General features: G+C 43.2%; 2 protein-coding genes across 39 annotated transcripts; both read left to right on the top strand.

The window, feature by feature from the left end:
• The first annotated feature begins 473 nt into the window (after positions 1-473).
• On the top strand, positions 474-157,108 carry CAMK2G (calcium/calmodulin dependent protein kinase II gamma). 36 transcript variants are annotated; one of them, XM_033148543.1, is made up of 24 exons: positions 474-611; positions 2,519-2,613; positions 64,961-65,020; positions 84,161-84,215; positions 85,254-85,319; positions 88,193-88,265; positions 99,261-99,363; positions 100,304-100,387; positions 101,876-101,970; positions 102,503-102,625; positions 102,852-102,935; positions 103,343-103,385; positions 117,245-117,307; positions 125,040-125,080; positions 133,362-133,394; positions 137,768-137,836; positions 139,098-139,142; positions 140,919-140,967; positions 143,579-143,692; positions 145,799-145,930; positions 149,858-149,933; positions 151,556-151,650; positions 152,944-153,192; positions 154,539-157,108. In XM_033148543.1, the coding sequence occupies exons 1-23, from the start codon at positions 547-549 to the stop codon at positions 153,177-153,179; spliced, it is 1,899 nt and encodes a 632-aa protein (XP_033004434.1). In that variant the 5' UTR covers positions 474-546; the 3' UTR covers positions 153,180-153,192; positions 154,539-157,108. The 36 variants fall into 36 exon arrangements, with proteins under 36 accessions (XP_033004434.1, XP_033004435.1, XP_033004442.1 ...); XM_033148544.1 differs by having other exon boundaries at positions 154,542-157,108; XM_033148551.1 differs by lacking the exon at positions 145,799-145,930.
• Positions 157,109-186,602: 29,494 nt separating this feature from the next.
• Positions 186,603-262,510, top strand: NDST2 (N-deacetylase and N-sulfotransferase 2). Of its 3 annotated transcripts, XR_004426584.1 has the most exons (16): positions 186,603-186,688; positions 211,696-211,887; positions 238,088-239,498; positions 247,712-247,799; positions 248,369-248,523; positions 248,866-249,051; positions 249,971-250,099; positions 254,815-254,997; positions 255,540-255,636; positions 256,673-256,796; positions 257,519-257,693; positions 257,852-258,022; positions 258,951-259,060; positions 260,801-260,903; positions 261,002-261,277; positions 262,304-262,510. XR_004426584.1 is itself a non-coding variant. In XM_033148582.1 (15 exons), exons 3-15 carry the CDS (start codon positions 238,506-238,508, stop codon positions 261,125-261,127), a joined length of 2,640 nt encoding a protein of 879 aa, XP_033004473.1. In that variant the 5' UTR covers positions 186,603-186,688; positions 211,696-211,887; positions 238,088-238,505; the 3' UTR covers positions 261,128-262,510. The 3 variants fall into 3 exon arrangements, 2 of the variants coding, with proteins under 2 accessions (XP_033004473.1, XP_033004474.1); XM_033148582.1 differs by having other exon boundaries at positions 261,002-262,510; XM_033148583.1 differs by lacking the exon at positions 186,603-186,688 and adding an exon at positions 192,886-193,147 and having other exon boundaries at positions 261,002-262,510.
• The last annotated feature ends 1,774 nt before the right edge of the window (positions 262,511-264,284 follow it).

Raw genomic sequence — 264,284 nt, forward strand, 5'->3', positions numbered from 1 at the left:
CCGCCGCCGCCGCCGCCTCACGCAAGCGCAGCCCACGACCAGCTCCTCCCTTGCTGGCGAGTCTGCCCGCGCTCCCTCCGGCCACACCTCTGGGGAGGGAGGGAGGGCTGGCTGGTAGGCGGAGGCAAGGAAGGAGGGCGACGAGACGAGAGAAGGCGGCGGCAGCGGCGGCGGCGGCGTCGGCGTCTCCTCCTCGGCTCCCTCCCAGGGAAGAAGATCTCGCGGTGCTGGGCGCGCTCAGCCTCCGACGCCGCCTCCTCGTCTTTCTGCGGGGAGCGGTGACTGTGCGCAGTGAAGCGGGCGGGAGCGCACAGCTGGGCGGAGAGGCACGCCGGCACCAGCTCCGCGAGGAGGAGGAGGACGAGGAGGTGGAGACGGAGGCCGAAGTAGTGAGAGCAAGGGAGTAAGAGAGGAGCAGCAACTCCTGCAGGAGACGACCGTCCCAGCCCGCGCAGCCCTCGGAGCCTCGCCCAGTCCGATGTCCCTGCGGCGGCAGCGCTGAGCGAGCCTGCCCGCCGAGCCTGCAAAGCCTAACGCAGCGCGAACATGGCCTCCCCGGCAACGTGCACCCGCTTTACCGATGAATACCAGCTGTACGAGGAGCTCGGCAAGTACGCAGCCCAGGCGTTCCTCGCTGGTGTCTTCTTCCTCCTCCTCCCTCCTCGCTTTGGCGCAGCTCCTGGCAGCCGGGCTGTTATTGCGGCCGGGCGCTGCTCCGCCTTCCCCCTTGGATCCCCTCTCGCCCCTTCTCCGGCGAGCCTGGATCCCGATCCTGGGTTCCCCCCCACCTTGGGGGGGCTCCTCTTTCCTTTCCCTCCCCTCCCTTCTGGTGCTACTAACTGTAGTTTCTACTCAGGAAGTCTTTCTAGCAAACTCTCTTTTCTCTGCTCGGAGCCTCTCTCTCCCTCCCTCCTTCCTCTCCGATGCGGACTTTCCCTTACCTGGTTATTGGAACGGAGCCTTATAGCCCGTGCCCATCCGCGCACATGTAGGCCGTCGTGTTGCGGCTCCGTTAAACGGGAGCAGAGGCGCTTGGTCTCCGGGCTTTGCAAAAGCGAGCCCGGGAGGAAATGTGCTCCGCTGTGTTATGCCAAGGCAGTTGGAGGAAGTAGCTCGAGGGAGGGAATGAAGCCGGGGCAAGCAGTCCAGAGGGTCTGCTTCCCCCCCACTATGATGGGGGGCACGCTCCGGGGCTATTTCTGCCCCGAGAAATATGGGATTCCACCCACTGCTGAGCTGGATACTGCTGCTTTAACCCTGGGACTGCTTTTCCGTCTGAATGCCAACCCTCCCTGCTGTTGCTGCAGCCTGCAACTTCCAAGATTCTTCCTCCCCCCCTCTCATTTCTGCACTACAACAAGGGGCATTGCTGCATTTCTCATGCATCAAGGGAGGTTCCCTGTGCCCCCCCCCCCAATACTCCACCACTGATCTTAAACAGACACAGTTTTTGTCGTCCCCCCCCCCCCCAGTATTCTGCAGGAGATTTGCCCAATATTCTGGTTGGGATGAATACAGTGTGTGTGCGGTTGGGGGTAGATGCACCCCAGGTACTGCTGCATTTGAGTCCTCCTCCTTTCTTGCACCAGTCCCTGAGTGCTGCTGTCTCTTTTCTCTCTCCCCCCCCCCCCACCTCTTTTGAACCACTTCTCATCTTCCTTACCGGCCTTTGCTTCTTTCTGACTTGCATACAGAAATGGATGTGGGTGAGGATGGGTAGAAAAGAAATGTATCTCCTGCCCAGACCAGGCCATTTCTGTTGGTCTTTGTTTCCATGACTGTTTGTGCTTGTCTGCTGTTCTGGCTGGTTGCTCGTTTCAGGGTGCAGGCAGGCTGCCTTCTGCACCTGAGGAACATTCCCCCCCCCCTTTGAAAAGGCTCTGGTGTATTCTCCCCCCCCCAATATCTTTTGTCCTGCGCTTACTCTGTCCTCTGTTACCATTCATGGAGGCTGTTTTCCAGACTCTGTTGCCACATCTCCCTGCTTTTCTGGAAATTGGCATCTTTTCGTTACCAGCGCATCTACTCACCCTTTCCTCTCTCTCTCTCTCTTTTTGCCACAAACACCTTGCTGAACTTGCGTTGATAAATATGTATTAATTAGAGTTACGCTACAGAAGACTTGGTAATGCAAACACTAGCAAAGTCCTTCCTCTTGTCTGCATATCAAAATATCATTTTTATTTAGATTTTACGTCTAGGATACAGGCATGTGTCTAGGTGATGTAATGAGCTCATGCAAAAGAACTTCATAATCAAAGCTCTACTCTTTGTGGGAACCAAATCTTCTTGTAGCCACCCTAGTCATCCTTTCATGCAACTCTACCTCTTCGCTTGGAATTCTTGGAAGTGCTGTGTTTTCAGTTCTTTTAAAATACTTGTAGCAACTCAGTATGGACTTTGGCTAAATACTTTGATGTAGATAATGAGGTTTTGGTTTGCCTTCAGTTTATAATTCTTGATTTGGACTTCATGTTTAAACCAGTTTCACAGGTTCAGCCTTTCTTTTTTGTTCCAGGGGAGCTTTTTCAGTGGTCCGGAGATGTGTGAAAAAAACATCATCCCAGGAGTACGCTGCGAAGATAATCAATACCAAGAAGCTGTCGGCCAGAGGTGAGTGCATGAACACTGTTTTTGATCAAGTTGTCCTGCAGCTCCGTGACATGGAATGGATCATTAAAACTTTTCATTTGCATCATGTAAAAAGCGCCAGCTTCGGGCCCTTCTTTGTGTCATTGTTTAAATTTAGTTTTGTGTGTGTGGGTTTTCAAATTCAATAGCAGATTACATCGGTCCCATTTTTTTCTGGAATTAGGTCTCTTACTAGGGATTGACACCTATAGCATTGCACTAGTACTGCACCAATATTGCATTGAACATAAGAAGAACCTGTTGGATCAGGCCACTGACCAACCTGTTATTGCGATGGCTATCCCTCTTCCAGCGGTTTCCGGCAGCTGGTGTTCAGAAGCATATTTCCTCTTAGGGTGGATGTAGGGATGTCTGGGATAGTAGTCACTGAAAACCTTATCTCCCATGAATTTGTCTAATCTTCTTTTAAAGCCATCCAAGTTGGTGGGACATGAATTCCATTGTTTAACTACGCGAAGAAGTGTTTTATTTTGTCTGCCCCGAGTCTTCTCTTAACATTCAACTTAATTGGATGCCCTTTATTTCTAGTGTTACGAGAAGGGCATAAAAGCTTTCCTCTGCCCTCTTTGCTCCATGCCCCATGCACAATAGTTTAGGCACTTCTATCGTGTCCCCTCTTCTCAAAGATAAAAAAATCCCGAACGTCGTGAGCTTTCCTCATTTGGGTTGCCGATTTCTGATCCCTTTCCTGCTCTCTGATATCCTTTCTGTGAAGAGGCAACCAGATCTGTGCACCACATTCCTGGTGCAGTTCTTTCCTGATCATCCCTAGCATGGAATTTTGTCTTTTTCACGCCTGCCAAACATACTGGTTCGACATTCATTGAGCTCTTCCACAGTGACCCCCAAGTTCTCATTCCCGGTCAGTCACTGCTAGTTCGGACCCCATGAATGTTATATGTGTATAAGATAATACTTTTTGCCCTGATGTGCATCTCTTTGCACTTGTTTGCATTGAACTGCATTTGCCACTTCCCGTTCCCTCAGTTTGGAGATATTCTTTTGGAGCTCCTTGTAATCCCTTTTTGTTTTAACCACCCTGAACAATTTAGTATCACTGGCAAACCTGGCTGCTCCACTGCTCATCCTTAGTTTTAGATATACGTACGAACGAATTGAAAAACACGGGACCTAATACTGATCCTTGGGGGGATTCCACTTTCTACATCCCTCAATTGGGAGAACTATTCATTTATTCCTGCTTCCTGCTGCTTAACCTGTTCTTGATCCTGTCAACTGGATTGCCTCTGTATGCTTGTTGGCATTCTCAAATATATCTTAATACAGGCTTCCTCAACCTCTGCCCTCCAGATGTTTTTGGCCTACAACTCCCACGATCCCTAGCTAGCAGGACCCAGTGGTCAGGGATGATGGGAATTGTAGTCTCAAAACATCTGGAGGGCCGAGGTTGAAGAAGCCTGCGTTAATAGGTTAGTGAAACGGAACTTACCCGTGTGAAAGCCATACCTGTTAAAGAGTTAGTGCTGTTTTTGTGGTTATTCTGCAATACATAGGAATAGAGAAATTTGTCTTGCAGATAATTGCCACTGAACAAAGAGGGACTTACTTCTGAGTAGGTATGTATAGGTTGGGTTGAAAGTATTTATGGAGTTGGCACATACGATTCAAAATGTGCTCTCAAGAACCACACCTAGGCATGGTAGCATGAAGTAAAACACACAGGCATTTTACAAACAAACAGACAAACAAACAAACAAACAAATAATTGAAGCAGTCCTCAATGTTGGCAGCAAAGAGAGAGGCTCCTATGAATTGATCTAGCTTCATACATAGCCTTTTGTGGAATATTAATTTTATAAGAGTACTAATCTTAATGCCATTGAGAGTGATGAGCTTTTTGTTTCCCCCGGATCTAATGGATATAATTCAACATTGTGGTGCATCTTTTTTTTAAAAAAAATAATATATATGCATGGAGGCTTATTTCTATGTCAAGAAGTCTGTATCACGTTGTGCACGAAGGGCTCAACAAGTCACCGTGAAGCATGCATATTATATCTTCCAAATGATTTTTTTTAAAAAAACAACTTGTATCTAGCCATAACAGCAAAGGACTTGCACTAAAACATTCCAATAAATCTCTCTGGGAAATATAACAGGTGAAATAGATTTTGTATTATGCCTTCATAAATGGTATTATTATTATTATTATTATTATTATTATTATTATTATTATTATTGCATTTCTGTACCACCCTTCATTTGAGGATCACACAAAAATATATAACATAAGAAAAAACAAAACAGTTACCCCCCCTCCCATTTAAAAGGCCATCGAAAGTTTAATTAGAGGCCTGGGAGAAGAGAAAAGTTTTTGCCTTGCACCTAAATGTTCTGTAACATTTGACCATCGATCCAGGAACATCTGCCCATTCCTTATAGGGTAGACACATTGGTGCAACCATATCAATCAGATGCTAGAAATTTTGATAGAAAACAGCAGCCTTCTTCCACTGTCATTTATGCCAAACTCTTATTTGTATTGCCTAGTAATCAGCTATGTGTAGCAAGCATGTTTTCAGTCAGAGTACATATTACCAGCCTTGATCAGAGTTAATTTCAAGAGATGAGAACATTCTGCATGAGAAACAGATGCACACTTCAGGTTTTAATGTAACTAAAGATGTGCAGCGGCCTTCATCTTCCGCAGAAGGCTTTGCCTTTTGCAAAACGTACCGTTTCTATTCTATTCTTTTTGCAGTTGCCCCACAAGTGTTCTGCAACTGCACTGCTTCCATTTAGGCATTTGGATTTTCTCCAGGTTTTTAAGCAGCTCCAGCAGTTATAGCCTTGGCCCCTTTTGCAGTGGAAGTTGCCTGACTTGAGCACTGGTCTTAAGAACTGGCTTAATGGCTCGAAGCCAGGAAGCCCCCATTTCAGCTCTTACCAGGACCGTGAACTTAGTGGCCTTAGGCTAACTGCTCTTCTCCCTGCTTCAAGTCTCGCATCAGCAACATGGGGATAATAAAGCTGTACTTAACAAGGTTTCTGTAAGAATTGCTCCCAGATCGCATGCGAAGCCCTGTGAATACTCAATAAAAGTGCTATTATAAATGCTAAGTTGTTATTACTGAAATGAATTCGTGCAGGTGGTAGAAGAAGATGGGGGACTTGGACCAGAATTCTAGATCTGGTGCTCTGTGGCAGAGGAACCACTGTGGGCTGAATTTGATGCAAATGCTCTGTCTCGGTCTCCTATTGCAAAACGGGAATATTGTTGAACGTCTCCCACTGGTACTCTGAAATGCCTATGAAATGATGATTTACAGGGCAAGCCTAACCATATCTACTCAGAAGTAAGTACTACTGAATTCAGTGGGGCTTACCTCCCAGGTAAGCAGGGTTAGGATTGCAGCCTTAGTGTATCGGTGTGCAACTGGATAGTAGTGCTGCGTTGCAATCCCTTTCCTGCTTTCTCCAGCGTAACTTGCTCACAGAGATATTTGTAAAAGTGTGAAAGGGAATAGCTCGGGATGTGCCAAATAATGGTGGAAAGAGCAAGTAATTATCATTAATATTTTGGTATTTTAAGTGTAGCTTTGGGTGACTGAATCTAAACCAGGGGTGACTAGCCCTTTTTGGTCTGAGGGCCACATTCAACCTTGGCCAGCTCTCTGGGGCCGCATGGCCCCCCCCCCCCGTAAACTAGCTAAGTAAAGGGCTCATTGCCACCTTTCCACTAATCAGCTGATCCATTTGATGGTGGTGATTTACATCTCCATCTGGGTGCTGGTATAGTGTTGTTCCTATTTTAACCTCCCTCCTCCTCCTCCTCCTCCTTTGGTGCTGTTGTCACCAAAATCACTATGGTCTTGTTAGGGTGGGGGATAGAGAAGAAAATTGCTTGAGGGGGTGGGGACTGGCTCAGCTAAATGAACTGGGGTGGGGTGGGGTGGGTGTCAGCCACCCTTGTTCAGAAAAGGATGGTGTCTTGGCCATATTGCAGCAATGCAGAGCAAGGGTATAAGGGAGATAACCTGAAGGGTATCGCAGTCTAAAATTAAATGGGAGTCTTCATGGACACCAGTGTCAACATTACAAAGGGAAATTGGTAGAACCCATGTATAGCCTTGGGAACAGTGAAGAATAAGGATCCCTTTAATTTATTAAATAATTCAGTCTGAGCAAAGGGAAAACTGGAAACCAGTAGAGCTATAAATAAGGAAAAAGAGTGTGGATGTTTGGAGAAGATCCTTTCCATATTGGGTCGCCTTCTCTCGCGTAGGCTTTGTGGTGGAGTTGAAGAGAGGTGCTGTGTCATGGAGGTGAGGGATTTTAGTAACTTGGCGTATGTGTTTTTTACAGATCTCAGTAAGCGTTTTGTTTATATGTTATGAGGTGTGCAAAGCTGCTTTCTGCCAAAGTAAGCAGCTTCAACAGACAACTGGTTTTTTTTTTAATAAAGACGAATTCAATAAAACAGACGATACAGCACAAAACAATACATATTGTAACAAAGCAGTCCCAAAGCAGCTAAAACAATCCAGCCATGCCTGAGAAAATAAAATAGTTTTAAAGCCACCTACCTGTATTATATGAAGCAGGTGCCAGGCAAATATCGTTTCACGCAGTCTTAAAAAACATTGGCAGTACATATAGGTTCTCCACAGACAGGTTTGTGAGGCTGATGGGAGAGCTTTCCTTTCTTCTTCCCTTATGTATAAAAAGGAGGGAGACCAGGTTTCATCAAAGGTATTTTCCTTTATAACTCCCATTAGCAGTTCTTCTAAGCCCAGTTAGACGTTCTGAACTAGCTGTGTCCCAAATATTATCGAACCACATCTCAGACCATTGTAAAGGGGAGAGGGGAATAAAGATGTGACAGACATTTAAAAATGAAAATAAGAATATATTCTCCCAAGCAACTCCTGAACATTTAATGTGTTGTTATTTAACTGTTGCGCATACAATAGGACATTGTATGGGTAAAATTACAGATTGCCTATGGCAGCAAGAAGCACGGGCCTAACCTGGCTGCTGTGCCCCTGAATGGAGGAGGGATAGATAGAAAATCGGTGGACGGTGGCAGTGCAGTCCTTGCTGAAAAATATTATTCCAGCTTTTCTCGCCCCCTTCTCCCCAAATAGGCGGCATGTTCGATTTAGCATCATGTATAAGAAGCTTGCCGTGCGACTGTTCCGTGTGAATCTCTGATTGCAAAGTAAACCTCAGGAAGGTTGCCTGGGTCTACCCTGGGTGAATATGCAAGTTGGGATAGGAGCGTAAAAACTGGGGCGATTCGGGGAAAGTAAATATCTGTCACTCGGTTGCCATGGCATCCGAAACCATCAGATAATGTGCTCGCCTAAGATTTTAAGCACCCAGACAGCTGTTGGGTTGCAGCAAACTGCGGCCCGTCGGCGTTTGCCAACTACATAGAGGGCAAACTAATGAGCTTGAAATCGGTGGAAGCAACCAGGGCAGGATAGCTTTGAGGGACAGCATCAATGTCATAGGAAAATTCCGTGTGATGGTGACTGTGAGTTAATTAAACTGAACGTTTATGAGAATAGCTGCATGGGGCATGGGGGTTTGTGGGTGCCACGTTTGGAACGGAAGGGAATAAAACAGGAGAAGTATAAGGCCGGCAGAGGAGTGAGGTAGAGGGGTGGGGGGAAGCTCCTTGAATCTGTGTCTAAGGAACCTGTGCTGGAAACGAATGGAATCTGGCAGAGTATGTAGGATCAGATATAGCTCTCGGTGACCTAAGAGGTGTTCAGTTTCTGTGGTGCTTCAGGGCAGGCATGTGAATCAAGGCGGTGACTAAATATTAGGCTTGGAAGGTATTGGAGCAAAAGTGACACCAGATAATGCGGTCAAATTGTATACTGGCAGCGAAGGAGGCCCCAATTCACTGTCCCTATGAATTGGAATGGCTTCTAAGTAGCTTTCTAAGAAAACTACAGAAGCACAGGGCTCCGTCTCTAGGTCATGAATTTACTTTGATGGCTGCTGCTTCCTTAAATAACTACCGTTTCCCATTGCTGTAGCTTGCTGCATCATAATCTAGCTCTGTATTATTATTACTAGTTTTATGGTGCACACCTATGGATTTTCTTGTGAAGCTACACAAAACCAGTTTAGAATGGATCAGCTTATAATACAGCAAATGTTTGAGCGAAGATTCTCAGGGACACTCAAAAATTATTATTATTATTATTATTATTATTATTATTATTATTTGTACCCCACCCATCTGGCTAGGTCCCCCAAGCCTCTCTGGGCGGCTTCCAACAAATATTAAAATACATTAAAATGTCACAGATTAAAAACCTCCCTAAACAGAGCTGCCTTCAGGTATTTTCTGAATGTCAAGTACGGTAGTTGCTTATCTCTTTGACCTCTGATGGGAGGGCGTTCCACAGGACAGGTGCCACTACCGAGAAGGCCCTCTGCCTGGTTCCCTGTAGGTTTGCTTCTCGCAGTGAGGGAACCGCCAGAAGGCCCTCGGCGCTGGATCTCAGTGTCCGGGCTGAACGATGGGGGTGGAGATGCTCATTCAGGTATACAGGACCGAGGCCGTTTAGGGCATTAAAAGGTCAGCACCAACACTTTGAATTGTGCTCGGAAACGTACTGGGAGCCAATGTGGATCTCTCAGGAGATGATAGCTTGCTTCACTTGCTTCAGCTGTTGCAATCTTTACTTTGTTCCAAGTTCTGACTGACTAGAAGTTAGAGAAGGCATGGCTGAAGACCTGTCAGCCAGTGACTTGATAAAGAGATGGGGAGGTTGGCGGAGGTGGGGATCTCCCTGGTTGCTGGGCTGGATCCTGCTCTCTGCTTGACTCGTGCTTGCAGCCTGGCTTCTCCTACCTTACATATGTCTACCCGCTATAGTTAGTGCTCAGCTAGGACCAGGGAGAATCAGGGTCAGATCTGTACTCGACCATGAAGCTCATCCGGTGACCCTGGGGCCAGTCGCTCTCTCTCAACCGAACCTACCTCTCAGGGTTGTTGTGGAGATAAGACACAGGGTACAGCGGGAGAATTATGCACATAGCTGTCAGCCACTTGGGGGAAAGGCAGGATATGAATGTAGTAGTAAAGAAACATATAATTAATAACATACATAGCAGCACAGCACCTCACGCTGCCAAAACTTAAAAAGAGTACCTCCTTCCAAGATTTGAACCATCAGTGACCTTGGCACAAGACCTATTGCTTGTTTACACTGCGGCAGAGAAGGGCAATCATCTAAAGATCAGCAGCATCTAAAGCAGCCTTCTCCAAGCTGGCGCCCTGCAGGTGATGTTGGAGTAGAATTCCTGTCATCTTTGACCATTGGCTGTGCTGATGGGAATTGCAGCCCAAGATGCTTGGACCAGGTTTTGGAGGGAAGGCTGGTGTTAAAGTGTATGCTCGCTATTGACACTTTTTTGGTTCATGATGCTGCCCTGGTGATGTGGGTGGGAGAAGCACATCGTAACTCTCTTAGAAATTCCTTCATATACCAGCGGAAGCAAGATGTAACTGAGTGGAATTGAAGATGCCCATATTTATCAGCATTTTTTTTTTGCCAAGTAGGCCTGCTGCTCGGATAAAGGGGAATGACCCCAACTCAAGTCTTTACTGGCATCTTCACTCTAAAATGAAGCTGTCCCCCGTCCCACCGCTACTGACTTTCAGTGTAAAGCATATAGGACCTTTACCACTAATATCTATGCCTCTCTTTCCCCACAAGAGAATTGTGGTCAGTCGTGGCTTTCAGTTTTTGCCCGAAGTTCTAATTGTGTGTGACTTTAGGCTCTTATTTTACTTACCGTACACACATACACACACACACACACACACAGAGAGAGAGAGAGAGAGAGAGAGAGAGAGAGAGAGAGTCTCTGTGGTTGGTAGTTGTTTTGATTGGTAGTTTCTAGATTTTGGCCTGGACATGGTGCCTCTCTGTTTGAACTCAGCTCAGTTGCTCCATCCCTGGTGAGCCTTGGCGAGTGTCATTTTGGAACTTACTTGTGGGGGCAGAGGGGAAGGTTGCAAGTTTTTGTTGCCGGGAATCAGCCTTTCTCAACGTGGGGTCTCCAGATGTTGTTGGACTACAACTCACATCATCCCTAGCTAGCAGGACCAGTGGACGGGGATGATGGGGGTTGTAGTCCCAGCACCATCTGGGGACCCAAAGTTGAGGAAGGCTGCTCTAAATGGTTTTCTCTCTTGGTTCTTTTATCTGCTGCCAGGGGCGGTGGCAAGGCAAACAGTGGTGGAGGGGCTGCCAGCCTGGGTGTGTAACTGCTGTGCTTTAGACCATTAGTGCTTAAGGTTGGCATACAGACTGTCATGGAATCATATGAACCCAAGAAGAATCTGCTGGATCAGGCCAATTGCCCATCTAGTCCAGCGTCCTGTTCTCACAGTGGCTGAGCAGCTGCTCATGGGAAGCCAGCAAGCAGGATTCAAGCAAAAGAACACTCACCCCTCCTTTGGTTTCCAGCAGCTGGAATCCTGTGTCTAAGCCTTGTCTGCCCTTTTCATCTTTTAAGGAAGGTATGGAGAACCTGTTGCCTTCCACATGTTGTCGGGCTAAAATTCCCAGTCGGCATGGCCACTGGTCAGGGATTATGATAGTCTGGCAACACCTAAAGGGCCAAGAATTCCCCATCCCTGCTTCATGGGTTGCCAGACTTGCTTCTAGGCCAGTCGAAAGAACACTGGTCGTTTTGCCACATGAGCAGCAGTCGCTGCTTGTCCAGGGCACGATTACAAGGCAGCATTATTACTCTGTGGTGGCTTCATGTTGCCTTTTCACATTTTATTTTATTTATTTATCAAATTTGTGTACCGTTTTTCATCCACAGATCTCAGGGTGGGATACAAAATAAAAATACAATATAAAAACACAAAATACATGATAAAAACAAGAAAAACAGAAACAAACCAATATCCCCCCCAAAATACCACACATTTAAAAGGGCTATAAGATTGATCATCCAAAGGTCTGGTTGTATGTGTGCTTGTATGTGGAATCCACTGCTCTTTGTAAGGTGTGAACATATCTTGCATTTTGTTAGCCGCCAATAAATGTCTGAATGTAAAAGGGAGTACATCGTGTGACAGAATCTCAGGAATATTGGGTAGAGGAAATCGCATCCATCTTGGGCAGTCAATAGATGACTTCTTATTTAATGAGCTTTTATTAATATGCACGTTAACTGTTGTGCTAAATATCAGAAGTCATTGTGCGGCAGTAATTTGCCCCTCTTTTTGTAGCACTTTCACCCAAGCCCTCACAGCAAATATAGTACTGATGTCTAGTCTGTTCAAACTTGTTCTCTTGACGGAATAATAAAGCAAATATTGAACTCGGTAGGAAGGAATATTCGACTATCCAGATTCTGCTGTTAAGCAACTAGAAAATGTTTACATGGAACAAACTTTTGGCCAGCCACCTAATTTCAAAGTAGTGGGGGAAAGGGGTGCCCTAATCCTCCACCTGGAGAATATCTGAGCCCAGGGATGCTGAAAAAGCTCATTTATGAAGTAGTTTTATACAGGTTTGTATGCAAGGGATAAAGACCCGCTTTGCAGAATATTTGTCACTTAGCTAGTCCTGAGACTTCCTTAGTAAAATTGAAAGTTGGTCTTGGGAACATCTGCAAATCAACACGACTACATCTTGAGTTAAGGAAGTATAAATGAAAGTCCATGACCTACACTGAAATTGTGGGGAAGCTGCTTGCTGAATTGCACACAATTTCTTTTTGAAGGTGGCTGTCAATTTTTGGCAAACGCCTGGGACCATAGAGCTGGCTGTCGCATGGTGGTGAAGGGCGTGAATTGACAGACCTCCCCTGTTGTTGCTTGAGGCTCAGGTGGCATCAGTGGCGCAGAATGCCTTACATCAGATTCAGCTGGTGACCTTGCAGCACCCATATCTGGTAACCACTAGGTTAGATTATACATGGGGCTGCCTCTGAAGACTGTTCAGAAACATCATCTGGTTCAGAATTCAGCAGCCAGGTTGCTCACCAGGGCAAGACAGTCTGGGCATATTAACACCAATCTTCAATATCCAGCCAATCTCCTGCAGCATCAGTCCCCATTGTCTGCAAAATGGAAGTGATGATAATGGTCTGCCTTGTAGGAGAGTGTTGAGGGTCTATGAGAACATGTGAAAGTGGGCTGAGGTGGGGTGTGTGTGGAGCAGGTCTTAGCTTATCACCTGTAGCCAAAAGGGTCCCCAGGCAGCTGGACTGGGACAGACCTCCATTCAAGTGAGCCGCAAGCAACCAGATCAGTGCTTGGCCAGAGACATCAGTGGTCTGAACCAGTTCAAGGAAGCTTTATTTGCTTGTAGTCCAGAAAAGTGCTCTCTAAATCAGAGTGTAGAGCACCCCGATATATTGTACCTTTTTGGCTTTTCTTGAAATGCCTCAGACCTTATTACCCATATATATTTTTTATTTTATTTTTTTAAAGCGTATGGTAACTTTTGGGGAGGGAGATTATCCATTGCTAATTTTTTCCCATTGGGAAATGGTTCCATTACATTTTTAAAAAATTGCATTGTTTCATAACACTAATTAATAATATAACAAACACATACAACACCAGTTTATTTTAGGCTTTTTTTGAAGTTGTGATTAGCTGTTGACATGGCTTGTAAGGAATTAAAGTGAAATCTGGGCTGTGTATTGGGAAGTGGGCGGGTGGCGGAATCAGTTTGCGATCTCTTCAGGGATGGCACACTGTTCTTCCTTGTCGAGAATTCTGTTGCAGGGCTGGAGTGAAGTCAGCTTGTTCCCCTCCCCCTCTCTCAGTGCGCGCACAACTGAATTGAATGCAGGCAACAGTGTGCTGCACTGCAGGTTAGTTAGGCAGGTCTGTCATGGGAAAAGAAAATCCACAACACAAGTTTGCAAAAGCCTGAAACACAGTTTCTAGTATTGGTGTCCAGAGTGCAAGAATACAAGCTGGTCTGCGTATAGGGAAGCCGGGTGGGAAGAATGCTCTTTGCCGAGAACATACCAAACCTGTCCACCAATTTACACACTTGTGCCTTAGATGCAGTCTTAATTCTCCAAGATGAAGCGCAATATTGGCTTGTTTGTCAGAGCTGCCTTGCAGCCAGTGTGGTTTGCATTGCCCCCCTGCTGCTCAGCCTCCTCCTAGCTTGTGAAGCACGCGTAAAAGCTGCCACAACATTGGCAGTTGAGTGGATATTTCCTTGGGCTCAGCCTGTGTGTTTCAAGAGGACGAAAGCAGAAACCGGCCACAATAGCGTTTTCTCGACTTGTGTGTGTCTTGGGTCTTGTTGGCTTAATGTCAGCTAGGGCAGGAATGGATACAGGTCAATAAGCAGTGATCGTGCTGTTGGTCAGTCTTTTTCTCTTTAATGGGTTGGGTACACTGTGTCGCCGTGATGCTGGAAGTCTTGTGCTTTGTGTTTTGTTGCACACACTTCCCGGCTCCAGGGATAGATGTATTGGGAGGGGGGGGGGAGAGAGTAGTAATAAGCTGATGTCATAAACTGCAGCCTTCCCCTTGTGCCAGCTGCCTTTTGCCTCGACTCTCTCCCTCGCCTTTCTGGGATTGCCTGCTTATAACGCAACGTTGCAATATGATGCACACTGTAGTGATAGAATCTTTATTTATTGTTGGAACAAATTGACTTAGAAGGGATCACTGGAATAGAAGAGCTTACGTGACGGAGCTCCCGACCTTGCCAAAAGCTCGGGAACATATTTAACGGAAATGCTATCTCTGTGGTGCTGGGAATGACTTTTGCAGAGAACCCAGGGGTCTGGGCAAGGGAGCTGCCGTGCTGTGGTCTCTCTCAGCAAGGAACTGGTGCTCTCCCTCTGTATAGTGAAGTGTGTGGGCAGGATCAGCCTGGCTTACACGTTGCCTCTCGGTTTACGCTGTATATTTTATAAACGTGCTACAGCAGGCAGGATTTCAGTCTGCTGTTTGTCTGTCCTGTTTGCGATCGTGTCGAGTCTAGGATTACCTGCTCCAGAAGTGGGGGGCTGAAGGTTGGGGACTAGTATCCCTTGCACCAGATTTTCTGAATTTTTGACACAATTCAGCCTAGTAAGGCTGATGGAGGGCAAATAATTCTTATTGCAAACCTTTTCCTCCTGGTTAGATTAGGTTTGAACAGGTGCCCTCCTGTTCATTCTGGAACTAATCCAGAATAAACAGATCACTCGGGATCTGGGTAAAAAGCCCCGGTTTGAGGCAGTGGCATTCTACCCATGCAATGCATCCAAGAAGGGTAGCAACCCCCAACCCCCAACCCCCCCCCCACATGAGCTCATAATTTGCTAGACTTGTGCTTTGTTTGCATAGATATGTTTGTTGTTATGGTCTTTATTGATGGTGCTTATTGTAATTGGTTTTTTTGTATTTCTCTAGTGCAGGCTTCCTCAACCTCGGCCCTACAGATGTTGGTGGCCTACAACTCCCATGATCCCAAGCTAGCAGGACCAGTGGTCAGGGGTGATGGGAATTGTGGTCTCAAAACATCTGGAGGGCCGAAGTTGAGGAAGCCTGCTCCAGTGTTTCTGCATTGCTTTGAGTCATATTTATGAGTAAAGTAACAGGACTTGGTGCAGGGATAGGAAACAGTCCAGACGTTGTTGACCAGTGGCCAGGGATGATTATAGTTGTAGTGCCACAATATCTGGAAGGTACCCTCAGGTACTCCATCCTTTCCGTTCTGACCAGTAGTGATGATGCTTCAGTTCCGAGGGATAGAGATCTTCAATAGGCCCAGCTCTATATTTCTGAACAAGACCCAAACTGCCAGCAGTTTGGGGTCGGATCTGGGTTACTCCCGAAATTTGGGGTAAAAATGAGTAAGTCTTGGTTTGTTGGAGTTTGTCTTCGAAGAGCTTCGAAAATGAAACCGAAGACAATGCTATTCAACTCCTAAGTTGGTATTATCTAACCAGGTTCCATTTGAGAGGGCTGGCGATTACCGGTACTGAGGCCCACAGTCACAAAACGTTAGTGGATGGAGGTGGAGTTTGGCACAAATAGCTAGCAATTATATAATTTTCTGCTGTCTAATCCCTCTTTGGGGCCCCCTCATCTTGGCCAGAGCTTACTGGTGAAGAGGCATTAAAAGGAGGCTTCGTCTCCTTCTTGCTCTTTTTTACATTGACTTCCTCCCCCTGTAGCGTTTTCCCCTTCATGCCACCCTTTTCTGTTCCAAACTTTACCAGTTTATCTAAAATGATAACTTTTTTTTTGTTCCTCTTTTCCATTTCCTTCAGTTTCCCCTCCGGCCCTTTCAGAGAGAGAAGAGGCTTCCTGTCTTGACAGGAGACTGTGCAGGAAGGAGGAGGAGAGATAGAGAGAAATTGGGGTTGCAGGGTGTGCAACCACTGCCTGGGCCCTTCTCAGTTTCCTCGCCCTCAGCCGTCCCCACACTTTCTCTTTCTTCCCTCACACTCAAAGGGACCCCTCTGCCTCTCTGCTTAGCATCCATTTCCTCCCCTACTTAGGGTGCTACTGCCTCACTCTGCGCTCTAACCAGCTCCCACGTGTAGCTATGGATTGTGCATGTGGCGAGCTGGGAAGTTGTTGGTGTTGACCCAACCAAAAGGCTATGACAGGGCAGGGGGGAAGTGAGGGAATGCTTTGCTGAGACCCACCGGTGGTCCACAGTTTCAGAAGCACTGTGCTGCCTCATAACTTATTGCGAGTAGGGCCTGCTCAAGCCTCATGCTTTTTGGCCGGTGATTGTGCAGGCACTCTCTTAGAACTGAAGAAAAGCCACTGCCTAGTAAACATTGTGGGCGCTTTAAGTAAAGTCAGGCTTGTCGCTTTACCCTCCCACCCATCTTGGTAAGTCAATTATAACTGTCCACATGGACTTGGACGGTAGTGTTACTGAATGATGTCGTTAAGCAATGTAACTCGGCAGCATTCCAGGGAGAGGAGATGGTTGTAAGAGGAAGTAGATGTTTGAATCTATATAGTTGTGTTGGTGGCCCGAGTCTTGTACAATTCAACTTTAATGGAAACACATAGAGGAAGGCAGACAAGGAATATGCAAGGCAGACAAGGGGTGTGCACAAATAGGTTTATGGTCTTGAAGAATTAAGTATTTTATTAGTAGGGCGATTTTCCCCCCCCCCCCTGTGAACAGAGATGCAATAAAAAGAGCTATTATGTACTGTACATTGATTATGCAGAGAGTTGCTGCTTGATTGACATCATAACTTTGCTCTATGCAGCTCATGCAAGTAATGGGTATGCCCTTGTTGGGCTTTTCTTGCTTATGGAAAGAAGGTGCCTTTTCCTGAGAAGGATGGGGAACCACCAGTCCAAGATGCCTTTGTTGGAGTGATTAATATGCACACCTTTAAATTATTATTATTATTATTAATATTATTATTATTTATTTTGTTCTCTTAATGAGATAATGTTCACTCTGAAAAGTTTCATCTCTGAAAAGCAGTATGAGTTGACTGTAAAAGATAACATTGCTAAGTAGCTGGGACCTTTTCTGCCTTTATTGCCTCTATCTGTGCAGCTTGCCCATAGCTTTCAGTAGAGGTCCCACACATCTTGGTTGATTATGGCCACTAGCTGCTGTTGCTGTGACTATCTACGCTTCCCACTCCTTGGGGAAGAGTCTTCTTTCTGGCTCTCTGCTGATGTTCTGAAATGGTCAGGTATCCCCAGAGCATGACACAAGATTGGGCATGTTCTGCTGCCTTCTGTCAAGCTCAGGAGAAGAACGGTGGTTTCTCATGTTCTCCAGTGTCTCCAGGGAAGAGCCATCTGCCATGGAGAGTTAACATCTGTCATATATGTCAAGACTGTGGAGTCTTCGGTATCTAATATGTCAAAATGATATTATTGCTGGTCCACCCTCTGCAGCAGAGACACCTTCTTGGGCAACTCCAGATGTTGGCTCATTATATCCTGTAGTTAGGAGATAGAATTTTTTTCCCCATTGACTTTTTTCTTCAGGTTGTTAGCCTCTGGAAAAGGCAGCTCCTGAGCCAATTGTGGTATGCAGGTTCACTCTGAAGCTGTTTCACCAATCATGTCAGTTTACTTTGGAGTTTTCATGTCTTGCAGCAGGAACTGCTTGGTACCTATTGATTTACAGCTTACCTTTCTTTGTATAATGTTGAAACTGGTGACATTGGGCACAAATTTAAAAAATGCCTGTAAATTACCATTTTGGGTTAGTGTGAATGCACAGTGAATAACTATTACTTACATATTACCACATTTGTCCTTGGTATAAACTGTGCAGAAGGACCAGACATTTGGGGGACGACGACAGGGAGTGGGACTTAGAGAAGTACTGTATAAAATTTTGCATAGAGTTTAGACGTACTAGTAAGTACACATATATGTTATACCTGTACACACATGTGTGAGGATTTGCAGATGCACACACACATACAAATCTTTTCATAAATTTGTTACATGCTCCCTACTTCTGAGTAACAAGGTATTTCAGGGAAATGACACAAGATCTTGTTTTCTTTCTGGTGAGAGAGGACTGGGGCGCATGTCTTTGTCATATATGTTCCATTTACAAATACATAAGCAGAGACAAACAGTCACCCCTACAGTAGGCAACATTTAAGACAACCATGCATTGCATCTCCAGAGATGCTGGACCCCAAACTGTTTCAGCACCTTGAAGCATTATCTTCCTTCCCATGTTGGAATTTAAAACTGCAAATAGGCCTCCATACATTTTCTTTGCCCCTCCTGCTACATAAAGGTGTTGTCTTCCTAATGTGGAGAACAGAGAGATTCTGCAGATATTAACATTTGTTGTTGTTTTATTCCTGGTATAACCATTGAAGGCATATAATTTCTGACATTATATATGAGAATGAGATATTTCCAGCAACGGCCTGTGGGTGTTCTGGGGGTGTTCACAAGCAGAAGGCTCTTCCCAGTATCTGCCATTCTTTGCCCCCTCCTCCACCCATGTCTATGAGATGTGACAGGTGACTACAGAGGAAAGGGTCTACTTGGTGGTGGCTCCCCATGTGTTGAAAGCTTGCTTGTCTTTTTGTCACTTTAGTTCCAGGCACAGAAACCTTATATTTAATTAAGTGTTCATTTTTAAATGCTGCTGACTTCTTTTTATTCTGCCTTCCTATATTGAGGAGTGCTTAAAGTTTTGGGTTTAATTTGTTTTATTGTAATTTTAACTTCCTGTAGTCCGCCCTGGGAAACCTATTGAAGGGCTAGTTATAAATCAAATGAATAAAAAATATATTCATGATGACTCCATTTAGTGCATCTGATCATAAGAGCATTAGCTCCTGATCTTCCATTGCATCTTTTATGAAGCTACATGTCTAACCTTTTTGTTGTTGTTGAGTGGGTCTTTGGCAGGGCAGAGGGAGATTGGGATTGTGAAAAATGTTCTGCCTTGGATGTATTTAATCTCCAGCATTGCTTAACTGGTTGCTGCTAGAGGAGGCTTATCCCTCTGATGCATAAATGACATTCCTGAAGTGATTTTCTTCTTCCACCAAATGGCATGTCATTATCACACAAGTTCTTGAGGAAGTGATGCGCTGGGCTTTTTCAGCTCAGAACCCACCCTTGGTAATCCCACCCGCTCAAAGATATATTTTTTTATTCCCTCTCAATAATATGATTGAAATGCTGCCTGCATTGAATATTTCATTCGTTGGAGGGACCACTGCAAAAGGTTCTTGCCTGAAAGAAAGACAGAAAATAACTGAATGAACTTTGACTCATTCTACATGTTCAGCCTATCTGATTTAGTCACCAGTGCTTTGTGCAAGGATTCCCAGTTCCTCTGAGCCACTTAAAAGGGAAGGCTCTGGTGAATGTCCAGTGCTTCATATATTGTGCTGCCCTGGTTCCCTAGGATCTCCTAAGGTTCTTGCATGCAGTCATTTTGTGCTGTGACTCCAGGCTTAGCTATTAAGTCAATAAAGCCCCTCTTTTTCTGACTGCTCCCAGATTTGTATGGCTCGCCAACCAAAGATGTAAAACCATTGGTTTTGTTCATTTTGATGCAGGGGACCACTGTTCCAAACAGTCTTTCCCCATTTCAGCTTGGAACTAGAGCTGCAGATGTAGCTAAATGGGAGGCTTCCAATTAGTTTCTGGGCCCAATTCAGAGTGCTGGTGCTGACCTGTAAAGCCTTACACAGCTCACGACTTCAATACCTTAAGGACCGCCTCTCCTCAAACGAACCAACCCAGACCCTGCATTTGTTATGCGAGGCTCTTCTCAATGTCCTCCCTCTCCAAGTGGTTTGGAGGATGGCAACACGAGAACGGGGCCCTTTCTGTGTTGGCTCCCTGTCTGTGGAATGCATCCCCCAGAGAGGCTTGTCTGGCGCCATCATTACATGTCTTTAGGCACCAGGCGAAAACATTCCTCTTTACCAGGTCTTCAGCCATTAAATAATCTCTAGCTTGTTAAATTTGTGGGGCTGGGGACACAGTTATTATGATTATTTTGTTATGCATTGTTTTATGTTTTATTATTGAAGTGTATAAATTATGTTCTTAATGTACACACCATTGGGATCTTTGGATAATGAGAGATGTATAAATTGAACAAAAACAGACAGACAGACAGACAGATAGATACTGGGCAAGAACCTGGTGGTAGAGAAAACCAGGGAGAAACCAGGGTGAAATGTAAGCTTTTGTGGAAAGTGATGGCTGCTATCCGTATCCGTCCCATTGTACGAAAATATTTGTATGGCCCTCTTTTTGAGGAGTGACTGAACAGATCTATTCTAACACATCTTTTCCAGAAAGTTAACTGAGGGGTTTGTATTGTCATTGAGTTCAACATGTTGTTCCTTTATTCTGTGGGTTGGATCTAGACTGAAACTCGTTGACCTTCATTCCCATTGAAGTTGAAGGGACAAGTTAGTCATACTTTAGTTCCTGTGGAACTAAGTTCAGCTAACCTTGGCCACCAAGCAAGGGATATGAAAGGTAAGTGTCAAAACTACTTGACCTCAGATTCAGGGGAAACACCTCCCCTATTCCACATTCTTTTTACAGAGGCTTCACTTTTCTCCAACCATCTCAATAAATGGTTGAAGAAGATCTAACTGAAATTTTAGGCTCAGTAGTAGGCAAGCACCTCTGTCCGACAACAAAGAAATCCCCACCAGCTTTTACATCCTACTTTTTAATTAACTTTTGTTTTTTGAGACGTTGAGGATGCTATTCTTGGGCTGTGACTGATTCTGTACCTAATACCAGATCACTTGTAAAAGTTCAGAAATCGAACATCCTTGGCTATAGTTTAAAAGTTGTGTTTGTTCCCCTGTGGGACGGGAAGTTAGGTAAGAACCTGTAGTTCTGTTAATCTATCCTTAGATCTCTCTAGAAGAGTGATGATACTGGGTTTGGATTTGGAGTGCATATGATGGGTGCCAGAATTGGTGTGTGTGTTTGTGTGTGTGTAAATTAGCTAACCCGGTGTTCAAAATTAGCCAGGTGCCAGGCACATTTTGCACCTGACTTGTCGGCCACTTGTGGCCAAGTGAATGCCTGGGCACCAGGATGTGTTGGGCTGGATGTAAGGTAGATTTTATTCTTTTAACGTTTCCTTCCCTCCCCCGTGTATTCAGGTTTGTAGTCTATTTTTCGTAGTCCTTCTGTTTTTAATACTCCTTTTATTCCACATGGGCTTGCAGTTGGCAGGTGAGACAGCATCTGAGGGATTTCCTTTTCTGTGTTGCAGTTTGCGGCATGGATATATAGATGACGTGTGTTCAACCTTCTGGCTCCTTGCCTGGGACTTGATGCTGTGCATCTGATCTGATGAGTGAAGCGTGACCTGAGGGAGAACTGTCAGTCATGTGTTCACTGGGAAAGAACACATGGAGAAGAGCAGTGGGCATCTCTTAAACCCTCCCTGCAGTCTTAGTGTCCGGTGATTGCTGGATATGTTTTAGTGTTTCTGCTTCAGTGCAGCTGTGCTCTGCTATGATATTGTGAAGTTATGTCAAAAAGTAATATCATTTCATGGGTAATAGAAGTAGCATTTCCTCTGGCCCTGTGGAGGTTAGGGAATTGCAACCTTGCTGTCCTGTTAGAACACACAGAGTTTAGCCAAAAGGGTTGTTCCTTCAGGCTAGAGCTAATTGCTAATGTACTCTGGAAGGTTTTTCCTGCCCTGGAGCTCCCAGGGAGTCTGTGTGCAGTTTGGGGATATGAACTTTTGGGCAGTTAAAGGGCTGTACTAGCTCTTAATTGCTGACCTTTAGCAGCCCTTTGTTTTTCCTGATGAGGATGTATGCTGTGAACTATGGGTCATGCATTCGTTAGGGTCAGCCAAACTGGAACGATAAGTCGTCACCTTCCATTCAACTATTCATTAAGAGTTGGCAATATATTGATGTGAGTACAAGGGTATAGGGAAAGATGACAGCATTTGGTTAGCTTTTCTCTATATAAGCATCACAGTTGACAGTCCACTTCAGAACAAATCAGGAACTTTCCTTTGAAGTTTGGTCACCTGGTGTCATTGGCTATGGAAGCTCAGAATTTGGCCCACTGGCCAGATCGTGTTTTCCACCCGTGACCAAGACCTTCTGCCCCTTGAGCTGTAGTAGAAACTGCCAACATAGTACTACCTAAAACTACTTAGGGCTGTAGTCGGGAAGATTCCCGAGGATCAGATAGACAGGCCAGGAAAATTGCATTTGCCCCCCAGAGCTGAAGTTCCTCACCTTGCCTTTATGAAGACCCACCAAAATTCAGCCTTTGGTTGGGGACATACCAGCATATTCACAGTTCCCGATTGCATTTTCTGATTTATCTTATGCTCTCACAAGGCATTATTTAAACAATCAAAGTGACAGGTAGCTCCCTAGCAACAGGAAATTCTCCCCACTTCTCTAAGGAACCGTTGCTTTCAGTTGTGGTGATGTGATAATTTGTGCGCTCACTACAAAGATTAATATAAAAACCTAAACCAATTCAGCCTAATTGGCTATCTTCAGTAGCAATACATTTAAAACAGCCAGATTTGGATAGGTTATATCAAGTCAGTAGAAAAATAAAATTATTAATGCTAAGCTGTGGCTTGTTTAATAAACCATGAGTTAAACTATGGTGTGCTGCATGCATAGTCAAATAAACCATGGCCTTTTCTTTCATGGTTTGATATGTTTTCCATCGGCTATTAACTTGTACCTTTGTAGCTTAGTGAGTATCTGGGGTGGCCAAATAAACCATGGTTAAGGAACCACGATGTGGGGTTTGCATATAATGGCAAGCCATAGTTAAAACAACCATAAGCTAACAGCAAACCATGGTTTCAAATGTTGCTTTGTTGGCATTGTAGTTAAGCTGCAAAACCAGTGGTTTAATAAAACCTGGCTTAGCAGCATTTGCGATCGAAGCCATTGATTCAGCTAACTTCTCTAGGTACTTGGGCACAACAGTAGCAATATATCAATTACTTCAACCCATATGTGTGGCTTTTCTCAGGTCATTAGCCCTTTCCGTCTTTCCCTTAAACGTGCTAAAAGCTTCTGAACAGTTACATTTTTATGCACCTCTAGAGGCTTCCATCCATTCTTGGTTTGTGTAAAGCTGTGAAAGGAAGTTTTCTGAAATAACCATATTATTTCAGGGTGGGGCAGTCTTAATTTTTTTAATGCCCCTCTTCTTGCCTATCAGGGAAGGGTCTTCATGCAAGAAAATTACACCCGGGGTTTGGGGGGGGGAGGAGGGAATCACCTGCTTCTCCTAGACCAGCCTTGCCTATAGGATTAGGCATATTCTGTTTCCAAAGTTTTCTTTCTGAACTTTTCTTCTCTATCCTCTCTCCTTCTTCCCCTCCCCATTTTAGGGAGGGTTTTAGGTTGTGAAATTCAAAGATACATTGGGGGTGGGGGTGGGGGGCATGAAGACAGATTTCCCCCAAAGATTTCTAGCTGAACCAAAGGAAATAAAGCATCCATCCAGTGACCAGTGATAAAATCCCATATAATTGTACATTCTTAATTTATAAATTATAGCTGCCATAATTGGACATTGTAGTTAATAAACTTAATACATTAAAAAACCAGTAGCAAGCAAAGAACTGTGAGAATACTACAGTTACTCATTCCATTTCCTATTTTAACCAAACTCCATATATAGATGCCAAAATAATTCTCTTACACAACTGGCTGCTCATCTGTCCATTATTCATATAGTCCATTTCAGTGCACCTAAACCTAAAATCTTTCTCTATATGAATTTTAAATCCACAGAAATGTTTCCCAGTAGGTATATTCCTTGCTGTAGTCGAATTCCTGTGTTCCAAAATCTGTGTTTCAAATTACATGGGATGACAGTTTGACCCAGACCACATGGGCATGTTATCACATAAATCGCCATTGTAGTGCCGTGGTTAATGAACCCTTTAATACTGTATCCTGTTCTTTAGCATTCTATATTTGTTTTGGGATGTGTCTGTTCACAGTCATTGTGCTCTTTTGAGGCATTGTTTGAAAGTCAGACTCGGAGATGGCAAGAGAGCTCTGTTGATTTTTGGAAGGCGTTCTGCGTGATATGACAAATGGGTGCACTGTCTGCTCGTGGTGGTTTGGATGAGATCAGGATTACTATGCTTATTTCGGGGGGGGGGAGCTGCCTGCTTGCTTTGCTGTAGCACAGTGCCCTGCTGACTGGCTTAACAGTGTGTTTGGCCACTTTAAGAGGGTTCATCTGCAATGCAGCTGTTAGCTGGGAAGTTCTGTAAACCAAGAAGGAACAAGCGAGCCCTGCGTTTGCCTGCAGTCGTGGTGAACGCCTTATTACAGCACACACAGAGAGGGAGAGGGAGACTGGCACACGAGAAGTTTTCCATAGGTCGGGGAGCATTAGCCAGAGCCCCCCTACTTGTGCATAAGCTGCACTGGCTGAGCAGACTGAAAGGTATTTGGGCCATAGTTGTGGAACTGGAAAATCCTGTTGCGCTCAGAGTTTCTCTCTTAATAATCTGGTATCTTGCTTTTTAGCTGATACGTCAGGATTTCTGTGGGGCCCATATTTCTTGGAAACTGACTACATATCCGATCGACCACATCAGCAATTCAAGCAGCAACTGGAGAGTTCCTTTCACTCTTCTCCTCTCCTCCCCCCCAAGCCCCCCCCCCCCAGTTGACAATAGAACTTTGAGAGCTCTGAAGCTTTAGGCAAATAGGAACATACAGCAGAGTATGTCTAATTGCCAAGAGTGTTGTGGGGCCTTGGAAATGCTGTATGTTCCCATTTGTACATGGCGGTTGCATTCGCCACTTGGCCCCAGTGATGTGGAGAATGCCAAGGGGTGATTGCACATATCAGCTATAACTGTAGCTTGGGGGTGGGGGAGAGGAGGAAACATGAGAGAGTTGCACTTCCTGTTTTTTCCTGCAGCTGGTTCAGTGTTCAAAGAGGAACTTGTGCTTGGAAGATGTTGGAAGTTAAGTGAAGAGTTGATTTTTGAGGGTTATTGTAGGTGTAAGGTAGCAGGAAGTGCAGCTCTTCCAAGCTTCCATCTTCCTCTTGCAGCCAGGTAATATCCAAAGCTGATCAGAGAAGTGGTGGTTAAAGTCACTTAGATTAGCACCCACCCCAACGTTTAATGCATCTGTGGAGATAAAATGGAAATGGGGAAGCAGTGCTGAGTCGGTGTCTAGCATTGCTAATGGACTGGATGAGAGTGAACAAACAGAAGCTTCATCCAGGCAAGACAGAGATGATTCTTGTCAGTAGGAAGACTGATCAATGAATAGGGGATCTGTCTTGCTTTGGGATGGGTGGTTTTCCCCATGAAAACTCAGGCTTAGTCTTGGATTCAGCCCTCAACCCAGATGCCCAGGTTTTGACAGGAGCTTTTGCACAGCTAAGGCCCAATGCACCAAATCCTGGGCACACTTCAAAGTCCTGTTCATGACTGTAGCTCTATTCCCCCATATGAACTTACCTGGATTTTAAGATCTTCTTCCATCTGTGGAACTCCTTTTCAAGGGAGGCCCATCATTCCCCTTCTCTGATGAACTTTTATGGGCAGGCAAACATGTTTTCAGACAGGCCTTTGGCCTTGTGAGCTGACATGTTATAGTTAATCAACTGAGAGTTGGTTTTATTGATGTGTTTTTTACCTGCCTTCTTTCTGTATATTTTATTGTAACCTGGCTGGGGCACCATTCAGTGGAAAGGTGGGGCATAAATGTTACCAATAATACCAGTCTAAATTTCTTGAACAAATCTAAACACAGTGCTGTATTCTTGGTTTTGTGTGCTCTCTTAAGTGCAGAAATTTGGGGTCTTCTTGGTACTGCCTTGCAGTGGAACGTTCAGCATCATGGCCCCTCCATATGTGTTTTGGTTACATTAATGATCTTGTTAGGGAAGCTTTGGTGGGATTCCCACTGCCATGCTCTGGCAATACAGAATTACGCGTAAACTCGTCTGGGCTGTATATAAGCCACATGCCCCATTCTCTCTCCCTCCCCCCCCTTTGCCGTAAGAGGCTATTTTTAGGATCTGCTTCCTGGGATATGCTGTTCACAGCCGGCTATCTTGATGAAAATGTCACCGAGGCATAGGAAAGGGCTCCTAAACCTTTTGCTAGTAGCTTTTCCTTCCAAAATATATGTGTGCACAATGGCAGTACTGGAGAGAGTTAATGTGATGCCAGCAGTTGGAAGTTGTAACCCAAAATGGCTAAGATCCTTTGCATGCAACTAGAGATATGAAATTGGGTACAAACATTACCAAGGAACACGGATTACTAGGAAAATTGAACATGAGGCTTACTTTGTTCTGTGCTGCACAGGACAAGTTAACATTATTCTGTAGTTTGCTCTACATCATATGTGTGCATGAGTGTGCTTTGTTGGTGAAATAAGCAGTGCAACTTTTCTGCTAAAAGTTGCCACCCACTTGGTTGCTATTTGCCCCCCGAAGCTCCCATTTGCAGTAAACAGTGCAAAAAGCAGCCAGAAGGGAGTCCTTTTCAGCAGAAAACCTGCATGGGCCCCCGATCCCAATTGGGAAGATATTCTGGATCAAGGTCCCACAAAATGCTTTTTCACCAAATAAAAGCAGCCACTTTAAGCACACTGGTTTCAGTGTGTGACTAATGGCATGTGTAGTTTGGCCCTTAAGTGCATGGATAGGAGGTCTGTTGCACCTTCACACACTTGAATTGGCATACTGGGATAAATGTATAGATGCTTCCCTCCCTTCTATATTTACTGCTGTGCATACATGTGCTTGTGTGCAACCCCTTACCCATCCCTTAAGTCTATATTACACCTTTCCTTCCACATCATTCAATCAAATTCTAAACTACCTATCGGCCAGTCTTCTGGGCTGCTTGCAAAAAATGTAGCTTAGACATGAAGTCATGTGAATGATGGAAATGCATTGCCTACTCTCACCTACCTCGCAACTTTCTTTGCGGAATTGTTAGTGACTTCTCTGAAGCTAATGGCAGTGAGCTTCATAGATGAGCAAAGATACCTGCTTCAAGCCTACCACCTTTTCCAGTACACTACAGTGGCTTTGGCTGTCATCTGGTACCCCCCTATTCACTTACAAGCCAAAAGGGAGAGGGGGAAGAGATTACCTTTATTCTGAATGTTTTCCACTAATAATCCAGAGATCTGAAAAAGAAACTTATGCCTTTGATACGCTTTCGGCAGTGTTCAAGGTTGTGTGTGGGGGGGGCAATTTTTAGCTTGCTTTCTCTCATTCAGAAAGGAAACTCATGGGCTGCAGGACAAGTATTCAGAGAGAAGACCAGTGCTGACCAAAGCAAGTCTTGTTCCTTTGCCTGCATGAAAATCCCACCTACATGACTTTTCCTTGTTTCCAAGCATGTAACATAACAGGTTCATTGAAACCTTCAAAGCTCAGAATCAACTCTGTTCTGTGGGTAGAGCTCACATTTTGTGCCTTGTGGAGAACTGAAGTCCTCTGTGTGCTCGCTCCTTTCCTCAGCAGGCTTTGTAATGTTATGTATCACTTTTCTCCAAGCCTGTGGAAGTGACTTCGCATTCAAAGCACCTTTTAGGCACTTTTGTTGTTGTTTGATTTTATTTTTAAGGTGTAAGTAAGAGTGGTCTTTTGTATTGTTTCCAATCTTGCAACCACTCATTTTAATGAGGATAAGGTCTTTTCCAAGAAAAAACCTCCCACCCTAAAGCTGTGTTTAAAATGATTGCGGTGCTTGATAATATTCAGAGGGAACATTGGCTGGCTGAGATAAAGCCTTGCCATCTTTAGATAATCTATAAGTCAGATATTTGGGAGTTATAGTTAGAAACACCTGGATAAATATGAAGATGTGACATAAATTGCTTAACAGCTCAGACCCAAATAGGCAAGTAAAAACTCTCATTTAGTAAAAACTCTCATTTAGGCTATTACAGTACATGCTGTGTTGTGCTGTCCATGAAAATGGTTCAGAAGTTGTAGCTGGCACAAGATGCCGAAGCCCGGAGTCCTCCTGGGTCTGACGTCTAGGGACCATATAAGACCCATCCGTAGAAATTTAATTGGCTGCCAATTAACTAAGGTGCCCAGTTCAAGCTTGTGGTCTTTCTGCACAAAGCTCTAAATGTCTTGGGACCTAGCATCTGAGAGACAGCCTCTGTCCGTATTCACCCTGCCATGGCTTAAGATCTATTGGGAAGGCCTGGCTGGTAATCTAGCTTTAAGGAAAGTTCCTGCCAGAAGGCTGTCTCAGCTATAGGACCTGGGTTGTAAAACACACTCGTCCTGGCGGTTTGTGCCCGGATCATAGAAAACAGACAAAGGTTATGTTTTACTATATTATTCTTAAATTATTTTTTCCTTACTGACTGTTTTATTTATGTACTGTTGTCATTCATGCTGGGCTCCCAGGGCAAAGGGCAATTTGCAGGTTTAAAAAAGCATAAGTGAAACGAGATGGTTGGACAGTGTTCTCGAAGCTACCAACATGAGTCTGACCAAACTGCGGGAGGCAGTGGAAGACGGGAGTGCCTGGCATGCTCTGGTCCATGGGGTCATGAAGAGTCGGACACGACTAAACAACTAAACAACAACAACAAAGTAAAACAGCCCAGACTCCTGGCTTCCCAAGTCTGACATCTATATTTAAAGACTCTTCCAGGGGCTCTTCGACTTTCCCCTTTTGCTCTCTGCTCACAGCTTCTTGTACCTGTCAACTTTCCCTTTTTTCGCATTGGGAAACGGCGCTGGAATAAGGGAATTTCCTGCAAAAAAAGGAAAAGTTGACAGCTATGCCTTTCAGTGCAGATTCATTACTTCTAAATTGCAGTATTTCAAGGATAATTTTCCTGGGAATTTGCTCTGTATTTACAGCAGAGTCCACTTAATTTGAAACTACCCAAAGCTGCTCGGGGAACTCTGCCTTAAGGAAGATGGCACGTTTTGTTTAATTACAACAATCCCCCAAAGATTTCCCTCCCAGGCTTGCAGTTGTCTTGATTATTCTCTGGCAGACTTATGTCTGTCTCCTCTGAAGGATGGAAGTGGAAAACCTGTACGCTCTGCTGCGGGTGTATGTGTGTGCAAGTTACATCTACCAGTGATGGTGTTTTATTTTTAGAACCTAAGAAGCTGTTGGGGCACATGTCATGCCAACAAAACTTTCTCCCTCCTACAAGAGCCGAACCTAAGCTTCCAATATGTCTTTAATACTCCAGCACAATCCTTCTGCATCCTTTTGGCCAGGACTTTGTTGTACATCTGATACTGGGGATTGTCTCCTTTCTTTGGCCTTTTGATGCAATACACTACAGCCAAGAAGAGTGCAGTGCTTTGCAGAGAGATGATCTCCTCATTGAGCCTCTGGGTGCACTTGAGTAGCTTCTCTTGACTGCATCCTCAACTATGTTTCTGTAGAATTGTTTAGAGAAGGGATAGCCATCCAGCAGCCAGCAGGCCACATCCAACCCACAACTCCATTTCTTGTCCCTTAGTAGCATTACCAAATTTTAACCAAACTAATAAAAAGTTTGTTCCCAGATCTACATGCGAGGGAGGATGCCACAAGTCTCCATGTATAACTTCATGTGAATGATGTATTGCGATTACACACATTCTGGAAAGGCAACAGCTCCCACTGCCAATCTGCCCCTTGAAGGAGACCTTACACGATAGACATTTGTTCATCAGCCCCTACAGTTGATGACCTCTTGTGGTCGAACTGCACATGCTCAGAATCTGTAGGGGTGCATGTCTGGAACTGTGGGTTAAGCAGCTGTCTGTAAGAGAAACGTAGCCTCCTTATTCCACACCTTGAAACATGTACACACACACACAGACACACAAAATCCCCCACCCCTCTTCCAGTCCCAGAAACACTCACTTTGACCGCCTACAATTTCTAACTTTAATTCAGGCATCTAATCTTCTTACGCGGTTATGGTAATTAATGCGAACGTTTCTCTGCTAAACAGATTCTTGAAACACCCGTTCAACTCTTGTGACCAGTAGATTTGCACTGCAGAATTAGTCGGCCAAAATAAAGTAAGAGGGATTCTATGGCTTCCTGCCTTTCATTGATGACTGTTCAAAATTATGTTTTATAAATTGTGGCTTTGCCGAGCAGAGAAACTGTGTGTGATTTCTTTCATTCTAGAAATCTGGTTGTCATCAGCTCTGCGGAGCATTCATGGGAGAGATGCTACTTGCAGCATACAGAGCCTTGTATGGAAATCTGAGCCTTCAATCATGTAAGAGTTCATGTGGGGTGGAGCCCAGTGGCCAAAGAATTTCCATTGGTTGGAAATCAAAGGATGGTTCACTAGTGGTTCCAATAATGGATGAACTTCACCACTCCTGTTTGTGGAAGTCACATCCTATTTATTTTATTGTCCTTATTGTTCTTCCACATTATATGATGATTCATCCTTCTTGCTCAGCCCAGGCCTAAAGAGACAACCAAACATTCCTATTTCTCATTCCCCTCTTCTGTTGATGATATATGGTATATTTGTATTTATTTATTGCATGATAGGGACGCAGGTGGCGCTGTGGTCTAAACCACTGAGCCTCTTGGGCTTGCCGATCATAAGGTTGGTGGTTCAAATCCCTACGATGGGATTAGCTCCTGTTGCTCGGTCCCAGGTCCTGCCAACCTAGCAGTTTGAAAGCACGCCAAAAAAGCGCAAGTAGATAAATAGGTACCGCTCTGGTGGGAAGGTAAACGGAGTTTCCGTGTGTTGCTCTTGTTCGGCAGAAGCTGCTTAGTCATGCTGGCCACATGACCCGGAAGCTGTCTGTGGACAAATGCCCGCTCCCTCGGCCAGTAAAGCAAGATGAGCGCCGCAACCCCAGAGTCGTCTGCGACTGGACTTAACTGTCAGGGGTCCTTTACCTTTATTGCATGATAAGTAAATAATAATTTTAAAAAAAACCACTTGTGCCCCAAACAGTAAACTGAAAACTTATATGGCCTCCTTCAGCAGGAATTGGAAACAGAGCACTCCCAGCAATTACTTTGGACTCTTAACTAAGTACTCATGCCTCTATTTGATAAAGGTGCACCATGTAGCTTATGCACCGCCTTTTGGCACGTTCTTTTGGAGTTCCACTTTCAGAGAAGGATGTATCAAGTCTGGGTTCAATAAACTGGATGCCAGCTAGTAACATGGGTTGGTGTGCACACAGGAATGTACAGTTTAATGTGTTTTTTAAAGGAGGTAAGAACAGACAGAGTCCCAAATAGTGAAGGAGGTGAACTTTGCCAAGGCCATGGGATTGCATGGGTGGGTGGGGTATACAAGAATACTTTTCTGCATCAATCTAAGCTACAAATTGAGGAAGGACTTGGAAATTTCCATAAGCATTTTCTTCCAGTGTGAGGGGAAAATGGTGTAGCTTTCATTTCAGCTCAGTGGATCCAGATTTGGTACCAGAAGAAGAGAGGGGAATCGTAGTACTGGTACATCCCAGGAGATGTTTGATAAGGGAGCACAATTGAAATTGCACACATTTTTGGCCTGAAGACTGTTGGGGCTATTTGTTACAAGTGTGAAGATACTTCCAAATTGGATTAGTGGCGTTGGGTGTACAGCATATGCTGTTGCTCTCTTCATCCCCATGTAGTGAGAAGATCCAGGACCAACACTGCTTTATTTAGTTTCACTTTGGAAATAAAGACACTGGGAGACTTGCAGCAACTTTGTAATATTTGCTTTAGTTACAAATATACAGAGCATAAGCAGAGATAAAAGGATCTCCTGAAAGGCAACAGTGATGCTACCAGGGATCATATTTCGAGACACACTCAAGGTCCCTTCAGCCAACTTGCAGTGTCTCTCTCTCTCTTTGAACTGGTTTTCATGTTAATGAAAAAGTCCTCTTCTCATGAATGCTACATCTTCTTATTCCCTTCATGATCTGTAGTAATAGTTTGCTGTCTAAGATACAGAATTGCAAATGGGAGGTATGAGAGAGACCTACAACACCAGGATGCACGAGCATAGAGTTAATCTTAATGCTAAACCATGCCTTTCACCTACACCTTGAGTTTTAGGAAGGTATAGATCAGACACACAGATATTACAACCATTGGAAAACCATCTCCTAATGGTTGGGTGTCGTCCCTTTGAAGAGGCATTGGCCCAAGGAGTTTGGAGCAGTCTGACTAACAAGAAATGGTTAGCTAGCTGTCAGGGTAGGGGAAAAGAGGCTGTATGCAGAGACCCTGGATCCAGCAAGTGTTAGCATTTAAGTAAGGCTAGCTTCCTGTTGAAGCGATAGCCTGGGTAATGGGCCATTAAGGGAACAAAGGAAGTGGATCTGTGTGAGACCCTACCACTGCAATTGGCTGGTAGTTAGGAAAAGAAAAAAGTGAGAGTTGAGAGTTTGTAATTATGTGACCTAGAGGTAAAGCAGCAAGTGGGAGAGAGAGAGTCAGAGCAATGTTTGATTTCTGTTTGAATCCAAGGCAGCGGCTATGGGCGTTGATGCTGTGAGCCCCTCCATTGCAGGCCCAGGTTGTGTATATGTGTTAAGAAACCATATATCATAAAGACGCCACATTCTCCACTGTGCCTCAATTCCAAAAGGAAACACAAACCCTGGGTAAGGGCCTGGAGTCCCTTGACTCTTGTATGGCTCAAAGATTGGGGTGGCGTGCAGTGTTATTTAAATTGTAGATCTTGAAATAACAGGAGTAGGCTCTTACCCAGGAGTCTACAAATTCATGCTTATCATGTCCCATTCTCAGTGTCATGAGCTATTGTATCTGACACTGTGCTGAATTACATTGGCAAAAACCTCCTGAAGTGTAATAAAAAGTTGGGGATGAACCTTCATCTCTCTCTCCCCAGCTCCAAGCTGATTAGAAGGTTGAATGATTGCACATGCCACACTGAGGTCTGGACAGCGACCCAGAAATTCTGACCAACCTTGGTAGCCAACCCAAACTTTTAATCTTTCAGGACCCTGCCCCCTCTTCCTCAAGGGGTGGGTCATGCTCCTGATAACTGCGCTTTGCCTCAAAAATCCTATGTATGCTCCAGGACAATCACTTTCTCCCCCCTTGCCGGTTTCAGGCTTGGAGGAAATGGTTCCTGCAGTTGTTACTGCTCAAGTTCCACACTGCAGTTCCCTTGAGTTTGGAGCTGGGCAGAACTACATTGCTGCAGTTGTGTAAATCAGAACCCCCCTCCCCCAACTCCCTCTGTCAGTGGATGAAGGAGGCCTTGTTACGTTTGCCAGAGGGGAAGTAAACTTCACCGTGGTAAGCAGACTTTTGAACTCCCAGGGTAATATCCAACACTAGCTCAGTGTTTTTCAACCACTGTTCCGTGGCACACTAGTGTGCCGCGAGATGTTGCCTGGTGTGCCGTGGGAAAATTACCAGTACTTTATATATAGTCAATATAGGCACAGAGTTAAATTTTTTAACATTTTCTAATGGTGGTGTGCCTCGTGATTTTTTTCATGAAACAAGTGTGCCTTTGCCCAAAAAAGGTTGAAAAACACTGCACTAGCTGATCTATATCAGCTAGTGCAAGAACTTACAGGTGCACAAAGGAACTTTCCTTCCTTCTCCTCTCCCTTGGTGCATATCCCATGTTCCCTAAATCAGTTTTGGGTTCACCCCAACTTTCTGGGGTGGGGGAGGAGGAGGGGGCAGAAGTTCCTTTGTGCAAGCGGAAATCCTTGTGCTTGCAGATCTGTTTGGTTGAGTACTGGATTTCACCATATTGGTGACTTCTCTTGTATGAAAGGATAACAATTTTAACTCGTTATCTGATTTCCTCCAGTTGACTCTTTCTTAATAGAGATTTTGACATAGCCCCAGAGACTCAATACCATGTAGTGGTAGGCTGTACCTTATAGTTTTAAGCTGCATGATAAACTGGAGTGCAGATGCTCCCTCCCTTAATTGATAACTGGAATTCAGAGAATGAGCTTCATGTGTTGTTCAGAGGTGCAGAGAAAACCTTAAAGCTTTTTCGGGGTCAGGCCTCCTGGCAGGTCTTTGGAAGGTTCAGAGCTGAGTACCATCTTCTACGTCAGGTGAAAGTTAAGGTTCTGAGCAGCAGAGGGGACAGAAACTGGCAAGTAGCTATGGCCAGGCAGTTTTCAGATTCTTTAAGGTGGCAGTTTAGGGGAAGAGAGATCATGCAAGAGGCGGGGGGAAGGGTCTGTCCCAGGGGTCCCCAAACTAAGGCCCAGGGGCCGGATGTGGCCCAATCGCCTTCTCAATCTGGCCTGCGGGCGGTCTGGGAATCAGCGTGTTTTTACATGAGTAGAATGTGTCCTTTTATTTAAAATGCATCTCTGGGTTATTTGTGGGGCATAGGAATTCGTTCATATATTTTTTTCAAAATATAGTGCGGCCCCCCACAAGGTCTGAGCAACAGTGGACTGGCCCCCTGCTGAAAAAGCTTGCTGACCCCTGGTCTATCTGGTTACTTGGAGCAACAGGTTGCTCAGATTGACAAAGCAAGCCTGACGTGAGTGGTATGAACAAACCAGCCATGGCCCCTCTTGCTGTTTGCTCGGATCACTTGCTTTGACTGGGCTGATGCGCAGCAGTACCCTTGTTGCAGTATCTGCATGATGCTGCAGTGCAGCAAAGATTGGGCCAATAACTTCCTTTGCCTGAGAGCTGCCTCAATGGTGCAGAGGGTAAGCCGCCTCCTGCCAGAGTCCCCAGACAAATTACAGAAACTGTGTTGTAGGCCCCTCAACATGTAGACCAAATGAGCCGATGTTTGTTTTGAATTGTTGACTTTTCCCCAAAGCAAGAAAAACAGTGTTTGCCAGTGCTCCAAATCTAGTGGTGTTTAGGTACCAACATACCCGTATTCTGTTGAACTGTATTATTAATTCGTTTGGATTCATGCTCCTAAATATTTAACTTCTGTCCATGGCCAACTTTTAGCAGGTGATGATTTGTAAAGCAGGATGTGAGATGAGTTCCTAACACCAAGCTTTTCAGACCTTTCCCACTTAATAGTTGAAAATCCAAATTTTGTGGGGAGCTGTAGAGAATTTGAGCAAGGGTTAGAAGAGGGAGAATTTGAGCAAGTTAGTAACCCCCCATCGACATAGAGCAGCAGCAGCAGCAGCAACACAAAATTGGAGTCTCTTATTTTAACCCCTCACATCTTCATAGCCTCTAATTGCACATGCTGTGAGCTCTAGCGCAAGATCAAAGAATAGAAAAGAGGTAGCCCCAGTGCTTAATTGTATGCAGTGAAAATGATTTGGATAATCCATTTATAACCACTCTAGATAATGGAACACTGTAGTAGAGTCCGTTTAATGAACTGTTCAGGCAGACATGGCACTCAGAAAAGAGAACTTGTCAAAATGCTTTCTTAGCATCAAATGTCAGGGATGCTGAAGCTGGCCTATAAGTCATACCGTCAAAAGGACCATAGACTGGATTGAGAATGATGGATATGTCACCAACAATACTGATTGAAGGGAAGGTGCCTAGGTTCTAAGGCCTCCTTGAATGGTGTTTTAGGTATGGGCACCTAGTGAAAAAATGAAGCCCTTTATACCATTCTTGCTCTGAACCACCAGAGCTTGACTTTTCCATTTTTTAGGCCCTTTAATTTTGATTTTAAAAAGAAAAGAAAAAGAAACCCTGCTGCTGCAGGAATGGCCGGAGAATGCCCACCCATGACTTGCTAAACCAGGAAGAGAAATCTTTTGAAGAAACTTACCTTGCCTTTCTGAGAATTTTGCCTTTGCAGAATTAATTGATTTTGAATGCATGGTTTGAGTGTGGCTTTTTTTTTCAGCCAGCAATAGTTTTAAAGTTAGTGCTGTGCCGAACCTGCAGCAAGCAGTTCCATAAAATTCTTCATTTCTGTGACAGCTGGTAGTTTTTTCTGCCTCTTTTTTAAAGAAAGCGGTGACATTTTGGGATTCACTAATCTTTAAATCATTAATATTATGAGGGATGTGGGTGTTCTTGTTTTTAACTTAAAAATAAATTAGCAACCCCTCTTTGGTGCTTTTCAGGTCCCACCCCCACCCCCCACCCCCCACCCCCCCAGCTAGCAGACCTCCTGAAATGCACATGGAAGGATGTTCCATCAGGGCTCCCAGGAGATATGCTGGCTTTTGTCTTCTGGGTTTCTGGGGGTTTTCCTGTTGTTATTCTGTCTCTCACAGCTACAACAAACCTGCCATTAAAATTATGGACTGGTCATTTCTTCGTCAGAGGGCAAACAGGCAAATTTAGCAGGGGATCAAATACTTTTCTCCCTCACTGTACCTCTCCCCCTGCAAATGATAGGAAAAAGTCCCGAGTGAAATTATTGGACCCGCCCTAGTTTAAACTAGCCACAGTTCAGCCTGACTCTGATGAAAAATTGCAGTTAGCTAATACAGGGAAGCAAATACTTTCCCTTCCACCATGTCTACGTCTGAGGAGAGAGGAAGGATAGCACAGGAGCTCAGAGCACGAACTGCACCATTCGTTTAGTGCCACATACACCCGGATAACACCATTACTGACCCCAACAACGTCAAACGTACCATCTCAGGACTATTTAATTGCTCATCTTCTAACATTGTGTATGCCATCAAATGCCAACAGTGCCCTTCAGCTCTCCATATTGGACAAACAGGCCAAACCCTACGCCAAAGGATAAATGGACATAAATCTGACCTCAGGAATCGCAAGACAGAGAAACCAGTAGGAGAACACTTCAGTCTCCCAGGACATTCTATACAAGATCTCAAAGTAGCTGTCTTACTACAAAGGAATTTCAAAAATAGACTGGACAGAGAAGTTGCTGAATTGCAACTAATTACCAAACTTAAAACCATGGAGAGACCTGGTCTGAATAGAGACATTGGATTCTTACCTCATTATACCTGACAAAGCTATCTTTAGCCATCTCACCCCTTGCCTTTTCCTGTAAGACCAATTGCAGTCGTTAACAGTCGTCAACAGGTTTTCCACACCTATCAGCCAATCACCCTACTGAGTAATATCCCTCCCCACTCCCTCACTTTATATAAGGGTCTGGTGACTTCTGCTTCAGTGTATCTGAAGAAGTGTGCATGCACACGAAAGCTCATACCAAGAACAAACTTAGTTGGTCTCTAAGGTGCTTACTGGAAGGATTTTTTTAAATTTTTTATTTTGTTTTATCTAAAGAAGGCGATAGTCGTAGCTTTCAGCACGCTTCCCCTTCCATGGCAACGGGGGGGGGGGGAATAATTTGGAGTAAAACAGCGCAAAGCTGAGTTGGTAGAAATAAATCTGCCTTCACCATCGTCTCTGACGTTGAAACTTGCTGTGATTGGCTCTTTGCAGCCTGACAGGGTAGTAGTGCAGAGTCACAGTTCTTGATACGTGTGAAGTTATGGAGCCCTTTGTGAGGGAAAACTTTTTTTAAAAAGCTTCTACTGTTCGTGACTAGGGACCCAGGTGCCGCTGTGGGTTAAACCACAGAGTCTAGGGCTAGCTGATCAGAAGGTCGGCGGTTTGAATCCCTGCCACGGGGTGAGCTCCCGTTGCTCGGTCCCAGCTCCTGCCCACCTAGCAGTTCGAAAGCACGTCAAAGTGCAAGTAGATAAATAGGGACCGCTCCAGCAGGAAGGTAAACGGTGTTTCCGTGTGCTGCTCTGGTTCACCAGAAGCGGCTTTGTCATGCTGGCCACATGAGCCGGAAGCTGTCTGGGGACAAACGCCGGCTCCCTCGGCCTATAGAGCGAGATGAGCGCCGCAACCCCAGAGTCGGACACGACTGGACCTGATGGTCAGGGGTCCCTTTACCTTTTTACTGTTCGTGAAATTTCATTGCAGGTGTGTGGGTGGGTGGGAAATGCAGAGAGGCCGTCGTCAGCACTAGCATTTGTAGTTGGTGTTAGCACAGTATGAAATTTTAGGCTTGCATGGATGCGGTGGCCTTTTGTGTGGACGTTGCGTATGTGGGAGGGTCCTTTCGAGAAGGAACTGTTCAGTGGCAGTAACTATGTGGTCTGGGTGCTGCTCTAAGAAGAACCGGGACCCCATGGTTGTAATTAAAATACCTTAGGGAAGTTGTTTTCGGTTTTCGGTGTGTATTTAGATTTCAGGTTAAGTTTTCATTTTGAAAGCATTTAGGGTTAGAATTAAGTTTGCATGATAGTTTTTTTCTTTTATGTTGAAACTGCCAAAGATGATTTACAAATGAAATTCAGATAGGGGGGGGACTGAGGGAAGTCAACCCAAGATGTTAAGAAAAAGTTATGATTGGATAAGAAAAATTTGTGTTGTGTATGTTGTTTGTTTCTCCATAAAATGAATAAAAAGATTTATAAAAGAAGAAGAAGAAGAACCGGGACCCCTTTTGTGTGCTTGCCTGTTAAATGCCAGAGCTGGGTAATAATAGCACATACAATGCATGGTGATCCCATTTGTTGAGCCTCTCGTGCTTATTTGATTAAGGATATTGATTCCAGAAGATTCTATGCCCGCGCCGAGGCTTCGCAACCTCCAGCAGTTTCTGCCTACAATTTCATGGTTGGATTGATCTGTGAGATAGGAACAGTACTGCCCTTTGAGACAAGAAAGGATTTTTTGAGCCTAGGGCTGGTCACAGTCCATTCTGAGAACCCAAATTCAAGTGGCATTTTTGTAGCCTTATATATACATGTGTGTGTATGTGTGTGTCTATACTGGCTTAACTTGAAAATCTCATTGGCATCCCTCCCTCCCTCTCTGTTTTTCTTTGCTTGCAAGATGCAGTATGGTGGCCAGACTGACATCACGGCAAAGGCTAGAGATATAATGGATAGACGGCCAATACAATTTTCTGCAAGAAGGTCTTGATTGTAAACTTGTTAACCCTGTGGAATCTTAACTTGATGCTCCATATGGGGGGGGGGGAGAACACTCATTTTCATTGCATTTTAGAGCCCCTCACGTACACCATTTTACCCTTACAATAACCACATAGAATAGGTACAGTATTCAGTCACCCCCACATTGCAGGTGTTGTTGGCCTGAGGCTGAGAGTGCTTATTTAGGGAGGTCATGGCAGAGGTGAGATTTTAAGCTACCGGTACTTTTGTAGCGCAGGCTACTTGCAATGCCACCGCGTTACCTGCCACGGCCACTACCTTTAATTATCCTTTGCATCCCGGTCATCATCTGTTTGATTTACTTCCATCTGGATATCGCTACAGGGCTTTATATACAAAAACGGCTAGGCACAGGAACAGTTTCTTCCCTTGCACCATTAAATTCTTAAATTCATAGTTATGTAGTGGAAGGGGAGGCCAGTTATGGGTGGGGTTCCTTTGCTGTGTTATTGTATTGTGGGTGGAATAGTGTTGTATAAGGTACGTTTATATTGCAATGTAGCTGAAGCAAAATTCCAAGTATGTTGGTACTTGGCCAGTAAAATTATTCCTATTCCTATTCTATTATTAACATTTTGAATAGAGAACTTGCCACCACTAAATGGTGAAAGTAGTTGGCAGGACCACCTGTCATCTTTATAATGGTGGTGGGGAGCTAATTGCTTGTAGCTTCCTTGGGAGAAATAACAATCTGGCATACCTTGGGGCATATTCAGGCTCCCCACCCCTGCCATGAAGTCTCAAGGTCACGGGGAGCTTAGTTAGCTGCAAAGGGAAAGTGTTTTTTGGTTTCCTTCGCTTTGACTCTTAAGGTAAACCAAAAATGGTAGCAACCAATTGCAGATACAGTCATACCTCGTGTTATGTACGCTGCAGGACGCGTACGTTCTGGATACACACCGCGGTGACCTGGAAATAACGGAACGGGCTACTTCTGGGTTTGCCGCATCGCGCATGCGCAGAAGTGCCGAATCGCGTCGCGCACATGCACAGACACGGCACTTCATGATACGGACGTCGCAGGTTATGAACAGAGCTCCAGAATGGATTCCGTTCGTAACCAGAGGTACCACTGTATAGTCGTACTTGTCTGCGAAGTCATTGCTTGCACAAAGGCCACAAAGGCCATGAAGCAATTATGCAACGACTTCCCTTAATTTTCTATTTTCCGAAAGATTCTCTGTGCTTGTTTCTGGCCCTTATCTGTGGAACTACCCAATGAACGATTTTTAGCTTTGTAGCATATAGCCTTCGGAGCAAGCCACTTGTTCTATATCAGTGTTTTCCAAACTTGGGCCTCCAGCTGTTTTTGGACTACAACTCCCATCATCCCAAGCTACCAGGACCAGTGGTCAGGGATGATGGGAGCTGTAGTCCAAAAACAGCTGGAGGCCCGAGTTTGGGAAACTCTGCTCTATATGTTGGTAGTATGTGGGCTTCTGGCATATTCAGTTGAGGAGTCTTGAGGAACACAAAGGAGATCTTTTCACAGAAGAGCTGCTGTTAGGTAGAACTTCATTCAAAGCGGTTCTTTTTCCAAGGCTGTTGATCTCTTTACTGATAACGTGCAAGTTCTTTATTTACATTGGCACTGATAGCGTCAGTGTACAGTTCATAAATTTGGGAGTTATTGGAAGGAAGCAGTATGGTACTTGGAAGTGTGTCCAAGCGGATAAGGGCAATATTTATTATTATTATTTATTTTATACTTTCCTTTCCTCCGTAGAGCTCGGGTGGCTCTGTTACAACTAAATGAGAACATGATTGAAGGCTGTTTGGGAAGGAGTGGAAAGGTAGCCATGCAAAGCACATAACAGCTGTCCCCCGAGCTGCATAATCTTAACTGGATTCCATACTAGATCGCAGATTCTTTTGTATAGCCCCATATGGAGGACTGCCAGAGATGAACACCCTGGCTCATATCATAACTTTTTCTCTGTTCTTTGGCACCCAGGTTTCTCCTCCTGTTTATTCTGTAGAAGTGGATGTTTGGTGCCTTGATAGTTGAAACCATAAACTTGTATCTTCCCCTGCTGCCTGCCGAGAATGCTTGTCTGCTTGTTTTAATCACTTGATTGTGTTACTCAAAAAGCTTCCATATGTATTAGTCATGCAGCCAAGTGAAGAATCACTTTTAATAATCTGATTCACCCACTTGCCTGGGGACTCAGTCCATCCCTTGTAGGGAGATTAGGCTCAAAGATGATGGTCTCTTGAATCCCAGAGAGGATGGTCCGGTCAATCCCCAGAAAAGTACACAATGAATTCCTTTAAGATCCTGCTCATCCCACTTAAATAAGCAAATAATGAACATGTATGTGTGTATATTGTCTGCATGCCAGATGGCTCTGTTTACATTTTACTTGACTACTTGCTCATAGAGAAGTACACCGTGCCAAAAGAAAAGCAGGTTTTTCTCCACTTCCAATGAACCTGTTTAAAACTACTTCAGTTTGAAACTGTTTTACTGTTTGCTGCATGGGTTTTTAGGCAGTGTTATCCTTTTTTATTATCTGTTCTAATGCTTTTGTGTTTTAGCTCATTTTATTCCTTCTTGTAAGCCCGCTTGAGAACTCTTTTAGAGCAGCCTATAACTGCTGTTATAGGGGGGCACAGAGAGAGCCAAGCTGCAAACTGCCTGTTTTGGCTATAGCCCTCCATTGAATTTTCTCCCCACCCCATGCTTTTGGGACCTAAGGAGGTGGGCTGTTGGTTTTTGGGGTTGTGCTGAGCTTTAGCTTGCGCTTCCTCTTGCTCCAAACTTGGTGGTGCCAGGGGGAGAGCAGGACCTTTGTGGGTTTGGGCAGCACCTCTACCACCCAAAGAAGTCCTAACCTTTCTCTTTGAAAGACAGAGGGGGAAGGCTGGGTTTCTGTTTGTGGGTTGGGCATTAAGAGAACCTGCACAGACAGCCAGATTCAACAGCTTTAGGCAGGGATCTTCCTGGAGCTGGGTTGTGCCTAGGAACCTTCTGAATTTCACTGCAGCTGAAGTGGGTGTCTCTGTACCTCCCCAACCTCAAGCAGGGTTGGGGACATTTGCCTAGGAGTGTGACATTCTTCCTGTATTGGGAAGTTTTTAAATGTTTGTTGTTTTATTATGTTTTTAAATGTGTTGGAAGCCACCCAGAGTGGTTCGGGCAACCCATCTAGATGGCTGAGGTCCTCTTCTTCTTCTTCTTCTTCTTCTTCTTCTTCTTCTTCTTCTTCTTCTTCTTCTTCTTTCCAAGCAGGAGAATAGAGGATGGAGTTGCTGGTGCAGCCCTCACCAGAGGGCTTAAGATCATTCACTACTGAGGATGGGGACATTAGTAGAATTAAGGAAGGCTGTGTATGTGAACCATATCAAAATAGCTATGCCTGCATGTACTCTGCACTTGTCTTAAAAAAAAAAAAAGACCTCCGTGCGCTAGGGAAAGGTGACATACTGCCACCTGTGGAGATTATACAGATTAAGCAAGTTTTCCTAAATTGCTGTGTCAGCTAGTCTCAGGGAGGGGCACTGAATATCACACACACACACACACACACACACACACACACTGCTGCCCTTTGCCTGGAACTGACCACTGGAAATCCTGTTCAGTTAAATTTTGTGCCCAGTACCAGTTTGTACACTTGTGCAATGCCACCTGGAAACTACATGTTCTGGGAATAGTAGCTCATTTAAAAAAAAAATATAGTAGTACGGTATATCCTCTTAAGTGTTTCACCCGTGAGATCCCGGGATTTGATTTCGGAGAATGCCTCTGTTCTGTACTCTCCAAGAACCCTATACAGCTTTTATGTACCCTGTGAGCTTCTTTCCAGTATAAAGGTAGTAGCAGAAAGGGGCAGAGGCTAGATTCCCCCCTTCCCCACAGCACAGAAGCAAGTGTGTGAAGCGGCTCTATTTTGATTTTTCTTCCTGCCTTAGGGAGATGTTCCCTGTGTGCCTCGCAGCATTAGCCTCTGGCAGGGAATAGGTTTGTGTTTGATCCCTGATAGTGTCGCCACCCACACGGTGAGTCACTGGTAATGCCTTAGCTCTTATTTTTAGTCCTGTTGCTGCCATCCGTCTGTAACCATTAGCCAGTAAGAGACGTAAGCATTGCGATAAACATGTTAATCTCTCTCTGCCTCCCCCCCCTCCCCAGTTACTTTATCTCCAGATGCAGTGTTCTCTGGGCTCTAATCACTGGCCTGGGCATCACAGCACACAGTAATTCAGGGCATTCACAGCAAAGGTGCTGGAGCTCCTCCGAGTCCAATAGTGACATTAATAAAGGGAGAGTGATTTTTCACAGTTAGGCGTAAAGCATTTTCAGACTAGCTTCCACCAAAATAGTACTTGCTGCTTGGAACCTTGCTGGTTATTTGATAAGTTGCCCATGGAATCCCACAATTCTTGTCTGGTTTTCTAATATAGATGATTTCCACAAATTTTCATTTAGGCTCTGATATTGGTGGTTTCCCTAAATTGCTGGTTTTGTCCTTACACCAGGGGTCAGCAAACTTTTTCAGCAGGGGGGCCGGTCCACTGTCCCTCAGACCTTGCGGGGGGGCCGGACTATATTTTGAAGGGGAAAAAAATGAATGGATTCCTACGCCCCACAAATAACCCAGAGATGCATTTTAAATAAAAGCATACATTCTACTCATGTAAAAACATGCTGACTGTCTGCGGGCCGGATTGAGAAGGCAATTGGGCCTCATCTGGCCCCCGGGCCTTGGTTTGCCTGCCCATGCCTTATACTATTACATTTTTTAAAAGTGGGTTTTTTTACCATTTGACAGTAGATGATGGGAAAGATGGAATGTCTATAGAGTTCTGCATTACTACCAATTATTTAGTTTCTATTATTGATAAATTCAGTCATGTACACACTCATGCATGTGTAGATTACTGTAGGTAACAGATGGGGTAAGTTAATATATATATATATATATATATATATATATATATATATATATATATACACACACACACACACACACACACACACACACACCCTTATTCTTTTTGTCATACTGAAAGTGGGGGCATAGTGTGAGAGAGAAATTGAGAGATTGTGTCACTTCATCATACCACCTAAAAGTTCACAACTTAAAAAAGGCAAACAACCTGTGCATGACAGGGTTGGGGTTAAGGACCGAGTTTGCTACCAACACAATCCAGGTTTTTATCCAAGCTAGGGCTGTGTTTCTTGTATTTAATTTAAGGGTAAAGTAGGCATGGAAAACCTCCATTGTGCTTTACCAGATAACATTTGCACTGCTTTTATGTATGCTTGTTTATTAAATGCCACAGAGCAGGTCGGGAGAAATGGAGAACAGCAACAAGGGAAACTCCAGATGCTATAGGCTGCATGGTTTGTAAAAATGCAAGTTTATGAATGGTGGCAGCTCCAACCTGAACTGCTAGTGTGGAAGAAACCCTGGATGTGGCCGCCACATCTAAAAGAGCAGAAAAGGAGACAAAACCACCACATGTGGCCAACATGTCTGCTCCCATCAAGACGCCATCAAAGGTGTGGGGGCAAAGTCGCCTACACTGCCATGCTCATGCACAGAGGGAAGCTCTTTGTACCTCTCCAGAATGGCATCCAGTGAAATGTGGGCATGTTTAAGCAGGTGCAAACAGGAACTGAGCAGGAAGAGCAAACAGTATTTTATGCAGTGGGTTTTTGAGGGGGTATTCACTGGTGCTATTCATGTGCTGGTGGGTACACTGACACCTGTGGGTGTCAGTTTGGCAGCCGCTGTTGAATGTGGTACCTTCTGTACCCATAGCATATACTCCACAAATGATCTATTGCCTTTTCCAAGAATCCACCAGCTCCAGAATGTGGCAGGTAAAATATCTCTGGGAAAAGTTCAGAGTGGCCTTTCCTTACTACTGAATAGTCTTATGTCCCCCTACACACAAAGTTTAGGAGCAAATTACTTCTGAGCACATCCTTGGGCAGAGTTAAGGGACTGGGCACTGTATGGCAGAGCTTTATGGTGATATGATGTCCCCCGAGAAGAGTGCAATTGTTTACAGTGACTTCAGACTATTTCCTGGTTCTTGAGAAGTATGTCTCCTTCTCTCCCCCCCCCCATTTTATTTGTTTATTCTTCTTTTTTTAAAAAAAAATTGCTAAAGATTTTCTTGATTTACAAAGGTAGTGCAATGTCTCTCTCGTATTTTTCCGTATAACATTTTTACAAATCAGTTTTTGTTGTTGAGACATTAGGAAGAAAGGGGGGAGAGAGGTGGGTGGGATGGGATAGGTGGGGTGGGGTGACGGTGTTTCTATTTTACTTAATATGAGTAGGGTTTGGTGTCAGCGTTGTTTGTGTAGGTTCTCTGTTGTTTATTCTTCTTTGATGGTGAGCTTGATCTCTGTTGACTGTTTCAGCAGCCTGATTCCATTCTTGTTGCTTTTAGGAGATCTTTTTCAGTACAGCTAACTTGGTTGGTCCTAGAGGCCAGCCATCAACCAACAAAGGACATTTAGCTAAAATTGAAATATGAATGGAAGAGGGAAGGGTAATCATGTTAAATGATCATGGGTGTGCACTGTGGCTCAAAAGTATTTTTGTAGGGGAGTTCAGTGGGTTTTAACGCTACATGACCCCAGGGTGTTGGCTCTTCAGAATTGTTTGGCCATATTCGGCTTTGGAGCTAGGCAGTGGGTAATTAAAAGTCTTCACACACTTAAGTTTACCTCCTGCCAATTAACATTCTTTCCCAGCATCCTGCCTCATGCTCCCCTTGCTTCCTGCTTCATTGTGGCCTTTCTTGCTTTCACTGACAAGCTTCTGCTTCAAACTTTCTGTGCAACACAAAGCCACTATTGGCTTTGAAAAGATCTGTAGGGTGTGTGTTGGTAAATCTTCCTTAGTTATTGCAAGAACAGAAAGGGTAAATCCTCAATTGCCCTTCAACCTCATTCTTCATTATTCTCTGATGTTTCCCTGCGACTGGGCGGCCACTCTGAAGACTTGAGGCTTTTCAAGGGCATAATTGTAGAGCAGTTTTTCCTAACGTTTCAGATGTTTTAATAAATTGGACCCAATTCCTTGTCTAGCCTTATTTTCATTTCAATAAATCATCATCATCATCATCATCATCAGGGCATTTTCTTTTTTCTTTTTGCCAGAGCTCACTGGAGCTCCAACACTTCTCAGGTGTGTGCCATTCCTAGAGAGAAGTTCATGGTGAGATATGGCACCTCTTTTTCTAGAAAAACAGCTATTGTTGTTGTTGTTATAAAAAATTGTATGCTACCCTATATCCATAGATCTCGGGGTGGTTCACAACATTAAGAATTGCAATATAAATAACAAAAAATTGCATAATAAAAACAGAAGCAAAGACAACCCAATAAGCACTGCTTCCACAGCACAATTTTGAAGGGCATTAGATGTCAAATCAGCCAAAAAGCCTGGTTAATTATAAGTAGTGTTACCATTTTTTCAGTAAGTACATTTGTCATCTGAAGGATAGCAGCAAGCTTACTCATTAACATAACATGGCAAGACTTCCTACACCGTTCTTTTACAGATGGTTTAATGTTGTTCTTCCAATTCTTGGCTATAATTATTTTGGCAGCTATTAACCAAAACAAATTCAGTCTCTCTCTCTCTCTGTTGCATACTTATCACCATTTAGGAGGACATGTGGTACAAACAGAACTCTGTCTTTGTTTTGTCTTTACCACCTCTTTTTATAACCCCATATCTCCAACCACAAACATTTTTTATTTTTATTTTTTTTAAACTGGGTTTTCAGTGCCTTATATATCCATCCACAAGTGGTACTGTTTGCATATTTTTATTTTAAGTGTTACAGGCATATAATATCACTAGGGAGCATCTTATCCAAATCTTCTTTATTTGTAACATTTAAGGAAGTTGTTAGACTTGTTTTTACAAATACCGTGTTCCTGTATTAAAATACTAGTTTGCAGATTCTGTTTCCTTCTGTATTTAACACTTCAATGTAATTTTTTTCCAATGAGATGTATGTAGCTTCTTAAAACCCAGTTAAAAACATACAGTACAGATTTGCATGTATCTTTTTTTTGCCACCAGGTATATTTGTGGGTACTCGAAAACAAAAGATTGTTTGCTTCTGTTCCTCACCTTGTTACATGTTTGCAAACACCCCCCCCCCCCGCCTACAGTCTTGTTGATTTAGTTGCTTACATTTTTTGGCTACAAAATAATCTATCTGATAATTCACTGACAAAGTCAGTGCCGATTCCTTTTGATAGTTGTCCCATAGGTTTATAATAATCATCTTTTTTATTATTGTTTGTGAATTCATGGTTTGATCTCTTTCTAACATGACCTGAGCTTTTAAATGCAGGGATATCTTGCTGTTTTGTAACCCAACGAAAACACAGTCTCTGTTTCCCAACTATGACACATTGCAGTTAGGATTTTCAGGGTGATAATGTTTTGTAATATTTTGCATTGCCAAATCGTCTTCTAAAACCTTCTGCTGCGTAGCACTCGTTTTTAGCTGTGAAGGCTTATTTTTCCCCTAAATGAAACGACTGATTAGAGACTGAATTAGTTTTAACTTCTGCCGTGGCATTCTTATTACCATAGTTGGAAAAAAAAAGTATAGACATTTTGGCAGTACATTCATTTTTTGCACCACTGTAGCCTTTTCCCCATCCATTATATTTTTAGCTTCTTCAACTGTGCATTTAAATCACATCTTACCAGTGTTTCTATATCGCCTTTAAGAAGATTATCCTTACATACTGCAAACTATCCAGTTTTCCTCACCTTCTGCATAGCACTATTATTCCATCCTTTTTGCTGCAATCCTGTGCATGAAAGTCACACTGAAAACACTGGGAGTTGCTTAGGAGGCATCTTTGGAAAAAGAGGGTTAGGCCCTATGCAAACTCTGCTCCAACTGAAGAAGCCGCAGGAGACAAAAAACAGCCCGAAGAGCTGTATTTCACAGATTCAGCACCTAGACCACCTAAGGATGCCATTTCAAGCCCTGTCTAGATCCTATACCTGTATTCTCCCCCATTACCGCTTCCCCGCAGCATCAAGCATAAAGGGGTCAGTGGACCCAATGCGAAGCTCAGTCACAGAAGGTGTACCTGTTAGCTGCCAGAGTGTTCTATTGTCAGGGGTCTAACATGGGAGAAAATCCAGCTGCAAGAAATTACCCAAGTGAGGACCAGATAGAGGTGGTGGAGCTTGGAATAACTATACGTCTCTCAGTCTCTTCTGGACCTTTTCTGGGTGAACAGCTCCCTAGCTCTCTCATTCCTGCTCTGGAACTCCTGGTTAAGCCCCAGATCTTCCTAGCTCAGCTCCTTCTTGAGTTCTGACTTCAGCCTACCTACCCGGTGCTAGTCGGCGCCATTAGGGTTGAAGCCTTATCTGTATGCATTCATAACCAAAGCCTAAGCTGTTGACTTTAGACCCAGGTGTATTTCCAAATGCAATGACCTCATGGTCCACTTTTTGTCCTTGAAACTATGTCGTCTTAATCTACGTCCAGTGTTCGAAACTCCCCTTGTTCTAGCCGTGAGCAGTTTGAGCTCTGGGCGCAGTAGTACGCCTAAGATTTCAGATTGAAACTGCAGAGTGGAAGGAAAGGAGGACCCTTTTCTGCCTCCCCACTTCTAGCTACTCTCTGAAGACTGGAGAAGAGACCCTCTTAAAGATATTAGGGGGGTGGGCAGGGGAAGGACTAGACCTTGTGAAAAATGAATATAATAGTTTAGCTACAGTACATTCATTTTCAGGCTTGTATTCTTGTGATAAAAATGCACGCCTAGACATTCCGTTGTTGCACCCATAGCCAAGGTTTAAGGTGCCATTTAGCTCCTAGCTTTCATATCTCAGTTTCTAACACTGTCTATGTCACCCACACAGAGCACTAATTTCATAGTTGAGAGCACTTGCATATGGAAATGGAGAAGGTGATCGTGAATGTAGAATCATATGAAATCTTCTTCTTAAAAAATGGATTTCCTTGACATTTGTTTTCCCTGCAAATGATGATAATTGTTGGGTTGAAGAGAGCGAAATCATTAGGATGCTGCCACCGCCAAGTGTAAATTCCTGTGGGCATTACAACTTCCCACATGGACTTGGTGCACAGTTGCAAACTGTGAATGCATAATAGAATGACATATACACAGGGTCTTACTTTGGAGGCATTCGTTTGTGTGTGTCTAGATTGTCAATGAATTTTCACATGTTATGTCGGTCATGTCATATTGGTCACAGGCCATTTGGTAGAAAACTCTCTCTTCCAACGCAGTTCCAAATAAACATTACCATGAATTTGACACTTGCCCAAGAAACCTTCGCTGTATAGCCTACACACACACACACTGCTGCAGATGCATACTTTTTAAGACAATATAATTGCCTGTGTTACAGATGAATTCTTGAGGTTGCAAAACTGTTGTATTGGTCACATCTTTTAAAACAAAATTTAAAAAAAACCCATTTAATCTACCTGTGGCACGCTTCTTGATTATTTCTGTAGGGAAGATCTATCCAGTTAACACACAAATAGTTTAATGTTCATTGGAGGTCAACTAATCTTAACACCCAGTGCGTTATGTAAAGTTTAGTTCTGAAGGGTGAAATTGCTTTCTGGTTCTGTAGATAATTATCATGTTTTTACTGCTGCTGCTGTAGTATGGAGGTCTGAAACTGAATAATTTGTTTTATGTGCATTATTTTACTAAGCTTGTACCATGCCCTGGGATCAATTTTTTATGAAGGGTGGGCTCAAAATACTTTCAAATAAACAAATACCACTGTCTTTGCCTGGGTGGGTACAGTTGCAGAGCACACATTCTCTCTCACACACAGCCATATTACAGTTGGGTGGAGGACCTGACCTGACCTGTGAGATTGCTCTCACTATAATCTCTGCTGTGCTGTTCTTGCTGCATATTGCAGAATCGGGCAGAATGCAACTGAAGCAAATCTCCCTTTGGTATGTGTGTCCCTAGGTGGGGCCCATTTTTGCCTCTGTTCCTTGCAGCAGCAACAGAAATGCTACTAGTGTGTTAATGAGGAGCAGGGTGCTTTGGTTTCTCAGGGGGAGCCGACAAGAGTTGCAGACTCCCAAGAGGTTGGTAGCAAGTGGATTGTAGGCTAAGAAGTTCAAGAGAGCAGGTCATAATCCATTTTGAGTCTGCTGGATCACTCCTCAACACAGTGAGGCGTGGAAAGCAGTTGTTGTTGGGCAAGTTTAAGAGCCCTCTTGCTCTGTAGGTGCGATTGTTTCCTCTCCCTCCTGTCTCTTTTTTCCTCTCCCACCTACCCCTGCATTTTCTGAATTGCTTCAGAAAGGTGCTGCATCTCTATTTCTGAAGAGCCCTAAATCCCATCCATCCTTCAAATGAATGTGTAATTGCACTGCCTTTTATTAAGGGCAGAGTAAAATGGTTTCTTTCTTTGAAAGCATGTGGAGGAAACTTGAATTTGAGTTTCTTTCTTTGAAAGCATGTGGAGGAAACTTGAATTTGAGCTGTGGGTTAGTCAGGTGGGGAAGAGAGATGCCTGCAAGCAGCTACTCTCACCTGGTCACCTGCATCAAATGCGAGAATCGGCTCTGAGCAGGGAAACTGTAGTACAAATGGAAGTACTAATAAAGTCGCTGCCCTAATAGGGATTATTTTCTTTATGGGCCAAAATAGTTAGCTTTTAATTTTCGCGTGACCAATAATGCCAACTTTAGTCATAAAGCAGCAGGATTCTAAAGCTCAGGAAGAGGATTTCATGCTTTCCCTCTTATTGCAAAATGAAGCTGCCCAATTTGGCTTATGTTGACTTTTGTTTTTCAAACCTAGCACAACTCCTAAAATTATTCTCTACCTTTGTTGTTGTTACACACACACACACACACACACACACACACACACACTTCTCTTATTCTTTTTCTACCTACCAAGACATTTGTATGTTTTGCCTAAAGATGGAGACAAACCAGGATAACAGCTGGGTTATATATTAAGTATGGAGAACGAGCCATTGTTATGCTCCTTCTTCCCAGCACCCATAGGTGCGAACTCAAACCTGTGCAGCACTTAGCAGAGTCCCTCATTTGAACATTTGCTCTGTCCCATCCCTTCCCATTCCATCCTAAAGCCCGTGATCAGTGGCAGACACTACGACTTCACCATCAGCCAACCTTTTCTCTCTCCCATCACCCTCTTTACCATCTATCCCGGTGAGGAGTTCTGGAGAACGTGAAGAAACTCCCCACACCATTTTGTGACATTTATTTGGTTGGCCTAATAAATATATTGGCCTAATATGGACGTGCAAGAGTTGTTTACTTTTGTCTCTCAGGCTGCAAATGGTTGGTGGCAGACGGGCTAGGAGAAATATTTTTCCCGCTTTTTTCTGTGGGTGAGGCCTGGCAAATCCTGTTTGCCTCATCATTTTCCCCAGTGGTTATCCCGCACATAATCTGTTTATGTGGAAATGTGCGGGCCTAGAAATGAGCAGACTTTGAGAATCATCAGAGAAGGTAGAATTATTCACTGTAGCCAGAACTAGAGAGAAACTGCATGTAGGAATATTTACCTTTGCTTTTTTCCCCTCTTCCAAAAGAGGATTGGAGAAATTCTTGGAGGGTAAGGCTTTCAGTGACCACTAGTCATGATGCATTTTGCTTTGTATGTGAAAAGTCCCAGGTCCAAACCCTGGCATTTCCAGGTAGGGCAGGGAAAGATTCAGGGTTTGCCTGAAACCTTGGAGAGCCACTGCCAGTCTGTGCAGACAGTATTGAGCTAGATGGACCAATGGGTCCCAAGTTTCTTAAGTCCCTACAAGTTTCCGTACTTGCTTCTTCAAAGGCTGCAGCACAGGGTGGGAAGTCTTGAGCAGAGAAAAATGGGAGGAATATATATAGTCTCTTCGTGTAAAGTGTGTGTGTGTGTGTGTCAGTCCATGGGTGCTGCCAGTACCTCCTGTGGTGTCTGCAAAAGGTCTCAGTAATTGTCCCCTCAAAAATACAAAACAGATTAAAATTACCTCAACTTCCTAAGCATCTGGGTAGCCTTGTCTAAACAAAGGTGTTTTTAGCGTTTTTCGTGTTGGTGCTGACCTTTAAAGCGCTAAACGGCCTCGGCCCAGTATACCTGAAGGAGCGTCCCCACCCCTATTGTTCAGCCCGGACACTGAGGCCCAGCTCCGAGGGCCTTCTGGTGGTTCCCTCATTGCGAGAAGTGAGGTTACAGGGAACCAGGCAGAGGGCCTTCTCGGTAATGGTGACCGCCCTGTGGAACGTGCTTCCATAAGATGTCAAGGAAATAAATAACTATCTGACTTTTAGAAGACATCAGAAGGCAGCCCTGTTTAGGGAAGTTTTTAATGTTTGATATTTTGTCATGTTTTTGGTATTCTGTTGGGAGCCGCCCAGAGCGGCTGGGGAGGCCTGGCCAGATGGGCGGGGTATAAGTAATAAAATTTTATTTTTATTATAGCAGGTGCTGAAAAGAGTACAGTGAAGGCTCCTGCTTGATATCAATAGGCAGGGAGTGCTGCCACACTAAACAACCCGAGTTCTTAGAAATGCAACATGTTCTCATGTTGCTCCTGAGGAGCAATGAAATAGTATTGATTGGTGGCCTTCGTTTTAATTAAATGGATTATAGATTTCTCAGACAAAATGCTTTCCAAAATGGTGTACCAAATGTCTGATGCAAAGAGCTACTTATAATCTGAAGGCTAGTGTAGGTATCCTTTGAGCTGGTGGACTGGAGGCTGGGTTTATATAATAGGGTAAACTAAAATCTGTCATGGGTGGTTTAGCAGAGATTCCTGCATTGCTATGATTCTAAATCGTTATGTCGCCCCTTAGTGGTCAAGAAAGGCGTGTCGCTATGTAACTGAGAGCTCCTGTAGGGTTCATTTGTTCAAATTGCTTCTAAAAAGTTCAGATTTGGACAGGAGCTAGACAAGACGTTTATGTGAAGATAAAGAAGCGTGATAACATTGGATGTGGTTTGGGAACAGACCCAAAGCCGGAACTTGCAAGCAGCTCCTCATGTTGCAATTTTAAAAGCTTTCGTGCGTGTCCTCAAGTCGCACCCTCCCCTGAAATTATGTACAGATGTAATGTGAGAACACCAGTGCACAAATTATCTGAAAAGATAAGATCCACGAACAGAGTTGTTTTCAGACTCTCCCTATTCACGAGTCTTCTCTTTGAGCTTGTTTGTACATGTTGTTCCTCCATCAGCCTGCTTTTCTTTGCCGCAAATGTGACTTGCGTGTGTTTGAAATGTAAGACGAGCCCTCATGTGTAGTGACAGAAGTGTGGCCATGAAACTGGAGTGCCGGCCAGTGTGATCTATAAAAGTGGTCCAAGAGAAAAATGTACTCAGTTCAAAGGCAGCGACTCCTAGGTAGGAGCTTATTGGACGGCAGCCTTAGCAAAGAGAGTCTTGCAACAGTGATAAACATTTGCAGTCTTTGCTATTGTAGGTGCAAAGATGGAAATATTAATTATTATTTACAATGGAAGAATGGTTGTTAAAATTAATGGACCTAGCTGAGATGGCAAAATTGACATGGTTTAATCAGAGAAAGGTCATTGTTAACATTTGCTAAAGATTGGAAACCTCTCATTGACTTTTGCGTGAAAAAGAAAATGAAACAATGATATATGGATTTGGGGATTGAAGATAATGTTGGTTTATAAAAGGTGGTTTTGTTGGGTGTTATATTGGGGTGGATGAAGTTTCCATATAGTGGACAGATGAAAAAATGGAAGTTGTTTAATTTCAGTATTTTATTTTTTCTATTCTCTTAAGTTATGTTCTATGTCTCTCTTATCGTTTTCTCTCTCCCCTCCTTTCCTTTCCTTTTCTCTGTGCTTTTATTTTATTTAATGATGGGTTAAAAAAAAGATATTTGGTATTCAGTTTTGTATCTCTCTTTATAAACACTAAGAAAATATACCAAAAAATGAATTTTAAAAACCATTTGCAGTCTTTGCATATTACTTGTGTAGGCATAGGAGAGCCTAGGTCTAGTGTCTCCTTTCAGAGAATACCTGGCCGGTGTTGCTTAACTCCTGATGCACCTATAAGGAGGAGTGCCGTGGGGTTTTCTCCTCCCCCTTCCGCAGACAAACAAACTAATACAAATCTGCCTTTAGCAACAGATGTGTAATCACTAAGATCTGGTGACGTGTGCTCCGTGTTCCCGAGGCAGATGCGGCAGAGAAGTTTTAAGCAGAGATTAAACTGCATTGCGATTGGAGGAGCCAAGTCATCTGACAGGAATGTATTGCATTTCAGCCCCCTGCTGCCGAGCTAGCATGTTTTTTTGGCTGCCATCTGGCACTTCCGTCCTTTTCTCAGTGGCAGCGAAGGGGCAGCAGGTTCTAGGATTCTGTGATCGGCTACTAGGCTCTTAATTGCTTTGGGATATGGCAGGGTAGCATTTAAGCGAAAAGGACACTTCCCAAACCGTTATGCGATTTACATCAACGCAGAGGTCCACAAATTTTGGCTGGGCTTGGTAGCCTGGTAGTGTTTATATCAGTTGGTGCAGCTTGGTGTCTGTTTCACAGAAGCAAGTGCAATCTCTTTTGTACCTGTGGCTGGATAGTAGGGATGAGAGAGGTTGTCTGGCTCATTCCTGCAGCTTGTGTCCCTGTAATAAGATTCTTTTCCGACCAGCTTTCTGTTAATGTGCTTGACATTTTTATATGTCTCCTCCAGCTTATATATCACCTTGCAATATTTTATATGAAAGTGCACCTGATAAATATTTAAATAAAAATAAATACACTGCAGATCTATCAATATTTCCTCTATGTGGATTTGACTTTCTTTAAGCTTCACATCACACCACAGTGGGATTTTTATGAGGTTCACACAATTGTTCCTGTGTGAGTGCAGAGTTGGGCTTTGCAGGCTCCCCCCCCCCACTTAGAAGATATGTTTGTACTTAATGGGCGGCATCCAAGTTACTTGCTCTGTCAGCACACAAGGTCTCCCCTCCCTATGCCCAGCCCAACCCACATCTACTCCAAAGGGTTGGGGGAAACCCACAGAACAGATTTAGGGGGTAGAAGGAGAAGAGGGGAGAAAGTTCTGTTGTGGAAGCAGAAATCCTTGCACAGATTGAACAAGTTGGCTGGATAATGCCCAGTACCTTCACATAATCGCAGCCGGTCCTCCTTTTGTGATACAGTACTGGTTTGGTTCTGTTCATTTTGCATGCAGGCCTTGCCCACTGCCTGCCCCAATTTCTCTCTTCCACCAAACATTTCCTTGTGTACAGCTGTCCCACAGTCATCTCTTTGCATCGTATAAGAGTACGGAAGTTGCTTTGATTTGGTAATAAGGCTTTTGCCCATAGCTGTCAACTTTTCCCTTTTCTTGCGAGGAATCCTATTTGGAATAAGGGAATTTCCCTTTAAAAAGTTGACAGCTATGCTTCTGCCACTTCCTCCTGTACAGAAAGGTACACCAAGCACTTACAGGTACTTACAAATCCTGGGGCCACAGTATGCCTTTTAAAAATACTCATTATCCTAGGTGTCTTGAAGCTGCAGCTGGAGTGTTAACTTAATTGCATATAGTGCTGAAGTGCAAACTCTACTCTTAGAAGAGTTGTTTCTATCGCTGTTCAGTAACAGATCAGTAGCCTGAAGTTAATGCAGCCCTACAAATAAGTTTGCAAAAGGCAACGAGCTCATGGGATGGGTCATCAACTGTCCATTCCCATATTAGTTGTTTGTGGCATGTCAACTGCTTGAAAATGAAAACGACAAAAACCACCACAAGCCAAACACCAGACTTCGCACCTGCATATCTGGAAGCAATTCTGACTTCCTACCATAAGCAATCTATCAAGGAACCATTTATGTGCTTGGGCTAGTTAGTGCCTTGGGTATTATTGATATCCATATGGCTTCCTTAACTTATGAACATGCACTTAACTATCTGAGTAAACTCCAAGAGAAGCAACGACATGAGAAACAGGTAAAGGTAAAAAGATAAAGTACCCGTGGACATTTAAGTCCAGTCAAATTTGACTATGGGATGCGGCGCTCATCTCCACTTTCATGCCGAGGGAGCAGGCATTTGTCCGCAGACAATTTTCCAGGTCATATGGCCAGCATGACTAAACCTCTTCTGGCACAACAGGACACCGTGATAAAAGCCAGAGCACACAGAAATGCTATTTACCTTCCTGTCGCAGTGGTACCTATTTACTTGCGCTGGTATGCTGGAGCTGGGACAAAGCAACAGGAGCTCACCCCATCACACAGATTCGAACTGCCGACCTTACGGTCGATGAGCCCAAGAGGCTTGGTGCCTTAGACCACAGCATCACCCGTGTCCCATTATCAGAACACCATCCTTTTAAAGAATTTTCTAGTTCTCAGAAATAAGTCCCACTGAGTTCCTCTTAGGACATTGTATATAGGATTGCAGCCTTAGCGTGTCACAGGTTGTTCCTAAGGTCAAAGGGCTGTTAGCATGGTCAAGTCTGGGAGCTAATGGATGTTGGTGTCCACACTGGGAAAAGCAAATGCTGCAACGATATGGATGAGACCTGGATGTACATTCTTCAGTTTTTCGCCACGAGAAGACTGATAACTTTGTGTGAATATTGCTTAGGACTGAATATGCATGTTAGCAGCAGGAGTTCCGTTCTACAACTGGGAGATCCATTGCTATATATCTTTAAATGGTCTCCTTTTCTATCTTGGTCCTTTCCACTCTTGTTTTCATCCTTCTGAAAGACAGACTTCTGAGGTCTTAGGAAGCAAACTTTTCTCGGCGCCTGCCATCCGTGGCTTGGGTGAAACAAAGAATTTGCTGTGGGCTGACGGCTAATGCGCCTCCTGCTGCTGACTCACTCTTTGTTGTGGAGGGCATTGTGTGGGCCTTGGGCTGGCTGGGAGAGGAGCAGCTAGCACGCCACAGGCCAGAATAGTTGGTTCACAACTCCCTTGTTGAGTGGCAGCAGTGCTAATCTAGGCCAGCAAAGGGATTCAGGGGCTGAGTGACTCATCATAGGAACTTGCGTCTTTTGCTGTTGCAGCAAAGAGTGGCCTGCTTTATTTGGTTGCTGCTGGCAGTTGTTAGCTGCAAGGGACTCCTGAACCAAAGGGGAGCTCTTTTTAGTACTTCCGCTTGGTCGCAAAGATAATGCCATCTTCATTCCATTCCTTTATCACTGGCAAGGCAAGCCAACTGTGGAAATAGGACGACTTGAGGTCACCCCATGTTCCATAAGTGGAGGTGGCTTCTTCCATTCCTGGAATGGGTCGCAGGCGATGCACTTAAAATTCAGGCTGCTGTTAGCAACGGCATCAAAAAATGGTCGCATCCAGTGAACTTTGGAGTTGGTGGGGCATGGGCTGAACATAGCTGAAGTTGTTTTGTACTGTTAAGCCACTGGTTATGACCAGCGGTGACTCTCCAAAGTTGTTGGCCACAACTCCCTTTGCCAGCTATGCTATTTGGAGAGCCTACCAGGATGTAGGAATGTAGGAATGGTTTTGCTTGGGGCCTTGTGTGTGCAGAAGGGATGCCCTCTGGTCTGAACATAGCTGCTAGATTACTCATGTGCATTACTCATGTGTAGGGCAATCATGTATCAGAGCAGAAACTGTGTCCCTCCCTCCCTCCCCCGATGTCATACTTCCCTAACCCTCTGACCCCCACAAGTGAAGATGTCCACAAAGAGACACCTGTTTATGTGCAGCTGCTTGTACATATGGGTTTTCATGCAGGTGCCAGAGGCAGGGTTAGCCCCAGGTATGTGGACGTGAGTAATGCATGAATAGGACTACTGTAACTTTGCATTTTCCTCAGTACCCTGAGTCTCTGTATGACCCAAAAGACAGAGTGGAACTAAGAGGGCCTCAAGCTCAGCGCAGTGCGTGTGCAGCCTGGTGAGAGAATGTGCAGCCCCCAGCATGTTTGAGGAAGAAAGCAAAGGCTGTGATATAAAAGCCGGGAAATGCAAATATATAAGCAACACCCAGGCAGAAATAAGGTATCATCTACCCAAAGCTAAACTGCAAACCAAGAGATGCAAACCAAGCACCACCTCTGGTGTACGTACAGCTAAGGGCTCCTGAAGTTCTAAAGGTTCAAGTTGTTTGCCTCTGAGAAAGCCAAATGTGGGCTAAGCATTTTGTAATAATCAGGCTATGGAAGGCCTGCGCTGAAATAATTATTATACTTGATTCTTAAGCAGAAGTGAGATTTACCTTCTGATTGTGTATGCATTTTGTAGTTAGTACCTCAGAGCTACGTGAAAACGGAATGTTTCAAGATACAGTCATACCTCGGGTTACGGCCGCTTCAGGTTGCGCGATTTCGGGTTGCGCACCGCGCCAAACCCGGAAGTAACGGAACGGGTTGCTTCTGGGTTTTGGCGCTTGTGCACTTTGTGCATGCGCAGAAGCAGTGGATTGCATTGCACGCGTGCGCAGACGCAGTGGCATGGGTTGCAAACGCGCCTCCCACATGGATCGCGTTCGCAACCCGAGCGTCCACTGTATAGGTTTGCCCTTTATCTCAGCTTTTTTTCTTCTGAGTAACAGTTGGGAATAATGGGGCCTGCTTCCCCACCTTGCTTGGAATCTTCTGAAATGTGAAACGAGCATCTCCCCCATTAGTCCTTCTGTGGCTTTCCTCCTGATAATTCCCCTTTGGCTGTACGTGGCTGTTTCCTGGGCCCAATGTGTTTGTTTATTTCTTACACTGCTGCTGGCCTTAAAGGTGAGGTCCTTTAAAATGTTCTCATCTCCATGATTTGTGTGTAGAGTCCAACAATAACTATTAGATGATTAGGTAGGTGTTTGGAGAAGGGAGGCAGGATGGGATCCAGTGCAGCCTCTTTAAAGTTTTCTCTGCTCTGCCTATATTCTGCCTTGAGAATAATTTGACTAGAAATAAAGCTGCTCAAGCAGTAATGAAAACCCTCATTTGCCATCACTCTGAGGAGATCCATTGGGACATTTATGAATGAACTTCTGGCTGGGTGGGGAGGGCAAGGCACTCTGTATGAATGCATGCAAGGTCCTTTGTTGTGTGGTGTGTCATGGCAGGAAGGTCATGGTAGTGCACATGACCAAAAATCTCTTCCCCTCTCAAGTCATTTGAGCTTGGCCTCATTTTGTGCGAGATAGATCACTTTTTATTGTGACTTTCTATTTTTAACTCGGTTCACCCTTAGGGAAGTGGGAGGTGGCCAAGATGGATGGTTTTTACTTGTCCTTTTTCTCCAGCCATACTTGTGTTCTTCTCCTCTCCTCCACATGACAGCTGATTAGGCACACTGACCTTTTTCATCACATCTCTTTATTTGTGTTACATAAATGTTCCTACTTGACAGCTCTGAGGTCATCCGGGGTTTGCAGATGGCCACTGATTTTGTATGTCTGTCTGAAAATATTCTGCCCCAGGCTTCCTCCCACCCCATTAAAAGAAAAAGCTCTCCAAGGAACTCTAGTATGCTTTTTGCAGCTGGAATGAGGACTTCAGAATTGGCATTTGGTGCTGCTGTAAACCACCTTCACCAAAACTTTCACAAATCTATATTGCTATTCGAAATACATAATTAAATAGACAGTTAATTTAGTGTCCAAATCCTTATTTTATATGAAGCTTTGTATTACTACAGGTCATAGCATAAAGCCTGAATGATGAATGTGTTTAGAGTTATGAGAATGAGCCCCTGTGAGACTTCGGCTTGGCTGCTCCCTCTTCCCTTTCTTCTCTAAGGAGGAGATTGGATGCTTTTATCTCCTTTTAATTTAAACATAGTTTAGCATGTTATCTGAACTTTAAACTGTTGTTAGTATGAATAGTTGGAAAAAGCCACCTTCATAATTTATGACTTGAAGTTGGCATGTTTCTATTAACCATAGTTAAGATTAACTATAGTTTATTTTATTTATTGTTTACTCGCAGAAAGTGCCCGGTATGGCCTGGTAATTTTAAGAAACCAGAAAATATCGAGGTTTTTTAATAGATTGTGTAAGTTGTGAGTTTTAGGGCTGTGCGCAAACACCCACACACCAACCCAGCACTCTGCCCTGACCCAGGAAACACCTGGCCTGGCCCCAAATCAATGTGTGTGTGTGTGTGTGTGTGTGTGTGTGTGGAGAACTAATGTTTAATTAGGTTTAATTTGGTCTTGCCATCTTGATTCCACAAAGTCCTCATCCTCCACCTTGGGAACCCTCAAGCTGAGTTTGGAGATGATATCTTGAGAGGTGGTCAAACATATCGAGAACACGTGGACAAGCAGACAAACCACTTTTCAAAGTATGGTTCACAACTAAAATATAAAGAGGAATTCAAAGTTGCGTGAATGCTCTGTTAGCACAAGAGTTTAATGCATTAAACCTGTGTTGTCATAGGAGTATGTCTGTTGTGAGAATTCAGACCTGGGCGGTCGCATGCCTTATTTCTGACAAGAAACAAGGTGTGCTCACTTCCATCCTGCTCAAACCTCTCTACATCTGCCCTGCCCCACTCCCAAGGGCTGAAAAAGCTTACCAAAGGAGGCAGCAGGTGTTACCCAGCCCCAGTGAGGCGTGTGTTTCTGCCTTATATTCTAGGACTTGTAGTTCTGGTCCCTGGTAAAAAGTTCTGGGCCTTTGATGGAGGAAGCAAAGATATTGACGCACACTGATTTTATATATATATATTTGGAATACCTGAAAGACCATGGCCATTTTGAGGCTGTGGTTGTCTCTATCGCTAGGTTGCTGATGCCATCACCATAGTTTACTACAAGTAGGCTATTATCGACAGACTTTGGAGATATTGTCCCAGGAATAAATCCATAGGTCCCAGGAATAAATCCATATTGGTTGATCGCTTTAATGAAAATAAAAGTTTGCAGGTGACAGCATGGGCATGAACTCCTCAGTCCATTGCAGGAGCTGGGATGGAACTCATGGCCCTCCCAATATTCCTTTTGTGGGCAATTACTTAAAATTTGAAATGCGTTATCTCAAAAGCTGATATGGAAGGGGGCAGCCCAGTGGATTGTTCCGAGTTTGGTTTCAAAGTCTATAACTGCAGGCATTCTGGTGGTCACATGACCTTTTGGAATAAGCATTTGGATTGATGATCTGTCTGCATTCCAAGTGAGTCAGTGATGGGGATCCCGAAACCATTTTTTCTTTTTGCGCCTGACCTTTTACAGTGCTTGGTGGCTGATGCCATGGAGTTCCAGGAGGAGTCCCACACAACCGGAGCGAGCTTGAATTCTTCGCTTTGTGCTTGTCCGCCTGTTTTGTTGCCCTGGAGACAGAACAGCGTGGAATTCTTTCCCCCTGACCAGAAATAGTTTTCCTGTACCTTGTGACTGGAGTGCTTTCCTTCTTGGTTTGCAGCCAGCTGTGTGTATATGTGTGGGCATGCATTTAGATGAGGTAGGTTTCAGGGAGCATAGAGGTCATGGCTCCTTGTTGTAAGCTGTGCATGTGGGTATCGCTATATTCTACCCTACATCTCTTGCCTCCTGTGTCTCAAGAGGGTGTAAGGTTCCCTGCAGCAATTGCTCTTGATTTACATCGCCTGTGGCATTTCACTGGTTATGTCATGTCTGCTGAGGCTGTGAGCTGGTCAGCTGTCCATCTTGGCTGGCTAGCTGAGCAGCACGTGGTAAATCTCCATCCTTCTCCTGATCAGCTGTTTGCTTCCCTGCATTGTTGCCCTAAGAAACAGGTTCACTGCAAACATAACTCGCTCATTAGGCCAACACGATCGCCATCAGCTTATCGGAAATTAGGTTTCCAGCAGTGGACATCATCTGCAGATTTTTGGGTGGGGACAACAGGCGCAACTCTGCTCTAGTGAGTCAACCCTTTAGTGTGTGCTGTATTTTCTAGACTTCTCATTTCATGTGGCTGGCATGTGTTGGCTACAGTAAGTTTTTAGTCCCCTTACTGTCCAGCTCTCCTTTGGCCCAATGTTTTTTATCCAAGAAACTTTCCCTTTTATGGCTTTTAAAAAGATAGCTGGGTGTACTAATCAAGTAGGAAATAATAATGCAGAGGACAAATTTATATGCAGGTACATGTTTCACAAAGGTTTATAAATTGGAACTCTTCATTTCTGTAGTTGTGCAATGTGGTATGTAACTCTGTCTAATCTTGTTGGTCTCTTGAAAAGCATATTTCTAGCCTTTATAGTTTGTGTGATTAATGACAAATAGAATAGGCAATTAAATTATTATTTTTTGGTAGGTTGTGGGACTCTTGTGGCCTGTTGTTGGCGCCTGGTCACTTCTCAGTCCCTAATCCATATATATCTGCAGTCACATACTGAAACCTTCTGCCCTTCCTGTGAGCCCATCTCCTGCTGTATGAGCAGTTTGCTGGCCAAAATCCAAAGCCAACTCTCTTTCCATAGAAGCAGGTTTGCATTTGTTTGTGCATGCAGACAGAAAAGGGGGAGCAACTTCCAACCCCCAAGAGCAGGTTGAAGATGCAGGCCATGCACAATGAATTAGGAGGCTGAGATGAGCACACCAGATTTCGGGTGTGGGGAGTGGTATTAATATTTTTTGAACATTCACACAGGCTACTAACTGCCTTCAGAAAACTAACCCATGAAGAGGGGGAAGCATCCTAGCAGGGTCTTCTCACCAAAGACCTACTTTTGATGGCTTTGTCTTTACATACTGATGGTGGTGTTCAAAAGCATGCCCCCCCTCCTATTTGTTGTGGAAGCATCCAGAATTCTACCACTTTATTCTGTGTGACACATAGATCAGCTCTGCATCCAAGTCTGCAGTCACAGCTACATAATGTGCAGAAAGGCTCTTACACCATATAAAAGATTAATCAGTATTTTTCTTCCACTGTGTTGGAGTGGCAAAGAACTGCATTGCTTTGCTGTGCAGCTGCTGTTCTCAAACTTGGTGATCATTGCACTAGATCTTTTGAGGTTCTGCTTGCAAAGTTTGCAGCATCTTTTGGGTGCAAGGGAGGAGATCTCTGGTACAGAACTTCTGCTCCGTGTTTCTGAAACGCTGCATTTTGATGCAGCTCAAGCACTTTCCCTTCCTCGCCCCGGGATGCTTGCTGTGATCCTTGGGACTAATTCTTAGTTTGAGGGAGACGTATCACTATAGGAAGAGTTGCGAGGTGATGAGACTTTGTGCTGCAGTGGTAATACTGAAATATTTTGCTTCTGAACAGTTTTTGAAGGTGCATGAGACCTCCCTGTCTTGTGTGAAATGGAAGGCCTTCCAAAAATCAATTTGGCAGTAGATTTTCTCTTACCCATAACAGCAGCTCTTTCCTGGGGCTGGAGTTCCTCTTGAAACCCCTCTGCAACCCAACTTGTTGATCATGAGCCGCTGACTTTGATCTCTCTGAGCTGGGAGAGAACAGCAGGCTCAATATTGGTGCAATAAATGTGTGTGCATGCTGAGGTTGGAGGCAGTTTCCCTCCTTTACACAAGCAAACAAATCCTGGCATTAACTCTCTACCATCGGCAAGGGGTGAAGCTGTGTGGCCCAAAGTCAGCACCAGCATTGCTTTTTTAAAAAAACGCCAGTCTTCCTCGTTGACTTTCAAGCCCTGTTTTCACCTTGCTTGATGATCTTCTCCTTTTTGCTGCTGTTAGAGAAGGGACGTGATCACTGAGTTGACAAATCACTTCTCTGTCTGATCCTTGGTGACTAGAAAGGGCCCTCTGGCATCTTCTCCCTCCCTAACCTCCCCCTCCCCCTACACACATCATGTCTGATTTTTCAGGGTTATGGAGAAGCTGCTGCCTCAATGCTTTTCCTTTCTAGTCCAGATGACAACCCTGTTGGAACTGACGTTGCTTTTCTGTTGCGATGAATGTCCTCCTTAGGATATAAAGATAACTGGCAGCACCTCTGTGTCCCCACCTCCAAGCCATTCCACATTACGATTGTGGGTTTAGATTGTGTCCAACCTAACCTTCTGTGTATCTGTCCTAGAAACAGGTTAAGGGTGAATTCTTTGGCTTTCGATACAAGACTCGTTAATCCTACTCTCTTCTGTAAACCATTTCCCAATATGTTTTATTCTTAGTCTTAGTCTTACTCTTTAAATTTGTATACCGCCCTTCATCTGTAGATCTCAAGGCCGTTCACAACAAAATAAATAAATTACAATATTAAAAACACAGAATACAAAAGAAAAAGAAAAAGAAAGCAATAATTTCCCCTGATATCAAGTTCAGTTCGTGTTTTGCACCAAGGAAACTTAGTTCTACACCCAAATTATACAAATCAACAAAAAGCAGGGCTGCCCCACACATGAGACCAGGTGAGGTGATTGCCTCAGGCTGCAGGATCCCCAGGGGAAGCAGATCCCAATATTGGTCTCCCCCCCCCCACCTTGTTCCTGAAGTCAGTCTTCACTCATCCCTTCTTCCCTGGTGGGAGGAGGGCCTGCCATTTTAGGGTTTGCCTCAGGTGCCAAAATGTCTTGGACTGGCCTTGACAAAATGTTCATTCAACTGCTTATTCTGAACCCTGAATAATTGGAATTTTAAAGAAAAATGGTGATATAAGAGGGAGAGAGAGAGAGAGAATTAAAGGTGCACACATTTATTGAGGCAATGCACATTTCCTTCAGAGGAGTATCTTGATGTGATTATTAATAGAGGAGTTTAGCAGAATATACCTAAACACACATTTAAGTATATATGCCTTAGAAAAAAATACTCAGGTCTTGCATATAACTACTGAAAGTCTCAACACAATGAAAGAACGGGCCATCTAAAGCAATTCCTTTCACATAGAAAAGTAGCATGTCATTTGCATGTCAACGCTATCTCTGCTGCCTTCAATATAAATATTGTCAGAGTTGCTTGCCATCCTGGAGGAAGGCATGTTCTGGGAGAGAGAAGGCTGCTCTCAGACATCCGCCACATTCCGTTTGCTGCTGGTCTGTTGGTGTGTCTGTCTGGCTTTTTGTTTAGATCAGAGCGAGGGCCCTGGAGCAGAAGTTGCCAACTAACTCTTTATTTTATTTTCTCCTACTCTTAGATCACCAGAAACTGGAACGTGAGGCTCGAATCTGCCGATTATTAAAACACCCAAATATCGGTAAGTAGCATGGGAGAAAGGTTTTCAAATTCTTCAGCTCAGCAAGGACAGGAAGCTTGTTGGAATTTTCTCTCCTGCAAATGTCCCCGCCATTTTGTGAGGGCCAGAGTCATGTGGGTAGAGAGTGATAATTTGTGCTGGAGAAACATTTTGGGTAGCCTACCTCAGGGTGAGGGGCAATTACCTCTGTCCTCCACTTCAAAAGACATTTCCTTAGAGAAAGTGCATTTCACCACTATTGGCCCATCTCATGATCTGTCTCCTCAATTCCTCCACACCCAAGCAGAAGAGAGCGGTTGCCATTACAGAGTGGTTGCACTCCCTTTGGCTTGTCCCTGACTGCTTTCTTGGTTAGCTCTGCTCTAGGGCATATTCAATGAAGGGATCCATTACATGGATGAGAACTGCTTGCTGGAACAGACCAAAGCGCAGATAGTCAGAAGCAGCAAAGCATGAAGGTCACATACTTCCTCTTCCCTCCCCAGTAGGTGATATTCAAAGGTATACTGCCCCTGAAATATGGAGGTTCCATTTAGCTGTATGACTGACCACTGTTTATAGGGCCCCTGTCCTTGTGCATGCATGTGCGCTATTTCTGAAATGAAAAGTGTTTTCCTAGAAGGGGGTCTCCGAACTTCATCCTAGCAAACGGAAACTTAGAAAGGTGTTGGGCATCCCTGCTGAAGCCTAGCAAGCCCAAGGCTTCTGCTCTTTGGAAATGGCATTCCAGTGCCCTGCACAGCTCCTTACCCGTTTCCATGAGGACTTAGGAAGAGCCTGCTGGATCTAGTTAGAGTCCTGCCTGGGCCAGCATCCTGTTCTTACAGGGGCTGAACAGACACCTGCTTTGGGAAACCAGCAAGCAGGGGCCAAGTGCAACAGCACCTCTCCCATCTTGTGGTTTCTAGCAACTGGAATCCAGAAGCATATTGCCTGCAACAGTGGAGGTAGAACATAGGAGGTAGAACATCAGGTCTAGTAGCCTTCTCCTCCATGGATTTCTCTTAATTGCCTTTTAAAGCCACCCAAGTTAATGGCCACCATTGCCTCTTGTGAGAGTGAGTTCCACAGTTTGTGTGAAGACGTACTTCCTTTCTTCTGCCCCAGATCTTCCAGCAGTCAGCTGCCCTGAGCTGTAGTATTGTGAGAGAGGAAGGAAAACTTCTATCCCTCCACTTTCTCCATGCCATGCATAATCACTTGCCTTTTCTCCAAACAAAAAAGTCCTAAAGAGTGAAGCTTTTCCTTCCCCATTGATCATTTTGGTTGCCCATTTCTGAACCTTTTTCAACTATACAGTGTCCTTGTTGAGATGAGGTGGCCAGAACAGCACACTGTATTCCCAAAGTGTGATCACACCATACATTCATATAACGACATCATGATATTGGCAGTCCTATTTTCAATTCCTTTCCTATTTATCCCTAGCATGGAATTGCACTTTTTCACAGCTGCCACACACAACTTGACGTTCTGGCTCTGCTTCAGCAAGGCTTGTTCTTCTGTATGCTTGGCTATTTTATCTATTACTTCTTTTCATCTGTATACCTGGAACTTATGTTCAAGCTTAACTGGCCTGCAAGTTCCAGTATCCCCACTGGATCCCTTTAAAAAAAAAATCAGTGTGATCATCAACCATTTTCCTGTCCCCTTATATGGAGGCTGATCATCTGAACAAGTCATTTATTTTTGTTAGATCAGCAGTTTCACCTTTGAGTCCTTCAAGAACTCTTAGGTGTATGCCATCCAGACCTGATGATTTGCCAGTTTCTATTTTGTCAAGAAGGCTTGGGACAGTGGTTTCCAATTTTTTTTTTTTGCGCCATAGGCCACTTGAAAATTGCTGAGGATCTTAGAGGACCACTTAATGATTTTCCCACTACCCCATCCACCCGTTGTCGTGTGCTGTACTAGATGCTGTACGAGTCTTAATTGTAATTTTATTGATCCTGTTGTTTATTGCGTCTTGTACCTTATTGTATTCCATGGAATTTAAATTGAAATACTACAAAATGCAACATAATAAATAAAAGAAGCAGTAAAAGTGCAGCTAAAATCAATATGAATATTTAGTGTGATGGATGTGATGTCTCCCATTTTCAGCCACAAATCCACAGACACTGGTTGGGCCACCTGAATGAATATGGCAGACTGCCGTCGGAGAGCCCCTGGCCTAGAATTTAACCCCACCGCAATTTTGCCTCCGTTCCTAAGACTCCCTGTAAAAAAGTTAGTTCAGGCACAAGGATCTGACATGGTTCCTTTTTCTGGTCATGGCGTTTCCATCTCTTAATTCCCCTCTCTCAGCTAACTCCCCCTTTTTAAAAACAACAAACTAATTCTTGAACTTCGAAGCAGGGAACTTGCATATATTTCTGGCTTGCATATATTTCTGGCTCCAGGAAAATAATTTCTTCTTCTCCCAGACATTTGATTGATTTTCCCACACAGCTTTGTCGGGCATCTTTTAATTAATTAATTTGATGGTGGCCATGCTGACGAATGTGGGTTTTTTATTGTTCTATGAAGTTGTGTGTGATCATGTTCGGTGCTTTGCTGCTTGTGTTTTTAATCTCATATGTCACCCCCCCCCAGCCCACCTGCCCTCCTATTTATATTTGTATCTTTACTTTTGCTTTGAGACTCTTTTGTATGACATGATGAGCAAATAAGTAGATAATTATCAAAGGCCGAAAAGGGCTATGCTGTCATATGCTTGGGAGACCTTTCTGTCACCCTGCTTTGGAAGTTCATAGCTGCTTGCTCCTTAGGTTACAACCCAAAGATCTAGTTTGATTTCTCACTAACATGTGGTGAGGACTTTGCACTAGTGATGGTGCAGACTTCTCCTGCAAATCTCATCCTGCCTTCCACCTACTGGCTTATCAGTCTTCCTGCTCTGGTGGTGCAGATATGAGATTGAGACAGAGGAAGGTACCTCTCTCCTGGCTCCCTTCTCTGGTGCCTCTCATGTAGCCATGGTTGTGAGTCACTAGCCAGGAATATTGAGGGAAACTACATTTCCCAGGGCTGCTAGTAAGCGCCAGCAGCACTGGGGAAACTGCATTTCCCAGTAACCCTAGTTGGAAGCTGTAGAGATCTTCAATAGGGCTGGGGAGACCGATTTTTGAGAAGTGTCTGGAAACCTCTGCTGGCCCAGAAGAGCTGTCTGGATCCAGTTGTTTTCACCATGCAACTTCCTTGTTCCAAGAACTATACCAGCTCCAATTCAGACTGGCCATTGACTCTTGAAAGACTTCTTCCATATGAACCCTGCTCCCTCGTTAAGAATTTCTGGAGAGGCTCTCATTTGTGTCCCACCTGAGTTCCATTTAATGATTGGGACATGAGAAAGAGTCTTATTTATGGCTGCACCGAAGTTGTGGAACCCCCTTGCCTCCCCCCCCCAAAAAAAGGCGTTCCACCACAGTGCAAAAATACATTTTCTTCCCTGTCAAGCATTAGTTCTGGCAGCCTAAGCTTTCTGTCTTTGGCATTTTAATCTAAATCTGTTTTATCTGCTCCCGCCCCCCTTTAGTTTGGTTATTGTGTGTGTTTTGCTTTTTTTGTACGTTCCTAAGGCATTTTCCAAAATGTAAAGGCAGGTAGTAGTTTCATTAAAATAAAATGGGGAAAAGCAGACGAGTAAGTGGACAGTTGTAGAAGAAAATGTCAGACAATGAAAGAATTAAGCATAGCCCTGCAGATATAACAAACACAATCTCCTCACCTCACTCAATGCTTTGCATGCCATGGGGTTGGGAATCCTGCGTTTGCCGCCAAATAGGCAGTTTACAAACCTACTCCCCAACAAAGGTTATGTACTGTGAAAGAACCACATCAGCGAGCCATTCCCTATGTACACATCCATTGCTGCACAGTCCAAACTGTTAAAAAGGGGACTTGTCACCTAACATACTCTGCCTCCACTGAACTCTTGGGATTCACCCCACATCCAATCCTTGGCTCCTCTCCCTGAGCATTCATTTGAAGGCTTGCATTCAGAAGATCCAGAAGTCTCAGATGCAGAGCTCTTAAGCTGCCAGATCCCTTGGCCCCTTTGACCATTAGCTTCTGTAAATGGGGAGAGCTGATTGTCTTTTTATTTCTACTCTGCAAGTTCCTTTGTCTGTTGCTGGAGAGCTCCACTCACTCTGGGCCTGTGTTTCCATGGTTATCATCCTGTGAGCAGGTTTATTTCCTGTCACCCCAAGGAACAGGAGCAGGATAATTGTTCGCTTGGAGGGTTCGCTGAAGGGCTGCAACAAGTGGTGGGATCGTGGGAACAAACTTCAACTTGAACTGGGAAAAAAGAGAGGGAAAAATAAAAGTTCGGTTTTGGGGACAAAACCACGTTATTTACTGAATCTGCCAAACAACAGTAGGATTGTTGCTTGTTCCACAGCTTTGTGGAAAGCTGCCCATCATGTCAGCGCGCTCTCTCTCTCTCTCTCTCTCTCTCTCTCTAAGCAAGGGAAAAGAAAGCCCCGATTTGGATTTCCTCTGTTGCTTTGGAAAGCTAAGTTGGCAGGATTATATTTCTGAAGATCACTTTGAGTCACACCCAACCTCGTTTATGTCTGGAATAAAGTGTTGCTAGAAAAAGAGGGCTACCACTAGAAGCAGCTGCCTCATTTCCCCCTCTGAAATACCAAATGCAATTTACCTGAAGGCCTGGCATTTTTACGCCAGTGCCATGCCTGCTTGCCAACAGTAGCCAGTGATGTGGAGCCAGAGGGAGAGGAACACACTACACTGCATGAATTGTATGCTAGGTCTTTCAGAGGGGATGAGGGAACGCTGCATGGGGCTGCAGTCATGCCAGCCAAGTTTACAAATGGAAGAGGACATCTGAATTGGTTTCTGTCTAGATTTGCGCTCTCCCCCCCTCTGTCTTCCTGCCCCAACTGCAGGATTGTAATGTGTGGGGCATGCTGATTTTGAGCGATGGCCCTGTTCTATTTGTAATTTAACAACAACAACAACATTTGTACCCTGCCCATCTGACTGGGTTTCCTGAGCCACTCTGGACAGCTTCCGACATATATAAAAACATAATAGAGCATTACACATTAAAAAGCTTTTCTATACAGGGCTGCCTTCAGATGTCTTCTAAAGGTTATATAGTTACACATCTGATGGGAAGGCGTTCCACAGGGTTCCACTGTCAAGCATTGCCACCGTTATGTTAATTCCTTAATGCCGTAGGCGAGCTAACCTTGAGCTGATGCTTTATCTCTTCCTGGGAAAATGTAAATTTGTTTTATTAAGCTAGCTGTGATATTTAATGCTTGCCTAGGAAGAACTTAGTGCAGGCAACAGGTTCCAGGTATGATGCCTTGGGAAACCAAATGAGAAACTTAAGTAGACTGAAGCTTAGCATAATTGAACGATGTTAACTAGGAAGCTGTGACTCTGTTATTGGGCAGAGTCTGCCTCTTCAACCTCCTTGTGTGCTCTTGAATGGGGCATCAGTCCAGTGTGTGACAGAAGTGGTTCAGAATTTTAGATTTACTGAGCATATTCGCACAGAGCGTCTTACAACCTTCCAATAATAATAATAATAATAATAATAATAATAATAATAATAATAATTTGAGTGCTTCAATTTCTGCATATACCCTCAGGTTCTATGTAACGGGTGTTCATGAAGGTTACGTATAGTGAATAGCACTGGAACTGCAGGGAGAGGTGGCAGCAAATAAATGTTTCAATCAGTTGCATGCATGCTTTTTAACCAGCGATGACTGAAGCTGCACTCATATACCCATGTACCTGGGAGCAATACCCCATTGAACATGTATAGATTGTGCTGTGAATTTACATACTGTGAAACATCTAAGATGATTTCTGAAGATTTGGAAAGAAAGAAGACAATTTCTCTGGAGTGTGAAATAGCTTGATGAATCAATTCAGTTGAAAAGCAGAATACACATAAATTAAATAATCAGCATGGTATTGGATGAAATATTAGCACTAGTACAAGGATTAGCGTTGGTGCAGTTGAATGTTCTTCCCTTTCCCCCCATGCTCCATGCTAACCCCAAATCTAATCTGGCGCAGAGTGAGAGCATTCAGTTGTGCAAGGAAAAATCATTGTGCTGACCGAGTATTTTCCTTAGTACAATTTCTATTGTACTGGCCAAGCTACCAATTTCCTTAATTTATCTGAGTCTAGAAACGTGATATATTGCTCAGCTGGTTGCTGTTGCTGTTGCAGGGTAAAAGTTGGGCCCCTTTCACTTTGGATCCTAGTGCACAGAGTACTTTGCAGAATGGCTAATCTGGCTTTGCACCATAAACGTTGAACCGTAAAGTGGTGAGATGTTGAAAATACAAGAACAACATCTAAGGATTCAACACATTTTTTGTTCTGGGGACTCATTTGCCAAAATACCCTTGGGGTATTACAGTTTCTCCTTTCCCCATTTTTTCTTCGCATCACAGATTTAATACTTATATTCCAATTGGAACAACTCCTGTGGTCAGGAGTCCTTAAATTGTGGTTGACTTGGCAGTTTCCTACCACAAAAAGTGATTGTTAGGCCCCGTGCCCACAACTGCCTTGTCCCTTACCTCGTGTTGCACCTTTAGAACTGTGAGGTCACAGTCCCCTTCTCTCCTCCCCACCTGCAAAATTAAAGCTTGCGAGGGGTGGGCATGCAATTGCTGCAATGAAGGCCCCCCACCCCACTCCCAGCATGAGAAAAGCCGTAAGATTTATGCTTGCCATGTTATGTTTTTGAGGTACTTGGAGTCTCTCAGAAGTACAGTGTGATTGTGGGGGGTGATTGCCCAGGATTCCAGGTCACTCATCCAGCACCCAGACTTGCCATTAGACTAAGGTTACCAGATGTCCCCGTTTGATGGGGACAGTCCCTGGATTTACAAATGAATCCCCTGACAAAATCCATCTACAGTATTTAGTAGGAAGTTGAAAAGTGTCCCCGGATTCATTGAAAAATATCTGGTAACCTTACATTAGACCCTCTTGGACTGGAAAGATGATAAAATTCCAGTTCCAATTAACCCTTGCTTGAGCAACAAAGCTCTTCCTGTGCCCTGGTGCATTCTGTATCTTTTGGCTGTCTTTGGTCCTGACTTTCAGCTTGCCATTTGCTTCTGTTTCCTGGTTTTCTCCTTCAAGCCTGGTTTTCTTTTTAGTTCTGAATGTTGGCTTCTTCAACCCACAGCTACTGGTTCCTGGCTTAATAGAGACTGCTGCTTAGAGCCCAGCCCTGAGTCACAAATAAACCAGTTCGCACCAGCTCCCCCTTTTAACCTACAGGAAGACATAAATAGCCCATGTATATATACAGTAGTTATGAATATACAGTCATACCTCTGGATATGAATGCTGCATGTTCACCTTTGTATATATCAGTGAAGTAATTTCTGAACTGTTCATGCAAATTAAAACACTGCAAAACAGAAAAAAACAACCCACTCAGATGAAGGGTTGACTGCACCAATAGATCGATCTTTTCTGATGAGTTCAGCTAAGAGAGCTGCAAATGTACACTCTTCTCATTCCAATTAGCAGGCTGCAAATAATACCTAGCTTTAGGGCAGGGATGGAGAACTTGTAGCTCTCCAGATTTTGCCAGACTATAGCTTTCATTGACCCAGTCTATTGGACAGGCCGCAAGACCCTCTTCCCCACTTTAGGGTATAATAATTATATTGGTGGTGGAGTTAAAAGTCCACATCCAGTATTCTTTAGAAACAGTGATGATGATGCAACAACCAGCAGATGCTAGGAGCGACTTGCTGGAGATTGGCAAGTGATCAACCAGTGGACCATAATCTACCCATCTCTGTGGAAGGATCAAGAAGGGCAGCTCAAAAGCTGAGTGCATTGTTTGCAAATAAGTCTGGGGGGATAAATTCATCGTTATGTGGATAACTTCACTAAAGTATGATTTGCAACCAGTTCATTCTTGCATTCCTCATGAGCACTCTCTTGCTGGCCACCATCCAAATGGAGATTATTTTTACTACATTCTGTTTCGTGGGTTTGAGAAGAGGGGAGAGACTGTCTTCCCTTAACCCTTTAATGTTTTTTTTATTTTAACATTGGGTGCCTCCTGACCCTGTGTAATTAATCTTGTAATATCGAGATGACAGCGCATATAAATAAGTACATGGTTTTTGTGTGTGTTCAGTTCTCCAAATGACATGAGTAATATCCAGACAGTGGTGGTGGGAATAATCTCTGGACATTTGGAAGAGGCCCAAATGTCCCTTGACTACCCTTTTCGAAATGTCTTGTCACAATGGCAGGTTAAAATAATTAACTTTGCCAGCTATGAGGTTGCCCTTCTTAATTGTGGATCCGGGAAGTAGTGTGTACACAGCACAACATGTTGGAAGCATTCTTTTATTTCTGGATTAGAAAGCAGGGCTAGAAAGGGAATCTCTGTGCTACTTCCTCACCAACCCCTATCCAAATGTGAGCTGGAGCCAGAGGGAGAAGACTTCTCTAGAAGCCCAGAGTCCCTGATGGCTTGGCCATGTCATGCTGGGCCCTTCAAGATTGTCTCTGGTCAGGAGAGCTTCCTGCCAGTGAGGACTCCTGCAGGACTCTCCTTCCTTGGAGGCTTTAAAGCGGAGGTTGGATGGCCATCCATCATGGATGCTTCAGTTGAGATTACTGCATTGCAGAGGGTTGAACTAGATGACCCTCAGGGTCCCTTCTAACACTACAATTCTATAATTCCATGTTTTCCCCCCTTCCTTCAAGTAGCTCAGAGTTCCCTCCTCACAATTTTTGTAATCGCACCAAGAATCTTGTGAGAAAAATGCTCAGAGTTGGTAACTGGTGCAAAGTGAGCTCCACCTTGGTCAAAATCCAATCCTCTGCCTACCAGCATTCATTGGCACTGAGGGTAAAGTGGAACCTGGAATCAGAAAGCAGCAATAACCCAAACTCATAACATGCAATTTTAGAGACCAGTGCTTCTGTAGGTAGGGGGAGTGATTCATAGGCACGAATCCATTTTCCAACCTTGAGAGTTTGCATGGAGCCTCTTCCTTGAGTTTAGAGTGTCCAAACCGCATTTAAGATGGATTCAGAAGCAGAGAACTTTTGAGAACAGCTTGGAAAACTCTGGCTCTTGACATCCTTCAGTTTCGTGCCCCCAGTTTCTCCCTTAGCAAAGCAACATCAATGGACTTTTGCATGCCAGTATGCTAAGCCAGCGTTTGTGCCCCATGCTTTCTGCATGGGGTGACTCCATTTTTCCCGTGTGAACCTGGAGTCATGAGGGAAGGGCACAGGACCTGCTATTGAGTCCCTTTTGATAGGAGACACAGTTTGCTGTTTTCCCAGCTCCTGCTTTGAATAGTTGTGCCTTGGAATGATCTCACAGCTGCTGAAGAGAAGGCTGGGTTGTCATGGTTCCAGGAGTTGTTTGTAGGGTAAAATAGTAATCTTCATTCCCTCCCCTACTTGGTATCAAACCTCCCCCTCTGCAAAAACACTTCCCAGTCAACACATTGCGCTGGGGGATGTGGTGGAGATATCAGAACAAGTTGCTTGAGGAAGTTTTGAATTCTCCTTTCTTGGAAGTTTTAGGAGGGTGGCCAATGGAGCATAGTAAATAGAATTCTGCTTGTTGGGGTAGGAGATTTGGCATGGTGAGATTGGAGGTGCATTGGAACTCTAATTTGCGGGGGTCTTAATAAGTTTTGTTGCCTAAAAATTAAAGAGTCCGGGTTTTTTCCTGCTTTTTAGCTCAACTTCTTAACTGGTGGTGGACAGGAGCAGCTTTTGGGTGGCACAGATGATACCACCCTCTCTCTTTCATATTGAAATTAGGTTTCTTTCAAGTACTTTCTTGGATCTGCATATCCTTATTTTTCCTCCTTATCTCCTTCCCCACTTATCTTTGTATTCTTAGTATGGGAATTATCTGTCTTCTGATTGAGCCTTTGGGCTCCTGTGTAATTTCTTATCTTGGTCTTTGCCAGAAGTTATGTCTCAACTGCTCAGCATCTCTGGGTTGCTATTGCTTCTCTTCATGCCTTCCAAATTTTATGGGACTGCTGAACTTACTGCCAATCTTGCAGCCAGCAAACAAGGTTTCCTTAAAACCACAGGAGAAGGCAATGCAGACTTTCAACATCTATCTTTTTTTGGCTGGGCATTCCCAGGAAAAAGAGACTGTCAGAAAGGCTAAAGAAACGTAAGCTTGAAACACTAGCTGCGGCCTCCATCACTCATTTGGCCATTTCAGTAGAGATGTGGAAACCATTCGTTTCCACAGTATTTATTTCTTCTACACATTTGGGGCACTTACCAACAAAACCTGAGAGGCACCTATGCTAGCCTGCTTTATAGAATAAATTGGTAAAAAGCCCCATCGCATCTTAAAAGACTAACAATCTCCTAACAATACTATTTTAGGACAGACATGTGTCCTATTTTATGGTAGAGAGAATGTGCTTCTTTGTAAGATGCTGGCTGCCATCTACAGTTTTTGTAAGTACGGTGGTACCTTGGTTTAAGAACAGCTTAGTTTATGAACAACTTGGATTAAGAACGCTGCAAACCTGGAAGTAAGTGTTTTGGGTTGTGAACTTTGCCTTGGAATAAGAACATGTTTCGCTTCCTGTTGAGTGTGTTCCATTTGTAAATTGAGTCCCCCGCTGCTATGAGAAAGTACGCCTTCTGAAACGGATTAAGTTCATAAAGCAAGGTACCACTGTACAGTAGAACCTCGGTTTTTGAACGTAATCCGTTCCGGAAGACCGTTTGACTTCCGAAACATTTGAAATCCGAGGATCTAAGGGGTGTTAGCAAAGTCTATGGTGAAAATTGAGAAACGTCCCTCAGAAGCCTTTCAACTTCCAGAAGCATTCACTTCTGGGTTTTCAGCATTCGGCTTCCAAGACGTTCAAAAACCGAGGTTCCACTGTACAGTGGTACCTCGGGTTACAAACACTTCAGGTTACAGACCCCGCTAACCCAGAAGTAGTACCTCAGGTTAAGAACTTTACCTCAGGATGAGAACAGAAATCGCACGGCAGCAGCGGAAGGCCCCATTAGCTAAAGTGGTACCTCAGGTTAAGAACGGTTTCAGGTTAAGAACGGACCTCTGGAACGAATTAAGTTTGTAACCAGAGGTACCACTGTATCTCCCCCCCCCCCCCAAAGAAAGTTTTAGATCTGCCTCGTTTAATTCAGGGCATATTTTGAATTTATCAAAATGCTTTAAGTCAGTTAGTTGATTAAACACTGGTGCCATAACTTTAATGATATCTTACTGATGCTCCTTGGGCTAAAGCTACCCAAACAGACAACAAATGGAAGGAAAGGTTTGGCATCTCTTAACTTTCGAATCTCCTGGAATCATGTTTGCGTCTGCTAAAGTTGCTGCATTATAAATTGAATTATTTTCCCCTGTATTTTTCCACGGATGATTTCTTAGGTGATAATTTCGTTAATTATGTCTGCAGGAAGCTGTTTCCCAAACGGTTCCAATGTCTTTCAGTGAACCTCCTACAAGGTCCACCCTGCTTTCGAAAGGGTAGCATTCTATTCTAGCTGGCCAAAAGTAATTTTGGTGCTAGAGGTGAAAAATGCACCTCCTCCCCTTTCCTTTACAATTCTCCAGAATGTTACCCCTACATGCTTTTGTTCTTGTTTTTATTATTAATCAGATTTATAACCCGCCCTTCAGCCCACGGGTTCTCGGGGTGGTAAGCAACAGTTCATTAAAATATGACACATCAATACAATATTAAAGTATTAAAACTAACAATATTATATAACAGAAATCCAACAGCAGAAACATGTCACATAAACCAGCATCTCCAGAGGCCTGAAAAAAAAAGAGATTTGTCTTGATGTCTAAAGACAGCAGAGGGAATGCTGAGACATAACTCCAGGGGAAGGTAATTCCAGATCTAGAGTGCCACAACAGAGGAGGCCCTTCTCTGCACTGTTACATTGCAAACCACAACTTCTCCTGGAAGTGCGAGCAGGACCTTCCTGCAGATCTTAAGCCACAGGCTGGTAGGGACTGGGAGAGGCAGTCCTTCAAATAACTGGGCCTCAAGCCATGTTGGTTTGATTTGGGCTGGCTAGCAAAAATAAGCAGGATTGGCTGGGAACTGACCCCTTACACCAACAGCAGTGATTCTGACTTGACTCCCCCTTTGCCACCCTCAGTGGTGTCCCAAATTCTCCGACCATTTCCCCCCCTTTTAGTAGAGGGCTCTTCAGTTGTGTCTTGGTTGTTTCTGCTGCCAGTGGTTGCTTTTGCAAAGGATCTCTAATGTGCAAGGATCTGCTGAAAAACAGGATGAGTTTCTTCAGTTTGGGAAGGCAGGCAATGCATCTTTTTTTGGCATGGAAGACAGGAAGTTCTTAACTCCTGGTGTGGCTCGGTTGGTTGGGGTGTGTGTTGGGTCGGGGAAAGAGGGTTAATCCCAAGGAACTAGTGAATAATTGCCGCGGTGTCCTGTTAGCTAACCATCCTTATGTCACCCGTTACCACTCCAGCGAAGCCCGTCATTAGCTGTTGGAGCAGATGATTTACAAAGGATTATTTGCATTACACATGCTAATGCTTTTTAATAGCAAACTTTTAATTAAAAGGAAAGTCTTTCTGGAAGCTGCCTTAGCAGCTGCAGCAAAACTCTGCCCGTTTTAATATAATTAGGGAGAAGCTGGGGGTGGGAAGCTGAGCTGCCCTTGACAGCCAAAGCTGAACGGTGAACTCCTACTGGGAACCTGTATCTTGGTGTGTGGGGAGTCTTGCTGGCAATGGGTGTTGTTGATGTGGCGGGGCTGTTCACAGCCTCTTCCATGCTCGTTTCTGGCTGTGTTGGGATAATGAGCAGTTGGGGAAAATGGCGAGTGGGTGGCGGCCATCTGTGTCAATGTGTGTATCAGTTGCATTGCTGGTGATGATAGCACTCACTTTGCCGTCTGTCAGCCTATGTGTATTCTATATTTGTAGTTTCAGCACATTCTTAATGCTGAGTGTAGTATTTTGAGGTGGGGACGGTGGCAGTGGATTGGCGGGCGGGGTGGGTGGGTGGAGGTAGGCTGGTGTAAATTCATTCTGGTTGTTCTTCTTATCCCATCTCCACTCAGTTTGCTGCGGTAGTTCAGTAGGGCAGCTGCCTCCCCACCCCCCATAGCTAATGCATGGGGGCAGCAAGAGAGCCATTACCGATATGGAGAGATGCAGATTCTGCCTAATGGCTGCCTGGCATGTGCCCAGGGATGAGGTTAGTGCTGACTCTGAGTACCTGGCGTTTATACAGAGTGTCTTGTTGCAATAGGATCCCCAGAGCAATTTGGAGACTACACGACATGGGGAAAGAAAGAAAGAATGAAAGAAAGAAAGAAAGAGTGCTGGAGTTACTGGGCAAGAAATTGAGATCCCCATTTCAATGCTGCCTTGTCCATTTGCATCAGCATTTGTTTCACCTAAGCAGCCTAAATGTCGCAGAGAGATTCCTACAGTATTGAAATCTGCCTATTTCTTCTTCTTCCTCTCTCTCTCTCTCTCACACACACACACAAACACACACAGAGAGAGGGGGGGGAGTCTTTGTGAACCTCAAGGTTTTGGTGTGCGAGGGTGGAAGAGAGCACTGGTTCTGATTGAAAATGAGGAGGCGATGGCGGGTGGCAAAGTTTTTGTGGTGGTTTGTGTGGTATTGTTGTGTGTGGTGTTTTTTTTTAAAGAAAAAAGATGAAAGGAGGCCAGCAGGCTTAATACGAATTGGAGGATAACCGATGCATTAGGCATGGATTTATTTTACTAATTATTCATTAGTACCGTCGGCATTTTCTGCTTACAAATAACCCAAAACAACATACTGCAGTTAAAATAAAATATGATAACAACGGATTAATAAACTGTACAGGTTGTGAAGAAGGATGTCTGTCTGTCTGCCAAGCCATTTAATTGGTTGACCCTGAGTATTAGGACTGTGACAGGGGAGCAAAATCATTATCTCTCCGCGCAGTAATTTTGTCTGCTGCTGCCATCCTTACCACCACCACCAACCCGCCGCACCCCAAATTGCCTCTCTGAATCTAGTACACCTAAAATACTTCAATACTTCTATCTTATTTTTGCTTGCTCTTTTCTATACCTTTTCCAGATCTCTATCCTATCTGAGATGTGAGCAAACAGAACTGTTCACAGTATTCCAAATCTAGCTGCTCCATAGATTATATAAAGGCATTGTGATATTGGCAGTTTTATTTTCAGATCCTAGCTTGGAATTTGCTTGTTTCAAAGCTGCTGGCTTTTATCAGTGCTATTTTTTTAAAAAAAATATTTTAAAGAAAAAAAGGTGGCAGAACTCACAATGAACACCTCCTTTGTTGTCTTATAATAGCAATGATGCCCACCTGAGAGGTGCCGGAACTGAGTTCTGGAGAGTACCAGTTGAAAAAATATATCCCTGGTTTTCATTGAGCTATCCACCAGAACCCAAGTATCTTCTTCCTCGATAGGCGTAGCCAGTTCAGATCTCCAGTGTATACATGAATGTACATCACTTTACACCCATTCACGCTGAATTTATTTTTTGCCATGCTGTTGCCCATTCACTCACTTTTCGAGCTGTGCTTTTGAAGCTCTTCTCAGTGGCCTTGTTTGCATTAAATTTAGCTAAATTGTTGGGGAAACTAGTGGGTGCATGAGCTGCACACTTCTGCAAGCAGCTGAGCAGTCCCTGCTTTTTTCTCTTCCTTTCTTAGAGCAAAGAACAAACCATGGAGCAGCTATCTTAGTGTCATATGTGAGCCAATACTCATGGTTTGTTTCTCTCCAAACAAACCGTGAACAGGGACCCAAGTTTTTGTCCATGCTTTTCTTTACAAACCAACCATCCAACCATGCATGCTTGTTTGCATGTAACGCTAAGACGGCCGCTCCATAGTTTTCCTATTGTAGGAAAGAAGGAGCAAAGTGAGGACTGCTTGGACTGAACAGCTAGCTGATTTCCTTAACTGTGGTTTATAACCAGGCTTACATATGAACACTGTAAATGGAGTTGGAATACAGTTTTATTTTGCAAGGAAGCCCTGGTTGTAAAAAGTTTTTTTAAATGTCCTTATTGTTAACGTGGTAATTGTTAATTGGGGAAACAAGTTTCTCTTGTGATTGTCCGCCTTCCATAAGTGGTAATTCAATGGGAAGTTGATGGAGCTTCCTATCTGAACAGAAAAAGAGTTTGGATTTGATATCCCCCTTTATTACTACCCTAAGGAGTCTCAAAGCGGCTAACAATCTCCTTTCCCTTCTTCTCCCACAACAAACACTCTGTGTGTGAGTGAGGCTGAGAGACTTCAGAGAAGTGTGACTAGCCCAAGGTCACCCAGAAGCTACGTGTAGAGGAGTGGGGAAGCGAACCCAGTTCACCAGATTACGAGTCCACTGTTCTTAACCACTACACCACACAGGAGGGACGGGCAGTTCTTTCACTGAGAATCTCAGTGGCGAAGTTTGAAAATATAAGGTACCAGAATCAAGGAGGCCCATGGGAAGACACAGAACACGACGTTTCCATCTGTAAACGATGAAAGGAAAATGCGACCAATCACTTTTATGACAGAGAGTATTGCAAAAGAAGGGAGGCTTAACAGTCAACTATGGCAGGATGTAGCCTGTTGATTAAATAACAATGAGCTGACTAATTACTTCCAGGTAAATGTCCATTAGCAACAGAACCTCCTGGTACTGGTCTAATCCCTTGGGTTTTTATCTAACATTGTCTTTCTGAAGAGAGAGGATACAGGGCAGGTGTGCCTACCGTAAAACACACAGAGAGGAGCAGCAGCAATGCAACCTGAGGAAAGTCCAAAGCACAGAAATCCACTTAGGATAATGCTGCGTTCCGTGAAGTATGCCAAGAAGGAATAGCGGTAAATACCGTGTTTCTCCTAAAATAAGACACCGTCTTATATTTTTTTTCGCTCAACAAAACACAGTATGGCTTATTTTCAGGGGATGTCTTATTTTAACCGTGTCGCATCGGTACGCTGCATAGCCACGCCTCTCCAGGCTGTTTTAATGGGAGGTACCACGTCACTATGGCTTATTTTCGGGGTATGGCTTATTTTTTGGGGAACGGCTTATATTTCGCAAATGCATAGAAATCCTGCTATGGCTTATTTTATGGCTATGTCTTATTTTAGGAGAAACAGGGTAGTCCTTTAGACAGCGGTGTCCAGAAGAACTTCACATACGTTCTCAGCCAACCTTGTGACAGCTCTGCAAGGTCGGTTATAGTGGTCTTACCACACAGCCAGAAGGCTGAGATCCTGGTTTGCCTGCTTTAAGGGCAAGCAGTGAATGCCTAGATGGGATGGGATTTGAACCAGGACTTCTTGTATCATAACGTTCACTGCCATTTCACTGTGGTACGTGCTTTTAAAGAAACGGAATTGGAAAGGAGGACATCGTCACTTTTCTTTTTCCAGAGCCTTTTGGAGGGCATTCCTTTACCTTGGGAATAGCACCTCTCCTTGGCTAATGCTGGACTCAGTAGGGTGTGGCTACAGCTCCATAAGTGCATAGCCAAATTGGTTGTTACATTTGTTCTGTTTTCCCTTTCTGTCTTCTTTCCTTCTGTCTTTTGTTCCTCCAAGCCTCTCCCCCAAACCCTCTGGTTCCACTTCGTTCTTTTCCTGTTTCTTCTTTATCCCTACAATTATTTTGGGCTTGCACCCCACCTCCTTTGTTCCCAGAACGGAAGGAGGAGGGCAAAGCCCTCGGTCTCCATGGAAAGGGTTGGGCAACAGCAGCATTGTCCCCATGGCTCTGCCTCCTCACAAGTAGGTGCAGGAGTGCTCAGGTGGGTCTGCATTGCCTGTGTCGCCTCTCCTTGCACAGCTAGCAGCAGGGGAAACTCCTGGCACTTCCAAGGACTATGACTTCATTGGCATGTCTGATGATATGGCACCTGTTTCCCCTTAGCTCCACCTCCTCCAGGGTAAGCTGAGCATAGCATGACCTCTACTATGGACAGCCACAGGAACTCCTCACCATCCCAAGGGTCACAGACTGAGGAACACTGCCTTGTTGGAAGATGGTGATTCAGGGCAAGGAAGGCCAGAATCATGCCTCCAAGTATGGTTTTGGTGCCAAATTCCTGGGGGGACAACACAGAAAATGCTGCCCTGGGCAGCTCCTTGGGCCATACCTACTAAACCTGACATTGTACCCTTTGCTTCAGAGACTTGCACAGACTCCATGGCACCTGTGACCAGGTCTTTGGCACCCAATGCCACCTTTTCAATAGTCTGCTGCACAGGAGGCAAAGTCTCTTGCAGCTTGTCAAGACGCTGGCAGACATAGGTGTTTGCTGAAGCGATAATCTGCGGTTCAAGCCTATTCAGGGGAGGCTGTGCCCCACTTGCTGGTGAGGGGGCAAGCTTTTTTACTCCCAACTTCTGCAATACCACAGACTGCTTAGGTAGCCGAATGAGACCCCTTTGTAGTGTTATGAGTAGCAGAAATGATCTTGTAGGTTATGCTGAATTCAGCTTTCTCCCCTTCTCCCATTGCAGATTTCCCCGGGGAAGAGGGATTAACAAAATTCTTACAGTGGGTTAAGGGGCTGGTGTCAAGAGAGGTCCAATGGTCTATTCCACCTGAGTCTGCTAGCCTCTCCTACTGCAGTGCCCACTTCCAGGGCAATAAACACAAAAAGGAGGAAGCACAAATCCAGAGGTGGGTCTGCCCATAAAGGGGGACCAAGCCAGCAAACTGTTAGGAGCGGCTCCTCTTCTTCTTCATCATCCTCTGCTGTCTGTACAGAGAACATTTCCCTTTTCATCTACACACACACACACACAGAGAGAGAGAGAGAGAGAGAGAGGGGGGGGGGAGATGTTTTGTTCCATCCTTCCCTTTTCCATTTCTTCCTTCCTTTCCTCTTTGGTTTGCTACATCCAATCAATACTGGGACTGTTCCAGTTCGAGAAGAGCTGGAGCTCAATAGGCAATTAAGTGAAAGGAGTGCAATTTCACAGAGAGAAGATGCTGCTTTTGTTTTCAATTAAGTTGCTCTTCCGCTGTACATTGTCCAGATGACCTACTTGTTGAATATTCCATTCTAGCGGTGACCACAAAGCCACCATTCTGCTCTTTACTCCATGCCTCTCTACTGTGCTCCTTTGCATGCCACTCACCCGCTGCTCCACCTTAGGTTCTCTGCCCCATCTTAACCTTTTGACTTGCAAGTGCCCTTGTTTCACATTGCCTTGGGCTGTCAAAAACTGGTGACTCCTTGAATGCCCAATGAAACTCTTTCCTTCTGCCTCAGCAGTTTACAGCAGCAGCAGACATGCTAATCCTTGCCCTGACTTTTCCATTTCAGGTTTTCTTTTCTTCCTCCTCCTGTACTTGCAGAATTGCTGCTGGCTGCTGGCTGCGGGTGTCTCCTCTCGATCTGTGCTGTGGCACTAGTTCGCTTTGCATCTGTGCCCATGTTCATGTTCACCTTGACATTATGTCTTGTGTGTGGCCTTTGGGGAATCTGACATATGGATCCCCCCCTCTGTGGAATGCTGCTTCCTCGTAGTGTCACTGCAGCAAGGCCTGCTTGGCAGGTTTGGACTAGAGCTCCATTAATGATGATTTTACCACAGCATGGTTTCCTTGATCTAAATGGCCTGTGGAAGCTGCTAATTTTGCATGGGGCAAAACATACAAGTCTCATATCAGCTTTGCAGCATGGCAGTTTAAATTGGGGAAACCCCCTTCCCCCCCCCCACTGGCAAAGCCCTGATTGGATCAGGCTTCTAAAAAAGAGGAGAGAGAGAGAGAGAGCCTCAGTTTCCCATTTGCAAAACGGAGATGAAGCTTGCCTTTCTTACTGCGTTGTCTTACAGAATACTCAGGGCACATGTGCACTTCTGAATACTCTAAAGCACTATACACATACAGTATAAATGTTTGTTGGTACTCGCTCATTAGTGAATAACAACTCACTACAGCAACACCAAATGGGAATGTAAATATATCCACAAACAAATCCACAACCCAGTTGTGCGGTTTTGTGAAAGGAACACTGTTTGGTCCAGGTCAATACACTTTGCCTCACTTCCTCTGTTCCTCAGTTTCCTGCTGAGTTTGTTCTCTCTCTTTTTGTTGTTTGCAGTGCGGCTCCATGAGAGCATTTCGGAAGAAGGCTTCCACTACCTCGTCTTTGATCTGTAAGTGCTTTCTGTTTAACTTTGATCCATCATCACTGACAAAAATGTGTGGGCTGTAGAAGGAGTTTCTAAATAAAATACATCTTCAGGTGTTCTATTTTCTCCTCCCTTTCTGTTCCTCCAGACATTGCTACAGCAGTTGACAGATTCAAGGGTGTGTGGGGTTGTTGTTTTTAAAACCCAAATGATGTATGAATTTTGCACACAATAGTACACTGTGTATTTTACTAGAACCTGCGCAGACACCCCAAGTTCCACTACCATGTCAGTAGACCTTCCACCCTATACTGGCAATGATATGTCCTTTTGGACCTTAAAGTTTCCCAATCATAAAAGCAAAAATAATCAGAGCAATAGGCTCTTGCCAACTGCAGGGATATCACATTTGTCTCTGCAGTTGATGAAATAAACCTGACCCAGTACTTCCTTGTACTTGGAACCATTTTTTTGGTCAGGAGTTAATAAGTCTAAAACAGGGTTTCCCAAACTTGGGTCTCCAGCTGTTTTTGGACTACAGTTCCCATGGCCACTGGTCCTGCTAGCTAGGGATGATGGGAGTTGTAGTCATAAAAAACAGTTGGTGACCCAAGTTTGGGGGACTGTGGTCTAAAAACACAAGCAAGGATTGCTTGTGGGTGTGCTGAAGAAGTTTATTCAATCCACTATTTGGGGATAGGCTTATCTGAGTTGGTGAAGTACGTTTGCAATTCCAATATGATGTTGGACATTCAGCAAAGCAATGTTTTAGGTGGCTTTCCAGACCTGGACAATGTTTTCAATCTTTTCATCTTGCGTACAACCAGAAGGCATAATAGGCACTTTAAATCAAGCTAAAATAATAGCTTGGCTTTAATCTGTGCATATGCCCACCAAGCAGCAAGTTTTTATAGTTTCTGGATTGCTGTGAATTGTTCTGATGAGTATTTAAGAAAGTCTGGTGGAGGAATCCCATCTGCTTTGAGCAGGAAGTGTGAATTCTAACAGCCTCCAAATGAAAAGTGGGTACTTGTATCCTCATGAATTTATATCTCTTCCTAGGGTCACTGGTGGAGAGCTTTTTGAAGACATTGTTGCTAGGGAATACTACAGCGAAGCGGATGCCAGGTAAGAAGAGCTTGTCACCCTGTATGCCCCCTGATTTGGGTTGGGCAAACCGAATTCTCCCAGCACTGTTTGTGGAGTCTGTACTGTGTACAGTGCAAAGTTTTCTCCCATTCCACACCCTGTTAGTCCTATATTCTGTTTGGCACCTGTTCCCCTGTGAGTGGGAAAACACATGGATGTATTTAATGTTTGGACTTCCAACTACTGTCTCATAAAAAAAGGTAAAGGACCCCTGGACGGTTAAGTCCAGCCAAAGGCAACAATGGGGTGTGGTGCTCTTCTCGCTTCAGGCCAGCGTTTGTCCGCAGACAGCTTTCCGGGTCATGCAGCCAGCATGATTAAACCGCTTCTGGCGTACGAAACACTGTGACGAGTGCCAGAGCGCATGGAAACATCCTGCCGCAGGGGTACCTTTTATCTACTTGCACTGGTATGCTTTCAAACTGCTAGGCTGACAGAAGCTGGGACAGATCAACGGGAGCTCACCCCGTCACACGGATTCGAACCACCGACCTACCGATTGGCAAGCTCAAGAGGCTCAGTGGTTTAGACCACAGCACCCCCCGCTCCCTTAAACCATAAACCTATGCTGTAGCATTTTAGGAGGGTGGGGTAGTTCTGTAATAGCTGTTGCATTTCTTTTCCTGTGCCTACAGTTAGGCACAACTTTGGCAGGGTTTTCATTTGCCTGCATAAAGCCAATCTGAAAGCAGCCTACAATGCACCTAAATAGCAAGAACGTGCTTAGCCTTGCAGTTCAGCTTATCTTTGCATTTCCACATCACCTGGGCCCAGGGGTTTACCAACACCTACGGTTAGGAAGTGTATTTGGAAAGCTTCGCCAGGCTGCTGAAGCCTTCCTAAATCTCAGTTGAAAGAAATCAGAAGGCCATCTGCCTGACTCTGCGTCGCAAGGCAGGATAGTCTACTGCTCCTCCCCCCAGCAGAACAGTCTGTGCAGTCATGATCATAATAGGCTGCAACTGCAAGAGATGCATACCAGTGCCAGCAGAGCAATTAGCTCCACATTACCTGGTCCTCTTCAACTTTGATCAAGTAAGCAAGTCGAACCACATGCAGTGGAGATGTCAGGAAACTGGTGCTCTCATTGCAATAATAAAAAGCAGTTTCTAGTCTTTATGGTGATAGGGAAGGCTGTGGATACATTCAGCTAGATGTGTGCAAGTGAGAGGAGATTTGGGTGCATCTTTGTTGTATGGAAGCCTCTAATGGTTGAAGGAAGCTGGCAGCAAAGTCCTTCTCCTCCTCCTCCTCCTCCAATAAATGCAATCTATCCCAACCTCAAATGTTGCCTTAATAGCAATTCATGGGAAATACTGTTATTAACGCCACACTTGCCACCCCCACTTGCTTTTTTGACTGCGGAAGGAGAACAGTGCCACTTAAGCAAGGCTTTGGGGTGTGGGTGTGTGTCTCGCCCGTGTAAATGTCTCTGGGTGGTCATATTCCCAGCTTATCTCCTGCTGCCCTGGATTCCCCCTCCAGCTTGAAGAGGTCTAGCGCTTCCTTGCTTAAGTTGTTGCTAGCTTGTCCCCTTGCTGCTTCGAGCTGCATTCCAAAGCCGGCTGGAAGAGAGCTAGCAAGTGAGAGCGGAGTTTGTGCCAATCTGACCTTCCCAGAGACTCATTGCGCTTTTGCCATTTTTGGCCAGAAAGTCTCTTGCTGTGAATTTGGCTCTGTCCTAGTTATACAGTCACAGGGCCTGCCAGAGTGGTTTACGTTGCAAGCCCCTTTTACTGGGTGGGGGAAGCAGTGCCTCACACAGCCTTGTTCTTTCCTAGAGCAAGCCTGTGTCCTCAACACTTAAAGCAGATTCTGAAAGCACACACACTTTCCCCCTCTCCTCTCTCTCCCCCCCCTTCCGCCCCAGGCACTGCTGTTGCTACCTTTTCAAAGGGATTTGCACCAAGATGGGTCTGACTCCTGCAATGTGAAATTGCCAAGGGGTGGTTTGAAACCTGTAACTTCCTAGGAACAGATTCCTATGGTGTGGTGCAGGAGCTGTTAAAATACACAAGTCGCTTTACATACCAGCTGCTGTGTCTGCTTCCTTCCAAGCGCTTGGAAACCTCTATCTGGTTGAGCATTCCCAGAAATCTGTGTGTGTTGCCTCATGCGCAGGCAATGTGGGTGTAGTGTTGTCCTGACATGATAGGTGTAAATGACATGTTGCTCCTCTCTCTGCAAAAAGAGGGAGAAACAAGAGGCAGCAGATTTTCATTGAGCTTGCAGGAAGCTTGAAGAGGGAAACAAGGGAACTGAAAATGCACGCTGAGTGGGTTCTGTACTTAAAAAGGTGTCCAACTCCTCCCTGCAGACACACACCATCTTTGTAATGCGGTTGCATTTATCGCTACTAAAACCTTTCCACGCTGGCGGGATCCCAGCCTTGAGACTGATGGAGGAGGCTGCTGATTGATTAAAGCCTCCAGGAGCCCTGCCAAATGTAGGCGAGTGCAGTTTGTAAGCTGGCCCAGGGCTTGCCACTCATATTTTGTGGTCTGCGTGGTGTTCTCTTTTGGGTACCTGTGGACAATTCAGGGACCGGCCGAAGCTTTGTGGGGCTTCCAAGCATTCCACACTGCAGCAAGTTGAAATGCAAGGCACTGCGATCTACACCACCTTCACAGTAGAGCACAGACAGGTAACAGTTACGGCATAGGATTGCACCAGAACTGCCCTGTATTTACTAGTTACTGCATTATTTATGTATTACTGCTCACTGGTTCCACTGCCTTTGGTCATAGTTATAGGTGATGATATAATCTTGACGCTTCTGCCTTGGGAGCCTTGACGTTGTCAATAAATAAATACATCAATGAATAACACTCTCACTTTTTTTTTTTCTGCAGCCACTGCATTCACCAGATTTTGGAGAGTGTCAATCATATCCATCAGCATGATATTGTACACAGGGACTTGAAGGTAATCCTTTCTTTTGGTGAAAATGCAGAGTTGCTTTGAAGCTGTCGTTGGTAGGAATGGAAATGGGATTGAGATAACATGAATTACAGTTTACTTTTGGGGCTACTCAATCACCTACTCATATCGTTGCTCCTGTAACACCCAGTGCTCTACCTAATTCTGTATTTTATAGAATCTCAGAATATTCAGAACAGGTACACTGCATAATATGGAGGTACGCTGCATGAGGTACCCTGAAGATGCTCTTAGTTATATGACTGTTCTTTAACCCACTGCTAAAGTTGATTCTTTAGTTCTACACCAACCCTGTAAAAAAGGCCACAGACGTTATTAGCCTACCAAAAAATTAAATTACTAGCCTGCCTGGGGGGCTGGCAGAGGAGGGATGGAGAGTGAGCCAGCTCACTCAAAATAAATTCTATGTACTCACCTGCACGTAATTCCTTGTCACCTATGGCAGTCACATTATTGCTTAAATCCAAGGCTGCTCTAAGTCTACATTTTGAACCTACTCATGATGGTGCATATCCACATTATTATATGTTTTAGCAAGTTCATCTTCTCATATTTCTAAAAGTACTGTATGAGCACATGAATGGCACCGAGTTCATGTCCACCCATTTAGCTTGCAGGTCATTTTCCAGCCTGTGTATTATTACAAAATGAAGATGGTTGTTCTACTCCTGAGTGGTTGAGGCTGTTTCAGTGGCAGATTACTTTATCCCTTGCCATTTCCATTGCACTGACCTGTTGTAGGTGAGCCTGTTTATGTGTGCCCTGTTCGGTTTAACCTGCAGCCTCTTTTGCTGAGATGCAATACGAGCAAGAGAACATTATCCCAAGTGCCAAACTTGTGACTTACACAAATAAGCCAAGCCGCTTTAGAGAGTGCAGTTACCTGCTGCACAGGTGACTTGTGCCATCATTTCCCCCACTTCCCTGGTGGAAACGTGCTTGTGCTAGCTTGCCCACTTTACTGCAAGGGAATCTGTACTGGTTACCCTATCGCAGTGTTTCCCAATCTTGGGTCTCCAGCTGTCTTTGGACTACAACTCGCATCATCCCCAGCTAGCAGGACCAGTGGTCAGGGATTATGGGAATTGTAGTCCAAAAATGGCTGGAGACCCAAGGTTGGGAAACTCTGCTCTATTGGATGTGCAGAGGGAAAAGGTAGTCTAGATCACCCCAAGAGCTCTTCCTTGCAGCAGCTGAAGCTGTTGTTAACCTTCAGCTAGACAGAAAGGATTAATCTGCCACGGTCAAAGAGTTTTCACCCAGGCAACCATTGCGTCTTGATAAATGGGGCAGTGAGGCATATAGACAACCCAATCTTCTGGAGAACCTGTAAAAGCTGTGGCCAGATTGGGATTTAGGTTTGCTGCTTCCCGGTGGTCGATAGGCAACATTGCAAGCTTGTAAAAAATAAAGAATTCAAGCAGGAAGCTGCCATCTTCGCCCCTCTGCGCCCCTTCCTTCTTTGGTTTTTTAAAAATTTGCCTCGCAGAAAGCATTCGCTTTCTCCTAAAACTCTTTGTGTTCTCCTTTCAGGCTGGTTCCCCCCCCCCTTATTTCTTCTCCCTCTTATTGAATTTCTCTCTGTGTTTAGCCCAGGGTTCCTCAAACTTTTTCATCCCTTTCCTAGTCCACTGTCCCTCAGACCTTGTTGGGGGGGCCAGATTATATTTTTTGGGGGGGAGAAAATGAACGAGGGACGATGAGCGGCACGCGAAGGGGCTCCAGAGAGGGGCTGGCACCAACAAAGCCCAGCCCCCTTCCTCCTCTAGGCAGGGCAGGGAGAAGCCAGGAGGAGGGAGGGAGGAGGCGCTGCCGCTGCTCCCGTGTGAGAGAGAGGGAGAGGGAAAGATCGTGTGCGCTGGCGATCCATGCGGCAATTCCCGGACCACCCACGGGCCAGATTTAGAAGGCAATTGGGCCTTAGTTTGCCAACCCATGGTTTAGCTTCATGGTTAGCTCCTCTCCTCAGCACTCCTTTCCCGGCTCTCATGTTTTTGTGCTCATTTTTTGAAGCTTGTTCTGTAGTTGGTTTCCTCATCTGCAACCTCTTTAGACTCTGTATTGTCCTCTGCTTTGCTGACTTTAGTCACAGTAGCCCCTGGATTCCAACCCCACCCCACTGTCTAGTCTTTTGCTCATTGAAGCTAAGGCTTTTCAAACTGCTAGTCATTAGCTCTCAGTGGGGAGGGGTTAGCCTGTTTTCCACTTTCGTTTGCTAATGATCAGCTAAGGATCTGCTATCGCTCCTGGCTTCTTTGCCTGCATTTAAATGGAAAGGCATAGAAGAAGTCCACACTCTCCTTCCAGGAGCGAATTGCAGCAGCAAAATTACAGCCCCGTAAAGGCAATAGACATTTTTTACAGCTAGTTCTGCTTCTACTCAAGTTTTGGCTCCAGCCCCCCCCCCCCCCCCCCGCAACCTGCCACTTTCAGCTCTAATGATATCTAATGATACCTGTCCTACCAAGGATGCAGTGGACCATACTTCTTCACTCACTTGTTTTCAATCCCTTTCCTAGCATGAAATTCGCCTTTTCCACAGCTGCCACACATGTCGTAAATGCCTTCATTGTCCCGTCCGCAACTGAGCCAATCATAGAACTGTAGAGTTGGAAGGGACCCCAAGGGTCCTCTAGTCCATTCTCTTGCAATGCAGGAATCTCAACTAGAGCATCTATTACAGAGGGCCATCCAGCCTTTGCTTAAAAACCTCCAAGGAAGGGGAGTCCACCACTTTCTGAGGGAGCCTGCAAGATCTCTTTCCTGTTCAGTCTCACCTCCCTCAGCTCAGTCCCCATCAATATATTTGTGAGGCTTTGATTTTTTTGCCTTAGTTTGCCATCATTTTATACTAGTGTACATTGACTCGCATTTGCCCTTTTGCTGCTCATTCACTCCGTTTGGAGATACCCTTATGGAGCTTTTCACAATTTCGCTTTTATTTTTACCAACCTGAATAGTTTGGGGTCATCAGCAAGCCTGGCCACTTCACTGCTAACCCACAAGACTCGGTCATTTATGGGCAAGTGGAAAAAATACAAGTTGAAATACATAACTTTGAGGGACCCCACATCTTAACATCTAAGCACTGAGAGAACGGTCCCATTTATTCCTGCTCTCTGTTTTACATGGCAACTAATGAGTGGTGCGTGTGTTTGTCGGGCTCTCTGTTCACATAGGGTGACAGCCTGGACCAGCAAACCTGACTGGCATCCCCTATGAACAGTAAGCATGTCCTTAACCATGCCCCCCAAAGCTCTGCTGTGTTTCGGAGTTCCACAGCAGGCGATCAAAGGTTTGTTGACAGAGAAATCAATGTGGACAAGGTTCCCTGCAGGTGAGAAAACTGCTGGCTTGCCAGACTGTGACCCAATGAAAGTTGCCAAAATAGGTTCCTCAGCAGCTATTTTATAAAACAACTGGACTTTTAATTTATTGTCTGCAGTATGTGTTCATTGGCATCATCCATAGCTTACACACTCACTTAGCAGAGAAGTTTTGTGCTAGCATGAAGCTTTAAGATACTGGAGCCTTCAGGTTGCAACTGTGAGCCAGAAAATATTTTGAAGTCTATTGCAAAACCAGAAAAAAGAAAATTAGTTCCCATCATGAGAAAATGGCTCTGACCCCTTTTCTCTGAAAAGACCTATAGTCAGTGCAGGGGCCTGCCTCATCAAAGTATCTCTTTGTGCCACTGCCTTTGGCCATGAAGAGTTCAGGGCAATGTCTGGAAAGTTCTTTGAAGCGGTAAAAAGATTTCTCCTTTTGCCTCTGACATTTGTATGCTCCTCCAGCAAGGCTGTCCTTTGTGTGAGAGAGTGTTAACTTCCCGCCTGCCTTTTTTGTGAACTTTTGCTAGAAAACTGACCACAGGAGATCTGAGTTTGTTCAAGACAGCGGTGATCTTTGATCTTCCTAATCAGTATCTGTTAGGTGAGGAAAATGTTTGAGCAAACGGGAAAAAAATAAGGAAACTTCCAGCTGGGAGCTTAAGGAAAAGGCAACTAAACAACGCAGATATAAGTTACTTTGCCGGGAATCAAAAGAGGAAAACAGGTGTAGCATTATCAATGTGGGGAATTGCAAGAGCGCATTAAAATGTGTACAATTCATGGATTTGCATCAAGGAACTACATTCTATTCTTAAATCTGACACTTGCTTAAATACTAATATGAATATCTGAAGAGGTGTGCGTGCACACGAAAGCTCATACCAAGAACAAACTTAGTTGAGAAGATAGGGGTTGTGTATTTTTATTTTTAAGATGTTAAAAAAATATGATATAGAAATTGCCAAAGTTGATATACAATGAAAATCAGAAAGGAGGGGCTTTGGGGAAGTCCACCTAAGATGAATATGAAAATAAGGATTAGATAATGTATAATTATATGTTTTGTTGAGTTTTTGTTTTTGTCAGATGTTGTTTTGTATTGTTTGTATTTTATTTTATTTTTCTTTGTTTGAAAATCTTAATAAATTGTTATTAAAAAAAAAGAAAAAACTTAGTTGGTCTCTAAGGTGCTACTGGAAGGCATTTTTTTATTTTTTTAATATTTAAGTGTTAAGTATAGTAAATACAAATACATACTATTGCTACATCTACCTTGCTTAAATATAAGACCAAACTAAATGTGACGGAGTTGCCATGTTCTTGATATGATGTCTGCATTGACTGTGTATGTATAATGGGGCTGGGTGGGGGGCGTGCACACGCGATGTTTAATTTTCACGTGAATTTCATGCCCCCTTCTCAAGCCCCAAATTATGCAGGTTAAGAGAGTGGAATCCTCTCCCCAGCCTTACCTCCTCGCCACTTGTCACCTGAGCTCTTTTCTCCAGCTGAACTCTGATACCAGAAGTGAGTTGGGCTGTGAGAAGAGTGCCTGCGGCGATGGAGCAAAGGGTGGTAAAGTGGAGACACTACTCTGCATGCTAAGTTTATATGCCCTGATATGTACTTTTTCATCGGTGAAGAATGTAAGCACCCCTGCTTTTTGGTTTTGGAATTCGGCTGAATGTGGAGCCGTTCGAGTCTGCCATAAGGCCATCCTGCCCAAGGTGTTAATCTGTCTCTTGTGTAGAAATGCTTGTTCCATGCTTAAGATTGCCACTGCGCATGGATTCACAGTCAGTCACTCACATGGAAATTAGATGCTAATTAGGAACCGCCCAGAACTTGCCCGTATTGGCTCCCCTGCCCCATGAAAGTTTGGAGGGAGATAAGTGCCCCGTCAAGTAGCGTCCTATCACCGAAGCACCTTTCAAATTGATGTTTACTCCCGGAAAGCCATTTGCATGAGTCATGTGGTAAACCACTCATGCAGTGTTATAAAACTACTGCAAGAAATGCTTTAGGGAGTAGTTTATTGTAGCATAATGTTTTAAGTGCATGCAAAGTAGGGGCACATCCTGCATTAGCCAATGGTGCAAATGGATTCAAATGGAAGTGGACATCACGTTGAGATGCTTCCCCCCCCTCACCTTTAACAAGACCCCACAAGTTTTAATATTGCTGCTCTCATAGAAAATTAAAATCTCTGAACAGTGAATATCTTGTGCCAGGATTCCTCCTCCTCCTCCTCCTCCTCCTCCTCCTCCTCCTCCTCTTCTGCCAGTGTTTCAACTCTTACTTACATGAAAGCCAAGAGCTACAATGAGTATTTTGTACATGTGGCTAGATTAGCAAAATACAATGTATAGCGTTTTCTGCTGTCATTGTGGGAATGGGGAGAGACTGGGAGCTCAGACCCAAACCTAGGAACAAACTACTTTGATTGGGCATAATACCATCACACTTTGTCTCCAGAGAGTAAAACTTTTCTCTTCGGGGTTAGAATGGTATCAGTGTTGGTATCTAGAAACTAGGTAATTCATTGTGGTTGTTGAGCTGTGCGTTGACGTATTTGTCTCTGCTTACAGTCCAATCAGTGTGTTGAACTCCCTTCCAAACCATCCCAAATCTGTGCTTACCGATTATGCAGACTTCTTATGGCAAAACTGGACAGCAATATTTTTGGCCGTGACCAGTTTCTGGAGGGAATGTATGTGCAAGTGATGGGCAAGCAAGGCAGAGGAATATGACCATAAGCCATGAGAAACCTAGATATTGACAAAGGGGCACGTAGGCTTTGACTGTACATATTAGACCCAGGACACACTTTTAATCCAAGCATGCATTTGGGGGACCCATTTCTTAATCTTTTGCTATATATTTGGATGGTGGCAGTGCTCCTGTTGACCCACCTTGGATCAGGCCACAACCCACTAGTAGATCCCGACCCACCAGTTGAAGACCAGTGCATTAGAGGGTTTTGCGGATAACTTGGCCTAATTTCAAATATATTCTCTCAACCATGAGAGAGAGAACATTTAAGAAATACAAATTGGCAGAAATCTAAATTCAGCTCTTATATTGGATGTACATTAAAATTAGACCAATAGTACACAGGCCTTTGCAGAAATTATCTGTTAGGGATGGAAATAATTACCTTAGCCACAAGTCCAGGGAAACTAGCTGAACACATGGTCTGTCACCTATCTTTTACCCAGTTCACCCAGTTCTGCTTTAATCTAGCTTTTGTCTTCCATAGGTGATGGTTTAGATGTTTTTAAAAAAGATATCCAAATGCAATTACATACTACATTTAAGGAAATCCAGATAGCAAATAAGGGTCTTGAGTAATTCCTATGGATAATCTTGTTTCAGTTGCCCTGTTCAGGCATTGTGACAGATGTCAGCACCAGCAGAGAGAGTGGGGTTGGGGGGCGGGTTGCACACCACTTCCAAATGCTCCACCCCTGCCCCTCCAACATTTCGTGGGGAGGTATGAAGGGTATTTGGGGAACCCTGTGTTATTAGGGTTCTTGAGCACGGTGAGTCTTCTAAGCAAGTTTAACCAATTTTGGGGAAGCTTCTTCATGCATTCCATTGAATGTGCTTGGAAGACCCCTTCGGACCTTCCTGCTCAATACACAGAAAGACAGGGCGTTTGGGGTGGTGCGTGTGGTTCCATGACTGATTCCTGTAAAGGCATTAATCCGGAAAAGAACAAGTGCATAAATCATGACAGTTACATGCAATGAAATCTGGGTGTGACAACTTCCAATCAAAAAGAGAACTTCAAAGGGTGCCAAAGAATATTGTTCTGTTTGTAGACACCCACCCACACCCATTGCAACATGCTTATAGCATGGTTGAGAAATCTCTGGGACTCCGAATATTATTGAACTACACTTCCCATCATCCTTGACCATCTGCTGTGCTGTCTGGGGCTGATGGGAGTTGGAGTCAAACAGCATTTCCCTGTTCCTGGCTTAAGAGTACAGCATAGTTTTTATCAGATGGTTTGTTTGCTTGCTTGCTTGCTTCCTTGTTTCATTTGTTTTTAGGATATTACACCACCTATTCAACTGTAGAAATCCTGCATGGCAATTTACACAGCAAAAATCTTAACTCTGTGTTGCTGTCTTCAGCCACCATCAGCGGGGGGTTGGGGGGAGCCCCAATGGCATCTGGCTTCTCCCAGGCAGAGATTAGACAGACATGGTCTGTAGGACAACAGACAGCTGCAAAACAAGCAAGTTGTTTGGATAAAAGCCAAGCTGAACTATTTTTTAACGGGTGCAGGCTCTGAACTCATGAGGTTGAAGTGATGCTTCTGAACATGCTGCCCAAGTATTTCTTTTTTGCAGGAATCATGGGGCTTGTAGTATTCTCTGTCTAGAAAAACAAGGGTAGGGGATGACATTGTTTCTGGTTCAGGAAGGCCTGTCCAGTGAGCCCTTTTCACTGCTTGCCATTTTCTCCTCATTCACATAGATTTTCTTTATGAGGAGGAGGCTTGCAGGGGGCCATGAAAATTACCTTGGCCTTTTTTGAGTATTCAACAGGAATGCTTGCCAAAAAAACAGGTGAGCTTTGATGCTAGCTGGGGGTCATGCACCACTAATATTGGCAATAAGGTGATTAAACTGGAGCTGGTTATCAGACTGGGCTCCAACCAAAGAGCTACTAGAAATAAATGTATAACACCTGGACACAGAAGTTACTACACAATTGCTTATGAATGTCCAGTCTTCCCTAGGAATTGAATTACTGGTAAACTATTTCATTGTTCCATTATGTGACACATGTTTGTTCTGAGCCTTTCTGGTTCATTTTTAATTTTAAAAGAGGTGCATTCCCTATTCATATGTTAAGGTAGCAAGGCCAACGTTCCCACCATGAATGCTGAAGCTCTCACAACCAGCCAGGAATCATAATCCAGATGCAGAACAGAGTTGTGATATGCACCAGTGGAATGGCATGTCTTCAGCCTTGGCAACAGTTTAATGCACACACACACACACACACACACACACACACAGTGTGTGTGTGTGTGTGTGTGTGTGTGTGTGTGTGTGTGTGTGTAGAGAGAGAGAGAGAGAGAGAGCCAGCTGTGTGATGTGCCAGGGAAGAGAGTGGGAAGTAGACAAGTTTATGGGAAAATGGTGGTGGTCAACTCATTGCCTTTAGCTCATCTTGCATTACCTCCCTAAGTCTGATTATTATGCACCCACGTCATTCAAAGCAAGAATATTGTGCACTGCCTATCTGTAGTATCCTATCTAATGTACTGCATAGCAGTGGTTGAATTTTCTAGTTGTTGTTACTGCTGGTGTAAGGGCTTTCCAGTGTTGATGGAGCCATTGATATTAAGCGCTTGTGGAGGACTGTGTCTCTTGTTTCACACACACACACCCACACACACCCACACACACACCCTTGCAGCAGCCCCATGATGTCTAACCAGAAGCAGGAAAAGCAGGATTGTGAGAATTAATGCATTAATCAGAATCTAGAGGCAGGGCATTTCTTTGGCTGGACTGCCTCTCCCTGCAGGTGGAGATGGGATGTTTGGATGCTCCCATATGGAGGAATGCCTCCCTGTTTTTAGAAATCCTGTATGTTGGGAACACAAAATGATTCAGCTTGGACCTTCTGTGTTCAAAGACCCAACAGCTTATTTCATGTTCATATGCTAGTCCGAAGTGGTTGTAGATCGGGAACGTGGTTAACGATCTCTGCGGGCTGAGAAAGTGAAGAGTAACTCTACTTAACATTTGGGAATATGTTATAGTTAAATAAAAGTCTAGCAGGAATTTAAATATACACATCCGATGGGAAGTGTAGGGGGTGGGGAAGAAAAAAGAATGCTAAATTATTTTAGGTATTGAAATGGAATTAGGAAATGTTTGTAACATTGAGCAGCAAGTAAGGAAGGGAAGAGAAACATCAAGTTAGCAGGATGGTAAGTCAACTTTTCATTTTGTAGTAATTTGATGTTAATTTGTTAAAACTTTAGAAAAGCAATAAAAAATAATTTGCAAAAAAAGGAAAGAAAAAGGAACATGGTTACCACCTGATTCAGATTAGAGCAGAAAGTAGCCCTGAAACCAGTAAGTACTGGACTTCAGCTCAGACTTAAATGTGTGCCTTCAAGAATACCTTTTCTAGACACTTGTTCCTAATGCATTTCTCAAAGTGGATTATGGGTGCGAGCTTTCCAACACTTAAATCCTTCCCACCACATTGGGTTCCTCGGGTATGTTTGACCTACTCCCGCCATGGAGCACAACAGAATTGATCCCTGAACATCCACCTGGCCTATATTCTGGGCACCCTGTCAGTTCTAAATCCTCCCCGAACAAAAGCTTCAGTTGCCACGAATATCTAGAGGCCATGGAAAATAAACATTCTGTCTGTGTGCTCAGTGCTTGCCCCCAAATAAGGATCCTGTTTCCTAACACCACGGGGCACACTAATCAACCAAAAAAAGAAAAAAGGAGGGTTACATTGGGTGTGGTTTTTAATTACAGTACTTGGACCATCTGCCCTGTTTTTAAGTTGAATTTCATAGTCTGCTTAGTTAAGAGTTCGCATGTTAAGATAGAAGATCCCCTGTCTCTCCAGAAGTGGAATGATGCCAGCCCCAGGCGATCCTTATTCCAGTCTGTTTCTGAGCCCCTTGCTTCTGCCTTCTCTGATTATCTGCGTTGGAGTTGTTTTAGTTTTGTCTGCCAAGAGGGAGAAAAGGGGACACAGTCTCATGCCCTGAGCAAGGAGGGAAGGATATAGTGGCTATTCTCCTCAGCCTCATGGCAACAGAGGCCTTGTAGTAATAAATCCTTGCAGATGAAAATTTCCAACACAGCTCACATTGAATCAGCCACCCCCATCTGGATCTCTCCATTCAGCAGTCCTTAGCCGGGTGCTCTGCGTTCCGTGATGGACTTTACAACCGAGCAGAGAATACAAAGAGAACCGTTCTGTGATAGAAGAGTTTCTGTCCCTTAAAACTGCCCAGCATCGTCTTGAAAGAGCTGAACGGGCTTCCCCATGGCAGAGACTGGGCTTGCCCAGCTTCCTGCCCACCCACCCTCATGATTCACAAAAGCGGGGTAAATTACGCAAATGCGTGTTAATTTGCATAACTTGGACTTTCTGCTCTTTTTTGGTGCATAACTTCAAATCCCTTGCTCTATGCAAATAAATCACTGTGTACATGGTCCTGCATATTATTCCCATACAATTGGGAGTTGTATCACTGCAGTTTGCTGTGTCTACCACATCATTATGTCTCCACATAGATGTTATCTCAAGCAGAAGTGAAGGAAGTGGGCCGTCAGTGCCACCTACTGTCAATATATTGAATAACTTGTCTTGGATTGCGAGGGTTGCCAAGGAGAATTCTACATAAATTAACTGCATAATCTTCCGGGGGGGGGGGCACACAGTTTCCTTTGCAAAATGCCACCAATTGGAGCTTGTCATAGGTGCAAGTTTGAAGGAGGCTTTTTAAAGACAACTCTTCCGCTGGAGAGGACATTTGGAGGTGTGAACTTTCAACATACAGACCAAGCGTTTGCAGAGAGAATATATTTATTTGAGGTTTTCCTTCTCTTCTTGTTTTCTCTCCTCACCTTCCTCACCACTTCAGCCTGAGAACTTGCTACTTGCAAGTAAGTGCAAGGGTGCAGCTGTCAAGCTGGCTGACTTCGGACTTGCGATTGAAGTCCAGGGGGAGCAACAGGCATGGTTTGGTAAGTGTTTCTCCAAACAGGAAGGAGCGTAAGGAAGATGGTCCAAGGGGTTGTGCTCTGATTGAAGGGAATATCGATGATGGTATTCACTGTGCCAATGGAAATCAGTGATGCAATCTGTCTAGGCTGTGCATCAAAATCCCCCCCCCCCCGAGAGATATCTTATCTTCTGGGTGTTTTGCAAACTTCCATGTGCATACAGCTCACAGCTGCAGTGAACAGCTAGTAGCTAGAAATGCACTAAATGTCCTCCTGTCCAAACTGGAGCTCAAATGATGCTCTCCCGTCCTGCTAGAACCAATGTTCTAAAAAGTGACGCCTTTCTGCGCCACTTAGACACCATTTTCTGACTTCATCTGTCAGCCCCTCATGCTCTTCACCTCCTCCTCCCTCACCCATGAAGCCCAGTAACCCCAAAATAACAACAACATGAAGATACCTCACTGCTCACTTCTACTGGTGGTGATTAATTTTGAGTGGCAGCTGCACTACTCTAATAAATCCCATTGCTATCCTATTCACTCTTTTTTGGAGCATCTCTCCCCCTCCACAAGTATGGGACCCCAGCTTCAAACCGAAAACTGGCGCCTAAAACATTTCCAGGTGCCTTATTTGCTTCCCTCCCTTCTTAGTACCTTAGTGGCATTTTCTGTTCCAAATGCGACTCATCCAAATGGATGAGTCTGGCATTTTTGTTTGGGTTTGTTGAACATACAGTAATAATATGATATGGCTCAAGGTTTCCTGGTCTAGGAGCTGATAGGATGTCGTGTCATTTGCTTTGTTATTGATAGCCTAGCGCCCCTTACACTTTCTCTGCTTTGCCTGAATGTCCTAGTTTTTATACACAAACACACACAGGCAGAGCAGCCGCTTTGTGTGAGAATGGCAACGTTAATTTGAAGCTGCTGAGTCTGTTCCGCATCTTGTGTTTCGACAGGGTTTGCTGGTACTCCAGGCTACCTTTCCCCCGAGGTCTTAAGGAAAGATCCTTATGGAAAACCCGTGGATATATGGGCATGTGGTAAGGCTACCTGTCAGGGTGTCAAAGAGTTGCCAGGGCTTTCTCTGTATCGCGAGCCCCCGCCCCAACTGCTTAGCAATTCATCTTCCTCCAGTAAGGAAGGCAGTGATCCCTCTAGTGGGGAGGGAGAGACGGGACCGGGAAGTAGGAGTCAGGGCTCTGACAAGGAAGAAGAGCCCTCGCACCAAGCAGAGGCTGGAGAAGAGACACCTCTTCCGTCTCCCCACTTGCGCAGGGGGGGAGGACGCAGAGGGGGTAGGCGGGGGTTCCGCATCCTGCGGCTTTTATGCTGGGCAAAGAACCGGAAGGGGTCATTCCCGGACTCTGCTGAAGGATGAGCTAGACGTACTTTTGTGGCAGCACTGTACATATCTGCACAATAAAGAAACCTAGTTTTAGAAACCTCGGCGTCAGGCTGGTTACTCATGAGCAATCTCTGAAAACCCTTACACTACCTAACATTCATATTGTTTGGGAGTGAGGGGTATGCACGCTTAAAATCTGACCTCTTTTTAAGATGAGTTTTACGTTAGAGGGTCTCCACCATATCTCGCAGCGAATTCTGCAAGTTCATTTTGCAATAATGCAGAAAGGAAGGGAAGATAGTTATTTTAAAAATAAAGCTAGGGTGGAATTCACCTAACGAGTCCCGTCAGCAGGAGCCCTGTGCAAGGACTTGATTGATTGATTGTCTTTCTATGTATCTTTTCATTCAAAGGAATCCCAAAGCAGCTTACAAACAATGAATAGAACTAACATCATAGAGCATAATATGACTTCACAAATACAGCATGAATCATATAAAATAATTAACAAATCATCAGTAAAACAATTGCTATCTGTAAAATAACTATAAAAATAAGCTAAGCATTACAATTACATCAAAAGTCGTATTATATGATAAACAAATCGGTACGACATTTATAATCTATAAAACAATATCAACAACAAAATAGCGACTAAAAAAATAAATAAAGCTCAGAACTGTTAAGTTTATACACGCATTCTCCATGCCCCCATGTCTTTTCACTCTATTCAGTTCATTAAAATACACTTTCCACTTGTGCAGTGGGGCTCTCCCCTAAACATGCCCCCCAACAATTCACTAGTGAAGTGAGTCTGGTTATGAGAACACAGGAAGTTAACATCAAGCACTGCCTTACAATGGACTGTACATAGAGAAAACTATCACACAAGGGCTTTTCCAGCACTTGGGGCTTGCAGTTTAGTAACCACCGGGACGTATTATGACTGACGAAGCCAGAAGTACTCTCTGATGACCCGTGCATTAGTTTTAAAATTGAGCTCTTGGTGTTCCAAATGAATTACAGCACCTAGGGCGGTGGCATGGCCATGGCAGAAAGTCCCTCCACAGCAGATGGGCTTGAAAGTGTCTAGACTCGTATGCCAAGACTGCATTGTGAGAATGGGCTGCAGGCCTAATTGGAGCAAGCCAATGTAATTGCAATATCTTTTCTTCTCCCCCAGGTGTCATTCTGTACATATTGCTAGTGGGGTACCCCCCATTTTGGGATGAAGATCAGCACAAACTGTATCAGCAGATCAAGGCAGGAGCCTACGATGTAAGAGAATTGTTTTCTATACAGTTAATTCCAATCAGTTGGCTGAAATAAGCCAGTATAGATACACTGTGGGGCTTCACAACTCCGCCCTGCCCTAAACCAATGCTACTGCCTCACTCGCCTTCCTGCCTGTCCATTCGTCATGCTGCAGCCGGTGTGGCTGCCCAGCTGCAGCGCGACGACATTTTACATTTTTATGCATGCAGGAAGATGTGTGAAGTTCAAGCACCAATGTAAGGTACAAATGATTATAACAGCGCGTAAAAAGAAAACGACACCTTCGGGGTTCTGCAGTCCACTTGCGGCCATCCCTAAAGCTGCATCATGCCACGCCTGTGTGTGTGTGTGTGTCCGCATTCAGTTCCCCCCAAAATGCAAATCTCTGAATGCCTTCATATTCGTAAACATGCCAAAGATGCTGGCTGAAAGGGTGGAATGTGGCAATGGGTTCAGTGTGGAGCACGGGCAGGAGAAGCCACCTCAGCACAGCAACGGCCAAAAGGCATTTCCCTGTCTCCTCTCTCGCTTCTAGTTTCCGTCTCCAGAATGGGACACTGTGACTCCGGAAGCGAAGAACTTAATCAACCAGATGCTGACAATAAACCCAGCAAAACGTATCACAGCTGACCAGGCTCTTAAGCACCCATGGGTCTGCGTAAGTATCTCCCTTCCCTGGCACTGTTCTTGTTGGAAGGGTAATTTCAGTCATCCCACCCCCACCCCCACCCCCGCACATTTACAGTAGTGTTAAGAGCACTGCTCTTGACAGCACCATTCAGTGCTGAGACCGACAAAAAAAGGGGGGGGGTAATTTTTTCAGATATTTTCTTTGCTTTCCTATCAGAGATACACCTAACAGTGTTCTTTGCTTCCCTCCCCAGCAACGATCAACTGTGGCCTCCATGATGCACAGACAGGAGACTGTGGAATGTTTGAGAAAGTTCAATGCCAGAAGAAAACTGAAGGTGGGTTGAAGGCACAGTCTTTATGATCTCACGGTTTGAGATTATGGTAGGTGGTGTTGCATATTTGGGGTGCATATTTGCTACTGACACAAACATTGGGGGTTCATGCTGTACTCCAGGGCTTCTGATGGCACGGCCTTTCCACGCAAGTCTTAACTTGTGACATTTGGGGTGAGATCAAGGTTTTGCATTGTGTACTGGACACATTCCCTCTTGCAAAAAAAAAAGTTGAAGCGAAATAGTTTCAGTCAAGGAAGCTCGTTGTGTATTGTTAGGCTGGCCTGCCTTACATCTGGCTAACATTTACTGTTTACAGGCTACAGTAAGCACGCATGTCTGCTAACATGGTGTAGAATATCTCTCAGGAGCCTGGTATCGAATGCAAATCGTTTTTTCTCTCTTTTTAGGGTGCAATCCTCACAACAATGCTGGTTTCTCGGAATTTTTCAGGTAAGTATTCCCCTCCCTCTCCTTTTTCTGTTCCTCCTTCCTCATCCTTTTTTTTTTAAAAAAATATAGGCCTTAATGCATGTGTTAAACAAATGCTGAAGAGTGAATGCCGCAGATTTGTTAAAGAAGGGTCCATTTTCGTGATTTTCTGTAGTCATTATACATATGACTCAAGGTTAGGAAGGTGCAGTCATTCTACTTGAGAGTTGGTTCGTTCACCTGAAGACCCTTTATTACACTCGACTTTTGAGGTGGATTACTCCACATCCTTCAGTTTCCCATTAGGAACTCAGTTCTTCAGAGTTTGCGGTGGCAGGCTTATTTCTTTCAGCTCAGAAGTGGGAGCTTAATTCCGTCCGAGAACAAGATGCATTACTGGAAGAAATGGAGTGTTTGGTCCCTCAAATCCCATTGCAGAGAGTCGTTTTCTTCTGATGTGTTTTGAAACAGGTTTTTAGTTCACAGCCAGAAACTGGGCTTACTCTGTATTAAAATAACAGTGTCCTAAGTGTTGCAGTGGGGAGACAATCTTCATGCTGGCCCTGCCTAGAAAGCAAGGTAAAAGTTGTGAAAGTTCGGTAGCTCCCACCCTCCTTGATATCCCAGTAACCTTGACAATGCCTGTAGCCAAGAGCTGGTGCTATCCCAGATATGATAATAGCCTTCTGCAACTTCAGAAAATGGGAATTTACATAAAGGGGGGTTTCCCTTTAAAAAACAACAACAGTTGGATTTGCTTTTTTATAATCACCAAGTTCGTTTCTACCCAGATAGCGCCTTTCTCATGTGAGTAGTCTCTGCATGTGCCTGGGAGTGTGTGTGTGTAGGGGGGTGTCCTTGGGCCATGATATGTCACTTTGTGATTCCTTCCCTCTTCCTGTGCCTTTCTCTTATCCAAGAAATGTAGCTCATTTAGGTGGGGGGGGGGGGGAACGGAATCATTACCTTTTTTCCCTCCTAAAACGTTTCCCTGACTGTTAACTTCTATTATTTATATATATTGTTGGGAGGTGAGTCTGCTAATAAAGCAAGGAATGCCTTCCTTTTGTGCTGCTGCTCCTCACTTTTATGCGATTTATTTCAGGAAACAATCTTGTCCCTATGGGGGATTTCTATATGCTTGCCGGGGGTTGGTTTAGGCAGGCGTGGTTGGGAAGATAGGATAGTGAATCCTAGCCTTTTCTCTCTCTTTTTAAAAAGAGACTTTTGCTTTCCTTCGGAATTGCAGGTGGCAACCATTTCGTACGGGGGTTCTGTTCCCGGCCCCTGTGTGCACCAGCAGAGCACACATAACTGTCCCCTGCCCTGTTACATCTTGCCCCCTTTACACCCCAGTTCTGCCCTCTTCTGGGTATCCAAAAGGACCCATGCATTGGCAACCACACGCCAATTGGACGTGCCTAAAATAGTCACTGCCTGTACTATTTTTGAGGGTGCCTACGTGCTTTTTTAAAAGTAACTATACAACCTTTAGAAGACATCTGAAGGCAGCCCTATACAGTCATACCTTGGGTTATGGCTGCTTCAGGCTGCGTAATTTCGGGTTGCGCATCGTGCCGAACCCGGAAGTACCGGAATGGGTTACTTCCGGGTTTCGGCGCAGAAGCGCCAAATCGCAACCCACGCGTGCACAGGCGCAGCGCTGCAGGTTGCGAACACTGCGGGGTGCGAACGTGCCTCCCGCACGGATCACGTTTGCAACCCAAGCGTCCACTGTATAGGGAAGTTTTTAATGTTTTATCATGTTTTTGTATATGCTGGGAGCTGCCCAGAGTGGCTGGGGCAACCCAGTCAGATGGGGTGGGGTGCAATTTTTTTTGGGGGGGGATTATTATTATTTCATGTGTACCATTTGGCGACATCGTGCCTTTAGAATACAGAAGCTACAACTGAGTCAGTTGTTGTGGCTTTAATCTTTAGTGTTGCTTGTAATTGAAAAATACCTAATGTTAATAGTTAGCTTCACAGAGCTAATTTCCAAAAAAATATTTATAGAAAGAGAGAGAAGTCACAAACTTCCTGCCCCAAAACTTCTCACTTTGTTTAGGGGTGTTTTTTTGGTGCAGAGATATTTGTGGGAACAAGATCTTCTTAGCTGTGGCAAGAAAAACAGGGTTACCACCTGCTTTTAAATCTTAAAACTCATCATGGGGAACCTTTAATGCTGTAAACTGCCCTGAGATCGGCGGTATGAAGGGCAGTATACAAATTTAACAAATAATAATAATAATAATAATAATAATAATAATAATAATAATAATAAAATAAGAGTGATAATAATTTCCAGCCTGAGGGCTTTATTCCTGGTGAGCAGCGTGCCAGTGTTGGGTAGGGGCCAGAGGCAAAAGTAGGTGGGTTAAGAAGAAGAAGAAGAAGAAGAAGAAGAAGAAATAATAAATAAATAAATAAATAAATAATTTTTTTGTTTATACCCCGCCCTTCCTGGTTTAAAAACCAGGCTCAGGGTGGCTAACAGCAGATATAAAACATTGATTAAAATGCGACTTAAAAACAGCATAAAACAGCATAGAATACAACATAAAATACAGCATCGATATCAATAAAATTCTAAAATTCAGGGGGCATTTTTGGAAAAAGAAGAAAACAAACCTGGGTGAAGCAAGGGAGGTAAATCCAGCCATGCAACCCTTATATGCACATCTCTTTTTTTCCCTTTTTTAAAATATTTATTTATTTATTATTGTGATACATTATACAATTCCATTTACAACCCTATATGCACATCTCTTCAGCCTCCATCTGGGCAAGCAAGAGGCATTATCGCAGTTCAGTGAGGCATTCTAGCCATTCGAAAGCACTTCAGGGTATAGGATGAGGGCTGTGCCCTGGGGAGAGGCAGTATGGCTTGAGGAGAAGTCCCGAGGCTCCATATTTGTCTCCTGGGCCTGAGGTTCCCCAACCCTGCTGTAGAGCTCTGTATGTAGAAGGCAACACCTGAACTGGGAAATATTGCTGCTTTGAGTTCCTATGAAAGGGGAATGTCTAAAAAGCCGTGTGTATGTGTGTGTGTCAAAGCTGCTGGTTTAAGTGATTAAACATCAGAACGATTCAGTTTGGGGCAGGGACAGATGAAGCTGCCCAAGTACTTACTCGGTTAATATGTTCATGATCTTACATCTGTTTTCAGGGAGAATAGGGAGAGGGTTTCAGGTCTAAATTCTTGCCTCCACAGAAGAAAACACATGAACCAAGGGGTGCTTCAGGTATTTGAATGTGGTGTCTCCCTGCTAACTCCAGGTGGAATATTGTCTTCACCAATTGGAATTTTGTCTAGTATGACCCAAGCTGTCTGCATTTGAGGGCTGAGTTTACATTGCTAGGGATACACATTTTAAAGTGCATTATCTGGTGATTGCAATCTTCAAATTATTATGAGCATAGAATGGTAATTGTAAGATTCACTGTTTGTGTTGATTGAATGTCCAAGAGCCAGTCCTATAACAAGAGGCAGCTAAATATACTCAAGCCCCATTAAACCCAGTGGGGCTTGGATCTTCTGAATACAAACCCACCAAGATGGGGGCTGTGTCACTTACATAAAGGTAAAGGGACCCCTGACCATTAGGTCCAGTCGTGTCCGGCTCTGGGGTTGCGGTGCTCATCTCGCGTTACTGGCCGAGGGAGCCGGCGTACAGCTTCCGGGTCATGTGGCCAGCATGACATTGCCGCTTCTGGTGAACCAGAACCAGAGCAGAGCACAGAAACGCCATTTACCTTCCCGCTGGAGCGGTACCCATTTATCTACTTGCACTTTGATATGCTTTCAAACTGCTAGGAGCTGGGACCGAGCAACGGGAGCTCACCCCGTCGCGGGGATTTGAACCACCGACCTTCTGATCAGCAAGCCCTAGGCTCTGTGGTTGGTTAGCGCCACCCACGTCACTTACATAGAGACGCGGGGATTTGAACCGCCGACCTTCTGATCAGCAAGCCCTGGGCTCTGTGATTTAACCCACAGCGCCACCCGCGTCACTTACATAGAGTGTTGCTACTCTAGGTATGGTTGAAGTGCATGTACAACATTTCATTCTGTTCTGGTTGTTTCAATGGGTCTCAATTATATCTGTTTGGGGATTGTACACATTTTCCCCCTGTTATGCTTTATGCATGAAACATGAGTGGGAAGAACCTTCTCAGCCCGGGGAGACCAAGGGAAAAACCGTGCCAAAACAAGTTACTGATCCATCTTTCCATTTGTATATAGAACATTTGGCACAGGGTGTTTCAAAATACCTATTTTCCAACATGGAATCTTTAACATTTCTGTTTTTCCCCAAGGCAGGGCCAGAGGACCTTGTGGGAGGGGATATGACAACTTCTCCCTTTCAGTCTTGATCCAGTTCAGAGCCCCCTACAGCTGCTTCACAAGAGAAATTTTTGAGACAGGAGATCCTTCTTCCAACTGCCTTAATTTTCTTTCTTGGGAAGAAGGCGCATAGCTCCATCTAGCGTCTGTATAGAAAAAGGCTCTGCAAATTAATATTCTTTGACCAGTAAGTTCTTATCTCAGGCAACTGACTACTACCTTATTAGGGAAGTAACAAACTGCTGTTGTTAAAGGGACTAGAGGGAATGTTTTTGCTTTAATGTTTTTCTTTTCTTAATGTTTTTCTCGATATATTTTAAGTTCTGTGTCCACATGGGTCAGTGGATTCCTTTGAAGCCCTGGCCTGACACTAATGAATGATCACACAACTGTGCATTGTTTCAAGGGAAACCCAGAACTTTTTGTGCTCCCTTCTTTGACCTTTTACTCATTCATGGTCACTCTCTTGATGAACCAGCAACCGAGCCTTACTCAGTTAATTGCCATGATTCTTTAATTTTATCTCTGCCATGCTGAAAAAGCTGCCTGCCAGAAAGGTTAACATAAATTCCTGGAATGTAAAAGGTCTGGGACACCCAACAGAAATGAATGGGTGCACACACAAAAAAGCTTAGATGAAAACTGGTTTATTAACTAGCAGATGGTGCAGCCCATAATCTTCCAGCATTAAATGAGTGACTGAGCAAGTTCTGGAATCTGCCTGGAAATGGCAAATCTGACTGAACAGATCTGGGAGATCATTAACAACATATAGAATCATTTGAGAGTTCGTCGTTGCCCTTTATTGACCATAGGAAAACAAGATATAACTTGGATATCAACCACACCAAACTTAGTAATTTTAGACAATTTAAATTGCGGTAGACCTTCAATGCATGCCACTAAGATTGGCATGCTTCAGTGCCATAGGATCTTCTGTAGGGTGAAGTGCAGTGCTACAAGTAGAATTTCCCCAGGTGGTCTGTAGGGTCTAAGTGACCCTACAGATCTTACAGGGGGAGGTGGTCTTTCAGGGATTATAAGGATAAGGAATAATTTTATTATGCAATGGGGTGAGCTCCCATGGCTCTGTCCCAACTTCTGCCAACCTGGCAGTTCGAAAGCACACCAGTGCAAGTAGATAAATAGGTACCGCTGCAGCGAGAAGGTAAACGGCATTTCCATGTGCTCTGCCACTTGTCACAGTCCTCCGTGCACCAGAAGCGGTTTAGTCTTGCTGGCCACATGACCCGGAAAGCTGTCTGCGGACAAACACCGGCTCCCTTGCCCTGAAAGAGAGATGGAGCCGCAACCCCATAGTCGCCTTTGACTGGACTTAACCGTCCAGGGGCCCTTTACCTTATCATCATTATCAGCGCTTTTTTCTGGGGGGGACGCATACCCCTAAACATTTGTGAATCTAAGTTTGGCCTCATTGAGTAGGAAAATGAGAGTAGCCCTAAACATTTTTTAATCATCATCAGTAACAACATGAAAGATAAGGTAGTCCCCAGTTGTTCAGGGATTTGTATGTTAACAACAAGACCTCCACTCAACCTGGCCACAGCATTCTGCCTCAAGGGAGGCTCCATGTAGGTCATATTACAGTACAATGCAATCCAGCCAGATAGGTGGGGTAGTAGTAGTAGTAACAACAACAACAACAACAACAACAACAACAACAACAACAACAACAACAACAGTGTTGTTGTTGTAGGTGGTGTACCAGCTTAACTTCACCAAACTTAAGCTTAACTTCACCAAACCTCTGACCATGACAACAGGGTTAATTCACACACACTCAAAAAATTCAGACTACTCTCACACACCCTGAGGTTAATGCTAAATCATGGGTATGCCCTGCCCTATGACATTTTGGAACAGATGCATGGTTGCCATGCAGCCCATGATGACCCATGCCAGCCAAGGGAGTCAAGGGAATAAAATGATGGCTACCTTTTGAAGCAACCACAATCTCCCCAAATGCTCGAGAATGGTGCTTCATCTAGGGCAGCCTTTCTCAACCTTGGGTCCCCAGATGTTTTTGGCCTACAACTCCCATCATCCCTAGGTAGCAGGACCAGTGGTCAGGGATGATGGGAGTTGTAGGCCAAAAACATCTGGGGACCCAAGGTTGAGAAAGGCTGATCTAGGGCATTGTTGGGAGAGGGGATGGTGAACATCCCCAAGAGCTTTGGGGTTGCAAAACAAAGGATGCTGCTGCTCGCCACCCATTTGGTAAGCCTCCCAACTTACTGACTCCCCTCAGCTGCAGACCCCTTTCTACCCCTCTGTATTTCAAGCTGGAAGTGCGAAAACCTCTCATTCTGGCTTGATCTTGCAACAGTGCTGGTGCTGTAGCTCAAAGGATTGCTATTTGTCATGTTGTAGTCTTGCCTTAAGAGTCTTCATTATTGGGTTAGCATGGCAACAGAGTTTAAATTGGTATTTCCAGCAGCAAATGTGTTGAGGGTGTTTGTTTTTTGGTGTGCTCTGTCTAGTTGGAAGAACCTGCTAGACACCAAAGCAAGAGGATTAGAAGGGCAGCTTTAATTGCAAAGCTGGATATCCTGCAAAGCTTAATTGAATCATTGACCTTCACACAAAGGGAATTGGTTATTTCTAAGTAGGACCTGTAGCAAAATCTGCAGTGTCTGGCCATCTTTTTAACAGGAGACTCCTCTGGTTTACTGTGTGGGTTGGTCAGGCAGGTTGTCCTACTTTTCCACTAGTTGCTGAACTATAGATGGCCGAATCAGTCCATTTCCTGTCCAAGTCAGTTCTGCAGTTCCGCACTTCATACGTGGAAGTTTGGCTGACAAGAGACAAAGTCTTTGCAGTTTTGAAGATAAGATAGAGAGAAACTAGAGGCAAAAAGATGGCATATTCCTACACAGATACTTGAAATATATCAAAAAATATCCATTCATGCCCCCAACAGCTCATCCTTTTGGGCCTTTTTATGCTGCTTTGTGGTAGGATAGGATAGGATAGGATAATCTTTATTGTCATTGTCCAATGCAGAACAACGAAATTGCACATCTACATCAAACTTGCAACAACCATCAACCTGCTATCCCCACCCATCCCACCTCTGCATAATAACCCCGCCCCCAAAACTCTGATACCTCCCCCAATTTAGCCCTAAAACTCTTGATACCCCATATCTGAGTACAGATCCTCCCTCACAGACTGCCTTTTGTTGCATTCAGAACAGAAATCGCTCTTGGGTAGAAGCTATTTCTCAGGCGGCTGGTCCTGGTCTTTATCTTTAGGGTGGATGGTAGTAGTGGATCCTATTTTTGTTTGTTTGTTTGTTTGTTTCTGTCTGTAACAAAAGCCCAGTGTGTAGAAATATCAAACAATGCAGCAGGCTGGACTATTATTGTTTATTTGATTTATATACTGCCCTTTATCCAAAGATCCCAGGGCAGTGTACAACATTGAGAACATAATTTAGGGAGCATAATAAAAAATAATACAGAGCATAATAATACATAGCATAGTAAAAAAAAAGTAGCATAATAACACAATAACTTTTCTTTCTGGTGTCCTTTATTTTTCTGTTTCATTTTGCTTGCTGGAAGTGTTGGGGGGACATTCCAAATTGTGGGGTGGGGAGCCTCAGGCTAAGGGGCTAAATGTGGCCCTCCAGTGCTATCTATCTGGCCTTCAAGACTCTCGCCAGGCCGCACCCATCAGTGACCCTGCTCTACACCCTTCTAGAGCGCTTCAGCCTAACTGGAACGCATCCTTTAAGCTCTGATAATGCCTCTTGCCTGCCTGGATGGATGGATGATGGAGAAAGGGTACATGAGCTTGTGTAGCAACCAGCTACCAGTTAAATTTTTGTATTCGTTGTGCCACCCTCTTTTGCCTCTTGCCCCACCTATGGCTGGCATGTGACCCTCCATCCTAAATTGTACTCAGGACCTGATGTGGGGTGCAAGTGCTTGTTGAGGTGGTTCAGAACACGTGACCATGGTTTGCTGTCAAATTCAACATACGTGCAAATGGATGGAATGAGAGGAGTGTGTGTAGAGACCTGACTTTCATATGGAATGCAGCCCACTGTACAAGGGTAAAAGCTTCCTCCATTGCTCCTCCCACTTTTGCCTCTGTCCCTGCCTGCCACTGGCATGTGGACCCCCAGAAAATGTGGGAGCACAGCCCTTGTTCAGAAAGCTACAGTCTGAAATGGCACAGTTCCGCTGTAGTGTCGGGACTGTACCACTTAGTTTCCACTTCATTCTGCGCTATCCCTCTCCGTGTATATATAGATCAGCACTTAAGTTTTTGCAGAACAGAGACACTGCTGACATTGGGACACCACAGGGCTCTCTTGACCCCCTCCAGCACACGAATACGGAAGGGGCTTGCTTTTAGAATTCAGCTTCTGATTACTGCTTTGATTTGGCTTGGACCCATATATGTGGATTTAATCAGTCTGGCCAAACTGAGATACTAAGGAGGAGCTATTTTAACCACCACACCAAAGGATAAATCTACAGGTTAACTGCTATTTGTTTTTTCTTGCCTGTCTCCAGTTGCTATCTCTTGGGTCTCTTGGATTTTGAAATGACAACTGTTTTTGTCCTGACAAATCCTTGTTTCTGTGACTTCATCCATACAAGCTGAAGAAGCGATCAAGCATAGCATTCTCCCCCCACCCCCATGCTGACTCTAGAGCTTTCTGCTTTTTCATTAAGTGCTCATATACTCTGGTTATTGGATATCCTAAGCGTGTCTGATATTTCTCAGCGAAAACTGGAGTTTCTACATGCATGTATTTGAAAGTAATCAAATAGAATTTGCAGGAGCTTCTCTATCTATGTTTCATTTAGTGCCAGGGCTGTGCATAAGCCATTTTGCTGTTGGAGAGCAGAAAATTTATTTCATTTCCATTTATTGCAATTGTTTATTTTATTACAATTCATTGCAATTGTTTACCATTTACAGTATTGCAATTCGGGATAGAATTCATTTCAAGAAATAATAAAATATAACACTGTGTCAGAATCCTTCCCATAGGGCAACTGGTGGTAGACAACCTGAAATGTGGTACAGTTCAACTGGTGCAGACTCTGTTGTATTAGTTGCCTGCCCCCCCCCCTTCTGAAATTATCCTCACAGGGCATTTGGTGGTCAACTGTCTTGTTTTGAGTAGGGTGGGATGGGGTCTTCACCTGGAGCTAGCTTTGAGGTGTTGGTCTTTGCCCCCATCTCAGTTGGTAGAGCATGAGACTCCTCATCTTAGGTCGATGGGTTCAAGCGCCACGTTGGGCAAAAGATTCCTGCATTGCTGAAGGTTGGACTGGATGACCCTCATGGTCCCTTCCAACTCTACAATTCTATGATTCATTGATCTCTTTCTGTTCTGCAAGCCACAGTGGTTGTACAGTACGACTTCCTAAGAATTAAAATACTTTCCCTGTTTTGTCTTTTAAAAAGCAAGTTTCCACCCCTGAATTTAGTTACGTCCGGAGAAAACACAGCATTGATGACTCTTCTTTAGAAGTAGCCTTTGTGGTTTCAAAGATATTTATGGTCCTTGAACTAGTATTGAAAAGCTTTCCCCGACCTGGTACCCTCCAGATGTTTTGGACTTGGGCTGTGGTGGGAGTTGTAGCCTATAAAACATCTGGCTCGCACCAGACTGGCAAAGGATTAGTACCAACAGCTCAGAGGCCAGCACGGTGAGAGGGAGGTGATAACCATCTTTAGATCCTTCATAAAAGTTTAGTACCATAATACAGCTGTTGACCATGGGTACCAGTATTGCATCCAAGTACTACCCCTTCATCACATTGTTTTTACCTTTCATTATATGTGCAGGGTGAGGTATGCTACGTATGCAAGATGCACAACAGACCATACCTGAAATTGTTTTCTAGAGGCACAGTTGTGAAGTGTGGATGTGACAAATACATTTGCAGATGTACGTGTCATACAAATATATTTAATGGAGGCAAGGCTGACCGAGACTCCCCGCTGAGCATAGTTTCTGGCACCACACCTCGGTTCAAATTACTTTGGTGCTGGATGTTCATTAGTGATAATGCAGAGGAGAGAGAAAAAGTTTCCCAAAACCTTGCTTCACTTTTATGATATTTAATGTCACTCAAGTGGACCGTAGAATCATAGAGTTGGAAGAGACCACAAGGGCCATCCAGTCCAACCCCCTGCCAAGCAGGAAACACCATCAAAGCATTCCTGACAGATGGCTGTTAAAGACCACCAAAGAAGGAGACTCCACCACACTCCTTGGCAGCAAATTCCTAATCATCATCTTCTCCCTGGTACACCAACCCCAGCTCCAATCAATCAATCAATTAATATCTAGTCCCCCTCCAGAGCAGATTATGGGTGTGTTCCAGGGTGGAGGGGAAGGGCAAGTCACATTGCACAAGGGAAAGTCTTATTTGCTTGTGAGTGGACACAGTTGGATGCCACCCATGTTTGTGTGTGTGTGTGTGTGTGTGCGCGCACACACACGCACCCACTCAACAAGTTGTTAATAATAATAATAATAATAATAATAATAATAATAATAATAATAACAACAACAACAACAATAATAATATTTACACCCTGCCCATCTGGTTACAGCAGAAGCTTACAGCAGACATGGCCAAACTTGGCCCTCCAGATGTTTTTGGACTACAACTCCCATCATCCCTGGCTAACAGGACCAGTGGTCAGGGATGATGGGAATTGTAGTCCCAAAACATCTGGAGGGCCAAGTTTGGCCATGCCTGACTTACAGCATATCTAAAAACATCAAGTGTTAAAAACATCCCTAAATAGTACTACTACTACTAATAATAATAATAATAATAAATTAAGTGTGAAACCTCCCCCCCCCACCCGTTTGCCCCAATCCCTCTTTTGTATTTCAAACCATGTATTTCGGTACTAAACTGTTTGCCACCTATTCACCAGTACTTCTCCCTATGATCTGAAGCTTTAGCGCTTTTACAGAGCGGAGAATGAAAGAGATCCTAGCCAGCCTGGACATTGCAACAGTGTCACCTCATCATGCAGCCAATGGAATATGGTGGTTATGTGGCAGCCAAATCAGAATGAAGGCGCTGCTTCTTGCCCTCACTTGATTAAATAGGCTCAAGGGTCATCTCAGTCACACCTAAAGACTGGCTCAAGATTCAGATGGCCACCTGTCATGGATGCTTTAGCTGGGATTCCTGCATTGCAGGGGGTTCGACTAGATGGGGCTTGGGGTCCCTTCCAACTCTATGATTCTGTGATTTTTTGGTGCTCCAGTCTTTGAGTAATTAATCTGCAAATGTGAACCACCCGTGAGACTGGACCTATTACACTGAATTTGTGTGTGTGAGAGAGAGAGAGGGGGGGGAGGGAGGGAGGGAGAGTGCGCACTCGAATAAATACAGATAGAGGTATATAAAATGTTGGGCAAGATGGTGACTAACTCATTAGTCTTCTGAATATGCAAGGCAGGAGGATTAGATTTGGGAAGATGACTAGTCTTAATTTACTGACCCTGCTATCCTTTCTCTATATATCTCTTCCTTTTGCAGACTGGCATAGAGTAGCTGAGATCTTGAGAAGTGAGGAGCAGGTTCCTCATTTCAAATCTCACTTCAGCCCCAAACTCACTAGATGGCCTCAGGCATGATTCAATCCTTTGCACTCAAGGAGCTAATACTTCCTGATTTTACATGGCTTTTGTAAGGATCACTGAGATAACACCTGTGAAGTGCCTTGAATACTTGAAACGCATTGTATTAATGCTGTAGTCTTCTTCACAGCGGGTTCCCCAAGAGCTTATCTACTTAGTTTTCACTTTGAGGAAGAATGAGGTCTGGTCTTTCCTGTAACTTAACAGAGAAGCTCTGAGTTGGCAAGTCCAGACTGCCGGGGGTTGCCTGCATCACTTAGAACAGAGCTTTCCAAACTGTGTGTCGTGACACATTAGTGTGTCGGCTGCAGTGTGTAGGTGTGTTACGCAAATGCACCCCACACTCTTCCCGGGGCTGGAAAGGGGTTTGCTAGTAAAAATTACTCCGTCGCGAAACGTGTCTAAGAAGTGTGTCACCAACATGAAAAGTTTGGAAGGCTCTGACTTAGAAAATGGTGCTGCTACCTCCTCCTCCCCCCCCCACATGTTTTACTGTCCTGTCTTGCTTTTAGGTGGACATTTGCCCTTCCCGCAGAGCCACCAAGACACCCAAATACTCCGTTGGTCTCTTTTCTTAGCGGTGGCGTAGAATTGCATACTTTCTTCTTCCGTTTTGTTTGACATCATCCGGGTGGTTTAACCACATCTTAACTTTGTTTGGATTGACCATTTTATTAGGAAGGTGGTTTTAATACTGCATGCTATGACTTGCCATGGCTGCACAGATGTATATGGGCTCACAGCCGCTTGGCTCTTCCATCATCCTTTTTGCTCCCGCTGAGCTAAGCTAAGGTTTGGCTTAATCTGTCATCCAAACCCAGGCTCGTGGTTAAGCTGTCTCCTCGCTAACCACAAACTGTAGCCAAGAACAGAACTTGGCTGCAGCTCGTGGTTAGTGAAAAGAGAGCTTAACCACAAGCCCGGTTTCGGACAACGCACAAAGCAAAACCTTGGCTTAACTCGACACAGTGGAGCGGTAAAAAGGACTGAGGAGGCTGCAAAGTGTGCAGCTCTCGTAAGTCAGAATTTGCCTTACTGTTTTGTGTGAACCAGGCCGATGAGAAAACTCAGTAAATGCGTATCAGAACTCTTGGAAGAGAAGTATCCAGATCATCCCAGTTTGGAAGGGGATGCTTAAGAACCTTGAGTGCTGATGAGACAAACTACCCTCTTTCCACTCTGGAGAGCTGTGAGAAATGCTACTCTGTAAAATGTTCCTAATAAACTACAGTTCACATAATATCTGTACTTCCCATAAAAAGGATGTTGATTTCCCTATTACTGAACTGAATTTTTTTTTTTTTTTTTTTTTTTTTACTGAACACATGTTTGGCACACAGTGGCTGAAGATGCTATGGTGTCTATGAACCCAGACGTACCAATTGAGTGTGTGGTGTGTGTATGTGTGTGTGTGTGTTTAATTCTCTCACAATTTGGTCTTTCATAGTACAAGATGTTTCAATGGCATTTGGATTCAAGTCTTTAGCACCCTCCGACTCCTCCCCCCCTCCCCCGAAACCTTTATTACTGCCTTCTTGATGATAATGTCCCTCTTCTTTGACTTTGTCGTCCCAGAACTCTGTATCTGAGAGCCTGCTTTTTTAAACACTGTTTACAGCTAAGTCCTGCCGTTTTCTGAACGCCGTTCCTGACGTCCAACCCTCTGTGCTGGATTCTGTAGTTCTATCTTAATGTTTTAAGGGGAATCAATTACCTTTTTTTTACCCCCTGTAATAGTGTGTTTCCCTTCTTCGATCCTTTCTTTCTTCCTACTTTTCCTTTCAAAACTAATTTACTTGCACCTTGCTCTCTCGTTGCTGTTGGGCCTTTTTGCTTCATTATGGCTCCTCCCACTGAATGATTGTGTCCAATCAGTTGGCAGGCAGAGCTCCGCCCCTGCTTCGGCCGCCATGAGTGCTGCCGGCCTGGCTGAGCAAGGTATGTGGCATGAGTCGTATATCCTGAGTGCCTGAACCTAGAGTTACCTATCCGCCTACCCTCCACCAACTCCACAACCAGTTAAAACCAGCATGCACCAGTGTTTGTGAACCCAGTGAGAAGCCATCCATGCTTGCTGGCTGAGAAATGGGCATGTACTAAGGTATCCATCTAACCAAGAACCATAACCACATGGATTTTAAGTCTACTAACAAAGTATGCATGTTGGGTTCTTAACCCAGTCCTGCAATGAATCAGCACATGAGATTTGGAGGCAGGGATTGGTCTGATGTGGGGTTGCCAGTGCCTGCTGTTTGAAGGGGATTTCAGAAGGTGAGTGTATCTTAGAGTGAGGGGGACCAAACATACCAGCAAACTGGCTTGGCAAGGGTCGGGGTGCTGTTGTATAATGAAGCTTGTTCCTAGCGAAGTGGCCTGTCACGTTACAGGAAGAGGAGATACAGGGTTGTCTTGCAATTCATCCACACGATTGGGTATCAAGCAATAGCTTTCAGCAGCTTAGAAAAGTTACATTCTGTAGTTCAAAAACTGTGGTTCCGAACCATCTGTTTGGAGCACCTGTGGGTTTGAATACAAAGGGGGATGCGAATAGGACAAGAAAAGGGCCTCTTACAGTGGAGGAGATCATCAACAACATGGATGTTGAAACTAAAGGGGAACTCCCTACATCTCCAGGACTAATGCCATCTGAGGTTTGTGCCCTCTTCCACCAGAATCCCCAACAGCAGAGCAGTGTGCAGACACAAGTCTTCAGCTAGCTAAGAATTAATGTTCAGCCAAACTTGAGCCCCAAACCCATTACACTGACAGTGCCTTGGGCTCAGAATGAATGAATCTGCTGAGCTGAAGCCAAGCCTACACATAAACAGGGGCTGAAGTGGACCTAAGGACTTTCAGGCTGAAGTACCAGACTCCCCGGGCTCCCTTTCCCTGCTAGGCTCCATGGAGCCCTCAAAATGCCTGAGACCACATCCCCTGAGCTTCTTGTGACATAGCAATAGTCTTTCAGAGGCCTCATGCCTGTGAGCTGAGGAATTTGCAGGGTGGGGGACGGAAGGAAGGAAGGGGGGGAGTCATCCTCACTGTGCCCTACTCCCCCACAAGTTTCTCACAGACCCCCATTTGTTCTACTTAATCTGCATGCTTGTTTCTGGGTGCACTATGCGTGTGGTGTTTCATGCAATATATATATAAATACAAATCACATTGCAGAATTTAGACTTCTTGCGATCCAGTGTTCCTGCCACAGAGTTCGGTGGGTGAGGAGTAGCGTTGTGATTTTTGTGAATGATTGGTGATAAGTACTTCAAGAAAGCAACCAGGTCTTTTATCTAGCAAAAGCCAACTACCCACCTAGTTTTTAGAGGAGGAAAGGGGGAAAGCCCTGTTTTTTTGAGGATCAGCTCAAAGTGGTGCAGCTTTTTTTACAAAGGGAAAAGCCCTGTTTTTTTGAGGATCAGCTGAAAGTGGTGCAGCTTTTTTTGCAAAGGGAAAAGCCCTGCTTTTTTGAGGATCAGCTGAAAATGGTGCAGCTTCTTTTTCAAAGAGGAAAAGCCCCGTTTTTATGGGGTTCAACTCAGTTCTGCAGCTTCTAGTCCTACAGCCATTTCTACAGTATCCAGACAGATAATCTAATCAGCCAGTCACATGTCACTGGGGAAACAAACAGCCTCCCTCTGTATTCAACAATGGAGGCCTGGGCAAGGGGGCGGGGCTGGAAAGGGAGCCTTATCTCTCTCCCGATCACTTGCTGAACAGCTGTTCAGCGGCTTCCTTTCAACATCCCCTTCTCTCTTTGTAAAAAAAAAGAGAGCATGATCTGCTTTTGGCCCCTAGGCAATTCGGCTCCAGAGACCATGCATTCGCTCCATAAGATGCACAGACATTTCCTCTTACTTTTTAGGAGGAAAAAATGCGTCTTAGGGAGCGAAAAATACGGTACCCAATTTCACTGTATGTTTTAGTCAATGTGCTTTAGGTGGGATGATGCTTAAGATCCAGTAGTGTGCAGGCAAGGAAATGAGAGGAAGTGGGGGGCAGCCTCTGGTGCCCCATAAAAGGGGCCTTCCCCCTACTTTGCTGTGACACTGGCAAAGTTTATTTCTCCTGCCTCTTTGTTGGCACTCAGGCTTGCAGACTAACTGATAATTTCCCATGAATTAAACAAGAGGAAAAGGCAGAGGAATTCATCAGTCCCTCCAGGACTGCTTGGAAAATGTTTTGTCATTATATCCCAAGTTATTTCTGCAACCATGAAGGCTACCCGTTTTTTCTTTCTGCCCATTAGTTTAAAACCAGGATGATCAGCCCACCAGATAATATATACGTTGTCCTTTGGGGAAGGGAAACTGTTCCCAAAATTGATACCAGCAGAGAACTTCAGGCATCATTAAAGATACTATTAATTTAAAAAAAATGAAACCCGTATCAGACTCTCTTAGATGAGACAGATTTAGGGACCATAAAGATTAGAAATTTGGGGCTCTTGCTTTCATTGTGGCTATAGAATTTTTCACATACATGCTCTCGTGACGTCAAGTTTAACACAGTCTGCAAACTCTGGGTCACTCAACCCTGTGCTAAAATTGTGAGTAAGCATTTTAATATTTATTTATTTTTAACGTTAAAATAGTTTCTCAAAGCAGAACCTGACCTAATGTCACATGGGGAAGGGTTGAGAAGGGGTCAAGAATGGATGGCAATGTGTCCCATGTCTGGGAATCTGCAGAGCATGGATGCAAAAACATTTCTTTACCTGAAAGGGACCTCCCAGGCAGTTTTCCTGGGGTCGTCCCTACTGTCGTCTTGTGCTGAGTTGTGTATTGTGCCCTGTGCTTCCCCCCCCCTTTCTCTCTTTTGAGTCATCTTAAACCATGTCTTGTGCCTGTGTGTGGTGCTTCATCAGTGGGAATCCTACCTGCGTTTCCAGTGTGTCGGCTGACACCTGCAGGCCACAGCTCTGAGCAAACATGCATCTTTGTCTTGTCTGGTCTGCTTGGGATGTCTGCTCTTGTCACCGTGTTGTAAATTAATTTATAAAAGTCTTCCCCAACCATCTTCTATTGCATGAGCTGCTTTAAATGAGTGGCAAAATTTTTCTCTTCCTTCAGTGCTGGGCCAGTAACTGGAATTTTTTTTTCCTGGGGCTGTGTGGGTGAAGCATGTGAACTGTGGAACATTCATTAGGGTCAGGATGTGAGCAGATTTCCACAGCTGTGTTCAAGCTAGCATTTCTAGGCTTCCTGGCTGTCCTTTGCATCTCTTCGCAGTGCACAGCAGTTGCATAGAAAGTTTATTCACACTGCTTCTCCTACCCAGCTATTTTTTTAGCCCCACTATAAACGCAGACTACTTATTTCCATAAAGCACACGTTAAGAGTTTCGGGGTGAGTGGGGAATTAATTAAACGCATTTTGCAGCCCGTTCACAATCTGTGATGGTCTATGACATTTGCTGCTCTTCCTATCTCTCTCCCCCCCCCCTTCTCCAAGCACTTGTGGGTATAGGGTTTTTTTTTAGGCATTGAGGAATTTGTGATACCTATCAGAGGCGTAGGAAGGTCAGGTGGTACCAGGTGCGGAAAATTTATTGTCACCCCCCTCCCATTGATTCCCAGCCCCCTGCAAAAATGGTTTTACGCTATTTCATATTTTCTTACAAAGGAATAATAACAAGTAATAATTTTTTTAAAAAAACCTTTTATTTATATCCTGCCCTCCTCGGCTGAAGTCGGGCTCAGGGTGGCTAACATCAGATACCTAACATTGGTATAATACCAGACAATAATTAAATTACCTCCTAAAAACATCTCAGAATCAGATTAAAGTCTAATTAGATGGCTTTCCACAGGGTTAGGGTTGGAAACAGTAAGTGCTCCACTGAACTGAAATTTCAGCCTTCACGACATAGGAAAACAGCCAAGTAAACAGCTATTTTGGTGGAGGAGGGTCAAGATATTAACCAATATGCATGAAATTTCATATATAGCTATATAACCCCTAGTATAGTAAGTTAAGACCTTTGGAGCAGGCATTTTAAAAAAAAGTTTTTTATGAACCGCCCTAGTAGGACAGTAATTGTTCCTTGATAATTTGTCACCCCCTCCATTATGGAACATGGGGCGGTTTGCCCCCTATGCCCCCTTGCTACGCCCCTGATACCTATCACCTTGAGGTAGCTCCAAGTGCTCTAGAACCATGCAAATACTCCCCTGCTTTCTGTGCGGTGGTGGGGCATAATTTCTGACAGGGCCAAAAGGAAGCTGCGAGACAGGTAAGGAAGTGCCCTTTCTTGGTTGTGATTTCCATTGTTAAAAGCGGGCCACATGTTAGGGTTACACAGAACAAAGCCATAAGGTCTGTGTAACTACGCAGCTTGCTTGCTCTTGCACTATTATTATTTCTTAAACCTTTGTCCTGCATTTCCCCCAGGGATGGAAGCAAATTCCAATAAGAAGCATTGCGTTTTCCTGTTACCTCTCCCTTGGTTTCCACCCCCTCCTCCATATTGTCTTCTGTTCCAGACAAAACTAGAACTCACACACCAGAATTTTGTGGCCTAACTCTATGTATGTCCACTTTGGGTGTGCCATGTGGTGTATAGTATTTCTTTTTGCTTTTAACTCTCCTCTTGTTGAGACCTGTTTCGTATGTTCTGCTGGTGGCGTGATAGAACCTGAAACCCACTTCTGCATAACAAAGGCACCACGCTGTTTGTTGTTGCAAAGCCAGTGTAAGCAACACATCCCGTGGACAGAACAGCTTGTGTGAAAAGTGCTCACGTCAAAGTGGTTTTCCATGGCAGCTATGCTATCCATATTGCAAACGACACAGGCTGTAGTTGAGTAACCACCACCCCACCTCTTTAGCCTTGAAGACTACTCAAAGAGGAATTTTCTCTTGTGTTTGTCTCTGTATTCAGTACAACTGACCACATAAGGTACTGCCTTTCCCCCCAATATGTTAACTTCACAGGTGGGGAGGGATCAACACAAAATTTCTGACTCTTTCAGAAATGTGCTTGAGTACGTTGTCATCCAGCATGCAGTAGCGTTGTTGTGCGCTGCAGTTATGAACTGTAAAAAATTAATTCCAAGCATGAAGCATCAGTTTCATAGAGTGGAGTGTCAGGACTAATTACACAAGGGTAAAAAAAATTGATTTCAGTCTGTGCAGTAGGACTCATTGGATTCATGCAGATGATGTCTCCTTCATGCTGCCTCTGCTGTTAACTAAGACAGTTAACAGAGTTCCCTCTGTTCATTTGTAGCCCTGAATTTCCCATGAAATGTAGAAAAGTTCTCGGAGAAACTTGAGATAGTATGCCTTTTGGGCAAGTGAAACTTCCAGTGCAGTTTATGAGGGTGGTGGTAGCTGGGTCTTTTATTTATTTTTATTTTTTACTTTGTCCTTGTGTATAGAAAGTTAGAAGTTTTTTGTTTCATTTTTGTTTTTACATATTTTTTACTCATATAAATAGGGAAGCAAAAACACCTCCTTTTTTGTTCATTTGTTTTCAAGGTGGGCACGAAGTTTCAGAGGAATTTCAACTTCCATACAAACCTGCCCATATTCAGGATAATCTGGGATTCAGGGTTTAAATTCCAAAATCAGCGAGCAGGAAATCTTAACCCTGCTGATGCATTGGTCAGATTCCCTTAGCCTAATATGTGGGTTGCATAATATTTCTGTTCAAGTCTTGGGTTTAAAACCTCCTTAGGCACACAATAACTGTGTTGAGTGCAGTTCTAGGCCAAATTACCATGAGTTACATTCATTTTATGCAAAACATGGGCGTTAGAGAGTGCAATGAGTTCCTCTGACGTAAACCCTGCCGCCGCCACTACCTCGGTGGCCTCTGCAAAGTCTATTTTGTACCTGTTTACAGCCCCAATATGTGCTACCTTACCATTACATTATCCCAACCAGTCGCATAATGAACACAACCATGTCCCAGTGCTGTATAACAAATCAGATTTGGCTATGTGATGACATCACTGGGGATGAATTCCTCCCATAGCCCTTTCTAAAGGGAAGGGGGAGAAGAGGGAACACACTGCTAAGGCAACCCAGATTATATTTCCCTAATTTGCTGTACTAGAATCCTAGATTTGGGCGAGACCTCAAAGGCAACCCAATCCATTCTGCTGCTGATGAAGGAATTTTCTGCTGCAGCACCCCTGATAGGTGACCATCTAGCTTCTATATAAAAATAGTTTTACAAGGAGGGACAAGGAAATGTTCATGAAACCCACCCCATTTTTAGCTCAATTCTTTTTGAAATGTGTAGGAGATCCTGTATGCCAGAGAACCCAGAACTTTGCTCTCTTGGGATGTTAAAGCAGAAACTTAACTATGCTTTCACGGTGACCGCAAGGGCTAGTATTTTCACATTTTTAGGAATAAAGTGAATGTTCTCTGCCTGCCATTCTCTGCATTGTAGGGCCTTGATCCGTGCTGCGGTCCCAGCCACAGAAGTTTCACATCATGCTTTCGCCTTGACCCTAATCTTGTACCTTCATGTGGATGTGACCTAAGCAGTTTTTAAGAGGCATTAGCATTAATTTGCAACTCATTTGTCCTACTGTGTCCCTAGAACCCTTCACCAACTGCAGTGTACAGTTTGTGGGGCAGTGCCTTTACACCAATAGGCACCTGTTGAGTGAATTTGTTGGCCACAAAGTTCCAAGCAAATGCTGCTTTGCTGTTGTAAATGGATATGCTGAGTTGTTGTCCTTGGGCATGTATAGGTGGTCTCATGTGTGCATTGGGGGTTGCCCTGTATCCCTCTGCTACACATGCATCCGCAGTACATGTATACTTGTGTGTGATGTGTTTGTGTGTCTGCAAGCTAGTTGTTCATTCAGACAAAGGTGACATGGTCTTGCCTTTCTGAAGGCAAAACAGGTAGCCTGAATCTTGCTCTCATAGTCTTCTCCTTGCGTTCTCCCACTTGGCAGCTGCCAGTGGTGCCTTGCTTCTGTTCCCCATTCCCCACCCCGGACGGTGAGCAATCTTTTCCTGGTTCTTATTCCACGTGGATTCTCGCTGGTAGATTGGTTTGGTCAAAGCACTTGGAATTCCCAGGCGTTGACCACGCCCATCAACTACTACTTTTTAATAGGTAGTATCTATGCATGAGCCACTTCACAGGCAAAATTTCCTGCATGGAAATCATACGTGTATTTTGCCATGTGTACATGCAGCAGGAACTTGCAGCTGGTCGAGACAACTTTTGAATTCATTGCACACAACAAAACTACATGTGAGATTCGCACTTTTAAATTTTTTTTAAAAAAGTGCTGATGACTTCCGCGAAGAAAGTTTGCCTTGTGTGAAAGAAGCCTTAACAACTGTATTCAAGGGGTAATGTTCAGCGTTTGGAATTTAAGAGATCCCCCCTTTTTTCTTTTATTGTCACTGTTAACTTTGAATATTGAAGGGATAGCGCAAGCAATGAAAGTAAAAGATTTGAAACCAAACTCTCAAGGCCTGTTTTACTAAGCAGTGTCTTTGGTGTGAATACTAGGCAGGTTGCATAATTTGTTGTTTTGAACAAGTGGGAGCCTGAGATGGATATGGCTTGGCCTTTATAGCCACCCTAATTAGCAAGGGGAACTTTCTGCTAACACTCCCGTAAGACTGAGTTGAAGGGCAAGGGAACAGGCGTTCACAAAATGAAGCTTACTTGTGTCTCTTATTTCTCTCTGCAGCTGCCAAAAGCTTACTGAACAAGAAGTCTGATGGAGTAAAGGTAGGTTTTGGATTTTAGCCCACCCTCTTCCTTTCCAGTCTGTTTGACTAGAATTGCTGTCCTTTACCAGAGGCCCACAATCATTCCTGCACCAGAAAACAACTGTGCTCCTCCTCCTATGGCTGTCTTCACCACTCTCCCACCTCATTTCTGCTGTTTACTGTGCCATTGATCTTTCTTCCTCTCCTAAGCCAGGGTTGTGTAAAAGATAGACTGGGATCTAGTGGCAGATCCCTGGGTGATTTTGCAGTAGTTTCTGGCAAGGGTTTCTGACTCCCGACTGTTTAAATATAGCAACACAAAATGAGTTGCCACCCAAAATAGGGCACTGAGAAGAAACAAGCTAAATAGGGGTTATGTGTGAAAGTACTGTAACAGGTTATTTCCTGCATGCACACTTCTTCAGATACCTGTTAATGAAAATAAATTCCTAGGCTCAGAACATGCTCAGAGGCACCCTTGTTCTTTAATTCTACCGGCTATGTTTTTCACTTTGGTTGGTGGATCTTTAGGTTCCAGTATAATAATAATAATAATAGGCAAGTCTGAAGTCTGCCCAGCCCTGCTTTACAACTTCTGGAATTGATGTATGAGTGTGTTTATGTTTAAATATATAAATTAAAGTGGTATGGAAGATTTCATATGCTATGAATTCACCGTGTCTCATTGTGGAGCTTGAAAAGAAGATGATGATGGTGATGTTGACATATTGGAGAATAAGAATCCATAAAATGAGATTGGTAAAGCGTTAAGACCCAGTACGTAATTCAGTTTCCATAGTTGATCAGGATTTTGTTGAGAATGCGTATACATTTTATTTATTAATTACTTTTATTAAAAAAATATTTATAAGCCACCAATTCATAAGGAAAATGTCAAAGTGGTTTGCAACAACAGTACATAAAACCATATTTATTCGCAACAACAGTACATAAAACCATATTTATTTGCCTGCATAAGCCTAATGGGATAGGAAAGTTTTCAGCAGGTGCTTCAAAGTTGAAGCAGGAGAAGCCTGCTGAACTAGCAGAGTATTCCACAGGACAGGGCTGACTCTAAAGGCTGGGTTCCTTGTTGTCAAATAAAGCTTGCCGACTCAGAGAACAACCAGCAACATCGCTGGCAGATGATCCTAGTGATCAAGCTGGAATGTAAGGGGTCAGGCAGTCGTTGAGATACCCAGGACCTAATCTGCTCAGGGCTTCATAAATTAATACAAGATTTCATATTTTTCTCTACAACAAAGGACGAGAAGAATTCCTCCTGCATGTTTAGGCTTCTCTTACTTTCGAAGCAGCTGTTAGATTTTCTGACCCTTGCACTAATAAGATCAGTGGTCAGCACAAAAGAGGAGCCAACCAAATATAGAAATTAGCTTTACAGAAACGTCTTCCTTTTGGGGGCGTAGGGAAGGGAAGTTCCATTTTCTTTGGGGATAGATGTCTCCCATTGCCTATGAAATTGCCTGAACCTCTGACCCCAAAGCTCCTTGCATGTGTGTGAAGAAGTCCGCCCTAACTGTACATGTTTTTCACATGTTTCCCAATTTTGCCTCTACCCTGCTACCACTAAATAGGCAGTGTTTTCTTCATTTCATCTCCACAGCTCATATGTAAGATACAGGAGCATTGCTCCTGTTCCATACAAAGTGAAATACATCACCCTAAAATGATACCCCTGTGATGTTCTAATGAATTCTTGACTATTGATTATTCTCTCCATTTGCTTTTCCTGTGAGTATTTGTGTTGGCTGCAAGGAATTGTGGTTGTGCTTATCTCACAACAAGTGCAGCAAATGAACTGCTTTCATTGGGATAATTAGTTTTTCTGTGGAATTGACCGTTCTGAATGCTGTTTCCAAATTAATTTCAGCGTTCTTTTCCTATAATCTCTGCTGGTAGTTTTACCTCCTGCTGGGGAAAGAGGCAGGGAGATAGAATAGGATAAAGCTCCATAGTAATGAGGAGATAATTTAATGGTGTGTAATGTACTGTTCTAGGGAGGAAACTAGATGTTCACGGGTATGATTTCTCTTAGAATTCCATTAATTTTCCTTTGTCTGTGGATTTCTTTGTTGTTCAGCTAGGACTCTGGGTGATGTGCTATCAATCTGGGCATAGGAGCTGTCCAAAATAACATATCGCTTAGAAGCTACTGCCATATCTTGGAAACCCAGGAACTGAACACAACAGATAACATACTAACAGGGTCTGTTCCACGTGTTGCTAATCCTGTTCTTGTGAATAAGTTCACCCCGTTAACTTATTTATCCTGGCTTGTTGCAACACTTCATCTGAACTAGAGACAGGTGTGTGTGCTTTTGGCAAATTCTTTTTAGCTCCTGTAGAAATGTACTCTTTATCCTGTATAGTTGCAGAGAAAGCAAAGTAGCTAGTTTTACTCACAATCAATTATTTCTGCTTTCTTCCATAAGTCTATACTGGGCAACTTAAAAAGTAACTTACCATGGAAGCCAACACTTGTTGAGCAAGGGATGAGAAAACCTGCCTCGGATGCACTGGAGTTAACAGCCTAGAAATTCGAGTTTTAAAATGTAATATTGGAAAAGGATGTTTGAGCTGGTGTTGCACAGGAGCTAAGAGACTGGGTTATGAATCAATATGATATCAATCTTAATTGATGCATCTACTACGAACGCATCACATGACTTGAGTCAAGCTACTTTCAACTTCAGGATAATGCCAATTTACTCAACATGCTTGTTGTAAGGATTGTAACGAGAATTTGTACGAAGCACTCTGAACATCTGAAAGCAACATGTAAAACTATTATTGCGCATTTATAAATATTGTGCAATATATAGAAATGTGTTATTGTTGCTTTTAATAATAATAAAAGAAGGGGAAAACATTTAATTCGCCCTATTTGAGGATAAAGGGAAAAAGCGGTGGTTTTCTCTCAAGTGCGGATAGGACACACTGGCAGATGGGGTGGCTTCTCCTCCAGGCAGCAGACAGGGTCGAAATTAATGACATCATCCAAAAGGAGGGGGCTCCTGCTTGCCCAGACCAGCCTTGCCTCAGGGACAGAAGTCAAGGTGTGGAGGGCTCGCATTTGTCTGTTCAGGTGTGTGTGTACCTGAACCATCCCACAGAAGGCACAGAGGAAGAATTTTGTTGCTTATATTCCTTCACTTTGCGGTGGAATGTGGGCAGTCTGCCTCACCCTTAGTTGGTTTGGAGTCGTGCACCCAAGCGAGAGACTGGTTGACTCTTTGGGTATTACCTCTGTTCTGTATTGTGGTGTTTTTCTTTAAACTGTTATGGTTGGCAGCCTTCTCAGATATATATATATATATATAGCTGGTTACGTTTCTTGAAATTGTGTTCTGCATGGAGGGGTCTTCTTCTGGCACTGCTCTAGCATGGTTGAGGCAAGCAGGAGCCATCCCATTTGTCAGACTAACCTACTTCCACTAGGAAGAATTAGAATTTACAGGTAAGTGACAAAAACCCACTTTTTCATTTATATGAAAGCCAGTTTAGGGTAAATAATCCCTTGACTATAAGAGCAATTCAGCCAATGAGACGTGATTCCTAGGGATGTTTAGGAATCTGCTTCCTCAACGGAACATGATATTCTGTGCTGTCTAAGTAAAGGTAGTTCAGTCATGGCGGTGTTTTATTTCATTTGTATCCCATCCTCTCTGTAAGCTGGGCAATGTGTAGTGTTTTATTCTTGAAACTAGCCCATGAAGTAGGTTCAGTTGAGAGGTGGTAACTGGGCCTAAAGGGAGCTCTGTGCATGACTCGGAAAATGAAGCCAGGGTTCCCCTACCATCCTGTCCACTGTGTCATCCCTGAACTGCTGAAACTCGAGTCCTGTGGTCAGTTCTGGACATCCAGAAGGATGTAAATAAGCTGAAAAGGAATCGGAGAAGGGTGAACAAATCAGTTGAGGAGATGCTTAGTAAGAACATTATTGGGGGTTTTATGTTTTACAAGACTACAGAAGATAAAATGAGTAGTGCTCTTAAATCTCTGCATCAAGGGAGGAGATTAGCTTAAATGTTAGGGAGAAAGCAGCTCTGCAATGACTTTCTGAGGCCTTTTCAGATAAAAGCTAAGGCTAAGGGGATCATTTTGATATGGGAGATCTGTGTTGAGTCAGGGGATTAAATCAGGTAACGCTTGGGTCTAGAACCCCTATATTTGTTAAGGAGAAACAGATGAGGTACATTCCCCCCCCCCGAAATCATTGTAGTCTACCATTGTAGTCTGTCAGTGTCTTCAAAGTTACAAAGAGAGCAAATGCAGGATGTTTAAACAGCGAAGCTGTAATAAATAAAGAATAATAATATACTAAAAATGTGTATAATAATTGTTGTGATGGAGCAGGATTCTGATAAACCTTCCAATTTGCTGACGGAATGGAGCTGTCAGAATGTTTGCACACAAGCTTCTCTGAGGGAAGGGGAGATTGTCTGTCTATGATTAAACCTCACAAAGACCCAAGTGCCAGAAGGAAGTCTGTGTGGCAAGCTGAGGCCAGGAGGAGGTCCCAGGAAATAGGGAAGCTAAGAGACAGGGAACCCAACAAGTTTACTGAAGTAAGTGTGCACTGAACTGACAAAGAGGAACCTGCAGGTGGATCAGAAGTCAGAAAATGGGTGGAGGAGAAGGATATGAGGCAATGTCAACTCCTGACTTGAACTAGCTAGGCAGTTCCCAAAACCCACACTCAGAATCTCTTAAACTGTCATTATTAAGTGTAAAGCATCTAGAGTGTTTTGTGGCACTGTGCAGAGATGGAAAAGCAAAACAAAACTCTGACTACAGACTTGAATCCAATAGACTTCATACAAAAGGGAAAAGTCGTACAAAAGGAAAAAGTGACGGGGTGGGAAAAAGAAAATGATAAAATTCCGACACTGATTTTTCACAAAGTTGCATAAATAGTTCATGACCGGGTGGAGTGGCCTCTGAGAAAGACTTTTCTGTGGGATGAGGAATGAAGTGCCGTTGGTCCCTGCCAATCCACTGGATAGGGTTCTGCTGTCTCCCCTTCCTTCTCCCCTTGTTCTGTGATTATTTGTACTAGTGTAATGGGTCTGTCACACTGAAGCTATTTGCTCTGCTTTTCCTTAACTGCCCGTGATAAGGCATGCTTGAGAAGACCCACTATGGCATGCCTTGAGAAACTCCGCTTTAAAATGGCTCGAAGTTTTGAACTCTTGCATGGCTTTGTATTCTACCTTGACAATACACTTGCAGTTCTGAGAAGAATTCTCATGTCACAAAGATGTTCTCAATGTCCTCGGATAGGGTTGGGCAATACCTGGTTTTCAACATTGCAATATATCACCAGCTAAAATCGCGATATACTGATATATCATGTCGGAAATAAGGAGCTATGTAGAGGCAGTGGCTGGCTTCACGGTTTTTCTCGCATTGTGATTTTTGCACAACACACACACACCATACACAAACGCACAAACACATGAACTGGGCAAGATATCGGTACATCGTCCAAATCCATTTTGAAGTTCACATTGTGGTAACGATTTCATACTATTCAGCATGGCAATATATCGCAAATCACGATGTGTGTGTGTGTGTGCTATGTAAAAAATTGCGATGTGGGAAAAACCATGAAGCCGGTCATTGCTTGCCTCGTGATTCCTTCTGCCCCTGTTGCTCTGTACTATAAAATAACAATTGTAACAATATGTTAAAGGTAAGTAAAAATGTATCAGTTTTAGACCCCTAAGTAGCAGCAGTTTTCAGGACATTACTCCATTCACCTCTACATAATTACATCCTTGTTTCAGATATCATGATATAATCGGTATATCACAATGTTTAGCCGGTGATATATTGCAATGTTGAAAGCCAGACGTCGCTCAGCCTTAACACAAATCATGATTCACAATACATTGCCAGGTCAAAAATTATGAAACCGATTATCATGATATGGAATGCAAAACTGGTTTTGGATAATATATCAATATATCGCCCAGCCCTATCCTTAGGTACAAGCTGTTTTAAGAACAAGACTTCAATGCAGCCAACTTATGGCCCCATTCAGCTTTGGTGCCATCCAAACAATTAGTTTTGACAAACCTAGACATCAGAGACATCACCTTGCCGACAAAGGTCTGTATGGTTAAAGCTATGGTTTTCCCAGTAGTAATGTATGGAAGTGAGAGCTGGACCATGAAGAAGGCTGATTGCCGAATAATTGATGCTTTTGAATTATGGTGCTGGAGGAGACTCTTGAGAGTGCCATGGACTGCAAAAAGATCAAACATATCCACCCTTAAAGAAATCAGCCCTGAGTGCTCACTGGAAGGGCAGATCCTGAAGTTGAGGCTCCAATACTTTGGCCACCTCATGAGAAGAGAAAAGACCCTGATGTTGGGAAAGAGTGAGGGCACAAGGAGAAGGGGACAACAGAGGATGAGATGGTTGGACAGTGTTCTCGAAGCGACTGGCATGAGTTTGGCCAAACTGCGGGAGGCAGTGGAGGATAGGGGTGCCTGGCGTGCTCTGGTCCATGGGGTCACGAAGAGTCGGACACGACTGAACGACTGAACAACAACAACAACAAACAATTAATTAATGCTTTGTTCAACAGAAGTCCACTTTTCCCATGCTTATGTAGCAAATAGGTTACTGTAAGGCAAAACCACAACAAAAAATGATAAAATCCACCGCAAAAAAACCAGACTAAGCCCCGTTGGAAATCAATGGGACTTCTGAATAGACATGCGTAGGATTGTGTGTGTAAACCTTTTAGTAGCAGCAGCAGTCACCAGGCAGTATCCCCACACACCACAATCCTGCTTTCTGAAATGTGTGTGTGATTGCGTGAACACAATTAATACGATGTGCAATTCAGTGGGCATTGTGTGGATTTCTCTGCAGAGTCACAATACATATCTACATGCCCCCAGAAGGTTGTATAACAGGCAGCTGGGAAAGGGAATTATCTCAGTTTCTTTATTGGTCCGGAGGAAGGGAGCAGGGGGTGAGAGTAGGATTTCTAAAGAAGACTGTGACTGGTGCCACATGTGGGTAACAGTTGTTGCCAGAAAGGAAAGAGGAAACACAATCTGGGTGGATCGCTTAAGCAATAAGCATGGTGCAATGCTAATCATGCTTCTTTCCGGCAATCTCTGACTTTCCTCATCTTCTTCTCTTGCCCATCAATCATTGCAGGCTGGTACTTAATCTTACTCTCCTGCCAACGTACCTGGGAAGTGCCTTGCACATTCTCAGCCATGCTTGTTTTGTGCTTCATTATTTTTTCTCAAATTGTTTCAGAAAATGCCACATTTCTCTCTTGTTGGGGCAGGCAAAAAAGGGGCTCATAAACTCTCTGGTCCCACTCGATGAAACCTAGCTGTTTCCATTCACACAGACAATTGCTGAGCATGCCAAAGTGCCTTTTTCTCTGTGCTCCTGTTGGAGCACACACATGACATCTTCTTGTCTGATCCATCGTGCATCTGTGCGGAAGTGTCTCTGATCTAGTTTCTTCTTTTCTGTGCAAGTTCCCAGGGCTGTGCTCTGTGAGAGAGTGACATGTGCCTTGATTCTGATGACAAGAATCAAAAGGGTAGGGTGTTGTTACGTACTCAGTCAGTCTCTTTGGCTCATCCTGAAAACTATTGCTATGGGCAGGGTGCTGAAATGCTCCTTTCTCTGGAAGATCACAAGCATGCTTTCTAGGTCTGTGGGTGCATTTGTGCATACCTTGGAATTGCAGCTGTAACTGTCATTGTAAGCCACCTTCTCAGTACAGGCGAATTAAACAGTCTTTATTTGTGTTAGGAAATATATGCTTGCCACCTGACCAGATGAGGGCAGTTTTGAACAGAAAGACCAAGGCTAAGGGGTTGAAACAGCAGTGCCCAGTGCCCATTGTTACCATATTGAATAGGCAGTTCAGAAGTGTGATTTCTTTGGATGGAAACTGTGTGTGGTTTACGGGAAAACTTTCCTCATCCTTTGCTAGAGTGGGAATATTTTGAGAAGAACATATCGCCGGTTTCCGTTTCTCCCATGTCACATTGGCTGCATTTTTCTTGTTTTTTTCCTTGTTTTTTTACCCTCTTGCTGAGTTTGGAATGCCGTGTCGCCAGGTTTATGATCTCTGCCTTCCATGTGCCCAAATGTTTGTGCCTTCTTGATCCTTTCTTGGAGGAGCATGATTGGCAGCAGGGTTTGTGCTGACACACAAGTGCCAACATTTTCTCTGCTTCTCTTCTCATCTCTTTCTTTCCTTCTTTTTTTCCTCCTCTCAATGGTGTGTCCAGAAAAGGAAGTCAAGCTCCAGCGTGCATTTGATGGTGAGCACCTCCCATAAAACTGCCTGTGACCCTGTGCAATCACCATTCTCATGCCATGCACGTCCAGCTTGTGCTCATCACCCTCTTCACATAGCATGTCTGGGCAAGGGGTGGGGTGGTGCTGGGGCCGGTGGGAAGGGGAGACATCTCGCACTTCGAAAGGTCCATGTTCTCACGGAAATGATCATGCTGTAGACGAGGCCCTTGGTAAGGGTTTGACTTGGTTCCGAAAGTTGGGCACCTTAAATTCAGCTTTTGGTATTGAGTGAACTGATAAACAGTCTCCCAAGCTGGATCAGCTGTCCGCATAGCCTTACCCTGGCCAAGAAGAGCATGGTCTCTGCCCTCTTGTCCGGGCATGGAACTTTGGGTATTTCATTGCAGAAGTGCTGAAATGGACACAGGAGCCGGCATTGCACTGCGCTAGCGCTACCTTCCTTGGTGGTGAGCAGCCCTGCAGTGCAGAACAAACGGCCTTTTCCTCCTGTCCTGGGTGAAAAGTTTGGCCGCAGCACCATGGTGTGGCTCACATCCGTCATTAACTTCCTGTTCCCTCCCAGAATTCTGTGCCTAAGACCCTCTTCCGTTACACAGTTGTTTTCCCGTCTTCTCCCTTCCACTTCAGTGCTCCTCCCGCACCAAAAAAATCCAGAAGTATATGGTTGGCATTAATGCCAAAATGAGTTGGCATTAATCACATATCTGACAACTGTTCCCATTCATTTCCCCCTTCATAATGAATGTGTATTTCCCCCCAGGATGTGTTGGATATATAATGCAACCAAATGTCAAAAGAAGTAAGTCTCATGCTATGTCGCTCGTCGTATGAAGCTCTCGCTTCCTTCAGGCAAAATTCTGATGACACCAGCATCCCTCTCCTAGCTTTCCTTAGGGATTGCTTTGGGCATCCTTTGGGAAGGGTAGTGGCTGAGCCAAAGCTTTAGACTTCCTTCATGGGGGGGGGGATGACTTCCTGCACTCTCAACAGCTCAATCTACAGACAAGAAACAGAGTCTAGGTAAAGCTCCTGCAATGCTCACCTCCTCAGGTTTTAATTTTAGGGTTCCCCCACCGCCCCCCCATCAGAGTCTCCTCTTTCTCACCCTCCTGCAAATGAAAGTCAGCTTAGGGGGGGGGGTTTAAGTACTGCTACTACACTTCCAGCCAAGATTTTGCCTTCAGGACCAAAGCAGCGTATCACTCAGAGCAACATATAACACAGAGCAAGAGCAACCATGAGGCAGATAGAGGGCAGTGTTATAGTCTGTCGCATTGCAGTACCTGCTTGGTTGGGGTGCATTTCTTCATTATAAAACAGGGCTGGATTTTCCAGCTTGAGAGCTGTATTCCTTTTCAGGTGGAACCAGAAGCAATAAATAGTGGAAGCAACAGATGGGTGTCTTACCTTTTTGTGTAGTAGGCTGTGTTCCAGTCAGTCATACAGATGTCAAAGGCTTCTGAACCCGCACAATAAACACATCCCTCCACACAGAGGGCAGTGGATGAGGGGTTTGTCCTGGGGAGAGTCCAGAGAAGCCTGGTGGATTGCATTCACTGCCTCACAAGACCCTAGGTTCTCCACCCCTGTTTTGAAGTATTAAGAATAATCTTCAATAGGAGCAGAGTGGGTTCCCCCCTCTAATGAATAGATGTATTTATTTACTTTAAAAATCTTCATTTGGGATCTACCCTGTGTTAAATACCAGAATTGTTAAAGAAAAGTGAGTGAGAGAGATGCTTGCAGCATAGCGAGGATTAAAATCAGCTTCTGGTGGCCTTGCAAATAACAGGATCCTAAGTATGAGAATCAAGTCTTCATTCACAAAGACTTTGTTTTTATGAAAAATAATGAGGCAGCAAGAACATTTGCTACTGGTTTTATTTGTAGCCGTTATACCTGCTGTGATGTGCACAATATCCCATGTAGTGGAAGGTACAGAAACACACGTGTTACTGTCTGTTTTTTACTTCCATCTTGAAGGGATGTGAAACGTCAGGCCTAGCTGGTGCAAATGAATGTATGTTGAAACCCAGTTTTACACTTGCTTTGTCTTTCTATTTTTATCATGGGTTATGGGGAAGAAATTGAGAACTGGATTAAGCAAAGCAGAACTGTTTCCCCGTGTAGGGTTGTAGCCACAAGGGGATCTTGGACAGAGATACCACCTCCCCTGCCAACTTGGAGGCATCTCTTGACCTCCCTTGGGAGGGGTTCATAGATCCCATGGACCTTTTAGAACTTGAAAACCTCTAGCCCACGTAGCATAGTGAACAGTTTTGATACGTGGGTTAAGGAAGTCTGTTGGTGAGTGTGTCCTGAGCATAATTCTAACAGAGCAGAATTCTGGAAAGCACAGCTTCAAAGGCTTGCATGTCGGTTCTGCTTACACATGCTACAGAGTGGGCATGGTTAAAGTCAGGACATGCTTAGGGTTGGTTGCAATGCCCCTCTATGAAGCTGAGATTTGTGTGGGGTCATTTACAGGGTTTGCGTTCAGCTTGTACTTGTTGCATGTGGTCAACTCATTACTCGCACTTGGCAGTGTTAGAGCCACATTCCCATGATGCAGTGCCACACTGGTGCAGTGTGAGAATGTGTGTGTGTGAGAGGGGATCAAAGAACTGTGTTGGCAGGGCTAATTAATTGGAAAGGTCTTTTCCCACCCTGTCCTCATCTTGGTGGGGTTGCTCTCCCACATGGTTGCTTGATTTCCTCTCTCAAACACAGCAAAGTGGCATTGTATGATGTGGAGGCATCTCCAGTGCCTTGGAGTTTATATTTGAAGAGGGCTCACTGTGTCAGCCAATCCCTGTCAAGTAAATGAATTAGTTGTGGGTTATCGCAGGTTACAAAAATCTCCCCAACTTTGTTTGTGTAATTTTCTGTTGCCCTCTACCTATGGACGTATCTGCTATCATTACAGGTGATCCTTGACACTTCTTCTGAATATCTGAAAATTGCATGGTTGGCCACCATGAAACACTGTGGTTTTTCTAACTCATATTGCAGATCGATGTGTTAGTGCATATGGAACTACTACAAACTTGGGGGGGGGGGGGCTTGGTACCAGTTTAAATGCATAATAGTGGAGCAACCATGGTGCTATTGTGGCAAAGGTGCTTGATAGAGCAGGTTAATAAGATATTTCTGCATCAGTATAATTCCGTTTTGTCAAAGGGTATCTGCCTCTCCTATTATTTTGTCATGTATTTATTACACTTTTTCCTAAAGAGCTCAGAGTGGCATTCATATGCTTCCTAGGCAGTCTCCCAACCAGGACCAGATTTGCTTTTAGTTTCAGCGGTAGAATTGCATCATGTACCTTCAAACTATGCACTGGGCCAGTGCAATGCATTGTGAACTGCAAAGACACAACTTCCAGTGGTCTCCTCTCAGATTTCCAAATGACTTCGCTGTGGATATTACAGACTGAATAAGTTTCAGCTTGACAGTGACTCCCATAGTAGGATAGTCATTCGACTAGTTCATCTTGCCTGCTCCTTTCTTAGTCTGCTGTTTGGCAGCCAGGAAAGGGTTGGGCTGGCCTCTGCTGTGCATCGCCAAGGAGAACAAGCATCCAGGTTTGCCTGCTTCTTGAAAAACATGCATCTAGACCACAACCTGTACATTTCTGGCTTACCTGAATTCGAGCAGGATTGCTCATACTGGGAAATAATTGGGCTGGGAGTCTTCCGCTCTTTGAGAGAGGCATATGAGTCAACCAGCCCTTGCAACTTATAATGCTAGGATCCAGAACTGCAGGATAGGAAGGAAGGACATAAAGTCAGGCTATTTTAGTGAACTAGGTTTGTGTGAACATGAGTCCAACTTATGTCCAACATCAAAAACTTAAGTGGAGTGTTGGGAAGGTCGTTGAACACATTGCTTTCTCTGGCCCACTGAGGGATTAGTCATGAATATCTTCCTTCCTTCCGCTCCACCCAAAAGGTTTCTGAATGTGACCAGCCACCAGGTTGTTCCATCCAACATACTGCAGTTCATCTGAATGTGTTCCCTTCTCTTATCTCCTCCATCCCTTGGCTAAGTTAACACTCCTATTTAGGCTACTCATCTTCCCTTAAGTTCCTTGCCACTTTGCTTTTGGACTAACCCATCTATACCCATGTCGTTCTTTTCCCAATCCTGTTTAATCTTCCGTGGGTATCTGGGTGCATCTTTGCCATGGAAGATGGCAAACCAGGCATGACCTGTTCCACTATACCTTCTCCTGTTTCCTTTCCCTTCCACAGGTGACCTTGGGAAGGGACTGAGCTGAAATGTCTTGTTTGCAGCAATAGCAATGTAATGTTTTTTTATGACTGTTTCCCAGCAGGGTGGGGGGGAAACTAAACCATCTGTTTTTCTGTCTTAGCCGCAGACCAACAACAAAGCCAGTGTAGTAAGCCCAGCAAAAGAATCACCCCCAGTGCAGATGTCCATGGTATCTTTCCCAACCATTTATCTGCCCTTCTTTGGTTTTTACTTTTGGTTCTTACCCTTGCCCAGAATGCTGCCTGTTGCTTCTCCGTGTTTCTGCTTAATTCTGTCTGCAATCTGGCTCTTATCCCAAGCTCCCTTGCAAGTGAGAGGTGCAGAAGCGCTGTGGTGTCTGTGTGTGAGGCCTGCAGCTTGTCCTGACAGATCTCAGTCCGTGTGCCTGATATAATTTGACCTCTAGGAGGCCATGATGGAGTGGTCAACGACATCCAGTCTCCAAAAAATGAAGGAATTGGAAACCTCTGCCTTTGTCTTACTTGCACTGGGTTTTTCACTCTTCCTGATTAACATGCTTGCAGCAGGGCCACACATTCCTGTTTTTGACAGCTCAACCAATGCCCACTCTGGCCCTCCTTTTAAAGACTTGGAAGTAGGCTGTGGGCCACAGAAATGGATGAACTGCATTGTGATACTGTCATAGAATGTTGGAACAGAACTGGGCAAGTTTCTCAAAAATAATACAGGAATGACTGCAAGCTAGGAGTCTTAAGAGACTGGATAGTTGCTTTCTACTCTGTGTAATGCTTCGGAGAGGTTCCCCCTCCCCCTTGGGATGTTTTGCAATTTTTAACCCCGTCCTCTACTCACTGTACCTCACCATGCGTTGGCTTTTTAAATGCTGCTCTTGTGACGCTCAGCTGCTCCCTTCCTCTTTTTGTTGAAAATGTCTCATTTTGGAAACTTCTCTTCAACCAAATGTGGGACTTTGCAACTTACCTACTTGAGCAGTTCTTTGCTGTGGAGCTATGGCTGCCATTTTTGTGGGGAAATTGTGAATGTCCTTCCAGAGACATTTGTGGGGGGAACGTGGGGACAAAGCCCTGCTTCTCCTCTCTGATCTGGGTGAAATGCTAATGCTTGCTTTTAAAAGTAATAAATAACCAGTACCCTCCGTGGTTCACTAATTCTTGAGCACTACTGGAAATCTTCCAAGCCAAAGGAAGTTCACAAACAAAATTGGGATATAGAGAGGCTTGTATGGCTTTGTCTCTTTGTAAGTTTATCTATTACAATTGGATATTTCTCTTCCAAAACTCTTGAGCGGCCCTTTAAGGTGGGTGGGACGGGATGTACTTACACCGTTTTAGGATAGAGGTGTTTGTGCTTTGGTCTTGTCACTTTGCTCTCCCAACAGGCACTACACGGAGGGAGAAAAGTTTTGGAGCTGACATCTGATACTTGTATTTCTGTCCTCTTTCAATTAGGAACCACAAACTACTGTTGTGCACAATGCTAATGATGGCATAAAGGTAAGTGACAGATCACAAAGGACTTGCATTAGTCCCAAACACCCTTTTTACTCTCCCCCAAAACTGAGTCTAATAGAAAGCAGCCTCATCACCAAAATCTCTCCCAGTTTCTGTAATGCATAGGAAACCTTATCTTGCGCCCTGAGATCTTTGCATTCTCTGTTTCCCTCTCCTTTACCACTGGCAACCAATGTGGGGTGTGTGGGTTTGAGGGTATGCACAACATAAGCTTTTGCTACAAATTCTAGAGAGAGCTGGGGAACTCGATTCACCATCGAGTTGTGGTTTGCGTTATACCCCTATGGCTTTCACAATATTTAGTTGCAGCATTTTGCTGTCCTTGTTCCTGGCCATTGTCTTGCTACCTCGTCTTAATTTCCAGAATTTCTAGAATTGAGAGCCAGTGTGCTGTAGTGGTTAAAAGTAGTAGACTCGTAATCTGGGGAACCGGGTTCGCGTCTCTACTCCCCCACATGCAGCTGCTGGGTGACCTTGGGCTAGTCACACTTCTTTGAAGTCTCTCAGCCCCACTCACCTCACAGAGTGTTTGTTGTGGGGGAGGAAAGGAAAGGAAATTGTTAGCCACTTTGAGACTCCTTCGGGTAGTGATAAAGCGGGATATCAAATCCAAAGTCTTCCCGTTCCCCTTCTTCTTCTTCTTCTTCTTCTTCTTCTTCTTCTTCTTCTTCTTCTTCTTCCAGAGCCTTTTCCTTTTCCTCTTTCAAATGTGGCCACATTTGTGGTGCCACCTCAAACCCTTGCCCCAGGCACCACTTAAATTCTACCTCTTAAAAAATAAAATATCTACGGCAGGGTTTCCCCTGGTAAAGGTCAGAACCCGAAGGTCCGTATGAGAGGAGACACCTGTCATAGAATCGTAGAATTGGAAGGGACCCCCAAGAGTCATCTAGTCCAACCCCCTGCAATGTAGGGATCTGTGGCACTCTGTGTTATTATTTAAGCCTTTTAAAGAATCATAAACAGTGCCTTCAATCAGTCTTGGAAACATTTTGTTTATTTGCTAATTTGATTTATTTTGTAATATTTATACACCGCTTGATTGTTTAAAAACAACAAAAACACCTCAAAGCGGTTTACAAAAGATAAAGCAGCAAAATCAAGAAAAAATTTGCAACCCTACTTTAAAACATACAAAAGTTAACATACTAAAACAGATCAAAATTACCTCAACTGTGTTAAACATCTGGGTAGGCTTATCTAAACAGGAATGTTTATAGCAGGTGCCCAAAAAACTACCATGAATTGGATGCATGACCCGTTTTTCTGAACATCCCCTCTAGCACCTTGGGGTTCCAGATGCATTTATATACAAGAGTCTTCCAGGAGTCATGTACTACTTGAGCCCTATATTTTAATGACACTTCTTTATATTATGAAAAGGAGTCCCCCCCCCCCCGCCCCCGGCCAAGTGTCTTCCTTTATGTCACATTCCAAATATGTGTGGCAGGACATTTTTACACCTGCTTGGTTGTCCAGGTTCATATTTGAACTATATCTATATCTATATATTTGAAATTATACCTTTTGAATAGTGTGGAGAAATAGGAATTTAATTTTCAAACTTGGAAGGATCACACATGGCAGAAGGTTTGTTGCGTAGAAAAGCGCTGATTTGTTGCCATGCGAACCAAGGGATGTGCATGTTTCCCCATTTCTTTTATAGGTTTCCCATTTATATAGAAATCTCTCAGTCTATAAAGCCCCCCATTTTGTGCATGTTTCGATATTTCCATCTACCAATCTTCTTTCTTGCAGGGTTCCACGGAGAGCTGTAATACTACCACTGAAGATGAAGACCTGAAGGGTAGGTTCCTTGGCTGCAAGTGGGCAAGATAGCCCAGACCCACTGGCAGAGACAGAGCAGTTTTCCATGCCAGGCTCCTTACCTGTTGATGCAATTGGTCTGTGTTCCCCTCCCCTAGTTGTAGTTGGAGGAGTAAGTGTAGTGAGGCTGTAGGCTGGCTGCTATAAGGATTTTGCTAGCTGGAGCACTTCCTGTTGTCTAAGGAAGGCATGTATCTGCCTTCTTAAAAGTTTTTGAGATTTCACCTAATCCTGGAAGTTTGGGGGGGTGGGCTGCTATATCACTCCTTGCGCAAGTGCAAGGAGCTATTCGTAGACTAGTCCCACCGGCCAAAATTACGTAAGGAACCAACTTGCATTCTCTTCAGCTCATCAAAACACTTGTGTGAAATTGGGCCTGATCACAGATGGCTCACCATTTGGTTTGGAGGGAAGATGCTCTTCACATTTGCCTGGGAAAACGTCTTGTATTCAAGCCTGTCTGCCTGCCTCACCTAGCAGCTGTGCAGGAGTAAGACTCAGAATTAGGGGGCCACTTAATACAACAGCCTTCCCCAACCTTCAGTCCCCAGATGTTGGACAACTGGCATATTTAGTAAGTCTCCAGTCAGCCCCCGCCAGCATGGCCAATGATCGTGATCCTGCGGGTTATAGCTCAGCAGCAGACTTGAGGTCGGGGAAGACTGTGCTATGATGGCATATCCCTCCTAACCTGAATGAAGTCTTAAGCTGAGCAGCCAGAAGTCATTTGCTGGTCAGTAGGGCTTTCTCAAAGGATTTACCCCAATTTATAGTTCTTACATAACTCTGCCTCTACCAGTACACCTAGATCTGGAATCCCCGTGACGGGGTGAGCTCCCGTTGCTCTGTCCCAGCTTCTGCCAACCTAACAGTTCGAAAGCACGCCAGTGCAAGTAGATAAATAGGTACCACTGTGGCTGGAAGTTAAACGGCATTTCCGTACACTCTGGTTTCCGTCACCGTTTCCCATTGCGCCATGACCTGGTAGCTGTCTGCCAAGATGAGCACCGCAACCCCAGAGTCATCCGTGACTTGGACCTAACGGTCAGGGGTACCTTTACCTTTACCTAACCCTTGGTGCATTCCACAATGACTCTTTAATACTCACCAAAAAAAACCTTTCCACGCAGGAGGCCGTGCGTCATCAAGGATCAGCCCACTTTCATTCGCCCATATATGTGCGCAAGTCACACAGTAAAATAAAGAAGGGATGGGGGCTGACAGACCCAGAAAAGGATTTGAGGTTTCTACAGGCACAGATACCTTTGAGAACGCCGTTGTGAAATGTCCCCTTGCCTTGGCTAGTTCGTAAGACTGATCTATCAGCCCTGAGCCATTAATTGGACCTGCTACCCTGCGTGTAGTGTTAGCAACTTGGGGGGGGGGGGGCTAACCTAAGTCTAGCCACCTGAAAAGTGCCAGAGGGAAACAAAGATGGCCAGCATCTATGAATGGACGACGATAGCAAGTATGTGCTACTTCCCACTCCTTTGTTGGAATGCCAACAGAACTTAAACTAGTGGCACAGAAACTGGTCACAGATCTGATACGTGAGAGTATCCACACTCTACTCAAGAAAATGGGCTCCTAAGAGAGCAAGAGAGCTCATAACACAGAATATTTTTTGTCAAGAGCATTAGCTGTTTTTGCCTGTAGGCAAAAATAATACTCAGATGTGCATGCTTTAATAAGGAGTGTTGTGGTTCTAAAAAGAGCATCAATATGTGCTCTGAAGTGAGAGCCCATAGCTCAGTTATAGAACACATACTTTCTGTGCACCAAGTCCTAGGATCAGTCCTTGGCATGAGCAAATGGGTCTTTGGAGAGCTGCTGCCAGTCAGAGTCAAACGGTACTGGGCTACATGGGCAAAGGGCCTAACCTAGCATATCGGCTTCAAATCCTATATGTGCCAGTATATTGTAAACATCAGTATAGGAAGTGCCCTCTTAAGAGCATCTTGTAATTCTGAAGTGTGTATGTAGAGCTAAAACAAAGGTATGGTTTGCAAGAGAAATTGCATGTGGGAGCTTTTGATAAATTCATTTCAAGAGAAGCCACTGTATGCTCCATTGAATGAACCAAGATCTGATTTCACTGTCTAGTCCCTTGAAAGGATAATTTCTCCACCGTTGTCATTTCTTTCCCATTCTCTCACGCATCTGCTTTCCCCATGATGAGCTGCTCTTTGTCAGAGTGCTCTTTCACAATCCACTCTTCCGCCAGAGCTGAGCCACTTATCCGCCGTTGCTACGTGAGTGTAGTTTATAGATGAGCTTCGTGGTGGATAGTGGATTCATGCAGGTAAACATGGGGGGGGGGAATCGTAAACAGACTCAACGCAGTTGGCCTCTTCAGTGTTAGCTATATGAACAGGTGTAGGGAGAAGCAGCCAGCTGTGCACGATACCTGATAACGTCATGTCTTGGCAGGATTCACCGGCAAGATTTTTTTTGTAATGAGTGTTGTACTTGTTTTGATGTCCTGTTCCATTATTTTTTTGTTTTTTTACTGAATGTACATTTTTTTTATTTTTTTTGTTATTTGTGTGTGTATGTTTTGTGTGTGTGTTTTGCATCCTTTGCCATGCAAGCGCCCCCTCTCTCCATCGGGGATGGCAGCTCAGTGCTCGAAGGACGGAGTCACTGTGAGAGCAAAACCCAGACTGAGTCCATGCAGTCCCAGCTTTCTCTCTGTTATTCAGCCAGTAAGTCCAGGGTTTACAGTCCTCCACAGCATTCCTTTCCCTACTGTGACTCTCTCTTCTCCCATTTCTCTGTCTTCCTCGGCTTCTGCAATATTCTTCCAGAATATTGATTCTCATTTCCAGCGCTTCATATTTTCAATCTGATTCATCTCCCTACCCCCGAAACCATTTCTGCTCCCCCTGCCACAATAAAACGAAACCATGATCTAGCTAATTTCATATCCTCTTTTCCTTAGCCAGATACCATATACTTCCTTTGCGGTTGTTTAAAAAAGTGCTTATTGATGTGTATTCTTGGGCATGACACTTTGTTTGGGGGTATATATGTATCTTATTATCTTACTATTTTATTTCTTAGATTTTTGTACCGCCCTTCATCGTAAGATCTCATGGTGGTTTGCAGAATAAAATATGGGGAAAAAACAAGTAAATAACTTAAAACAAAACAGCAAAACGAAAACCCCACCTTCCCGCAGACACATTTAAAAGGCTGTAGAGTGTTAATCAGCCATTGTAGGGCAGAGGTTTAATTCTGCACCAGCGTTCAGAAGTATTCAGTAAACCAAAGTCCTCGCTGGCTGGGGAGACCTCTACCAAAAAGTTTGTTAGGTTACAGCTCTTATGGACACAACATCCTTTTCCTACATTGGTGCAGGGACAAGCATGAGATAAGGTGTTTTGTGCCACAAGTGGTGATTGCAGATGTAAACAGGAAGCCCTGTATTGGCTGGGGTCTTCCAGCTTTTGCACATGGAGCTAACAAACACAGCGCACCATCTTCACAAGTGTCTATTCATGGGAAATGGTTGAGGAGGGACCACAGCACACAGCACGAAACCTTCCATGAAGGATTGCCCACCGGTGTGGAAGGAAATCATTGGTATAGCAATTAAAATCAGAAGACTTAAACTGCAGTTGTGTGAACCCATGCACATCACTTGCACACACAGAAAAATCAGAACTCAAAAACCCATTTCTGATATATTTTCTCTGTCCAACACCACCTCGGGGATAGTATAGCTGCCTAGATTCCTCACTATCAGTCTTGGGGAACTTTTGCAGAGATGTGTCAGAGCTGTAGTTATGATCCTGCATAGGGACCGTATGAGAAACACTTGCAACTTTACTTCAGGTTATCCCTCATTGAAGAGGCACACTTCAGCAGGGAATTGGAAACACAAGCAAATTCAGCCCCTATCTAGTAAAAAAACAGATTTGAAAACCCTGCCCCCTTTTTCCTACTCTTCTCCTGTTCATCTGACATTATCTGCTATCAATCCTTCAGAGACTTCTTTGTTAGTGCACCTTGGTTTTTAGAGCTGAAATACTCCATTCAGCTGTAGCATCTCGGCTCATATTTTACTCTAAAACCAGCACTGGACGCATGCTGTTTTAAAACAGCCAGCTTGTGTAATGAGATAAGCAAAATTTTTGTCTTAATTCGTTTTGTTTCTGTGAGCCATATGTGTGCATGAAGCTGAACGTGGGCATTAAGAGCAGGCGGATGGGAGGAAAGTGACAGGGAACAGCTAAGGAAGCAGCATGATTTTTATTACATTTATATTTCAAAGCCTATATGGCGATGATCTTTATCTCCTCTCCAGACAGTACCCTCTTCCAAAACCTATAGGTTTGGTGAGAAAGTATTTGGGGGTGGGGGTGGGGGTTGGATTCAGCATTTCCTAGTTGGAATGAACATTCATAGACAAAAGGAGACATCGTTTTCCATTCCAAAGCCTTTGTTCCCCTCCTGTAAAGTAGAACCACAATGAGGCATGTTAGGGTCATGTAGAAATCCTGCTCAGGCGGAAGCTTCTGTGCTTTCTCTGTTGCTGTTATGATTTGGAGTTAGATCACTTCACCTTCTCCTTCCTCAAATCTTACTGGGTTTCTTAGTTGCTGCTTCGAAAGACTGAATCTCTTTGTGGGTATCCAGTTTCCCCACTTGTTTTGCATTGCAGAAGTTGGTGGCATCGCTGCATCTGGGAGGGGTGTGTGCTCTGGGGTTGTGTGTGTGTGTGTGTGTGTGTGTGTGTGTTTTCAATGCAGTCCTTATTTTGTTTTCTGGTTTTTATTTTTGTTTTAATGCTTGCATTTGTTTTGCAGCTACCACTACACAATCTTGTGAAGAGAAACTACTTGCCTGGGACAGCCCAGGGCAAACTGTGGAGTTGGATCGCGCTCAGTCGGAGCCTGTTCTAACTCCTGTAGTTCCATTTGCACTTAACAATCCGCCATGTAAGTTAGCTTTGTAGTAGCAGGAGTAGAAAAAAACAACAACACCTAGTACTTAGCCTCCTTACTTATCTACCTTTTCTGAACCTTTGTCTCTCATTTTTCCAAAATATATATTCCCCTCCCTCACTCCCCCTCTTTGAATTATTTCTTTCTCCTGAAATGGCTAGCTAGGAGCAGAAGCCCCAGTTCATACCTCCGTTGGGCACATGAAAACATCAGCCCCAAAGAGCAAGCAGAATTCTCAAGCTGCAACTGCAGATTAAAAAAGCAAAAAGAAAAGTTACTCCATCTAAAGTTTCCAACCTTAGCAAAGCTCCAAACTCGGAATAAATGAATCCGTACCATAGATATGTGATCTTTCACCCTTCCATCCACATCCACAGCTTTAATGCACTGGAGATTGCTGTGTGGATGTTTAGAGAAGTACCAGTATTTTGATCTCGTACAGCTCTCCCTTGTTCTGTAGCCTCAATTCCTGTATGTTGACAGGCTAGGGGGCGTTACTTGGTGGTAGATCATAATGTTCTGCATGTAAAACATCAATCCTGATGGCTCCACTGAAAAAGTTTTCTGGCAGCAGTGATGGGAAAGACTCTGAAACCTTAGAGATCCATTCTCAGTCAGTGTAGACAGTGCTGTGGTTGCGCCTGGCATGGAGTATATTTATATACAGTTGTACCTCTTGTTATGAATGCTTCAGGATGCGTACAACACAGGTTACGAATGCGCTGAACCCGGAAATAACGGAACGTGTTACTTCCAGGTTTGCGCATGCGCAGACGCGTCAAATGATGTCACACACATGCGCAGAAACGCCGAATCACTTGCACATGCGCAGGCGCGGTGCTTTAGGTTACGCACATCGCGGGTTACGAACGGGGCTCCGGAACGGATCCCGTTCGTAACCAGAGGTAGCACTGTATTTATATAATATCCGACACTTCTTGTTATGTGGCCGCAATTCCTAAGCATTCACCACAGTAGAGGACTGGAAGCCAAGTGTGCCAATTCCAGGTGAATCCAAGGATCACTGGAGGGAAACGGTTCAGCAGTTTGCATGTATGGTGTTGAGGGTCTGAGAATGGCCTCTGTGTGCTTCCGAGCCATTACTGCACGGAAAATGCCAATGTGTTAATTACAGGGGTGCCTCCTCTCTGATTTGGCCAGCTGCGATCTGTGCAGCTGGGGAACTGAAGCAAGACAAAATAGAGCTGCCTTTTGCTCCTTTTTTGGAGGATACAGCAGGAGGTGAAGGTTCAAAATATACACTGCATCTCTCCATGCGATGCACAGGCCACCTCAGCACATCCATATGCTCACCCTGTTGTTGGGACAACATTTCACTTGTAAATGTGAAAAAAATAGGTCCCATCATAATCACTTAAGACTAGTAACAGTAGCATCCATACAGAAAGTTCATAAGGCATGTGAATTCATTGATGGCCTTGTTGATAGACAGAACTGTTCTTTCTGCTCTGGGAAATGAAAGCATTGATAGATGGGGTATGAAGCAGTTTGTCCCACTTTACAGAGGTCTTGTTGCTGTTATTGGCTATTCATTCATTCATTCATTCATTCATTCATTCATTTCTGCCCTGTCCTTTGCCTCAAAGGACTCCAGGGAAGCTTAGTGACTATATGTCTTACCTGTGTAAATGAAACATTCTTACGAACAGCAGCCAGTGATTTGCAATGTGTGGTGCCTTGCGCCAACAGATTCAGCTCAGACCTGAATCCTAGAAACTACCTCCTGTCCTGTTCCCGTATGGTTCCATAAGAGCTTTTCTGCTGTCACACTTCTATAATTTATGTGCGCAACAACTGAGTGAATTTTGAATTTGGTGGAAGTATAGACATTCTCAAATTAAGTCTTGAGCTCTATCTCAGGGGTCAGTAAAGTTTATCTTGCCTGGGCCAGATCAGTCCTGTGGAGATCCCTCCATGGGTCGGATCGCATGCATATCTGTGACTTTCAGTGCCTGCATCTGCGCAGATGCAATTTTCAGCGCCGCGGAAGCAAGTCCCCGCACCGCGCTTCACTGGTTTAGCTCAGCACGCAAATGGGCAACTCAGTTCGGGGGCCGGTCAAATGACCTCCACGGGTTGCTTCCGGCCTATGGGCCTTAGGTTGCTGACCCCTGCTCTATCTCTTTTGACCAAAACAAGGGCCAAGGGCAATCACACTAATGGAAACGTTCTAATAACAGAGAAAGTCAGTTTCTTTTCCATCCAGGTAGCATATCTCTATGCCTTCAAGGCCTGCAGCTGGTTCAGTTCTTAGAACTTGCTCAGCTTTGTTTTAATTGAATTGGAGTAAAGGAGAGGCAGATACTGCTGCCTGTCTGGGGTGCCTCAGTGCCTCTAAAAATTGGGGACACCTCTACTCCCACCAGCTCTTGTTGGGCAACTCTTACCACTATGCCCATGGAAACACCTCTTATACAGGTATTAATATGCAGAGACAGTGTACATTTCAAAGCCAGATCTTGGGGGCATTCTGCTGTACACATGGCTATTTTGGAACAAGCTCAAACTCGGAGGCTAAACATGTTTTTGCACCCACTTACAAAACAGTGCACGATGCAGACTGGAAAAAATCACTAAGTTGTGTGCGTGCAAAATTCCTGGCAAGCTACAATACATGGCTGGTGGTCTGCATTCAACTTGATGGTTCACAGTTCCTAGTGAGACCACAGGAGCTGTGGCTGGTTGTATGGCTGAGAATAGGTTCCAGTGTGCCAGAATCGTTCCTACAAAAATACTGTGTGCAGCAGTATTTGATAGTAGCACAGTAAGGCATAATCCGATATAATTATGCAGCAGGAGCAGATGCTAATAAGGTGGTTTGTGTCTTGAGAGGTTGTCCGGTGAAAGAGGAAGGTGATACTAGAGCTAGGAATCTTTCATGGGCACAACATCTTGATACAGGAAGGCTCTCAGGAGCTGTTTTGGATCCTGTGCTGGTGGGAGTCTTGGTCCAGAACATCTGAAGGGCACCAGGTTGGCAAAGGATGGTTTAAGCCACCAAACAGGCACATATAGGCAGTTTCTGTAGACCTGTCAATGTGTCATTCTTTTGTTGTTCTCTTTGGGGATCTGTGGAACTGAAGCCCACAGTTCAAAGAAGTGAGGGACTTCTGTGGCCCAGTGCAAACATAATGCAGTTTGTAAACCTCCAGTGCAGGCACCTTTTCCTTCCCTGAGCTCCCTCTGGAATGACTCCGCCACATTCTTTCCTTCGCATCCTTTAGCAATGGCTTGGTATTTTCTGTACGTGCCAGTGCAAATCACAGTGAACGCAAACCAGGTTCATTGGAAACAATGGTTTGCACACCCACTTCAAAGCATGGTTCCACTCCTAGGTTTATGAGGGAGCCATGTTTTGCATTAAGTACCCTTTGTGACAGTGGGCACGCAATAAGGGGTGGAAAATTGAGAGGAAAGTTGCTCAAGAGGTTGAGGGAGCACCTGAGCTCCTGGCCCTGCTGCCATTGCTGTAACCATAATTGAGGTCAGGATCATCATGCCTGCAGTCGACCCCCCTCTCTTCATATCTGCACCTCAGATTTGAATGATGCAGTGGGTCTTACCACCCTAGAAACAGTGTAATGGAAATGTGCCGGTAGTCTGATCCTTGGTGCTCTCCACATATCTCCTGCGCAGATTGTTAGAGCCGAGCCTTTTCTTGGTGTAGCAGTGCTGCTGTTCAAACTGCCGCCTTCTCCCTTCTTCCTGCATTCCTTCCATCTTCCAGACTCCATTCCTTCTAATATGTAGCTGTCATTACTGCTGTTCTGGAATTCAAGAGAGCAACCACCGCTGTGAAACTGCTCTGTTGAATCTCCGGAAGGGAGCACTTGCTTGCCATATGTTTTGTCCCAACTCCCATGTGCCGTAAAGCTGCCTTTTTTTAATTCCCTTCTTCAGTGCGTAAACAAGAGATCATAAAGATAACGGAGCAGCTGATTGAGGCAATCAACAACGGAGACTTCGAGGCATACACGTAAGTGAAGAAACACAAAGGTGGCAACTTAGAGAGTTGACTAGTTTTCTAACTAGGCAGGAAAAGAAGTATGGACAGAGCTGTCTATGAACCTGAATCTGCATTTACATTGGGAGTGCAAAATGTGTGGCCTCTTAGATGTTGACTCCAGTTTTTGTTTTCCTTGGCTATTGGCCATGCTGGCTGATATTGATGGGAGTTGGGGTCCCAACAACATCTGGAGGGCCAAAGATTCTCTGATTTACATGAATAAATGCAGCTACTTTAGTAGAAAAAGGGACGCGGGTGGCACTGTGGTCTAAACCACAGAGACTAGGACTTGCCAATCAGAAGGTCAGTGGTTCAAATCCCTTAGACGGGTTGAGCTCCTGTTGGTCAGTCCCTTCTCCTGCCAACCTAGCAGTTCGAAAGCATGTCAAAGTGCAAGTAGATAAATAGGTACCGCTCCGGCGGGAAGGTAAATGGTGTTTCCATGCGCTGCTCTGGTTCGCCAGAAGCAGCTTAGTCATGCTGGCCACATGACCCGGAAGCTATCTGCGGACAAACGCCAGCTCCCTCGGCCTATAGAGCAAGATGAGCGCCGCAACCCCAGAGTCGTCTGCGACTGGACCTAACAGTCAGGGGTACCTTTACCTTTACTTTAGTAGAAATGCAGAGGTGAATACGAATAAGCACTCTCTGTTGCATAGAGGAGTGTGTGCAAGCATGCACATACATAAACACAAGCAAATGAGCTCATTTTCCCAACATATAAACTTAAAGTCAGTGATTAGTGTTCTTTCCCCCCCTAATGCATTGCAAATTCTTCCTGGCGGCACATTCTCTAGGAAGCTAAAAGGGCTGACATAAAGTAGGGAAAAGCCAGCATCCTATATAAAGTTGATAAGGAACAAAGGCATGAATTCTAGTAGTGTTCCATCAACCTGTTCAGGAGGAGATGAGTGTTCTCTTCTGAAAGGCATGATTTGATTCCTACCAGTTTGATTCATTTCACGAGAGAGTAGGAGCTAGGACAAGTCAAAAGCTCAAATAAGTTTACAAGAAGTGTGATCAGAATGAAACCACCTTTCAGCAACATCCCAACAACACAAAGCATATCTAGTAATTTCTTGTTAGCTGTTAAGTTCTGCATCCCTTAGACAGAGATTCTTCTCTGAAAAGATAGTTGATTAATTTGAAAGTAAATAATAATTTGAAGCTGCTGGCTGGGAGGGAATGCAAAATGTTTGGGGTTGAATCCTAGAGCACTTGACGTAAACTGTAACGTGGGAATGATAATGAATATGATTGGGCACATATGTGGGAGAAGAGTAAAAGCACTTTTAACTTTTAGAGAATGGACTGAAAATTGGTGTTTTCACCCTAAGATGTGAAGACTGCTTCCATTCCCTTAAGATCTACTTCCCATTTCATGAGAAGTTAGCAGCAACAGATGCCTAGCCTCAAAGCCTCTTGATTGCTTAGGGCTTAGGAAAAGAGGTTATAAAACTTAAGGAAGCTCAACTTTCTGTTCCTGGTTGGGGAGCCCTCTGAATCAAAACTGCATGGTGCAAACAGTCTATATTGACACAGGCTGCAGTTTCAGATACCAATGAGATCCTTTGTACTTTGTTTTTTTGCAGGAAGATCTGTGACCCTGGATTAACCTCATTTGAACCTGAAGCACTGGGGAATCTCGTGGAGGGAATGGATTTCCACAAGTTTTACTTTGAGAACTGTGAGTGGTAGATAACTGGCAACACCAAAATTACCATTGACCCTACTTGCTTAGGAAAGAACTGCAGTTTAAAGACCATCTCTGGACTTAGATTGGCAGTGGGGAACTTACTGCAAGTGTATTATCCTGGAAATTTGCACCCCAGAATTCTCCTCGTAGTTTTTCTTTTAACTGGAATTTTTGAATCAGTTGCCTGATACACCATCAAACTACAACCCTGAGAGCCTGTCCATAAGGATACCATGATTGATGGTATCGAAAGCTGCAGAAAAATCTAGAAGAACAAACAGAGCTTCTCCTTATATGGGCCATCCATTTGGGACACCAAGGCAATTAATTTCTATGCTGAAGGCACACCTGAAACCAGGTTGAAATGAATCCTGATAATTGGTGTAATTCAGCAGTGTCTGAAGATTCATAGCAGCCCCAGAAGTTGGATATTTGTGACTGGCCAATTAGTTGTTAAAATCCTCAGGATCCAAAAAAAAGGGGGAGTGGGTTCTTCAGCAGTGATTTCACAACCATCTGATTTATCAACCATGTGGCTTTGAAGATACTCTTGGTTTCCACCCTTCTCCCACCTCTGAGTCCATGTATAGAAATGAATTGCTTGAATATAAATGAATAAATTATTAGAGATATGGGGTGACAGAAATTCCCTGCAAATAAGCATCAATGTGCAGAAGAAAAGGGGAGGGGGATAGTAGCAGGACACAAATGTGAACTCCACCTTGTCTACTTCTTTAGAAAGGCAGGGCATACATGAATAAATAATAATAGTATCAAGCAAGATTCAGGTCCTTTCCTCCCTGCTATAACCAATACTTGAAAGATAGCCACTTATAAGCAGGCTCTGACTGTTGGAATCTCTTTGAAGGCTCCCCAGAGGCAGGTGGAGAAAAATGATGGCCCCTTTCTCTGCAATCTGCTTATGTTTGTTTTATTTCTCCTTAGCAGTCAACTTTGTTCCTTGATAAAACCATTGTTTTTGATTTTCAAAGAATCCTTTAGGTTCACAGCGTAATAATAAAAAAGTAACCTGGTTCTCCAGGAGTTTGAGATTAATTCATTTTAAGAAAATTATTGGAGGGACTGGAGCCTAGAAGCAATTAGGAAAAGGAAGGAGTTTTGTGGGCCAGTTGGTCGGACTGCTTCATTATGGTCTGACTGGGATGGAAAGAAAGGCAAAGGACGTGTGATCTATTGGGGGAAGTGACCAAAGTAAGGAACAGAAAAACCTGTTTCTCTTTGAGAGGTTAGGGGGAATGCTGATTGTTTTACGTATCTCCCCAGTATTGTCCAAGAACAACAGCAAGCCAATCCACACCACCATCCTGAACCCCCACGTTCACGTTATTGGAGATGACGCAGCCTGCATTGCCTACATCCGCTTGACGCAGTATATCGACGGTCAAGGCCGACCCCGCACCACGCAGTCGGAAGAAACCCGTGTTTGGCACCGCCGTGACGGCAAGTGGCTGAATGTCCACTACCACTGCTCTGGGGCCCCGGCAGCTCCACTCCAGTGAAGCTGAAAGATGGGTATGTTGGGCCAGGAAAGTCTCTCCAGTACAAAGAGGAAGTATAGAACGGCAGAGGAAGCCTGACCAAGGAGACCTGTGGATGGGAACTTGCAAAGATACATGGCGGTCCAAATCTATTGGCTAAGTAGATAATGCTCACTACTGTTTTCCCAGCAGTGAAGCGCAAAGCATGGTGACGGTGTCAGACCTATCAGGTAGGGGTGGGAAAGGCAAAGGAGGAGGACGAACACGACAAATGTAGTTTTCTCCCCTTAGTGTTGTTTCACATTTGTCATTGTTCGGCCATCTTGAAGATTGGTGGGAGGTTCCAACTGCCTCAAAAGAGCTTTTTAAGCCCTGCATCTCCAGTCCCCGGAGGCGCAGGCTAACTCAGTGCTGAATTCCCCTCCTGTCTACAAGAATAGGAATTCACCGAGCCAGAATTTTATTATCTATGCCTGGTGTTTCTCATGGTCTCCTGTTGAAGACCGTGTTGGGCAAAATCATGCACAAAATGCAGCGTGTCCCAATGCCTGGAATTGTTGAAGATTTAGCTTTGACAGCTTCAGAAAAGTGTTGGATACTTAATTTAGACAGAAAACACTCAAGGGTGAAAGTCATAAAGTAAAGATATGTTTAGTTTTATAGGAGTTTAGATCCAGGGAAGGACCCAACCTCTGGTTGTTACAATGCTACAGGTTAGAAGGATGTACCATACTCTGAAGCCTACATTTCTTGGCTCCTGACTTCATCCCCTCACTTCCTGTATTCACATGGATAACAAGGAAATAAATTGTTCCAACCTGTTCCAACAATTTCATTGGTTAAACATTTCATTGGCACCACCATGAGACATAGCTAACCAGGGTTCAATATTGAACAGAGTTTGCTAACCAGATTTCAGTCTTGGGGAATCCTGACTTCCACTAAGTGCAGTGCTGAGATTACAGTTAACTCAAGTTAAAATACTTAACTGGAGCTTGCAAAAACACACCCCCAAACAAAAACAAACCTGCCTAATTATGCCAGCTGCTGGGTAATTCCAGTCTTCCCTCTGATACAAGTAACTGAAAAAGAAAACTGATCTCACCCAGTATGAGATTCTGCTCCATTACTTGCTCCAGGTTTTACTGTTCGCTGTGAGAAGTGACTTCAAAGCAAGTTGGCTGGATGAATAGTAACTTAATTGGGTGGTGAGAGAGATGCCTTCTAATGAAACTGTAGTCTCTCTAATTGAATCCCTTATCCCAGCTTAAATCCAGGTGTATCCATCCAAGAATTCCTCATGTAAGCTGTTCCATTAACCTGGCTATGTTTCCTTCTTTCTTCCCACCCTTCAAATCTGTCTCCTCTCTCTGACTGCAGCAGCTTTCGGAGATACTCAGCGGGAGGGCAATATCTTCTCAGCAAGCAGCTCTGGAGTGCCTGAATTACAGCAACGGTCATGTTCGTTTTGACGTTTAAAAAAAATAAATATGAATTACAAACCGGCAGCAGCCAAATGCACGAAACCCTGCATGAATCTGATGCTCCAGGCGCTGCCGCCTTTCTGTTGTTTTTCCATGGATCCATCGTGTCTGTTTCTGCTGTATGAAGGTGTCTTTTAAATCTCAAGAGAGAAACCCATATTGTTTGTATAGAAAAGAGATCATCATCCATGATGGAGTGTCCAGCGCCTCCTCTCCAGGGCTGATGATGGGGCAGCAGCTGTGGAGCATCTTTCAGAACCGGAGCAAAGAAAAAGAGGAAAGAGAAATCAGCTCAGGCAGCACAATGCTGGAACCTGTGCTCTGTGAAGGCACAGTGGGAACTAACATGTCCGGGCTATGCTGCAGCTTTAATCGGCGAGATGTGGCTGGCGGCGAGCTCTCGGGGCCAGCGTGGAGAAAAGGGGGCAAGGTGGATGGAGGACATTTCTCAGCCCTTTGCCATACAGCAGACTGACTTGAGCCCAAGGGTCAGCAGTGGGAGATGTGTAGCAGTCAGCCGATTGCGCGGCCACTGGGTCCCACTGATGGACTGCTTTAAAATGAACAAGAATGTTTTAAGGAACAAATGTGAGCTGGATTAAATAGCGTAGGAGCTTGCTCTTCAGAGGTGCACTGATTTATTTTTATTTTTAAGAAAAAACAGCCACTCCTTGGAGGCATGAAGTCAGCTTATGAGGGCAAAGGTTAAGAGCAAATGATATTAGGGGGAAGAGGGTACATGAATGGCTTTGTTTTGTTTTGTTTTGTTTAGAATAGATGGGATCCAGATTGCTGCAGAATATGTGCTGCTTAGGAAACAGTTGAAAAGCTTTGTGTTAACATCCTGCCCTGAAGTTTTGCACACACATGCGTTAGCTTCCTGTATGGTGTGTAACTTAGTTTGTGTTTTATACTGAAATAGATTATATATATATATATATATAAATATATATATGCACCCCTGTAACTATGGGGCTTGCTGGTTTCCCAGTTTTATTTGTTTTCTGATAAATGAGCAAAGGGAGCCAGCAACTTCAGGCAAGTGCTTTTTCCACTAGCCCAATCCCTCTGACACTGCTTTGTTTCCTGTTGTTCCATTGGGTGTATTTTATTTTATTTTATTGTATCTCTCTCCCTCCCATCATCTGTGGTGGTGTGTTTACTCAGTTAAACGTTGAATCAGAACTTTGGTTTTACTTTATGCAGAAGGTTCGCCAGTTCCTGCTGTAGTTTCGACTAGGAACCCAACACACCCATATAGGGGGTCGCCATTTTGCATTGGCCACAATTGTCTCCCTTGCCACCAAGAAGGGCAGACATTGCTCTTTATTCCCTACATGAAAAATGTTTGACAGTTGTACACCTTGGCCATTGTTTTACCCATTTTTTATGTAGTAGAAGTGGGATAGAAACCTTCCCGGTAAACTTTAACGTTCAGATTGACTCCTTGTCCTCTGGACACGGAGGACACCAAATCTCTTTTGCATGTATGGTCACTTAAATTTGAAAATAGGGGATTCCATTATATTATATTACACTCCACCCCTTTGCTGCCTAAAAAGGACTAAGCAGAATAGCAGGAAGACAACCTTTTGATGGAGTTTTAGGACAACAGAAAGTTGCGACGATCCCATGGAACAGAAGGAATGTGTTTTCTACTTTGCAGTGAACATCCTAGCTTCTGTTACTGCTAACAAGGCTGATAGCTCAGTCCCACGGCATTTATCACAGCTTATCTTCGGCACAGCAAAGGGAATTTACCCTTTGCGAGGTTTGTCTGCGCAAATCCTTCAACCCTTTTCAGCCTTGTCTAGAGCCAGGTGAAGGAGAAAAAGAATGCTGTCTCAAGTAGAGGGATAGAAGCGAGACTTTTAATGTAGAACATCCTTAGATAGCACTAAGCTTAGTGAGTGAGGCGACAAAGAAAATCCTTGATAAGTTTATTCAGGTTTTTAACAATACAGCCACGAAGTGGGGAACAGGAAATTAGTTATGCAGCTTTTAAAAAATGACAAATTCTGCATGTTTTTAGGTCTGATCTTTCCTTGTCTCTTTATCTGAATATTATTAATGATAAACCCTCTCTGTATTAAGTATCTGCATCTTTCAAAAAAAAATTTTTTTGGAACAGTTTTGAGTTGAAGTTTTTTGTCTTTGTTTTTGCACAGTCTTCGAGACATGTTCTAATTTAATGAGAACCTTAGCTTGGTATGGCCATTATCCAACACAGCTATAAACCTTTAGCATTCTTAATGTTCTCTTATGGGGTTAATGTAAGCATCTATATATAATATTATATCAAGTTTTAAACAGGAAATGGAAGATGTTTGATGCAAAAAAATTGCATGATAGAGAATTAATTGAAATCAAGTTAGGCTTTTTTCTGAATGTTGGTAGAACCTTCATAGCTTTGTTATAATGAAACCTTGAACCGGAAATATTTAATAAAATAACATTTAAATGGTGCGAAGTCATATAGTACTCTTGTATTCTCCTGGATCTTTGGGGAAAACAGGCCTTGGGGTGTTTAGACACACACTGCTTTCTCAAATCTGCTAATAAGAGGCAAATTCATTTGATTGCATTTTTCATTTCTGGTGAATGAGCTCGTTTTGGATATGTGTATAAATATGGTAGCTGACCTATAGAAAAGGAAAAAAAGAATGCAAAGCAGTTAGTGCATCCAAAAATATTGGTGGGATGCAATAGAATTTTGTTTAATCACTGCTTACTTGCTACACATTAAAAATCATGTTGTGTTACACACTCCTTTTTGTTTTATGCCATCCGAGTTATTGGAAGTCTCTTGCCTTTTTGTGAGGACAAAATAGGTATGAAGTCTAGCGTGGTGCGATGCAACTAAATCGTGTAGCATTACATTAGAACCAGTGTTGTTTGATGATACATCAGATGCCTTCTTTTTCTTTTCTTTTTCTGTGTTCAGTTTTGGTGATGATTGATTCTGGAGATCTTGAGCGGAAAACGGGGAGAGCTGGCTCTCGGTTTTGGTAGACCATTGGTAGGCTTCTCTTCTCTTTATTTTAAGGCAAAAAGAGAGTGCAACGAGCTCTGAAAGGACTTCTCCAAACGGAATGAATGGACGTTAAAATGGCAAATGCAATTCAGTGAAAACAGGTGTAAATCGGTGCATGCTGGGGCAGAGAATTTTCATTTCACTTATACGCTCATGAGGTCTGAACTGGTGGTGAGTGACCAGAAAGGCACCTTGATGTTGACCCAGGGTGCAGCAGCTGTGAACAAGGCAAATTCAAATTCCATGGTAGGGATCAATAGGAAAAGAAATTGAAAATAAAACTGCCGGTATATTATTATTATTATTACTACTACTACTACTACTACTACTACTACTACTACTACTACAGGCAGCTCTGTATTAGGAAGTTTTTTAAGTTTGATCTTTTATTATGTTTTGATATATGCTGTAAGCCGCCCAGAGTGGCTGGGAAAACCCAGCCATTTGGGCGGGATATAAATAATTAAATTATGATAATTATAGTAATACAAATCTATGATGCAACTACATTTGGAATACTGTGTACGGTTCTTACTGCCCCACCCCAAGAAGGGCATAGTAGAGTTGGGGAAAGGTTCAAAAAAGAACAACCAAAATTACTAAGAGGATGGAGCAACTCTTCTATGAAGAAAGGTTGCAGTGTTTGGTACTTTTTAGTTCAGAGGAAAGGCAAGTGACATAACAGAAGTTTATAAAATTGTGCATGGTATGAAAAAAGGAGAGGGGAATTTTTTCTCCCTGTCTCACAACACCAGAACTTGTGGACAATCCAATAAAGCTGAACGTTGGAAGATTCAGGACAGGTAAAACTTCATGCAGCACATGGTACAACACATGTTAAAATTATGGCCCTTTCTCTCACAGGAGGCAGTGATGGCCACCCACTTGGATGGCTTCAGGAGATTAGATCATTTCATGGAGGACCAGGCTATCATTGGCTAACAGCAATGATGTCTATGTTCTACCTCCACAGTCAGAGGCATCACGTCCCTGAATACCACCTACTAGAAATCACAGGTGAGCAGAATGCTCTTGCACTCACATCAAGCTTGTAGGTTTCTCTTAGGCATCTGGCTGCCCACTGTGAGAAAGGGATGCTGGACTGTGCGAACAGGATGTTAGATGTGCCATGAAGCTGATGCATCATTCTATTCCTATGTTCCTCAGCACAGTGTGGTCCCTCGCCAAGAGAATGGACAGGTGGCCAGGACTCCTCCTTTCTGCCACCTGCTACCTCTTCCATAGAGACAAGAATGTGAGTAGTAGTATGACAGTAGTAGCAAGGAACAGCCATTACTTGTTCATTCTTCTCCCATCGTCTTTTGGGCTGTTGTACGAATTCAGCGCAGAGGGAAAGAACAGGTGAAAACACCATGGGGGGCTGTTCATCCCACCACTGACTCACCTGCTCAGAAGCAGATCAGGAGTCAGCATTGGGGCACTCCAGGGCCTCTGCATCTGCCTGAATATGCCAACTACTGACACTACCCCTGGGGGAAATGATTAAGCATTGATTTTATCTGATATTCCTCTACTCAGAATTGTTGCTTGCCAGGACTGCTTTGTTCAAATAAAGAAGAAGAGGCCTCATTACTGGTTGTAAAGGTATGTTTGGAAGACAAGAGCATGTCCTCTTGTTCTTCATCTGAGCACCTGCTGAGTTGAATGAACTTATGTTGGACTACCATGCACTTTTTCTTTTTTTGTTCACCCAAACCTACTTGACCTATTGCTTGCAAAATGGCTATCCTGCTTCACCTTCATACACTATTCTCTTAACAACTGTTCAAAAAGAACGGAGGGTGTGTTTGTCGATTCATTAGTGGGGCAGGTGTTTATACCCCTGCCTGTTGGTACTTGCTTCTATCCCAAAGACTTGGGGTGGATAATAAAGTTTATAACAGCAATATTTTCACCCAGTACCAAGCTAATCATATATAAGCTGAGCCTGCACCTTCTATTGTGGTAGTTCTGAGTGTCCCTCAGTTAAGAGGAGACGTGGAACTTTTGCGATCTCAACATTATTTGGTGTAAACTAGATGCATTTCTTCCTGAAGAAAATACTGAGAATTACAACCTAGGTCTTTAGGACGTTATGTCCAAGGTTTGTACATGGCAACATGTTTAACTTGCCAGAAAAATTGAAAAATTAAGGTTGCCGAAATAAGTACTTGAATTGAAATGAGGCCCATAATTGTTCTGTATCTTTGGTCATAAGGTACTTTCACATGGATGATAACACAGTTGTCACCAGCAATGCTGCGTTTAATGCCAATGGAGACTGTTAGCACATCTTTTTTTAAAAAAAAGAGAGGGGGGAAGCTGTCATGGGCCTAGATTTCCTAGGAGGATTTCCTGCATTGAGGATAACCCTTCCAATTTATGTGTATTGAACTGTAATCCATTGCATAGTGCATATATAAAATGGAAGCCCGGGCTTGCTAATGAAGTATTAGTGGTAAATGCTAATAATTTTGTACTTAGAGAGTTAAACAACATTGCACTGAATGAAGCCTGTTCTTCGGGGGGGGGGGTAGCATTTATTCACAATGGTTTTCCAAGAAGCCAACTATGTGACCACTGCCCAGAATGCTGCAATCCTTAGGCCTTTTGCTTCTGTTCTCAGAGTAATACGTTTCATGAGATTATCTCCATTAACCAATAAGTATTCAGAGTAGATTAATTTGCAGAATTAGTTCAGAACTAATAAAATGAAATTCTAACAGAAACGAATGAATGAAGCCTCTGACTGTTCTGTCGTGATTGTATAACCTTGAATCAACAAAGGAGAGTGGGGAGGATATTGTGACTGCAGAAAATAATAGTAGATGTCGCCTTTGACATCTAAGAAGCTTATTTAGTTCATTTTAGCCAAATAAAGTGCAGAGGGGGTCAAGGAATACCATTCAAATCCAAAAGTGAGTGACTTTTATTTATCTGTCTAGGTTACTTTAGACAAAGCAAATAACAGCATAACAGTTTTTACCCCAAAATAAAAACTTTTTAGCCAAAGGGTTCTCAAATCTAGATAATTTTAGAATGAAAGTAGCTTTGGAATGGTAACGGAAAAGGTTTGACAGCAGAAATGTTTGAGAGCAATGGCTGTTAGCCACAATAGTGAATCTTTTATCTCCACTGTGCCTCGGAATATCAGTTGTTGGGAACAACCGGTGCAGAGACTTCCTGCAGGCAGCTGGGATTGGCCGTTGAGAGAACACAGCGCTCAACTAGATGGGCCTTTGGCCTGATCCAGCAGGCTATTATGAAATGGGACTTAAAAGCTTCTTCCTGTCCATTAAATTGATGTGCAATGCTGTGCATTAGGAAGGGCGATGAATACATGAATTTTTCATGCATGGCAGATAAAAAGATGCATTTCTTGGTCTGTTTTATGTATGATGATACTGAGTCACAGAATTCGTGGTTTCCATACAACCTTTTAGGAAGCTAGATGCAGAGGATGTTGGAAAATGGGCCACACACTTGTTTTATCCTGGTTCTCAACTCATTTTTAGTTACATTGTCATATTGTATAAACGACTCTTTTCTTGTTTTAGTTGCTGACTGAAGCTTTTGCGATGTACGCAGGCTTTCCTTTCCAGAGCCACAGAATATGAGGCATATTGGGACAAAGACTGCACACTCATAGTAGGCTTTGTGCCATCAGTTTTGCACTCTATGCCTCCAAACCTCTTGCAGCACGATACATAGGGGTTTCTCATTTCATTCCGACAGCCGCCTTGTGTGGAAGGCTAGGTTGGAAGCACACTAGTTAGCTTCATGCCTGAGTGGGAATTTGAATCTGAAATTCCCTGGGACAAGTCCAACGCACTATTTACTACACTCAATTGGATCTCAGTCATGCTCATTTGCTCATTGCAATGAGTTTAGATGTGTATGTATCTGAAGCATTGGAAGAGGTGACCCAATTCTGCAGGTCACAGTCTGTTGTGTTTTTACCACTTCAGTCTTTCATTATGTACTTTTTCGTTGATGAATTTATTGGGTTTTAGAATTCCTGTGATCTACTGATATTAATTAAATTTAAAAAGCAAGGAGAACATACTCAGGATCCTAAGAGTTTAAGACATAATTCATCTTTATTAATGTACTCCTGAATATTTCTACTTGCTTAAGAAGGCAAGCACCTTGCTCATTCATATCAAAACTCATCTCTAAGCAGCCTTGCAACAAACAGGGAACTAGGTGCTCTTCCAGAAACCAGCCAGTGGTCTACTGACGTGGGCAACATTTTTTTCTGTCAAGGGCTGTATGCTGGTGGTGGGTGGATGCAGAGCCAAAGTGAGTCTAGCACCCCATTCCCCCCCCTTATCTTTCCCACTCATTTCCTCCTTTTGTTGGCATATCTGTATAACTTGGTTTTACTCTTCCTGGCACCAAATATGACTAGATACATATTGTGTAACAATTCCAGTGTTAATGTATGCTGAAATTTTCATCTCATTTGCCCACACTGTCCTCTTGTTATTTTTAAGTCCACATTACATTTGAGACAGTAAGAGGTTTTCCTCACACCCATTGCTATCAAAACCTTATAAGTAATCAATAGCATATCTTTCATTTTCATTCATTGTTTGTTCAGATGTTTCTGATAAATGGTTACCACAGTTAAAAAGAATGCTTTCTAAACTTCATAAAATGCATAGCATCAATTAGTTTATATAGGAACTAATATTAAGCTTGGTGTCAAGAACTTATGCTACCATATAACACTAGTTTATCCAAAACCGAACAGCTCAAAAATGGAGTTTCTCATGCACTTCCTTATCATTTTCTGCTTCTCCTATTTCCTGTTTCAAATATACTTTGATTGCAGTCCTATAACATTTTCCTGGGAGTACAATTCTACTACTTTGCATTGGTATACTCTTGCTATTTGAGACACACATCAATGCAGGATATTCATTGCGTTTAAGTAACCCCAGTGGGCCAGTGCATTTAGAAGTGAAAAGTGTTGTATAATACAGGCAGTGATGTGCAGGGGGAGGGATAACAACCACAAACTTTCTCCATCCTTGACAAATACAGTATCAGAATCCTGCTTACAAGCCAGTTAGGGTTGTGAACTGTTGCCCATTTAAACATGTTGGCTTCCCACTGCACCTTTCATATTAAAAAAAGGCAGCCTTGACCTGTACTGAAAACTGGAGTTCTGATTACAAAGTTGCCATGGAAACCTCGCCTTTCTCATCTAAGCTATTCATTGGCTGCCTGACCTGGCACAAACCTTTTCTTGTTCTGTGTTCTCCTTATGTGACATGGCAGGGCTATCAATGATCTGCACCACCGAGAGGCAACGATATGTTTTTAGGTTAACACTATCGGTTTTTCACTTGGAGGTACCCATAAATGCTCAGCCACCAAATCTCCTCATGCTACAAGCTTGCTGAAGGATTACTATAGAATACAATCTTCCTTGCCCAAAGGCATTTTATATATCCCACTCCAGAACAGGAGTGTCATTCCATGTTTCAGTATAGCAAGGGAAGGCAAAATTTCAGTTTCAGTGCGATTTGGCCTAGGCCTGAATAAATCCAAGATTTATTCTATAGAGATGCTATATGGATTTACATTTGCAGGGGAATTGGAAAAGCATTTCTTATGGCACCTTCTCACTTCATAGCAGCAAGAGATTGAGGTGGTCATGAAATATGGTCTGAAACACTGAAGGGAATATATCCTTCTTGCACTCTAAATTTATTATTTGCCCCCCTGCATCCTTTCTATGTATGATTCTACCCCACCACCACTGCTTTATGAATACTTATTTTAAACAGTTTTAATAACACCCTTCATCAAACTGGTTCTAGGTTCAGTAGCAAGCTGTGGCTCTTGTCTCACGTATTTCCGATGTGTACAGAATCACAGAATTGTAAGTTGGAAGGGACCCAAAGGATCAACCCCATCAAATACAGGAATCCTACGCACAGCTCTCGGTGGGCTTGAACCACCAACCTTCTGGCTCACAGCCAGCCACACTGAACTGTTTGTGCCACCTGAGATGCCTCACATCCAGTTAGAACCTGAAATACTCCTAGTGTCTCATACAGTCGTATGAACTTCAAGTCTGATGAGCAAGGCTGCTGCTGGTTGACTTACTACAATAAATCGATTTTAACACCTAAAGTGCTGCTGCCTGCTGAATGAAATACAGTAGTTGTTGTCATCCATCCCTTGAAGTTTTCCTGGTGTCTTAAGTCTGCTTCTTCTGTTCCTCTGAACTAAAAGCTGGAAACGGTGTTTTTATTGAACTCTGTAATTCACATCTGTGGCGGTGTCACTACCCAATGTATAATCATGACCTCAACAAGTTGTCACATTTTCTTTTCCGCTGTTCTTGTGGCCAAGTTTTTATACCAAGACACACCTCTGAAAGCCACAACCAGTACCTTCCACTCTAAATAAAACCTGGTGTTGGCCAATTGCAGAAATGCAGCTCAATTCAGACAAATATAGTCATCCCTGGCAAACAGACACTGGTGGGTTTTATGATAATTAACTAACCTATAGACAAGATCACTTCAATCTACCTAATACCAAATCAAGCAGACAGTTACGTTAATTTACATGTACCCAGAGGTCAACCAAAACAGGTTTACAACCCTCTCCAAAAGTGCTCAGATTTGGACTTTGGAGTGCCTACGCTGGAAGAGAAAAATTGTCTTCCTGCCCCTGTACACTTACGTATGCTGCCTGCCCCTGCCTCTAAACAGTCATGCATTAGCAGGTTAGCATGACAAAATAAAAAAAATTCTTCCAGTAGCACCTTGGAGACAAACTAAGTTTCTTCTTGGTATGAGCTTTTGTGGGCATATATCTGAAGACGTGTGCATGCACACAAAAGCTCATACCAAGAACAAACTTAGTTGGCCTCCTAAGGTGCTACTGGAAGGATTTTTTTATTTTATTTTGTTTTGACTGGCAGACCAACACGGCTACCTACCTGTAACAGGTTAGCATGGTTTGCAAAGAAAAAGCTCCTGTATATGGGCTTCCATGCTATTGGAACACCAGATTGGGAATAGGCTTTTCCTTTGCAGGGCTAGGAATAAGAGCATGAGTGTGATGCTCCATTCATGAGTTAATCTTGTGCTAGTTTTTCTACTTACAATGGTCATCTAGTCGAACCCCCTGCAATGCAGGAATCTTAGCTAGATGGCCATCCAATTGCTGCTCAAAAACCTCCAAGGAAGGGTTAGAATGGAGAGCATCACTTCACTGCAAGTGAGGGGGGGTGTGCATTTTTTTAAAAAAATTCTAGAATAAGAACACAAACAAAAGCCAGAACGTTTATAGACCAGCTCCCCCCCCCCCCATGCAGTGCTAGTTTTCTACTTGCAAAGAGAGATTTCATTCTTTGAGGCAGGAAACATTCACACAAAAATGCAATCAGCAACCCGACCTACATCCTGTTGTACCACCTCCAGCCTCCTTATTAAACATTACCTGACATATTCGGAAGGTAAAATTAAAACCCCTCGATTTCCCAAGAACAGTTTATGTGCTTCATCAAACGCAGACATACCAAGCTAAATATCCAGTCACAAAACATAATAGCCGGTTTGAATTCCTCACAGTGGGAAACATACTTTAAAGACGCCTCGCCGAAGGAAATTGCAAAAACTAGTCTCACACCCTACTGTCGTGTGGGGCTTATTAATAACACATATTAACAAACGTGGTTCACATATTCACAACCTAAGTGCAAAGGCTGCAGCATTCTCTTCTCAAGAGGGGTTTTGTCCTTCACAGCAGCTCAGCATCACATGATGAGGGGGCCTCCTAAGCGCCATCTCTCTGCCTCTGCCCCATCTCGTTATCCCAGATCTGCAACAGTATTTAGGGGGACATAAAACAATGAAAACACACTCCAACAGTTTGACTCCATCCCCCAAAGGCGCGCTCCTCCATAGTCTCCCGAGATCATAGCATAGCATTGCTAAAAGTTGGAGGGTCGTATCTGAAGTCGAAACCCCTTCGCTATAGTAAGGAATCTTTTACTCAGCCTGAGGCTCGAAACCACAAAACCCTCCGATGTCAGTCACGCGCTCTACCGACTGAGCTATCCCAGATGCAAACTATATATATGTGCGTGTGTAGTTTTTTTTATTAAAAAAAATAGTACCTTGATAGTAATACCCCAAAAAAAGAAAGAAAGAAAGCTTTTTTGGGGGTGGGGAGTCGATGCCTTTTCACAACTCCCTTTTTAAAAAAATAATAATTATTATTCCTGACGAGGCCCTGTGGAGGGTGAGGAGGCGCTATCTCCCTCCGCCAGCTTCCCGCTTGAGCCGCCAGCCGGGGATTCCTCGCCCCTTCGCGGCGGCTTCCGAGCGGAGGCGGGACCGGGAAGGCGGGCGAGCGGGCGGGGGTCTCCGCCGTCTCCTCCTCCTCCTCCGCTGCCTGGCCTGCCTTGTTCCCTCCCACCCGCCCGACTGGAAGATGGCGGCGGAGCGCAGCGGCAGCCGCGGTCTCGGAGCGCGGCCTGAGGGACTCGAGCAGCGGCCCGAAGCGGCCCGGCCCGTGGGCCGAACCTAGCGAAGCCGGCGAGCGGGCGGACGGGCAGTTCCGGCGGCTCCAGCTGCTGCTGCTTGGTGTCGTCGTCTTCTCCACCCCGGCCGCAGGTGAGGGAAACGGCCGGCGCAAATAATACCAGCCGGGATTTGTGTTAAGCTCTGAGGGGGAGCCGAGCGAGCGTGGGTTGCCGAGGAGGCCGCGAGAAGGGAAGGAGTCCGGAACGGGATGGTTTCGCCGGGCGCCCGGGTTGGTGGTTCTCACGTTCTTCCCCTTCGCCCGTGTTTCTGCCCCCGTGTCCCTCTCGGGTCGGCGTGGCGTATCGGTTTAAAATGTCGGGAGGGGGAGAGGGAGCCCGGTTCAAATCCCCTGCTCAGCCCCGAAGCTGACGGGGTGACCTTGTGGGGAGCCTCGGTGGCTCAGTATAAGCTACCTCGCAGGCTTGTTGTTGTTATTATTATTATTATTATGATTATTTATATATTATAGATATATAGGTAGCCACACACGTTGGGCTCCAGCCCAAGTCTATGGGCAGCACTGGGGAATTGGAACAGATCAATAGGTTATCTTTTCAGGCGTCTTGGTCTCAAGCTGCTTAGGGCTTTGTTTCTTGAGCAAAGGGGCACCTTCTATATACACAGAGAGAGGGTTTAATTGATTCTCAGTTACAAACGAATCCGATAGAAAGAGAGGGGGAAATAAATAATACCCACAATAACCGACAACAGGTTGGAGTACAATACCCTCACCCAAAAGGGGGGGGGGGATATACCTTAACAGAAGCAAATTCCAGTTGAGGTTCATTGAATGTACAGCAGTCAGGTAAAAGTGGCCTGTCACAGGCTTGTTGTGAGGAGGAATACCCTTATTTGGGTAATATGGCTCCTGGAGCAAGGACAAAATTGCTCACCCTCCAAATATCTTAAACGTTCAGTAGGTACCTGTATCAATATAGGTTTATTTGGGGCTTTTTTCCAGCTGGAAGTCACCGGAACTCAGTTCCGGCACCTCTCGGGTGGGCGCCATTGCCATTATCAAAGAACAAGGTGAGTTCTGACACCTTGTTTTCTGGAAAAAAGCACTGGGTTTATTACTGTATTATTATTATTATTATTATTATTATTAGCCCCCTTGGCTCAGTGACTGTGCAAGAGAACCACCCGCACTGCCCTAAATCCGGCACTGAGAATCCAGGCAAGCTTTATAGCTGAGTTATGTTAAAAAGAGATATTCTTTTTTCCCCTAAATTCAAATTGATCACATATTATTTATCATTTATAGTGCAGTTAATATTGGCAAGCAGACTCAGTTGCAAATAAGAGTTTCTTGCCATAAACTCACCAGGTGACCTTAGGCAGTGGCATGGCAAGCCACTCGGCCACCCACGGGGTTGGGTGTCCCTCCCGGGTGCCCTCCCTGTGCTATATCCTGTGCTGTTTTTTCCAGCAGTGCTGGACCTGCTGGAGGACGACCACAGTTGGGCCACCCTCTGGAAGCTGCCCCCCCCCCCAGTGTGGACCACTCTCCCTCCTTAACTATGCTACTGCCTTAGGCAACTTCACTTTCAGTCCAGTCTGAAATCTGGAAATAATAATAATAATAATAATAATAATAATAGAGGGTGGTTGCAAGGATTACTGTGAGGTAATGTTTGTGACAGTCTGCCAATATTTGAAAGTGCCATATAAGTATTAGGGATCACTGTTCTGTCATATACCGCTTCTTCTAAGGAGTTCAGGGTGGTACGAATGGGGTTGTCTTGGGTTTTTTGACCTTCTGCCTCAGGCCAGTGGTCCACTTAGTTCATCCTTTGGAAGCCAAGGATGAGCATAGCAGCACTTTAGCAACTTGTGATTGCCACCAACTGGTATTCTGAGGCATACACTTTCCAACAGGGGAGGTGAAAGATAACCATCACAGCTGGTAGTCTTCTCTGTAAATTTGTCTAATCCCCTTTTAGAGTTGCCCAGGTTGGTGGCCATCGCTACTATTTGTGGGAGAGAATTCAATTTATTAACGAAATGCTGTGTGAAGTTAGTGAAAGATAGGCGTGCCTGGCGGGCTCTGGTCCATGGGGTCACGAAGAGTCGGACACGACTGAACGACTGAACAACAAGTGTGAAGTTAAGTGCTTTCTGTTGCCTGTCCTGAAGCATCCAACATTCAGTTTCACTGGATGGCCCTGTATTCTAGTATTTTGAGAGAGAGAAAGATTTCTCCCTCTCTACTTTCCCCACACCATGCATAGTTTTATGTTCCGGTACCTCTGTCATGTCGCCTCTTACTTGCCTTTTCTTTAAACCAAAAAGCACCAAATGTTGCAACTTTTCCTCAAAAGGAGGTTGCCGTTCCAGCCCCTTTTCTGGACCTTTTCCAGTTCTACATCCTTTTTGAGTTAAGGCAACCAGAACTCTTCAAAGTTTTCCATTTGCCATTCCATTATGTATTCCAGTATACAATAGATTTGTATAATCGCAAGCTTGTTGTCCCCCACCCCCGGGTCTGTTTATATCCTGCCCAATGTACAAAGATCTTTCGGCGGTAACAATAAAATTCAGTAAAACACAGTAATATAATTTAAAATCGCCAGGTTAGTAAGAAAAAAAAACAAAACAGCATCTCAGCAATATCACACAAACAGCTGTAATGTCTAGAGCCCTTGCCACCTGTGACCGCTAAGGATGCAATTCCCATTGGAGGGGCATTAAGGAGGGATTCTTCAGATGCCTTCAGTTATTGGACATGAACATATAGGGAGAGGCACTCCCTCAAATATTTTAGGTGTGTTGAGCGCCAGGTAAGATAATTGAGAGAAAACAACAATCAGGTGTGTAGGGAATCTGATTGGGTTTCAGCAGGTGTGTGAGGTTACTGAGAAAAAGAAACATGTATGAGGTTAGGGATCGTAGAGAGAGTGCAAGAGAGGAGATATTGCTCACTGGTGGAACACATACTTAGAAAGGTTGTCTTGCAATAGGCCTTGTAAAGACTTTTACGGGTTGCTGCCGGTTTGAGTGTGCTGTACAGGCCTGGCCTAAATTAACCAGTGGTCTGATTCTATATAAGATTGTTTGATATTTTCATAAATGTTTTAGATTAGACATTTTACTTCCTTACAATGCAATCCTAACCACGTCTACTCAAAAGTCCTATTGAATTCTAATGGGGTTAGTGGAGTTGGATTGCAGCTGTACTTAATATAGGAATTTATACTCCACATTTAAAATAATTCCCAAGGGGGATTACAGCACAGAAATCAAAAGCAGAATAAAAACATTAAACACACCTCTAGAAGCATCAACATCTGTAAAGTAGTAGCACAATCTGAGATAAAACTTGATTAAATTAAAGGTTTGTGGGGGGGGATCTTTGGCTGGTGCAAAAATTACATTGAAGTAATTGCATGAAGGGACATGGGTGGTGCTGTGGGTTAAACCACAGAGCCTAGGGCTTGCTGATCAGAAGGTCGGCGGTTCAAATCCCCGCGATGGGGTGAGTTCCCGTTGCTCGGTCCCAGCTCCTGCCCACTTAGCAGTTCAAAAGCACGTCAAAGTGCAAGTCGATAAATAGGTACCGCGGGAAGGTAAATGGCGTTTCTGTGCGCTGCTCTGGTTCACCAGAAGTGGCTTAGTCATGCTGGCCACATGACCTGGAAGCTGTACGCCGGCTTCCTCGGCCAGTAATGCCCTAGTCCCAAGTTGTAAAGGGGTTTAAAGATGAACACAGCACTTTGAACTGAGTCCACAAATTGTCCAAAAGCCAGTGCAACTGATGGAGTTCAGTTATGATAATAATTTCCAGACCTATACAGCTACAACTGGGGTGTGTGTGTGTGTGTGTGTGTGTGTGTGTATAGCGGCTTATTGGACTGGATTCAGCTGTTGTAACCACAAGTGAACTGTTTACTCTGTCCTGCTTTGCTCGCTGTCGGTCTCCCTATCTTTTTCTTCTTGTCTGAGAACACCAGCTTTACTCTGCTGGCACGAAAGAGCTGCTCTGACCGACAGCTGTGTTGGTCTTGGCTTGCAGGGGAGAGCAGGAAGAGCCCCAATTGCAGTTCTGTGTAAGAGGAGGGTTCGTTGTGGGAGAAGTAGCAAACCAGGTGAGGAACATACAGCATGTTCTGTATGCTGCCTCACCCCCAGCACTTTGAGGACACAATGGTAGCAGAGAGTAAGTGCTTTTTTGTGGAGATAGGCACATGCTCTTTAAGTTTTTTCATAGGTAAGATGAAAGAGTGCTTTCCATCTTTTGTTCTCCTTGAGTTTTTTTAAAAAAAACAAACAAAGAAAAACCTGATGCCCCATTAGTACAATCTTGGGAGTTGTGTTTCCAAAGCAATGTGTTGGGTGCCATTAGGCTTGGGATAAGGTAATGGTTCTGAATTATTATTTGAACTTGTAGCTTGCCCCAGGACTTGGGATAGGGAGCATAACCAGAATAACCAGCAAAACCAGAATAGATTCTAAAAGAAAATGTTACCAAGTTGTGAACTAATGAGCTAAAGTTTGTTCTCTTCTTCTCCACCCTGCTAGAGGACTGGGATAATTTGTCTCTGAGGATTCATTTAAAAAAAAAAAAAAGTATGCGTAAATCCAATATTTGTCTCATCTCCCCCGTCGTCCCTTTTGAGTTTTGCTGGTATATTTTTACCAGCCTATTTTTCAGCAACTAATGAGCTCTGATTTGCTGCTGTTTCCTTTCATCAGGTGCCTTTTATTGCTTTTCTATGTTGCTTTTAGTTCTACATTTTAAATATAGTCTCTCATTGTAGGAGAGAACCTCAAAATTGTAGCTTAGATGGAAGTGCTATTGATTTGAATTTATATTTATTTAAAATTGTTTGGTTATTGCATTGCCTAAGCATGTGTCATAACAGGGGAGACTTGAAGGAATTCAGAACAAATGCTTGGATTGTAATATTACACATTTCAGCTACAACTTTCTTTCCATTTGAATATTTGTGTGGATGTGCCCTCCCCATCCCCTTTTGTTAGATATGGTTCATGGCAGCTGTAAATTCTTCACAGAAGGATATCTATGAAATAAAACAAAGAACTTGTTTCTAGGGTTGGCATGTAAGTCAATCAGTTGCCTATTTCCCCACTGTCAACCGTTCTTTTCTTATTTAATTATACTGTCTTTTGTCTCCTAGCCTTGCGTTAGTTGAGGCCATGCTGAGTAGCATAGTATAGCTTCTATAAGCCACATGCTATAACTGCAAGCATCTCTGGAAGATACAGTGGTGAAAGGTCATGGCTTTAAAGGTCACTTTTTTTTTTTTTTTTTAAAGGGGGGGTTGTGTCAAGTCTGCTCCAGAATAAAAATGAAAGGGTGAAATTCTGTGTCTGTCCATCAGTGGAACAGACAAAAAAAAAAAAAGATTCCTTCTTCCTTCAGCTCCCACTGTGCCCCTCAGATATACTCCAGATACTTGGTGGACCCTTCAGAGCAAATGTGGGTGGGGATTCAGGGAAGCAAGTAGAAATTGAAATGCTATTTCAGAAGTACTTGAAAATATTCATGTGAATGTCATTCTGGTTTTAGATGAAGAGTACTGCTCTTCACTTCTTCATATTTCTATTTTGTTTGTGAACATCTAGGGACATCATGTAGATGATACCCACTTACATTTTTTCAATCTTGTTAAATTCTGGAGGTATAGTTGGTCTTGGAATGAATGCTAGAAGATGATACGGAATCAGTGAGGGATGAAATTGAAGCCTAATTGGGACAAAACAGGTAGCTCTGGAGGTTTGTAGTTTTTCGCTTGCCTGGGCAAGGTTATACTTTCCTTGAAGGATAAGTTGCATAGAAGGGTTTCCTGTGCCACACTTCTCTTCTGAATTGCCCATGGTATCCTGAGCTGACTTTCCTCTCTAACAGGGACCTGATCCCAGTCATACCTTCTTTGGTAACACCACATATTGACTCCTGTAATGTCAGTTGCACACGGGGATGCCATTGAATAATGTTTGGAGGCTGCACCTAGTGCAGAATGCTACCTTTCAGCAAGTTCAGGCCTGCCTCAAGGAACATCAAGACTTCTCTCGTGACCCAACTGCAGTGACTATCTATAATATATGCTTCCAGTAAGAGCTAGCACAAGACATTTTGGCACCTGAGGGGAGTCACAAAAATTTGCGCCCCCTCCCCAAGTCAGGGAAGATGATGTGAGTGAAGTTCTACATCAGGAACAGGATGCGAACAAAGATCTAGAGAGGGAACAACAGTGGAAGGAGAATAGCAGCACCTCCTATTCGCCAAGAGGCTTCTGTAAAGGCCAGATCTTCTGCCCCTGTGGGTCCTGCCACCTGAGACAGTCGGCTCACTTCGTCTAATGGATGGGCCTGGCCCTGCTTCCAGGCCTAATTCAATGTACTCATGATTATCTTTAATTCTCTTAAAAGATCTAGAGCCTACCATCCATTTGAGAGCACCTCATTCCCTTAAATCTGTAGGGAAGGCATTTTTCTTTTGCCCTGAGAAGTCTGCAAAATCGCAGATTTGTGTCCTCTTTGTAGCTGTGGCTGTGCCAATGCACTGAAACGTGTTTCTATCAGAAGTGTCTGGCCACGTCACTCAGAAGTTACATGGAGGGTTTTTTTTTGGGGGGGGGGGACAGCAGCTGGAGGTGGATGGGAATTTGGGGAAATGGCACGGGAGAAAGATTAAATCCATCTCCCCCCAGCACCTCTGTGCTGATCTAATTCAGAGCACCTGTGACTGCTTTTAGTTAAAATTGCAGTACGATGCCCAACTTGTCCTTTAGCTACTGCTGAAAGCAGCAGGTCTCAAAGACTTTCCTTATCCCTTGCCTTTCCTGCAAGAGCATAAGAAGAATCCTGCTGAATTAGACCAAAGCATACTTCAGCATTTAGCGGGAAGCCCTAGTGCAGAATACAAGCATTCTCCCACTTTCCTCGTGCCGATCGCCAGCGACTGGTATTCAGAGATGTGTTGCCACTAGCACTGCAGGTAAAGGCAAGGAAAGCTGGAACTGGCCTCAAGGTGTGGGGAGCCTTGAAGCAGCAACTCCCCAAACTTTTCCTTGCTCCCACCCACCCTGACTGAAAAAGGCAAGGAGCAAGGTAACCCTCCTTACTTGGGAGGCATTTGGGAAACAGTTGTACCTGGTGTTACGGATGGGATCCGTCCCAGAGGCCTGCCCGTAACATGAAATGCCCGCAACTTGAAGTGCTGCGCATGTGCGCAGCGCGATTTGGCGCTTCTCCGCAAGCGCGAAGCACAATTAAGCGCTGCATCTGTGCAGGCAGGAGCGGCAAAACACGGAAGTAACCCGTTCTAGTACTTCCGGGTTGCCGCAGAACGTAATGCGAAAAGACGCAACATGAAACGGTCACAACACGAGGTATGACTGTACCATGAAGCAGTGGTTCCAAAATGGGCAACACATTCTTTGGCACTTTTCAGCTGCATCCTGCTCAACTAAGGAAAGGATTATGAGAGGTGAAAGTTTAACTCCTTGTCCCAGTGGATCTTCTCTAACCCCTGATGCCAGGCAGACTGGAAAATAGCTCAGCAGCAGTGAAAAGGGGGAGGGGTGCTTTGTTGGGGTTCCTGCTCAGCTATGTGGGTGTGTGCATGTGGGTGTAAATGTTTGTGTGTGCTGTGTATGGGTATATGCATGTATTTTCATAAATGTGGGGGTATCTGGGGTGCCCCCCTAGAAGGTTGGCTGCTCAGGATTGTTGCCTCTCCTTCTTTAATCAGGTTATAGTAAATTGATTCCAACCCCTTTTAAATCAATGGTTTAATTGATTAAACATTTAAGAGATTTTATTATTAATTAACATATTTTACTGTTAGCACAGCCTCCTAGTGGTGCAGAAGTTAAAAATAATTGACGGCACATTGTTAAAGCTAAGCAGGGTCCAGTATGGTTTCTAATTGGGTGTGGGACCATGTGTTGAGATTCCTGTATTGTCGGGGGTCGGACCAGATGACCCTTGGGGGTCCCTTCCAACTCTACATTTCTATGGTTAATTTGTTTTATTCTGTTATTTTATATATGTTGTCCTGTGCTCCCTTGGCAGGAAGGGCAGGCTAAAAGAAGTAACAAATAAATAAGTAATTGGGCAATACATCTTCTTTAACTAATGTGTTCTGCTTTTATTCTTTCATTGGAGGCAATGCCTTTTAACATATGCGGCCATTGTTCAAAAATTGGGTATTGCTTTTTTCTCTTCAAAACTATTGCTTTATAATCAAATAGAACCAAGGTTTCTTTAATTGGGTCATACTCCTATCCATTTTGATTTGTGCTTTTTTTTCTTTAAAGAATCATGGTCAGACAATGTTCTTTGCCATTTTTGTCAAATTACAATGTAAACATCTAAATCTCAAAAAATGGAATAGTATTGCTTAGCACCTTCACTGTGATGATGATGATTTATATAGCCTGTTCTTTATGCTAAAGTCACAACGATTTCAACTGAAACATTAAAAACAGTTAAAACATATTGCGGTACAATCACAAAAGTAGGCTGGGTCTGAGAATTATACATCTCATTAATATACATGATACGTTAACGCCTTCTGGAATAGCTTCTTTGAATGTGTTTCTATTTGTGCCATACAGAATTGCTCTCTTTTGAGAACATTTGGGTTGCTGTTCTTAGTCACTGCAAAAATGGAGGCTAATTTGTTGTTTATGGGCACATCTCATTATCCCCATACAGTCCTAGATTTCACTTTATAACAAATGCTTTTAGCCACAGTTTCCTGTGTGATCCAAACTGTGAACTATGGGTAACACAAACTATGGTTAGTTTAAAGCCAGCCAGCCTCAGAAGCCATGGTTTGAAATTGGGGGGGGGAGCTCACAAGCTCAAGGTTCATTGTGGCTCGTTCCTTCTCAATCAGGAATGTTAGACGGTTTAGTGTAGCATGTTAACTCTTGTCTTAATTGTCTCATATTGGGACACAGCATGAAAATATCCTCATTAGCAGGGCTGTTCAGAAAGTGTTCTTTGTTTGACCTGATGATCTCTGTTTTTTAGTTGAATACCTTATTCTTGCATTGTTTATCGCTTGTGATATAAAGGTAGTTCTTCAATTCCATAGCAGCATGTTATCAAATACTGGTAATTAGATTTATCTCTTGATTATTTTGAAAGAAATTGTTGTTAGGGCTCCAATCCTTAATTGATTATTAAAAAAAATAAATGAAGGGTTTTTAATCAGCTGAATGGTGCTCCTGATAAATCATTTTAAAAGCCTATTATTTTGAGTACAAGTACTTGTAAAAACTGCAGATGGCAAGTACCATCTTAAGAAGAATTTCCTCTTTCCTCTTCTATAAACTACCTTGCATTTCTCGTAAGATGGAAATAGCTAATAAAAGTTTGCATTGGGGTGTTAAAAATTAAAGACATCTTTATGGTGGATTGATGACATTAAAAGGGGCATGTTCACCGTCTTGGTTAGTCCTAAAACCATTTTTGTTGCCTTGCTACATTGTTCCTGTTCAATATTTCTGCACAGATCACCTTGTGTATATTAAATGCTAATCTATTGCAAACATTGTGACATCTTTGTGTTGAATTTGGCTCCATTCCCAAATGTGCCTGCATATTTTCAGTGCAGCTGTTGTTTCTTCAATAGGAAAAAGATCTGAATTGCAGGTGAAAATAATCAGCACAACCTAAATGTGGTCCACCTACGTACTTATTTGTGTTGACTAATACTGTAGTACCTGGAAAATAAAATTAGGATTGTGTGTACCCACTCAGTAATTGTGTGAATTCAAAGAGAGTGATTTTGCTCCCACATAGCTGTGCATAATATAGGTATAATGTGTTCATAGGCTTAATTATAATGTGTGCTCTTACAGTTTCCCTTTCTAGTATTTCTGGTACATCTACCCTTACATGCACCAGGTTTGAAAAGTGTGTAGTAAACTGACCAGGGCAATTGAATGATGTGGGTTGTCTCAAAAAAGCAAACAACATTTTACAGGATTCATCTCATCCTGGATATAGGCTATTCTAAAGAGTTGCGCTGGGCGAGAGCTAGTGGATGCAATGGAAGTCGAGAAGTAAGACTTCTTCGTGGCTTTCATTGCCATCTCATAGGTTGTCATAAACCTCTATAAGATGTTCCTGAGGCTCCGTCGTGAGCACGCCGCCATACTCTCGCTCTAGCCGTCTGAGTTCCCGCTTCATTTTCCGGAGCTCCTCAGTAAACCAAGGGGTCCGGTTTCAGCGGGGTTGCAGAGGGCGCTTAGGTGTGATCTCATCGATGGCTGTTAAGAGTCAATTATTCCAGTCTTCAACAAGGTCATCTAATGAGTCGCCGGGGGGGGGGGGCAGGGTCCCGCAAAGCCTGACGGAATCCATCAGGATCCATCAGCCTTCGCAGGCGAGCCAAAATAGGCTCGCCACCCAAGCAGGGGAGGAGCGGGAAGTCAATCTCAGCTCTCAGAGCGTAGTCATCAGTGAAATGTGGGATGGCATTCAATTTCGTTGTACTACGTACAATGACAATAAAGTATCTATCTATCTATCTATCTATCTATCTATCTATCTATCTATCTATGTGGGTGGCAGGAAGCAGACTGCTCTGCCCTCCCCTCATAATTCTTGGTTCCACAATTGCCACTTCTATGCATTCAAATGGTCTTCGGGGTTGAATTGAATATTCTTTGATTTACTTTTTTCCTTAAGGTTATGTATGTTTAGGATAGAAAAAAAGTGTACAGCAGATTAGGAAATATTTTTGTTCGGTTTCTGAGTGTAGTGAGGCTAAGGAACGAATGCCAAGGACTAGCTGAAGAACTAGTATTAGCCATAGTTTTCATGCAGCTGAAAAAATATTGTCTCATACAATATTACTAGTTACCCACTGAATCTGTTTTGTGGATTGAAAGTATAAGGTTAGTCATCTTAAAATTATAAAAGCACTTTCCATAAATATGTTTGACTTCATAATCTCAATATAAAATAATTACCTTTAAAAAACAACTTTTTAATGAACAGCTCCAGACTCTGCTAGTAATTTTCATTGATCTGAAACCCTGGTAGTTTTGAAGCTAATGTCCAGCAATTCCAGAATGCGTACATAAATTGAAATTGCCAGGTTGATTTAGCCCTCCATTGATAGAATAATTGACTGTATCAGTCCAATCTTTAAATTAAATGTACCCTAAGGAAGCCATACAAATAAAATAGCTGACAGAAGTTATTATGCAATTGCATGTTAAAAATCAATCAATCATGCTTTCATTGAGAACTTCCCATTTCCAGTAAAAGAGTATAGTTGCAGAAAAATAATCAGAGTCAACAATCTCACTGTGTACATACACCAGCAGGTATGGTGAGTGTGATGTACCGTAACTGATTGTGCTGTTTTTAAAACATAAATAGTGTATGTGTTTAAAAAACAGTGGGGTCAGTTATATCATGCAAATGAACCTACCCAGACCCTGAGCTCATCTTTTCACTAACTGACCTGGTCTTTGACCTGTTGGGCTTAGCTTGTTTTAGCCTGAGCTTTAAAATTTGGAGTTTTTAGTTTTATTTTATTAGTGATATTTTTACAATATTATAAACTGCGTAGAGATTTCTTTGAAGCTTGAAGCAATATACAAATTACCTAAAGAAAAAATAATAATAATGCACTATGCAAATATTTCTGTTAACAGAGGAAAGGCGTCAGTTGAAAGCCTTTGTCTGATAGTTGCCATTAAGGACTCATCCGCACTGTGAATTTGAAGCCGCTTGTGTGTTGTGTGTGTGGTGTCCACACAACATTTTCCTCATCCAGTTTGCAGCCCATACCCGCCCTCCTCCAAATTCAGATTTTCTCGATTTGGTAAGAATCTGAAGAAAATCCATATAAAATTGCATCTTGCCCAATTGTGGATGCACTGAAGCACATTGTGTGGTCTGGACTTCTTTTTCCACATGTGTGGCGAAATTTTGCTAGCTGCTGTCTGTTGCCACACCCACTCCTTCCATTTTCTTTCCATCAGCCCAAAGGAAAGGATGCAGCCTTCCCCTTTCCACTGGTTGTTGCTGAAGGCACATTTGTGGTATTTTTATATTTAAAACAGCTGATTTGTGCAAAAGGGTTCTTGCACAAAACAGCTGTATTAAAATTAAAAATAAAATTTGCCCTAGAAGATACAGGAGGGAAAGGAAGCTGCAGCCTCATGCCAAATCCTTGCCTGGCTTGGAGTGACGCACACAATTATTATTTTTTACTGTTCTTTTATGCAAATCCAGTGTATCAGAAAACCTGTATTTCAGAAATAAATAAGAAAGGTGTTCTGGCACAGGTAAGCAGATACCTCCCTGTAAGCCCACAAGGGACCCCAGGCTCCCTGGCTTGGTGCAACACACACATTTTAAAATAATTATTTTTTCTGACCTTTTGTGCAAATTTGATCTCTCTCTCTGGGTGGGTGGGTGGGTGTGGGTGTGTGTGGGCGTGCCTGAAAAGGTAAACAGATACCTGATTATTTGTGGACATCTGGTTTTGGAACACACATATTTATTATCAGTGCTTTTTTCTAAAAAAATGTTTAGGGTACTCTCATTTTGACTCAAGAAAATCACCATTTTATAGTTCAAATTGGGAAAAAGAAATACAGTAAATGGACGCAAGTACAGAGATTCACAAAATGTTTAGGGGTATGCGTACCCCTGCATCCTCCCAGAGAAAAAGCGCTGTTTATTATTATCATTGTTATTCAACTTTTCCATACAAATTTGCTACTTTGGAAAATGAAATAAAACAAAACCTCCAAAATGTTTTAAAGTTGCTCACACAGCTAAACAGATACATGCGCACATGCACTTAACAGTCCTCAGATTTCCAGAACATCTGATGGGAATGGACAACAGACAGCACAAATGTATCCCATCAAATCCCACACACTAATATGGATATAGGAAACATCAAGATAGATTATGGAGGCATAATATTAAAAGTGCTCATGTGTGGATATAGGTGCAAAAGTGCACACAGAAACAGTGACCCATGTAGCCATGAGGGACCTAGTGTAGACACAGCCTATGTCTGGCAGCCTGCTAAGGTGAACATGCAGGTAACTTGTAAACATACAGATGCAGTTGAAGTCACAGTGACCCAACAGCCGGTTAGTAAGTATTATGCAAAATGGTCACTCTTAATGGGCGTGGGAGTGTTTCTAACATAGCTGGAAAAAAATACATAAATAATTCAGGTTTATAAAAGGGTTTGTTAAGCTTGTGGGTTTCTGTTGACCCCAGTACCATTTCTAGTGATGTTAAGGAAAGTGTGTAATTTGTCTAAAGAAAATAGACAAATGATTGTGCAGCAAGCATTTCTAATCTCCCTTCTGCTATGCACATCCTTGCCATTTCACCTTCTGTGCTCCCTGTTTCACAGAAATCGGGGGCGGGGTGGGGCAGGCTGCAGGCTAAGTATCTGTAAACATGAAGAATGACAAAAACCATTTCAACATGGTATTATGGGGTCACTTTAACCTTCAGCACCCTGCGAGTCTGCAGCCTGCCAGCCACTATGTGATGCCTTTCTCTCTCTGGTGCTATATTCAGGTAGGAGGGAAATTATTTCTATATTCATCTGTTATAGAACCTGCCTGATTTTTTCACAGCAGCCAGTTGGTCAATGATCAACAGATGTGAAACAAATGTGTTGATCATTGACCAACTGGCTGCTGTGAAAAATCAGGCAGGTTCTATAACAGATGATTCTAGATGTCTCTCCAAATGTTTGATTGTGTTGGGCTGCTGTTTTTACCCTCCAGGTTGATTTGGGTTGGCTCTGAGTTACTCTGTCTCCTCTACCCTTGCATGTCTGGATCTTGGAACTTTCTTGCCTGGATTTTGGAATTTTCTTGCTTTGCTTGCAAACTGTTCACCGAAATCTTTGATTCATTGTATGCTAGTAGCCTAAACTGGCATGCCACTGAATTTGTTGATTAGTTATAGTCAACAGATTGCCTATAGCTTGACCAAGGTATGTTGAAATTTAACTTTTTTATTTCAGTAAGGGAAGAAGTAAGGGGAGATTGCCCCCTAGCTCTTACAACAGTTGGTGGCAAACCTAGCAGCACAGTAAAAATTACCTTGCTGACCATCTGCTAAAACTTCAGGAATTTTGCTACCAGAAAAGTTACTGCTTTGGACTTTCCATGACTTTTACCTTTTTTTGCTGTGGAATTCAGGGGTTACTTTCTCCATGTGATCTGGTGTTTCAAATAATGGGCGTTCCTTTCATAAAGAAATTTTAATTCCATTTGTTACTCCAAGCTGACCTTGATAAAAGGCAAAGAGAATTGTTCACTGAATTATTAATATTTATAGAACTCTTATCTAATATGGTCAGCAAGTTATAATACTTTATTTCATTTATAAGTTTCACAATAACAGTGTACTCGTTCATTTTTTTGTGATTAGCACAAATATCAATCCATTTGATTATATTTTTTGTCCCAATAAAATTAACACTTTACATTAATATTGATATAATATGGATTGATTAAGTAATATTAATATTGGACTATTATTTCACAAAATTGACCAGTCAGTTGATTTCATGAGCCCCTTGACTCCATCAGTATCTGACAAGCCCAAATGAAAGAAGAGGAGGGAGATAGAACAGATTGGGGGGGGCTGGAAGACTGGCATCCAGGGATGGAGGGAGGAGATCCTCCCCTTGCAACTCTAGATGTCAGAAAGACAGAAGAAGATCTGCTGGCTCTCTCCACTGCCCCTTTTGCTGGAATGCAGAGCCTTATCAAGGAGGGGGGAGGACCAATCAGAGGGAAGGGATGAGCAGTAGGAGATGGTAGCAGAGCTGTGGGCAGAGGGGCCCTGGCACAGTCTTGTTACCAATAACCGGGGCCACCTTGCTAAGTGGAATGAGATGCACTTGCCCAGCAGGAACGGACATGTTACACACACAGCAAAACCATAGGACAAAAGAGTCTCATGAGTGAGTGAGCTCCGTCTCATCTTCAAAAGCTTGTGGGGATGGACGTGCCAACTCTCAGGACATAATAAATTTATTTTGTTTTGCCTTGGACTAAGTCATACTAGTGGTTTGCATAGGCTGGTGCTATCAACCTTTGCAATATTCCTGGGCTGGAGTTAGTTTTCTTAAAATTCTTTGTACGACAACATTTTTAAAGTTTGTATCTGTTTCTGGACCAGGCATGCACAAAATTGACTTGGATTGACATGTTCATGCTGTAGTTTCTATTTTTGAAGACTACTGACATGTGAATGTGGATCATGTAATAATTCATAAAGGCACATGCATTGCAGGCCCTGGACCAGATATTCCTTGGTTGTTTCTAGGCTGTTAAACAACTGTGCCCAACCAGACCAGCCGTTGTCCTCTCCTACCTGGGAGAACCATGAAGGCTTCCATATGTAAGGCTGGAACTTTGCCTAGGCAACAAGAGTCTCCACTGTGTCTGACTCTTAGCTCATGATTCCTGGCATCTGATTCTTGGCACTGACTGTAATTATTTTTCAGATGTTTAAGATTTAATGTAATTGTCACAGTCTGTACTTTTTGCATTTTACTTCCCTCTGACCTCACTGCTTATATTTTCTTTCTCTCCTACAGTTGTGTGTCTATACCTGCCAATTTAGGATAACACTTCATGCATGAGTGTGACTGTCAGATCATTGAGTCGCACAACTAGGTAGGACTCTGTAACACGGGTCGCAAAGAATCTGTTCTGGTTGTCTATTTGCTTCAGGGTGTTAACATTGACATATAAATATGCCAACGTCTTGGGACCTTAAAAAAACCCTTTCTGTCTACTGAAATAAAATATTATGTTCATTTTTCACATGGTCTAGTCCTTCCCCTTCCCACCCCGTAATATTCTTAAGAGGAACTCTTATCCAGGCTTCAGAGAGTAGCTGGAAGTGGGGAGTCAGAAAAAGGTCCTCCTTTCCTTCCACTGTGCAGTTTTAATCTGAAATCTTAGGCATACTACTGAGCCCAGAGCTCAGAAACTGCTTGCGCCAATGAAATTCCCTGTCGCAAAATGTGCCTAGAACAATAGGAGTTTCGAACACTGATTTGAATGATGGTTTTAGGTTTAACTAGTTCATTGTAGAGATCTGGGATTTATATGATGAGGTTTATAAACATAATCAAATACAGGTGAAACTCAAAAAATTAGAATATCATGGAAAAGTCCATTTATGTAAGCAATTGTTTTCATTAGCTGCTGGAGTTTAATATATGAGATAGACTCATGACATGCAAAGCGAGATATGTCAAGCCTTTGCTTGTTATAATTGTGATGATTATGGCGTCCAGCTGTTGAAAACCCCAAAGTTGAAATTGTTACGTTGGGGTTCTCATCAGCTGTACGCCATAATCATCATAATTATAACAAATAAAGGCTTGACATATCTTGCTTTGCATGTCATGAGTCTATCTCATATATTAGTTTCATCTTTTAAGTTGAATTACTGAAAGAAATGAACTTTTCCACGATATTCTAATTTTTCGAGTTTCACCTGTAAGTGCATCCAAGAGGTGGATAGTGGGACATGAAAGCTTATGCCATAACAGGCTTAAATGTCCCCTAAGACTTAAATATTTTTCCAACAACAGACTTATCACTACTACTCTGGAAATAATTCAACTCCAGTGGCTGCTATTTGGCAACGGTCATAACCATGCTGATTGGGTTTTGTGTTCACTTGTGGTGCGCATAGTACTGTGATGTGTCTGCTGCTGACTCTCTTAAATTGCTTGACTTTCTGACCTTTGGCAAGGGGATGGGAGGGAAATAATTTCTTCTTTCCTTTGTTGTCAGGATGTATATATACCTACTCAGGAAACCACTTAACACATCTGACAAAGTAGGGTCTTATCCTTGAAAGTTTGCACCACTCAGGGTAAATGTGCCATTTAATAGCAAAATTAGTTATCCGTGTACACAGATAGTTTAATTCAATTCACAAACTTATATAACTGTATAATATCCTTCGTGTCATTCTTTTGTGTGGATATAACATGATGGTCACCATCACAAAAGAAGACATTTCATTAACTCATTACTTATTTGACCAATTTTATTCTGTAAACTCTAATTGGAAATGAATTTGTATTGGCTACGAAGCATGTACTATTTTGCCCACCTAAAAAAGTGGATTGCAAAAACTATTTACTTTACGATAGTTACATACCGCTTAGTTGTAAATGAAAACTCTAAGCAGTTTACAAAGGATAAAATGTAGATCCCAAGCACCATTTTTACTTTATTTTTAGGCACTGTGAATCAGACTGTTTAATTACAACACATGTGATAACGTTTAGGAAATTTGCTGTAGCTTGATTCCATTATCTTCCAGCAAGATTTAATAATTTGAGCAAACGCTTCTGAAAACGATTATGTGTGTAAGTAACAGTCACGATCTTGTGTGTGCTCACAAGAAAATACATAATAATGATACTTTTTATGGCCCAGGGGAAACTTAATAAACAATAGATAATATAGTAAAGCATAATGCAGCAATGTGAAACCATGTTTTATAAAAGGAATAGTAACCCATATGCCAGGATGAAATGGTTTAATACACATCTGTGTTCCCCCACCCCCAAAGAAAACCTCCCTCATGTCAAAAGCTATTACCCACAAGGATATGATACACAGTGCTTTCATTGTATGAAACTTCCCCACATCTTAGAAATATCTGTTCCATCAATGTAGCTAATGACATGAATCACCTCAAAGCATATATCTAATTCATCAGGATGTAAGCTTCAGCTTCCATGAAGATCATTTCTGTGCATTAAGTGCTCCACAGTTTGTAAAAGCCTATGCTTTTTGCCTTATGCATTTTGTCAGGGGCAGGCAGGAGTCCACAGGGGGGTGGGGGTGGGCAGAGGAGGCAGGGGATCAGGAAGATGAGCCAGGGGAAAAGGCCAGCGATTGGTGAGGTTCTGTGAAACAGATGCTGGGGTTGGTGGAAGAGGGGAGTCAATGGGGAGACCAGGAGCTGGAGTATGGGGCGGGGGAGAGGAGTCAGGAGAAGCATTTGAGGGAGTCTCAAAGGCAGAAAACCCCTGCCTCTGGGTAAAAACTTCTGTACAACCTAAAATTTTGCTTCATTTTATTTTTATTACTTTGGAAAACCTGATATGTTTTTCAAGATTCTGTGCCATCTATCAAATGATGCATGTGGAAAACTTGATAATTTTTTAGATGTATTTCCCCCTTGTACGTTGTAAGCATTCAATCATATTCTTTCTTTGCATTTTTATATAGTGGTGATACGTTTGTGTGCCACATTTATCTCCTTCAGATAAACTCATCAGCCCTTCTTGAAATTGCTTTTGTTTCTTATAAGGAATCATTTGCTCATTTTGAAACTTTACCCTAAGCTTCTTTGTTTCAGAAGAATGCTTGAGAGTTTACCCTCGTTCTTGATCACTATTGGGTAGGTTTTCTTGTTTTAAATCAGGCTTCCACTGGTATATTTCCCCATCCTTCAGATCTCTCAGGCAGTAATCCTATACACACTCACTTATAAGTCTTGCTGAAGTCATTGACATCTGAGTAGACATACATGAGTTAGTGCACTGGAACAAGAAGCATAATTTCCATAAGGGATTGACTCATTGGAGAGTCTTTCCATTTCCCTTCAGCAGTTTTCCAAGAAGTTGTAAAATCTTTTTACATGGATTATTAAATAAAAATTATTTTAAGTGGCTTCTGGCAGAGATCTGTTGATCTTTTGTAAAGTGTTTGGCATGCATTTTGTACTATATAAATCATAATTATGTATGGGATTTTTGAGAAACACTTCAGTGGAATAGGAACTCAAAAGAAACAAGTTACTGAAGAATTTCTGAGGTAGCATGCCAAATCTTCATTTGTGAAGATGTTGGAAGATAAAGGCTTTATCCTTGTACACTTAATATTTAAACTACTGTTTCAGGTTTGGTTTTGTAAATCTGTAATATGGTAATTTGTGTTACTGAATTCTCTGAGCTGTCCATGTGTTCTGTCTTCATTCACAGCTCTTAATATCTTAAGTGGTCTAAAGCAGCTGTCTACAGTAAATAAGTATAGTTGTAAAATATAATGTTTACATTTCTTGTGTTTTAAAAGGCAGTGCTCCCTTTGGTCATACCATCCTGGTATGGCTTGAGGGTGGTCAGTTGTCTTGAATGGTCCTACCTTTTAGAAATTTTACTAGAGAAGAGTATATAAGGAACATGTGCTCTAAATGTAACCCCAGCCCTCAATAGCCCCTCTAAGATCAGTCAGAGCTTTATAAAATCGAGCAGGGGAAATTAATAAAGAATGTTGCTTTTCCCTTTTGCTCTTTATCCTTTTAATGGAGCCCCAAAACACATAATGGCTTCTCAGTACAATATATGATGATTGCACGATCTGGGTTGAATCATGTGGAGAGAAGAGGTCCTTGCTGTTAATTTCTGTACATGTCCCCCTGGTTTCAGTTTCTTCATCCTCCAAAATATTAATTGTATTATGTACAATGTTGATATAGACTACTATTTAGAACATAGAACACAGTGTCCCTGAGAAGGGGCTTCTTGAAACACAGTGGGCTTTAAAAGGAACTAATACTTTTTTAGAGCATCATTGCGGGAGCGCGGTAAAATCAATTTTTAAAAACTCTGGGGGGAAATACATGAGAGCTGGCACCAGATGAGCCTCACTAGGGAGAGTGATCCAGAGATGGAATCCCATAGCCCCAAAGGCCCTTTTCTCAGTCTCTCCCCATTCATTCTTAGAAGATGGTAGCATCTGGACAAGTGCTCTGACAATTATCTCAGTGCACGGGCCAGTATAGGAGAAGGTGCTCCTTCAGGGGCCTGTGCCCCAAACCATACACCATTTACTTCAGAAACGGACTGGCAGCCAACAGGACACTGCACTCCACTGTGTTGTCAAGATAGTGCTCTGGCAGAGCACTCCTAACTATAGGAAGCCAGCATTGCTTCCTTGTTCCACACTTCATTCAAGAGAAAATTGACTTGCAACACCCTTTTTGCCATCTAAGTTCCACCGGGCTGCTTAGGTCATGTGACCAGAATGAAAAGGGTTAGGAATAGGTGTAAGTCTCTCCTTGCCTAGTCCTTTGCCTACCTCACTCCCGGAACACCCCTTTGGGGGGGGGATTTGTGTTGGCACTGAGCCCTACCCCAGCCGGGTTGAAGGACTTATGCTTGTGTGGCCCTGCCCTGGCCATTAAAACCGAAATCCACTCTGTTTTGCTGGCAGATCTTGGGTTTGGACTGTACTGTAAGTTCTATAATGTCCACCTTGAATCTCTGTGAAAGGAAATACCTATCTAGGCTCTAATTTTTCTGCTCTGTAACTATCTAATCCAAGTTGTCCTTTCTTCCCTCTTTTAGCTGAAAGGAGTGACTTTGTTCTTCTTACAAATCGGCTTACAAGTTTTGTTCTGGCTGCTAACCAAAGGGGTTGTTGGAAGGTGAGTGCTCAAAGTCCGTACGTTTGAAATATATTTACATTCCATTGAGTTGGGGAATGTTAGACCTGCCAATATCAGTTACCTCAGAGTGCAGATTAGATTTTGCCCACTGGAATATGAACTATCAGCTCATAGAATGTTAAGTGTGATCTGCCAAAGCAGTGCAATAATTATAGTCATTTTCCAGAAGCAGGGTATGAAAGGTACGGGCTTTTCAGCTTGTATCATGGAGAAGTGTGCTTTCACTTCAGGGAGTGAAGTTGCCTTATCCTGAAAATGTATAAAAACTGCAACATTGCAGTGTTAATATGATTGCTGCTAGAGTGGCATATGCCATGTGTTTAACACATACTACTAAGCACTTGGATACAAAGCATTAACAGTTGGGGCAATTGACCATTCCAATGTGATGGTATGACAGTAATGAGCTTTTGCAAATTGAAGAGATCTAGTTGTGAGATTGCAAACTGCGGGTGCCAATCCCCCCTTTTATGTTACCGTCGTATGCAATTGGCTTTTGAACAGTGATTTCCATAAAAGCCTATTTGAACTGTAAGAACAGGGATGAAAACTGAAGGGGAATATGGGGCATAACAGAACACAAGCTAACAGGGAGGAAAACCTTTAAAAATTATATTAGTGTATCTTAGTGCAACACATTTTGATTATAAATATCAAGTCTCATTAGCTCAGTTCAGGCATCATGCCACACCATGGTTAAGGAAGCTTACCACATGGCTGAGTATGATGTCTGAATTGACAAAGCACGAGTTGAGAAAACCGAACGTGATAGTTTTGAGTAAGTTTGCAAAGCATAGTTTGTGTATGATGTCTGATAAGAGAAAACCCTAACCGGGGGGGGGGGGGGTCTAGTCCAACCCTTTGCAACACAGGAATCTTTCACACAACATGGGGCTCAAAATCACAACCCTGAGGTTAAGAGTCTCATGCTCTAAAGTTCTGTTCTGTCTCTATAGCTGTGCTACATCATAACCTTGAAGCTTCACAGAATGTATGAGCTCAAGTAATAGTTCAGAACTTAGTATATAATAGCTCAGCTGTAGGATCAATCCACAGGATTGGAGTGATGCTCCAAAAGCAGCTTTTCTTTAGGATTGACCCCTCTGCTCAACAACTATTGAGTGGAGACAGTGATTTCTAACCTCCTTTTTACACTGCAGTATGTACTGCTGTGAATGAAACTTTTCATGACATGGTGGTATATAGGTACTGCAGTGCAAAAGGAACATTAGAAATTGGGACAGAAATGCTTTCATTATAATCAGTAAAACTTATGCAGTACTGTAAATACCATGCTTGGATGAAGCCTAGCAGGAAGGGTGGGGGGATTCGGCAGCAGAAAATAATAGAAACCAACATTTCCTCCTTTCGTAGCAAGAATATAACACAGGTCAGTTTGATATGGCTATCTTTTCTAGTTATCATATCATGGGGCGTGTAAAACAGTAACTGAAGAACAAATATCTTGCAGTGTTTTATCGCGTGAAATCAGAACCTACCCGTGAGGCTCCAAATATTATGTGATATGCTTTATCAGTCTTGTGACAATCATACCCCAAAACTGTTTTGCAGAGGTTATTTGTTTTATGTATGATGCTGGTATGTTAGGGTTGTTCTATGTATCCTGCTTTTAACTTCTAAATCTAAGCTAAAGCCATATGGCCAACACTGTCCATGTAAATCTGGGTAGATGACATAAAATGGCAGTGGTTGAATTTTTTCCATTAACATCGAAAAGTAATGGTTTGTTTAGAGGAAGTAATGGTTTGTTTGGAGGAAGCATACCACAAGCCCAGGATGTAATGCTAAGATAAACTATGGCTTAGCTTCTGGCAGCATGGCAGAGAAGTAAAACAGCTGAAATTTTAGCAGTGTGCTCCAGCACCCTATGGAGTTCACCTTTGAACCATGACTTAAAGCAGCAGTGGGGGACCTCTTGGTTACATGCCTAATTAGGCCCACCAGCCTCTCCTTTTCTCTTGCAAAGCCAAACCACACCTACCTGCCATACACCAAAATCATATAATGTTTTCTGAAATCAGATGGCTAAAAGTTCTGTCAGCTTTTATATATATTGATTCCCACTATCCTAATTTCTAGTTTGATATATTTTTTTCATTTTCTTTTGCTTGTGTGTCACATCAGCCTGAAAGCAGAGCAGATATGTCTTGTAACTCAATATCTTATGGTATCTACCCACACCTCTCACCAGTATTTGTCTTTTTAATCTTGGAAAATAAAACTGGGCAGCACATCTAATACAGCATCTCTCAAACCATTTGACAAAGGAAAGAGAAAACAGTTACTTCTTCCACCCTACACATAATCATGTGGACAGATTTACTCGTTTCATTTTGTGGTTTCCTTTGTGAGATATTCTAGAATGATAAAACCATTCCTTGATCTCTGTATTATTGTGGCCCACAATCCAGCACATGCTTACTTGAGAGTCTTGTCAAGTTTAGTGGGACATACTTCAGAGTAAACATGAGTAGGATTGATTTGTTAAGCTGTATGTAGTTCTGCACACCATTACTGGGACATAAATACCATTGAACACAGTGACACATAGTAAATATGAATATCCTGTAGAAGCTTAATTTTTTTCTTTGCTGGCTTAACTATCATCAGCATTCACAAATTCTTGCCAAGCAGTTTTAAAATACTCTCTCTATGTGTGTATTTTCCTTTGATTTTTATTTTATTTACTCTTTTTTCATTTCAAAACTTCAACGCTTCTTTATACCGGGGGGGGGGGGATTCCTACATATAAGGATGTAAAAAACTTGTTGGGGTCATTTAACACAGCCATCTGATGTTGGTATTACAGGGATTTATATATCTTATGATGTTAACAGTCTCTGCTTATGTAGTATGAGTTAAAGGTTCTTGTTTTTATGCTCCTCTGTTAATTACTCGTAAAAGTTATGTGGTCTGGCATTCCTATACACAGGAGTGCCTGAGTGCTATGTTGAACAAGACACGCGAGCCTTTTGCTATTCGGACTTCTTCCTCTCCCTCGTTGTGAACAACGTGAAACTATGGGATGTTTCCGTGTCACCTTTCCAAAACAAAGAGAGAGTTCGATTTGTAGCAACCGGCAGAAAAATAGTCTCCCTTCTTGGGTTTGCATATAAGATTGCCATAAAGACTTGGATCATAAAATATTTCCCCCGCAACCTCCATGTTGCTTTTCAAGTGCCCTTTTTTAAAAAGAACACGTTCCCTTCCCTGAAAAGATTTTTGTAACAAGTTAGTGGTGCATATAACAAAAGACCCATGTGATCTACTCTCATCAGATGGAATGTGCAGAAGAGGCAGTATCCAGTGGAAGCTTAAATGGATGATTATGGTAACAGACTGCTTGCCTTGGGGGCAGTGTTCAAGTGACATTCTTCCATTTCATCTGAGTCCTGAGAGTGGAGGCTGAATAGTGAGGGTGGGATGGAATTATAAATCTCATTCCCTGCAGTTTCATTATATATTAAATCCCTCTTTAAAAAAACAAGGTGGTATTCGAAATGATAGAATAAAATTCCGTCACAGTGTGCATTCAGTGAACTGATTAGATATAAATTATTTGAAGAAAAGTCTGATTAATTTTTTGTGCTCAAGGTGTTTCTCTAGATCAGTGTGAGCCAGTGCTTTTATTAGCATACTGTTTAGGCATCCAGCTTTTTCTTTTATCTTCCCTTCCCTTCCTGGGCTCCGAAAATATCAATTTTATGAGGTTTAATTTTAGCTGTTAACATGTTTTAGATTGACCAGCATTTCATATCTGCATTACTCTTCCCAAGATGAGGGCAACTCAAGGCCTATCCAGGCATGCTTAACTTGTATATTTAGCCCCTGGCCACCACATATTAAGTGGGAAGGTTTGAAGGGAGAATGCAAGCAGCCAAATGTGCTTACTGTCCTTCAGACCTCCTTGGTCAATGTAGGAAGGTCAGGGATGGAGAAGAGAAGAAATGTAATGTTCCGTTCAAACCTGTAAAATACAAAAACAGTTTGTGTAGTAATGCAACTGCACAGTGTTTTTGAGTTTTAAATTGCTTAGACTTACAAATATGGACTAGAATTACTCTGCGAGTAGCTGCTTTAATTTCAAAATCCATATTCTGTGTTGTACCATAACCAGTTATTAGTGTGATTCTCTATGTTTGGTAAATGTTTAGGGTTGTCCGATAACTATGACAACAACAACAACAACAACAACAACAACAACAACAACAACAAATAATAAATAAATAAATAAATAAATAAATAAATAAATAAATAATAAAATAAATAATAGGTTGTTTTTTTAAAAAAAAAAAACCATTAGGAAATTTTGAAAGAGAATCATTTACTGTATATTCTGGCATATAAGACTACTTTCTAATCCAGGAAAATCTTCTCAAAAGTCGGGGGTCGTCTTATACGCCGGGTGGAGAATCTGCGGTCGAGTATATCTCAAACTCTATATTTTAACTGGAAAACTTGGGGGTCGTCTTATACGCCCAGTCATCTTATACGCCGGAAAATATGGTACATTGCTTTATTGAACTCTGTTTTTACAAAAATCTCAGTGTGTGGACAAGGCTATACAGAGCCATGGTGCAATACCTCTAGAATGAGTAAAACTGAATTGGAGCCCCAGTATAAAGGAGTTTGGGCTGCAGAAAGGAAACTTTTGAGATGCTGAGATGGAAAGGACTCTGACAGAAGTTCTGAATAGAGTATGTTATCGGCTGCTGCAGCCTGAATTCGATGTGTTTTTAATTCCTCTGTATGGTTATTGTGCATTAATCTTATCACTTAAGAAACTCAGTAGCTTTGTATAGGGTTAGGATGTTAATTTGGGCACAGTCTGGGAGAAATAAGTATTTGTATAGTGACTGTTCAACTTTTAATGTACAAGAGGAAGATGGCCAAGGGTCAAAATGTTATTATAAGCTAAATTGCATGTGGTTCTTTTTAATGTGGGTCAGGTGAAGTCTGGCTTTTCAGTGTTTAGTGTCTGCTTTTCCTTCAGTTAAGTTTTCTGGTTTTTGAGAGCACTTTGTTCATTGCATCAGATAACGTTGAGCCAAGTTCAAGAGGAAGTGGATGTGCAACCTGATTTTCAGGCAGAGGGACATCTGTAGCTCTTTCATTGTAAGATTAATTTGGTTTATACCTGCTGGCTGTCATGGCAGAATGAGTAACTTTGCTGAAAATGGACAAAATTTAGTTGAACCTAGCAAAGATATTACCCTGCTGTTACTGAAAGCTGAGTGTTATAATGAATTCTTTAATCCTTTTAATAGTAAAGGAGATTGCATCCTTTCAGTGCCAGGATCAATGTTTTTTATTTGCCAAAGCATTTTAAATTACTGTATTTTTAGCTAGCTGAATACTTTTATTCCTCTCAGTTTTATTCTGTTTTCATTTAAGTTTTTATCTTAGAATCATAGAGTTGGAAGGGACCACGAGGATCATCTAATCCAGCCTCCTGCAATGCAGGAATCAGTTGTGCAATGTGAGGCTCGAATTCATGACCCTGACTAAGTCGCCCATAGTTTTATGCTCTACCAACTGAGCTATCCCAGATCATACGCTGCTATAGTATTGTAGATGTCAAATTATTGTGTATACTGCTCAAACTCTTGGATGAAGGTATGGCTTATGAAATAGATAAATTTCTATATGCCGATCGTCCTCAAGAGAGCAGGAATCAGTTGATAGCAGTTGCTCCTTCAATGGCAAATGGGACAGCTTGCTTTCCATTAGCAGTACTTAGAGCAGGAAATTACTTTGTTTTCTGCACCCCAAGGGGAAAGTGCTTTTGCCTGAATCCCAGGAAATTCTGCCACCCGGAAGAAAGAGGTGGAAGCTGAAAGAGACCTTTTATTTTTCCTTCCTTGTAAGCTGAAGACATGGGCTGGGGTTTGGAATGCTCCCATCCTTTTCTTAATGCCACTTTCCCCCAGACCAGCTCAACGTGCCTCTTTTTGCGTTCTTCCCTTCTTCCTTCCATCTCCAGTTACCATGGAGAATGAAATGCTGGCTCCATTCAAGCAGTTTGCTGAATAGGTTTTGAGGTTGATGGATGGTGAGAATCTCTTATCCCTCCACCTCCCTCCTTTTCCAAACACCGCCCCTGCCTGGTTCTTGACATTTCACTTGCCAGAGAATGGTTGTCAGTGAGAGGGCTCTGAAAGGGAATCTGGCAGTGTCCTGCTGAGATGCTCTTTCAGTTTCGTGGATGAGATCAGCAGCCGTGAGAAGGTCTTGGGGACTTAGCTGCAAAGCTTCATCTGCAAGCTGGCTAGCTAAAGCATGAATGCTCACTTGCCTATTTGCTCCTTCCACTGCCCATCCACATTTTCCAGAACACGCAGAGAAAGCAATACCTTCCTGTGTTTTTTGTGGCTCTGTTTCTGGAGATGATACAACCTTGGACAGTTAAAGGAAAAGGTAAGCAATTCTTTATCCAAATGTCGTAAGTACGTTTAATTTCTTGTGAATTGGCTCTGCTTTCTTACCCTACAGCACTGGTGAAGCCGTATTAGTGCATCTGTCGTTAAACAGTGTATGTCTTAGTGCCAAGCCCTTTACATGATATTAATGATGTGTTTGAAATACCCGTCTCAAGGAACTTTAACTTGCTCTTTCTGCTGTGTGGCTTAGGGTCTTAGTAGGAGCATATAGCAATCTTTCACCCCAACATGAATTTCTATTCGGTTTGTGTAGCTCTGTTATCACTTGTGATCGAATGGAAATCAATATAAAGCTCAGTAGTGTGGTGTTAACTTTGTGGCGCTTATAAGCATATCCATAGGTCAGTAATTGAAACCATACTGAGTTTTTATTCCAGCTAAGATCTCAAGGGGAAATCTTTGGATAGGTAAGTAGTTGGTGTTCATTATCTACTTAGATCACGTTCATTAGTATCTGCCTCTCCTGTTCCATCCCAGACATGAAGTGTGGAAGAATTTTTATTTCAAGTCAATATAAATTCATATTTTTCCTATACTAAGGAATGATAGGTGCTGTATCACCACCAAGACTTTTTCATCAGTTCCTCGGAGTTTTTATTCTCACTGAGCTTGCAAGTTTTGTTTGATGTTGTATTGTTGCCATCCTGCTGGGGGAAGCAAGAATGTTTTCTGTCATGCTTCCAGTGTTGTTAATTCAGTAATGCATCTACCTCTTGGGAATCGGGGATTTTTTTTTAAGTGTGTGTGTGAGAGAGAGAGAGAAAGAGAGAGAGAGAGAGAGAGAGATCTGAACAAACAGCATATTTGGAGTTCCAGAGGGATTCTCCCCATATACCCAATGTGAATTATCTTTTGGAAAGGATTATGACTTTATTCTAGTCAGATATTGCACTGACTGAAAAATCTTCAGTCAACACCAGCTTCTCTGTATGTGCAGTCGCCTCTGTCAGGAGAAGCTGTTTCTCCGTTTCCCATCTCATTTTATTTTTTTGCTCTTTAAGTTCTCTAGTTTATGATATAGGAATATTTTAAAGCAAACATACTTTTGTCTTTCTGATTCTAAGCTTACCTTTTTATTGCAATGTACAAATTCTGCTTTAATATCCCCATTTTGGCTCTGATTCTTTTTTTAATAGCTGGATGCTTCCTTCTGTTAAAGTCACCCAGATTTAAACGTTTTCCATTACCTACTAATTTGCAAAAATAACTCTCACTCACTAGTTTAAAATTTAGTGCCATTGGAACAATATCCAGAATGTATTTGTCTATTGCAACAAAAACCCAAGAGATTCATCCATGTTTTTACTTAAAATCTACCATTCAATCTCACAAATAATTCTTGTTCATGTATTAATGAAGTTGCAAACTGCATTCATAAACTGTTCTGCTTCCCCATTCCATATAGTTGCCCCAGTCAATATCCCTGTCTCATGTTGTATGTTGACTGGCATTGCTATTCACTGTGGTAGACTTGAGTTGAAGAGCCTCCCACTCCAGTAGTCAGTGTTTCCATGAATTGAAGCCTGCACTCCAGTAATCTCCATTACTGTATTGTGGAAAGGAAACATTTGTTTACCTTTATCATTATATTATAAACATTATATACTATATATTTGGTGACAAAAACAAACATATACTGTATTCAGGATAGCGTATACTTCCTAATTTGCAGTCTGCTTTGTTCCTTGTATTGTACATGATTTGAAAAGCGTAGTTATTGGACAGTGTGAGCATAAAATAAATACTATTTTGGGCATTTCCAAGAATTTTGAACAGAAGACATATGCACATACACAATATTTCACACAGTTCTAAACTCTGCTCGGTTTTAAAAGAGATTTGCAATGCAGCCTGGGGGCTGTGACAAGAAACACAGGTCCAAAACTCCTTGGCTGTGAATGTGCAGAATTAGTTGTACTCTTTGTTTGAATGCAGGCTATAATCTTTGACTCACCTATGTAGTTTTTTTTTGGGGGGGGGGGGTAAAAAAAAAGCCGAACAGTCATCCTTTTCACAGCAAGGAGTGTTTGGGAAAATAACCCCTTTCCCACATGCTCCAACCCTTCTCTTACAGACTCCTCTATTACTGTTATTTTCAGTCCTGCTTCTGCCAATGAAGAGCAAGTATGGAGGTGAGAAGAATCTTCCTCCTTCCCTACATAGCAACAATGACAGCATTTAATTCAATTAAATATGAAGGCTTCCTGTGTACCTGTCTTCCAATAACACACATTTAATCAGGTGTAAGTAAATCCCACATGTCCATGGCTGAAGTGCATTATTTGGTATAGAATTTTGGACCCTGAGAATCTCACTTTAAAAATAAATAAATAAATAAATAAATAGAATCCGATTTTCAAATTTGGCATCGCTGTGAGAAATTAAACAGTAGGGGGAATTGAGTATCCTGGAGGGAGTGCATGGCTGGCTGAAAACAGCCCTGAATAGGAAAGCTGCTAGCAGGTGAGGATATAATGCAATATTTTTTTGCAGGTCCCACATATGTGCAGGTATGGGTACCTAAAAATTATGTTAGGGGAGCTTCTCTTATGGAAAGCAACATTCACAGTTGAATTTTCACATTCCCGCCTCATTTGTGATTGCCACAGCTGGTATGATTTGTATGTAGCCTCGGGCTTTGCTTCCCTCTGCAAAAAGCTAATCCATGCTTTGACGTGGAAAATGCTTCAGAAATTCCATTCCATGTGGTTTTAGTAATGGGGGGCTCCAAGCAATTGCCTCAAACATAGCCATAGGATAAAATAGTCTTCAACAGATGTATGTACAGTACAATCATATACATGTCTCTTTAGAAGTAACTGCCACTGGGTTCATGAAAGTGAGTATATATGATTGCAGTCTAACCTCCCAAATTAAACTTAGCTTTATTTCTGTATTCAAAGCATTCTGGATTAAACCAGGGCAGGAAGATGGAACAGATTATTTTCAAGGACTTTCCAATTATGCCATCCTAGGTTTAGGATTGTATTTTTCCAGTTACTTAGTATTTACTGCCATAAATCAATTCTTCCTTTCTGAGTCCTAATACAAAATTCTTTAAAATACGTCCATTCATTTTTCTTCAGCAGCAGCTTTTGAATGGGTAAACACAGAATGGTTTCAATAGTTATGAACCCTAAAAACATTTGTGTTTATTAAAAACAAATTGTTCACCCATTCCTTACCCATCTATAGATTTTTCAGATAAGTGTCAAAATAAGAATCCTTCTGATGGAAATTCTTTAGCTTGCAGATTTTCCTTTCCCCACCCATCTCTCTCCTACATTTCTGAATGCAGTTCGCCATCAGTTCACCAACTGTAGCCTGCCAGGTAGTCAACAGTCTCCCAGCTGTTGGCAGGCAGCAGCATCAGGTGGTTTACTGAGCCTGTTCCATTCAAGGCTGGTGAACTGCATTCAGTTTGTTGGTCAGATGTTGTTCAGACCAGCTGGAGGGACTGCTGCTAGCAAAATAGAGGTCAGGTTGACTTGATTTCCCATAAGGAACATAAGCTGTTAGAGTTGTAGTGATCATATCAGCAAGAAAAAACCCACACAGGGTTGTATTCAGTGTACTGCTAAGGAGAATGTTCTGTAAGCACTAGGATTTCTCATTGCGCAACAGGACTCCCCCCTCTTTCCCCCCCGACACCCCAAAATGTGTTATGGGTTCTTCCCCCAACCATCCAGAGCAGTTTTGGGTACAGTGCTGGGGGAGAGAGAGAGAGAAGGTCCCTTGTTGCACTAGCAGTAATTAATCCACTCGTGTAATTATTTAGTTGAATATCAACCACAAAGCTTTCCGTAAGACTATCGTATTGAGAAGAGCTGCCAGATGGAAATATTAAGAGTTTGGCCTACCAAATCCTGGGCATTTCAAGCACGCAGCTTCTCTCTTAGTAGAACAGAGCTCAAATCAATACTTGTAAACTGTACCAAACTCAGGAAGGGACATTCTCTCTCCTTCCACTACACTGTTTTTGTAACATTTTAGCTGTTGCATTATTTCTGTAAGCGTGAACTTTCAGAGAACTTGGCTGTGTCAAAGCTTTGTAAGTGTTTCACACATGTTATTGACATGAAAATAGGATCTGGATACTACTATTTCTAAAATATGAATACCATACACTCCCCCCCCCCCTTTTTGCAAAAGTGTGGTGGTGTGGGCATGGAGGATAAGTGATCTTGCTTGTGATTCAAACTCTGAAGGGTGCACTAAAGACAGAAAGTATGCTGTCAGCATACCTAGATACTGTACTGTACTGTATAGTTCGGAAAACCTATACACGGCAGCCTTCCGCTAGCGAATGCCGTTCGTCTAGCAAGTTTTTCGTCTAGCGAGGCATTCGTCTAGCGGGGCACCACTGTATCTTGAAAGTTACAAATCTCTGCAGCATCCTTTTTAAAAGCTGCTACTCTGCATATAGTTTTAGATGTATATTCAGAAGGTCTGGTGCTTATATGTCAAAAGAACTTTACTTTGCGGACAAACTTTTATGATTTCCCCATATATCTTTGAAAATGCATGCTTTGCAATTTAAAACTAACATTTAATAACTTACAATCATACACTTGTTGAACCCTTTTGTATTTTTTTAAAGTTTTTAAAATAAAATATATGAATTGTTGTGTTTAAATAAAACACTTGATTAGTTGGCTGTAAAGTACTTGAATGTGACGATTGTATACTAGAAGAGTGTCTAATTCAGCATAAGATACTAGCCATGCAACCTGTATTTTTTCACCACAACAATACATTTAATACCTTTAACTCTACCAAATATTTCCATTGCTGTTAATCATAAGCTGTTCATTCTTGCATCTCAAGAGTCATTGATGAGAATCTATCTTTTGTTCTCTGGAAACATTGGACTGAATTAGATGGGTATAATTAAAACACAAGATGGAGAATATGAGAACTGAAAATAAAGCTAGATTTCTGAAGCTGTTTCTGAATTCGAATAAGTGTGGGTGTTTGGCTTGTTTCCCTGTTGCACTGTTCTGCACATGTTTAAGAGCTGCTTTAGCTGAGTTTAGCAGCATGGCAGTGCCTCAGAAGCAGAGGTGCCAGCAGGATTTTCTAGACCCAGTTCATTGTTTATGAATTGGGTCCTCTAACCCGTTCACAAAAGAGGGCATACATGTGCATATTCATTGTGTCCAATGCAGATTTGTCTCGTCTTTTGAGGGTAAGTGGATGTTTGACAGACAGAATGTCTCCTGTAATTTTATTCCCATTCTGAAAAAGGCATATAACACTTGGATTCAATCTGGGGTTGAAAAGAAAGAAAAATCTAGAGCACACTTAGGAGCGTTTTCTTTCTGCAGATCCATCTTCATCTCCTACTTAAAAATAGTTGCCCATGCACTTCTTATTCAAATCTAATTTTTATCGCTTCCACTCTAACTTACTTGCAAATAAGATAATTCCTTAAATCCAATGGGTGATATCCAGAGTAGACTAACCTTTTTGGACCTGGGGCCACATTTGAAAATCTATGAAACTGTCGTGGTTACCACAAAGTACAATTTCACAGGGGGGGAAAACTGGTGATAATCAGAGACTTTCCAAAACAGTGTGCAAAACATCTACAACCTTTTCTAAAGTACAGGGGATAAGCAGGCAACATCTCCCCTACATAGCTGTCAACTTTCCCCTTTTTTTGCGGGAAATTCCCTTATTCCAGCGCTGTTTCCCATTGCAAAAAAAGGGAAAGTTGACAGCTATGGCCGTTTCCCAATGCAAAAAAAATAAGGAAGGTTGACAGCTCTGCTCCCCTAAAATATGCAAAACACTCCCAAAAAATAACATTTCAAATCAACAAAGAACACAACCCTAAACACAACCAATCAGTTTAGAACTCTATTTTGGCATTAAGCAGTATATAACTTAATAAATCATCATAATCACGATGACTACTACCACCAAACAAAAAGGCAAGTGATGCATTCGGGGGGGGGGGAGGAAGAATGCTGTGTGCCCAATGCCACCCATGACGGAAAAAAGCTTCTAAAAAAGTTGATTTAAAAATAATAAAAATATTTGGAGATGCAGGGTCCTTGGCTGGCATCAAGGGGGTTATCTGAGGGCATAACCCTGAATATGACTTTATTTGTGTATTGTGTTCTCAGTTATATAAACTTCTTACTTCCCTCAACATTCATTTTAAATGAGGAAGAGCTAACATTGTCTTCAAATAAATGATGCTTGGACACATTTTATTTCCTTATTTGTTTTTAGTCCTCCCTTCACTTTGTGGCCCCAGGGCAGGTTACATACAACTCAATACAATTAAATCATGTAAGACATTTCACCTCCAAAGGCTTGTGCAGAAGGAGAATGGGGTTATTGGTTTGTTTTTGTTCATGTTTTTATTATGGATTTTCTTTGTTTTTTATCCTGTATTTTTATGTTGTGAATTGCATAAATAATAAATAAAAGGGCATATTGACCTGATGTCAGAAAGTATACAGTAACAAGGCCAGAGGCAACTTGGGAGGGGCATTCCACAGTCTAGGGGCCACCACCCAGAAGGCCCTCTCATGCACCACCACTCCACAAATTTCACAAGGCAGCAGAACTGTGAGCAAGGCTTCTCCCACAGATCTCAGCACCTTGGCAGGTCTTTATGGGAGATGATGCTCCTTCAGATATTGGGACCCAAGTCATTTAGGGATTTATTTGTCAATGCAGACACCTCAATTTGGGCTTTGAAGCACATTGGCAACCACTGCAAGTCTTTAAGAACTGGTGCAATATGTGTCAGGCCAGTAGAATCCACTCACAATCCACAGAGCCACTCCAGGAGGAAACCATGGCCCATGGTATCAAAGCTGACAAGGCCAAGGAGAATCAATAGAGTAGCACTCCTTCATCCTTGTTTCAGCAACGACCATCAAGCCAGGTGACTAGTGCCATTTTGGTGCTGTATCTGGGCCTGAATTTGGATTGAAGAGGGACCAGATAATTGCTTCTTCCAAAGATGCCTGCAGTTGAACTGCTACCATCTTTTCGAGAGCTCCTTGCCTAAGAAGATAATATTAGCAGCTGGGCAATCCTTTAACATTTCCAAGTCCTCCCTATAATTTCAAATAATTCTAGAAGCTAGGTTTGCTAAGGCAAGAGTGGGGACATCATACAATGTCGGGTGATTCTGAAGAAGCAGAAATATCTCCTCTGTTAACCACTGGTGACATAAAAGCCATTTTTGAGAGCATATTTGAAGAAAGACTGTATCAAAAGGCAAAGGAAAGGGGTAAAGGCTAGATGAAAGTTTTAAGGAAATGTTAGATCAGAGGCATAGATATACCATATAGCTGTGTCTTCTAGCCCTTGCATTGGACTGATCAGAGGCTGTTTTATGATATGTGAAAGTATAATAATTGTCTGTCAGTTCTATTTCCAGTGTTTGTGTGTCAGTTTAGCTTAGTGCTTTGATTTGGTTTGGCCTGTGTTACGAGGCCATAGCCTGCCACCTTTTACTTTTGATGTCGCAAGCTACAGTGTGTGTAATTGTGTTGAACTTAATTTCACTGAATTTTAATTCTGTGTAATTCATTTGAAGTCAGAGAATGCTGTATCTCCTCTGCCTTGGCGCTACTCGGCCTGCCATTGCCTAGATTTGGAGCAGTGCATCAAAACAAATAGGAAGTGTAACAAAATGCAGGATTAATCCCTTTAAAGTAAATACCTCATTCTTCTAAGTCAGCGTTTGATGTCAATTTATCACAAAGCCTGGAAGCATCAGTCTAGTGTGGGAGGGAGTCATATTTGGGTGCCACGTGAAATCTGCCTCTGTTTAATGTGATGCTGTTGGGAAGACTGTATTTCAGAGGCCAGCTGCAGGGTATTTAAAGTTTCTTACTGTGAAATCCTGTTCTCTAGTCTTGTTCCAAAAAACTGGTGCTTGACTTATTCCTTCTGAAATCTGGTTGTTCTGTGCTGGCTTTTGATTTATAAATATATTTTATAGGCTTAGGGCATAAACAGGAAGAATGGAAGATGTTAAAGTAATGCAAATGGGAATTTTCTTGCTTTCCAACCAGTAATCTTCCACTATCCACGATTAGAAATGTGTGGGGTAGTGCTTTTGGATCACACCTCTGCTTCGTGATTGTCAAATTTGTATATGAAATGCTGCGATACTTCGTAATTCTGATGGGTGTTGGGGTTTTTAAAAAAATAATCTGTTAGAGAAATCTGTGCCTGAGATCTATATACTTGCTGTTCTCAAAGTATTAACCCTTTCCATGAAGGGTTATTCTCGGATACCTAGTACAGTTTGGGCTTAATCACCCTTCAGCTTTTCAAAAACAAAGTATTGCAGGATTTTGACTTCTGGTGAGAATAGCTGCATCCAAATTTTGGGATTTCTGTATCTGCAATGAAGCAGGGAATTTCGGCATACTGTTATTTTGTGTGGCAATAGTTCACTACCTTGCTCACACCTACTGTACCTCTGTTTCCATGTTTGTTATAGTGCTTACATGTTTTTTATACTGCAGACGTTAAAATTGTAGTAAAGAGCGATTCTCATCAGCTATGAGCCCATGGAAAAGAATACAGTGGTACCTCTGTTTAAGAACAGCCTTGATCACGAACTATTCCGTTTACAAACTCCGCAAAACCGGAAGCAGTGTCCCAGTTTGCGAACTGTACCTCAGTCTAAGAACGGAAGCCGAACGATGGAAGGGCACTGGCAGCGGGAGGCCTCATTGGGGGAAGCGCGCCTTGGTTTAAGAACGGTTTCAGTTTAAAAACAGACCCCCGGAACAGATTAAGTTTGTAAATGGAGGTACCACTGTGTTGTACAGAGAGAGTGGCTTGAATCCTGAGAGGTTAACTTAAGGAACTTCCTAGAAGAAAAGTTTTCCATCACATCCACCCCCTGCAGCTACTTGCACTGAAAAGCCTCTGTGGAGTTTCCATATCTTGAAAATTATAGAACGGAGCAAGGAGGAATTGCCCAAATTTGGGCAAGCATCTGCCCAGCTTGGGGCAATTCTCCAGCAGAATTACCGGTAAATTCCTCTGTGATAAATGAGCCTTACTCCCAGCTACAGATGTGAAGGCCCGGGAAAAAACCCCAGAAAAAAATTGGGAAAAAACTGTGGTCCGGTCCCGGTCCCCCGTCCCCCCCCGGTTTTTTTCCTGAAGCCTTTTTTGTTTTTTTCTGAAAAATTGGAAAAATAAAAAATAGATTATGGAATGTTTTATTTTAACATGATGAATAAAATAGTTTAAGATAAGGGGTTCAAATATTTTATAAATCATTTCTTAAAAAAATATGTATGGTATCAGATTATTTTAATTTCTTTGAGGACAAGTAAGTCCTATGTTACAAACTGAACTCTCCAATGCAAGAACAAGATGGAAGAAAATATAGAGCAACAAGGAAAGAAAATATAGAGCAACTGGAAGAAAATATAGAGCAACAAAAAGGGCCTGAAAGTGTATACTTAATTACAGCTCAGAAAATGATTCTGATTAAATTTCATGCCCATTCATTGAAATTTAGTCCCACTGCCTTCTTCAGTTCTTTTTATGAGAATGTATTTTTTTAAATACTGTGGAGAGGAAATACGAATAATTGCTACTTCTGGATTTTAAAAAAATTGTTTTGTGGAGTTCCCCCCCCCCCCACATAAACTAGTAAACAGTTCAGGAGATTGTTGCTGCATTTGTTACAAATACAAATAAATACTATTTTAAAAGTAAATTCTGTTTGTAATAATTGTTTGGATACACTGTATTTTTAATATGCTAGTTGTGATAATTTTATGCCCATTAAAATTGTCCATAGTTATATTTTATGTTTCTAAAGTAACAGAATGACTTGCAATCTGGAAAATAAAAAAGAAGTGCTAATGTAGATTTTTTTTCAATTTTTCCGAAAATTTCCGGTTTTTCTGGGGGGAAAACGGGTTTTCCCCCGAGCTTCAAAATTTCTGGAAATTTTTTGTCTCTACTCCCAGCCAAGTGTGCTCACAGTTGCAGACTAGCATATAAAGCTTCCTTCTGGGGAGTCACGCCAAATAAATCCAAGTGCTAGAAATGAGATTTTTTCTGGGCCTGACACATTTTAGGGGGAAATCCTTCTGAGGCCTGTTCATAGCTGCAGTTCTCAAGTGCAAGGGACACAAGTGACTCATAATATTGCACTGTGATTGGATTGTAGGGTGGCTGCCAGACCCAACCACAGTTTGTAAATACTTGTGTGTGAAACCTCAAAAGACATACAGATTAGAGCCATTAGAGACAAGTCCAGCTTATATTGTCTTTTGTTAACATAATGAATATGATAATTTGAAGGCAAGTAGGTTAATAGAGGAGGTGAAAGTCTTCTTGGTAGCTTTTGTGTTAGAACAGTGGTTCCCAAACCTTTCTCCCTACAGACAACTTGAAAATTACCGTGGATCTTAGCAAATCATTTAATAAGTTTTCTTCCTGGTGTAGAAATTGTAATATGCTGTGCTAGATGCTGCATTATTTTGGTTGTGTTTCTTATATTGCATTTTACTGTATCACTATTTGAATTCAGATTATAATACATACCCCAAACCACCTGAATGGAGATTCTGGACCATTGATGGTCCATGGAACTCCTATGTTAAAATTTACTCAAGGCCTATTTTCCAGTCATGCTTTGCCTATACTGGAAAATGAAATTGCCAATTCATTAACTGTTAGGAATATCAGTTAACATTTTTAGCAGCAGAAAGTGTTTTTTTAAATCTTTATGTGACCTAATTGCTGTTAAGTAACCAAGAATCCTACAGTGCTGACATCATTCGCGCCTGCCGGTGAGTGTGCTGACATCAGACACCCATGCACCCACAGCGTGTGCAGCCCCAGACACCCACGGTCCCGCAGCCAAGCCGGCGGGCCTTTTCAGAATTGTCTTTGTTGTCACATGCCTTGTTTCTGGATGGAGATCTTTCTGGCAAGTGGACCCCACCACAGGAATGATCAAGTTAGATTTTTTAAAAAGATGCAGCTTTAGAAACTTCTAACAGTACAGTGGTACCTCGACTTACGAAATTAATCTGTTCCGAAGGCGCGCTCGTAAGTTGAAGGCGCCATCTCGGAACGGGGGGAAAAATCGTATGTCGAAAAAACCGCATTCAACACTTCGTAAGTCAAGGTTTCGTGCCGCCGCTTTCCCTTCGTAAGTCGAAAATTTTGGAAGCGACGGCCATTTTTTCGCTTCCGGAGGTCATTCGGAAGTCGAAAAATACAGAAGTCGAGTCGCTCGTAAGTCGAGGTACCACTGTATTGAGCAGGAAGGAACCAGAGATTCTGCAGACAGTGTCATGTAGCTGGATCCCATTTCTTAAAACTCATTAGTTATGACCAGCTATATCACAGTGCATTTGGGTGCATTTAGGCAAATGGCTCTGCTGAATCCCTTTGAACCCAAGTAGGTTGTGATACAAGGAATTGTCCCTTGACTGCAGATTTAAGCAAACATCACAATTCCACTGCCCAGGTACAGTGTCTGCAGGTAAGGGTGACTGAGTGATCTGCTTGTTGTGATTACCATAGCTTCTGAAAATAACTTTCCTCAAATTCCCTCCGTTGTAAATTCACTTTTGGTTCACATTCTCTTGTGTTAGTATATGTTTGCCCTCATGAACTTGGCTGGTCTTGTGAAAATTAACTGCTCTTGCAAGCTGGTGAGTTGAATATGGCTCAGTTGCAAGTACCCAGTACTACTAATGGAAAGTTCTGCTTGTTCAGCACTGCTGTAGGAGCATGTTCATTTTCATGTTCCTAGGAATAAGTTTCTGCTGAATCGGAGGCTTGGTCCTTTTGTAGAACAATGCAATAATGGAATGAGGTGTGTGGATTAGCAGAAAATTTCCTCCAGATAGGAGGAGCTTCTGTGAACCAATTAGTAAAGTTTATTAGGATTTCCAACATCTACTCTGTATCCTGTTACTGTTACTTTAAATTGTAATCAGCAGGGGCAGTAAGGCATACACTCCCCCTGTCCATGTGACCCATGTGATTACACACCCTCCATTCAGGTGTGTTTTCCCTCAACCAGTATTGGAAGTGGGATTGGTTGAGAAGAAATTGGCTAGTGGGTGGAAGGTGGCTGCAGCAGTAAAAGCCAAGCGTAGAGTTAGGTTAATTTGAGACTTTAGACTTAATGGTCTCAAAGCCACCCCTCTGTAGATTTTAATGCATATTACTTCAAAGTGGGTTGAGCCAGCCCTGCTGTGTTTTTAGGGACCTCCTGCCAATTTTGGTGAGTGAGATCTGGACTCCTGCCCTGATGGTGCCACTGGTAAGAGAAGTGGGTGAGAGATGGGTTCAGTATCTCCTCACCCATGTGTCCTTTTAGCCCTTTAAACTACACGCGCACACACACACACACACACACACACACTTTGAATAGGGAAGAGCTGTGTTTAAAAGGCATAGGTCTGGTGCAATCCTGTGTGATTAAGTTTGAGAGCAAGGTAAATTCACTCTTCCCTATCTAAGGCAGTGTGGTTCTGCTCTGATGAAAATGTTTTTGGTTTTTTTTAAATCTCTGAAAAGCAGTGGGGGAGAAAGAATGGGTGTTAAAAAATGCTCTGTGTTGCAAGACCGCTGTGCAATAAATGAATGGTTCAGTTTCTTGTGGGTGGCGAGATCCACTGCACTGCTGCTTTTGCCTTACTCAGTTTTTACAAAGCTGTTTCAGTCCCTTGACTACATGGTGATGAAGCCTGCTGGCAGTAAGGCAAAGTAGCTAGAATTGTTCTTGTTAATTAAAAAGGTATCAATTTATAGAATCCGATGCTTTTTGGTACCAAGATAGTATGTTAACATCTGTCAGCATCTTGTTTAAACTTTGAGGATCATCTCTTGCCTCATAGCTTTATAGATGGGCAAGTATATAGGTCACTGTTTCAACCTGTGTGGGTCTATACAATTTATTATGGTGTTTTCAGGCTTTTCTGTATGCAGAACTGCTTGTTAGTTAAACAGTGTGATCAAATACAAAAATGTCAGTGCATCCATTGTTCAAGCTAAAACAAGTACCCATTCATCTTCTTGTACTAAGTACATATTTGGATTAAAATTAGTCCTGCTCACTGATTGACAATTCCACTTTGATAATTTTGGGCAGAACAGCACTGACTCTCTTATTATGTTCAGACTTAAATGCGTCTTTGTAGGAAATGTTTTCATAGGTGCACATGTTATAGACAGGGCAATTGAACTCTTTCTGATATGATAGTTAAGAGCTGGTATAGTTGTAATAGTAGAAAAAGTATTGTCCTGCCCTGCGTTGGTAAATCTTCCTTTACAAGTCATTTGCAACACTGATCGCACAAAAGTACCGGTAAGTAAGTAGTAAGTAAGTAAATGAAAAATGTATTGGCTCTTAAGTTATGTAAATAGCAAGAGTTGGCTCATAGAGCTTGTCGTTTCTTAAGTTTTACTTGCTGCCCTTCTTGCTCTTTTTACTCTTGTTGACTGAATGAATTGGAAAAGCAGTGATACGCTGGGGAATGAACAAATAAATATCTTTCTATGGGTTTAGAAATGTGAGGTCAATGCTAATTTGCTGTGCCAGATGGAAATAATATTTATATATCGAGCAATGCATTGCTTTTCATTGACAGAAATCCATGACTTTAATTTCTGTTAAACATATTTTTATTTTCCTGTAGTCACAGAATCTTCTCTCTGTCTCTCTGCCACCTATGAGCTTCCATCTTCAAAAAGCAAGGAGTACTTAATAATTAAAGCAGTGATTGGGGAAGACTCCTCTATTTTCATTCTCTCCCCCCCCCCCGCACAGATGCCCACTCACAACACCTGTTAAGCAGCAGTCTGTGCCACTTCTTCACACAATTGTAGCATGATCAACATTAGGGGGAAATGCCAGCATTAAAGCTAGCTAACACCTGATTTTGCCACTAACCGGTGAAATTGTGAGGTTACTAGAGAGAAGCAGAGAACAGAGGTTTCACCCATGTCTAAGAGCTGATCTCCTTGTAGTCTCCAATTCTGCTGCAAACTCTTCTCATAGTAATCTTCTTTGACTTCTAAAGAACTGTCATTGAAACTATAATTTTAAAATGTGATCCAGTCTGTACCCAGACCAAGGGTTTCAGGAGTCCAAAAAGTTATTTATTGGCCCTGCATACTGTTGTGAAAATTCTAGGCTTTGAATTCTGGATATTCTGAGGAGTAGGCACATAACAGTGAGCATATTCAGGCCATAGCAAAATGGCCAGCTACCATCAGAGAAGTTGTGTGTCTCAATAAGGGAAGTTGCCTAGAGTCCCTGGAGTCTCCCCTTTGGTTTTTTGAAAATTGAGTCCGAAATAGATCCAGCCTTCCTAATCTTTACATAGTTTCCCCAGAGGACCAAAAACAAAAAACCAACTGTAAAAGAACATAACAGTTTTTAAAACCAATATAACGTAGAAAGCATTTGTTGTAGCTCTGTCTTGTGCAACAGGCCCCAGCAGTCATCTGTACTCCCTGTGTGACAGAAGACAATCAAAATGAGGTAGAATTTCTAACATTTGCCTTCAGTAGGAAAATACATTCACTTACCTTGATGTATTTCATCTAAACAATATGACCCCAGGCCTTCAACCTGTGTTGGGTGGGGTTTCACCCTCCCTAAATAAAAACTCAGGTCTGCATCTTTGATTCAGCTCATGTAGCTCGCGCTTTGTATAGATGCATCTTAAAATCAGACCGCACGGCATTTCCTTTTCTTGCAGCATGAGCCTAGACTTCATTTGAACTGCCAGCTGAACACCATTTCAATACTCTTCATGTGAGCTGTCCTCAGTTTTTTTTAAAAAAAAGCTTTTTAATGCACATCAGCCTAAACATTCATTCATTGTTTATTAGGTGCCATATTTGTTGGACTGTATTCAAGGGCAGCCCCATATAGAGCACATTGCAGTAGTCTAAACATGAGGTTGCCAGAGTGACTGTTCCAGCATGTTGGTGTTAACTCAAGCACATTATGCCCAAGCATATTGGCTCAAGCACATAATGATCACTCAGTTAAGCGCCTTGTCAAAATAGGGAATATTTGCACATGGCAAGTTAATGCAATCCTTGAGATTCCATGAGGTTGTTTCTAGTGTTAATATTATAACCACCTCCTTCAACCTGCTCAGGATCATCCCCTCTCACAGGGAAGCAATAATTCCATTCTGGACCCAGCTGGTTAGCCCTGTCTCCCTAGATTGTTATAAGGTGGGGTATGAATGGTACAAACAGGCTGCACCTTCCACTTTTGCAAGCACCTTGTCCACATCCTTGGGTCATAACGACCGAAATGAATCCATCAGCATATGACTACATTTTGTTCTAGACAAATTCAACTAGTGTACACTGTACTGCCGACACAGTGGCGTCCAATTCATTGCAGATGCAAGCTATTTTATCCTGCAAGTGCTTAGCAAATAAATCATAGGTGACAGTCTCGGGGCGAAATTAGATGTGATGTTTGCCACATAGTTCTCCTTATGTAACTCATTTTTGTTTAACAAATAGCACTGAGAAGTGGGGGGGGGGGGGGTTGCATTGGGATTCTGGCAGTGGGAGGAGGACTTTAACTGTTTTCCACTTGTCACTGTCTCAGTCAGGATTGGGAGACCCTGCACCAGTTATTTGCAATGGGAGCTTTCCTTGGTCTGAAATTCCTTGGCTTGAAAGGACAGCATTAAGAATTGGAAATTTTCCTTGCATGAAAAATATGCCAAAGAAAGCTCCCCAGTCTTAAAAGCCTTGTGGCTTAAATACTGGTGACCAGAGCCAGTTTCAAGTATTTATTTATTTATTTATTTGCTTAGTATTTTTTTTTTACCTGCCCTTCATCCTGAGGTCCCAGCGTAGGTTACAATAAATTACCACCACCACAACAACCACAGTTAAAATTGTGTCCACTTTAAAGATCCTGATATTTACATATAAAACCCAAAAAAACTCTGGACTAGATTACCTGAAAAAAATCTCCCCCCCCCCCACCACCACCACTGTCCAGTAAGCACATTAAGAACAACAAATGGAACATGGTTCACTTTGCACATGGCAACACAGTGGTGGCACCAGTGTTGTGAAATGCTCTCCCTGCTGGAATATAAGGAGCTTTGTCGGCATTGGCATTTTGCTGGCTCTTGAAGACGCACGTGTTTAGACAAGCATTTCCCTGATCTCCTGACTTGATCCTCCATTTTCAATTGGTGTTTAACCTGCTTTAATTGTTATTGTAGGTCTTAATTGTTGCATTTTAATTTCAGCGTTTTGATGAAAGTGTTTTATTTTATATTTTAATTGTGTGCAGGCAGGTCCCTATTTGAGTGGGGGGGTTGTGTGCTGGGTCATTTCGCACGTCAACCCATTCCGCCCCCACCCCCCGAAAACAACAGATGGGTCAGCAGTTGCACATCAACTGCACGAGTGCAAAATAGTTGCCACATGTATTGCTATATTCCTTTTAGTTGGTTTTATAATTGTAAACCATTTAGAAGCTTTTCTTTGCTAGTAAACGATAGATAGATTAGATTAGATTTTTTTAAAAAAATTCCAGTAGCACCTTAGAGACCAACTAGCCTAAGTTTGTTCTGGGTACAAACCTTTGTGTGCATGCACACTTCTTCTTCAGCATCTGAAAAAGTGTGCATGCACACAAAGGCTTGTACCCAGAACAAAGTTAGTTGGTCTCTAAGGTGCTGCCGGATTTTTTATTTATTTATTTATTTTATTTATTCATTTCAACTGTGTCAGACCAACACGTCTACCTACCTGAAGATGATAGACAAACAGATAGATAGATAGATTAGATAATATTGGTGCCACCTCACTCCAAATCTCCTGATGACCTCTCCCAGCAGCTTCTGAAAAATAGCTTGCAGTACAAGGTGGAACCCTGTGGGGCACAGCAGGATGTGTTTTGCTCAGCTTTGCTCATTTCTGGTTGCAATTTAAGATGTTCATTATTACCTTTTAAAGCCTTAAACAGTTTAGGGCCAAGATAGTTTAAGGGCAGTTTGTTCCAGTTATAATTTTGCCTGTTCCTGTTGTCAGTTTGACAAGCCTCCCTATTTCCCTTGAGTTGCTGAAGTAGAGTTAAATGGTGGTGGTGGTGGGGACATCTCTATGGATTACAGATCTCCCCGTCATGAAAGATTCATTTTGCTTTTTCTCTTACTATTGCATTTTACTATCAAGTAAAGACGTCTTTGTTTAGGCAAGTTTCGATTTGCCCTTGTAGTTATATTGCTTTGCTCTGCTGTGCGTCAGTTACTGTGATTTCACTATATCTTTTTGAAGGAGGGATAGTAAATTTTAATCTGCCTTCAACAGTGTTAAGGTAGAGAGGCAGGGAAAAATGCAGCAAGAAGATTTTGATTGTTTTAATGGGGAGCCATTTTAAATTTATCATATTAATGGAACTGCTTAAGGCACTCTGTTGTGTAGCCTTATTTACTCAACAGCGGTGCAATATTTCAGAAGCCAGAGGACAACCTAGCTGGCTGCTAAAGTTCTGTTGATCGTTTTTCCTATAACATTTAAATATTAATGATGTAATAGAGGAAATGGAAGGATTTTGGACCATACATACATCTGCACATTTTCTCCAGGGAATTGAACCATTAAAAATTTGGGTTCAGTTCCAATTCATCAGCATTTTTTTTAACTCTTCAGTTTTGTTCTGGTTTGGACATTAACTTTAAAAAGAGGTTTAGTAACTGGTTCAGACATGTTGAACTGTTTGAAGTAATATTTCATGCAGAGTAATTTCAACCTCTTACTTTCAGTGTAGCCCTGAAAAGGGTTAACTTGAGATGCAAGTTTATGTGTAAACTTTTCTGAAGGTTTTCACATACAGAAATACAACAGGATAAAAAGAGGAAAATAAAACATTAACAATGAGATACAGTAAAAGGGAATGGGAGGGGAAATATTTGGTTTTTTAAATGTGTTATTCTTGTGCTGTGGAATATAAGGAACTGTGACTCTTCCCTAGGCCTTGGGCATGTTGTCACCTATTAGATGACCACATTGTGATATTGTGTCTGTCCTGTATTTTATTGCATAAAATTTAACCAATTTCAGATACAGAATGAAGGCATATACAGTTCCTGAGCTTTGTTGTTCAAAAATGCCAAAGCAATAGTTATTAGCAGATTATACCCGAGTTGTATTTTTAGTTTTATCTTATCTCTGTTATTAATTATTTCTAACTAATTATAGATGTATTAGGCCTACATCTCTTGAATTTTATGTCTTTGAAATATTTCAAATTAGTGCCCATCACATTAGGGGGCCCTGCAAAATGTCTTCTTTAGGCAGGAGTAATTCCTAGTGGATGAGGCGTTGCAATTGGTTCCATTACTTGCAATCTCTTTGAGGAAGTGGAGTGTATGCTATGCCCTTCTGAAGTCTTATCAGGTTACAGCATGCTTGCAGCTCAAAACTATATTTTGAAATGATATGTCATATAATAACAGGGATGAATAACCCCATCTCCTCTTGTTCTTGGACACTTAGGTTTCCCAGTACTAACGGATTAGAAGAAGGCATTCTTAAGACCTCCAGTCTGGTACCTTTGTAGTGGCTGCACTGGCCTGCATGTCTTTCCTATGCAAGATCTCCTTCAGACAATACCAACAAGTACCACCAACTTGTTTCTTACATCCAAAGCTACTGTGTGCGAAATGTGCTCTTGAACAGCATTTGCAGGTAAGCAACTTTCACTAATATCTGCTGATCTGAAAAGACCTGGTCTTAGAAGAGAGAGTGTATGGGCCACCCAGCAAACTCTATTACATGGGCTTCTTCTTGCTCAAGGGACCTCCACAGCAGTCTTTGTGTGGGCATAAGGTTTCTGGATTTGCTTGGAGCGGGGTTGTTAAAAATCTCTAGCAGTTACCAGGCTCCTTGGATGGTTACATGAAATTGTTAAAATATGGGAACCTGGGGAAAGGGAGCCGTTCAGTCTGAATGAACTTGCTTTGGTTTTGCTTTTATTTAGATTAAGATGGAGGAAACCTTTTCTAGCTTGAGAAACAATTTAATGGTTCTGTGTTGAACTTTTTCATCTTGAGCTGTAATTATATACCACATCTAAACAATAGGTTGTACATTGGGAACCAATCACCCTTTTCCCTTGTATCGAAAACAGTAATAGACCATGTATGGACTCAGGAACCCTAAGCCAGTCTCATCCTCAGTTCTCTTTGGGGACCTAGGAGTCATCTACTAGGGCTTCAACCTTAATTGATTAAATGACATTGCTTCATTAAAATTTTGGGTCTGTTTAATTGGGCATTGCCCCAATATCACCCAATCTTTCATTTTAAACCCTTGTGACTCTTCTTTCCTTTCCCTGTCCCTTGTTCCTCCAGAAAATGGAAGGTCTTTTTCATGCTTCCATAGACACTTGAGAATTGTGCTCTGAATTCTCTGAGAGTTCCTCCCATTTCTTAGTAGGGGGCATTATTGGAGGAAGCAGCACAGCATGATTTTTCCACACTGATTTTTTGCCTCCCTGGTGCTGTTTTATAAAATGAGGATAAAAGAGTTGTTCTCCACTGCTGTTGGGCACCTTTCCCATTGGGAAATGGATTACCCAGAGCCCTCTGCAATGATGCTGGGGCCTTGTGCTAATATCCCTGTTTCTGGTGGGAGAGGGAACCCAGCCAAGAAGGCACACTTCACTGCTGCTGGCACAACCTTTTGTGTTTTTTTAATTGGTTCCTGCTTTGTTGCCTGGATGGGCATAAAAAAGGGAAATTTATTCCAAGATGGTCTTTGGGAAGAGCTGAATGTATGCCTGCAATTATGTGTGAAAGATCATATATTGAGTTCCACTGTCCACCTGGGTTTTGGAGGTGGGTAGGTGTCTAGCAGAAATATGCAGCAAACATTTGTCTTGCTAAATATTAAGAGGAACCCCAGTAAAGAGACAGATGTAATACTAAGTGACTCAAACAATGTTATAAGAAAACTAGCTGGCCCGGCCACACCTTGCTGTGGCTCTCTCTCTCTCTCTCCTCCCCCCTCTCCCCCCCCGTTTTCGCCTGGTTTCCCACAGCTTATCCCCACGAACTTCTGTGTGCTCCATTTCAGTATAATAATAATAATAATAATTTATTATTTATACCCCGCCCATCTGGCAGTCTCTCCCCCCCCCCCGTTTTCGCCTGGTTTCCCACACGTTATCCCGATGAACTTAAGCCTGCCTCCTCTCAGTCTTTCTCTCCCGTTTTCGCCTGGTTTCCCACAGCTTATCCTGATGAACTTCCACCTGCCTCCTCAGTCGTTGCCCCTGTTTTCGCCTGCCTCCCCACAGCTTCTCCCATTGAACTCCTGCCTGCCTCCTGTTTGTCTCCCCCCCCCCCCGTTTTCACCTTCCTCCCCACAACTTACATCGCCTGGCACCTCTCCGTCTCTCCCCCCCACCCCCACTTTCGCCTGCCTCACCACAGCTTCACCTGTTGAACTCCTGTGGTGTGATTTGTTCGCCATCCTTGCACTCTCCCTGGTCACCCCGAAACTCTGTTGCTCACTGTTGTATAATTGCAAATGGCGCAGCCTGAGGCAAGGAGTTGTATTTGCGGCGGCAATTGAAGCGTGTTCCGGCCACTCCCCCGCCAGCAGCTGACCTCAAGTTCTGCTCTCCCTCCCTCCCTCCCTCCCTGTTCTATAGTGTGCTGCATTTTACGTCCACTGGAGGGCGCTATGTTTTTTTTGTAAAAAAACACATTTTTAGGTTTGATAGGTGTGGTTTTTCTTCAATGTAAGTACATCAGATCACTCCCATATTGCCATAGAAAGTTGTGTCCAAATTTGAAGGCAATCATTCAAGCGGTTACAGAGCAAGGCTTTCGCTAACAAACACCCAGCTTCAACATTTTTATATATATAGATATTATATAATCAGTAAATTAACCAACTAAAATCTGGTAAATAATCAGTTTTAAAGTTTGTTTAATTGGGTTGCAGCCTTATTAAATACTCAATTTTAATGTTCGTTTAATTGGCTTGCAGTCTGAATAACTACACTTATTTTAATGGAGCCCTGACTTTAACAAGATAAGCAAACAGCTTATTGGGAGTGTTAGAGGTGTTAAACCCATTCCTTATCTGTTATTTATTGACTGCACATTGCACACGCATCCCAGTGAGAGTCCAGATCATACCCTCCCTTCCACACACACACACCACAGGATCAAAATACACATTTTTAAGCTGGGGGGGGGGGTCAGAGAGGAGAAACTGTAAACGGTATAAGATTCAAAACACCCGCCACATCTCTGCCCTGCTGCTTCCTTGTTCAAAAATCCTTCAAGCTGCTTTTCTATTGCTGTTTTAAACTGGAATCAGGAGGCACTTTCAGGCTTGTCCATATTGCTACCTCTTGCTTGTAAGTGGTTGGTTGGTTCAATAATTTTTTACTATGCAGTTCAGGGGTCCCTTTACCTTTACCTTTACCTGTACAGTAGACAGTCCTGGTCTACTCAGAAATATTTCTTAGTTTACTTCAGTGAGGATTATTCTAAAGTAAGTGAGCTTTAATGATCCCCTTTCAGTTCTTTGCCTGGAAATAAACCTATAGAAATGCAATGCATTATTCACTTCCTAACAACTGGTTGACCCTTTTTGCAATGTTGTAGTAAATGCTAACTTGGCTGAAATAACTTCTCTTTTTCCAAGAAAACAAATTCAAGCTGTGATCCTAATCACTCATGCTAGTGAGTGAGCACCATTGACTTGCCTCTGAGTTAACATGTATAAAATTACACTGCAAGTGAGTGTTGAACAAGATATTTGTTTGGGAGCCATTGTCCACTGTAGTTGGGAGGCAACATAAGACCTGTAGGTCATAGTCAGCATATTGTGCTTCCTGAGTGTGTTTGCCAAATTGAATATACAGCAGGGCTTTTGTGACCTTAAAGCCAGCTCTGGTGCTAGTGTTTGCTTAGAAAGTTGGAGAAAACATTTGTCACGCACCGAAACGTTTCTAGATCTTGAAACTGACTGCAGTGCTCTTAGGAGAGCCAGTGTGTTGTGGTGGCTTCAGTGTGTATTATGACCAGGTTGGGCAAGGTTCAGATTGCTGCTCAGCCATTGGGCTTATTGAGTGACCTTGAACAAGGCACTCTCTCAGCCTAGTCTCACAGGAGTTGTGAGGATGGTGGGGGTGCACACCATATACGTTGCCCTACATTTGTGGGAGAGAGGAAAATGTTATAGAAGGTGATGATTATAGCTACATTAATAAATGTATAATTCACGATAATCTAATTAAATTATGGTGGGCAGGGGGCAAGGAAGTTAGCAGATGATGGATATTATTTTAAAATATATAAGATGTCCAGTTAGTGATTGATTGATTGATTGATTGATTTGCAGAATGTTTTAGTGGAAATTTATTAGTAATGATCACAGTGGCTTCTCAGATTTGGATAATACAAACAAGCTATTGGGAGGGCTTATAAATAGAGCAGTACTGTATCAAAGAAATGCCAAGTATGCATGACTGCATTTTGAATCAGGCTCTTGCAAAGTGGCATGTTTCCTGATTTATGTACTGTATGTAGTATCTGATATGTAAGGACCACCTGCACCCTTAGAACTTGCCCAAACCCTACAGTCGCTCTTGAAAGCCCTTTTCTTTGTCCCACCACTAAGGATGAGCCTATTAGTGGATATTAGGGGCAAGGATTTTTAGTGGCGGGCGGCCCTCAGTTGTGAATCTCCTTCCTTGGAGAACTCCACTTAGTTCCTCCCCACTAGTACACAGGAGAAACAAACCATAATCTGTTCCTCGGTGTTATGTCCAAACCAGAGGTTGTGGTTTGTTTCGCTTAAACACATGACTATAAGTAAACCAAAACTAATTGTGGTTTTCTTGGAGTTAAAAAAATGCATCATCCCTAGTTCAACCATCATGCTAAACAAAGGATCATAGTTTGTCCTTTTCCAGTCACAATAGTGCTTGCTAAACAAAGGCTATAGATTAGAAAGCCTCAGGCCTTATTCTTTATTTCTTTTATTTTTAAGAATGATGTTTTGTGGTATTTGTGAACCTGTTAGCTCCGTTACTAAGATATTGTAAGACAAATTGTCACTAGTGAATGTTACTTGAGTGTGATTGACAGCCCTCTTGTACCACTTTAGAGGACAATGGAATGTGCACCTTGAAGGGAGAGAACATGCTTGACTTCCTATTTAAGTCTAAAGTTAAAAGGCTTCATGAACAGCATTAAGTAGCTTCACAGTGCAGATCAAATACCGATTATGATGGAGAAAAAACGTGACTTGGAAATGTTGAGGAAAGTTATTTCTGCTTGATTCATCTGTTTTTAAAGGAGTGGTAAAAAGAAGATAAAAATAACCAGCCAATTCTACACAGTCCTCTTAAGTTCTTTGTGACTGGCTTGACTTTTGCACCTACTCATGAGCCAAGCTTTCCCACGTGTGTTATAAGCATTCTGTTACTTCCTGGCTTGGATGTGTGTGGAGTTGGGCAAGCAGTTTAAACTTCCCAGGATTCCGGTGTTAGCTTCTAGCCCTTGCAGTTACGGGGGGAAATCTGTGAATGTTACCTGATTACATGTTGGCTAGACTCCATGTGGACTGCAGGAGGAAAATAAGCAAATTTATTTATTTACTTATTTATTTCATAGAATTTATGTACCACTTGATTGGTTGTTTTTTTAAAAGAAACCTTCAAAGTGGTTAGCTAAGGAAAAAACAATATACATATCTTGTCAGCTATGTATTTAAATGTACATCTAGTTTGGCCCCTACATAATACATAATCAGTCCTTGGAGGAAATAGAGGAAAGCACTGCTATCTCACAGAAGATTTTCTCTAATTAGTGTTGGACAAGGCAACACTTTCATTGTTTCTCAAAGCCCCATCTAGTCCTGACAAACAGGCATGCAAGAGCTGAGCCATAAGTGATGGCTGTATTCAAATTAGAGAATGCTTATTTTAACATGCCAATTCACTGCGGTGTACCAAGTATCAAAATATAATAAAACTGAGGTCCCTTTCTGACATAATTTGCTGCAACCAAAGTGTTGTAGCTCCTGTTGTCTCTACTGCAAATGACTACCAGCCACCCAAGTGTTCTTTCCCCCTAAACCTGTGGGTAGGATTCTACAATAGTCAGCTCTTAGAACACTTACAAATATCTTCCTCATTAAAATACATGTAACTTTACTCAATTAACTTGGTTTAATCAAGGTCATGGCTTAATATCAATGTCTAGTTACGAAATAATTGGAAAAGTTTTTTGCCATAGTTTAAATCTTCCGGGTTGTACACCTATTGCTCCTCTGCTATGTATGTGATTATTCTCTCTGCAGAAAGTAGCAGTGAACACAGCTGGTTTTCTGTCACCCTCACCACAGGCTTAACAGAGTGTCTGCTTGACAGATTGTGATTGCATACATGTGCGTCCGAAGGAGGATACAAATACTAGGAGATAAAACACTCAGTGGTTCATTTAAGGTGGATGCAGCAACGCTACTTTGGCATGTCCACAAAATAATTTCAAAGGCAGCTTATGATATGCTATCACTAATATGCTACTTAATCTGTTATAACACACCCAGTCTAATAATTCTCAAGAGTTTAGAAACAGCACAGAACTTTGTACAGGATTAGCGAAAGGAAAAACTTTAGAGCCATTCCACTTCCCTATGCGATATTGCCACCTCTGTCGCCATATTGCCAACCTCAAACACAACACATTCTGATGCTTAGCAAGAATGCAGATGCAGTGATTCTCTGAGGACTTATTATTATTGTTATTATTATTAATTCTTAGGGTTGGGGGAATGAATATTTTTTAAAGGTTTATACCTTTAAAAAACCGTTCGTTGTTTCTAATATGTTTATATTATCTGATTGTAAGTTGCTTTGGTGGGTGCAAAATGTAGCATATCAATATTTTTTATAAATATATGTTTAAATCATTTAGACAATAAGTGTAAAAGGTCTAGGACTAGTTGTCTTCCATCTATATATACTTTTCTGTCAGGTGTCAATTGTAGCCTGTTATCAGGATTAAATATTTTGGAATCCTGTAGTATTCTAAAGGCTGTTTTGTACCATAATGGAATTGGGTTAAAGACTTTGGGCCACACAGAGAGTAATACATGTGCAATCAGATACCACAAAGCACCTGTTGCACTCAGGTTTCTGTCAAATCATTGCAAAGTGGAAATTCAGATCTGATTGATGCTCAAAAGTATGAGGAGGTACAAATCCCACAGATCTGTTTCTTATCAGGTGCTCCACACAGTAAACAAATGCTGACTGATGGCAGAGCTTTTGAACAGATGAGTTTCAGATAATGGAAAGAACCTTGGCTGTTTCTCATCTCCAGTTTGGCAGCTAGATTTATAGAAGCTGAAGAACACCTGAAATTAGTTGTCTCTCTCGTGATAATGGCAAGTAGAGTCAAAACAGGCCTGTATAGTGGGGGTCCTGGGCAGGTATCTGCCATTAGTATTGAATTTAGAGTGTGTGCTCATTTTAGTTTTCTGTTGGTGAGAATTCAGTGGTTCCTGTTTACACTGCTGCTGTTTCTAAGTGTGTCTGGGTTATCTCAAAGCTATGGGTTAGTTCTACACAAGTTTAATCAACCCAGGCTGTTGATCCTGTGCCTTACCTATGGCAAATCTCAGCTGTTTTTCAGTGGCGAGTGGGGACTCCTGTAAGAGCTTGGAGGTCCTTGGAGCAAGCCAGTTTAATGCCAAACTTCCCTTTTGGTTTGTCACTCACTCATTGTTGAAAATTGTTCTGTTGTAACTGAGTTGAGAGAAACTGACAAGCAGATGCCAGAGTAACTATGGATTCTTTTTCACATCACAGAAGAAAATCAGTGTTGACACATTTCATCTTCGGAATAAAAGCATTGAACTTTCATTTTCCACACTTCATGAGAACTGTTGCAGTGCAATTAAAAGTCTGACATTTTTGTTGCTTTCTTTGATGTAATTCTACCAAGGTATACTATGGAGCCCTCTAGTTTTAGATCAGTGGTTGCTTCCAGATGTTGTTGGACCACAATTCTCATCATCCCTGTCTTAAGTATGGCATATGCTGATTGATTCATGGTGGTAAATGTTCTGCCTGGGTTTTTACTATGGTATTTTACTTACTGATTGCAAATCATAGACCATCTCTTTTATTGGAATGTATAAGAAATAATTTTTATATCAGGATTTGTAGTCTTTGGTGTTATGTTTTCATTTAGATACATAGTGCAGCTTAGAAAAGCCATGTTTGCCCTGGATATTTTAAACTGTGGAAATGTTTGTTGAATTGTCAGTAGTACATCCTCTAAACAGAATGTCTTAACATAGAAAAACTCCACCAAGCACATCTATGAACATTGTTGTATTATAGTTCCTCACTTACATGATCTCTGGGTATCTCTCCTGCTAAGAAGTGGATTCTGTTTAAATATGGATCTTATCGTTAATTTATACTTTTATTGCATTTTGGGGTTAGATAAAAAGTTGTGCGTTGCTGTGCTGAATAGTTTTCCTGGCTAGTCAGCTACTTCAGGATGGCTGCACTCTTGATGACCCATCCTTACTGAACTTCTGGATCAGACTTGTGTGATTTTCCACCTTCTCATTCAGCACTTCCATCAGGAACAATGGATCTTATTGTTGGGGTGTGTGTTTATCTTCAACCTATAAGTATTGCTCTCTGTGTGTGCTCCACGGAAGCTTCAGTAAAGTGGTCAAGCTTGCCAACATGAAACCGTTGCTTTAAGCGGAGTTGTTTTGCTTGGCATACACAAAACACACACTTTATATAGGTTGCACAAAGACTTTTCTCCCTCTGGTCCCAGAGGGGTTTCTGTACTTCAGAGCCCTTGCTGAACAAAATCCACACACAAGTTCTAAGTCAATTTGCACAAAGTCCTACAAGAGCTTAGAGTAGTGGTTGCCAACTGGTGGTCAGTGGAGCCCATGGGGTCCACATAACCCACCCGGGGGTCCGTGGCACCACTCACATAACAAAAACTACCATAGAAATACCATAATTTTCAAAAGTAGGGAGTCCGTGGCTTGGCTTTTGAAAAAACAGGGGGGTTGCAGTACTGAGCTAATTGAGAACCATTGGTGTAAAGTTTTCCGAGTCCAGAAGTCTGGCAATTCTCCAAGTCTCCAAGTGTTCAGATAACTCCACTGTTCCATGGCATTTCACTCCTTCCTGATAACCACCCACTACCCACACCATAATCAGAGCTCTTTTATACAGATGTTACATACCTAATCTTCCCAGTAACACTGATAAGGAACTCATCAGATTCAGCCAGGTGCATCTCAGGAATGAATCAGCTCTTTCCTCACTACTAATGGAATTAACCCATTAACACTTATAGCTTTTAAAATGCACAACACTTGAGCAGCCATATTCCTGGTTTCCCAGTCCTCGGAAGCATGAAGAGAACAGAATGATTTTATGATGTGACAGTCAACTAGTAGCATAGCTCTCAGTAGATCTCCTTAGTGTGTGATAAAGTGGTGTGAGGGCATAGGGGTTAGCAAGCCTGTGTTTCTCCTTAAACAGAAGGGTGAAGTTTTGCTGCCTTCTCCACAGATGTTAAAAATATCAAATAATCCATACTCTGGCCCTTATTGTAATCATGGAAATGAATGGTTTATCAAAGCTCTCCCTCGCGGATACCATCTGTCAAGTACAGAGTGAGAGTGATGTTTGCCTCTGCTTCCTTGCAGTCTCCTCTTTGCTGTGTAAGAGATGACAAGTGTCAGGTGCAGGGAGAGCAGGGAATTATTAGTGCAAATGTCAGCCCTCTTGGGAAAAGATGTTTTAACTCCTTTAAAAGGACTCCATCCCCTCCAGTCAAGTAATCCTTGTTAGAAAACCACAATCTGAAATGCCACCACAATAAAAATACTAGTCCAGTAATTTTGAACCTGTATTAATTATTGTGCCATCTCAGATCTGCACATTTGTAGTGAGACTGGAGCGATTTCAACAGTGACAAGGTGGGATATCACTGAAAATCCTTTCTTTTTCAAAAGTCAAGTCATGGGTAAGGTGAGGGCACACTCAGAATTGTGTTTCTTAGGGGAAGCTGAATATTGCCCATATTAACAGATGCACAAAGAATGTAGTTATGTTTTCCCAAACAAAACTAGAAGGATAATCACTTACAGGTATAGCAAAGTTGCTAAGTCAGATTACCTGGTTCTTGCAGAAGACATTTGAAAATCAGAATTATTATAGAATAATGAGATAGTCATAGTGAAACTTACTGGTTCATTATTGATTGACAGACAGAATGTGACAGAAGATGCCACCTGTAGCTTGGCATTGGCATTTGGGGGGTTTAAATGGGTTTCATTAGGTGCTAGGTAAAGATTTATCTATCTAGAGATGTTTTGTGCTGTCTTCCTCATAATGTCATTAGAATGAGCACAATGCCATCAAAGTTAAGTGTTCTTAAATCACATTGATTTTGGTGGGAGAGTTAAGCATCTACTTTCTGGTCACTTTGAAAGGGAATGAGAAGTGAGTATCCTTGGCTGAATTACTTCTGGTATTTGTCACCTCAGCCAGTAAAATTCCTTATCTATAAGTCAGGAACTTTAGTTAAACACATGTTTAGGAGATCTGGAGCATGAAGTACCACAGACTACATCAGGAGCTCCGAAGCAGTATAACTGGAGTTACCAAACTATACAGTAGGAGCATGCTACTGGTTCTTGTTAGACTTGAAGGTGAAGGGCAACAGCCAGTTTCTAATATTGAACTCTGATGGCATAGTTCCCTAGATCAGGCCAAGTGTTCTGTTCTGGTTCTGCAAGAGGAGCCCATGGGGCAAGGCAAGTCAGTTGTTGTAGCACAAAGGAGAGAGAGAGCTCTTGGTGAGCATCTAGCTCTGCTTTTCAGCTTTTACTTCCAGTCTTATCGCTTTATTTTCTGCCCCCTTTCGGAGGACTAGAGTGAAGTCTCTGGTCTGAAGACAGGCACTTCCTCTGCCTGGTTAACTCTGTGCCCTGTTGGACTGGCAAGTTAGTATGGAAGGTGCACAGTTCAGCAGGAGAAGGTGCCCATGAAGAACCTAGCTGTAGTATCCTGGGCCCTGGTGCTGTGACATCTAGTTCCGTGGCTGCTACCTGTTAGCATCTTCATTGATCCCCTCAACACTAGCATCAGAGCCAGGAACCCAGTCTGGCTCCTTAGCCTGTTATTGGTCATTGCTGGACTCCAGAGCTATGACACCAAGATCCATCTGTCCCAGGACTCTGCTTCCAGCAGTGGCTAATCATATACCTTTGGGAAGCTTCCAGTGCATTATACTAATCCAAACTGGGTGTAAGCAGGGAATGGATGATTGTGGCCAAGCTATTTCTTGTCTCGGAAGGGCTGTAACTGACGAATCCAACACAGCTGGTGAGAGGAACTTCATGATAGCAGAAGCCTCCTGGGACACCAAAGACAACTCTAGATATGATAGTATCCCTACACTGTAACCCTGTCCAGAATAAGCTGAAAGCTTCCTCCCAGGGCAGAATTATTACTCACCAATGTGTTTTCCTACTTGTCTGGATTGAACTGGAGGAAGCAAAAATATAAGGAAGGAGAAGAAGTGGTGTGTGTGTCAGAGAGAGAGAGAATTTCCTAAATCAGTGGTTCCCAATTAACTAAGTGCTGTGGACCCCCTGTTTTTCAAAAGCCAAGCCATGGATCCCCCCCACTTTCAAAAATGTTGATATCTCTATAGTAATTTTTGTTATATGAATGGTGCCACCATACTCTCCAATATGTCCCAGTGCAAAAACCAGGATGCGTGTCTTCCAGGCTGTGCTCCCGTGCAAGTCATGTGACCCACGCATGTGTTTTGGGGTGTGGCGATCTCGCATGAGATCCATATCTGGCCATGATCTCTCAAGCTTTTGGGCACCATATTCTCACATGTGTTCACTTCTTGATGGTGCTCATAAATCAAACCTATACTGAATATTCCCATTTTGCTCTGTCTCATTATGTATTCTGACTTTTATATAGTTGCTAGTGGTTAACCACAAGAGCATTTCAGGTTGTGTACATTCATACGGTTGCTGTTCTTTTGAGTCTTCTTGTTTTTGTTTTTTTTACAAGCAATGTTTCTGTCAGAACAGTTAATGTTTCAACACTGAAACTGTCATTTTCCACTTTAATGTGCCATTCCTCTCCCGGCTCTCCATTTTGCTCTGTTTAGTTTTCTGTTAAGTAATGGAGAACGACTTTTGCATAATTTCTTCAGAAGACAAAGTATAATTAGCTGTTAAAAGCAAAACATATCTGCAGTGGAAATAGGAAATGCCTATCTTCATGATTCTTTGGGGCATTATTATTATTATTATTATTATTATTATTGGATTCTAAAAACAATTTATCTCTTAGCAGAGGTATTTACTTGATTTCAGAGCCTCTCTCAACTGAACTGGATATTGCCTGGAGATACAGCCATGCCAAAGGGACTTCTTTTCCTCTGGTGAATAAATCCACCAGGGAACCTTCTTACTTTGTCATTTTCATGTCTTTAAGCAACTGTGAGCATGTGACAGCTTGAAAAAGCCAAACTCTCCGGGCAATTTATCAGTGCATACCACTGTGTAGTGTCAGGTGCTGTTGTCTGTCTGTGTGGCCTCCATTAGCCCCCTCCTTTTCTTTTCCTTCCCTCCCTTCCTCCTTACCTTATTGAAGTGGCTTTTTGAGTTGTCATTCTGCTTGGCAGTTTGTTATAGTGTTCTTTTTTTAATTCTCTTGCCATGGAAACAAAAGGGAAAGTCGGGGTTGTTGCCTTCCCCCGAACCATGCAGCACTACTACAATGTGCTCTTCTGCAAGGGATAAGGTAGGATTTGCTTCATCTGTTCTGTGTGTGAATCAGCGGAACGCTTGTTTAGTTTCTTCTAAACAAGAAATGCTTTTGATTTGCTGCCAGATTCTTTTTGGGTGCTCAGTGAATGGAGTTCAAAGCCTTGCCATGGTCAAATGTTTGGTGTATGTAAACGGATTTCATAAGGACTGGAATGAATCTGCAAATCCTTAGAAGAGAAATGTGAATTAGATAGGTGTCGTGAGGCTAATTGTGGAATTCTGCTATGCCCAGCCTTTCTTTGGACAGTACCACGGTTCCTGCTGTTTCTGGAATTTCAGTGAGTAACGTGAAGACTTTCCAGAGTTGTTCTGGGCAAAGGACAGGATCCTTCCCTTCATGTCCTTTAAATCTATGTAAACCTTGCTGTGTTTTACTGTGGGTGTAGGTTGTTGTATACACATGCAGTCTCCATCTCAAATAGATGGCAGAGGAGTAAACGCATACCTCTGTATACGATTAAAGGAACTGTGTTTTCACAGACTGCTATTGACAACTTTGGAGTAAAGAAAAAAAAAACAGCAATGGCATTTAATGACTACTGGGCAACATAGCAACTGTGTGGTCAATGAAAGAATGAAGGGAAGGGCATTTCACTGGAAGCACTGGTCATGTAGAGCTAGCAAGTGCTTCCTTCACTTCCCTTAGGGACCTAAATAGTTTGTTTTAGCCGACAGAAGCAGAAATTGTAAACCACATAATGGGCACAAAAGATAGAGAAAATGCTTGGGTTTCCAACTTGCAAGGTGAGGTATTTGAGGTATTTTACATTTAAATGTGATGATCTGCCTGTTTGGCAAAAGAAAACCCTTCTTGGTTTTGAACACTTCAGATCCATTTTGTGGATTTCAGAGATAAAGGTAAAGGGACCCCTGACCATTAGGTCCAGTTGTGTCCGACTCTGCGGTTGCAGCGCTCATCTCGCATTACTGGCTGAGGGAGCCGGTGTACAGCTTCCGGGTCATGTGGCCAGCATGACTAAGCCACTTCTGGCGAACCAGAGCAGCGCATGGAAACACTATTTAGTAAAAGATAATTCAGAGGTATCTTTTAATAAAATCAGGGGCCATCAAGAGTCTTTTAGGGCTTGTCTGCACTTACCTTTTGCCACACATTTTCTGGACACAGGTCTGCAGTTAAGAACTCTGTGCCAGATCATACTTTATTTTTATTTTTGCCCCAGAGCGAAAACCTGCTATTTAGTGTTCACTCGGAGCAATGTCAATTCAAGTTTTAAGTGGATTGCCATTTGCTCCAATTGATCTTTAAAGAGTGTGGTTTTGTGGGGAAAGCTTGAGCAAAAATGGGGGGGGGCATTTGGACATGGAGCTTTAAAGCGCCTGGAGAAAATGTCGGAAAGGTAAGTGTGGATAAATCCTTTGTTGTTTCTTCTTATCTGCTCTCTGGAAGGTTTTTATTACAGTCGTGCTTCGTGTTACGAACGCTGCGTGTTGCGTTCATCACGGGTTCCGAACCCGGAAGTACTGCAATGGGTTACTTCCGGGTTCGGCGGTTTGCACATGCGCAGACGTGTCAAATGACGTCATGCGCAGAAGCGCCAAATCGCGCAGCAAGCATGTGCAGACGCAGTACTCAGGATGCAGACTGCTCATCATGCGAACAGGGCTCCGGAATGGATCCCATTTGCATCCAGAGGTACCACTATTGTTGCTTTTGATTTTCTTGTAAGCCTTTTACTGAAATAGTTCTATGCCCACTTTTCTGTTTAAAAATACTCCACCTTTTTGTTTAAAAATACTCATGTATTTTTTGTTTAAAAATACTCATGTATTTTTTTTGTTTAAAAATACTCATGGTGGTTTACAACTGCAATGTAAAAAATCAGCTCGTGTTCTTACAGTGTGGGGAGAATGCATATGCTTACATTTCCACCTCAATTTTGCTGAAAATTCTTAAAGAGCTTTAAAAGAAAATGGGAAAGGCTGAGATTGTATTCTGCTTTGGGAATTTACCTATTCCATGACTTCTGAGAGTCTACTTCCCCTGGATTGTCAATTGTTTTAGCTGCTACCATGTGTTCAGTGGCTCCCCCATGATTTAAATAAACCAATAGAATCCTAAAAGAAGTATGAAAAATTTAGGATTTTGTAAAGGTTGCCACACTCCACGTTGGCAAGATTCCACAACTTGCCAATTGCTAATAAAAGCGTTCATTCTTCAAACCCAGTCAAGCAGTGGATCAAATTGAAAGTGGCCTGGTTTTGTTTTGTTTGTTTTTTCAAAAAAAATTTTTTTATAAGGTCAGAGATAGAGGGGGAGGATGATGCAACAGTGCTGTATTGCAGCTGTCATCTTGTTAGTGATAGGAAGTAGTATGTTTGCAAAACTGACCTCTCAGCCGCTGAGAAGCTTGCAAAGCTGATAGCACTCAGGTCAATGTACTGTGCTTCTGCTCCCGTTGCCATTGTGGAGAGTAGGAAAAGCAGCTCTGGAATTCATACCAGAGCCCCCTTGAACCAATTTTCATCCTTTTCTTTCTACTGTCCGGTTGACCTGATGAGTGGAAGTGGGAGAGCTATCTTCTAAAAGGAATTGTTTACAAGGAAATCCTTATCACATTTTTAATCTGTTTCCTAACCAAAATGTTATGGGGGACTTTGTCAAATGCATTACTGTAATAAAGATAAATTATGCCCACAGAATTCCCATAATCCATTAAGAAAGTAAACTGATGACAAAAAGAGAGAGAGATAAGATTAGACCAGCAGGGTTTATTTTTGCAAATCCATACTGGCTCCTGCTAATCCCTACATTGTTACCAATAATCTGAGCAAGAAGCGTCATTGCAAAAAAAGTGGTTGGAATAGCAGACCATGTTTTAGGACCCAGGAAACATAGCTTTAAAAATCACCAGCTTTAATATAAATCAATGCAAAACATAATTATTTGGGTTTGAGTTCCATTCAAGCAGCCATGTGATACTAGTATTCAACCTCTTTTCTCTTTCAGCTGCTGTCACAGCCTCATTGTCTGTTTACAAGTACCGTAGGTTAGTGAAGAACTCTGTTGAATAGGACTTGTTCTCATTAATGATACAATTCCAGAAGCTCCCCTTCTAGATTTTATCATACCAGAGCTCAGGATTCTCTATTGCTGCAAATACAAGAACACTTAATTTCTGAATATGGGTATGTAAGGATGAGGTTGATTCTATAGCAGGGGTCAGCAAACGTTTTCAGCAGGGGGCTGGTCCACTGTCCCTCAAACCTTGTGGGGGGGCATACTATTTTTTTTGGGGGGGGGGAGAACAAATTCCTATGCCCCACAAATAACCCAGAGATGCATTTTAAATAAAAGCACACATTCTACTCATGTGAAAACACACTGATTCACAGACCATCCACAGGCTGGATTTAGAAGGCTATTGGGCCGGATCCGGCCCCCCGGGCCTTAGTTTGCATACCCATGTTCTATAGCAGGGGTCCCCAAACTAAGGCCCGGGGGCCAGATGTGGCCCAATCGCCTTCTAAATCTGGCCCATGGACGGTCCAGGAATCAGCCTGTTTTTACACGAGCAGAATGTGTCCTTTTATTTAAAATGCATATCTGGGTTATTTGTGGGGCCTGTCTGGTGTTTTTACATGAGTAGAATGTGTCCTTTTATTGTAAATGCATCTCTGGGTTATTTGTGGGGCATAGGAATTCATTTGTTTCCCCCCCTTCAAAATATAGTCTCCCCCCCCCACAAGGTCTGAGGGACAGTGGACCAGCCCCCTGCTGAAAAAGTTTGCTGACCCCTGTTCTATAGTGTTCTTCACAGCATTACCCTTACAAAGTTAAGCAGGAAAGGTGCATAATTATTCATAATCTGCCCCCCCCCCCGTGAAGAAGGAACTGAAATTGAAACATTGCATTGGAAGTTTTCTTCAGTATTAAATTACAGATCAATTTGTCAAACTGATAGCACAGTGCAGTTGAGAAAAGTGAAAGCAGGGGATATGCATGCCTTCTCATAATATTGAGGAATGTCTCTTCCTTTCCATTGTGGCTCGAGTCTTAAGATGAAAGGCATACATTCTTTCAGGACTTGACAGGTGCTCTCAGGTGAAGAGCTGGAGCCGAGGCGCATTCCAGCATTGAAGAGGTATCTTTAAAATGATGCTGTCATGCCAGTCAGTCTGGGTTGGAAGGTTGAATAAATACTGAAATGCTGGAAGTAGTACAAGAGCATTCCTATATATAATGCTGGATGGGGGCATTTGGTTCTTCAACCTGGGGCGGGAATAAAGCAATTTTGCACACCTGTGAATGTGCTTGGCTCCTTCTTCCTTCAGATGCTGTTGCTTACCGTTGTATTACTTTGCTCCTGGACCACTCCCCTGGGCTCTCCCAACAAATTTAGGGCCTGGGGTGGGTGTCTAAAGATCCTTTGTTTTCCATTACAAAATGCTCAACTCTCAGACTGAAGGTAACAAAGATTTTAGCAGGGGCCTTCATGAGAGGTGCTTCTCTACTTGTAAAGCTAATATCTCTCCCACTACACCTGCTGCCTTCAATGAGAAATGGTTAGGAGAAGTAGAAGTGGTGAAGACAGAGGAGCAGAGGAGCTATCCGGTCCTGGGAAAGAGACAATTTTCAGGTCCGGCTCGCAACTAACAGAACCTCTTGCTATTGGGAAGATTGATAACAGCAAAGGCATTTGTCTCTGTTAGAAGAGGAGGGAGGTTTTAGTACCATATGCATCCCCTGATCTTCCATTATGCTGCCGATTCTCATTTCCTAATCTCTCTCTCACTCTTTCTCTCTCCCCCCTCATACCCAAGTCCATTGTACCTACAGAAGTTAATACTACACACTAGGCACATTTTCAAGTGCTCAGATTCTATATTTGCCTGAACGAAGTATACCTGCCAAAACAGCGAGTTTGTTTCATTTTGGAAGTTAACACTCAGGTACAATGGCTCTATGGCTTCACTATGCAGCTGTCTGAGGAGAACATGCGTTGGCCTTCTCCTTCAGACCTTTTAAATTCTGCTGGAATCCTGTTGCGATTGCATGCATTTCAGATAATTCTGTTGCCTTCTAGGAAAGGCCCCTCCCAGGACACTTGCTTCTTGAGCCTCAACAAATGCAGCATTTAAATTGAGAGGTTCTAAGGAGCAGCCACAGTTACCTCCACAGCTCAAGTTGCCACTTCTTTTGGCTGTTATGGCATTTTTAAAAGAACTGTGTAGCAGCTAAAGGCAGTTCAGGGCAGTGGAGAGACACAGCGGCAAGGCAGTTGATGAAATATCTGTAGGGACAGGTGCAGCATCTCACACACCTACTCTTTACTGTTCCAATGGGTATGTTTTATTGGTTTGTTTGTGACATGCTGAAATTTGTGATCATTGCAAATCTCTGGGGAGCTGCTGTGGCTGAAAAGGTGGTTTGGCTCACACCTCACATCAAACCATAGTTAATGTTTAATGGGAACAAGTAGCTTGGTAGCACAGACTGCTTTATTCCTCCCCTATTTCTGGCTGCAGCAGGATGAAAAAGCCACAAGCTTTGTTTAGTCATGTTGACCAAACCTGGACTTCTGTTTGTTCTGCCCCACCCATACAAACAACCAGAAACAGTATCCAAGGTTTGTTAACCACTTGTGGTCTGTGTGGGGAAGACAAACCATAAGCCCAGATTCAGATGTTGCAAGCTAAAGCTTGTAGTTTGTTGCTCCCAGTGTAACTTGGCCAGAAGTAGGGAGGGAGTGAAGCAGGTCACACATTTGCATTAAACCATAGTTAAACATTAGCTATGGTTTGGTGTGATATGCGAACACAGCCAGTAAATAAATAGCAGTAAAAATCTCTCCTTCCTTGTCTCCCTTGCGAATACAACTTACCAGCTATTTCTTGCTTCACTTTACCCCTATTAAGGAAAGGGACAAATATGATATTAGCTTCTAGCTCCTTTTGCTGTTGTGTCTCTCTACCAGAGCAAATATTTTAATTACTGGTACATTTCTCCTTAAGCATGTGATGACTCCCTTGGGGCAACCTGTGGATGCTTCATAGGAATGCTTACCTGGAAGTAATTCAGAAATTATGACTGCTCATATTCACTTTGGTTAGTAAAACAGCTATTCCTGGATTGTTATAGCTTGACCACAGTTGTGCATGCATTGGTAACCTCACCGCTTGATAACTGCAATGGACTCTACATGGGGCTACCCTTGGAGAGGCTGCAGCTGGTGCAGAAAGTGGAAGCTAGGTTGCTTGTAGAGGGAAACTACTGTCAACATACAACAGCTTGCTTTAAGGATTCACACTGGTTGTCAATATGCTACTGGACCACGTTCAGGATGTTGGTACTAATGTATAAACCCCAGGGCCAGATTACTTGTTGCTGTAGTCTTTGGGAAAATTTCTTCTGCAAGTTCCAAAGATTATGGAGGAGGGCTTTCAGCATGACTGCCCCTGTTCTGTGCAATAGCATTCCTGTTGAGATACGACAGGTGCCCACTATCTGCACTTGACAATTTGTTCCGACAGACTTTCTCTGCTAGATAAATGAGTCTTTGCCATGATTTTCTATTTTGTATGGTTTTAGTTTTGTTCTAAATTTATTTTATTTTTAAATTATGCTCAAATAAAGGGTTTGATGAAGGCTTTACCAAATTTAATCATAATGATCTCTGTTTCTAAGGTTGAGAAATGAGTGCCAAAATGGCACCTTCCTGATGTGCCACCAGGCTTGGGAGAAACAACCTTTAGAACATAAATACAAAGAGGAAGATATATCCAAAGCAGCCAAATGAGGACTGAGCATGCTCAGTGACTGTGGAATGCTGGCTGATAACAGGAGCAGGGGTAGAATGGAATGAAGTGGCTGGAAACCTGAATAGGAAGATTCCACACTGCAACATTTTGTTGCAGCCCCTGCACTATCAATTTAAATCTGATCTTTTGAATGCAAGATTTTGATTTTAAAGTGGTATAGAATTCCACCGACCCACTGCATATCCCTAATAGTGTATCTTAAGAAGCATCCATATATTTGAAGTGAAAGCCTTGCATAGCAACGTGTGCCGATGAGTCCTCTTGGATCATTCAGGTTCTGGTGTCTGAAGCAGATGCCTAGTTCATTTAAGTCCCTACCACTGTGGATGACTAGACCTTGAAGAGCTGTGTTGCATCACTCGAATTAGAGCAGTGACCTTTCTGTGCACTTCGATTGTCAGGACATGAAGTCTCTTTTCTCAGTCTAACTTCTGCAGTTGGCACTCTGCCTGCTTGTGCTGCTTCCAGTCAGTTAAGGTGGACTCTAAAATTGCTGAATGCTGAAGAATACGGTTTATAAAAGGAAACAGCCATTGATGTTTTCCATATGTGACTGAAAGAAGGAAGGATACAAATCTCAGATTTTACTAATTCTGTCTGTGGTTTATTAGGCAGACAGTGAGCAACTTCAATCAGAATGTGTATATGTGTTATCCAATGGGCCTTAAATGTTAGGCTTATCTACATAATTCTATACGTTGATGGATATAGTAGACTCGTCTTTTATAGAGCTTTCGAAGATTCAAAATGTTGGGTTTTTTTTTCTTCTGCTGCCAGGATGCAAACACATTATAGTGGTACCTCGGTTTACAAACTTAATCTGTTCCAAAAGTCCATTCTTAAACCGAGGCGCCCTTCCACCGTTCGGATTCCATTCTTAGACCGAGGTAAAGTTCTCAAACTGGGACAGTATTTCAGTTTTGCAGAGTTTGTAAACTGAATTGTTCTTAAACAGGACTGTTCATAAACCGAGGTACCACTGTACTATTTTTGTATTCCACTGTGTGCCTTTGAAGGGTAGTAGAGCTTTTTACTCATGTAACCACACAAAAGTCCTATGTAGACATAAGATTTGTTTCTCCTAGTCACGCTTTGCACTGGGAAGGAACCACAAAATCCTCCTCTATCTTCCTTGGTTCAGTTTAATCCGCATCAGTTGTGGCCATGGCTTTTACACTTGTTAGGTTTCCACCACTACCCATAACCAGAACTAAGGCATCTGATTTGAGTTGGCCATGGTTTTCAGTGATGGGAACGGGGGTGGCACTGTGGTCTAAAGCACTGAGCCTAGGGCTTGCCAATCAGAAGGTCAGTGGTTCGAATCCCCGCAACAGAGTGAGCTCCCGTTGCTCGGTCCCAGCTCCTGCCAACCTAGCAGTTCGAAAGCACGCCATTGCAAGTAGATAAATAGGTACTGCTCCAGCGGGAAGGTAAACGGCGTTTCCGTGCGCTGCTCTGGTTCGCCAGAAGCGGTTTAGTCATTCTGGCCACATGACCCGGAAGGTAGCTGTCAGCGGACAAACGTCAGCTCCCTCGGCCAGTGAAGCAAGATGACTGTCAGGGGTCCTTTACCTTTTTACAGTGTAAACCAATGTAAACAGCAACACTGATATAGATATAAAGCGACATCATGATTGAAGCAAACCATGGAATGGAGGGGTAGATTTCTGCAGAAAAGAGGATGGGGGGAGGAGTACACTAATGCATAGCCTGCTTCTGTTTCTTCACCTTGGTTAGGCAACTAGAGATGTTGTACTGTATTTGTACCAGGTTACAGACAGAATGTTGAATCTATTGATATATTGCAAACAACACACATAATACTGGAAAGGAGCAGAACTTCCATGCTATCTTTAGACTTCAGAATGATCCTCCTGGTGAATACACACCTGTCAAGATCTAAATCAACATTGAAAGTTTTCTAAGTAGCCTTGGAAGACATGACACTAGTTACTTCTCTCGGTTCTTTCCCCCAAATATCCCAGCATGATACAAATGTTTGCTGCCCAAATAAAATAAATGTAGGCTGAGCTTCAGACAACAGTGCTTTCTTCAGGCCTAGTACATTAGAGGGTATACTTTTACAGTATGCCACTGCAAATTGAGTGGAGATGTTCATCTGTCTACAGAAAAGTAATGCTTCTCTCGCCCCTTCTCATTTTATAGCTCCCCTTTTCAGAGCTGCCAGCCAACTGGAAACTTTCCCACCATGCAGAATGTATGCAAAATGCCTCGCCTTCAGACAAAGATACTCTCCATAGAATCCCATGAACCCTTTTCAGCAGCAAGACATTATTGTTGGTATGTTGTGCTTGACATAGGCTCAGTCCTGATTGGGCTCCATCTGGGTTTATTACTACTACTACTACTACTACTACTACCAGTAGTTGAGAGTGGTGACGTTTCAGCTCCTTCATATCAACTAAGGTTGATCACCAAGGGCTAAGGTGTTCATTTCTAGTCCTTCTCTTCTGCTTTTTAATTGTACCTAATCGGGAGTAAATTGAGTCTAGAGAAGTCATGCTCTTCTATAAGGCTTTTGGTACTGATCGAGGTTGTTTCTAAAGGTTTGTTTTGGTTACCTCTCGTTTGGTTTTGTTACCACTTCCTTATATTGTGGCTTTGTAATGGCAATGTTCCCTTGACTTTGCTTTATATTTTGTTCACAAGTTGCCTAGAGTTCATTTTACAAATAAAGGCAGCTTATGAATTTTCATGGTCATAAACTATCTCCATTGCCACCCATATTGTAAATTCTAATAATGACACAGCCAGAGAGGAGGAGGAGGAAGCTGCAAAGATTTCAAAGAAGCCTTTGTTTTTATGGGGGCAGTGCTTAATGATGTGTTACTAAAAAGGAGTCAGAGGAATAAATATATAGCTTAAACCTGCCCTGGCTGCCATAAAACCAGTTCCTTTGCTTCCCTCACAGTGTCAGATACTGCTGCCTGGTTAAATTATGTACATTAAGCATTTTTGCATACATTGGTGCCTGTTTTACCCAATTCCATTATTGCTTGCTGTGGAAAGGGATAAGAAGATATGCAGGAGTCTCACTTTCCAAGCTCTGGAAGTCCCTTTTTGCTTCTGGGAGGCCACCAGTTTTTGAAAACGCAGATGCGGGAGGCTGCTTAAGCAGTGCACTAAAGTGTCTTTTCCATGACTGGCAAGTATGATGGTGGAAGCATTTATAAACACAGCTGTATATTGTGGGGGGGGGGGGGGGGTTCTGGCAGAAGCTGTAGTCTCAACACAACAGAGATTACTGATCATACCTGGTAGTATTGCTTCCTTATTACATTTTCTTCCTGCCTTTTCTTGAAGTGGCTCAGGACAGCCAACACGGACTTGCAGTAATGAATTGCTCAAGGCCACTCAGATAGGTTCATGGGAGGGAGAACCCACTTTCAAAAACTCTGGCCATAACACCACACTCCGCCTTCTCAATTTGCAGTCCCTGCCTTTCTCATTCAGACTTCCTGCTTTGTACCACTGGAGCTCAAGCCGTTCCAGCCACCCTACTGCTCGGAGATGCCAATTTTCTCCATAGACCACGTAAAATACTGTATCTGGTCATCTGTAGATTTAATCATGTGAGATGGAGCAATGTCACTTCTTTTGTTTTACGAGCAAGCTGCTTGCTGTCTGTCCTGTAATCCTTTGCAAGGGAAACTTGTCTGGGTTTAGCAGTATAGGTATATAGATGGTTGCTGGGCACCATGTTTTCCTTCACCATGTCATTCTGCTTACCTCCCCCCCATCCCCGGGCCCATGCTGACACAGTTCCAAAACTGTTTCATACACCTTGTGCCAGCTGGCATACCCTCTGGCACTGAGGCCTTGTTAAAGAGATCAGAGCTGACAGATTCTTGAGCAGCAATCTGATACAGGCCTTTAATTTGTGTGTGCGCTCATGCTTGCATGCTTGTAACAAACAGAGGCTTGTTAAGAGCTTTGCAGAGACTTCAAATGGTGCATTTGTTTTGCGCACTCTCCTGGCTCTCGCCGGTCTGCCACAGGGACCTTTGCTTCTGCATGCCACTCAGCCAGTTTTGGAGCACTCCATCCCTGCATGCTGCGGAAAGGGACGAGGAGCCGTGCGGGAGCCCTTGCATTCAGATACTAGCAGGTGGTGTCAGTGCCTCTATTTGTAAACCAGACACAACATTCAGCGCTAGAAAAGTTGGGGTAATGATAAAATTGGCCACCTCCTGGATTGCTGCTGAGAGGAGAGTTGCAAAGAGACACAGTTTGTTCCCATGAGCACCCTGTGTCTTGTATAGCATTTAGTGCCATTTAGCTTCACCATAATTTCTTTGATAGCTTTGGTCCAAAGACTTTGCAATTACGTTGTTGCTCACACACCATGCTGCCTTCTGGCTCCTATTTTTATTTTTACAAAGACTCATCCCTGTGAGACTGAACTCAGAGTTAAATTATTGTCAGTGGGACATACGCTCTCAAAGCTGAAGAGAATGATGAGATGGTAGGGTTTATTATAGAACTGGTTCAGACTATTTTCTGTGAAAAATTTGTGTATTGTCCTTATAGTTGAAGATTTATTCTCTGTTGGTCAAGTACAAAACCCTTATTTTTAGTGGTTTTTAAAGGTGAGATAAATGCCATGCATGGCAGCTATATTTTAATTTCTAAAAGAATAAATGCTTGGGCTTATATTTATCTAGAACAGGGGTAGTCAACCTTTTTATACCTGCCACCCGCTAATGCATCTTTCTTGACGGTAAAATTTCCTTACCGCCCACTAGTGCTCGATGGAAGGAGGATTTAGCTTGTGCCATAGAACCCCCTACCGCCCACCTAGAATCCTGAAACACCCACTAGTGGGCGGTAGGAACTAGGTTGACAAACCCTGATCTAGAACATCTGCCGCCTGATCCTAAGCAGTGACAGGGTGTCTTGCTGCATTTGTTCAATGTGGAGGGAGAGTTCCGTTGCACATAATCGAGACACCAATATCTCTTAGCTAAACAAATCAGGTAGATGGTAATAAGAGTCCTTCTCCTTAAAAAAAAAAAATCAGCTTTGCAAGTAAGTCTACAGAATTGACTTGCCTATAAAATGTTTAGATGCTTGCTTATCTACCCATACTTAAGTTGTTGTTGTTGTTGTTTGTTTGTTTGTTTATATATCATCCTTCATCTGAGGATCACAGGGTGGTTACAATATAAAAAACAAAAAAATACATAACATGGTAGCAAACCAAAACAATAACCCCACCACCACCACACACTGTTTTGTTATTTATTAAATTTCTATGTAACACTAGTCATTTATGGTATGTAGATGGCCTGAAAAACACCTCTCTTCCTTTAGGAAAAGCTTCCCAACCTGGTTGCTGGGAGGATTTCTGGTTGCTGGGAGGGTTGCTCTCTAATCTGTTTACAAGTCTGTTTAAAATGGTTATATTGCACCCTGCCACGGAAACATGAGGTGAGAGCAAAAGGATTTATTCTTGATAAGGGCCGGTCTCCAGAACAGCACTATGTTGTTTGTTTGAAGTCACTTTTCTGCCTGTAGCTACTTGAAATACTGGTATTCTTTCCCTGTGTTCCTGAGCCCACCCTATTAGGTTTCCTATCATCTCACCTAGCATTTTGTGTGCTTTACATCTTTGTGAATTGGGATATTAAATTTGGCACCATAATCACTGGGTGGTTTTAAGAAGTATGGACCTAAATTTATTATTTGTATTCCTATTCTTTTTCCTTGTGTCTAATATTTTCCAACAAAGACCCTTTCCTACCAATACATATTTTAATAATTTCAGGGGAAATTTAATCTAGTAATAAGGGTTTATCCTGGGTTTTCCCCCCACCCCCGACCCATTTACCTGTGCCCAGGTGGGATTAATCAAATCCTGCTTTTTCAGAATGAAAAATCTATGCAAACTTGGCACTTCTCCTTAAACGCTGAATATTGCAAAGTGCTGAGTGAGTGATGAAATTCCATAGGGTCTTTTTTCTCTACTCATAGTGGCAGACTTGGGAAGGGAATATTTGCATGTTGGTAACACAAATGAGAGAGTATTCTATTTTTTAAAAAATAACTTTATTAGTAGATTTATCCTTCCAGTACAGAGTAGTTTGTTTCTGGTCTTATATACCAGATAATTTAAAAATATCTGCATTAGAATCCTTATGTAAACCACTTGTCTACAGTCATTGTAGGCTATATGTGAAGGGGTAACATTTCTTACCAAAGGCATTTCTACATTAAATATTCAAATTATCATTTTAAAATTATTCACTTATTGATTTTAAACTTATTACATAGGCTACATTAATTAAAAACTAACCACACAGGTATTTTCATATATTGCACGTTGAGCTGCAGGTCAGCCCCTGCTGTAGAAGCAGGCTTCAGGTTCATCACAGAAAAGTTATATGTGCATCCCAAGGGGATGAACAAGTCCTCATTTAAAGGTGATCGAATGCGCGTTGCTAGAGAAATTATTTAGAGTATTCTAAAGATGCAGTAACTAAATAACAGCTTGGGAAGTCCAATTCTTCTCTGGGACAAGAGTCTTTTAATCTTTTTTCTTGCCTGACTCATCACATAGCCCTGTAAATGTAATAGCAGATCAAAAGCTAATAACTGACCTGCTGAATCTTGCAGATTGGTGGTAGAGATGAGCTATGAGCCAAGAACACTTTATTTTTCATATCCTAAGTTATGATGGCTATATACCCAAAAATGAGACTTCTGAGAAACATGAAGGGAATATCGTCACCAGAAATAACAAGGGGGGGGGGGAGAGAAACTTCAGGAAGGAGAACCTTAACAGGGATGAGGACCCAAAACAGCTGAGTCTGAACTGAGAATGCTTAGTGGTCACAGAATGTCATGGGGGAGGGAGAGAGGAAAATTGGGAGAAATGGAATGAAGTCCCCTGAGAAAGGTATGCTTGGCTGGCTGGAACCCTGAACAGGTGTGCCCGTGCATGCAACATTTTGTTACAGGCAGGAATGGGGAGTCTGTGGTCCTCCGGTTGTTATTGGACAACAACCCCCATCATTGACCTATTGACCATGCTGAATAAGGCTGCTGGATTTCAATAGCATCTTGAAGGTTCCCACCCCACTTGTTAGCAAGTATATCAGAAGCAAAATGATGTGATTCTAATTCTCAAGCACACTGTCCCACTGCCCTCTTCCCAGAGCCCATTAGTTCGCTTGCCCTTAACAAATAATTTCTTTCTTAATTGCAGGTTGCCAGTCAACGGTGACTATCATGTGACGGGCAAGTCAGCCAGCTGAGGCAACTCTTCAGTTTGTGGAATGTTTTCCCTACCCCTGATGCCTGACATTTGCATCTGAAGCCAAGGAATTCAGAACTGCACATGACCCACCTCCTTCCTAGGACTCTTCTGAGCAAGTGGAGAAGTGAAGGAGGAGGGCAGCAGCACTCAGAGGAGCAATGGGACTTGAAGGCCATGGTCACTTGAGATAAATGGCAGATCACTGGGCATCTAGTCTTGTAGCTGCTTGCTTAAGCTTTATCCCTCTCTGCAGCCCACATTTCTTCTCTGTGAGCTGCCACTGGCTCTTCCGGTGGTGGCGTTGGAGACACCGAAGGCAGCTTGGTTGGTGCCAAGCTTGAGTAAGGGATAAGCCACGCACCTCACCATGATTCATCTGTGGAAAGTAGTGAGGCATGTGCGACAGCTGGAGCTCCACAGATTGATCCTGCTGCTCATTGCTTTTAGCCTGATTTCCATGTGCTTCTTGGCTTACTACGTTACCAACAGCCCCAAAATAAAGGAACCGCCTCCGTTGCCCTTCAGCGATTGTAGCAACCAGCACAGGGTTCTTATTCAACCCCAGGCAAGCTGGAGGCTTATGAAATCAGTGGACAACTCACGCACAGACCCTGTGGTGCTCGTCTTTGTGGAAAGCATCTATTCCCAACTGGGTCAGGAGATTGTGGCTATCTTGGAATCTAGCCGGTTTAAATACAGGACAGAGATTGCCCCTGGAAAGGGAGACATGCCCACTCTGACAGACAAAGACCATGGCCGCTATGCTCTTATTATCTATGAGAATATCCTTAAATATGTGAACCTGGATACCTGGAACAGGGACCTCTTGGACAAATACTGTGTGGAATATGGAGTGGGAATCATTGGCTTCTTCAAAGCAAATGAGAACAGCTTGCTCAGTGCTCAACTCAAGGGCTTTCCCCTTTTCCTACATTCCAATCTAGGGTTGCGAGACTATCACATCAATCCCAGTGCCCCGCTGCTGTACGTAACTCAGGCTAATGAAGTGGAGCAAGGCCCCCTGCCTGGCGATGACTGGACAGTGTTCCAGTCAAATCACACCACTTACGAACCTGTGTTGATGGCCAGCACCAAATCTGCAGAGTCAATCCCTCATCTGACCACCCACAGAGCTCTGCATGCTACTGTGGTGCAGGACCTTGGTCTGCATGATGGCATCCAGCGGGTCCTTTTTGGTAATAACCTCAACTTCTGGCTTCACAAGCTGATATTTGTTGACGCTATTGCTTACCTGACTGGCAAGCGTCTATGTCTGACCCTTGATCGCTACATCCTTGTGGACATCGATGATATCTTTGTGGGCAAAGAGGGCACACGCATGAAGGTGTCGGATGTAGAGGTAAAGTTGGGCATTTTCTGCATTTTCATGCTGATGGTAGCCAGTGGTCTGGATTAGGGGTGGGGGAACACATACTGTCATGAATAGGGGTTAAGATCTACTAGCAATTAGGGTGTGGAAAAGGGCAAGCAACTTCCTTTTGTGGTGACCATCGTGGCTTGAGCACCACATTTGGTTGGGTCCTAAGAGATGGCAAGAATGTAAACCTTGTTTTTTTGTGCACGCTCACACACACACACACACACACACACACATCAAAGACTTAAGCCACTGCTTCATGCCTGGGCTTCATACCTTTTGAAATCTATAGCAGACTTGCTAGGGGCTATATTTCATTGAACCCAGTAGGACTTAATTCCATGTACAGAATTGGGCTATGAGAAGCTCTTCTGTTTCTCAGTATGATGGGTGGTGACAGAAATGGAGGTCAATTTGAGGCTCTTCCAGCATAATATGAGGGCTGATGCCAGAGAAGCTGGACCACATGGTTTCTGCTTTATATCTGCTTGAACAACTCCTCTCAACTTGAGGGTCCTGCAAAACAGTTACTGCCAGCTCTCTTCAGTATACAGTGGTGCCCCGCTAGACGAATGCCTCGCAAGACGAAAAACTCGCTTGACGAAGGCATTCGTCTAGCGGAAGGCTGCCCCGCAAGACGAAAAAGTCTATGGGGCTGCCTCCGTCTTTTTTTTTTCGTCTAGCGAAAGCGCGGCTGTCATTGCCGCTTCGCTAGACGAGAAACCCGCTAGACGAAAATTTTCACAGAACGAATTATTTTCGTCTAGCGGGGCACCACTGTACAGGTGAAACTCAAAAAATTAGAATATCGTGGAAAGGTTCATTTCTTTCAGTAATTCAACTTAAAAGGTGAAACTAATATATATCTCACTTTGCATGTCATGAGTCTATCTCATATATTAAACTCCAGTAGCTAATGAAAACAATTGCTTACATAAATGGACTTTTCCATGATACTCTAATTTTTCGAGTTTCACCTGTAGTTGGTGGAATGGTATGGAAGTGTCCGGTTTGCAGGTTTGAGTGTAGTTGTACTGACAACTTTCCTTGAAAAAGCATATATAAAGTATTAGGAATCCTGGTCTGCAGCTTTTGTGTTCCCCTTTGTCTCAATTGGCCTTGATGACCTTACACTAGTACCTCTTCTTCATGATGCCGTTTTTCCAAAACAGAGACTGTGGCCTGGTTTACACATCACATAGCTAAAAACAAACTATGGTTTAATGTAAGTGTGAAGCATTCTGCGGAGAAGTTGCTGTGCTCCTCTCCCACTCCTGCTGCCATGCCATGTGGTGGGGGGACAAGCTAAAGTCTGGCATATTGTGATCTTCAAACCTGTGCTCCCCATTGTTTCTCTCCAAATAAACCACAAGCAGTAACAAGGGTTTGTGCTTTGCTTACCACTCATGATTTGCTCAGGGGTAACAAACAGCTAACCCAGATTCACATGACACACCAAACTCTGGCTTGTTTCCCAGCAGCAGAGTAGGTGAGTAGTAGAGTGAGAATTTTGAGCAGTGTTCAGTAGCAGACGGTGTGTTCATATTAAATCATTGCTTGTGATTAACTGTGGTTTAATGTGATATGCAGCTAGGCCAATCGCCATATACAAGGGCAGCATATATTTGATTGCCAGATCTCACATATACATTCACTCCCCTGAGCATTTAGAGGATTTGGGTGAGGGCAGGGGTCATTTTCTGTTCACCCCTGGTGCTACGGAAGGTGGAAGCAGTGAGAAAGGCTTAACATAGCTTCTGCCAAAGGGATTGGTGGAGACTACAGATAATGGCTGGATACTAACCTAATCTAAATCTCCACGTAGGGAAAAATGATTGTGTGAAGCAGGCCTAAGAGGAACACAGTAAGAAAGGCAGAAATTCATAATAACTTGTCCCTTGTGAGAATGGTCAGGGCATGCCTCTATAACCATACTTCAGACTCTGAAAATCCTATCTGTAATCCTGTGTTTATCAGTAAAACTTAAACCCAAATCACCAGGGCAATCCCTCCCAAAGCCGAGCAAGCAACACCCCTGTTTATTTCTGGAAATTGCTCACCCTCCTTGCATTACTCATTTTATTTATTTTGTGCTGTATTTATATGGCTTCCATTCTGCAAACTAGCTGAGATTGGATTCCCATCCAGGGACCAGACCCACAGCTTCCAGATGCAATTATATCAGAATCTTCAGCCCTCTATTTGCCCCAGGAGGAAGATATAAGGTTTCTCAAGTGACTGCAAAAAAACACAAAACAAAAAAAGCACAACCTCAGACCAGATCATTCTAAAATATATTTCGTTTGGAGGTTTAGTAGAGTGAAATGGAGCAATAATCTGAGATCAGTGAAACAGAATTTCAGGCAAAGCAGATAAAGCTCAGATTTATCCATTTAAAAGAGGCTCTGTGGGTGCAGAGCTAGAAAGGTTAATGAGTTTTCATATATATTTTTTTAAGCAAGAAATAATTTCATGGGTTTGTTATTGAGTTCTCAGAGGGAGAAAGAAGTGGAGGGGAATTTCCCTGTGAAAAAATAGCTGGTGTGTTTTCCTGACAAGTTATATAAAAGGGATTCAGGTTAGTCTAACCAAATGCCTAATCAAGTTTAAATATGATAGATCTTGCTGCCTTGCCTCCTAAAAGGATTCAGATTGTGTCTTGGTGATGAAAATTGTTTTGGGGAAAGCATCTTTCTTTAGTGTTGCATATTGGGCAGCAGCTTAAATCAGCAGTGCAAACTATGTAAAAAGACTTAGCATGCATGTCTAATTTGCTTATATGAATTAGTTTTGCAGAATTTTGCAATCAGTTTTTAAGGCTTTCTTAGTCAATAATTGGGGAATGATTATTGTGGCTTAGGAAGCTGCAAGGTGACAGGTGTATAGAACATGGAAGGAACTGGGCTTCTGCTGAGTGAGGATACTGCCACTAGAGCTCCTCCTGAGCAGCCCCTGGGGAACTTTCAAGTAGGAAATGGTCATCTCTGCCACAAAGAACCCCCCCCCCCATGAAAGTTGCCTGTCTTTTAAGGGAAACAAGATGTTTCCGAGATTTGCTGTCACTACCAAATTCTGTTTCTAGAAAATGCATGTTTTACACATCATCTGGAATAATGCACTTAAAAGCCCCAAACTTATTTGCCTTTTACAATGGTGCCCCGCTAGACGAATGCCTTGCTAGACGAAAAACTCGCTAGACGAAAGGCATTCGCTAGTGGAAGGCTGTCTCGCAAGACGAATTTTTGAATGGGCTTGCCTCGCAAGACGAAAAAAATTCTGATCCCCCCCCCCCGTCAAACTGCTCTTCCCCCGTTGGTGCTTCGCAAGACGAAATTTTCGCTATACGACAGTACTCGCAAAACAAATTAATTTCGTCTTGCGAGGCACCACTGTAATTGGTTTCTGGATTTTAACTATGTTTTTATCTACAGTTTGTCATTGTGCACTGTTTGCAGAGCTTTTTCACCAAGTGGTTTGTAAATCTTTGTACTACGTGTGTGCTAATACATAAATTATCCATTCTAGATTTTCTAGCATGTGACATTGCACATGTATGTGCTTGCACGGCTGATTGAGAATGGTATAGCAAGCAGTGGCTTGGATAATTATCCTGCACTTTTATAAAATAATACCCACAAATAATGACAAAGTGTTCTTCCTGTGAGTGCACAAAATAATGCAGTAACGTGCAATTTCTCAGGCACAAGGCAGGCCAATACAGTGGTACCTCGGGTTAAGTACGCTTCAGGTTAAGAACTCAGCTTAAGAACAAAAATCGTGCTCTGGCGGCGCAGCAGCAGCAGGAGCTCCCATTAGCTAAAGTGGTGCTTCAGGTTAAGAACGGACCTCCGGAACGAATTAAGTACTTAACCCAAGGTACCACAGTATTTGATGAGCAGCCAGGTAACAACAGGACCTTTGGCTTTATAGCAAGCAGTGATGAAAGTGGTGTGAGGATTAGTATTTTCCCCTTCTCATGTTCACACCAAATTTGAATAGCAGTAGGAACCTGTCTGCTCTGTAATCCTTCCTCTTTTACTGTAAGAGCAGGAAGCACTGGATATTATGTCCTGGTCAAATTTATTCCTATTTTTATAGGTAGTTAAAAGAAACAATTCAACCAGACCTACTGATGAGCTGAGAAGATGTGACTATTAAGAGGGCATAAGGGCCCCCCCCTTGAACTGGATGGAACAAAATGCTAATTCAAAATACTTGTATATATGAAAAACAAGGAGGCATGCATTTTTAATCTTTTCATAGGCAAATTTGTTTTGTAAGACAATTTAGTAAGCAACGATATTTAAGTAACCTGGCTGCAGAAAGCACATGGCACAGTGTTTATGTTACCGTTGATATATATTGTACAACTCAGATATTTTGTGAAGGGGTTACAACACTGGAGTGGTTAAAACGACCAGGTAAGCTTCAGTTTTGGGAAAGGTATGATGGGAAAAATAAAACGTTAATAGATGCAGACTTGTGTTCAGTATTGCAGAATGTTGGAGAAGAGGTGGAATGGCCTACAGAAAGATTATATACATATGAATATTTCCCACTTCCTTTTCAGTCTTTGTTAATGATTATGCATTGTGAATCTTCTTGGTACTTTAAGATTACAACTGATTTTTTTTAGGTCAACAGTGAGCCTGCATAGGGTGCTTATGGTTTGGGGAATCATTAAAAACACCAGGATGAAAACATCAGAATGGGGGCTAGTTGGTACTAGCTGCCAACATTACAGTTGCAGCTGCCACAAGGAACATGGTTGTTTAGGATTTATCAGCTGGCAGATATGTTGTCATAGTAACCCAAAGCAAGGCTTTAAATCTCCCTCAGTGCACAAAAGGGTAAGCCTCTTAGTATCATCTCTTTCTCACTCATCTTCACACCAAACTTTCGCAGCAATTGGAGCCTGCTCAATAATGGTAAACTCAGGTGGCCAGTGCTGACAGGACTGTAGCCAAAATGGGGCCACTGAGAATCAATTGCTTAGTACAAAAAAGAGAGAATGAAATCCTGTTGGGGCAATCCACACCCACCCCAAAAAACAGCCAAAGCAGGACGGAGCATGCTCAGTAGCAACAGAATTGAAAACGACAAATTGGAAAAGTAAAAGGAATGCTGGTGGGATAGAGAGGAGAGTGAAATATCTTGCTTGGGGGGGAATGGCTGACTGAAACCCTAAACAGGAACATTTCTTTTAGGGTGGAAGATAGGCTTCAAAATTTTGCTGTATTTGTCCTGGTATGGAAACAGGCATGTTTGCAACTACTATAGTTGCAGATCACCAAGAAACACCCTTAGAAATGAGATGGTGTCACTTCCAGCAAGGCCGGCGCTTGCAACTTTATTTGTCTGCACACTTGCCGTTTTTGCTTAGTGCTACGCGCTGTGGGTTAAACCGCAGAGTCTAGGGCTTGCTGATCAGAAGTGTCAGCGGTTCGAATCCCTGCCACGGGGTGAGCTCCCGTTGCTCGGTCCCAGCTCCTGCCCACCTAGCAGTTCGAAAGCACGTCAAAGTGCAAGTAGATAAATAGGGACCGCTCCAGCGGGAAGGTAAACGGCGTTTCCGTGCGCTGCTCTGGTTCGCCAGAAGCAGCCTTGTCATGCTGGCCACATGACCCGGAAGCTGTCTGCGGACAAACGCCGGCTCCCTCGGCCTATAGAGCGAGATGAGCGCCGCAACCCCAGAGTCGGACACGACTGGACCTGATGGTCAGGGGTCCCTTTACCTTTACCTTTACAAGTGGCACGGGGGACGTGGGTGGTACTGTGGTCTAAACCACAGAGCATAGGGCTTGCCGATCAGAAGGTCGGCGGTTCGAATCCCCGCAACGGGGTGAGCTCCCGTTGCTCGGTCCCTGCTCCTGCCAACCTAGCAGTTTGAAAGCACGTCAAAGTGCAAGTAGATAAATAGGTACCGCTCCCGCAGGAAGATAAACAGTGTTTCTGTGCACTGCTCTGGTTTGCCAGAAGCGGCTTAGTCATGCTGACCACATGACCCGGAAGCTGTATGCCGGCTCCCTTGGCCAGTAAAGCGAGATGAGCACCGCAACCCGAATCGTCCACGACTGGACCTAATGGTCAGGGGTCCCTTTACCTTTGCAAGTAGCACACATGGCATTCTCAACCAGATTTTGGTTAGTTTAGGGCAGTTTTTCTTCTATCAAAATACTGGAGACTATAATCTTGCCCTGTATTAAATAACTATATTCACCGGATAATAGATTGTGTGCTTGCATGAGGAATGTGTGAATGTATGTGGTGTTATATAGGGGAGAAATGTATGGTCCCTTCCGCCTCAGAAGCACATTAAATTAAGAAGAAAGCACATTGTGCAGGATAGCACAATGGTCCTCAAACTGTGGTCTGTAGGCTTCATTCAGCTGGTTGATGGAATGATTGTAGACAAGGACAAAAAGGGGGAGGGTGTCCCACTCTACAACATCCCTGAGCATGCCAGCCTCAACCCCTCTACTCGCCATTCTTCCCACTTAAGCATGAAAGTCTGAAGGAAAGCTTCTAAGCATGTTCAGCTAAACATTATTAGAAGCCTCCACACAACTGGGAAACCTGATGACTCACAACTTCAAATTGCAAGAGGGCATTCGGCCAAATATCTGAACTTTGTACTAAGTGTGTGAAGTCTTGAGTGGAGAGGGCAGGACCAGCATGTTGGGGGGTGGGGGTGGGCGTTAAGCTAGTGGCACATGCACCCCAGGCCCCCAACACACTTTTTGCCCTTGCATGTTCAGGCTACATATCCAAAGGGGAGGACTTTTGATGAAGTGGAGCTTGTCGAGAGCAGGGCAACTAGGATTCAAGAGGGAAGCTAGACTAGCATTCACTCAGTCAAAATTATCAGGTAAATGTAAAGTACCCTTTAAAAGGAACAAAGTTTAAATTTTCAAGATTACGTAATATAAAAATGTGTTGTTCGGCACTCTGTTGTTATGGCAATACATTTAGTAGGCCAACCAACATATTGCACAATAGTGCACAAGCTTTCAAGTTCTCCAGAACTCTTGATTAGACTAGATGGCTTAACAGTCTTCCAAGAAATGACAAAAGGTTGCTACACTTCTTTTTCATTTTGGCTGAAGAGCAGTACAAAATTATTTAAGTCAATAAAATTAAGTTTCTCTTGAGACATGTCCATGTTCTGCAAACTTGTAAATTTTGTAAATGTAAAATAAAACAACTATCAGGTATCATTATGAGGGGATTATAGCTTAGACACACTAGAAAACCTTGTAAATGGTGCAAGCATTCTAATTTTGTTATTTTTCTGTTGTGAACTGCCCTCAGATCTTCAGATGAAGGGCGGTATACAATTAATATTATTATTATTAGTAGTAGTAGTAGTAGTAGTAGTAGTATTCAAGAGGTAGTGAGGGCTGTGGGGAAGTATAAATCTTCCAAACATAGGCATTATCTGAGCATCCCCGTATCTCCAGCATGGACCCGCCTCCAAGTAGCAGGATGTGATGAACACTATTTCAGGGAGCAAGCGTTTCTGTTAGAGCTCAGCCTGAATCTCCTTGGCGTTGGTCTTATTCATAAAATTCCTCATATACATTCAGAGGTATCTTGTTCTTCCTCTTCAAAGGAAGAGGCCCCCACTTAAATTGGCCACTGCTTTATATTTGACTTTGCAGAAAATTAAAGGTAGACAAGCATGGGTTACTATGTAAATAACAATAGCAGGTTAATCATCACATTCAACTCTGGTTCCCCAGCCTTGGGCCTCCAGCTGTTTTTGGCCTACAACTCCCATCATCCCTGACCACTGGTCTTGTTAGCTAGGGATGATGGGAGCTGTAGTCCAAAAACAGCTGGAGGCCCAAGGTTGGGGAACACTGCCCTAGACAACATTTTAAAAACAGAGGCAGAAGCCTATGGTCCAGCTGGCCAACCTAAACATTTTGTGGATGAGTTGATCTAGCTTAGGGTTTGACATATCTGAAGAAAGCTATGCACTATCTTCTCCTCAAAAACAGAGAACCCGAGGGCAAGGCCAAAGACAAGGATCAGCCTTTAAGAAACTAATGTTTGGGGATGCTTGTGCATTGCTGCCAGCATGTAGGCTTTGTATGGAAGTGCCCTTCTTATTGAAAAATCTGATTTAGAATCTGTTTTGAAGTTTCTGTCTCCTTCTCCCTCCCCACCCCCACCCCCTTCTTATTTTTCAGGCTCTATTGAACACTCAGAACAAGTTGAGGACTTTAGTTCCCAATTTCACTTTCAACCTGGGATTTTCTGGGAAATTCTACCACACTGGTAAGCTGCCTTTGTTCTTTTCACCTGTATTGTATATTTCTTAGTGAGTTGCCATCCACACAGCAGTTGTGTAAAGTCTGATCTGGATCAGGATCCTGGTATCAGGTAAAAGGAGGTTTGTTAACCCTCTGGGCCTCACTGCAGTTTTTTGGTCCAGGATAGATAAATATCTGGCAGGGTTTTGGCTTACAGGGACATGTAACCTCTACAGAGGTTGGGGCCTATTTGAATTCTTTGATTTGGGGAACTATTGGATCCAAGGGGTGTTCTGACAGCTCTTAGGTGCTTTCAGTACAATGGAGTGAATGGGAGCCTTTTATGCCAGGGAAGATAGCAGTTGCGGAAGCAGGGGGCTAATTTGGATCAGCATGGGGCAAAGGGTTAATGCCCCTTAGCTACCCACAGCAGGTCCCTGGTGTGGGTGGGAACCTGGTGCCTGCTGTTTCCTTTTAAAAGCCATTCATGCAAATGAAATGTTGTCTTCTCTGGTTTGACCGTTTAGTGTCTGTGATGACTGACAGTTGAGCACCCCTTCCTTCTTTCTTTCCTTCCTTCCCCCTTCTTTCTAGGTACTGATGAGGAAGATGAAGGGGATGACATGCTGCTAAAGCATAGGAAGGAGTTCTGGTGGTTCCCGCACATGTGGAGTCACATGCAGCCACATCTCTTTCACAACGTCACTGTGCTAGCCGAGCAAATGAAACTCAACAAGCAGTTTGCTTTGGTAAGGAGCAAATTCAACTGGGGATGTTCCAGTCCGTGAGATGTTTGACCCCGCTGATCCAAAAATTGCCATCTCAACAATATTCTGCCAAGTTTCCTTTCATTTTATCCATGCATTGTTGCCTAGAGGCAATGTTTTACTCTTCACAGGCAATTGACTGTTTACAAACCTAGTATAAATATGTTACGTCATATACCCCAGACCCAAGTTCCGATTTACTAACTCATTTATTTACTTTTTGTTTTGAGATTTCTGCCTCACCATTTCTGCCTTCCTTCCATTCAGCAAGCTGCTAGTAATACAGGGAATAGAGGATTCTTACCATTTGTGTTCTTCTTCCAGGAGCATGGGATCCCCACAGACCTGGGCTATGCAGTAGCCCCCCACCACTCAGGAGTTTACCCTGTCCATGCACAGCTCTACGAGGCATGGAAAGCTGTCTGGGGCATCCAGGTGACCAGCACAGAGGAATATCCCCACCTTCGGCCTGCCCGGTACCGGCGGGGCTTCATCCATAATGGAATCATGGTGAGACAATGAAGCCCCTATTGATTATCTGGAGGAGAAACATGGCCACTAGCTTATTGGGTACTCATCCCTGCATTTTGAATGCTAATCTTCCCTGAAACTCTCAAACACAAAAGCAAAGGGAGCACAAGAAAGAGTCCTGCTGGATTTTACCAAGGTCCATGCAGTCCAGAGTCCTGTTCTCACAGTGGCCAACGATGCCTCTAGGAGGCTTGCAAGCAGGGCTCCACTTGTGGTCCCCATCAACTAAAATCCTGGGGCATACTGTCCGACAGTGGAGGCAGAACATAGCCACTGTGGTTAGACGCCCTTCATAAATTTGAATGAAAGTCAGTTCTTTGTAGCAATCACCCAGACCAGTGTAGAATTCCTAGTATGTAGAATCTGAGACAGAAGAACTTACAAGTGGAGCCATGCAACTGCTCCAACAGTTGTGTCGCTATTGGGCAGCTGAGCAGGAGAGGCTGGATTGGTTCCCTCCTTTAACTTTACATTATGTATTAATAAAGAACTCAGTTCCCTTGAGTGCCAGTCCTTACGTAGCCAAAAGAGCCGCCTCTTGTGCATGGATGGTGCTCTCAGCATGCTTAGGAGAACCATGGGGTTTGCGGAAATGCAAGAAAAGGTTTAGGAAAATTTCTTGGGTGGAAACCTCAGAACAGCCTCACGAGGACCAAATATGCTGAGTAGCCGCAGAACACCAAGTGGTGTGTTTTTTCCTTCTTTCTTTATGGAGTGGGACTGAAAATGGCAGTTAGGAATGATAGCAGAATAGCAAATATGATGTTGAGACATCATCTAACCCCAGTAGAATTGCCTTCTCCTTTGGCTGCATGTTCCCACTGTTGGCTGCATGTTAAAATTCACAGGAATAATCCATGGCCATCTCTAATTTTCTCTCTCCCTCTGGCTCACCCAGGTGTTGCCTCGACAGACTTGTGGTCTTTTCACTCACACCATATTTTATAATGAGTATCCTGGTGGCTCCAAGGAGCTGGACAAAAGCATTCGTGGTGGTGAACTCTTTCTGACAGTGCTCCTGAACCCAGTAAGTGCTGCAGCATTGGGGGAGGGGGCAGTGTTTGTGATTACCTGTGTGCTTCACGAGGTGAAGGATGGGCAAAAGTAGTTGGAAATACAATCTGCACAGACGCTAAACACAAGCAGCAGTCTTGAGGCCTAATTCTCACCGGGCTGTCTCCAGAGACAGACAGATGCCAACAATGAAAAAAAAAAAATTTCTACCCTACGTCAGTGGTGGTCAGGTTTTTATTTTTTTCTTAAGAGCACAGGAAAAGAAAACTGCCGAGGCCTGTGTATCTGGCAAAAGTTGGGCAAAAAAGTGAAGGGAAGCATTTGTGAGAAAAATTGGCCGAACAGTTTTGCCACCCAGGAAGTTGAAAATGCCTCAGGGAGGACAACAGAAATGTGACACAGGTTCTTCCTAGAGATAAACCTCCTTCTCAAGGGCAGCCTACATTCTTAGACTCAAAGCCTGGAGGGGAAACAGGGTTACAATCGCTTGCTCTGTCCCTGCCCTCCAAGTATTCAGTATTTAGACCTGTCTGCGAGAAGCTGGTCTGAACCTTCTGCTCTGTGTGCACAGGGATTAATGGTGGTGGCAGGGAGAGTGCAGCATGATTCCTCCATGCCTTCATGCAGTGACTGAGCGGCAGACTTTGGTGTCTCAAATTTCAACAGCGCCCTGTGCAGCGCTACAGTTTGGGACCCTCTGCCTGTCGCGCTCTGTTCTCCATCATGGTTGTGGTGCCCCCTCCAGCTCAGTGCCCAGGGAGCTTGCACCAGTCGTGCTACCCTAAAACCACCTCTGGTGCATGAACTGGATACTTCCCATGTCAACTACAATTGTATCCATTCATTATGCATTAATTAGACAAACATGTTGGTTATCCCACAACTTTCCCTCCTTTCATATTTCAGATGTGGGCACTGCATACATATATGGGAAAGATCTTTATTCTAATGCACAGCTCTTAGGGTATGCTAAAATTATCATATTAGCAGTTTTCAGTGCTTTTATCCCCCACTCAAATGTCAGGGAAGTTTGTGGCTATCAAATTGACATGTTTTAGAATAGTAGCAAATATTCCAATAACGATTATTTCTAAGTTAAGCCTTGTATTTGTTTAAATATAACACTCAAACCACATTGTGGTTTTCATATTGATTCTTTTCTAGATGAATGTTTCATCTCAAATACTTTACAGCATGTAAAATTAACACAGGGTACATTTTTGGGTGTGGGTGTGTGCAATAAACTTGCTGTATCAGATCCCATCAATTTAGAAAACTTCCCAGAACATTTTAAAGAAAACTTTCTAATTCAATTTTTCCAGAAAATCCCTTAAATTGCTGAGCACTCTGTAGCTTGGCAGGATGCTTTAGATGAGATTCCTGCATTGCAGTAGGTTGAACTAGATGACTCTCAGGGTCCCATCCAACCCCACAATTTTATGATTCTATGATATCATCGCTGAAAGAGGATTACTGATGTTCCCAGCTAGCTACACTTGGCAAGAGGACAGAATGTATTACGGTCTCCCAATACCTCCTCCCAGCCTGATATTTCTGTAAAAACAAGTCAGTGAGCAGTTTACTTTACACCAAATACCGAAAAGCATGTCCTGTGTCCCCTCAACTCATCCTACTCCCTAGTTGTTGGCCTTGGTTTGCTCTCCCCTTTCATCATCAGTGCAGTCCGTGAACCGATTGCTTTGCTTGCCAACTGACTTAAAACTCTCACTCCTTCCACTTTAACTGATAAAGATGTCCCACCTAAAATAAAGAGCGCCAAACAGCCTCTCCTCACTGATCCATAACAGATGTTTGAATCCCTGTGAGTATATGCAGAAGTGTAAGAGTTGGAGTGTGTGCGCTTATGTATGTTTAACTCTGCAGTATAAACACAGGATGTTTGATCTCCTGACTAGCCAGCAAACCATGATGTCAGCAAATGAATGCAGCTTTCTGCTCCCAGAAAAGGCAGCCATTGCATATCTTTGCTTGTGTTTCCCTGAAGCTATAGAGTTGCACACCTCCTACTTGAGCCCTCCAGTTCCTTCTGCACCAGGCTTATTGCTCCTCTATTTTCAGCTCGCTGTTTTAATTTCTGATTGCTACCCTTTCACACTTGGGTTTTTTAACATCTCCAGGGAGAATAATTGAGTTCAGTTATAGGGAATAGTTGTGGCTGCTTAGATGAGGTGGGGGCAGATCTTGGGGAATAAGATCAGACTTGCCTGTTGGTAACTAGTCTGAATGGTTGTCGGGTGTCGTTGTCAGATGATAGGTAGACAACAGTTGCCACTCTAAGTCACTAGTTTGGGAAGGTATGGAACGGTAGCACTGGTGAGACCGCAGTAGGTACATCATGGCTTTTAGACAGTCAAAACAAGCCTGATTCAAACTCTATATATTAAGAGAGAAAGAATGATTTATCATTATAATTAATTAATTAATTAGTTTATTAATATACTGCTTATATGCCAAACACCATTCAAAAGTAGTTAACAAGGCTAGTCTGGATAGCAGCTCCAATTCAGCTGAGTGGCTCAGATTCCAAGGAGCCTAAGTTGTTTGCCAAAGCTTCTTCATCCAAAATTCCTGCCTCTGTGGAATGGAGCATGATTATGTAGCTAGGGTTAGAGACAAAAAGAGGGGAATTTAACTTACACTGAATTTTAAATCCCTTAGCGATGACATGCACAAGAGAAGGGCACAGAGCCAGCATAGTTCTTGTAGCTGGTGCCACAACAGATACAATACTCCATGTTTCACAATGAGCTCAGTAGTTTGCGCATGAATAAAAGTACAGCACTGCCAAGAGGCCCCAAGACCAGTGGTTTGTGGATCAGCCACCCTAGGGAGTCCTTTAAAGCAGTTTCAGATGTTGGATTACAGGTTCTGTGACTGTCATCCTTGACCATTGAACGTGCTGCTTGGGGCTCATGTGAGTTGTAGTCAATTCAAAGGCCACCTAGTTTCCCCATTCTCTGGCCTAGAGTAATCCAGATCTTTAAATCACTCAGGCTCACTTCTGAGAGGCAGCGGTGTTAATGCGAAGACCAATCTCCTGTCCCAAGCCCAGAGATTTAGAAAATCAACTCCTCTCCCAAACATGTTAGTGAACGTGATAAGGCAACGAACTTGGGTGATCTCTCCCCCTAGGTGTGAGGCATTTAGCCAGAGCTGCTAGAATCCCAGAGGCCCTCCATGAGAAGCTGGTGCCTTCCCCCTCCAGCCTCATAATATTTTAGTAATTCTTTCTCTCCTGGAAGCTACTTGTCTGTATTTTAGCACTTAGATGGAAATGCTGCCATAGCGAGTTGGGTGCTCTTCTTTTCATGGTTTGCATGGAGCCTCCAGGTCAGCCTCTTGATGCGCTGTGTGCTCTAGGGTGTCAAAATCACTCCAGCCCTGAAAGGTCAGAGCTGGAAAGGAAGCATCTGGCAGCAGACCATGCCGCACAGTCACACCAGCCTCCTCCAAGTGCAGGAAGGCTTTTGCTGCTAGTTCCCAAAACTTGTTTGGAATTCTGTATTAAGGTGATCACATTTGACGGGAAAACTGGAAACCAGGGGGAAAGACATATTGGGGTTCTCCTTGTAAATGATGTACTTGATCTGCCTAATGCCAGACATGGCCTGCCTGCCAGAAAATCAGTCACTGTAATCAAACTGAATACACGACCTTGTTAATTCTCCTTCCTCTCCTCTATCCAATTTCCTCACTTGATAAATGTTCTTTTACTAGGGGCCAGCTTCTCTGGGAAGTGTTACAGATATCTGTTCTTCCCGCACCAGACTTCTTAATTAAAGAGTTAACAGTTGTTGTTATCTGGTGACTGTCACTTAGGCACAGATTGTAGACACCTGGTTTTTTTTAGCCAGGTAAGAGGTTGTGTGTTTAAAAGGAAAGTTCTTTGTCTTCATTTAACCGCATATCTGCTTAGGAGCCACATTAGTTTGCAGAGACTGAGTCTGATCATGAGCACCTGGTATCACTAAAGTCGTTTTTGGAATTCAATCTGGCTAAAAAATAAAATAGAATTGTGACTGACCGTAAGTGCTAATGCACTACACCTTATAAAACAGATGTTTCAAGCCTCCAAAGAGCAACCCCCCCCCCCAAGTTTGGTGGCATCCAAGGACTTTGTGGTAGCCAATGTAAGGTTAAAGTCATGTCCTCAGACAGGCTTCTTTGAGTTTAGCAGCCACCTGGTTTGTCCATTGTGGGAGCTTGCTGAACCATTAATTGTCCCTGGGAAGTGATATTATGTTGCATGTAAAAGGACATTTGCAGGATTCCTGAGGAAAGCAAAAACTCAGATTGCATGCAATCTTTAAATGCAGATGCTTTGTAGTCCTGCCCAGTGATTTCAAATGAAACTTTTGCATCATTATTGTATTGTGGATTTTATTGTAGTTAGCCACCTGGACATTCATTTATTTTTATAGAAAGGCAGGTTATAAGTGAATCAAATGAATAATGAAAATTAAAGAACTACAGCTGAGTATCCAGAGAACCTGCAGAAGAGACCTGAATAGTGTCAACAATGGAACTATGGATTTGGAGCAATGGGTTGTTTTCATTTTTCACACGAGAGCAACTGCTGAGAGTGTGTAAGATGCTCATTGGCCAATGCTGCCCCTGCAGAACAAGAGTGGAAAGCAGATAGAATTTTCCAAGTGATACCAATCTTTTGACACTAACAAATGCCCCTATTTCCTCCTTTGTTTGTAGATCAGCATCTTCATGACCCACTTGTCCAATTATGGAAACGATCGCCTTGGGCTCTACACTTTTGAAAGCCTCGTTAAATTTGTGCAGTGTTGGACCAACCTCCGTCTTCAGACTCTGCCACCCATCCAGCTGGCCAAAAAGTATTTTGAAATATTTTCGCAGGAAAAGAACCCTCTGTGGCAGGTGAGATTCCTGAACAATTTCCCTTCAACCAGCCTGCAGCTGAAGTTTTTCTCAGAGCTTTTAATATAAATAAAGGGCTTCTGAGGAGAGTGGATGTGAATTGGTTGCTACAGAAGAGAGAAGTTTGTATTTCCTCCTATTGGGTCTTAAGACCTTAAGTGGGGAATACGCAAAGCGTAAACTAGTGGTGGTTCTGGGGTCTAAAATGCTGTATGGTTTTTCTGAACAGAATTGGATACCTTTGCCAGAATTTTATGCCCAGTTTTTTACTTCCCTTTTCCCCTTTCCTCGGGCATGTCTTCCTTTGCTTGCTGAAAGCCCCACCCAGTTAACTCCTTCAGGAGACTGCCACAATACCTTTGGCCATTTCATCCAGAATAGAGCACTGATGCCAGCATATACCCTACGACATATGCCAGCCAAGCTCTTAATGTGCTGTAGACCATAGTGATTGTGCCTGGGGTAAACACGAATGTACTTCTATCAGGCCTGATTTAATTATTCCCCACATTACCTCATGTGTGATTTTTTAATTGATGTAGAACCCTTGTGATGACAAGCGGCATAAAGACATCTGGTCCAAAGAGAAGACATGTGACCGGCTTCCCAAGTTTCTCATCGTTGGTCCTCAGAAAACTGGTAACATAACCCACTGGCCGCCATGGTCTTTCCCCCCTGTTAATATATGTGTGATGTGGCCTTTTTCTTTTTGTGTTGGAACATGATGGGGGGAACCTGCGGTCTTCCGGGTGTTCTTAGAGTCCAATTTCCATGAATCCAGGGCAGCATAGCCAGTAGTCAGGCATGATGGGAGTTGTAGTTCGAGAGACGCAGGTTCTCTGTTGCTGCCTTAAAACTTAGCAGGGAGCTGATTTAGGTCTTCTGGGAAATGTCAGGTGGTGTGGGGGAAGCAATTCCAAGTTGTCAGTTGCCAAAATTGTCATCTTAAATTTATCGGGGTTGCCTGTTCCACCCACTTAATATTAGATTCCAGAACTGGCAAGCTGAGATAAGATGTAGAACAAAAACGAGTAGGCCTTTGAGTGTAGGAAAGGTATAGTGGTGCCCTCTACAGGCTTGGTTGTGTCAGGTTTTAAAGGATGTTCTTACTGACCTATGCAACTGAGCTGCATGATAACGTTTCAGTATCAAACTTCATTTTGGTCACAGACCAGCATAAGATAAAACATATGGATGAACTGAACACATAAGACTTAAAACTGGTAAGGGATTAAAAACTAGTAATTAAAAGGTGATTATATCATACTTTACTTAAAAAGATAGAAACAAGGACAGTTAAAAGCGACTATAAGGGAAGGTGTGTGAAGGAGCACAGGTCTTGCATTTTGGGCCTAGTTTGTGGCTTCGTACGCTTCAGATCTTTCCACTTTAATCAATTATATTGCAATTGGCTTCAGAAAGAAGCCTTCTCCTGGCAAAGCACACGCCCTGCCTAGTCCAATGGGAATTGCCAGAGTGGCTGAGGGTAGTGGTTATATTTGGGGCTTTCCTTAACAGGTTGAGAAATATGGGCAACAGGGCTTTGGCCCAGGGCAAACAATTCTGTGTGTCATTTTGGTAGCAGTCGTGCTAGTACCAGCTTATGTTTCAGAACTTTTTGCTCCCAGACAAATCCCTCGCAAAGCACTGTTTTGTTTCCACTGTGTTGTTTCAGGTACGACAGCTGTGCATTTCTTCCTATCCATGCACCCAGCTGTTACCAGCAACTTTCCAAGCCCCTCCACCTATGAAGAGATCCAGTTCTTTAATGGACTCAACTATCACAAAGGAATTGACTGGTAAGTGTGGACTCGTGTGCTCACTGATTTGCCCTTGCTCTTTCCCACAAACGTTCAGTGGGATTTTGATTCACTCGGGTTAGGCATTCTGACCATCATCAGAAACCTTTCAGTGGTATTAAAAATCATGATTTGTGCAGGTTTCGGTCAACTTGGTTGCCGTTGGCATGATTTGCTTTGCCTCCTAATGTTGTATATGTTAACCTGCATTGATTTTTTTTTTGTTCAATTCTCTATTTAAAGGTTGACTGAAGTAAATGGTATGGTAACATTAGTGAACAGTAGTTTATTTGGCTGGTCTTACGGCTGCCTTTGTTGCAGCTCAGTTAAATCATGAGGCAAACCCTGGCTTCAGCCTTAGTTTGAGTCTACCATGATGGTTCAGGACTTGATTATTCTGATTGACATAACAAATACATAAGATTAATGCATGAATGAGGGCAGAGGGAATTCATCCTCTTAACTTGCTCCTGCCACTGTGATGTGTGCCCTTACCTGTGGTATAGCTGTGTCATATTGAGACTGATGCACACGCAACACTGCCAATCACTGGGACCCGAGTTGAGAGTGCGAGTTGTGTTAGCAGAATACTGTCCTTGTCTTCATTCTCTTTCATTCGTGTCTGAAACTATCACTTCCTTCACGTTCGCATTGTGTCATGCCCATCACCATTATTACACATGCCTTGTTCTCATGCTCTCCCGATTTTCTTCACATGACAGGTACATGGAGTTCTTTCCCATCCCCTCCAATGCCAGCACAGATTTCATGTTTGAGAAAAGTGCCAATTACTTTGACACCGAAGTAGTACCCAGGCGGAGTGCCGCTCTCCTTCCGCGAGCCAAAATAATTGCCATCCTGATCAACCCAGCTGACAGAGCATACTCCTGGTATCAGGTAATTCCTTACGAACTCCTCCTGGCATCACAGCAGGACCCAGCTGGTGGGGTCATTGGGATGTGACAGTGCATGCAGTATATAGATATGCTGCCTCGTACATGAGAAAGAGCTGCTAATTCACTCATCTCCCTCTCTCCCCCGTTACCTGCTTGTAGCACCAGCGTGCTCACAACGACCCTGTGGCACTCAACTACACTTTCTACCAGATCATTTCTGCTGGGCCCCAAGCCCCTCAGGAGTTGCACAACCTGCAGAACCGCTGTCTGAATCCTGGATTGTATTCCACTCATCTGGAGAGGTGGTTGATGTATTATCCTTCTGGACAGGTACAGCAGCCTTTGGGTGTGTTTATAATCACATTGTTATGCAATTCAGGTGGATTTTGAAGGGGAACTTTTATATGCTTTTGATAAACCTTTATATGTTTGATTTTGTTCACTCCTAATGAGTATCTTATTAGCTTTCACCTGCACAACAGGTAAACCTGGATCCTGTAGCTGTGTTGGTCTCGCAAAAATGAGATTACAGGATTTTTATAAAAAGCATATTTGAGCCAACTCAGTTTAAAACTTGAAGTCTTTCCAACCTTACGAGGTAGAACTTCAGGCATTAGAATTCATAGTGGAAGGAAACAAACAAACTACTGTGCCTTTTGGCTTTCTGTGTTAGCCACCAAGGATGCTCGCCTGAATTTATATGGGCTAAAAGTCTGTAGTGAAGCGGGAGCACATACACAAACTCTGCATGCAATATTCCCCAGTACACTGGCTCCCCTCAGGTATTTGTGTATCAATTGTGAAGGTTTAAAGGTGGGTGTTACGTTAAGTTCCACTGAACATGTTTGGAAGACTCCACAGCACTGGGAACCCTGCCTTTAGCATTTCTGAGTCCATGGAGGCTTCTAAAGCAATTTCAGTGGAAAGTGTGTAAAGGCCTTCATTTGTCCTTTGCATTCAATGCATGAAGGCTGGGCAGGGCTTGCATGTTCACCTCTATCAGCTACACACTTTTAACCCTCATGACTTCAGGCAAATGCCTGAAAATGCAAGGTGTTGATTGCTGCAATAGTAGTAAATGTAAGTTAAAGAAATGCCGCTCACTTATGCCACCCCTTCCAGGAATAGAAAATAAGCAGGAGAATTGTCTGATAATAGTATGTGACTTAAGGTAGAATCTCTGCTTTCTGGGCTTCTATCTGTTACCTAACATGATTAGATTTATTCTGAAACCTTCATTGTTTCTCCTTCAATTCAGGTTCTGGTTGTGGATGGGCAGGAACTCAGACAAAGCCCCGCATCTATCATGGAGAACATCCAAAGGTTTCTGGGGGTTACACCACTGTTCAACTATACCCAAGCACTCAAGTAAGGATTGCATGCCTGCCTTTACTTGTGTAAATACATTGTTAATGTTCTGAGGCCCCCATACTTCTTCAGCAGCTTTCTTCTCTATGATTTGGACTGCTGGCAGTGTTTCCATTTACTGTTGCTGTATTTTTGCTTTACGAGTTTGACTTTGTTGTATGCCACCTTGAAGACCACTGTGCATCGCCCAGGACTGGTATGAGGGGCAGAGCACGATGGCAGCTTCACCCAGCAGTGTATCGTGGGTAAAACCAATGCCGCTCCTGAGCCTCTCAAGAGCAGCGGCAGTTTCACCCACCCATGATTTACTGCTATCACGCTCGGCCCCTCGTGCCACAGAGGGAGGAGCAAGCTGCATCAACAGGCCAATACAGCTTGTTTATCCCCCAGCTTCTTTAAACTGCTCTACTGAGGCATGGGCGGCTGTGCTCTCTTCAGCAGAATAGTTCAAAGAAAGCCTCTGGCTTGAGCAAGCCCTGATGTGTTGCTCACAAGCCAGAGAGGCTTTGGGGTGGGAGGTAGGAACACACTGCGTCATCCGAGGTGAAACTGCCTCAGTGAGAGTGGTGGCAGTTTTACCTGGCTGGGCCTATGCAGCTTGTTCCTTCCTCCATTTCAACACTGTGGTGTATCGACAGATCGCGATGTTTGGCTGGTGATACATTGCAGTGTTGAAAACCTGACATCGCCCAGCCTTAAAGTAATCTTATGGTTCATGGGAATCTACCCTTCTGACATTAATGCCAGGGCTTCCCTCACCAACTCCTCCACTATCTGTAGGGCCAAAAAGGGTTTGTCCCAGGAAGCGTCTTGGATTTGAAACCTCTAAAGTCCTCCTTTCCCACAATAAGCTCCCAAACCAGAGAGGTATTTAGTCATGTTCCTGAGCATGACTAAATCTTTCCCTCCCAATGTTTTCCATGTTAAAAGAAATTTAAAGCTGAAAGAAAGGACGCAGAATAAAAATGTTTCTTTGCCCTTGCTTGCTTGCCTGCATGCTGCTGGCTCAGTCTTGTAGGGCTCTGGATAAGGCATTTGTATTCTCCGCCACCATACACACAGCCTTGGATTGCACTGTAAATACCCACCAAAGCCCTAAAGCTTAAAGCGCTGAGCCATAGCTATCAACCTCTCCCTGCCACTAGAGTTGGATTTGGCTGGATGTCGGTGATAAATCAGACCCCCTATGAAGCTCAAGACAACAGTTTAACTTAACCTCTTGCCACAGTTCACATAGGAACATTATTAGGATTCAGCAATTATAAACCTGCATCATATGCTAATGCAAATCATGCTACTTTTTGTAAGCCAGTAACTCTTAAGCCTTGGATAGAAATGCATTTGCGAACTAGTTCTGAGGGAATCTGGTTTGCATTAGTAACAAAACCATGGTGAATACCAGGGAAGAGGAACGTTGTACCAGTGTGGTACACATCTCAAGTGTGGCTACCAATTTGGAACCTGTGATTTTGTAAGGAGCCAGCATTAGGTCTGCACCAGATCACCAAACTATTCTTGCAAATTTTGAAACACGAGTGCTCGTGCACTTGTGAAATATTAGCAAGGCATTGCCAACAACAATTAAAAGTTCATCTTTGTTTTACTTTTTTGTGGAAACTGCTTTCAGCCCCCTTCCTCTAGAAAGCAAGCAAAATATTGGAAAGCTATTAGCCTAGCCCTTCAGATTGCTCCAACTCAGAACCCGTGGGCGCAGTATATAAAGCAGGCATCCTTTTTCAGGTTTGATGAAGTAAAAGGATTTTGGTGTCAAGTTCTGGAAGGAGGGAAGACCAAGTGCCTGGGGAAAAGTAAAGGAAGAAAATATCCAGACATGGATTCCTCAGTGAGTAGCCAAGTGGGATTCATCTCAGTAATGTGATTGGGAGGGATGGTTGTGAGCGGTCCTTCATTAACTCTGCTCTCGCTTTGGAACTGTTGCAGTCCCGCATGTTCCTGGCAGACTTCTATCGCGAGCACAACATTGAACTATCCAAGTTGATGAACAAGTTTGGACAGCCCCTTCCTACATGGCTCCGAGAGGAGCTGCAAAATTCTAGCTGGAGCTGAAGTCAAGGGTGCTGGTGCCAGTGCTGCCCAACATCTGGATATGGGAGCCACTGGGGAAAAATACACACTGCTGCCATCTGGAGGAAACTGGAGGCAGGAGCAGGAAGTGTGCTAGCCTGATTATAGACCATGCACTTTCACCTATTAATGGTTTGTTACATTGGAGAGATGCCCAGAGAACAAAATGGCACAGGCCACTGTGCAGTCATGGCCCTCTATCTAAAAAAATTAGGGTGACTGGCACAGGAATGCTTCTGTGCTATAATTCCCCCGTGCCAGAAAGCCCAGAGTAGACTCCACAGAAAAACAAAAGCATGCAACTGTGAAGGCTACTGGGAAATTCCCTATTTATGTCCAAAACACTCAGGATGCTAGCAAGTGAATGTCTTAATATTGTACCCTTATGTGATTGTTAGGGTGGTGTTGCTAATAATGGACAGCAAGTTTCATTTATCTGACTGCAGCCTTAGTTATTTCATTAACCCTATTCTAGCGGAAAGGGAAGGAGAGCAGGGAAATGGTCAACAAGGCAGCAGAAACTTGCGTTAAGTTCTCATGGGAGAGAGATTGCTATTTCCCCCCTCGTGTTAGGTAAGGGGGGGGGGAGGGAAATAAGATGGTGCCACAATTCATTCATGAACTATAAAAAAACAGTGTTCACTTGTAACTAATCAGAAGAGTCTTAACTTTCAGCTGGGGTGGAAAGTGGATTCAGCAATCTCAAATAGGCTATTAGTTTTCATCTTAACAAGGCTGAATGAGATGGACTACAAATCTGTGTTGTCAGTTCAAATCACTCATTTTGCCTCAAATTCTGCAGGTCGTGGGTCTCCAGCCAACTCTTTAATCTCAGCATTTCCTCATTTACAACCACTATCTATGTGAGTGGAGAGCTACAGCAATCCTGCCCATCCCTCCTAACATGCCTTATGTAGAGTGGTCCAGCAGCTGCTCACAACAAGTGCCAGGCTCACTGAGGGATATATAGCGCAGCTGATTGGGGCAGGAAGAGCCCTCGGGGAACTCAGTGTGCCCACTCCAAGAGGGGGAAAGTGATTTCAGCCAAGCTTATACATGGAGCCTTAGTTATTGTGTATTTTTAATTGTCAATTTACCATTGTTTGTAAATATATAATATGGATTATATAATATTTCATCCAATGTGTCACCATGCAGAGGGAAATGTTGTGCTATCAAAAATGGAACCAACAAACCTAAAACCCTGTGGCTGAAGAGAGAAGCAAGTGCTGTGCTTCCTGCACTGGATTCATGTATGTCATTCACATTGAATGATAAGGATAAATTCTTGGCTCTTGCAGCTGAGCACAATGTCTAAATAAAGGTTAGACGTAGCATTTGGAGTCAATAAATGTACTTACTTTATTTCTCTGTGACTGTAGTGTTCGGTTATACCACACCTCCACAACAGCCAGCTATGAACGTACAAGGAAACAAAGCAGCTGCTTCAACACTGCATGGCAGAGACAGCCCTGGACCACACGATGGCTAAAAGGGCTATTTTACTTGTGTGCATGTGCCAAAAAACATACTAGGCTTTTCACACAATAGGTGGCCAGATAACCTGCACCATCTGCTACTTCAACTAGCTCAATTTTCTCTCTCCCTAAATGGAAGGGGCTTTCCTGACACTTCAAACTGAGTTTCTACAAATGAATAAAAGAGGAACTCACCAAGAACATTTCCCTCGTTCTCTTAGAATGGCAATGGCGCCCACGTGAGAGGTTCCAGCGAGTTCTGATTAAAGCCACCTTCTGTGGCCGTTAGATGTCACTTCTCTCCAGACAGCTAATTAGGATTGTGAGGATCTGAACACACCAACTTCAGATAATGAGTTTCCTCAGGAAACAGTCGTTTACAATGGCAAGATGCTGATAATGACATCAAGTTATATCTCCAAATTGAGAGCATATGCTAGTTGCTGATAACATACACATATGCTCATTTGTAACTGAAAAAAGTTAAACTGCACAAACAGAGAAGTGTCACTGCACTTGTACTTAGAGCAATACCACTGAGAAAGGCTGCACAATTCCAAAAAGGGTCCAGTCTATAATCACAAAGAAACAAGACATTTCATAGGAGGAAGCAATCTAATAGACAGTAGGGGCCACCAAAAAACAATTGGAACTATGACATATTAATGATCCACCATGAATAATGTGCTCAAACAAAAGAGGAAAAGCTTAACAAAGAAATCTTTTATGCATGCCCTTGCCTTACCTACCCCATATTTTGCTTTTATAATAATCACAGGCACAAAAACACTTAGACGGATGGGTGCATATTAAAACCGGGCTGGGCACTTGCTATGGAAAGTGATAGACAGACATGGTACTGATCCTGACCTGCTAGATGCAACTACTGTCAAACCACTCACAGTAACCAACTTAATTTGAAACGTGCCAAGAAAGTGTGACATATCATTTCGAGAGAGAAAACTTTGAAAAATTAAGAGGATTAATGGAAAAGACTGAAAGGGAGACAAAAGAGCCACACTGGCAGGAATCTGCCTAAAACCACATAACAGGACTGCAAACAGAATGCATAACACAGATGTCAAAAAATACAAACCCATTCAACAGGCCAAGGAAACTATAAAAAGGCAAGGCAGCTTCCAAGAGTAGAAATCTTGCTTATTGGAAGCACCAACTCTGCCAAAACAAGTATTTGAAAAAATCTTTAGCAGATACCAACACCAGGACCTTATAGGGCAGAACCACCAATTTTGGGGGGGTGGAAAGCACCATGTCAAACAAGTCACAAAAACCTAGGGCTTCTTGATAAACCATAAGTCAGTGGATCCAGCTAGCATACACAATAACTCCTATCAGTAAAAACAGCCTCCTTTATAGTGCAAGACTAGGAAGTATGCAACGCCACACCAGTTTTTTTATGGGGGGGGGGGGAATAATCCTATCTCCTCCTTGCCTTACAGGGCCAGTAGCCAAACTACTTTACTTGAAAAATTAGTAGATAACAGTATCAAAGCTACTAATAGTGAAAGGAAGAATCAGAACTACCAGAGTGGGAAGCTGTCAGTAAACAACCTAGAATTTTGTGAGCATGCCTGTGTTAGAAATAGAATGCTTAAGGGGGAGAATCCTTGGTCTGATTTTACTATTTTTGTTAGTAATAT

This window comes from Lacerta agilis, chromosome 5 (assembly GCF_009819535.1).
Source record: "Lacerta agilis isolate rLacAgi1 chromosome 5, rLacAgi1.pri, whole genome shotgun sequence".
Lineage (NCBI taxonomy): Eukaryota > Metazoa > Chordata > Lepidosauria > Squamata > Lacertidae > Lacerta > Lacerta agilis.

Excerpts from the sequence above, each read along its gene's own strand:
- CAMK2G (XM_033148543.1), top strand. The coding sequence starts at position 547 with ATGGCCTCCCCGGCAACGTGCACCCGCTTTACCGATGAATACCAGCTG. Across the intron at positions 65,021-84,160 it reads ATTAAAACACCCAAATATCG|TGCGGCTCCATGAGAGCATT; the intron begins GTAAGTAGCATG and ends TGTTGTTTGCAG. Across the intron at positions 103,386-117,244 it reads GGTTTCTCGGAATTTTTCAG|TTGGCAGGCAGAGCTCCGCC; the intron begins GTAAGTATTCCC and ends GTGTCCAATCAG.
- NDST2 (XM_033148582.1), top strand. The coding sequence starts at position 238,506 with ATGATTCATCTGTGGAAAGTAGTGAGGCATGTGCGACAGCTGGAGCTC. Across the intron at positions 247,800-248,368 it reads TGGGAAATTCTACCACACTG|GTACTGATGAGGAAGATGAA; the intron begins GTAAGCTGCCTT and ends CCTTCTTTCTAG. Across the intron at positions 248,524-248,865 it reads TCAACAAGCAGTTTGCTTTG|GAGCATGGGATCCCCACAGA; the intron begins GTAAGGAGCAAA and ends TTCTTCTTCCAG.